Source organism: Chaetodon trifascialis, chromosome 12 (genome assembly GCF_039877785.1).
Source record: "Chaetodon trifascialis isolate fChaTrf1 chromosome 12, fChaTrf1.hap1, whole genome shotgun sequence".
NCBI classification, from domain to species: domain Eukaryota; kingdom Metazoa; phylum Chordata; class Actinopteri; order Chaetodontiformes; family Chaetodontidae; genus Chaetodon; species Chaetodon trifascialis.
This window is the reverse complement of record NC_092067.1, coordinates 14,703,692-14,915,499: the sequence shown is the minus strand read 5'-3', so window position 1 is coordinate 14,915,499 and position 211,808 is coordinate 14,703,692. Positions and strand designations below refer to the sequence as shown.

The 211,808-nt window shown below is 41.5% G+C and overlaps 13 protein-coding genes across 18 annotated transcripts; 10 read left to right on the top strand and 3 right to left on the bottom strand.

Moving 5' to 3' along the window:
- The first annotated feature begins 26,555 nt into the window (after positions 1 to 26,555).
- Positions 26,556 to 40,824, top strand: col28a2a (collagen, type XXVIII, alpha 2a). Its single transcript, XM_070976549.1, has 35 exons — positions 26,556 to 26,702; positions 26,936 to 27,510; positions 28,190 to 28,210; positions 28,353 to 28,412; positions 29,429 to 29,482; positions 30,062 to 30,106; positions 30,196 to 30,222; positions 30,311 to 30,355; positions 30,470 to 30,514; positions 30,805 to 30,858; positions 31,691 to 31,759; positions 31,847 to 31,915; positions 32,087 to 32,155; positions 33,826 to 33,894; positions 34,981 to 35,049; positions 35,159 to 35,227; positions 35,450 to 35,518; positions 35,607 to 35,678; positions 35,780 to 35,848; positions 35,937 to 36,008; positions 36,256 to 36,324; positions 36,463 to 36,531; positions 36,635 to 36,703; positions 36,808 to 36,876; positions 36,967 to 37,035; positions 37,227 to 37,295; positions 37,528 to 37,596; positions 37,686 to 37,766; positions 38,233 to 38,268; positions 38,354 to 38,390; positions 39,080 to 39,637; positions 39,772 to 40,088; positions 40,207 to 40,426; positions 40,548 to 40,739; positions 40,820 to 40,824. The coding sequence occupies exons 1-35, from the start codon at positions 26,567 to 26,569 to the stop codon at positions 40,822 to 40,824; spliced, it is 3,687 nt and encodes a 1,228-aa protein (XP_070832650.1). The 5' UTR covers positions 26,556 to 26,566.
- A 1,140-nt stretch (positions 40,825 to 41,964) lies between these two features.
- On the top strand, positions 41,965 to 46,147 carry bbs5 (Bardet-Biedl syndrome 5). Its single transcript, XM_070976035.1, has 12 exons — positions 41,965 to 42,146; positions 42,288 to 42,370; positions 42,470 to 42,535; positions 42,801 to 42,850; positions 43,128 to 43,255; positions 43,351 to 43,486; positions 43,737 to 43,832; positions 44,313 to 44,375; positions 44,515 to 44,649; positions 44,866 to 44,949; positions 45,196 to 45,219; positions 45,811 to 46,147. Exons 1-12 carry the CDS (start codon positions 42,085 to 42,087, stop codon positions 45,910 to 45,912), a joined length of 1,029 nt encoding a protein of 342 aa, XP_070832136.1. The 5' UTR covers positions 41,965 to 42,084; the 3' UTR covers positions 45,913 to 46,147.
- A 650-nt stretch (positions 46,148 to 46,797) lies between these two features.
- klhl41a (kelch-like family member 41a) lies at positions 46,798 to 49,658 on the top strand. Its single transcript, XM_070975906.1, has 6 exons — positions 46,798 to 47,961; positions 48,054 to 48,211; positions 48,314 to 48,421; positions 48,510 to 48,695; positions 49,231 to 49,377; positions 49,478 to 49,658. Exons 1-6 carry the CDS (start codon positions 46,876 to 46,878, stop codon positions 49,587 to 49,589), a joined length of 1,797 nt encoding a protein of 598 aa, XP_070832007.1. The 5' UTR covers positions 46,798 to 46,875; the 3' UTR covers positions 49,590 to 49,658.
- A 1,169-nt stretch (positions 49,659 to 50,827) lies between these two features.
- Positions 50,828 to 55,968, bottom strand: fastkd1 (FAST kinase domains 1). Of its 2 annotated transcripts, none has more exons than XM_070975623.1 (15): positions 55,793 to 55,968; positions 55,037 to 55,531; positions 54,880 to 54,948; positions 54,505 to 54,630; positions 54,021 to 54,419; positions 53,812 to 53,922; positions 53,284 to 53,415; positions 52,719 to 53,205; positions 52,522 to 52,636; positions 52,293 to 52,421; positions 52,056 to 52,187; positions 51,850 to 51,963; positions 51,447 to 51,591; positions 51,237 to 51,351; positions 50,828 to 51,134 (listed from the first exon to the last, which is right to left on the bottom strand). In XM_070975623.1, exons 2-15 carry the CDS (start codon positions 55,369 to 55,371, stop codon positions 51,024 to 51,026), a joined length of 2,520 nt encoding a protein of 839 aa, XP_070831724.1. In that variant the 5' UTR covers positions 55,372 to 55,531; positions 55,793 to 55,968; the 3' UTR covers positions 50,828 to 51,023. The 2 variants fall into 2 exon arrangements, with proteins under 2 accessions (XP_070831724.1, XP_070831723.1); XM_070975622.1 differs by having other exon boundaries at positions 55,638 to 55,965.
- A 450-nt stretch (positions 55,969 to 56,418) lies between these two features.
- On the top strand, positions 56,419 to 62,113 carry ppig (peptidylprolyl isomerase G (cyclophilin G)). The gene is made up of 13 exons (XM_070975624.1): positions 56,419 to 56,551; positions 57,182 to 57,265; positions 57,481 to 57,555; positions 57,649 to 57,756; positions 57,963 to 58,007; positions 58,096 to 58,183; positions 58,305 to 58,334; positions 58,473 to 58,612; positions 58,721 to 58,898; positions 58,983 to 59,168; positions 59,253 to 59,343; positions 59,465 to 59,604; positions 59,840 to 62,113. The coding sequence occupies exons 2-13, from the start codon at positions 57,205 to 57,207 to the stop codon at positions 60,837 to 60,839; spliced, it is 2,142 nt and encodes a 713-aa protein (XP_070831725.1). The 5' UTR covers positions 56,419 to 56,551; positions 57,182 to 57,204; the 3' UTR covers positions 60,840 to 62,113.
- A 406-nt stretch (positions 62,114 to 62,519) lies between these two features.
- On the bottom strand, positions 62,520 to 65,686 carry cfap210 (cilia and flagella associated protein 210). Its single transcript, XM_070975625.1, has 9 exons — positions 65,623 to 65,686; positions 64,939 to 65,147; positions 64,629 to 64,802; positions 64,330 to 64,535; positions 63,906 to 64,062; positions 63,687 to 63,826; positions 63,369 to 63,561; positions 63,043 to 63,207; positions 62,520 to 62,932 (listed from the first exon to the last, which is right to left on the bottom strand). The coding sequence occupies exons 1-9, from the start codon at positions 65,669 to 65,671 to the stop codon at positions 62,579 to 62,581; spliced, it is 1,647 nt and encodes a 548-aa protein (XP_070831726.1). The 5' UTR covers positions 65,672 to 65,686; the 3' UTR covers positions 62,520 to 62,578.
- A 1,945-nt stretch (positions 65,687 to 67,631) lies between these two features.
- On the top strand, positions 67,632 to 74,699 carry phgdh (phosphoglycerate dehydrogenase). The gene is made up of 12 exons (XM_070975717.1): positions 67,632 to 67,868; positions 69,534 to 69,685; positions 69,762 to 69,827; positions 69,926 to 69,980; positions 70,172 to 70,270; positions 70,398 to 70,530; positions 70,619 to 70,767; positions 70,893 to 71,045; positions 72,248 to 72,386; positions 72,782 to 72,909; positions 73,000 to 73,222; positions 74,168 to 74,699. Exons 1-12 carry the CDS (start codon positions 67,731 to 67,733, stop codon positions 74,320 to 74,322), a joined length of 1,590 nt encoding a protein of 529 aa, XP_070831818.1. The 5' UTR covers positions 67,632 to 67,730; the 3' UTR covers positions 74,323 to 74,699.
- Positions 74,700 to 76,049: 1,350 nt separating this feature from the next.
- Positions 76,050 to 79,921, top strand: klhl23 (kelch-like family member 23). 2 transcript variants are annotated; one of them, XM_070975904.1, is made up of 4 exons: positions 76,050 to 76,539; positions 76,719 to 77,939; positions 78,961 to 79,113; positions 79,191 to 79,921. In XM_070975904.1, exons 1-4 carry the CDS (start codon positions 76,533 to 76,535, stop codon positions 79,499 to 79,501), a joined length of 1,692 nt encoding a protein of 563 aa, XP_070832005.1. In that variant the 5' UTR covers positions 76,050 to 76,532; the 3' UTR covers positions 79,502 to 79,921. The 2 variants fall into 2 exon arrangements, with proteins under 2 accessions (XP_070832005.1, XP_070832006.1); XM_070975905.1 differs by having other exon boundaries at positions 76,431 to 76,539; positions 76,678 to 77,939.
- Positions 79,922 to 80,466: 545 nt separating this feature from the next.
- ssb (small RNA binding exonuclease protection factor La) lies at positions 80,467 to 87,043 on the top strand. The gene is made up of 12 exons (XM_070976318.1): positions 80,467 to 80,618; positions 81,702 to 81,765; positions 81,852 to 81,955; positions 83,944 to 84,118; positions 84,521 to 84,628; positions 84,712 to 84,815; positions 85,125 to 85,196; positions 85,385 to 85,427; positions 85,513 to 85,653; positions 85,744 to 85,930; positions 86,062 to 86,184; positions 86,493 to 87,043. The coding sequence occupies exons 2-12, from the start codon at positions 81,709 to 81,711 to the stop codon at positions 86,570 to 86,572; spliced, it is 1,194 nt and encodes a 397-aa protein (XP_070832419.1). The 5' UTR covers positions 80,467 to 80,618; positions 81,702 to 81,708; the 3' UTR covers positions 86,573 to 87,043.
- On the bottom strand, positions 86,610 to 88,679 carry mettl5 (methyltransferase 5, N6-adenosine). The gene is made up of 7 exons (XM_070976319.1): positions 88,463 to 88,679; positions 88,264 to 88,378; positions 87,997 to 88,181; positions 87,640 to 87,722; positions 87,231 to 87,282; positions 87,111 to 87,160; positions 86,610 to 86,715 (listed from the first exon to the last, which is right to left on the bottom strand). The coding sequence occupies exons 1-7, from the start codon at positions 88,560 to 88,562 to the stop codon at positions 86,674 to 86,676; spliced, it is 627 nt and encodes a 208-aa protein (XP_070832420.1). The 5' UTR covers positions 88,563 to 88,679; the 3' UTR covers positions 86,610 to 86,673.
- A 706-nt stretch (positions 88,680 to 89,385) lies between these two features.
- On the top strand, positions 89,386 to 130,937 carry ubr3 (ubiquitin protein ligase E3 component n-recognin 3). Its single transcript, XM_070975813.1, has 39 exons — positions 89,386 to 89,828; positions 90,993 to 91,132; positions 91,800 to 91,952; positions 92,356 to 92,511; positions 92,895 to 92,935; positions 93,210 to 93,276; positions 93,356 to 93,486; positions 93,718 to 93,946; positions 94,588 to 94,767; positions 96,027 to 96,160; positions 96,310 to 96,396; positions 96,477 to 96,542; positions 96,633 to 96,722; positions 96,831 to 96,959; positions 97,307 to 97,359; positions 97,460 to 97,593; positions 99,540 to 99,625; positions 99,706 to 99,847; positions 101,394 to 101,490; positions 103,198 to 103,339; positions 103,747 to 103,851; positions 103,953 to 104,123; positions 106,353 to 106,798; positions 108,387 to 108,475; positions 111,509 to 111,658; positions 112,350 to 112,483; positions 113,202 to 113,312; positions 113,654 to 113,854; positions 114,375 to 114,511; positions 117,506 to 117,591; positions 120,589 to 120,694; positions 122,518 to 122,618; positions 123,835 to 123,959; positions 126,464 to 126,571; positions 126,800 to 126,925; positions 127,094 to 127,273; positions 128,043 to 128,252; positions 128,346 to 128,485; positions 128,949 to 130,937. The coding sequence occupies exons 1-39, from the start codon at positions 89,395 to 89,397 to the stop codon at positions 129,064 to 129,066; spliced, it is 5,535 nt and encodes a 1,844-aa protein (XP_070831914.1). The 5' UTR covers positions 89,386 to 89,394; the 3' UTR covers positions 129,067 to 130,937.
- A 1,239-nt stretch (positions 130,938 to 132,176) lies between these two features.
- myo3b (myosin IIIB) lies at positions 132,177 to 195,031 on the top strand. 4 transcript variants are annotated; one of them, XM_070975959.1, is made up of 38 exons: positions 132,177 to 132,318; positions 132,640 to 132,676; positions 137,374 to 137,557; positions 138,714 to 138,734; positions 139,409 to 139,543; positions 140,565 to 140,669; positions 140,932 to 141,031; positions 141,674 to 141,750; positions 142,410 to 142,555; positions 148,056 to 148,121; positions 151,027 to 151,182; positions 154,172 to 154,256; positions 154,360 to 154,476; positions 155,080 to 155,184; positions 155,297 to 155,380; positions 155,509 to 155,711; positions 155,787 to 155,885; positions 155,982 to 156,096; positions 156,179 to 156,305; positions 156,907 to 157,117; positions 157,913 to 158,060; positions 159,231 to 159,384; positions 159,557 to 159,645; positions 160,460 to 160,589; positions 167,618 to 167,697; positions 168,439 to 168,459; positions 169,600 to 169,677; positions 171,371 to 171,576; positions 173,879 to 173,990; positions 174,131 to 174,293; positions 174,769 to 174,849; positions 176,291 to 176,387; positions 177,890 to 177,944; positions 178,869 to 178,992; positions 187,846 to 187,946; positions 188,324 to 188,370; positions 188,746 to 188,900; positions 194,893 to 195,031. In XM_070975959.1, exons 1-37 carry the CDS (start codon positions 132,252 to 132,254, stop codon positions 188,852 to 188,854), a joined length of 4,035 nt encoding a protein of 1,344 aa, XP_070832060.1. In that variant the 5' UTR covers positions 132,177 to 132,251; the 3' UTR covers positions 188,855 to 188,900; positions 194,893 to 195,031. The 4 variants fall into 4 exon arrangements, with proteins under 4 accessions (XP_070832060.1, XP_070832062.1, XP_070832063.1 ...); XM_070975961.1 differs by lacking the exon at positions 168,439 to 168,459; XM_070975960.1 differs by lacking the exon at positions 138,714 to 138,734 and having other exon boundaries at positions 132,178 to 132,318.
- Positions 195,032 to 198,708: 3,677 nt separating this feature from the next.
- sp5a (Sp5 transcription factor a) lies at positions 198,709 to 201,547 on the top strand. The gene is made up of 2 exons (XM_070975956.1): positions 198,709 to 199,078; positions 199,453 to 201,547. Exons 1-2 carry the CDS (start codon positions 199,028 to 199,030, stop codon positions 200,527 to 200,529), a joined length of 1,128 nt encoding a protein of 375 aa, XP_070832057.1. The 5' UTR covers positions 198,709 to 199,027; the 3' UTR covers positions 200,530 to 201,547.
- Positions 201,548 to 211,808: the final 10,261 nt, after the last annotated feature.

Sequence of the window (211,808 nt, the reverse complement as noted above, 5' to 3'; positions counted from 1 at the left end):
AAATAAATAAAACAATTATGTAAAATGATAAAATAACATTAAAAAAATAAATTCTCTTCAGCTTCAATATAAATGATTTGACTTAGTCCCGCAACACAAATAGTTGCCAACAATATAAATGCAATATCACAACTCAAAACCTTGTGTAGTCCTTTTTTTATCAGTCTCTTTGCAGTGTTTATCTAAAGTAATCAGTCCCTTTATTCTTGAGTAATGAACAGTCAATCCTCTCCACAAATTGTGGTGATTCGCAATTTGGTATTTCTTAGTCCAGGAGGAAAGAAATAAGAAACTCCCAGCGAAGGAAACAAAATTTGGGTACCCAAAAGAAATACTATAGAGCTCTATAGAAAGAAAAGTTTTTTCTGATACTCAAGTTGTCCACGAGCAGAGCTGGATGATGGCTGGCGATAAGTCCCGGGACACAGTGGTCTCTGCCTGACTCCGGTTCACCCAAGCTAGCAGGAGAAAAAAAAGTATAAGTGGTGACTTGATGTGAAAGACGGCTAGTAAAGACTGGCTACAGCTCGGCCATGTCTTCTCCCCTCTCAGCATTATTCAGGTGCAACCCGCGAACTCTTGTGCTCTGAAATCGCTGCTCTACAACCGTAAAGCAGAGCTTACTGTTGTGACTCTTAAAGAGACAGTGTACCTATTAACACTGAATAACAGGCTGGCTAGATAACCACTGGGTTACACGCACACACACACACACACACACAAACCAGACATCTCACATAACCTGTTGACATGCGTATTAAACTTTGAGTAAGTTATTTTACTCAGTTGTGTTGGAATAAAACTTCACCAAAACAAACTGTCAAAACGAGGAAGGTTTTTTTCTTTTTTCTAGCCTACTCATCATGTGTCGGCCCACTGTCCACTGCTGCGTTCAAACACACACACGTACACAAACACACACACCTTCTGGCCTGACATGTCTAAATTTAAACAACTGTTCACAGCTTTAGGGTGACAAAGATTCCACAATAGCCTGGACTGAAACTGCTGTTTGTGATATACACTGATTTTAACACATTTACATACATACATACAAAACTCCCATATATACCTGGTCAGTACATTTTTTTTTCCTTCTTTAATTTTTTTTTTAAGGCCTGGAAAAGTAAGCTTTAAAATTCCAGGTCATTCCAGCGTCTTACACTACCCCGTTAAGCTTGCAACTGGGGCTGGGAACCTAAATAAAATAAAATAAATAGATAAAATAGGGGCATAGTTGCTGTCTTTACGTTGACTTTGGTTGGCTCTGGTGCTAGCAGAGACCCACCCAATATGGCGGCGATGCTGGATTACGCTCCAGCACGTAATGAGGCGTCTACGTATATTATGTCTATGGCATCACATCACTCATGAGAAGCTCTCTTTTCTCGCTGTCTTGTCAGTGCTGTGCCATGTGGCTTCTGTTTTTACAATGTAATCACTTACCATTCAGATGAGTGACATGGCCAAGTGTGTCCACTTTATAATAAAGTCGTGTTTATTTCATGTTAGGATACATTAAAATCTGGAAGCTTTAAATTGTGAACTGTGCAATTTTTCAGAGATTTGTGGCGATGCACAGTATTTTGCACATCTAAAAATACACATACACAATAAGGAAACTGAACTTAGTGTGTTTTGTGCTGATAATGGTTGTATATCTTTCTTTCTTTCTTTCTTTCTTTCTTTCTTTCTTTCTTTCTTTCTTTCTTTCTTTCTTTCTTTGCTACATCCAAAGTGTGTGAAGGAGCGGTATCACAGGTCATTCCTTCCTGTAGCTGTCAGACTACACAACAAGAACTGCTGAAAGTAATTTTTTGATAATTTATCTGTAAATCATTTGTAAATGATCTGTGCAATAATCTGGGCAATAGCTGGTGCAATAATCTGTGCAATTCATCCTGTACCTAACAGTCCGCAAATACAATTTTTAATTTAATAATGCTTATTTTTATATAATGCTTATTTTTATTACATTCTTTTGTATATACTTGCTGTTTTTTTTACCTAATTCTATCTTTTACTGGTGCTGCTGTACATTGGAATTTCCCCTTGCGGGACAAATAAAGGTATATTGAATTGAATTGAACTGAATTTACTGCAGCAACTCTGAACATTCACTCAGAAAGGACTCTGTTGAACTCGGAGAGTTATTGTTTTTCCACAAAGGATGGGTGCTCTTCTTTTTATGTATTATATTATTATTATTTATGTGTGGGACAGTGTAATTTCAGTTTGTGAGCAGTCCCAAGCAAAAGTGTGTTAGAGGGTGTAAGGGCTATTTTTTTTTTTTATATGTCCCAAGGAAGGTCTTTTTTGATGTCTTGACATCCATTGACACTTATTTTGAAGAAAGGCTGCTTGAAGTTGGACTTGTTGGGGGTTAAATAAAGGTCCTTGAATTGTCTGTTCAGCTATTTTTTCTTGGGTTAATCTTTAGTTTGTCTAATTCTCATGGAGATTCTTTGTAGGTATTATTTTGCTTAAAATTTTGAAATCTAGCAATTTCTGTAAATTTAAATGACTTGGCAATAAAGCATGAGAAAAAATAATAATGTTGCCCTAACTTGATAAAATAAGTTCAACCAACATCTTTTTTAGTTCTCTTAAATGGTGCCTGCTGAAAGAACCTCATGATGGACAGGAGCCACAAAATCAGAGTTTCCATTGTGCTGTTCCTTACTATTATTTGTTTATTTATTTTTACCAAGAACCAAGTCCGACATGTTTATGTCTACGTAGTAGTGTCAGTCTAAGTGTAAAAATATTAAACATTCCGACTCAATGTGCTGTTTCCCCCGCTGCTTCTCTGACGTCAGCCAGCTCTCGCGCTCCTCTACCCATTCCGTGAATTGAAAGTTTATTTCAACCAATCCAGAGTTAGTAATTGTTGCCGAAACATTAAAAAGGTGATCCAAGAAGGTTTTTTTCGAGTTTTATTTGGTTTTTGATGCATTTGAAGAAGTTTTTTTAAAAATGCTAAAATGACTGTTTTTTTGAATGGAGTCTGGTGGCTTTGGCGACAGCGCTACAACAGCTGTTTCTGCTTAAGCAAAACAGATCTTACTCATCAACAAAGAAGTATCTCTGTATGGATTCTTTCCATATTAATGTCAGACACTTATTTGTAGGGTAGCACGGTTGCACAAGTGGTCACACTTGTCGCCTCACAGCTAGAAGCCCCCCGGAATCCCGCTGTGGGCGCTGGTGGCGTGTCGTCCACCACGCCTTCGGTGCCTGCTGCTCAAGGAAAAAAGGGGGCCTTTCTGTGTGGAGTTTGCATGTTCTGTGTGGAGTTTGCATGAACCTAAGGTTTCCTCCTTAAATAACTCCCACTAAAAACATGCAAGAAGATCACCAAAGGAAGGAGAACCGAAGCACCGAAGGAGAACTGGTCCCCGGGCGCCGGCGTCGGCTGGCGGCTGGCAGCTGGCTGCCCACCGCTCCTGGTCTGCCGCGGAGGATCGACAGACCGAGGATGGGATAAATGCGGAGAAAATAATTTCACGGGAAGCATGCACTGTAAAAAAAAAAAAAAAAAAAGATTAGGTGACCCGACTTAACTATGTCAAGTCATCTTGTTGCTTTGACTGAGTTCATTTGAGTCCTTATAGTATCAAGTTTTTTTACACTTCAAAACATGAGTTCATGCAACATAGTCTGTTGGCTCAACTTCCTGTATCAAGTAAGTTGAACTTAAAAATATTATTTGAGATAACTTTAAGAGATGTTGGTTGAATTTATTTTCTCAAGTTCCTACAACTGTGGATCAAGTTGGCTCAACATGGAATACATAATTGATACAACTTGCGATTTGTTGACTCAACTTTCTGTATCAAGTAATGTGGACTGGAAAACATTACTTAAGAGAACTAAAAAAGATGTTGGTTGAACTTATTTTATCAAGTTAGGGCAACATTATTATTTTTTCTCATGCTTTATTGCCAAGTTACCTGAGTTTACAGAAATTGCTAGATTTCAAAATTTTAAGCAAAATAATATCTACAAAGAATCTCCATGAGAATTAGACAAACTAAATATTAACCCAAGAAAAAATAGCTGAACAGACAATTCAATAAGGACCTTTATTTAACCCCCAACAAGTCCAACTTCAAGCAGCCTTGCTTCAAAATAAGTGTCAATGGATGTCAAGACGTCAAAAAAGACCTTCCTTGGGACATATTAAAAAAAATAGCCCTTACACCCTCTAACACACTTTTGCTTGGGACTGTTCACAAACTGAAATTACACTGTCCCACACATAAATAATAATAATAATAAGAAGAATAAGAATAAGAATAAGAATAAGAATAAGAATAAAATACATAAAAAGAAGTGCACCCATCCTTTGGGGAAAAACAATAACTCTCCGAGTTCAACAGAGTCCTTTCTGAGTGAATGTTCAGAGTTGCTGCAGTAAATTCAGTTCAATTCAATTCAATATACCTTTATTTGTCCCGCAAGGGGAAATTCCAATGTACAGCAGCACCAGTAAAAGATAGAATTAGGTAAAAAACAGCAAGTACATACAAAAGAGTGTAATAAAAATAAGCATTATATAAAAAAATAGGCATTATTAAATTATAAATTGTATTTGTGGACCGTTAGGTACAGGATGAATTGCACAGATTATTGCACCAGTTTTTGCCCAGATTATTGCACAGGTAATTTACACATGATTTACAGATAAATTATCAAAAAATTACTTTCAGCAGTTCCTGTTGTGTAGTCTGACAGCTGCAGGAAGGAATGACCTGCGATACCGCTCCTTCACACACTTTGGATGTAGCATCCTATCACTGATGGAGCTCCTCAGTGCAGTGAGTGTGTGTTGGAGTGGGTGGGAGTCACTGTCTGTCATGGAGGACAGCTTGGCTGTCATCCTCCTCTCCCCCCCAGATTGCAAAGATTCATAAAAACAAACAAAAAAATGTCTGAGAAACTTGCTCAAAATGTTGAAAATGAAAACATTCAAACATTACTGAAATGTCCACTCTCTTGACAATTTCTCTATAACATCACATGGATTAGTGTTCCTCCAAACAGAGCAATAGAAAAAAGTCAGAAAATGAAAACAAGGTGGACATATAATGGGCAAGTAGTGTGCGTTGGTTCGGCGAGGAGAAACACTTGCAGGACCACCTCATTGAGGGGCAGCTGCCCCAAACAGCACAGCCTACACTGAAGTGAAGTAACCCTGTACAGAAGAAAGAAAGAAAGAAAGAAAGAAAGAAAGAAAGAAAGAAAGAAAGAAAGAAAGAAAGAAAGATATACAACCATTATCAGCACAAAACACACTAAGTTCAGTTTCCTTATTGTGTATGTGTATTTTTAGATGTGCAAAATACTGTGCATCGCCACAAATCATTATCATTGTCATCAATTCATTATAAAGTGGACACACTTGGGCATGTCACTCATTTGAATGGTAAGTGATTACATTGTAAAAACAGAAGCCACATGGCACAGCACTGACAAGACAGCGAGAAAAGAGAGCTTCTCATGAGTGATGTGTGTACCATTACATTTTGTATCCATGGCAACCCACAGCGGTGGCAGCCATAGACATAATATACATAGACGCCTCATTACGTTGATTACGCTCATTGCTGGAGCGTAATCCAGTATCGCCGCCATATTGGGTGGGTCTTTGCTAGCACCAGAGCCAACCAAAGTCAACGTAAAGACAGCAACTATGCCCCTATTTTATCTATTTATTTTATTTTATTTAGGTTCCCAGCCCCAGTTGCAAGCTTAACAGGGTAGTGTAAGATGCTGGAATGACCTGGAATTTTAAAGCTTACTTTTCCAGGCCTTAAAAAAAAAATAAAGAAGGAAAAAAAAATGTACTGACCAGGTATATATGGGAGATTTGTATGTAAGTATGTAAATGTGTTAAAATCAGTGTATATCACAAACATCAGCAGTTTCAGTCCAGGCTATTGTGGAATCTTTGTCATCCTAAAGCTGTGAACAATTGTTTAAATTTAGACATGTCAGGCCAGAAGGTGTGTGTGTTTGTGTACGTGTGTGTGTTTGAAAACAGCAGTGGACTGTGGGCCGACACACATGATGAGTTGGCCAAAAAGGAAAAAACCTTCCTCGTTTTGACAGTTTGTTTTGGTGAAGTTTTATTCCAACACAACTGAGTAAAAAAACTTACTCAAAGTTTAATACGCATGTCAACAGGTTATGTGAGATGTCTGGTTTGTGTGGTGTTGTGTGTGCGCGCACGCGTGCATGTGCATAACTTTACATTAAATATACTCAGCGCACAAAAACAAACAAACAAATTCTTGTGTTACTGGTGTGTACAGAAGGGTCATGATTTTGTGTGTGAGTGAGTGAGTGAGTGAGTGAGTGAGTGAGTGAGTGAGTGAGTGAGAGAAATAAATTCAAATGAACAATCAAACTGTTTCTTTATTAAAATATAAAATTAATTAATTTATACATTTATTCATATGCCATACCACATGTCTGTATTCTGCTCTTTAACAAAGTATTTTAGCATCAAGCACGTGTTTTTAATGTGTGACAGCGTCCTGTGTCATAACTACATCTCTGCCATTTGTAAAAAACCAAACCGTGTGAAAATCGGGTAAAAAGTTATGATTGTTGTAGTTGGACATACACTTTCCTCCGTAGAAATAAATGCACTGGGGGCGCATGGGAGATCCATCCAAGATGGCGCCCGCGCTGAACGTTAGTTCCAATAGGAAGCGTCAGTCAATGAGGCGTCTACGTATATTATGTCTATGGTGGCAGCTTCCAGCTGGAGATCAGACCCGGGTTTTTTTGGTCAATAGGAAAGGAGCTATACGCCGATCGTTAACGAGTCGACTAGCATTAAAAAACCCGCATCGACCCGCTTATTTCATTGGGGAAGCGGCTCATAGTTACCGGGCTGACACGTTTTTGTTTTTGTTTTTTTTCTTTAAACACGGTCGACCCGCTTTAAAATGGCATACAGTAGGGCTCCTTTCCCACTGGCCAAAAAAACCCACACGCAGCCGGTGGGCTGTTCACCCCCACTGCTGCGCGTTGCCATGGATACAGAGTGTAACGGCACACCTGAAAACAATCACCTATCACTACGTGTTTATACAGCACCTAACCCCACTTAAAAAAAAATATCCATACACTACGGCGGTGGTCAGTGTTTTTCCACTCGTCTTCCTCGTGGAACATAAGTTGCTCTGTTATTTCGCTGCCTTGTCAATCCTGTGCCAGGTTGTTTGAGTGCGAGCAAAGCCTCTTGTACAAGTCGCAACGTCACGTATATTAGCGGGTTGATCCAGGTATAATATTCCCACAGTTGACACATTTTTCCGTAATAATAAAGACAAGTCTCGCACTGTTTCAGCTAGAAACAGTGCGCTACATGCTAAAATATTTCCGAAAAAGAACGAACATGAAATATTCATCACAGGTTTAATATCTTGACGGATCATTTGAGATGGAGAGACATTAGACGACCAATGCATATTACCAACAGATGAACTAACTAAGCTAAAATAATTTTAAATGTACTTACTGGACGGCTTGGCTCCGAGGTAAAAAGATGGCGGTCGGCTCGGATTTAAAGTTCAACACTGCGCGTGACGTCACATTGCGGGCGCATGCGTGTTGGTGAAATGCCCACGACGTATTTTCTGAAGTTAACTGAATGGATTATCATGGGTTTTTAATGAGTTTCCGCGCTTTTTTCCAGTTGAAGTTGTTTGAACTCTTCTTACTTTGTTGTAATGGGCAGAGTTCTCTCAGCTTGACAGCAATAGTCCTTCTGACTAAAAGCCCAAATCCCTTTTAACAGTGTAATTCCACTGTGTCCCGCTCTGAGCTCACGCAGAAACCTGAAATTTGACCTAAAAGTGTTCCTCGATACCGGTCGATGAATCTTCTTTCACACATGCACACGGACAGTCAATCTGGTTGTATGTGAACGTGCAGGATAGCAGATCACGGTGCCCAGCAAGATCACGGTGCGGGGCTCGCCGAACCCCAGTCAAAAATCCACAAATTTAAAGTTATCTCGCTTTTTCTCCAAAATCTGCGTCGGTCCGCGTGTTTCGATCTGGGAAAGTAATCAGTAGGCTCTGCTGAGTAATTCGGCTTAAAGAATTGACCATGATAAGGTTTTTAAAGTGTTTCTTCAGTGCTTCATCAATTGCTTATTAGATCAGGCGAATTGAACTCCGTTCGTCTATGGCTCATCGAAGCTATGGCTTGTTGGGTGCTTCCTGACATTAACGGATCATTAATGTAGCGTCTTAGCTGACATATTTCTGTTCTATATTTGTTTTATTTTGGATGGGGCAGCCATCTCTCCACATAATTGGCTGTTCAAGGTCAGTTATAGGTAGGGTTGCCACCCGTCCCGTAAAATACGGAATCGTCCTTTAATTGACAATTAAATGTTGGGACGCGATTTGTTCCGTATTTTCACAAATGTCCAATACACATGTCTGTCTGTCTGTCTCTCTCTCTCACACACACACACACACACACACACACACACACACACACACACACACACACACACACACACATCAACACGAAATCTAACAATAATGAACAAAATAAAACACAGGAAATACTAAGGCCAGCAAAATTGTCGTGAGGGGATGTACGCAGGACCCCGGTCGTGTGTTTATGCCTCGCTGCCTGCGTGTGTTGCTGTCACGGTTGCCTCGAGACAGACATCACACACCGGCGCTGCTCACAACACCCGCGCCTTTTAAAAATGTCCACTACACCCGATACTCCACCACGTCCTCAACAGCGAAAACGCTTGCAAAAGTACAGACGTGAGTGGGAAGAGGCACATCCTTGGCTGCACAGCGTCAGTGGAGATGATTTCTATTAGACTATTGTGGTTTGATTGATTGTTTAGGATGTTGAGTTTTTAAAGTCGGATGAATGATCATTTATTTAATATACAGCAGTATCAGCCAATATAAATGGCCATTTAACGAACAAATCACACTAATGGATTAACAGTTAATAGATAAATATTGTTAAGAGAAAACGTTTATTTTTAAAATATATACATTTCCAAAGAGCTGGAGGGAAATCTGAGATATAAGAAGCAAATGCCAGTTCCTGAAAGACTCTGAGACTAATTGGCTCAGATGCTGAAAAGAAATGACATGACCAAACTTGAAAATGGAATGGATCTGCTAAAATATGCCGAGTCATGTTATGTAATGCTTTGGGATTATGAATGTCAAATGACATCTTTAGCTGACTCTGTAACGACGATTAAGTCATCCTGCTGAATAGTTTTGTGCTTTGACCTCTTCAGCTTCATCGATTTTAGTAAATATATGCTTGAATCCGAATTTGATGCGACAACACGTTTCAACAAGTTGGGACAGGAGCAACTAAAGACTGGGAAAGTTGTGGAATGCTCCAAAAACACCTGTTTGGAACACCCCACAGGTAAACAGGTTCATTGGTAACAGGTGAGAGTGTCATGTGAAAGGGGCGTCCTGGAAAGGCTCAGTCGTTCACAAGCAAGGATGGAGCAAGGTTCACCACTTTGTGAACACATGAATGTATGAAGGAGATTACTACATGGGATCTTTGTGCTACTGATGTCAGTAAACACAAATCATTTGCGAATGATTGCGTTCTGTTTTTCCTTTTTTTGGAATCAGGGTTGAACATGTGGGTAGAATGAAATCAGTGTTCGTCTCTTGTATTTGACTCTTCGGTGTGTCACGTACTATCACAGCTGTTTGTTTCTGCAGCCCATCTCCAGAAGCTGATGTCCGATAAGAAGTGCGCAGCAGAGAAGAAGGCTGAGATGGAGGAAGTCATCACTCAGGTCGGTGTGAGCAAAATAAGATTAAAATGCTTCTTTTTGAGTCACTATGAGCAAAAGCTGTTTTGGAGTTTTAAATAATTCACTGCTCTCATTTTCCCTCTGATCTAACCTTCAGTTGGACAACTACACCCAGCAGGAGCAGGAGCTGACCGATCTCTTCGGGAAATACAAGGTCAAGTTGCCCGCCACAGGAAATGACCTCACACCTCCCATCTCCTTCAGCCTGATGTTTCAGACGTCCATTGGACCCGGGCGGAATATGCCAGGGTAACATGAAGCCTAACGCCATGGAGAATCTTTCACTTGATGTTTTCATAATGAGTATCAGCGTTGACTGAGTGGTTTAATCTAAATTTGCATCTATCTGAGGCCTGAAACAGCTCAGGGAATCTTCCTCAACTTCAAGCGTCTGTTGGAGTTTAACCAGGGAAAACTGCCCTTTGCTGCTGCTCAGATCATTTCCTAGACTAAAAATGTTTGTAGAGCTTTCTGTGTAATCTATGTCAAAATGTTTATATTTTTGAGGAATAGTGTTCAGTGATCATTACATAAATTCTTTTATTAGTGTGGTTTAATTGTTTGGATGACATCTGATCTATCTCATTAACCAGGCTAATTGATTGTGTACTAACTAAATTGTGTGCATATGGCACTTTGTTATATATTTTCCTCATTGTATGTTAAATAGGAATGCATGTAATTGCGGCTTTATGTAGCCTAACAGCACTTTATATGCAACAATGTTGCACAATAAAGAATGTGTTCACTGGTAATAAAGCATTTCAAGCTTTAAGTATGACTAATTGCTTTCTTGATCACCCCTTTACTACAAACAGTGGCACAAAATAAAGCGTGGTGGTCATGGTCCCGAGGAGCTGTGGTGGGCGTCCCTTATTTTCATTTCTGAAAGGTGGCAACCCTACCGGGCGCCGGCGTTGGCGTCGGCTGGCAGCTGGCAGCTGGCAGCCCACCGCTCCTGGTCTGCCGCGGCGGATCAACAGACCGAGGATGGGATAAATGCGGTGAAAATAATTTCACGGGAAGCATGGCAGGCAAATGTTAAGCTGACATTTGTGCATTTGCACACAGGTAAGCACACAGATTATCACTGCCTGATAAGAACCAAATGAAACTTTGAAACATAAACTGTCTAAATGTGTCCCGGTTTGTTTGTTGCTGCTGATATCAGTCACTGAAGGGAAGTAAAACAAACAGTAGAAGTAAAAAAAGTAAAAAAGAGCCGGACAAGCAAGCAGTATCTATAGGGCCAACAGAAACAGAAACACAACTGAGAGTCCACAGGCCTGCTCGCAGCTCTGTGAGGTGGTATTTTAGGCTTTGAGCTAAATGCTAACATTAGCATGATAACATGCTTACTATGACAATGTTAACATCCTGATGTTCAGCATGTGTAATGTTTACCATGTTCTCCATCTTAGTTTAGCATACTAGCATTGCTAACATTTGCTTAATGGCTAATTCACATCATATGGCCTGGGTGGTAAAGACGAAAGAATGCCATGCCGCTAGCTTCTGAACTGTGAGCGGAACAATTAGATTTGACTGACTGGAAATCGATGATATCTTACCGTACATGCATACATCCTAAAAATAGGGTATAGACATTTTTAATCACCTTGTCTCTGTAGTGTGTACCTAGCCAACACCCTCTTATGTTCACAGACTGCGAACAGAAAACAAAGGGCTGTAAAACGGCTCAGCGAAATCCTGTGCATCCAAACAGCCTGTGAAAAGCATGCAGCATGTCTAAACTCCAAACACTCAGGAGAACATAAGCAACTGTATCCTGAGGAAATCGCCTCTCCCTTAAAGCTTTACCGTAATGAGGCATCAAAGCTTGGTCTGCAGCCAAAAAATGAGATGTACCTGTGAGAGTAAGGAGATTTTTAAGTGCTAATAAAGCCCCTGTAAAGACGCATAACCTCAAAATACTGAAGTACTTAAGAATTTCATATCTATCAAATGACATCGCCACCCAGTTCTCCTATTTTGTAACTTCTTCAGCTTTAATTCCTTTGAATTCAGGTGAATAACAGGAAAACCTGACTAAAAGTATAGAAAATATTTGAGAACAGTGCCCAGCCACCCATAAATCTACAGTTACCACTCCTCTTTTCATATCTCCACGCCTCATCCGACTTCCCCACACAGGTAAGCACTCCGCTGGAACATACTGTATTGATGTGTGCGGTACTCGAGTCAATAACAACACAAACTGGTGTGACAAGAAATGAGTAGGCTGACAAAATGGCGCTGCAGTGACAACCAGGTGGTGGTTTGGTTTTGATGAATTAATAAATTCATTAATCATACATAAGATTTCAGCCTTGAAACAACCTGGCATCCTAAAAAGAGCTATCTAACAATAAAAATAAATAACAGAAATAATTCAATGAGGCTAAGACTCGAAAAGGCCGTAAAACATTGGTAGCTGCATTGTTGTTGATAACTGAAGTATATTACACATTATGCAGTTTATATTCTAACATGAGTGTACAGCCCTTCCAACAACTTTTTGAGGCTGTACTTGGGCACAGTAGCACTAGCTAAATGCTAATGTGTGCATGCTAACATGTTCATAGTGGCGATGCTAATGAGCTAATGGTCAACATGTTAGTGTGCCAACACTTGTTACTTAGCACTTAACATAAGTCAAAGCTGATGGGGATATTTTTCTGAGATATATGGACATGCACCATATATCAAGTTTTTGACCAGATGATGGCACTAAATAAAAAGAGCTAATAAAAGTTATTACAAGTCATCTTATGGTGCCAGACAAAAAACTAGGGGATCATCAAAATCAGGAGTAGGGCTGTCAATTAATATCCTAAATTCTAATTTATATTCAAATTGTTGAAAAACCCATACATTCGAATATGTAAATGAATACTGGATTGTGGGGGAAAAAAGCAGCATTGTTTTGGTGCCTGCTGAAAGAACCTCATGATGGACAGGAGCCACAAAATCAGAGTTTCCATTGTGCTGTACGTTACTTTTATTTATTTATTTATTTATTTATTTATTTATTTATTTATTTATTTTTACCAAGAACCAAGTCCGACATGTTTATGTCTACGTAGTAGTGTCAGTCTAAGTGTAAAAATATTAAACATTCCGACTCAATGTGCTGTTTCCCCCGCTGCTTCTGTGACGTCAGCTAGCTCTCTCGCTCCTCTCCCCATTCCGTGAATTGAAAGTTTATTTCAACCAATCCAGAGTTAGTAATTGTTGCCGAAACATTAAAAAGGTGATCCAAGAAGGTTTTTTTCGAGTTTTATTTGGTTTTTGATGCATTTGAAGAAGTTTTTTTAAAAATGCTAAAATGACTGTTTTTTTGAATGGAGTCTGGTGGCTTTGGCGACAGCGCTACAACAGCTGTTTCTGCTTAAGCAAAACAGATCTTACTCATCAACAAAGAAGTATCTCTGTATGGATTCTTTCCATAATAATGTCAGACACTTATTTGTAGGGTAGCACGGTTGCACAAGTGGTCACACTTGTCGCCTCACAGCTAGAAGGCCCCCGGAGTCCCGCTGTGGGCGCTGGTGGCGTGTCGTCCACCACGCCTTCGGTGCCTGCTGCTCGAGGAAAAAAGGGGGCCTTTCTGTGTGGAGTTTGCATGTTCTGTGTGGAGTTTGCATGAACCTAAGGTTTCCTCCTTAAATAACTCCCACTAAAAACATGCAAGAAGATCACCAAAGGAAGGAGAACCGAAGCACCGAAGGAGAACTGGTCCCCGGGCGCTGGCGTCGGCTGGCGGCTGGCAGCTGGCTGCCCACCGCTCTTGGTCTGCCGCGGAGGATCGACAGACCGAGGATGGGATAAATGCGGAGAAAATAATTTCACGGGAAGCATGCACTGTAAAAAAAAAAAAAAAAAAAAGATTAGGTGACCCGACTTAACTATGTCAAGTCATCTTGTTGCTTTGACTGAGTTCATTTGAGTCAACTTATAGTGTCAAGTTTTTTACACTTCAAAACATGAGTTCATGCAACATACAGTCTGTTGGCTCAACTTCCTGTATCAAGTAAGTTGAACTTAAAAATATTATTTGAGATAACTTTAAGAGATGTTGGTTGAATTTATTTTATCAAGTTCCTACAACTGTGGATCAAGTTGGCTCAACATGGAATACATAATTGATACAACTTGCGATTTGTTGACTCAACTTTCTGTATCAAGTAATGTGGACTGGAAAACATTACTTAAGAGAACTAAAAAAGATGTTGGTTGAACTTATTTTATCAAGTTAGGGCAACATTATTATTTTTTCTCATGCTTTATTGCCAAGTTACTTGAGTTTACAGAAATTGCTAGATTTCAAAATTTTAAGCAAAATAATATCTACAAAGAATCTCCATGAGAATTAGACAAACTAAATATTAACCCAAGAAAAAATAGCTGAACAGACAATTCAAGGACCTTTATTTAACCCCCAACAAGTCCAACTTCAAGCAGCCTTGCTTGAAGACATCAAAAAAGACCTTCCTTGGGACATATTAAAAAAAATAGCCCTTACACCCTCTAACACACTTTTGCTTGGGACTACTCACAAACTGAAATTACACTGTCTCACACATAAATAATAATAATAATAATATAATACATAAAAAGAAGCGCACCCATCCTTTGGGGAAAAACAATAACTCTCCGAGTTATACAGAGTCCTTTCTGAGTGAATGTTCAGAGTTGCTGCAGTAAATTCAGTTCAATTCAATTCAATATACCTTTATTTGTCCCGCAAGGGCAAATTCCAATGTACAGCAGCACCAGTAAAAGATAGAATTAGGTAAAAAACAGCAAGTATATACAAGAGTGTAATAAAAATAAGCATTATATAAAAAAAAAGCATTATTAAATTATAAATTGTATTTGCGGACTGTTAGGTACAGGATGAATTGCACAGATTATTGCACCAGTTTTTGCCCAGATTATTGCACAGGTAATTTACACATGATTTACAGATAAATTATCAAAAAATTACTTTCAGCAGTTCTTGTTGTGTAGTCTGACAGCTGCAGGAAGGAATGACCTGCGAACCGCTCCTTCACACACTTTGGATGTAGCATCCTATCACTGATGGAGCTCCTCAGTGCAGTGAGTGTGTGTTGGAGTGAGTGGGAGTCACTGTCTGTCATGGAGGACAGCTTGGCTGTCATCCTCCTCTCCCCCCCAAATTGCAAAGATTCATAAAAACAAACAAAAAAATGTATCTGAGAAACTTGCTCAAAATGTTGAAAATGAAAACATTCAAACATTACTGAAATGTCCACTCTCTTGACAATTTCTCTATAACATCACATGGATTAGTGTTCCTCCAAACAGAGCAATAGAAAAAAGTCAGAAAATGAAAACAAGGTGGACATATAATGGGCAATTAGTGTGCGTTGGTTCGGCGAGGAGAAACACTTGCAGGACCACCTCATTGAGGGGCAGCTGCCCCAAACAGCACAGCCTACACTGAAGTGAAGTAACCCTGTACAGAAAAAAGAAAGAAAGAAAGAAAGAAAGAAAGAAAGAAAGAAAGAAATGCAACCATTATCAGCACAAAACACACTAAATTCAGTTTCCTTATTGTGTATGTGTATTTTTAGATGTGCAAAATACTGTGCATCGCCACAAATCTCTGAAAAATTGCACAGTTCACAATGTCAGGCCAGAAGGTGTGTGTGTGTGTGTGTGTGTGTGTGTGTTTGAAAACAGCAGTGGACTGTGGGCCGACACATGATGTGTTGGCTAAAAAGAAAAAACCTTCCTCGTTTTGACAGTTTGTTTTGGTGAAGTTTTATTCCAACACAACTGAGTAAAAAAACTTACTCAAAGTTTAATACACATGTCAACAGGTTATGTGAGATGTCTGGTTTGTGTGTGTGTGTGTGTGTGTGTGTGTGTGTGTGTGTGTGTGTGCGCGCGCGTAGTTGGACATACACCTTCCTCCGTAGAAATAAATGTACTGGGAGCGCATGGGAGACCCATCCAAGATGGCGGCAGCGCTGAACGTCAGTTCCAATAGGAAGCGTCAGTCAATGAGGCGTCTACGTACATTGGGTGCTTTTCATTACGCTGAATTGTGCCTCCTCGTCTCCTCTCTCCTTCGTCGACCTGGAAGTCGTTTCCCCTCCGCCATGATGAAGGATCTTCCAATCGCTTAAATGCACCTGAAGGAGACGAGGAGAGAGGAGGCTTCTGAAGGAGATCAGAGTGAGGATACACCAGTGTAGCCTATGGAAGTCTTTTATTATTTAAGGGGCGTGTCGTATGTGGCACACGTTTGAATCATGGCGGGAGCAGGTCTTCACAAATGTAATCTTGATTCTTGTTTCAACTATGTCCTTTTAACAATTGTATCTGTCACCAAGAAATTAATGAAAATTCTTGGTATATTACGTTTTTTTAAAGCAAGGCTACAAGGCTGTTGGTTTAATCTACCACACACCCGTCCTCTGTTATGCCTCTAACGGCATATAATTGAAACCTCATCAATAGCAATCAGGAGTAGAACAGTCTGACTGCAGATCTGACAATAAACAATAAATAACCCGCAGCGACCCGCTTATTTCATTGGGGAAGCGGCTCATAGTTACCGGGCTGACACGTTGTTTTGTTTTTTTTTCTTTAAACACGGTCGACCCGCTTTCAAACGGCATAGGGCTCCTTTCCCACTGGCCAAAAAACCCACACGCAGCCGGTGGGCTGTTCACCCCCACTGCTGCGCGTTGCCATGGATACAGAGTGTAACGGCACACCTGAAAACAATCACCTATCACTACGTGTTTATACAGCACCTAACTCTACATAAAAAATATCCATACACTACGGCGGTGGTCAGTGTTTTTCCACTCCTCTTCCTCGTGGAACATAAGTTGCTCTGTTATTTCGCTGCCTTGTCAATCCTGTGCCAGGTTGTTTGAGTGCGAGCAAAGCCTCTTGTACAAGTCGCAACGTCACGTATATTAGCGGGTTGATCCAGGTATAATATTCCCACAGTTGACACATTTTTCCGTAATAATAAAGACAAGTCTCGCACTGTTTCACTCCTATAAGAGTACATTGTCGGTGCCGAATACTTGTTACAGTCGAATATGAGGCTCAACCCTACATTAACTTGCTGTTTCACTCTGGCCGCGCTAGCTAGCTAGCGCTACATGCTAAAGTATTTCCGAAAAAGAACGAACATGAAATATTCATCACAGGTTTAATATCTTGACGGATCATTTGAGATGGAGAGACATTAGACGACCAATGCACATTACCAACAGATGAACTAACTAAGCTAAAATAATTTTAAATGTACTTACTGGACGGCTTGGCTCCGAGGTAAAAAGATGGCGGTCGGCTCGGATTTAAAGTTCAACACTGCGCGTGACGTCACATGGCGGGCGCATGCGTGTTGGTTGAAATGCCCACGACGTATTTTCTGAAGTTAACTGAATGGATTATCATGGGTTTTTAATGAGTTTCCGCGCCTTTTTCCAGTTGAAGTTGTTTGAACTCTTCTTACTTTGTTGTAATGGGCAGAGTTCTCTCAGCTTGACAGCAATAGTCCTTCTGACTAAAAGCCCAAATCCCTTTTAACAGTGTAGTTCCACTGTGTCCCGCTCTGAGCTCACGCAGAAACCTGAAATTTGACCTAAAAGTGTTCCTCGATACCGGTCGATGAATCTTCTTTCACACATGCACACGGACAGTCAATCTGGTTGTATGTGAACGTGCAGGATAGCAGACCTCCACCTGCCCAGCAAGATCACGGTGCGGGGCTCGCCGAACCGCAGTCAAAAATCCACAAATTTAAAGTTATCTCGCTTTTTCTCCAAAATCTGCGTCGGTCCGCGTGTTTCGATCTGGGAAAGTAATCAGTAGGCTCTGCTGAGTAATTCGGCTTAAAGAATTGACCATGAGAAGGTTTTTAAAGTGTTTTTTCAGTGCTTCATCAATTGCTTATTAGATCAGGCGAATTGAACTCCGTTCGTCTGTGGCTCATCGAAGCTATGGCTTGTTGGGTGCTTCCTGACATTAACGGATCATTAATGTAGCGTCTTAGCTGACATATTTCTGTTCTATATTTGTTTTATTTTGTATGGGGCAACAATCTCTCCACATAATTGGCTGTTCAAGGTCAATTATAGGTAGGGTTGCCACCCGTCCCGTAAAATACGGAATCGTCCTTTAATTGACAATTAAATGTTGGGACGCGATTTGTTCCGTATTTTCACAAATGTCCAATACACATGTTTGTCACACACACATCAACACTAAATCTAACAATAATAAACAAACTAAAACACAGGAAATACTAAGGCCAGCAAAATTGTCGTGAGGGGATCCACGCAGGACCCCGGTCGTGCGTCTGTGGCTGTGTCCCAATTCAGGGGCTGCATCCTTCGGAGGACCCTTCCCACGCGGCCCACGGAGGACCCGGCCCACGGAGGACGCGGAGGCTCCTCCGTCGGCCGCATCAACCATCGGTAAATGGGACCATACGTAGACGCCTCATTGACTGACGCTTCCTATTGGAGCTGTCGTTCAGCGCGGCCGCCATCTTGGATGGGTCTCCTATGCGTCCCCAGTGCATTTATCTCTACGGAGGAAGGTGTATGTCTAGCTACTATAATCATCACAACTCCTCTAATTTTTACCCGATTTTCACACGGTTTGGTTTGTTACAAACGTCAGAGATGTAGTTATGACACAGGACGCTGTCACACATTAAAAACAAATGCTTCCATGCTGAAATACTTTGTCTTTGTTAAAGAGCATAATACAGACATATGGTATGGCATATTAATAAATGTATTAATGAATTAATTTTAGATTTTAATAAAGAAACAGTTTGATTGTTCATTTGATTTCTCTCTCTCTAATAACATAACATAACAATACACCAATAACACAAGAATTTCTTCATTTCTGTTTTTGTGCGCTGAGTTTATTTAATGTAAAGTTAAGCACAGGCACATGCACGCGTGCGCGCTCACACAACACACGCACAAAAACCAGACATCTCGCATAACCTCTTGACATGCGTATTAAACAAACTGTCGAAACGAGGAAGGTTTTTTCTTTTTGGCCAACTCATCATGTGTGTCGGCCCACAGTCCACTGCTGCTTTCAAACACACACACACACACACACACACACACACACACACACACACACACACACACACACACACACACACACACACACCTTCTGGCCTGACATGTCTAAATTTAAACAACTGTTCACAGCTTTAGGATGACAAAGATTCCACAATAGCCTGAACTGAAACTGCTGATGTTTGTGATATACTCTGATTTTAACACATCTACATACATACATACATACAAAGCTCCCATATATACCTGGTCAGTACATTTTTTTCCTTCTTTATTTTTTTTTTAAGGCCTGGAAAAGTAAGCTTTAAAATTCAAGGTCATTCCAGCGTCTTACACTACCCTGTTAAACTTGCAACTGGGGCTGGGAAGCTAAATAAAATAAAATAAATAGATAAAATAGGGGCATAGTTGCTCTCTTCACGTTGACTTTGGTTGGCTCTGGTGCTAGCAGAGACCCACCCAATATGGCGGCGATGCTGGATTACGCTCCAGCACGTAATGAGGCGTCTATGTATATTATGTCTATGGCTGCCACCGCTGTGCGTTGCCATGGATACAAAATGTAACGGTACACACATCACTCATGAGAAGCTCTCTTTTCTCGCTGTCTTGTCAGTGCTGTGCCATGTGGCTTCTGTTTTTACAATGTAATCACTTACTATTCAAATGAGTGACATGGCCAAGTGTGTCCACTTTATAATGAATTGATGACAATGATAATGATTTTTGGCGATGCACAGTATTTTGCACATCTAAAAATACACATACACAATAAGGAAACTGAACTTAGTGTGTTTTGTGCTGATAATGGTTGTATATCTTTCTTTCTTTCTTTCTTTCTTTCTTTCTTTCTTTCTTTCTTTCTTTCTTTCTTTCTTTCTTTCTTTCTTTCTTTCTTCTGTACAGGGTTACTTCACTTCAGTGTAGGCTGTGCTGTTTGGGGCAGCTGCCCCTCAATGAGGTGGTCCTGCAAGTGTTTCTCCTCGCCGAACCAACGCACACTAATTGCCCATTATATGTCCACCTTGTTTTCATTTTCTGACTTTTTTCTATTGCTCTGTTTGGAGGAACACTAATCCATGTGATGTTATAGAGAAATTGTCAGGAGAGTGGACATTTCAGTAATGTTTGAATGTTTTCATTTTCAACATTTTGAGCAAATTTCTCATACATTTTTTTGTTTGCTTTTATGAATCTTTGCAATTTGGGGGGGAGAGGAGGATGACAGCCAAGCTGTCCTCCATGACAGACAGATTCCCACCCACTCCAACACACACTCACTGCACTGAGGAGCTCCATCAGTGATAGGATGCTACATCCAAAGTGTGTGAAGGAGCGGTATTGCAGGTCATTCCTTCCTGCAGCTGTCAGACTACACAACAGGAACTGCTGAAAGTAATTTTTTGATCATTTATCTGTAAATCATCTGTAAACTACCTGTGCAATAATCTGGGCAATAACTGGTTCAATAATCTGTGCAATTCATCCTGTACCTAACAGTCCGCAAATACAATTTATAATTTAATAATGCTTATTTTTTATATAATGCTTATTTTTATTACACTCTTTTGTATATACTTGCTGTTTTTTTTACCTAATTCTATCTTTTACTGGTGCTGCTGTACATTGGAATTTCCCCTTGCGGGACAAATAAAGGTATATTGAATTGAATTGAACTGAATTTACTGCAGCAACTCTGAACATTCACTCAGAAAGGACTCTGTTGAACTCGGAGAGTTATTGTTTTTCCCCAAAGGATGGGTGCGCTTCTTTTTATGTATTATTATTATTATTATTATTATTATTATTATTATTAATGTGTGGGACAGTGTAATTTCAGTTTGTGAGCAGTCCCAAGCAAAAGTGTGTTAGAGGGTGTAAGGGCTATTTTTTTTAATATGTCCCAAGGAATGTCCTTTTTGATGTCTTGACATCCATTGACACTTATTTTGAAGCAAGGCTGCTTGAAGTTGGACTTGTTGGGGGTTAAATAAAGGATAATAAAGCATGAGAAAAAATAATAATGTTGCCCTAACTTGATAAAATAAGTTCAACCAACATCTTTTTTAGTTCTCTTAAGTAATGTTTTCCAGTCCACATTACTTGATACAGAAAGTTGAGCCAACAAATCGCAAGTTGTATCAATTATGTATTCCATGTTGAGCCAACTTGATTCACAGTTGTAGGAACTTGATAAAATAAATTCAACCAACATCTCTTAAAGTTATCTCAAATAATATTTTTAAGTTCAACTTACTTGATACAGGAAGTTGAGCCAACAGACTATGTTGCATGAACTCATGTTTTGAAGTGTAAAAAAACTTGATACTATAAGGACTCAAATTAACTCAGTCAAAGCAACAAGATGACTTGACATAGTTAAGTCGGGTCACTAATCTTTTTTTTTTTTTTAGTTTTTTTACAGTGCATGCTTCCCGTAAAATTATTTTCTCCGCATTTATCCCATCCTCAGTCTGTCGATCCTCCGCGGCAGACCAGGAGCGGTGGGCAGCCAGCTGCCAGCAGCCAGCCGACGCCGGCGCCCGGGGACCAGTTCTCCTTCGGTGCTTCGGTTCTCCTTCCTTTGGTGATCTTCTTGCATGTTTTTAGTGGGAGTTATTTAAGGAGGAAACCTTAGGTTCATGCAAACTCCACACAGAACATGCAAACTCCACACAGAAAGGCCCCCTTTTTTCCTTGAGCAGCAGGCACCGAAGGCGTGGTGGAGGACACGCCACCAGCGCCCACAGCGGGATTCCGGGGGGCTTCTAGCTGTGAGGCGACAAGTGTGACCACTTGTGCAGCCGTGCTACCCTACAAATAAGTGTCTGACATTAATATGGAAAGAATCCATACAGAGATACTTCTTTGTTGATGAATAAGATCTGTTTTGCTTAAGCAGAAACAGCTGTTGTAGCGCTGTCGCCAAAGCCACCAGACTCCATTCAAAAAAACAGTCATTTTAGCATTTTTAAAAAAAACTTCTTCAAATGCATCAAAAACCAAATAAAACTCGACAAAAACCTTCTTGGATCACCTTTTTAATGTTTCGGCAACAATTACTAACTCTGGATTGGTTGAAATAAACTTTCAATTCACGGAATGGGGAGAGGAGCGAGAGAGCTGGCTGACGTCAGAGAAGCAGCGGGGGAAACAGCACATTGAGTCGGAATGTTTAATATTTTTACACTTAGACTGACACTACTACGTAGACATAAACATGTCGGACTTGGTTCTTGGTAAAAATAAATAAACAAATAATAGTAAGGTACAGCACAATGGAAACTCTGATTTTGTGGCTCCTGTCCATCATGAGGTTCTTTCAGCAGGCACCACTTAAGAGAACTAAAAAAGATGTTGGTTGAACTTATTTTATCAAGTTAGGGCAACATTATTATTTTTTCTCATGCTTTATTGCCAAGTCACTTAAATTTACAGAAATTGCTAGATTTCAAAATTTTAAGCAAAATAATATCTACAAAGAATCTCCATGAGAATTAGACAAACTAAAGATTAACCCAAGAAAAAATAGCTGAACAGACAATTCAAGGACCTTTATTTAACCCCCAACAAGTCCAACTTCAAGCAGCCTTGCTTCAAAATAAGTGTCAATGGATGTCAAGACATCAAAAAAGACCTTCCTTGGAACATATAAAAAAAAATAGCCCTTACACCCTCTAACACACTTTTGCTTGGGACTGCTTTATTTGTCCCGCAAGGGGAAATTCCAATGTACAACAGCACCAGTAAAAGATAGAATTAGGTAAAAAAAACAGCAAGTATATACAAAAGAGTGTAATAAAAATAAGCATTATATAAAAATAAGCATTATTAAATTATAAATTGCATTTGCGGACCGTTAGGTACAGGATGAATTGCACAGATTATTGCACCAGTTTTTGCCCAGATTACTGCACAGGTAATTTACAGATGATTTACAGATAAATTATCAAAAAATTACTTTCAGCAGTTCCTGTTGTGTAGTCTGACAGCTGCAGGAAGGAATGACCTGCGATACCGCTCCTTCACACACTTTGGATGTAGCATCCTATCACTGATGGAGCTCCTCAGTGCAGTGAGTGTGTGTTGGAGTGGGTGGGAATCTGTCTGTCATGGAGGACAGCTTGGCTGTCATCCTCCTCTCCCCCCCAAATTGCAAAGATTCATAAAAGCAAACAAAAAAATGTATGAGAAATTTGCTCAAAATGTTGAAAATGAAAACATTCAAACATTACTGAAATGTCCACTCTCCTGACAATTTCTCTATAACATCACATGGATTAGTGTTCCTCCAAACAGAGCAATAGAAAAAAGTCAGAAAATGAAAACAAGGTGGACATATAATGGGCAATTAGTGTGCGTTGGTTCGGCGAGGAGAAACACTTGCAGGACCACCTCATTGAGGGGCAGCTGCCCCAAACAGCACAGCCTACACTGAAGTGAAGTAACCCTGTACAGAAAAAAGAAAGAAAGAAAGAAAGAAAGAAAGAAAGAAAGAAAGAAAGAAAGAAAGAAAGAAAGAAAGAAAGAAAGAAAGAAAGATATACAACCATTATCAGCACAAAACACACTAAGTTCAGTTTCCTTATTGTGTATGTGTATTTTTAGATGTTCAAAATACTGTGCATCGCCACAAATCTCTGAAAAATTGCACAGTTCACAATTTAAAGCTTCCAGATTTTAATGTATCCTAACATGAAATAAACACGACTTTATTATAAAGTGGACACACTTGGCCATGTCACTCATCTGAATGGTAAGAGATTACATTGTAAAAACAGAAGCCACATGGCACAGCACTGACAAGACAGCGAGAAAAGAGCTTCTCATGAGTGATGTGTGTACCATTACATTTTGTATCCATGGCAACGCACAGCGGTGGCAGCCATATGGCACACACAGCTATGGACGATCCTGCACGGCACAACCCAAGAGCCTGTCTGAGCATGCGTGGACTGTCCCCTCTGTGACCGAAAGAAGGCAGCACTGCCCAACACACCCCGGGCACCCATCCAGCGGGGTTTCTCTGATTTCTGGTTCAGCTTTTGCTGCCACCTCCATGCTGCTTGATGATATTGCATTAGTGTTCATTTATTTCATGATATTCACGTTGTTATTAATGTGGTAAATAAAACCACCATAATATCACTCAAAATAAGAGCAATTTAGGAGGCTGTTGTTGCAGGTCATATACTGTACATACACTTACATTCTCCCCTTCTGTTCGAGAGGACCAGAGTACAGAGTACTTGTGTTTTATAATCCATCCCGTTGGAGTATTTGCACTATTGCCACACAACTGCTACATGGCATATTTTCCCCATAGTTTTATGATCACATTTCATTTGAATTGTATTGTAATGTTGAAAAACTGCACATAGCTGGATTCAAGAAGTGTAAACTATGCCCAAAAAGTAAAAAGTAGGTTATCTTTCATGTTGTCATTAAGCAAGAAGTCAGTTTTATTTTAGAGTGCATTTCTATGTGTCTGTATAGTGTGTATTTCACATTTCTTTGAGATTTTGCCTATTCACAGTGATGGATGCAATTAAAGAAAACCTTTAAACCTAATATTTACTGTTTCTTTAACCTAAATTTCTGTAATCCTTGTGTCTTGCAGCTGAACCTAACAATTGAAAAACACCACAATTAATAAGAAGAAAGTACAGCAAAAATACACTTTGTCATTCATTTAGTATAAATGTACTATATCATTCTGATTCAGCTGGTCTGTATGGAAGTTATTTCCCCACCCCATTGGGCCTGTAATACCACAGTCACAGTTATCATCTCTTCAGCACAGTGGTGTTTTATCACAGGTCTAAAATGTTTGATTCAATAGTTCTAATCTTCTGTAATCACTAGTAGTCACAAACATAATGGGGAATCTTAACAGAAGTATTCAGTCACTGATGGACACGCATGAAAGACAGCCTGCCTGACTTCGTCATTTCCACAGTGTTGCAGCAGCATATAGGAACACTATGAACGGCTGTCATTCATCGTGGTGTAAAGTGACGGGGTAGATTTTGCCAAGCCATTATTCAATGCAACATTCCTTTGTGTCAGAAAGTCTCCTCTGATCGCTTCTTGCCTGGGGCTTTGCAATACAAAGCCTCCTCACCTCCAACACAGCAGGCAAAAAAAAAAACACCACAAATCCTCAGCCAGTCTGTACAGGACCAGCCCCATCTTTAAACCACACCAGGAGGAGCAAGGTCACCTCCTACAGTCAATGGTCAGATGGCCATCTTTCAGGGTCTGGAAGGCTGCGTCGCCACCTACAGCTTGCAATTGTTGATTTTGTGAATGATATATTACATGTCACTTGCCCACTGGTTGCAACTCCCTTTTTCATAAAAGCATTATTAAAAGAGACAAATCACACTAGACACCAGAAGGTATTCTTAGGCATTGTTAGAGGTTACTGTGGCCCTCATACTAACTGCTCTCTTTAGACTTATTTCTAATCTAAAAAGGGAGCTTTATGTGCATTACTTATTCAACTCTCTGGGTGGTATTCCAGAGATATTGTAGCGTTTTTATCCTTTTGCTAACTGCCATAAAGTTAGCCCAAATTGGTCCAGCTGAGGTTTCTGTTGAGAATACTGTGGTCATCTGCTATTTCTTCACTAAAACAGAATAGGCTCCCTTTCCCCTTTTCTAGCATCTCTACATGACTGCTTGCTAATTTTCTAATTGATTTATAAAATTTCTGACGTTTTAACTGTTTATCCTCAGGCAAGGCTGTTATGGTCATTCCAAAGTCCAGGGCAGAGACCAAAGGTGACCAGGCCTTTGCCATTAGGACTCTAACCTTAACAAAGCCCTACGTGTGGAATTTATACTGGCATCAATACCGCTTGTCACATCAACTCTTAAAATGCTTTTAACCATATTTCATTGTTGCAATTATGTCTAAGTGCTATCTTATTTAGATGTAAGCTTTTTGTAGTTTGTATCTGTGTTTTCTTAAAGCTTTACTCACTCAATTGACAGATTTGTTTTGCAATGGAGATACACCAGACTCTACGCCAAATTTTTAGGTTCTGTAACTTTTCTATAAAAACAAGAGTAACATACAAATTTCAGCAAACACACACAACATGGCTTCATTGTTGGAAACATATCCCGGCAGCCTTCCCCTGCCCTGAGGGCAGAGTGGGAGTCTTGGCAAAGCTCCATGGGACTTGGCCTCGTTGGTGCCTCCTTTTAAAAGAGGAGTGACTGTCTCAGGGTCTCTCACTCTCTGCTCCACAGAATGACTGACACTACTGCTGCACAATCAGTGATTTAACTGGACCTCACTGTGCATGCTGGTCCTCTGCTGTTGCTGCTGTCTGTTTGGGCTGCATTTTGGGCTGCAATCAAAACAGAACAGCGAAATACTAAGAACTGGAGCATTTCCAAAGGAAGTTGGACTGTGAGTTGATGTGAAGACAATTTAAGGATATACTCGACTTCAAAACAGAATGATATTCAGCAGTTTAGTCTGGCTTTTAACATCAAACCTTCTTCTTCTTGACATTGATTTGATGCAAAAACTACTTTTGCAGACAGTAACACTGATTGATTTTGAATTGTACGTTGCTATTTTTTCTCTGTAGTTGGGATAAGGATGCTCCCCTCCTTTACGTCAGTGCTGCTGGTCACAGCACTGACCAGTGTCTGGGCCCAAGACCTTTATGAAGAGAGGAAGACTAACAAGAAATCCAAGGCAAAACCTCTGGCTGCAAACATTCATGATGGACAAGGTAAGAAAATTAATTGAAAGTACAATAATCAAAATATGACAACACCAAAAAAATGTTAGCTTGAATTTTTTCGTGTCTTAGTCTGATTGTGCTGAGCTATAGTTTTTTTCCTCTGTGTGAAGACCTACATTTGTAAAATTGCAAAATGCCTCATTTTGACATTAAGTCAAACCATAACACTTGTAAAACAAGAAATAATAGAGAGTCCCTCACCCTGTTGTGTGTGCACACAGCCATCCTAGATGAGGACTGCAGCTTGGAGCTCTCCTTCCTGTTGGACAGCTCAGAGAGTGCCAAGGACAATCATGAGCAGGAAAAGCAGTTTGCTATGAATGTGGTGGACAGACTGCAAGGGGTACGGCTGCAGACTGGCCGCAGCCTGAGCTTGAGGGTGGCTCTGCTGCAGTACAGCAGTCACGTTATCACAGAGCAAACCTTCAGAGACTGGAAAGGCACAGAGAACTTCAAGACCCGCATAGCTCCCATCATCTACATTGGGCACGGCACCTATACGACCTTCGCCATCACCAACGTGACCAAGCTCTACCTGGAGGAATCCAGCCCTGGCAGCATCAGAGTGGCTGTGCTGCTCACAGACGGGATATCCCACCCGAGGAACCCTGACCTTTTCTCTGCTGTTGCTGATGCCAAGAACCAGGGCATCAAATTCTTTACTTTGGGCATCACCCGCGCAGCCAATGAGCCAGCCAACGTAGCCCAACTCCGTCTGATCGCCAGCCCCCCCGCCTCCCACTTCCTCCACAATTTACAGGACAAAGACATTGTTGAAAATATCATCACTGAGATTGTGAGTAGACTACCTTGCCTTTCAGTAGACAACACTGAGAAGAAAAGTGATGTATTTGCTTTGAATAAGCATCTCTTCAGAGCTGACACATGGACAGGCTTGTTCAGGTATTTGTATGTAGAGGGAATGATGACAATGCTTTTGAGAAGCAAATGAAAGAATGTCGATGGCAGCTCTGGATCATAAGCTTTTTACACAGCTTTAGAAAAATACTGTTTGACATCTGCACAAGCATATCCAAAAGGATTTTCTCTACCACTCTTTTTGTCGCTTTCAGAAAAGATTGTTTGTTATGCAACTTCACATTCCTTATAGCTGGGTTTAAACAGCTATATTCTCTATACAGTAACACATGACTTGCATTCTACGACACCGTGACTCCTCTGACACTCGCTCATCATTCTTATCATTCTTAAAAAGTTGTTCTCAACATTGACGTATTCTGGAATGTTATTTGTCTTTATCAGTTTCTCCTCTTTCAGTTGTAACTGACTTTTCCTTTGGTTTTGCAGAACTGCTGTTTGTTTGAAGCAGTCTTATTTTCATTTATTATGCTACATTAAATGATCACAACCAAATTCCATCGCTTAGCAATGACTAAGCAAATCTCAATATGGACTGCAATATTACTACAGTTCAAATTCTGTCGGATATTTATCAACTTTCCTTTTCTTTGCAGACTGGCTTGGCTGATGAAGGCGTGAGTATTGAACGAGACAATTCATATGCAGAATCTTTTCACATTCAGTAATGTGTAATTACCAGGTGAAGGTGAAAGTGCCCACTGTGACTATAAAATGACATTCTTGACAGCGTAGCAACATGTCTTTTTTCTTTTGAAGTGCCCTTTGGCTCAGAGGTGCACTTGTGAGAAGGGAGAGAGGGGGTCAAATGGGCCTGCGGTGAGTATTTAGCCTCAAACTTCTCCAAATATTCCAACAGCCGAAGAGTAGTTTCCTTTTGAGTGTCACAAGTCAATTTGTCAGAACGATGCATTCCTGAAATCTTGTGCATAGACAGCTAACACAATGCTTTAGAAATGGTAATTATTAACAATCAGGCCAACTCCTTGCTGCCCCCCACCCCCAATATAGCTTGCAGGCATTTGCACACACAGAGTATGTACATAGGTGGTCCTGTCCCAGATTCTTAAGCCAAACCTATGGCAACAGGTTACAGTGGTCTGCAAATTCCCAGAGAAATATGTTTGTTGTAACTCTTTGTTCTCAGTCTCAGTCAGTTATTGTGCATTTCTCATTTAACATAAGATGACCCCCATGGAAACCTGAGGCACCAGATTTTAAAGCTCCACTCCCTATAAAACCACCAACATAAATCTCACATACAACCCCCACTGCCTTGGTCGGTTAGCTGGGATAGAGGAACTGCAGGAACTGATCCTCACCTGCTCACACAGTCTCACCCATATGCAAACTCCCACTTCAACCCCTCTCCTCATTAGATAATAGACAGCTCAGCTCAGGCTTTCCAGCAACCTGGCAGATAATCATGTTGCTGACAGGCAGCTGTGAGGCTATTAACCAGGTGCTTTCTCCTCAGAGAGATTCTTTGAATTCTTACACTCAGACTAAGAGGCTTTCATAATTGCTCTCATTAGTTTAATGGTCACAAACTAGCAATTTCGGGTGGATAGCAACTGACACATGCTGTCCAGGTGCAGCTCTAGACAACGACCCCCTGGCCCTGTGGACAAGACGCATCATGCTCACCAATGGCATCAACTGTCAGCTGTCACATCCATAAGCACATGTATAATATGCATTCAGACATCAGTCCAGTTACTTTCCCCCTCTGTCTTCCTCAAACAATGCCCATCTGTAGAAAAAAATATATTTTAGTGCACATGAAGAAGGTAGTAAAATGTCAATAAAGTAAATCAAATCTCTCCTTTTTCCAGGGGAAAAAAGGTCGCCCTGGAGATGATGGAGCCCCGGGGCTTAAAGGGCAAAAGGTGCGTGCTTTCAGATGGACATATGGACTATGAATGTCTTTGCTCAGGGGGTCTTTCAGGAGTTACATAATAATTCCTGAGTGCCCCACAGCTGAATTCTTTGTTTCAGTTTTGGAAAAAGTTGTCTGGCTTCCTGAACTGGGTCATCTGATATCTGTAAATTGAAAATTGTAATCATAAACAGTGGTTCACATGGACTTTATTTATGTTAATTAAAATCCATGATCATAAATTATTATGTACATTTGTGGGAATGACCTTAGCTAAATATTTCTATTTTATTTTTAAGACGAAATTTTTTTGCTTATAAATTTAAACATGACCAGCTGTAAATTTTCCAGGAGTAAAGAGTAACTAAATGTGCATACTGTACACATGCCAGATATGTAGTCATCAATTTAACTCCTGTCTTAAAATCCATCAAATAAATTCCATTGTAAGCTTTTTCTACCTAAGTGCTATTAGGATATTATTGATGAATTACAGCAAATCTTTTGGGCTTATAGGGCTTTTAAACATTACTTTTCAGTTCAGTTCGTTCATAGATATATTAAGACAGTGTTCTTTCTGTCACATCAGGGTGAAGCAGGACTAAGTGGTCTACCTGGGCGAGAAGGCGCTGAGGTAAATGTCTCTACTGATGATCAGTATTATTATTCATTACTGTCTCTGTAGTCCGTTTACAGATAACACCTCACTGATTTTGTTTGCAGGGAAAACCAGGCTACAAAGGAGAGAAGGTATGTAATTTAGATTAATGGCAATGATAACATTTTATTTTGTTTGAATCAATTCTGTGTAATAGCAATGCTTGTAATTTCTACACAGGGTGAGAGGGGTGAGTGTGGGACTCCAGGAATAAAAGGAGACAGGGTATGACAGCACTGTTGACACCACACAATAAAGATTTTGTGTTTTCAGTTTAATAATTCCTGCTTAGTGTTGACACTGTGTTTGATCTTCTGTTCCCTCTGTGATGTGCTTCAGGGTCCTGAGGGTTCAGCTGGTGGAAGAGGATTAAGAGGTCTGCAGGTAAGCAATATTTTAGGGGTACAAGTTGCAATTCGTGTGTTTTTAGAGCTTGTCTTTGATAGATGGGGTACTCAGGTATACTTTTAAGCTTGTATGACATTCTGTATCTGGATCCACTGCTGTATGTCTTAAGGATACTGTGTACAAGGAAAACCCCTTATAGATAATAGCTGCAGAAATCAACACATTATAACATATAGTTCCTCTTAACCTTACAGACTGACACACAAACACACATGTCCAAATGTTTGTGGATATTTTATTTATGATTGTATGTTTTCTCTGGCCAGGGGTTACCAGGACCACATGGAGACATTGGACCAGAGGGCCCTCAGGGAAAGCAGGTCAGCCCCTTTTAAACAACTTTTGCTTACTCATCACGCACATCTGCTGTGACCTTTACATTTCCTTTTTGATAAGTCTAAACAAGAGGTTAGACCTTCACCACCCCGGTCTTTACCATGAGCACAGAGGCCTGTTTGTCTTTTAATGGACCCCTGTGTGAACATTTGGCAACAAGCCAGAGTCTGCCCCATCATTACCAGAACAAGGATGAACCATCAGCAAAAAATCTCACTACAGGTTCTCCAAATGGCTTGTATCCTGTTTCTAAATACAGACTAGGAAGTGCCTACAGCATCGACAGCTTCTCCAACAAGGCCTGCAGTTAATAACATACATGGAAAGTCAGTGTATGCTCAGTGTCTCACCATGTGAGGACATGTAGAAAGCATTTGCAAAGGTTAACATGACTCTTTGTGGTACCTGTGTAGCATAATTTGTGCTAGGTCCCTAAAAAAGTTAATCATTCAAGTTAAATTCATATGAAATGGCACAAACTGTTACATCCTGTTAAAACAGGCTAAATGATTATGTCTCTTTATGGAAGGCATTGCTGTTTTCCTTTTATGTTTTAGATAAAAGTCCCCTGAACACCAAGCAGATATTGTAGTTAATCCACACTTTGAAGTTTAGGTCTAATCTGTCCTAACCTGCAAGGAAAGATCAAATATTTTGCCCACTACCCCATTTAGTACACACAACACCTCAAAGATTTACAGCAAGGAGCATCTTATGTGTGCACATTAATGAAATACATCAGACAGAGAGAGATAAGATAGATAAGCAATTTTAAAGGATGTTGTGTGTTAAGTGTTATCATGTTTGTCATCACAGGGTGAACGTGGCCCAGCTGGCCCTCCAGGAATTCAGGGGGAAACTGGCATTGGACTACCTGGACCAAAAGTAAATGCTGCTGTACTTTGTGTTTGTTTGCTATGTGAATTTCTTTGGGTTTCTGTAACTAACTTAAGTTTCTATATAAATCTACAGGGTGACATGGGATTCCCAGGCCGATCGGGTCCTCCAGGTCCTCCAGGCATGGGTGAACCTGGCCTTTCTGTAAGTTATGAAGAAAATGAGTCTGTGCTGTGGCAAATTGTTGAATGTTTGCGTGTCTGTGATGTCCATATTCCTTTCAGTGACAAATGTGACCTGTACAGAAAGCCCATCAGGTCCTTTGACGCGAGTGCTGTTTTGGTGACATACTGGACAATCTGGCTTTGTTTATAGGGACCTCAAGGACCACAAGGTGTTCAAGGAGAGAGAGGACCCCATGGTGAGGGATTTCCTGGAGCAAAGGTATTATTCTGAGTCTATCATCAGAGAAAATATCAAAACAATTGTAACAGCGTGCAGGTAAAAATGAGAACCTACCACAATGCTTTGTTAATGTTTTCTATAGGGTAGATCACCAAGAGGGTTGGGGTTAGGGTATATTCTGCAAAAAAAAAGTTAAATCTGAACATCTTAATTACAGAAGCCGTTAGAATTAAATTAAAGAAGTGAGTAAAGAACCAGAACTTACTGCTCTAACACTCGCTCAGGTCACTGATTTGGCATTTTCCTGATGGAAATTCATGGTAGACTAGACTCATTGGTAGAGATCAGTGGAGATGAAATGCAACAAAGATCCCCTGCTGGAGAGGAACCAAAGAGCTCTGCTTATCATTCAGTTATATCAAAGGTTGATGCTGCTGAGTGATTTTACATGTCTGTGTTTGCTTCTGTGTTGCTCCTATGCTGAATGTGATGTCAACCTGATGACAATGTAAAATTAGGGGCTGCAGACATCCTTTGAAAAGCAGAACTCAATTTCTAAATATGTTTGCAGCAAGTTTATGACCACTTAGTCCAAATTATCCATTTTAATTAATTTAATACTTTCATTTTCACCAAGTTCAAAACCTATTCGCATAAACATTGCATGAATCAGTTACTAAAATATAAGCTGTAGTCAATGTCATATGTGTGGCCAGTGTTACTAATAGATAAAAATCTCAGATCCAAAAATACACTAATGAAAACACACCTTGTAGCGACCTTCTTACTGATGTTTTAGAGTGAATTGTAAGATCACTTTGTACGTGTATCTGGGTCTTTCTGCAGTTCATGGCCCACATCTGTCAAAACCAGACCTCACTCTGTTCCAGCTCACTGATTCATAACTCAGGTGTTCACTGTAGCGTTTCTATTCACTCCGTTGTTGAACCTGTAAAAACAGTATTTTCCCCCCATGCTGCAACATGCTGCGCTACATATATTTTACCAAAGACTCCATACTGAAATTCTCCATTCAAAAGGAGATAGGAAGAATTGCTGGGTGTATGCATGGAGGTTATTTTTGACAGCATGTCTTACTGTGCAGTAGCACAGAAAAAATCTAACCACAGTGATGTGAGATTAATGCAAGTAAAATAAATTGCATCAATACCCTCCTACAAGACAGAACTTGTAAGTAAAAATGACCATGGGAGGAGCATTTATGTGGCTGTTGAGGACTCTTTTCAAAGACATTGACGTACGCTTTTACTTCTATTTGTTTAAGAGAGCTCTTGGAAAATGAATATGGAAAATGTCCTCAAGCTACTACACCTCTGTTTGACTTGCACCAGACTTCCTAGCTCTTCTACATTTTGCTCCTCTGCTAACTTGTACCTCTTGTAAAAAAAATTGTGTCTGAATTTCATGACACTTGCATGTTACTCAGGCTGCTCCCACCAGCAACCTCTTCACCTCATAATTCACCAATAATGGAAAAAGTTAAAGAAGCATGTAGTCAAAAAATGCCATGAAGAAAAAACAGTTCCATTCCTTGTGTGTACGATCTTTTTTGTTTTTATCAATCACAACAGGAGCCAACATGCTCCTCTTCCATGCTCTCTTCACTGAGAACAATGCAGACTTGGCTGTGGTCCAATAGCAAGTGGCTGTGATGTAACCAACAGAGATCACCTGATTTTGTTCCACAGGGGGATCGGGGGCTTCCTGGACCGAGGGGGCCAAGGGGACAGCAGGGTGCAGGAATCAAAGGAGAAAAGGTGGGTTATAAATTTATCTTCTAACAAATATTCTGCGAACACTCAAATCTGCACAACAAAGGCTCTGGTGAAATCCACAAGGAAACCCAAATATCATCCAGGCTTCAAGATGCCTTCAATCTCTCTAAAGCAAAGCAGATTGGAGTCTCCTTTAACCATAAGATCACAGAGGGCATATTTTTCCAAAAGAGAGCAATTGCTCTCATGGCCTGAAGAAGTCTGAGGTCTACCAGCATTGACTGCTTAGAATTAACAATTGCAGGAGGCAGGTGTGCAGACTGGCAGGAGTGATGAGCTGATTGCAGACAGGTGTACAAAGTGACACACACGCCAACACACACACATACAAGACATAAAGAGGGAAACAGACAGCCGAGCACTGGGAAGACGAGGAAAGGGAAAACACGAGGGGTCTTCAGGGGATACAGCCAAAGCCATAATGTTATCTTTGTACTGTTTTCAATTGAGTACATGTCAAAAAGGATCAGCACACGTAGCATCTCAACTTGGGGAATTAGGGTTGTGTGTGTGTGTGTGTGTGTGTGTGTGCGTGCGTGCGTGCGTGCGTGCGTGCGTGCGTGCGTGCGTGCGTGCGTGCGTGTGTGTATGTACACATTAAGTGACTGATGGGGGAATGAGGGGCAGGTGTATGCAGGCAGGTGATGGTGACTGGGGAACAGATGGGAAGGCAATGACAGTATTTGATTGGCAGATGTTAGTCCTGAAAAGCATGAATAATGTTGTTCTGTACAATCTTTTTACTGGTTCCATAATTATCCGATCTTCTGTCATCTACAGTGAAAATGATGTCTAACTGGGAAGATCATTAAACCTTGCTGAAGATCTGTAATATATTGCGGGCTTTTGTTTTTATTGACATCCTCTTGCTAGATTGAAGTTCTTTATTTGTCATGTGCACAATTACAATGAATGAAAAATGAGACAAAGAGAATCAAAGTCATAATAGTAGAAGTTCAAATATTGGGATATTGATTATAGGGATAACATATGGACACCTATATGGTCAAGTGAGTCAAAGATAACTGATACTTAAGTATTAAACTGACTATGGTGTTTTGCTTCCAGGGTGAATTGGGGCCTCCAGGTCTTACAGGGTCACCTGGACCAACAGGAGTGGGCATACAGGGAGAGAAGGTCAGCAAAATACCTTCTTCTATGTTTTCCCTTTGTCACACTGACATACTGTACATAGGGGAGTGGGATCCTCTGCACTGACAGCCCTCTAATGTTAATTACTGTACAGGGAATAGAGGGTCCAAGAGGTCCACCAGGAACCAGAGGACTTACAGGAGAGGGTTTACCTGGATCTAAGGTTTGTTCAGTCACTTACTGTTTGAAATGCAAGATTGCATGCAGTGCTTGTATGGTCAGACTGGCACAGTGGTTACCACAAACATTGTCACCAAACACACTAGGTTCTGACTTTGATTCCAGGTCAGCCTAGCTTTACACTTCAGTACTGTCCTCTCACTTCATTGTGGAGCATGCCAATTCAAGAGAGTGTTTTTTAAAATGATTGATCTCATCCTGCTAGGGAGACCAAGGTTTACCAGGAGAGCAGGGAGCTCCAGGAGAGAGGGGCATTGGTGAGCCTGGTCCAAAGGTAAGAAAATGCATGCCCTGCACCAAACAAGTCAATTTCGTTGTGCTAAATCTATCAAAAGTCAAATAACACCACTGAACTGCTACAGGGAGAGCCTGGAGCATCTGGTTCAGGCGGCCTGCCTGGTCTTCCAGGAGAAGATGGAGCTCCAGGGCAGAAGGTAATGCACATTATGCTAATTCTGTGGGAAATTTCCACTTCATAGGCCAATTTTGTTAGAACAAGATTGTTTTTACTTGTCATCTTCCTCTCCTCTCTTAGGGGGAGCCTGGTTTACCTGGTTTAAGAGGTCCTGATGGAGCACAAGGAATTGGAATTCAAGGAGAGAAGGTATTCTCAATGTTATATATCCTTGTCTAGTTCAGAATTTTTTTGACAACAAATGAGAATCAAATGATGAGAGCTGTAATCCTTCTAGGGTGACCAGGGACTGAGGGGCATCCGTGGATTACATGGACCTCCTGGAATCTCAGGACCCTCTGGACCAAAGGTAAAAATTAATGGAACAAGTTTTTAATTGTAGTGTGATAACTTCCTTGATGAATTTATATAAGCAGCCTCATTCCACTTTCCACTCTGAGGACTATCTTCCTGTTGAAGATGCATGCCAAACTAACCCAATCTTTGAATAGAGCCAAAAAACAAGTCCTCTGCAGGTTGTTGGCAGCACCCGTATTGTTAACATAAGGACGAGCATGAGTTGGATCTTAAGTCTCTTGCCAACTCTCTCCTTTCAGGGTGAGCGTGGAATACCAGGCCAGCAGGGCATGTCAGGGCAGCCGGGACGGTCCATATCAGGTCCAAAGGTACATAAACATATCATTAAACTGTCTCTTGACATAGCTCTTGGCACCGAAGTAGACATGAAGCAGGGAGCCAGAGGAATTGCTAGAGAGTATTCAAAAAAATTGCTGCCACTATTCAACATTGTGCCTTATCTCCAGGGTGATGTAGGCCCTGCTGGTCCCTCCGGTCCTGTTGGGGAAACAGGCCATGGAATACCTGGTCCAAAGGTAAGCACCTCAGAATATAGAGTGTTTTTAGAACATTTATTAACCATATTGTTCCAATCAGTATAATATTGATGATCTTCACCACTAAATTTTGTTGAACCAGGGTGAACGTGGTCATCAGGGTTTACCAGGTCCAGTTGGTCCAAAAGGCGAAGGCCTCCCCGGCCCTGTGGTTTGTACATATTTGTACGATATTTTGCACATCATAAAATTCTGTAACCAGTAACTACTCTGTAAAGTGGCATTGCCTAAACTTATTTTATGTACTTATTTTAGGGTCCTCCAGGTTTACCAGGCTTACCAGGCGAACCGGGCACAGAGGGAATAGGAATTCCTGGTCCCAAAGTTCGTGTTCACATGTTTGTCTGTTTTTTACATTTGTATGTCTGTATGGGGATGCTCACAGTGCATTTGATTATTCCATGTGTGTTTCAGGGTGACATTGGCTTTAGAGGATTGCCAGGTTTACCTGGCCCACCTGGAGAGGGCTTCCAAGGACCACCTGTAAGTAAGCTTATCAAACAAACAGCTTGATCTAATTATAATAATAAAATCTGAATCATAGCAGGTAACCACACAAATGAAACTTTTACAGTGTATGAGGTTAGAGGTTGTACAATGATAATTTACTATATGTTAATGTGTTTCTTTTTTCATAAACCAGCAGTCTGATTACTTTAAACATTTGTTTTCAGGGTAATGTTGGGAGGCCAGGGCCTCCTGGTCCAAATGGACCTCCAGGAGAAGGCATTCAAGGCCCAAAGGTGAATTTTACCACTGTTTTAGTGCTGTTTCACGCTCTTAATAATCAGGATTAATTCACATTTGTTCACATACTGTAACAGTGAAGCAATATGATGTACTTAATTGGTGGTGATACGTTACACAACGGAACTGCCTGACAAACTAGCTGCAGGACAAAATACAGCAATGATTTATGATCTACAGAGAGCCAGGAACACTGTGTGATTCCGTAAAACTAAAATCTAATTTCAGGGTGAGCCAGGATCTCAAGGTATGACTGGGCCTAGAGGGCCTCAAGGAGACGGATTTTCTGGAGCTAAGGTGATGGATTTACACGTATCTTTTTAAATATTTTATTGATATCTGATGAACTGGTCTCTGACAGATGAATCACTCTTCCCTTGTTCCAGGGTGATCGTGGATTACAGGGTGAGAGGGGAATGAAAGGTACAAAGGGAGACATGGGGGATTCTGGAGTCCCTGGTGAAGCGGTAAGAAAAACAGATCTTACTCTTCACTTCCTCTTGCCAAATTTTGAAGACGCACTTTGGCCTGTAGTTGTGGAGATTAAGATGTTTCAAGTCTCAGCCAAAAGGCTTCAACAGCTCTGAAATGATATTATCTTTTTGACTTGGTATTGTACTAAATGGGCAAATGAGATCAATCATATAAATTGAAAACTAAAATGTGAGAGACCTTTAAAAGTCAAGTGTGTAAGATTTAGGGGGGTTCTTTAGAATATAATGTTCATAAGTATGTATATTAGACTAGATACCATAGCTCTCATAATCTAGAACAGACATTTTAAAGAAGTCCATGTGCAGTGTATGAGAGCAAGTATTCTGTCAAAACAGATTAGTTCTGATCTACTTTGTAATCTTATTAGATTGAGGTAGAACTATTTTAAATAATGCCACGGAAACAGTGATATTGCTCTCAACTTTTCTCAAATCCCAGGGGAAGCCAGGAACAAAAGGAGAACCAGGCCTCACAGTAAGTTCATGAGTTCAACTAATGGTTGAATATTCAATAAATTATACTGATTTGTATATAATATAAAGGTTTTTGTATTTTTCAGAGGGAGGACATCATCAAGCTCATCAAAGAAATCTGTGGTAAGACTACAAGCCTACAAGCCTTGTTTATTGGTAGTAGCTAGTGGAAAGGACATGGCAATGTATAATGTGCAATCAGATCTTATATATCTTGTAACTGATAAGTGCCATGAATGTAAAGCCAAAGTAAGTTTGGCCACTTGGGGCAGTGGTAGAACCTATTAACACATTATCATCTTATAAAATTGATAAAGCGAATCTATTAGCAAATAGTTGCCCATTTACACATCCAGCAGACATGGACCAGCATTAGCATTCACTTGGATTCATGTTTTTGACCACCTGATAAATGTAAGACCAGTATTTTTCTCCAAACTCTGGAGAAAAATATCTTGAGCCTCTAACTGTGTTTGTCTGCTGTTTGGCTCTGGGTTTGGTCGTGCAATGGGTTTTTAGGGCTTTTCACTGCCTGATGTGTCTGGAAATGATGCTATCAGAGTGAGCCAAAACAGTAAAGCTACAGGCCATAAAATCAAAACAATGACCTGAAAGACGCTAAAAGACTATAGAGCTGAAGGGAGCTGCAGTCAGGTGATAATTCTCTGATTCTTCATTGTCAGCAACACACTTCACATTACACATAGTTATTTGCTTCATTATTACAATAAAAATAAATAATAGTGCAGTTTTAACACTATAATCACGTTAAACGTAGTATAGGACAACTGACAGTATTTCATTGTTTTCAGGATGTGGCATCAAGTGCAAAGAAAGGCCAATGGAACTTGTGTTCGTCATCGACAGCTCAGAGAGCGTTGGCCCCGAGAATTTTGAAATCATCAAGGACTTTGTCACCAGGTTGGTGGAGCGGACCACAGTCGGACGCAACGCCACCAGAATCGGACTAGTCCTCTACAGTCTGGACGTCCATTTGGAATTTAACTTGGCTAGATACATGACCAAACAGGATGTTAAGCAGGCAATCAGAAAAATACCATACATGGGTGAAGGCACCTACACTGGCACTGCCATCAGAAAGGCCACTCAGGAGGCTTTCTTCAGCGCTCGGTCTGGAGTCAGAAAAGTAGCCATCGTCATCACTGATGGTCAGACTGACAAACGAGAACCTGTCAAACTTGACATAGCAGTGAGGGAAGCTCATGCTGCAAACATTGAGATGTACGCCCTGGGAATTGTCAATTCCTCTGATCCTACACAGGCTGAGTTCCTGCGAGAGCTCAACCTCATTGCCTCTGACCCCGACAGTGAACACATGTACCTCATTGATGATTTCAACACTCTACCAGGTGAAAATTACAGTCAAATGTTGTAAATATCATGACTTCAGCAGTGTTGTCATTAAAATATATAGCCCTTTGCTTTCAGCTGAGAGTTTGTCAAATGCCTGAAGGTATCTCATTTCTTAATTCCCCTTTTTCAGCTCTGGAGTCTAAACTTGTCAGCCAGTTCTGTGAAGATGAAAATGGTGCCCTTATTTACAATCACATAACAAATGCACACTGGAATGGCAACAATGGCCGTGGGTATGGTATTAATGGAAACAATGGACATGGAGAGAATGCCAATGGACATAATGGTTATGGCAATAATGGATATATTCATGGAAACAATGGCTTTGGGAACAATGGGAATGGCTACAATTACCAAGAGGAGATCCAAAATCAGAGACGCACCAACAGCCGAGGACGTGGAGACACTTTCACGCTGCCAATCAGTGCTGATCCCCTCCCCGTTCAGGTCCTTGCCAAAAAGTCATTGTTTTCATGCTGAGTTTTCATGCTGTTGTAACTGTCTTTGCTGATGGTACAGAATTCCTCCAAATACGTTACTTTTTTATGTTGTCATCTTGCTCTAGGTGGTGGAGGATGATGAAGGTGAAGATTTAGACCTAAGAGCCCAGGGGTGGGCTGGTGGATCTGTAGCTGTAGTTAACAAAGCATCATCATCATCATCGTCAGTGAGATCTTCATCCTCTTCTACATCTTCATCCACAACATCTTTGTCAACAGTGGGCTCCAATTCATCTTTAAGCTCTAAACATTTGCAACCTGTGCTGAGTCCAGCCCTGCCTGAAGGTGATGGCTTCATGGTCCTGATATTATGCACACTGAATAACTGTCGTGGTTTACTGAGACTTCAATAGAACAAAACCATTGTAATACGATTTGTCATATCTGACACACCTTTTTTCTTCAGGAAACCCTTCTCTTGATCCCCGGTGTAGCCTCAGCTTGGATCAAGGCACCTGCCGAAACTATAGCATCCAATGGTACTATGACAAGCAGGCCAATGCCTGTGCACAGTTTTGGTACGGAGGCTGTGGTGGAAATGACAACCGTTACGAAACAGAAGAGGAATGCAAGAAGACATGTGTTCTTCTCAGAACAGGTAACATCAGTAGATTTTTAACAGCAAATACGCACATTCTCTTTTTCTTTTCTGAATATTACACGTTTTGTCCCCAACAGGATAAAAGGAGAAGTCATCAGAAAATGGACTTCACTACTCTACAATCTGCAGATTTGTTATTTTAAAATGATGCCTTCTGTCAGTTGTGTTCAGAAAATTTCATGCACTTTTCCAACGCTGTAGTCCTCACACTCACATGCAGAACAGTGCTAAAAGGCATGACCAATTGAATTAAATCACCTAAAACTGCAGACATGTTCTTGTCTCAACCCAATCAATGACTGAATGAAGATTGACTTAAAAAAAAGAAAGAAAAAAAACTGACTTTATTACCTCAAAGTAATTGCATTGTACTTGATACACCAGAGTATGGTACCACAGTTTGGCTGTCCTAGATTTATTTGAGAACTACAGAGATCTTTTAATTGTAAGAATTCAAAATCAACTTGTAGATCATTCATATACCTCCATGAGCCACATGCTTCACATTCCCTGAATATATTTCTGGCAAGACAGAATGAAATCTGTGTTGATATAATTTGCTGACATATGCTGAATACTTTTGTGTGTGTGCTGTTTGTTGTTATTGCAACGCGTCCATTTGGGTTATAACTGGCAGCTGTAATAGAAAGCCATTTCTATCTAGGCACTGCTTTCAGATGTCTACTGCAAATGTTATCTGGTGATGAAGACTGAGGCTTTCTGCAATCCATCCGTTCAGGGCCTGTCTATGTGGGCAGTGTGTGTATATCTGAATAAATGTTTTGTATGTTTTTAATAATAAAATATTAAATAATTGTGGTTGTGTGTATTTATAATGCAAAGTAACTAGTATGACTGTTCTAACCATCATCATCTGTGTCCATCCTCCTTTGTGTTTTAGTTGTAACATAGATACAAATAGTGTATCTAAATATGTGTTAAATATTGATAGTTTTGCAGTGCCATCAATGTTAAATTTCAGGCCGTGTTATTGTAAACCTAAAATTATAAACCTAGCGGAAATACTGAAAGATATTTTTGAATCAAAGTCTTGAAAATGACCTAAATCTAACTTAACTTGTTGTGCTATATAAGATAAGTACACCTTATATTTCTCTATCCGTGTGTTACCTTTAAATCGGTATCTCTGCCTTAATAAAGCACTGTTTACAAGCCCTGTTGGGGGTTTGATAGTTTGTGAGACCGGAAACAGCTCCACAATATGTCCCCCTGGCTTGCCGTCTGTTGCCACGGTGATTGTGACGCTCCAGAGGCTTTTTCAGATTAGCGCATTTTTGCTAGCTAGCAAACCAGCTAGGAAACGTTACTGAACTAATCAGCCATGGCATCTGTTTTAGATGCTCTGTGGGAAGACAGAGACGTTAGATTCGACATAACAGCCCAGTAAGTTATTGTTATCTCACTGAATCGTTTGGGGTTATTTCACCATCGTACAAATTAGCTCAGATACGCTAATTGGCTAACCAACGGTAACGGGCTTGTAACGCTGCACCTGATCAATCTACCAATCTATCCTGTACACAGGCAGATGAAAACACGTCCAGGAGAAGCACTAATAGACTGCCTGGACTCCATAGAAGACACGAAGGGAAACAACGGAGATCGAGGTAATGTCAATCAGCAAAATTATCTTGGTACGGCTAAAACTGCAGGTAACCTGCGTGTGGCTGTTCACCTAATGACTGATAATGTCCACTGTTTTGTAGGACGACTGCTCGTTACAAACCTGAGGATCATTTGGCATTCTTTGGCTCTGCCAAGAGTCAATTTGTGTGAGTACACATGCAGGTTAAATACGTCTGTTTATTGTATTGTCTGTCTCCACCAGCAGCCCATCAGATGAATGTTTAAACATAAACTATATCTAAAGATTTGTGAGTGACCGTTGGCACCAATTTCAGAGCAATCCAACAGAAAACATGTTATTACCATTTGGTGAGATGAAACTCATGTATTCATGTGATTGACTGTCATGTTCAGAGAAATAAGAAATTGGCCATGATCAGATATATCAGAGATCGATTTTTTTTTTTCCAGCTGTGGGTTACAACTCCATCATTAACATCACAACAAGGACAGCTAACTCAGTGAGTGAAGTTTTACTTCTGTAACTATTTCATCACTATCTTATGATTTTAAGTCCAGAATGTTTGTCCGTAATCTGTTTACATCTCCTCACACACATCACATTTAGTGTTTATGTTATTAATGGAAAAATGTTTCAATCTAGTCTATGTACATACAAAGCCAATAAAGGCAGCCATGTTTCAACATCCTTCTGAAGTAAATGATAAATTAAGTATATAATAAATGTGATAAAGGCAGACAAACATGCCAATTTATGAACTGAATGCTCTTTTCCAGAAATTGAGAGGCCAAACCGAAGCGCTCTACATCTTGACAAAGTCCAACAACACAAGATTTGAGTTCATCTTCACCAATGTGGTTCCAGGAAGTCCACGACTCTTTACTTCTGTCATTGCTGTTCACAGGTAAAACAACACTGAGGCAAGCTTCAGTTCTCTGATTGATTCCACATTAAATGTATTACCTACTAAACGTTTTCAAATCTTTCTTTTTGACACAGGGCCTATGAGACATCTAAAATGTACAGGGACCTGAAATTACGAGCCGCTCTCATTCAAAATAAGCAGCTAAGGCTCTTGCCCCGGGAGCAAGTGTATGATAAAATTAATGGAGTTTGGAATTTATCCAGTGATCAGGTACGAGTGTTTGAAACATGTCTAATCAGCTTTTAATCAGCAGTGCATCGTATGAAAGTGTAAATTAACATTGAAGTGTTATTCCTTCATTTTGTAAGTTGTTGCTTGAGTCTTAGTTCTTTCCACAGAGTCCAAATCTAATACATGAAAGGCCATACTTTAAATCTGATGTGATTACTGGAGGTAATTAGTTTGCAGCATGAGCCACTGAGTTCTTTTTCATTGACAGATGTTGGTTTCTTTGTTTTAGGGGAACCTCGGAACCTTCTTTATCACCAATGTTCGGATTGTGTGGCACGCCAACATGAATGAGAGCTTCAATGTCAGCATTCCTTACCTTCAGATTGTAAGTACAGTCCAGTGAATAACATTACAGATCCAGTCCTCACTTCCTACCTGACTTGAAAATGAGCATCCAACCTGTGTTGCAAACATAGTTGCCTTTTTCACTGATTCTAAGAAATGAAATTCTCCTTTTTTTCTTTTTCAGTTGCTCGTTCGTGGCTCATAGTGTTCTGAAATTATTCTAAATTATAAGAAATTTCAATAGCTAATAGCGGGACTTGGGCTGTGTACATAATGTCAGAACAAACATTCACACCGCCTGGTATGTGCTCAGGCACACCTCAGTCAGATGTGAACTCTGTTTGCTTATTATTTGGTTGGTTTTCCACAAAAAGGAAGCATGAGGTGTTGATGAGATGATTTAAGATTGAAGTAGTTTTACTTCATAGACAGACACCACTGTACCCCTGCACAAGAGCCCCACTGATGATCTTGTTTTTATTGTGCGCATCATTTTATTTTCATTTTTTTTCCCTCAAAGTGGTCCATCAGAATAAGAGACTCAAAGTTCGGCTTGGCTTTGGTGATAGAGAGTTCACGCCAGGTAACATGTTTTTCTATGCAGTTTGAGTCACATTCACCTGAAATGATGACAATATATTGACCTGACACTTGTAACAGGAGTTCCTTCTCTGCTTTTGTTGCTTGAAATTCACAAACACGCTCCGTCCTTCTGTTTTTAGAGTGGTGGCTATGTGCTCGGCTTTAAGATTGACCCTGTGGATAAGCTTCAGGACGCACTGAAGGAAATCAACTCCTTGCATAAGGTGTACTCTGCCAACCCCATCTTTGGAGTGGACTATGAAATGGAAGAAAAGGTAAGCATCCGTGCAGTATATTAGAATCAATGACCCTGAACAGCTCAGTAGTGTAACATTAAAACACGTCAGAAAGTGCAAGCTGTTCAAACTGGGAACAAACCAGCTTTAAAATACATATCTGTTTTTGTTGAATACTTCCACAGTGGCTGTTTTTTTCACCAGTTCATCCGATCTTGTTGTCATAGTACTGTTTTGTCCTAACAATGATTTCAGCCCCAGCCGTTGGAAGAACTCACAGTGGAACAGCCTCCTGATGACGTGGAGATTGAGCCCGATGAGCAGACCGATGCTTTCACAGTGAGTGTGCCCACTGGCCACCTTTACACCCACCACTCTTCTGGGAGTCAGTGGTTTGGCTTTCAGACTCTCAGAATAGCTGTCAGCTCATGCCCTCCAGCATGATGAACAAACATGAATTTATGTTGCCTAGTGCTCATGTTTGTACGGAGTGGCGCTCGTCAGACAAAATAACCTGTTATTACAGACAACATCACCCTGTTGTTTTGATGAAATGTTTGATTTGTGTGTGTTGTTTGCCCACAGGCTTACTTTGCTGATGGAAATAAGGTAAAGTATCACAGTTAATTTTATCACCAGCTGGAACCCTGATTTCAAAAAGCTTGAGATTCTTTGTAACACAAATAAAAACAGAATGCAGTCATTTGCAAACAAACAGTTTTAGGAAGTGTCCATGTAGTAATATCCTTTATACAGTTACGTGTTCACAAAGTAGTGAATCTCGCTCCATCCTTGCTTGTCTGAGCCTTTCCAGGATGCCCCTTTCATACCCAATCATGATGCTATCACCTGTTACCAATCAACCTGTTTACCTGTGGGATGATCAAACAGGTGTTTTTGGAGCATTCCACAACTCTCCCAGTCTTTTGTTGCTCCTGTCCCAGCGAATGAGTTGCATCAAATTCAGCATAAACAGATTTTTACAAAAATCAATCAAGCTGATGAGGTCAAACATTGAATATATTGTCTTTGTGCTGTTTTCAGCTGAGTATATGTCAAAAAGGATCAGCAAATGGTCACATTCTGTTTTATCTATCTATAACAGTGTCCATGGGTTGTACTGTATAATTATAAAATATGTTGTGTAGCATGTTCTAACACCTTATGGGCTCTTTTCATTTGTTTACTGTTGTTCCAAAGCAACAAGACCGCGAGCCGGTTTATTCCGAGGAACTGGGCCTCGCCATTGAAAGGCTGAAGGATGGCTTCACGCTTCAAGGACTGTGGGAAGTTATGGGCTGAAATAATATGAAACATGTGTGCTCTCTGTGTAGATACTGTGATCATGGAGGCAACAGTGTATTTATAGGTCAGGTCAAAAGTTGTACAGTTTTGTGTGTAGATACGTATTCATAAAAGAAAATTCTAAACTGTGTATGACATTTATTGTGGGGATATTTGTATAAAACATATTTTCTTGTAGTGAAAAGAATGTGCAGTTTGTATTGCTTAAAGTTAATAAATGTATTTAAATATAGAGTATGTCAGACAGTACATTATTTTTAACATTTCAGGAACAATGCAGCGGGTCTACAGTGTGTCATGTACACAGTTCATTTTCATGTGGAAAGAACACAGTGATCTCAGGCTAAATACAAAACCGCACAATGCGCTAGAGTATTTTAAAAATCTAAAAAGAGGACAAACTGTCACCTCTGGTGGCAGCAGCTGTTCACTGACCCTGTCTGCATGTTGGATAAGTCCCCTTTGGATGTCTCACACACAAATACTGAATCACACTATAGTGAGGTGGTCATTTCTATCAGTGAACGGTGATTCACTCCACGTTCAGACGTCCAGAACACACACGATTGTAGTAAATACAAACTATATCTGTGAAGTCAAAGTACATAGAGTACTGGTCCAACCATTGTGTGTCCTGTCACTGTTTTTCTTATAAAATTATATATTTCACCCTGTTAGAAGTGAGAAGATCAGGGGTCATTTTGTGTGGCCATACAACAATGTTGTTACTAATCACCGGGGTGACAAGGCTTCACGGTTGTTTTTACTCCATGACAGCTGTGTGAGCTCTCCGATTTGGCCAGCCCGGATTCCTCATGGATGGGATGTTTGGCTATATTTAGAGGGACACGGTTATATTGGAGGGGCCTCAGACCTGGCTGCCTATAGTTCTCTGTCTTTACCAGCTAGGACAGTCTGTTGTGAACTGCCCCACTTCCATCCACTTCCTGTCCTGAAAGAATGGATCCCCAAGGCTTGAGGGAAGATCTCCGTCTGTTTCAGACCACTTTGCTGCAGGATGGACTCAAAGAGCTCCTGAACGAGAACAAGTTGATTGACTGCGTGCTGAAAGTTGGAGACAGAAGCATCCCCTGCCATCGGCTCATCCTGTCAGCTTGTAGTCCGCATTTCCGGGAGCTGTTCTTCTCAGGGGACGGCAAGGAGGTGGACAAAAAGGAGGTTGCTCTGGAGAACCTGGATGCCAGCCTTATGGAGGCGATTGTAAATTACATGTACTCAGCGGAGATTGATATCAATGACAACAATGTGCAGGATCTTCTGGCCGTTGCCAACCGCTTCCAAATCCCCTCGGTGTTCACAGTTTGTGTAAATTATCTGCAGAAGAAGCTGTCAAAGAAGAACTGCCTCGCCATCTACAGGCTGGGACTGATGCTGAACTGCCCCAGGCTGGCGATCGCGGCTCGAGATTACATTGCGGATCGGTTTAAGACCATAGCCGAGGATGAGGATTTCCTAGAGCTTGCTCCACCTGAGCTCTTTGCCATTATCGGAGCAGATGCACTGAATGTAGAAAAAGAGGAGCTCGTGTTCGAGACCCTCATGAGGTGGATCAGGAAAGACAAAGAGAAGCGTGTGAAATCCTTGGAAGAGGCCTTCGACTACATTCGCTTCCGTTTACTCCCAGAGAAGTACTTCAAGGAGAAGGTGGAGAAGGATGACCTCATTAAGACCGACCCTGAGCTGCTCAAAAAAGTCAAAGTCATAAAAGAAGCTTTTGCAGGGAAGCTTCCAGAGAGGAAAAAGGGACAAGGTGACGAGGAAGGAGAGGAGGGCAAGTTGCCCGGCTATCTGAACGATAACCGCAGATATGGCATGTTTGCCAAAGACATGGTTGTGATGATCAATGACACTGCCGCCGTGGCCTATGACGCCCATGAGAACGAATGCTTTCTCGCTGCGATGGCAGAGCAGATCCCCCGAAACCACGTCAGTCTGGTGTCAAAGAAGAACAATCTGTATGTGTTGGGGGGCCTGTTTGTAGATGAAGAGGACAAAGAAAACCCACTGCAGTGTTACCTCTACCAGGTATAGCCGTTTGAATTTACATTGCACCTGAACACATCAGAAGTAATTCCCTCCTTTGTTTTTTCCAAAACATCTTCACGTGTGTCTTTCAGTTGGACAGTCTGGCTGTTGAATGGATCGCTCTGCCGCCCATGCCCTCCCCCAGGTGTTTGTTCGCGATGGGGGAGTTTGAAAATCTCATCTTTGCTGTCGCAGGAAAAGATTTAGAGTCCAATGAGTCTCATGACACTGTTATGTGCTATGACACAGAGTAAGTTCAGCCCGCCAACACTTCGGATGTGCTCTGTTCTCTCGTTCAAAGCACTGGTGTGTATTTGCTGTTGAGCACGTTACTTTATCTGCTCCACTGTAGAAAAATGAAGTGGACTGAAACCAAAAAGTTGCCCATGAAAATCCACGGCCACTGTGTGGTCTCAGCGAACGGGCTGGTGTACTGTATCGGAGGCAAAATGGATGACAAGTAAGACACATTTCTATATAAAGGTCAAAATCTGATTTTCACATTACATTAACTCTCCACGGGAATCATTTTTGTCTCACTGGTGAAGTAAAGCGACCAATAAGATGTTTGCGTACAATCACAAGAAGTCAGAGTGGAAGGAGGTGGCGTCCATGAAGGCAGCCAGATCGATGTTTGGCGCCGTAATCCACAACGGGAAGATTGTCGTCGCTGGGGGAGTCACTGAAGAAGGCCTCACAGCGGCGTGCGAAGCCTACGACTTTGGAACCAACAAGTACGTTTATTATTCAAAGTGTTGTCCAAGGCTGGTTATTGTTTTGATTCCTGTATTTCCAATCTAAGCTTTTCTGTTTATACTTTTCTTACATGAAAGCATGTATTTTTTAGAGGGTGAGCTATAAGAGGAAATTTCCTTTCTAAATGTAGCTCAACTGTGTTCAATGAGTTTTCAGTCAAAATATTCCAAAAATTTTGCCACTTTTTTTTCTTTATTTGGATGCTTTTAATCAGCTATTTTCAACCCTTCCTCCGATAGTTTCATATGAAGGATTTTTGGAGTCTTAAGGAGGAGAAAGTGTCCAGAAAAAAAGAAAGAAAGGAGAAAAAAAAGCACAAATTAGAGTCAAAGTCAAAGAAAATAAAGAAGAATTTCTGTGCTTGTGGGGTCTCAATGTCCAGTTTAGGAACCGCTGCTTTAAATCCATACTGAAAATAAAAAGTTAAGGAGCTCTTGCTGAGATTTTTAAGGACAAGTTAAGAAATCATGATGGAAGTATGCCATTAATGGAGCTGAGTGCACCTTGTTGCAGGTGGTCACCCTTCACAGACTTTCCTCAGGAGAGGAGTTCAGTGAACCTGGTCAGCTGTGGAGGCTTGCTGTACGCCGTAGGAGGCTTCGCCATGGTGGAGAACGAGAACAAAGAGTGTGCGCCCAGTGAAATCATTGACATCTGGCAGTATGTGTTGCTTTCTGTGCAGTAAATACGCACTTTCTTTGGCAATGATATCTCTCTTCATACAGCATATTACAATAATATGTTTTCTCTGTCTCACCAGGTATGAAGAGGACAAGAAACAGTGGACCGGCATGATCAGAGAGATGCGTTATGCAGCTGGAGCGTCCTGTGTGTCCATGTGTCTCAATGCAGCCAAAATGCCCAAACTGTAACTCCTCTGCTGTAGGCAAGAATATTGTGTACATGCTCTTATTTAGTGTCATTTAACATTGTAACATATTAGGCACGTCCCCTTTGCCTGTTCTGAGTGCGTCAATAAAATGTATGTAACTGGTTTGTTTCTCAGCGGTCAGTGGAGTCTATCGCTGCTTGTTCGCATCAGACATTATTGTTGATTCTGATCTTCTGATGTGTATTATTGCTGTTACCTGGTAAAGGTTTGCACAGAAATAGTTTTCTCCTGGAAATGTTCCTCTTCCAGTCAATTACAACAGGCGCCTTGTGGTATTAATACATCTGTTTGACATTTGACACTTCTCTTTAAATGCAGCTCCTAAAATATGGATGTTATTGAAGACCAGAAATATTCATGCATGTTCATGACAAATTCCATTTTAAACATTTTAAGACAATGCTTCTGTTGTCTTCGTATGAGTAACGAGTCATTTTATGAATGAGTCGACACCTGGCATATCACACGTGAGCCACACTGCGGCAGAGGTCACACAGACAAGGGACAAAATTTAATCTTGGGGAAAATGTCCGCAGATGTTCATATTCACAAGCTCTGCAGTCACTGTTTAAAGCTTTGTGTGAATACCCTACAGCAGCTGTTTCAACTGATATTCTGCTTATTTTAAAGTTTACACTGTGAAAATACTCCAAGTAAAATTCAAAATGGTCCCTGTCAGTGTTTTACCATCATGCTGCATTCATGAGTATGTTTCATTTTACTGCTGTAGCAGTTAAAGGCTGAGCTCGTTTTAACTACTTCATATACTGTTGGTAGTTTAATCTACAGCAGTGCATCATGTTCTGTAAGATCATCATATGTTTATACATCACTGTCAGAAAAAACAGCCTGTTTTCAGCTTTGGGACGATGCATTTTCCAGCTGATCCAAAAAGGGTTTGGAAACTGTTTGTTTTCTCAGTTTATCTGGGGAAAAAAATCTAACTCAAAATCACCAAATTTGGAGATACACTGAAGGCAGCTAGCAACTAAAGCTGCCAAACCAGATGAACGTAGTGCAGTAAGAAGAACAATATTTGCCTTTGAGATGTAGTTGAGTAGAGATACAGTTTCAAAATGCTTAAGTACCTTGCCAAAAATGTAAAATGTCAAATTTCAGTTGTAATAAATTACCAAAACCATATAAATTAAGTTAGAGCACAACGCTGATAATCCCACATCTATGCTACAAATAGATACTGACGCTTAGCATTTTCTTCAAAATACTAATTTTAATACAAAAGCACATAATATATTACGTCACTGTCAACATGAAAGAGGTAGCTTCATGTCAACTTTATCCTCTATCACTAAAAATAAGGAGCACTTGATGTGTTTTTTTCCAGTTGTTCAGCCTGAAAATTCTCAGAACCAAACTCAAAGCTTAGCGTTGAACGTAACATTACTTTCAGCGTTCAGTCAGAAGTCCTTTCAGAAGAAAGCTCCTGAAAGAGTTTCTTCTTCAGATATTCCTTCCAGGCATCCTTTGTTGAGAGCTCCATGGAGTTCCATTCAAAGTGAGGGATCTAGAAAACACAAACGACTTCACTGTCTGGGTGTCTTTTTGCTATTTCACTGGATTTAAAATGATTCAGAGAAGAGATGTACAACACCACATGTTCTCCCACCTGAACCACACGGTATCCCAGGATCTCAAGGTGCCTCTTTCTCATCAGGACTTCACCTTTGATGTGGTGAGAATTCTTGCAGAAGGTCTTTGAATCAAGAAAGTCCACAGCAACTCTGCATGATGAGTGAAAACAGACACGTTCAGTTTCTGAGTGAGTGGTCTAATTATTCATGCTCAGTGTTCAGGCTGTTTTCTGGTGTCTCCGTACCGCTGAGCTCCGGGTGGCAGCTCATCCCTGATGTTTTCCAGTGAGCTCGACCCCCAGTGAGCCTTTCCGCTGCCTGACATCTGCAGCCTGCTGGGCTCGCTGTAGGGCAGCGGCTGCAGGTGTTTGTCTAGTATGCATTCAAAGTCTGAAAAGACAAAATACGGTCACATTACACGCCCGTTTCCTATTCACCTCTGCTCTGAGGCCTGCGATCTCCAGCCAAGCTCACCTTCATTCAACATGAACTGAGCGGAGTCACAGCTCAGTGCTCATGTTTTGGCCAACAGAAACACTTTAGTGTTTAGAACGTGTTTTATCACTATATTTTGCACAGTATCACGAGAGTTAAAGTATAGTCAAATCAGTGTTTAACACCAAGATGGAAAGTTGCAGATTTACTCACCTACAGTGTAAAAATACGGAGTGACAACTGCTATTCGGACATGGTTAATGCCATCAAGAACTTCACCCAGAATTTTGTGGATCTGCTGTTGTGCAGTGCTGACAGAGCCGTTTCCTGAAAACATGTGGACAGGAAAAGGAAACACCTTAAACAAAATATAGACTTATTTCAATTCCAGTGAAGCATTTGTCTGTGCATCCGTTTACCTTTCTTTTGCAAATGCTGGCAGTAGCGGTCATGAAACCACGGTACCTGGAACTCGGGACACTCGAGACACACGGCGCGATTGAGCTCCATGAGGCGCAGTCTGGTTCGGATGACGAGGGTGTCAGGCAGGGCTGGAAGAGGCACAGGGAACAGTTGCATGATTCAGGCGTGAAGTGCCTGAATACCAATGCATATCAACGATCTTAAACACAATTATTAGAAAAGTGGAGACATACTTTCGAGTTGGGCGTCCAGCGTTCCCAGAAACTCTACGCTGAAGATTTCTCTGATTATTTGCTCGGGGAAATAGTCAGCGACAGCCAAAGCGTATGCCAGTAAAACCAGCATATGCGGCTCAAAGGAGCCTACAATCACAGAGAAAATCTGTTAGAGTGAGCTTAGAATAAGAAAAAAAAAAAAAAAAAAAAAATTTAAAACAAGAAAATTTCTGACTGATTCACTTACTGATATGAGGAGTGAGGCGCCGGATACAAACATCATACAGCTCGTCTGTTTGTACAGAATCATAATTCAGGATGGAAAAGGGCAGCAGGGTGGCATATGTTGTCGAGTGGTGAATCTGAAAAGCGATACAGCAAAAGTACAGTTAATATAAGTTCAATTGTTCCAGACTTTCCTTGCTGTTATGTCTCTCAGAGCACCTTGTCGATGTCTTTAATGACCACACTGGCCATACGGTCCATCAGAGGAGGGCAGAGGTGATTTATCCTGGTTAAGAAGAGGGACAACTCCGGCACATTAGTCCAGTGAATTTGGTCCATCATCCTCTGCAGTGTGATCATCGTCTCTTCGACCAGCATTTCCTCAAACCACTCTCCCGAAATGTACTTGACCTCCTCCAGCAGCAAGTCCAGCCGGTCAGCCGTTTGCAGCCTTTCGCGTCCGCAGAGGTTCAGGGTCTGCAGCAGACGGATGTACAGACTGGGAGTGTTGCGGCGGTAGGAGGGGTCGTTGCGCATCCACTTGCTGATGGCGAGCGCGGTGGTGTTGAGGTCGTTGAGACCGCACTGGGTGATCACTGCATCCACTCGCGAGATGACGACCTCGTCCAGCCGTGGGTGGGGCAGAAGGGACAGAACGCGAGTCAACATGACCACTTCGTAGGGAATGATGCTGCGCTGCAGAAAGCTGCAAGACGAAGGCGTTGTCAGTCTGCGTTTTGTTCAGAGAAGAAAAGCTCACTGCTCAGTCCAAATAAAGACTTACGTGATCAGAGTGTGTCTTAGTTTTGTGAAGAGCTCGGGGTTGTGGCACTGCAACAGAAAAAGGGCTTGGGTGACTCTGGCCACATCCATCGGCTTGTAGACAGGAAGGTTCCTTTGGATTACTGATGCAATTCTGGAAAATAATTTAGCAACAATAGCATTTTACAAAATATTTAAATAGATATTTCAATGTATTGGTTAATTCTTGAAGGAGGAGATGAGATAAATGCATAAAATACACAACATCATCATTAAAGATCTTTAATTTTTAAAGAAATGAGAGCAAAATATAACCTGAGCGGAAGAGTTTACCTGGGAAAATAAACTTCCCAGAGTTCTTTGAAGGCAAATTATGTCATAAAGATGCTGAGATTTGGTCAACTACAGGTCCTGAGGTCTAAAATTATTTTTCCATTAGAACTTTTAAGACAATGTGTGTGAGAAGAGCTCAGTCCAATCAGAATTTTAACATCTACAACACCATGACAGCCAGACAGCTGTGTGCTACGCGGCAGAGATATGAACTCACTTGTTGAGTAAGCTGACATTCCTGCTCTGAATCTCCTCTAGAGCAACAGCAATAGCCAGAGCCTGGTGTGCATTGAGCTCATCCGCCAGCAGGAGGGCAGTGTCCTCCAACCTAAGAGGGATGAGACCACAATGGAGACCTGTGAGACTTGGGAATTGCTGTAAAGGGTTAGATTTCCACTCATGGATCACTCCACTTATGTTACAAACCTTTCTCTGATCTCCTCTCTGGCCATCGGAGCCAGAGCGACAAACAGTTTAGTGAAGGAGAAAGGGTCAGTGCTCGAATCAACCAGCTCTGTGAGCCTTTGTTTAACAGCCAGCCTGAAGTCACAGTTGTTGAACTGCAGGGACTGATACAGCCCAACAATGATGCTAATATTTTCTGCGTCCATAGTGGGAATGTTGCGCAAGAAGATCTCGTTGCACTTCTCCAGCAGAGGCCGGTGACTGTGCCTGATGTTGCGCAGGAACTGCACTACTCTCCTCGGGTTGTTGTAATGTGAGACATCCATGGTGTCCAGGAGCTGGTCTGCCCTGACAATGAGGGCATCTCGAAGCCGGGGAGACACCAGGGATGACACGCTAGTCATCAGTGAAGTTAGGATCCTGGCAAAACAGGGTCAGAGAGTAAACACACAATACAAAGCGCTTACATTTGAAGATATTTGATCATATGTGTCTCATGACCAACCTGGCTTCATCAATAGTGGACAACTTCTGATCCAGAATATTGGTGATGTGGCCCATCAGAGGACTGTGTTGAAGGAGCTGATCACTTAGACAGATGGCAAACTTGGATAAGGATGACATTGGTAATCTGCAAGAAGAAAAAAAAGTTTTATTAATTAATCCATAAATCAATCAACAGAGACTTAAACAAGAATTAATGATCTAATTTAGCTTTTGAGTAATTCATCAAGCAAATATGCCAAACATTTGCTGGGCTCAGCTTCTGCAACGTGGACATCTGCTGCTTTTCTCTGATTCATATCAATACATGTTTCGGCTCTGGGAAATTATGATGCAGATTTTCCAAAATAACCAAAGCAAATGAATGCGATCATACCTGTCTAGTCTCAGCCATGCTTCTGAAACCAACTGCTGAACAAGAGAGTCATGTGCATCCACGTTCAACCTAAAAGATGAACAATAATACAGCATGTTAACTTTACTATCCTATAATTCAAATGCATGTCATATAAACTGATTGTGTCTTAATGTACCTGAGGAAACTGTAAAGCACGTCGACCAACATCAAATCATCCATAAGGGCAATTTTGTTCTCCGCCAAAACCCGCAAAGTCAAGAACTGCGGGTGGCTCTTAACGAGCTCAATGGACCGGAGCATTTGTGGCCTCTCTTTCTGAAGCTGCCACAGCATCCCCACAGCCCAGCTGACATGGTTCACCGTGAGCTTGGCCTTGTTCTTCCCCACCACATCAAACACCTGGTCCTCAACAGAGCAAACCCGCAGCTGCTCCAAGACCTGGTCTCGGTTCACCGTCCCCACGTGAAGGAGCCTCCGAAGAGAGGAATTCACACTCCGCAGCCGAAACATCACCACACACCTTAGCTCAAATTAAGAATGCACTGGGGTCTTCATTGTACCGACACAGTGTCCCAGTGTCCACCTCAATGTCACAGCAACAGGCAGCCAGCTGAGCTCACATCCACAGAGCCACAGTATGGAGGGAGATGTTAGGAGCTCCTTCAGGGACCTGAAGAAAAAACACATCATTTTAACCTGTGCCAGTGTCTTAAAAGCTGAATGCACACAGAAAACACTCGCGTGACAGTGAAGTTAGCTCAGTGAGACATGCTGACCTCAGGATCAGATGGTTTCATCTCCCCATTCAGATATCATTCATTATATCAGATATCACCATTCAGACTTTCTTTAAGTGTATCACTGAAGTGAGCTAGCAGAGGCTAAGTCCAGTGTGCTAACGCGGTATTGACATGCATAAAGAAACAATCACCTCAAATAACTTTCACCCCCAGATTCCCCCTGCTAGCTGGATTCTTAGCTAGATTTCTGACGACAGTAGAGATTCAAACATGACATATTCAACACAAACAGAATACTGTCATTAAAATCGCACATTCAAAGTCAAAATTACCCAACATGTGTTAATATTTCACTTCCGTATGTAGTGACGTATTAGAAAGTTGATGTTTTTAAACCCTGTTTTTTTGCCTTTCAGGAAGGAGTCCATGCGTGCTGGGGTCCCCCTTTGAATTTACTTTGGTTGAACTTTGGTTTAACAGACACTTTACTACTCAGAAAAGACAAAAGACACTAGTAAGTTCACAAAATACCTTTAAACATACAAGCCGTCACAGAATAACAGGGGGGAAATGTTTTTTAATCTTCCCATCAATTTGCTTAGTCAAAGCATCTGAATGAATATTTAATTAAGAAATCTAACAACTATTTCCTGTGAAACAAAATTGAATTAATCCCATTTCACCACCGGATTGGAAATAAACTGAATCATCACGTGGATGTACGTTAATGATGTAGACGAGTACCTGACAGTCGGATTTCAGGGCGTAGTTAAACTCTCCTCGCTCCAGCCGCGCGCCCCGCTGCGTTGACTGGCGCACAGTTCTCCAAATACACTGACGTCCTTGCCGCGCCATCTTTAGAAAATAGTCGGCTCAACACTGAATGGAATCTAATTTTCGTCGTTTGTGAGAGCTACTCGCTGTATGGAGTGATCTCATAAGGATTCCAGGTAATGTGATTTCGTATTAATTAGGTCTTGCCGACATGTATGCAATTAATATGTCGAAATTGTGCAGAAGAAGCCGTCTGTATGTTGTCTGGCTGAGGCTAGATTGACTTGCTAATGCTAACGCCAGGCCTAACGCTCGATAGATATTATGCTTGCCCGTGAGTCTCACGTTACGTGAAACCACATCGTTAGAGACCAGATTAGTGAGTGTGTGAGCGTGGACGTTTGTGATTGTTACACACAAATCTATCCTCGCATTCATCTCCATAGATCAAGTGAGACTTTAAACGCGTTGCTAATTAGCTAACGTTACCGTACGGGTCAACAACAGGCGAGCATTGGCTGCCGTAAAATGCTGCACGCCGGCCCATCGCAAACTGAGTCAGTAACGTTCAACGTCTTAATCTGATATCTTGCAAGTAATCATGAAAGATTTGCAGTCAACACCTTCATGATGTGTTCCGTAACACATTAAACCATCAGTACCATTTAAAGAAATCATTCCCCTGGTCCGACCCAGCGGCTGTGCAGAATGTAGTAGCTACTTCCGCCTGATAATTGACATCCAAGTATGTTATTAATCTCTAAAGTGTCATTTATCTTTGTATCATCTGTGTCTCTCGTCTTCAGGTGTTTGGTCAGTAGAGGTGATCATGGGGATCAAGGTTCAGCGCGCTCGGTGCTTCCTGGATATTGGAATCAGTAATGTGCTCGGTAAGAAAGATTTCCAGGTCACTTGCCGAACCATTCACTCAGTGCTGAGTTTGTTTTAGCTAAAATGCACCTCAAACTACAACATGAGTTCATTCAACACTTCACCTCTCTAGACTGCATTTATTTCAGATAGATGTGCCTAATGAACTGACAGCTGAATGTAGTTTTTCATCCCGACAAATAAAACTAACAGTGTCCATGCTCTTGCCTCACAGTCGGCAGAGTTGTAGTGGAACTGTTTTCAGACATCTGTCCCAAAACTTGTGAAAACTTCAGATGCCTTTGCACAGGTGAGTAATGTCTTTTCTCCACAAGAATATGCCAGAAAACCTTTTACATCATGGCACAGTGTTAATGTTGATAGGTGCTGTGGTTTCATGCAGGTGAGAAAGGCATCGGCAAAGGAACGCAGAAGCCTCTGCACTACAAAGGATGCCTGTTCCATCGAATCGTGAAAGACTTCATGATTCAAGGAGGAGACTTCAGCGAAGGTGAGTTAATAAAGGCTGAATAGTGTACTTAGCTAAAAATATGTCCAAATACACCCATTTAATGTGCTCAAAGTCTCTCTGCATCTGAGAATGAAAGCACCAACCAACTCATATGCATAACCAGCAGTCAACAAAAGCTTCACAACACCATAAATCTTTTATAGCAGCCCCCTTGCTCATGTTTTATTTGCTCTCTGACATTGTAGGAAATGGAAGAGGAGGCGAATCCATCTATGGAGGCTTTTTTGAAGGTAAAGAAGCCACAGTCAGAGCTGTCAGTTGTTATCCACACCGACGTTGGCTTCAAGATGGCAGTACAATCTTATCCTTTTCCCCCAGATGAAAGTTTTGCCATTAAACACAACAAGGAGTACCTGCTGTCAATGGCCAATAGGGGCAAAGATACAAATGGATCACAGTTTTTCATGTAAGCACTTTGTCTGTTTCCATTTATTTCAGATTTGATGCATTATTAAATCATTCTGTAACTGTGCAAATAACTGTATGCCTTTTTTGTTTTCCTTGAATGACCTGCTGTAACACTACAGAACAACGAAACCCTCGCCACATCTGGATGGGTAAGTGCTACTTGATCGTATCTGAAATTTTGATTGATTCTTCTGATTGATTCTGACTGCATAATGTACACCATATGTTTTGCTTGACTTAGAGCATCATAGCTATACTTAAAGCTAAACACCACTGTATTTTCTCAGTGTCCATGTGGTTTTCGGTCATGTGATTTCTGGCCAAGAGGTTGTTCAAACCATGGAGAACCAGAAAACCGATCCTAATAGCAGACCGTACGCTGATGTGAAAGTTTTGAACTGTGGAGAGCTCGTCCCAAAATCGAAAGGTTTGTTTTTCAAATTAAGTTTCGAACTTCATCCTGTGATTTTCCTGCCACTTGCGGTTTTTACACTTTATATAGCGATGCATGTAACAGACTCTTTAATCCTTGCAGCAAAGAAAGATGAAAAAAAGAGAGAGCGAGCCTCTTCCAGCTCCAGCAGCAGCTCTAGCAACTCTGAGAGCTCATCGGAGTCCTCCTCTGATTCTGAAGAGTCAGAGAAAGAGTCCAAGAAGAAGAAAAAGAAGGCGAAAAAGCTCAAGAAGAAACGGAAGAAGAAGGACAAGAAAAAGTACCTATTTTACTTTCACACTTTCACTGTCTGCACTGTAAACAGTACATAGTGCCTTTATTCTGAGCTGTTATGCTTTTCTAGGCCACAGGCTGAAAGCGTTGAAGAGAAGGAACAAGAAGACTTGGTTACATCTACTGTACGCCCTGAAGAAATTCCACCTGTCCCAGAGAATCGATTCCTCATGAGGAGGAGCCCGCAGGCGGCACAGAAGTCAAAAGAGGAGGCTGAAAAGGATCAGCGAGATAAGGAGCAACGGCCCAGAGAGAGGTTGGTCTGCCTGACAAACAGCTGATATGACAGATATCCCAACAATGTGTGCTCATTTTCATGCCTTTTTTTCCCTTTCCCTAGTGCTGCCTCAACATATGTTTCTCAGTCAACATATCACAGAAGACTGGTGATGACCCGATCTGGGAGGAAGATAAAAGGCAGGGGTCCGAGGGTAGGTGCACTGCAACGAGAGTCTTGTCCACTTTTCATATTATGTCTTATGAGATTTGTGTAAGATTTCTGTCTTGACCAGTGCTCAGGTCAGTAAGTTGTTTATTGTTTCTCCCATCCAGTGGTATCGAACTCCGTCGCGCTCTCGTTCAAGGTCCAGAGATCGTTTTCGCCGCAGTGAAACCCCTCCTCACTGGCGCCAGGAGATGCACCGTCAGAGGATGAGGGCAGTCACTGGAGAGCGCTGGATTAAGGGTGATAAGTAAGATAACCTCACTTTGACTTATTAAAGAGTTTGTAGTCGGCCTGGCTAGAACTAGTTCTTACACCATGCTGCCTGACGCTCTGAAAATTTGAGTAGTGTGTCTGACAGATGTATTAGCTTAGAACATTATTGAATGTTTAATGTTGGTTCATAATGTTGCGTAATGTCAGTTTTGTGCTCTGTAAGTGATGTTTACACTGAACTTCTTTATTTTATTGTAATTTTTTAACAGAGGTGACATGAATGATGCCAAGGATGAGGCTGCTAAAGCTCCAAGAAGAGAGAGACGGACCTCCAGCACGATGCACGAACCCACAGCTGAGGGGAAGAAAGAAAAGAAATCTCGGTCACATAGATCCAAAAGCAAAGAAGACGACACTGTTGAGAAGGATGAGAAGGAAAGCAAACACAAGGCAAAGAGAAGGGATAAATCTCAGAGCCGCAGTAAAAGCAGAGAAAAGAGTAGGAGGTCAAAAAGCAGAGAGAAGGCTCACAAGCGCAGAAGTGATGACAGAAGAGGTCGCTCGAGGAGCAGAGACCGAAATGCTAGTAAGAAAGAAAAGGAGTCCGAATCTGATCACAACAGAGATAGAAATAAAGGTCGTGAGTCTGATAAGAAGCAGAAAGAGGACCACAAAGGAAAAGATGGTGAGAAAACTAGGACAAAGTCACAAAGCAAGGAAAGAATGACTAAAGATGGCCACCGGTCTAGAAGCAGGAGCAGGAACAGGGACAGGAGTGGACCTCAAGTATCAAAAGACAAGGAAGAAAAACGAGACAAAGACAGAGAGAGAGGCAGAGAGCGCAGCAGGAGTCAGGAAAGGCGACACAACAGTGAGAGGGAGAAGAGGCGAGGATCATCCAGGGATAAGGAACGTCGAACAAGAAGTCCAGACAGAAACAAGCCCAGAGACTCGCACAGAAGCAGGCGCTCCAGAAGCAAGAGTAGTAAGAGAGACCACAGCAAAGATCGGTCCTCTCATAGAAAGGACAGAGACAGAGAAGACGCCAACCAAAAGAGAAGACATAGCAGCAGCTCTGAGAGCGATAGAGAAGAGAGAAGGAAGAGGCAAAAGAGCCCAGATTCCAGACGGAGTGGAGCGAATAGTACCTCCAGATCCAAAGACAGACGAAGCCCGGCCAAACCAAGACCAGATAGCACAAGAGGCAAAGACCGCAACGACAGCAAGAGGAATAAATCGAGCTCTAGCTCAAGCTCTGACAGCGACTGATATCCTGAAGGAATAGATTGGGGAATTTTGAAGTCTTGATTTTATACATGTAGTATGCAACACCAGCTGTCCATCCAGAGTGGGATTTGTTGGAAGTCACGTTCCTCATTCAGTGCCAAAAAACAGCTCCAGTGTTCAGCCGAAGCTAACGTGATTCAGACGTCTGCAAAAGTGAATTTCCCAAACTGTTAAGAAACGATACACTGATAAAAAAAACTGCAACAGAAGCTGAGAAAAAGTTGCTTTGGCTGAGCTGTGGGCTTCACTTTGGCGCTGAATGAAGTCGTGGATTTGTCCCCCAGTCGGTGCATTACGCTGTTGATGGGTGGCTGAATCTGCACTGCCAGGTGAGAGGAAAGGATTTGTGACACAAAAAGCAACTCACCCACCATGTGTACTGTACAGGCAGCAAGTAAAAGTACCAGCTTTTCTTTTAATTCTACATGACCGTGGCCATTTAAAAAAAAAAAAAAGTGCATTTTTTCATAAATTTTGCCTTTACTGTAGTTACAACACCAGACTGTAAAAAGCAGATTCCAGATTTTACTGTAACAGAGATCCTTTCGGTGTCTTTTTCCCCCTGGACTTTTTCTCCAGAATTCTGATTTGATGTTATTTAATTTGGTTGCTGTCGAGGATGAGGTCTCCAAATGTCTGATGTTTACCTGTGAAGTTATTTTTAAGGCAGCAGTCAGTTTGAAAGAGGACACTCATCATTTCTTGCATGCGTATCCCTGCCACTGTTGGATGATCTGTGGCTTTTTTCACTGTAATCTTATTTGTTAACTGGTTTTGAGATACCTCTGGTTTGTTTTCTTTGAATGGAAAAATGTTAACATCATGCTGTAAGTCCATCAAATCCATTTGTTTAAAATGGATTTTTAAATTGTCTTGTGCAAGTTGGTTTTGAGACCTCGCTTGCTGTTTCGAATGAATTAAAAGGCTTAACTTTGATTTTAATCTGTTCTTTTAATATCCTGTAAATGCTGTCACGTCTATCTGTTGGAGGACTGAGCGTTACTGGCATCCAAAATTACAGTAATCAACAGCGATAAGAGGAAATTTACACTGAGCTGGTGCGATGTTTCCATCCAGTGTCAGGTCCGATCAGCTGCAGGAGGACAGTATTTACAGAACATTTTGTTGTGACTCATTTCAGCAGTACCTCTGTAAAGCTCTCACTGTGATGTTCTCATGATGCTGACCACTAGTCACTCTGCACGATGTGTGAAATATTAGACGTTTATAATAAACTGTTGAGCATTCAGACTATAACACTCAGAAAATGCACACATTACTGCAAGAGAACATCCCAGCAAACGTTTTTAATACACAGTGTACAATACGAGTGAAAATTATGTGCTTCATAAGAAATTCATCAGTGGGACAAAAAAGTCTGGCATGGAGGGACAGAGTGAGACGACGGGTCCCTGGCTGCACATGGACTGAGATTGCTGAGGTTCAGGTCATTGCTATTAACACCCAGACAACCTGGACGCCCCAGTGGACAGTTTTATCTCACATGTATTTACTGTTTTTTTTATTTTAAATATGAAATTCCTGCAGCACTACCTGTATGTCCAAAATCCCAATGAACTATTCCCTATAGAGCAAACTAATGAGTGTGTTGTACACAGAGGAGGGAGTGACTTAGGGCACAGCCGTCTATGTTCAGTGTATTCAAAGAGGGTGAATTTAGGGGAACAACCGAATGTGGCAGCTGGGACAGACCCACAGCATTACCATGTAAACCCAAGCCTCATCTTTGAGTCTTGAATATCTACAGCCTCATTAAGCTCTTTGATGTTCTGGGTGACAGCAGAGACGTATTTGGGCATCTGAGCATCGGTACGGTCCTGAACAAGGTAACGTGGTCTGACTCCAGTAGCTGCGAGGCCAAAGCCTGCTCCATCCCCCTGCCTCGCAGCTTTGCAGAGTGCAAACACGTTTCGCTTGGCCTCCACCGCCGCGTCGATGACCTGCTGTGAATACTGCTGAAACTGGAGTTCCTCTTCAGCAATGAGTTCTGCGTTCTTCTTATCAAACTCAAGCTGCTCCCTTCTCAGGTGCTGTTGCCTGGCACTTTTCTCAGCCTGTATTTGACGGATGACATAAATGACAATTAGATATTCTTATAGTACAAGATTCATAAGATCCACCAAACATTTTTGTAATGATGTGGCAGAGACAGTTTCAACATCACCATTTGTGTTGCGTTGAAGTCTTGTAATTTTCTTCTATGTTCTTTAGTCTGCTGATCCTTAAGTTGTTGTTTCTCTGAAAATATCCTGTCCGCCTCTCTCTTGGCCTGAAGTGTGTCTCGCTCTTTCTGTTTTGCTGTCTTGTCCCTCTGCTCCTTTTCTTGTCTCTGGAGAAACACAGTTTGTGTTACAGGTGTGACAAACGTTAGCTGCAGCTGGATTAACATTGGTTGAGCCCACAGGTTGACCCCCCATAAATGACCAACAAGACTTGTCAGTAACTTTGTATTTTGCAGTCATTCAGATGCAGCAGCTGAACTTGTGTTACCATAACTTCTCCGTGTGCAATGATCGCCTTCAGCATTGTGGTCCTCTTCTCCTCCTCGTCCTGCTGCTGTTGTGCCCGTTTTGCTTCCTGCTCAGCGATAGCCTTTGCGCTCCTCTGCTCCTCGCTGACAGTTTGCTCCTGCTGTGTGACTGTTAGTTCGTTCATGATCTTCTCTCTGCACATCTGGGCCTCTCTGAAGAATTAAACAACTAGAAATGATCTCCGTAACCTCAGATTTCATTGTCAGTGTGTGCCTGAGATGTCCACACAGTGGGCTCTGTGGTTTTTTTTTTTGCTTATTGTGCTGCTGGGTCTTACCTTTGCAATTCTGCTTCTCTGTCTTTCTGTAACTTCATCATTTTTTGTTTTGCAGAGAGAAAAAGTTTCCTTTGCTCCTCTTCAGCCTCCTGTCTTTGCATATCTAATGCTCTTATGAGTTCCCTATTGGCGAGATGTTCCTGTAAACAGAGTACACAACAGTAAACATACTGTACATAAAAAAAGATACAAACACTGAATGTGCTGCTGAGACCAGACCAGGTGATCCTGCATAAGGTTTCTCTTCTGCTTTGCTCGTCTTTCCTCCTCCTCCCTTTGCTCCCGCTGATAGAGCTCTTGAAGACGTTGGGTTTCCTCTGCATCCATCTTGTCCTCAATCTTCTTTTGCTCTCTCACCAGCTCATTTTTCTTGATCCTGAAGAAAAGGAATCATATTCTCGTCTCAAATTTCTTATTTGACCAGGAACAGTTGAGCTGCACTATTATTTTTTATTGTAGGGTTGAAATGAGTTTTAGTTCTTATAGCTTAGTTAACCAGCTACCAGCAGTTATCTGTTACCATGTGGGATGGAGATGGATTGAGGATGCTAATGAGTTGTAATTCATTTCTGTGAAGATCCTGTCAATTGGTGCATCTGCAAACATCTTTAAAACTGGTTCATGGGTCGGATGTGAGACTTACTGGTGTTTCACGTCCTCTGCAACAGCCTGCCTCTCAAGCTTTTCCTGAAGCGCTTTCTCCTGCTCCTGTTTCAAGGCTTCATCCTCTCTGGTTTTCACCGTGTCCAGGAAGTCTCTGTCCACGTCTTTTGAGGCGCTCTTGATTCTTTGCTTCAGTTCCATCTGAGCCTCCCTCTCCTTCATCACCTCTGTCAGCATGAGTGCACTCTGTTCAAGTAGTAACAATCAACCACGGTCCCAAAACATCAACGTATGGCCCAACACACACAAGTGACACAAAAACTCTCAAGTGATACCAACATGTAATCCTCTAACACGGTCGGTTTGATAAAACAGCTGAGTCTTGGCTTTTTCAATGGCCTCTTTCCGCTTCTGCTCCTGATATTCGGCCTCTTCTTTATCAGTCAGTTTCCTTTTCTCCTCCTCAATCTCCTCCTGAATCCTCTTCGCCTCTAGCGTTTTTTGCCTTTGGCCCTTTGATAAATGTAAACATACACTGTGTTAGGCTTTGCTCTTACTGCAGTATATTGTTCTTTTTGTGACCTCACAAGCACATCTAAATAAATTCAAGCAAATAAAGTCTGACAAGATCCCTGTACTGGCAACTTACAGCAAAAGTGTTGGACCACAGTTTCACCACCTCTTCTGACTGCCGATGCAGGGCCTCTCTCTGTTTCGCCGCCTCTCTCAAACTGTCCTGGTCTTTATTAACCCCGTTCAATACATCTCGAATCCTCAGCCATTCGGCCTTGGATAAGACAGTGACTTGCCGAAGATCTGGTGGCTGGACAGTCCAGCTGTCTTCCTCTTCTGAAGACACTATTTTTTTTAAAAAGGAGAGAATTACCCTAAGAAGACCTCCTGTAAGACAAACACTAGAATATGGTATATTAGAGAGGATAAATGAGAAAGGATTATGTATTTCTGAAATCTCTTTTTCATGGGGTCATGGGGTGAGGTTGCACTGGGGGATTTGGACTAACTGAAATCTAAAATCTTGGCTGTGGCCCTGCATGTTAGAAATATAAATAAATGCAAAAGTAATACTGTAAGTTACTGTAAGATCCTGCTTGCCAAATCTACCTTTGCACAGTAATTTGTTTTCTTTTGAAAGTGGCTAACTTGGAGGTTTGCTGTTAGGCTTGACATTTGAATAACGTTTGACTTGGCAGGATTTCAATACTGCTGTTACCATCGACGCCTTATGTTAGCTAACTATTTACAAACTGTCTATTAGCCATAACAGCTAACGTTAGCTTATTGTAACCTCAAACTCTGTGGCTTTAGCTCTCACCTCTCTTACTGGAGCCTCTCCGTCGGCCGTGCTGAACCAGCGATGACATTTGTATTTGATGAATTAGCCGGTAATTAAAGAAACAAATACTACTGCCAAACAAAACAGGTGACACGGAAACTTTTACTGTTTTACTTGAACCTCCTGCAGCTTACATGCAGCGGCGTCAGCGTCCGCGTTTGTTGTGCTGTATCCAGGCAACGCTTGAACCAATCGGAAGCCTTTCCTCCGCTCGAAGACAGGTGGCGCTGTGGGACACTCAGGTTATTCGTGTGTGTGACTCAAACACCGCGTCAATTTTCTATGAACTGCCACCTGTATGCAGACCTGGACAAAAATGCTTCACACCATGTCTCTTTTTCAAATAATGCTAATTTCCTCCAGAAAAGTATTGAAATTTAAAAATACTTTTTACAAGTATTTCTTTGGTTTGCTGTGAAACCAAACAAAATTTCATAAAAAAGTTAACATAATCAATCTTATGCCAAACAAAACACCTACAAAGTATCCTATTAAAGGTTTTAAGGAATAATTGGATCACAAGCAGGTGATTCCTTTAATTTGTAATTAAACTCACATGTGTTGAGTTGTTGTTGGTGTCTATAAGTACAATTTTATTTGAAAGATCCGCTAAAGGATCCTATTGCTCAGAGGGAGGCAATGGAAAGCCAAACTGGAGAGAAAAAAAAAGAAAAAGAAAAAGAAAAAGACAGTTTCTCAGAGAGACTATGCATTTGGCCCCAGAAGGGGTCCCTGAAAGCTCCATTCCCACTTTGTCAAATAAAAGAAACTAAAGTATCAGCTGACATGAAGTCCTTAAGATTCAGAATAATGACTTGATTTTGGGACTATATCTTCATGCGCATCAAATACTTTTACCTTTATGATTGAACTTAGAGCCTGGTTGTGTCATAGAAAATGTGTACACATTGCACAGAAAGTGGGAGGAACATTGAGTTCTTTTGCATGTTAATCCAGTGGATTCATATGATCAGAGGGCTTGCTTTTACAGCAGAATGACAGAACACCTGTACATTATTACTTATTTGTCCTTCCTGTTTCACTCCTGATCAGGATAACAGAGGAGGGGAAACAGCCCATCATAGCTGACTGACAGACACGTCGTCAGGATTCTGCATACAAACAAATGGCATGCAGCGTTTTCAAATCTAATGTTAAAAGCAGAAATAATGGTACCAGTGTGACAAACATGTCTTATCACTGAGCTGACACAAAGATAAGGAGGTTGACATGCGCAGCCTGAGTCAGGTGATGAACAGTGTGTGTTAAATTAAGAATAATTGGACTTGCCTGACCTGGCCTACTGTTAAAGGAAGGGAGACATGAATGAGTTTGATATTTCTGGAGAGATTAAAGTCAATTCAACAAAAACACTTAGCTTTCAATAGCTTCATATAGACCCACAAGTTGTGAGTATTGATGATCAAATCTCTCCTATCACCATAACATTATCTATGTACAGTATCCAACTGTACAATTATCCTAAAAAGGTTATCTTTTGTTTGTCATAGGTGCTGGAGTATTTCCATTTTATGCTTCTTTATACTTTCATTCCACTGCATTTAAACATATAGTACTAACATAGTGCGAAGTACAACATTTCTGAAGTAGAAAGTGCCATGCAATGAAGTACTGAAGTACTTGAGTAAATGTGTCCTATTTAGTAACATTCCACCATGCTTACATATTAATACATCGGTAAAATAATGATAATACTACTACTACTAATAATAACAGGAAGAAGAAGAACAAGAAGACGACGACACTGTTATAGTAAGTTATATAGAATGTGTGTGTGTGTGTGTGTGTGTGTGTGTGTGTGTGTGTGTGTGTGTGTGTGTGTGTGTGTGTGTGTGAGTTGTCTGAACCGGTCTCTCGTGAAGGGATGGCCGCCTTTACGTTACGTCAGAACAGGAGACGCACTAGAGGCGGGTTTATTTTAAAGGGGGCTGTCTTAAATCCGAGATAACCATTCAAAACCAACAGAGGGAAAAAAAAAACTTCCCGTTTCCATCACTTCACGAAGGCATTAGCCAGTCAACACCAGTTGCCCACCAGCTAGCATCCCGGAGAGAAATCCCGCTAAGATGGCCCCCATCTCCATCAAGAGTGTGTTAATCAGTGAAAGTGTGGACCCCCGGTGCAAGACGATTCTGGAGGAAAATGGCATCCGAGTCACGGAAAAACAGAACATGAAGAAGGATGAGTTAATGGCGGAAATTAAGGTGAGGTTGGCTCTTTGTATTACATAATTGTTTCACGTGCACCCGGAGTCGTTTTTTTTCTCTTTGCTACGCAACCGTTTAACGGTCGCGTTAAAAGTTGAGTCGCTGTAGTTAGCATCGTGTGAAAAGGCCGCCTTGTCTGTCTTTAGACAGAAATTTAAAAGCAGCATATGTGTGCTATTTTTTTTCTTTTCAAACCAAGTTAAATGTCAGGTGTGGGTGTGCGTGCGCGCGCGCGCGCGCGTGTGTGTGTGTGCTCTTCGATGTGAGGTGCAGAGGACCCTCAGCAGCCGGACACGTCCTCTGCCAGGCTGAGCCCTCAGACCGGGTAGTTCGGCTAGTACCGCCCCTCTGGAGGCTGATGCAACTCATCCTTCAGTTTGCTGCTGTTCACCCACATTCTGTGAAGAAGTCTCAGTCTGTGACCCCTAAATACTGCAGGACCCCCGGACACTGACCCTGAAATCCTCTCCAGAATCGCATTGGGACCCAGAATGGTTCCCCTCATGCTGTCTGTCAGCTTCCTGCAGGGGCTGTGCATGTGACAGAGACAAATATTTGCCTTTGCACAATAAGATTAGTCAGATCAGAGACTATGCAGCGGAGGTGTTCTCATTAAGGCTGAATGGATTGAGGCGTTTGTAGTAGTCAGGGTTGGACTATGAGCTGCAGCAAGTATTTGGTTACTTGTCAAACTATTTTGATAATCAATGGGTTTAAGGAAAAAAGTCAAAATTCTCTGAATATTTTCTGGTTTCTTCACGCGTCTCTGACAGTGAACAAAATATTTCTGGATTGTGGATGAAACGAGACATTTGCTCATCATCTCAGCTTTAGGACACACTCATCAATATCTTTCACCATTTATAGACCAAACAAATCATTGATTAATTGATAAAATAATCAGACTAATCATTAGTTGCAGCCTGAATTGGACCAACTCATTGTTAGGCCCAAAAGTAGGCTGAGGCTCCATTTTTAACCACTGACACACTGTACATAAAGTACAGCTTTGAGCATTATTAGTCATTGTTAGACCTCGTCCAGGCTTTAATGAATAATAATACACAGACAGGAAATGGGGCAAAAATGGACATTTTGTACTACAATAACTCCAGAGGATCGTTACTGCGTTGTTGCTACGTTTCACTATTTCATTGGGGAACTTCTAAAATGCACAGTAGGACAAAAGCTAAACACACCTCTGGTTTATCTCTCTGTCACTTTCTGATGACATGAGCGAAAAATCAGACTGTGGAGCTGATGCGCATGCCCGTTACCATGGTTACAAAGTGACCTTGGATAAACATTAAGGCCACTCATCACTAACACAGTGGACAGTTCATGATCAGCTGTCGATCAGCTGTTGAATTTCTGCTCAAATAACGTATCTGCTCTGACACACGTCTTCATGTCGGTCTGTATGTTTTCACACCGCAGCAGTCCACCTGGAAGAGGACCGAGACCCTCCTTTTCCGGTGGTCTCACTCTGCTTGTTTATTCTGCATCAGGCTTCGATTGACAGCTTTGAATTGATCAAAATGACACAAAAAAATTGACACACAGTAAATCTGTTGGGCTTAGGGACCCCTGAAGGTTTGGGGCCACAGGGCTTTTGATCGAAAAGAGCATGAGATCAAGCGTATAACTCTCTCTCCCTCCTAGGACTACGACGGCCTCGTGGTTCGATCTGCCACGAAGGTAACAGCTGATGTGATCAATGCTGCCGTCAATCTGAAAATCGTTGGGAGAGCCGGGACTGGTGTGGACAACGTGGATGTTGACGCTGCTACCAAAAAGGGTGTTATTGTCATGAAGTGAGTCTCCAGTCTGTGCACCATATGCGGTTTCACTTTTATGTACCGCCCATTAACTGTGCGTTGTTTACTCCAGCACGCCAAGCGGCAACACGATCAGTGCCGCTGAGCTGACATGTGCCCTGCTGATGAGCCTCTCAAGGCAAGACGAGTCCTGTTTTCGTGAGCAATTCTCAACATGTTCCCCCCTTTTCTTTGAAGCCTTGTAAATGTGTCGTTGCCGCGCCATTGTTTTTTCAGAAATGTGCCTCAAGCCGCGATGTCGATGAAACAAGGCAACTGGGATCGCAAAAAGGTGAGCGGGGATTTCAGTTCGCCGCCGCGTGCTGTTTGATCGCCTGTGTTTGCAGTGGGCACACAAAGCGTTTATTGCTGCATGGTCGGCTCCATTGTTCAGCCAGTCATCACTAATCAGATGTGACCCTTGGATCTGTGCAGGTTTGGATTTCCGAGACGGGCTCATTGTTTTGTTTTCTAACTTTACAGTTCATGGGTGCAGAGCTGTACGGCAAGGTTCTTGGAATAGTTGGACTTGGAAGAATAGGAAAGGAAGTCGCCTCCAGAATGCAGTCATTTGGCATGAGGGTAGGTGACGAGACGATCAAAGACAAGACCGTGGGGTCGCATTTCTCAGTGGTTTAACTGCACTTCAGTGGTTAGACCAAACAAACATGACAGGGTGAGTTTGTTTAACCGTTCTTGCTCTTCTTAGACTATCGGCTATGATCCAATCACTCCTCCTGAGGTATCAGCCAGCTGGGGGGTGGAGCAGATGTCTCTGGAGCAACTTTGGCCCCAGTGTGACTACATTACTGTCCACACTCCCCTTATTCCCTCTACTGTTGGTGAGCTTTACAGACGCTCTCCTGATTATAGTCATTAATTGTACTTAGAAATTGTTGAATTTCATAATAAGTTCTTTTTTTTCCCAAGGTCTGCTGAATGATGAGTCCTTTGCTAAATGCAAGAAAGGAGTGAAGGTTGTGAACTGTGCGCGAGGAGGTATCATCGACGAGGCTGCTCTCCTCAGAGCTTTGGAGTCCGGACAGTGCGGAGGAGCAGGGCTTGATGTCTTTGTCGAGGCAAGACTATAAATAAGACTACAAACAATCTGCCTTTTTGTTTTTAGAAAATCATATTGTGTCTTTAATCTCTTTAATATTAATGACAGAGATGCTGTGCTCTACTTCTTTGTGTCTGACCGCAGGAGCCTCCGAAGAACCGCTCATTGGTCGACCACCCTAATGTCATCAGCTGTCCTCACCTTGGAGCCAGCACGAAGGAGGCCCAGGCTCGCTGTGGGGAGGACATCGCTCTACAGATTGTGGACATGGTTAACGGCAAGAAGCTGATCGGAGCAGTACGTTTGTAGACTTTTTTTAAAATAAATAACCTCCAAACACAAGCCACAGAGAACATAATGCAGCTGTTTCTACTGACTGATCAGTCCTCCCTTTGACACATATAGTGATCTTCATGAGCAGGAATCTTTTAAGTTTAGCATAAATCCTAAATCAAATTCCGCATTTCCTCTGCACGCCACGGCTCAGCCAGACTCGACTTGACTCGGTGTTTGTACCTGGTATTTTTCTCAGTGTTGGTTGCCACTGCAGCTAGTGCCCCCTTCTGACATCCTTTAATCAAACAGAGGAACATCTGCACTTCATCAGCTGACCACAGTGCAGTTTTGCAGACTGGCATTTTTTTAAAAAAGCATGTGTTCTGTGAATTAGGAAATTGCAGTGGCAGTTTAGAGTTGGTGTGCAGGATGTGCAAGTGACGATTCTCTCTGACCAATCAGTGGTCTGCAGTGTTGTCACTCCCACTGTTTCATATTTAGTTTTGACAAAGAAAAAAAACAAGTTGAGCTGAGCCATTTGCATTGGAAACATGCCTCAGGGTGTGTAACAGAACCTCATGAGGCACACTGACTCTCACACTGGGAGACAAAGCTTCACTTAATAATCAGGAGTTATCCCAGATGTCACTGTAGCTGTGCAGATTTCCATTTTTCTGAGCTTCCCTTAAGTTTGATTTAAAGTTCAGTCTTGACCCTGGAAACATTGACAAAATAGTCTCAATCACATCACACTATCTTCCCAAGACTGCTTAATATGATTAAAACATCGACCACTAAATTGACCTTTATTAAGTCATCTGCTGTTTCCAAGGTCAAGAATACGAACTTAAAGTGAAAACATATAAAAATGTGGAAATCCGTTGCTCTTTGTTGACTGAGTTTAATTTCCATCTTTAATTCTGCCTCCAAACTCAAAGTCTGAAAATAGACAAAAGGCTCCATGATCATGATTAAACGTATGAAACACCGTCAGTCAACAAGACACATTTGACATGATATGAAAGCTGGTGATGGTGGATGGAGGCTGACAATGAAGACATGTTGGAGTGGCCATCATGGCTGTAATGTGGCTCAGTGTTCTCTTAGCCTTCCATTAAAATGATAAGGGCATATCAGTGTTGAGTTGGCGATAGATGGTAGGGCAGATGATCACATTCATTTCATAAAAGCACTCATCATTGCACGTCTTCTCCGTTTTGCAGGTGAATGCGCAGGTGTTGGCCAGCACGTTCTCCCAGGAGTCTCACCAGCTGATCAAACTGGGAGAAGCTGTTGGAGCTGTGCTGCAGTCATGCACGACTTCTAAGAAACCGTTCAGCCATGTTCAAATCACCACTCAAGGTAAAACTACTGGTCTGTACCAGTTGTGTAACCAGGAACCTGAAGGGGGTGTTAGGTCACAAGAAGATGATATTGTAACGGTGGGTGTTTGCGCCCTCTGGTGGTATGATTGTGAAATAGGCGTTGTAGTGGATAGAAGCCAGGCAGTCAATTACTAAGATGCACTTTCTGGGTTTAATTTATGTTCAGGGATGGTGGTGGTCTGTTTTGTGTAAATGTTGTGTGCTGTGTCTGCTCTATGACATGCTGCACTGCTCTAGAACAAAAATGAAAATGTTAATTATAAAACAAAGATGCACTTTCTGCAGTCATGTTTTTTCCTCAAATGAATGCTTTAAAATGTTTCACCTGCTATTTGTGGCAGTTAACGCTGTGCGCTGTTTTCCTCAAACCAGGGGATTGCATGAAGTCCTCCACTGGTTACATGACTTCATCAGTGCTGGTCGGACTGCTGAATCATGAACCTGGCTGTTGCCCGAACCTCATCAATGTGCTGAGCCTCGCCAAGGAGTCTGGAATCACGGTACTGCATCAGCTCATTTTGCCACATGACGATAACAGGTGTATGTCTTCCAGAAGATAATCTTGTCATACATGTGACCCTACTCCTCAGGTAAACCAGACCCACTGTGCGTCTGACGGCTCTGCCAGTGGTGTGTGTAAAGTGGAGATCGTGGCCAATGGCTGCAGCTACAAAGCCAGTGGTGCAGTTCAAGGTGGCATGCCAGTCCTGCTGGAGCTGAGTGACAGTGTGTTCAGACAGCCGGTCTCTCTCACTGGAAATCTGCTGTTCTTCAAGGCCTCCACGAATCCTCAGCTTCTATCCTCAGTGGCCGGTGAGAAACTTCAAATAATAAACATAATAAACATCTAGTTGGATGTCAAATATTGTCTGAAAAATCTGCTAAGAAGTCTGGAAATCTGTGTCTGGAGAAGTGTGGAACTGTGGAGTGGAAAACATGTCAGAACCCTAAAAGTCGTCTGAACTTTACTGGAGAAACCAGGATGAATTCAGTATTTCTTAATCTTATTCTCTTAAACAATCAAAGGTTCATTTGGACTGAAGGATAAACAGATAAGATATTGTAGGTCAAAGGTCACCGTGACCTCACAAGTGACTCAAGAATTCATTGGCTAATTATGACAGAATTTCACACAACTGTCTCAGAGCGTGAAATGATTAAGTGGTGACATTTTATATTCCAAAGGTCAAAGGTCAACTTCTCTGTGACACCGCGATGTTCTGCAGAAACACTTTCTTGGCCGTTATTCGACACCATAATTCAGGAGCAGAAGCAGAGATTGTGACCATATTTCACATTTGGTCAGATACTGATTTGCCGACATTAATCTTGGGCGTCCGCCTTCAAACTGTGCTGATCATTTAGATCTTCTGTGCTGCCGGGTTGAAGATGTGTGTGAATCGTGCACAGGTTACAGCTTGCAGCTTCTTTCATCTTTGAAGCTCTATCAGTCCTCTATGCTCTGTAAAAATAGTCTCTAAGTGAAGACGACATGTGGATTCATACATGTCAATATAGTGACAACTTCCATTTGACCAAAAAATACACTGAAAAGTTTTATTAAAATCCTTCAAAGTCTTCACTACATATTTGACTCTGGACAGACGTGGCTGTAAAATGCAACTTGACTGTTTGTTGGAGGAATATGACCACCAGGCGGTGATTCCAGTTTGACTTTCCTTTTAGATGAATGGTGATACTGAGTTATGACTCCTCAAAATGACACAGATTTTCTCCTTTCAATTGTTCTCTGTGTAGGACTGCTGGCCACAGAGGGAGTGGAGATCGAGTCTTTCAGCGCTCCTGCAGACCGCACTGGGGAGCTGTGGTATTGTGTGGGGGTGTCCTCTCCCCTGCGAGACCTCAGTGCCTTGAAGCCTTTAGTTAAGGAGGCAGCACAGCTCTCCATTTAAGTGACAGCAGCCAGCAAGGCTTATCTGAAAATCTAAACATTCTCCAGGAGTGTCTAACATAACTGATCCGTCTTGGTCTTTAGCATTTACAACTAACAACTTGTTGAAGTTGAACACTTGCAGTTTAAAACTGGCGTTTTGATATCTTTCCAGTGTGTAGATGCTTTACATGCACTTTGTTGAGGTAAAGGTGAATGAAGTGTTACGGTTTTGTGGGCTGTTCTGTTTTTTGTTTGACCTTTTTAAAGAAATTTAAAATAAAGTACACTTACTAAAAACGCTGTAAGAACAATTTTAAGGTGCTGCTTTTATTCATTGAGCGTTACACTTTCACATTTGTACAGTTCACTTCAGTCCAATACATTACTTTGCAAGACTATTTAGTGTAAAATGTCCAGTTTTCATTTCAACTCTGGTTATTTTTCTTATTTTTAGTTTATAGTATTTGATCACATTAATATCTAAATAACAGCAGAGCACGCTAGGTTGTGGATGATAGGAGTTGGCAATGGATCAGTATGTGTTTTCTGACGTTATTTGTGGCTCACACTAGGAGCTAGGCTGTTAGCAGACTTTGTTATTGTCGTTATTGTATCACAGAGCACTCGCCCGTTGAACTGGACATGCTCCCCTCAGCCATTCCTGAAGATGGCACCCCACTGATTGTCGTGGGTGACATGAATATTCACCTTAACAAACCCCATGCGGTCAGCTTCTTTCTTCTTTCGCTGTTGTCCTCTTTTGACCTCAAACAGGCCGCCACCGCTCCCACACACAAAGCGGACAATACTCTCAACTTAATCGTGATGCGAAGCTGCTGCACGGCTAAGCTGACTGTCACCCCACTACATGTATCAGACCACTTTTTTTTTTATTGAATTCTCTGTATCCTTACCAGAGCATCCTCGAGCTCCGCTGCCAATGGTCTCCTTCAGACGAAACCTCACACCGGCTCAGCTCTCAGATGAGGTCTCTGCAGCCATGCGTCCTCACAGTGTTTCCTCCTCACTCCCTGTGAATGAGGCAACAGACAGACACACTCTGCTCTTTGCTAGCCGCCTCTCTAAACAATCTATGCCCACTCTCTGCCTACAAAATTACCACCAAAACCGATTTGACCTGCCTGAACTCCCTCATTCAGGTTCATGCTCCCTCCCGCTCACTACGCTCTGCTCAGAAATGGCGCCTGGTGCTGCTTCCTCCAGAAGGCCCAAAGTCTCTAAGTGGACTCTTTTCTTCTGTGGTTCCCCGGTGGTGGAACGAGTTACCAAACTCCATTCGTTCTGCAGAGTCCCAAGACCAGGCTCTTCACTGAACACATTCTTTACAAACAAACAAACAAACAAACAAACAAACAAACAAACAAACAAACAAATAGAAAAGACCTCTCTGTTGACTCTATGCATTATTCCTTAGCACCGTCTCATAGCGCCTATGTCCAGTTGGACCAGAAAGTTGCGTAGGGACACTTACTCTTGTTGCTCTCTCCCGTCTAGAAGCTTGCTTGTGATGTATGAAAGTCTCATATGTAGCCTACGTCGCTTTGGATAAAAGCGTCTGCCAGATGACAAATTGGTGTAATTGTAATTATTGTACGCATTTGTTTTCAGTGCTGCATTTCAGGACTGTTCGTGCCAGCTCTTTGCATATCTGAGAACTTGTGCAGGAATGAATATTGTGCACTGTTGTTAATCCTGGTTAGGATTAGCCAAAGCCTTGGCCACACTGGAGCTGGCTTCAAAATGCCATGGCAACGACAAGAATGGGGCCGAAAACATGAAGAGCGAGCGGCGCGGCGGCTCCTCGTCGTGCCGCAGTGAAGGCGACGCTCCTCCGTGACATTTGTATTCTGACTGATGCTCCTCCGCCTGATGGCTTCACCGTCCGTGCGCGCATCACGAGACCGTGCGGATGGAGGGTTATATTTAGGCTCTGGGAGGAAAATAGCTGCGTTGGGTTGATTCCGCTCGATGGTTGACTTGGTTCTGTTAAGGACCTGCTGGTGGGGACGTGCTGCAGGAGGGGGGAGGAGGAGGAGGAGGAGGAGGAGGAGGAGGAGGAGGGGGATGGCCGCTGCGCACAAACACCAAAATAGGACAGGACTGCCTGCGACTGTCCCGTAGGAGCTAAATTGAGGGTTCATGTGTTGTGGAGAGGAGCGTTCAAAGGGAGGACGGTGTTGATCAGCACGGGCCGCTCATGGGACTGGGATGAGAGGTGAGCCTGTAGTTTCTCTGGCTGCCTGTAACCTTCTGCTTGTGAATTCACTGGTAAATAAAAGCACATTTGCAGCGTAATACTGTGATTAATTAGAAATGAGAACGTGACACGATTTTGCTCGTCTTCTGTGTGCAGTATGGAGTGAAACTGGACATATTTTCACGTGTTCCCTGTAGATACCATGTCACATAAGCAAGCTGAAATCTACACGTATGACTTCTGTGACGGTGACCATGCAGCGGAGCTCCTGGATGCTCTCAGGCGTTTCTACATCAGTGGCTTGTTTACCGACGTGACTCTACAATGTGGCGAGTCCGGACAGGTGTTTCACTGCCACAAGGCGCTGCTGTCAGCCCGCAGCTCCTATTTCAAAGTCATGTTTACGGCTGATATGCGGGAGAGGTCCAACAGCGTCATCAAGCTGAGCGGGGTCGACTGCGGGGTGCTGGGTGCCCTGGTGAATTATGTGTACACGGCCCAGGTGTGCATCACCGAGAGCAACGTGCAGAGCCTGCTGGAGGCTGCGGACCTCCTGCAGTTCGTGTCTGTGAAGCAAGCCTGTGAGCAGTTCCTCATCCGCCTCCTGGATGTGGACAACTGCCTGGGGATGCACGCCTTCGCTCAGCTACATCTGTGTCCCGGCCTGGAGAGGGAGGCCCGCAGAGTGATGCTGAGCAGGTTCCCGGAGCTCGTTCAGCAAGAGGAGTTCCTGGAGCTGGATCATGAGAAGATGGGATCCCTTTTGGCTGCTCAGAACCTCACTGTGCAGAGGGACGAAGTGTTGGTGGATGCCGTGGCCAAATGGGTAACACATGACTTGGATAATCGTGCTCACCACGCTGCAGACATGCTGCACTCCATCCACCTGGAAATGGATGAGATTTACTTCAAGGCTACTTTAGAGGCACGGAGACCACGCAGTGAAGGGGAATTCAAATCTTTGATCATTCGGGCTCTAAGGTCAAATGGCAAGCAGGTGACTGCAAGCAGAAAAATGTCTTCCAGCATGTATGTCATTGGTGGATACTACTGGCATCCTCTTTGTGAGGTTCACATATGGGATCCTGTCAGCAACACCTGGGTGCAAGGAAAAGACATGCCTGACCATGCAAGAGAGAGCTACAGCGTCAGTTTACTTGGGGCAAATATCTATGTGACCGGTGGTTACAGGACAAACACTGTCGAGGCTCTGGACACCGTGTCAGTCTATAACTGTGACTATGATGAATGGACCGAGGGTTGTCCTATGATCACAGCTAGATACTACCATTGCTCTGTGGCTTTGCATGGCTGCATTTATGCCATCGGAGGCTACAGAGGAGGGGCTCCGGAGCAAGAGACAGAATTTTATGATCCTTTGAAAAAGAAATGGTTCCCTGTGGCCAAAATGATCCAAGGTATGCAAAATATGAAGTGATGTATGTGCATTGATTGAACTGAAGAGGAAAGAGAAAACAGGCTCAGGGTCAATAGCTGCTCTGGAATTTTCAATCATCACACGTGATGTTTATCAGCAGATGTTGTCATGGCATTGTAGATTTATAAGGACTTCTTGACCATGAAAGCTGAGTTTAGAGTTTATCCTTACCCGTCCATCAGCTGATGAAGATCATGTGATTTGATTGAAAGCTCCTGAGCAGCTTTGGAACCTTTGGTTGCAAACACTGTTGTCCGGTTGCGTTCATGCAGATTATCGTAAACACTACGCACAGAGAACTCGGGCTTAAAGGCTCATTCTTTAACTTGGCAATGGCTGTTTGACAAGAAGATATAAACACACGGTCTACATATGGTCTTCTGTCTGAGTTCAGTGGATGGAGTTTGCTTAGTTGTCATGGAGGCAACCAGTTGTCATAACACCTGGATCATGTCCTGAACGTAGCTGTAGCTGAAAGCCGCAGAGGGAAGTGAGTAGGTGAAACTGAACTAAAACACTGAATCATATGGCGACTTCTATAAAAGCAGCTGCTCGTAGTGACGAGTTATCACCTAGCTGCTGTTCACCTTAGATCTGCAGAGCAGTTTAGTGTCTTTCAGCTCATTGTTTTAATTTGATGGCCCACAGCTATATCATTTTAGTTCATTCACTGTTTCCAGACACAGGCAGCTGTTTTTTAGTGAAAGAAAAGCTCTAATAACCCACTGTATTCTACCAGCCCAGCAACAAAAGACACACACACAGCTAGTTAGTGAGCAAAGTGGAGCTTTTTATGGCTAAATAGCCAGATATTTCTCTCAGGAGTTTGTGTGGAGCAAAACAGGACTGAAAGAAGAGTGAATATAAGGTGATAATATGTCAGTGTTGTGTTTAAAGCTTGTTGTGCTGCTGCCAAATGGTCAAAAAATCATTCAGTGCTGGTTAAAGTCTAACATGAGTGATTGATGAAATGATACCAGTAACCTCTGTGTCCTTTGAAGGTGTAGGAAATGCCACTGCCTGTGTAATGGCAGATAAAATCTATGTGAGCGGAGGTCACTACGGGTACAGAGGAAACTGCACCTATGAGAAAATCCAAGTCTACAGGCCAGATGTCAATGAGTGGAGTATCATTACAATAAGTCCTCATCCAGGTATGTGAAAAATGAGAAGAGACAGGAAGAAAAATATGCTGAATACTGTGCTCTCATTTGAAATCCTCTGTTTTCAGAGTACGGGCTGTGTTCTGTGTCTCTGGACAACATGCTGTATTTGGTGGGTGGACAGACGACTATTGCAGACTGCTACAACATAGAGAGAGACGAATGGAGGCCGATATCTGTGATGAAGGAGAGGAGGATGGAGTGTGGGGCTGTGGTAATAAATGGTTGTATCTACGTAACAGGAGGGTATTCCTACTCGAAAGGGACTTATCTGCAGAGCATTGAGAAATACGACCCTCAGCTGGACTCTTGGGAGATTGTGGGGACTCTGCCCAGCCCGGCCAGGTCACATGGATGTGTTTGTGTTTTCAGTGTTTAGTGTCAATCCCTTGTAATGAATGTTGTCATTTCAGTGCCAAATGGATCAATAGGTGAACACAACACTATCACATGAGATGTCAGGTTAGCCCACGTTTTGGACTGAAAGACCAGCTTTAGATATCGACACGTATGCAAAACTGCGAATATAGGAAGAACAAGCAATTTCACTTTAAACTCAGGAACTTCACAATTAGCATTTTTGATTATGTCTGGGTAATTTTGTTTTAAAAGAATGAAAAGAGGATGAAGACAAGCGTATTTTAGTATTATTAAAATCCATTTTATATGAACACAGAATACACCTTAGACTACTGATGCTCTTGGGCACTCCAAGTAATATATTCCTTTTTTTTTAAAAAAATTGAACTGTACCACCAGGCTGCTACTTGATTAAATAAATCACTACCTTTATAATGTGATTTCTGTCTGAATTAATCACTGAGTTCCATATCAGGTACACTGGTACAGTATGTGGGTTCAGTTATGTTTTATTCACACAGTCACACTGAGATTTACGCTTGAATTAATCCTGCACCTTTTGAATGTTATATATTTAGGATATAGACTGTTCGATTTCTTGTGAAGAGTTTTACACACACACACACACACACACACACACACACACACACACACACACACACACACACACACACACACACACTAATGCATACATCTAATAGGCTAAAATAAAAATAAAATAAGTACAATAAAAACATAAGAACAACAAACAATATAAAAATATTAGTGAATACACTTTAAAAATAAATAACGTTTAACATAAATGTAAATATGTTGTATTCGTAACATGACGTTTAAACAGTAGCTAAATCTTAATGAGCGCACGTTCAGACATCATCACTGCTGTCATTCCGCCTGCTGTCCTGCAGTAACATCAACCACAGCGACACCCTGAGGATGTGCCCGCTATCACACATATATGCACGTGTAGTTACTGTGCCGGTCAGATTCATCCTGCTGAGAAGACACGGTGTCGTTGTTGTCTCATTTGGTCCTCGTTGTGCTCCGTAGCACGCAGTTGCACAACGTGAGAGCAGAAAAGTGAGGAGTTTTGGTTCGACCAGCAAAAACTGCCGCTAGCACGGACTCAACGTACCGTAAGTATAACTTTTTAAGGTGGTGTAAAGGGGCTTTTATTGTTTCTTTATATATCATTTTGGGAATGTTCTTTAGGGTTTACAAAAGCACAGAGTGGGCATTTTCGTCTAGCATGTTCGAACAGCATGCTTTTGCTAGAATGGAGTTAACGTAGTAAGGTAATGCACACAGTGTGACTAACTTAACCGATAAATGACTAACATTTATGTGACGTTGGATACGAAAATAATTTTCGGATAATATCACACTCAATTAAACATCTCTCGCTAGCGTGACTTAGCTCTTGGTAGCACACGGACACACAGCTGCTGCATGTAAGCTAGATATGCTAGCAAGTTAGCTATCAAGCTAGCAAGCCAGCAGCAGCAGCATGATATTAGGGTAAATGAAACCTGTTCATGCCAATTGTATACAGATGTTCATATGTTGTAAGTTTTGAACTGACTTTTTAGATTTCATTTACTGGGTGTAGCTGCTCAAGATATATAATCAGCTGCCTTCACGGATACATAAAAGTGTCGGTACATAAGTCTGTAAATACTATTTACAATTTTTTTAGGATGACGTTTCTCTTTCTAGCCCACCCTTTTGTATATATTTGCTGTGTTAACTTGCAAGCACTTGTTGTCTTTTAACATTCTATCCATTTTTGAAGCTGCTGTGAATTGGAATTTCCCCTCGTGGGACGAATAAAGGCATATTGAATTGAATTGAATTGAATTGAATTGAATTGAATTGAATTGTCTTGCTATGGAACAAAAAAATAACTAAATTAAATAAGTTGGCTCATTACAAAATAATACACACAGTTGAGCTCAAGTAAAAGCTGCAGTTTATAGTCAGACAGGATTCAGATTACTCTTATTTATTTTAATAAATTGCTGGCTCACACTTATGTATCTAGCCCTGCAGATCATTTGCAAAAATGTTGAAAGTATCCACACATTTGAGTCATCCTCAGCGTAATGATTGTGAATTGAATTTCAAGCTGAAAAATAACAACAAGGAAAACTCATTTAAGAGTTTTTCCATTAACAATGTCTAGGTTACACTGAATAATTGTATTACTATTTTCTACACAGAACAGCCATGGCAGAAAATCAAGGGATGTCTCCAACTGAGATGAAAGTTGCTCGACAAATAGAGGTAATTCTGATTTAAAACTCTCCATTTATATTTCGTAAAAGTCGGTTACACTCAGCTCTAAAAATGTCTTTCATTCCCACCTCTAGTACTACTTTGGGGATCACAATCTTCCGAGAGACAAATTCCTCAAAGAACAGCTGCAACTGGATGATGGCTGGGTGACTCTGGAGACGATGCTGAAATTCAACAGGTTTAACTTCACACATTCTTTGTTCAATTGCTGCAAAATAATTACAACTCATATTTTATCTTAATTTCAATCATTCAGTCACTCAAAGATTTTTGCCTCTGCCTATCTGTTATGTAAAATCAACACAGTTTAGAGTCGAGTATAAGAAGGAAGCGAATTCTGCAGTGCTGTACAAACATCAGACAATATGTATTTAAACATGATCAAAATTCTCCTTTTTGCTTTGAGATAGAACACAGGGTTCCTTTTTGTTTGTTTGTTCTTGCAAAGCTTGGCCTTCATTATTTTGTTGCTTAGATTAGGAATCCCAAAATTGGGTCATTTTAGGGCTCTCTCTTAATGGGACTCCATAAAAACTCTGTTTCACCTGGTTGGGCAGGATCTTGCAGGATGTAGCAGTGCACGCTTTGGCGAGCTCTCTGACCATCTCAGCACATGACTGAGGAAGGTGGAGTGTATTTGGTATGTGACCGTAAATGAAAGCGGACTGATGATCCAAAATGATTTGACAGTTTGCATATTGAGACATGCACGTGCAGCAGGATCTTATGATGAGGAAGATGAACCCTTGAAATAACAGGGACTGACTCTATCTGTACCAGTAGGTAATTTTAGTGTTGACCTGCAATAACACTGCTATTATTGTATTGTTTGGGTGGCTCTCTGTTATTCTCACCACACCCTTAACCCCAAGAGAATGTGAAAACTAATCTTCTCTACACTACTGCAGTACTGGGGCTGTACCAAATAGTTTGAAGCTTCATCATAATGCTGACATTTAAATTCTATTCTATTATTAGTATTATTTTGCATGTCTGTTTGTGACTTGTGTGATCCACTTTCCTGTTACTGCAGATCATTGTAAATATTGTTGAATGCCTACGTGTAAGTAATTAATTAAAGAAAGTTAATTTAATGGAAAAAAAAAAAGAGATAATGTTATACAATATCACAGACATTTGAAGCTTCATGTAAAACCTCAATAGAAACTTTGAATGTATAAAAAAAGACGTTTGGGACAGCTCTAGTATTAACAGTGTATTTCTTTGATTATTATTCTCATTGTGGGCCTCAGACTTCTGCCAAATGATTGTTAACGTCTCAAAGGCAGTTGCAGAACTGTGGCAGGTCACTGATTGGGGGGTCTCACCAACACAATGTGAACGAATCAGATATTTGAGCTTCAATAAAAGAGAAAGAGAAAATCAACTAAAAGCAATGTTCACCAAGGAATGGTGAAGTGTAGCATTTTCCAGTCAGCTGATGGGAGGAGTCCAGAGGAAAAAAGGACACAACAGTGATGATGAATCAGTTTGTGGACCCATTGTCTGATGCAAGACATGTAGAGCAAGATCAGCGAATGCCCTCACCCTGGCCCTGAAGTGCACTTGTTAATAGCAAGATTACATTTAGCCACAGCGCGCGTGCACACACACAAAAACAGGCACAGATCATAGACAAAGTCAAATTTAGCTGAATTTAAGAGGTCTTCATGTTGGGTCATTAGACTTAAAGACCCTTCTGTTGACAACTTGCCAAAATGCAGCAGGTTTAAGTCTGTATATTTGGAATTCAGTGTGGACAGAAGTTGATGTGAGTCAGCTGTTTTCACTTTCTAATCAAACCTAATTGCTTGAAAGAGGACCGCAGTCGTAATTCAGTTGCCAGTGTGGGTTTATTTATTTTTGTTGTTCTTAATTTACTCTTGAATTGAGCCCTGCAGATGTCTTTAAAATCTCTGCTACGGGTTATTGTAGTGACACATGACATCTGTGCTGGCTGAGATAAACAAGACCCTTATTACAGCCAAGACTTTAGATGCTGTTCAGTGTCTCCATCTTTATACTGTGGCACTGCAGTGAGACAAAGGATGCATGCTCTTGTGGACCATTAGTGTTTATACATGCTCTTCCAGCAGGGCTGATCTTGAATTTGTTTTTCCATTTGAGTTCCCGCTATTTGTTGAAGCATCTGTATTCTGTTCCCAGACTGAAGTCTTTAACTACAGAAAGCAGCGTCATCGTTGCTGCTCTCCAGAAATCAAAGACCGGCCTCTTGGAAATCAGCGAAGACAAAACCAAAGTCAGGAGATCTCCAAACAAGCCTTTACCCGAACTGAATGATGAATACAAAGACGCCCTTAAACACAAATCTGTGTACATTGTAAGTGAATTGTTTGCACACTAATTCAGAATTCTTATTTTAAATAATACATTTATCTTTGTAATTAGATTATGTCACTTACACTGAGTTGCCAGTTCATTTGGTACTCCTAACTTAGACAAATGCAGGCCAGTACAACAGTCATGCAGTAATCCTGTCTGACTTGCAATCATACATTTATTTGCGACGTTTCGGTGCTAGACCAGGCAAAATGTTTAGACAGTATGCACGAGTTTGCAAATTTTGATTGACTAATCCCTCTCCTATGCACCTGCCTCACTAAGTAGATGTGTGAAGTGCTAAATTTCCATCAGACTGTCAGTTGTGCACATTCAGAGTTTATTCTGTACCTTGAACACACTGTTGTCCTATAACTTTCTAATATCATCTTTTCTCATTTAGAAAGGTTTTCCTCTGGAGACCTCCCTTGATGAGATTCAGGAGTGGCTGAATGGGAAAGGCACCATAGAAAACATTCAGATGAGGAGAAACCTGCAGAGACAGTTCAAGGTATATTAAATATGATCTAACCATTCAAATTGTATGTTTTTCCAGAGAATTTTGGGAGATTTTTTAAATTAATTTCTTTACAGGGATCAGTGTTCATCTGTTTTGACTCAGAAGAGTCATCTAAGGAGTTCCTAGAACGTTCCGACATCAAATCATTCAAAGACAACGAGATGCTCGTGTTATCCAGGTGAGTTCTGTGTGCTGCTGTCTTTTAACTCGATGTCGGCACATGATCTGAGAACGGGGAACAAACGTGAGCGTGACATGAATTTTAATGTAGATTACTCTGCTTTATTAAACCGATTGGGACAGAGAAAGTAAATGTAGCAAGTGCGATATATCTTTTACCTAGTTTAGTGTGTCGGGCATTAAGCCAGAGCAGGTTGTTGTTTTCCTTTAGTTTAATTTTTGTGATCTTTTCTGAAATAAATATAAACATTTGGATGTAATATCTCTCCATATAATGTAATGTAAAATGTAAATGCTCTGCTTTCAGAGAAGACTACCACGCAAAGAAGGCAGAAGAGAGAAAACAGTTCAAAGCAGAGACGAAAGCAAAAGCTAAACAGTGAGTATACAAGCAATACATATACATATATGTGTGTGTGTGTGTGTGTGTGTGTGTGTGTGTGTGTGTGTGTGTGTATATATATATATACACACACACACACACACACACACACTACTGCCCTAAAAACATAATGTACATTTTGGTAAAAGTTTACTGACCCTCCCCTCCCAAAAACTATTATTTAGGGACAAGGAGCAACAGCAGAAACACACAGAAGAGAAAGAAATGGTAAGATCCTGTGGAGTGCTCACAAGCTCTTCTCTCACTGGGACGGGCTCTGGTCAGTCTTAATAATGCTTCATTTCTGCTGCAGGGCCTGCTGTTGGATGAACAGACGGGCTGCTTGTTGAAGTTTTCAGGAGAGCTTGAAGACGTTTCAAGAGAGGACTTTCATGAACTGTTCTCTGGCCATGGAAAGATAAAGTGGGTTGACTTTACAAGAGGGGCCAAAGAGGTAAGTGAACTCCTCCAACACTCAAAGCTCCTACTTGGTGGAAAGAGATGTGATGTAGTAAAAATTATGTTTTTTTCTGCTTTCCACAAGGGTACACTCCTCTTCGATGGGAATGCAAAGGAAGCTTTTGATAAGGCCACAGAGGCAAATGGCGGGGAACTGAAAGTCAAGGACAACAGTGTTACTTGGCAGGTGCTTGAGGGAGATGAGGAGAAGGAGGTACTGAAGAAGATAATTGAAGCTCAACAGGAATCATACAGCAGATCCAAAGGCAGAGGTAACAATTATATTCAAGCTAGCTGCAGATCAAAATAGATACATCAGTCAACAATAAACCATTTTAGATCATCAATGATTAACTTACGGTATTTAGGATTTAGTACTGATGTGTCTCATCTTTCTTAAAAGGTGGCAGAGGAAGATCAGGTGGCAGAGGAAGAGGAGGCCGAAGGGGAAGAGGCGGCAGAGATCAAGGCAGAACTCAGTACATGGGCAAAAAGACGAAATTTGATAGTGATGATGACGATGATGGTAAGTTTCGCAGAGTTTGGTTTTAGGGCAAGATATTTATTGACTAACAATAAAACAGGACATGCAGCTTTTTAAGAGTAAAGTTCAAGCACGTTCAAGGTACCAAACCAACAATTTTCACTCTCAAAGCCCTTATCATCATACTATAAATGCAACTGTGAAAAATAAGGTTTACAGAATTCCTTAATAAATAATCTGAAATCACGCATTTTCCTCACGTGGAAAACATAATGGTTAAAATTCAGCATTGTCCAAACTTTTTTTGGACCTTGTGTCAACCACATCAAACCTTTGTGCTTTTCTTCTAGCACCCGCAGCTCCAAAGAGAGAATCAGAAGATGCTGATGGTCCTGCAGCGAAGGTTGCCAAAACTGAAAACGGATCTTAGTCACAAGGTCGCACCCAGAATGTCTCTTTTTTTAAAGAACAAAACATTTATTATAAACCATGAAAATGCAGAGGCAATTTAAATCCATTCCAGTGAAAACGTCAGGTGTTGGAGAATCGTAGGAAGTCCACCTGGATGTCAACCTAGAGAACAATTGATAAAGCTTGGTGTCAGATTTCAGCCTTTTAAGTCCCTGTATACTGTGCCTCTCATATTATTTGTGTACCTACGTTTCTCATCTTAAGATGTCTTTGATTTTATCATATTCAACATAAATCTGCTCTTTGACAGTAATTTAATTTCACCTGAACAATTAGTTGGTTTTGTAAGACCTGTGACATCTACAATCTGTGTCCCATTGTGTTTTTTTTTTTTTTCCTTGTAGATTTCCTACATTGAGTGATGAGAACACATGCTTTTCCATTTTTAAGTTTGCATATGTGAATAGCAAATAAAATGCTTCTAAAAATCAATCTGGTCGAATGTGTTTTGTCAACTACAGCTTGAGTCTTCCCTGAGACACATTGAATTAACTCACCGATTTCTTTTTGTGGAACTTGTAAGATGCTGGCAAGTCATATCGCAGCTCTGTCGGGAGGGGGCAGAGTCAGTCTTTGAATGTTTAGGTTGTAGAGAAGATGTTGTGTGTGATTCTTACCTGCTATTACTTCCATCTTCACTCCCCAGTCATTAGCCTTCTTTTGTATGTGCTGTACACAGATGAAACATACATCAGCCGTTTGCCTTAATACCAGACATGAGATTTTAATCACAGTCACACCAATGAGGACATGAGATTTGACTCGGCTTTAAATGTTGTGGGACTTAACTTGAAGTCGACAAGCAAAAGCATTTCTCTCAAGTTTGGACCTTTTCATCGACTGGACCTTGGTTAGAGCTGTGTAAAAATCACTTTTTTTACTGATAAAACAGCTTTTGTTAAGAGGTCTGACAGCTGACAGCCATTTATTTCCCTGATGAAGACCTATAATCTGACTTGAACTTGTCTCAAAATCTCTAAAAGAGTACTAAGTCCTGTAAATGTGACTTGCGGAAAGTTATCTTACCTCTCGTGTTGAGGTTTTGTGAAGTGAATACACTGCAGTCTTTGCCATCGTTAGAGCAGCTCGGAGGAACTTCATGTCTATGCCTTGAATAAAGAATAAAAACATGTAAGACAACATGAGACTTGTCAGGGCTACACTTAGTTAAAGGGGCACTCCACTGATTTTTACACTAACATCAGTACGTGTCACAAGGAAAACTACTCAGCCTGTGAAAACTTAAATGTCTCATGTGGCTCCGGAGACAGCTGTCTAGGATTTACAGCAAGGATATGTCTTAATCTGTCTTTTGGAAGTCCCCTAACTTTATGGAAGCACAAGATGAAATCACTGAACTAGCCCTTTAAACTATGTACTCACCTTGATTGTGTTTCGTCCCAAACGGTGGATTCATAATTACAGTGTCAAACTTCTTAGCATGAGCCTCTGAGTCCAGAGAGCACAGGTCACACTGGACCAGATCCACGTTAGAGATCTCAAATTCCTCCGCATTTCGTCTGAATATGTCCAGTGCGTCGTTGTCGATGTCGAAGCCTACGCACAAACTGAAGAAGACGGAGAAAGGGATTGAAAACAGCAGCCGATTGAAAACAACAGCCGTTTCCATAAATGAGCAGATGCTCTCACCCCGCATCAAGCATGGCAGCCCCGATGCTGAGGACTCCACAGCCACATCCCAGATCTGCCACTAGCTTACCCTCAATGTCATCAAACGTACTCTGGATCGTATAAAGCATGCACGCTGTGGAGGGGAAAAAGCAGAGAGTTAATGAAAACAATCCGTGATAATAACAAAACTTCTTCTGATCACATGCTGTAGCCTCACCAGCAATATGAGGGCTGGTTGGATATTGTTCCAGAAGGATTTTGGGCTCTTCAAATACGTCCACCTGCTGTAGACAACTCTCTAACTCTTTTAGTTTCATTACTCCGCGTGTCCTCTGTGCCCCCACCCCGTTAACTTCTTTCCAGCGGTTATTCTTCAGCTCGAGTCGCTGTGGGTGTTCATTTTGAGCGTGGCTGCAGATAACTTCCGCAAGACCGTGTGCATCAACCAAAACAATCCGACTTTAACCCGGCAACGCACAACAGCTGTTCCTCCCTGCATATTTGTTTATTTTGCGAAATGAATTTATTTAAAGTACAGTTTGTATCTTTGAACATGCGTTAGTTCATTACAATGCAACTGATAACAAGAGTGCAAGAAAAAGGCGAATTAAAAAGTGAAATGAATATGTGATACATAAAAAAATCTTGAATATATAATAATAAATAAAAGGTGAAAGTTGGGGTGGCTAAATTCGATAATTTTAATTATTATTTACCTACTATATAAAACAAATTCATGGCATGGCCTCACGGCACTGTGTTGCATGCGTGCACTCATAGATAGATGCATGTATATATCTATGCGGTGCACCAAGATAAGGTTTTATCTTTATCAGTCTTATGATGGAGAGACGGTCGCCAATGAGGCCATCACTTCCCTAGAAACAAGAAAACAAAACAGTATTTATGACTTAGGTTAAACAAGCAAGACACCTTAGACACTGTTGTATCATATACTTCTACAAGCCTTTATTATGTTAACTAATTTAACGTTACTATATTATATTCATGTTCACCCATTGTGTAGTAAGTATTACATTTTGAGATTCATGAGCCAACAACTACGTAACGAGCCCCATATCGCGAGAAAGCCCGAGAACATGGAAACAAGACAACAAAAATAAATTTGTGGACAACAAGCCAGAGTGCATGATGGCGGCGTCGCTGCTGCGCCGGGACAAGAAAGCCACTGCCGTCCACTTGAAGGCAGACTTAAATCGGACTGACAACAGCTCAGGGGTCCGACAACTTCAGGAGCTGCTCGACGCTGTGCTAAATCCCGAAAAACCAGCGGCGGACACAGAAGCTCTTGACTGGTGTAAATGTCTAATTGCAGGAGGCGAAGGTTTCGAGGAGTTCTGCAAAACGGTCCGGTCCTATGACAACGCGACTCTGTGCGGCTTGGTTTGGACGGCTAATTTCGTGGCATATCGATGCCGGACCTGTGGCATCTCCCCGTGCATGTCACTGTGTGCTGAGTGTTTCAATAACGGAGACCACACAGGCCATGACTTCAACATGTTCAGGAGCCAGGCTGGTGGGGCCTGTGACTGTGGAGACAGTAATGTCATGCGAGAGAGTGGGTAAGTCCAAGCTAGCTTCTAGCTAAGCTGGCTATGCTAGCTAACGGGTTAGCCAGTATTGTTTTGACAGGTCTCAGTGGGAAGTGAGCTAATAGAGCTATTAAAATTTCCTCATCTGCGTAGTCGGTGTCAGCTTCCAGATAATTCTGTCTGAGATGTGCTTACGAATCACTGTCTATCAGCAACAGTCTGGGATGTTACGATGCTCCTGCCACTTATTAATAGGAAACCCTCGAATAAGCAGCTCTGCTCAGAGGCTTAGCCAGCCTAGCTAACCATAACAGTAATTCTCGTACCAGCGGCTGTAATTTCTGGGTATCTATATTTTTTACAATTTATCAGACTGTGTAGTTGAGGTCTGAGAGTTAATTTATCTTGATATAAACCTGTCCTGTTTTACTGTTGACTAATAGTAGAGAGGAATAGCTCTGATTTAATGTTAATTTAACTGTTAAGGCGCCCTGTACCTGACTGCACATCATATCTCCATTCTTGATGGTCGTGTTTCCTCTCAGAAACCCTAATGTACAATCACAGTGTAGATCAAATATTCCATGACTGAGTCAAAACCTGGACCCAAATTATTGTCACCGTTTTTCTATTAGAAACTTCAGTAACAAAATATTGTGCTTGTGGTATCAGATTTTGACAGTGTCAAGCAGCTTTATTGCCTGGTCAGAGTATGGCAGAGGCCAGCTTCACAGTCAGTTTCGGCGTGTTTATTTGGAGTCACTTTACTGCTGACAAATTTGCCTCATTCAGATATAGTCTCGAGGAATATGACCAAATGATGTAGTGAACTGTGTGTTGCTATGGATCACACTATGTGTACGAGCAGAGATAAAAAAAATTCAAATTTCTCCGAATTCATATGCTTGAATGCTCATCTGTAATGTCAACCCCACCCAGTATTCATCTTACACCTAAAAAGTATTACTTCTGTAGAAACAAGCAAGAATTAGAAATAAAGGGACAGTTAACCTCAACCATCCGGGTTTATCAGGAACATTTCGGAGCCTCTCCTCAAATTGTTCTTCTGGTGTAATCTGTTTGAGTGATTAAAGAATTCAGACAAAGATGGATTAATGAGCGAGACAGGAATGGCTGCTTTGATCTCTGTGAGCGGCCTGCCACATTGATGTTTGTTTTTGTATTTTCTGACAGGTTTTGCAGACGGCATCGGTTGAGAACTGGGGAGAATGTCCCCTCAATACCTCGAGACCTCCTCTTGATGTCTGAGATGGTTCTCCCTCGATTTATCCTGTGTATCATACAGTATCTGAGAGATGGATACGTTGAGCCAGGTGAAAACACTCATGACAATCTTCTCTTTATAGAGATATGAGCAAAACATACTTTGACCCACTGACCGTGGGTCTTTTTTTTTTTCTTTTTTTTTTACTCCTCACATTTGTACTCACTGTGGGCGTGTCTTCCTCTGCAATATATAAGTCCTTTACCCCTGTGGAAACAACACAATCAGTGCTAGAAGTACAGAGAAAACAAAATGCCTTTTGTGCAATTTAACACAGTTAAAATGCCACAAGTCACAAATTGTACCAATACTGGGAAAAAGATGGGGGCTCTGCATGCTGTACATACATTTTTACTACCTGTACAAACTAGCCATTTTCAACCTCTCTGTTTTGCTCTGTGTAAATGCAGCCACTTGACTTTTCACAGAATTTTTGAGAAGTCATTCAAGGCTTAAACAAAAGATGCAACTGTGAAAAATTATTTTAAATGTGTGTTTGTCCTTCAAAAATCCTGCATCAAAAGTATTCCGTAGTCTCTCACTTACTTTGATAATTTACATTCTTTATATGACATGGATCTCCTGTTGCACACTGAGTACATAACAGGATCTGCTGCACAAGCTGGATACCAGTGTTATACAACTCTTTACATACAAAGAATACGCTCTCAGTGTACTGAGTCTCAAAGCGTCTATCTCTTATCTTGCTCTTGCAGACACCTCAACTGAGAGAGATCTACAGAAAGTCCTACAGCAGTTGGAGCCTCAGATCTCGTTCCTGGAGGAGCTCACAAAGATGGGAGGAGCAATGAGGACTGTGCTGACAAAGATCTTGACCAATCAGCAAACATTCAAGGAGTTGAGCATGGGTGAATATCTACACGCAATTGTGTGTCAGACCAACATTAGTTTAAAAACGATTTTGTGTTGTCATACCACAGAATTGTAGTGTTTTTTTTTTTTGTTTTAAGGGAACATTTTTTGAATGATTGAAGTAATTTTATTGTGTTGCTGCATTGTTATTGTGGTTGGTCACCAATGCATTGCAACCATTTATTATGAGGAAAAGACAGGTTGATTTATTTAAACAACTATGCACATTTTCAAAACTTGAAATTAAAAAATAAATGCATAGACACTGTAGCAGAACATCTAATCCAGGCGCTCTTTACTTCAAATACTGTGCATGCGCTTGAGTTAAAGTTTTTTTTCATCTTCAAGTTTTGACATTACAGTAGTCGTTGCAATTTCTGTTGTGCTTCACTGTTGCAGGCCAAGAGGAGAATTTGTATGCTAAAAAGAACTATGACAAGTATTTGTCAGCCTTGAAGAATTCAGGTCTGGTGTCTGTGGAGGAGAAAGCCCAAGGTGCTACTGCTGATGTCACTGTTGGTGCTGAAGGAGGTGCAGGAGCAATGGTCCTGTTGGGTAAGATAACAGTGACACATATTGTCATTAATTATCTGTCAGCCTTTGTGTCGCTGTTCACTGTTGTGAAATTCTTGGTCATTTGCATGCAGTTTTGGGGGGTCTTAGCCCTGCAGATGCCAGAAATCCTACATTATTGTTGGGTTGGGAGTTTATTGACAAACAGCACAGACTTCAGCACTTTTTTTTAGAGAAGCTGAACATTGCATACATGATTTTTAATGAATTAAAAGTGTTTTTAACCCGTATTGAGTACCGCTGTTTGAACAAGTGATCAGTTTTGTGAGTTGTGATGTCTCTGGCATCTGAATGTCTTTGTCCAGTTGCTGAAGATGTTGCTAATGGCGACTTGTGGTCAAGTGTTTTTCTTGGTTTTTCCTCAGGAACCACTGCACCAGGGAGCCCAGATGAGTCTAACAAAGAGGTATGTGCCAGAGTCACACAAAGAAAAACAAATTTCAATCATTTTGCATTAATTTCTAAATAATTTTCTCCATTAAATGTTAATAAAATGCCCATCACAAGTGACCAGAGCCTGCATAGAGTTCTTTAAGTCATTATTGACGTTGTTATGAACTGTTATGGGAGTTGACATTTCAGGGTCGCCCATTTTGATTTGATCTGAACTGATCTGCAGTTACTGTTAGACATTTTGTTGACCTGTTAGTTGATATTTGCGTCGTCGTTTTTTTTTTCAGGAGGACCAAGATGCAGGACAGTCTGTTGGACAGAGGAAGAGGGTGAAGCTGAGCAGCAGTACCAAAGGTAAATGTAAAGAAAATGTAATGCAGTAGTATATGTTAGATGAACAGCCCATCTTACTATGTGTCTTTTCCGCCCTCAGACCCGTGTATTATTGAATCTCTGAAGCATAAATGCTTTCTGGAGGAGTTGCTGTTTTGGACAATAAAGTATGAGTTTCCTCAGAAGATGGTCACCTTCTTGCTAAACATGTTGCCAGATCAAGATTACAAGGTATTGTCTTTTCCATGTTAACATTGATCTGCAGAAAAAGCAGCAGTCCACGTCCACTCTTAGATGCATGTCTGGTCTTTTGTTGTAATGTAATTTCTTTGCGTGTCATGGCATAGACTCACTGGGAATGATGCTGACCACATGTAAAATGGAATTCTCCTGAAAAGCCACAATGTTGTTACAGTAAGCCTTATTTACGTTATGGTCTTTGTTTCTCTTCCTGTCTGCCAGATCACTTTTACAAAAACATTTGTTCAGCATTATGCATTCATCATGAAAACGCTGATGAAAAGCCACGAGTCGGACACCATGTCCAACCGCATTGTACATATTAGTGTGCAGCTGTTCAGCAACGAGGAGCTGGCTCGACATGTGACAGAGGAGTGTCAGCTGCTGGACATCATGGTCACAGTCCTCCTCTACATGATGGAGAGTTGCCTTATTAAAAGTGAACTTCAGGGTAAGTTGTCCAGATGCGTTGGATTCTTTTGATTGAACACACCTCACCACACTTCACATGGTCTGCGGAAAGAGTCGAGCAGGTGGCTGATGTGATCACCCCATGTGGACAGCTTGAGAGTTTCTGGCTGAAGTGATTGCTGATCTTGCAGACTGATCAGCCTGAACATCTTTGGCAGAATGCAAGGTGAAATTGTCTTACTGAACTGAAATTCAGGCACAAAGATTGAGCTTTAATGTAACAACTCAAAACGTCACCACTCGAAAGATCCATTGTCATGGATTAGGTCATGAGGCATCGATGACATCATACCGGGAGGTCATTATTTTTATGTGAGCGGCTCATCATTAAGATTCATAAAGACTGCACTGCAAACTGGTGTATGAAGCCCTTGGTGTTTTAAGAAGGAAATACTGGATGGCTTTGAGAAGAGCAAAATGCAGCTGTGAATTTTTTTTATTTTTAATCACTCTGCAGAAAAAAACATGCACAGATGTTTCATCCCTCTGGCTTTCCTCGATGTGCAGGCTCTGAGTGAAATAAGCTTGAATTTTTAATTTTTCAGAACATTTTTAGTCCATATTGACAGCAAGGTGTTGACTTTTGTAATTCCTTCTCTCTTGTTTTTTTCTTCCCTGTAGATGAAGACAACAGTCGCCATGTTGTGGTGAACTGCAGCGAGGCTCTGCTGAAGAACAACACCTACTGGCCCTTAGTTAGTGACTTTATTAACATCCTCTCACACCAAAGTGTAGCGAAAAAGTTCCTGGAGGACCATTCTTTGTTGATGCTATGGATGAGCTTTGTGTCGTTTTTCCAAGGTAAGCCATAGTTTTATATGTAAATGCTTAATGCACATATGCAGGATATAGCTTTTTAACCTGAGCCGTGCAAAGTGCTTTACTATGCCTCTCATTCACACACTGATGGAGGCCTAGTTTGGGGTTCAGTGCACTTACTCAGATACATTTTGACATAACCAGCAGTTGGCATTCATAGAAGTTTGTTGCCCGTGCATCAGTTGTGAAAAGCATTTCCTCAATCAATGGAAACTTTGAATGCAGAGCTAAGCATCTGTTGAAGGACAGATACTCTGGGGGCCTGCTGTATATTGACCTTTGATAATTCAATTTAGAAGGTTTACAGCTCAGACAAGTGGTCATAAAACAGATGTTCCTCTTCGATCCCATATCATCCTCTGGGGTGCATATTATTTACCCTGACTGTCCATGATTAATACTTTCTTGTACACCCAACTATTCAATTAAGGCAGTGTAGTGGTCTCATAATGCCGCTAGCTACGCAGTTTAATATCTTTGTCTTTTGTGATGCAAACTCCATGAGGTAAACACAGCACTTGAGTTCAGTGATTGTTCCTGCATGTGCACACTTCTCAGTTAGACTTAACATGCTAACAGTATGCTTGGTCAGACAGAGGTGGACCTCATCTGTCCTCTGCTGATAATAATGCCGTGTAGAAAAAGCGAGTTATGGGGTTTATGACTCTTTGTAGTTAGAATTGTGCTTCAGTGCTGCTCGTTTGCCATGTGTACTCCACCACGTCCCTAAAAATAACACTCACCCCTGCACTGTGCTTGAGTATCTTCTTGCTGATGTTATGTGCACAAGTGTCACCATTACATTGCATGCATGTCTGCTGCAGCGCTCCTGCTTTAAATTCAGGTGTTTTAACATGTATTCATTTGCCTTTTGTCAGACACATTCCGTTCATGAAAAAATAAATTGCTAATATGCTAGCACACATGCACACAGACATGTTCACACTCGTGCACTGCTGCACTTCTTTTAAAATGTGTTTTACTTGAGTTTATGCTTTCAATGTACTCTTATTTTGCATTAATTGTCTATCCCTGTTTTTATGTTCATTCTATGTCTTTTTTATGTGAAGCATATGATGTGTGTGATTTCTTTCTTTGTCACTTGAAGCTGCAAATCAACTCTATTATTCAGATTATTCTTAATTGACTATATGCATGAACAGAAATATATATTTAAGGGTAAAGAGGTTCACAGTCTTCTTCTACTGTCTAACTTTTTAAACCATTTCCTGCTGCGATAGGTATGAACTTGAATAAGCGGGAATTGAATGAACATGTGGAATTTGAGTCTCAGACATACTATGCAGCGTTTGCAGCAGAGCTCGAGGCCTGTGCACAACCAATGTGGGGTCTCTTAACACACTGCAAAGTCAAAGTAAGTCCTGTCTGTACACTCTCACACACATCTGCTGTGTGCATCCTGATGATCTTAAATGATTAATGGAACATACATCTCAGGCATCCATTGGTGCACTTACTGTATAACCCTATATGAATATTTAACATTAAGTTGTCTGTTAACAGGAGACACAGGAATATACTAAAACTGTGGTGCGCTACTGCTTGGAGACCCTGCAGATCTGGTTTGATGCTATTGGCTTCATTGACGAGGTACTTTCAAAAGCCAAGCCGCTGTATTTACAAGCAGTCTTTCTCCTCCTGTTTCTCATGGCTCTCATATCTCTTTATAGCCTGCTCCGAATCAAGTGACATTTCACCTGCCACTGCACCGCTACTATGCCATGTTCCTCAGTAAGGTATGTCAAAGGCTCCCATCTCTTAAGATATGACTCTGCAGTATATTTTTTGTGTGTTTTAAAGCTAATTGTTTGGTGGAAAATTGTCAGGCTGTGAAGTGCCAAGGCCTGGACCTGGACAGCCTCTTGCCTGACCAAGAGATGCTGATGAAGATCATGGTGCATCCACTCCAAATCCAGGTATAAAACTAGAGGCCCTTAAACAAATTTGTATTTTGAATTCACTTATCAATCTCCTTCAGGGCTGTAGCCACTTGTTAACCAAAACGTTGCCTCGTGTGGCTATAGGCATGCTTGTCAGAGATCCACAGCAACATGTGGGTCAGGAATGGTCTGCAGATCAAGGGACAGGCTATGACCTACGTGCAGTCACACTTCTGCAACTCCATGATTGACCCAGACATCTATCTGCTCCAGGTGTGCATTACTTTATGACAGACACCTCATTTACACCTGATATTGAAATTGGATTTGTGCCTGGAAACGTTATCTGGAGAGATGATCCCATTTTGCCTTTGTGTTTACACTTGGCATGTTTAATGCATTCTTGTTATCGTTATTGAGGTCAGATCACACACAGTTTTGTGAGCATTAATGTGTCTTTCCTTATCTGGATAATGTCTGGACACAGATCAAATTTTAATACCAGGTGTTAATGGTGTCAAACTGTCCTCACTATAAATATAGCTCACATGCTTTTGTCACTTTAACAACAATCCTCAGTGTAATTTTTTGTTCCTCTTCATTTTGAACTTCTCTTTCAGGTTTGTGCATCAAGACTAGATCCTGACTACTTTATCTCAAGTGTTTTTGAGAGGTAAACTCAAACTCCTCCACCTGCATTCATATAATGTTCCTACATTTTTAATTCCTCAGATTGTTTAGTAGCTTTGTATGTGCTGTCGTCTCTCACACAGGTTCAAAGTGGTTGACCTGTTAACCATGGCGTCGCAGCATCAGAATGCTGTGTTAGATTCTGAGCAGGAGAGGCCGATGCTTGAAGGAGCACTGACCTTCCTGGTCATTTTGACGAGCCTTCGCATTCATTTGGGTAAGTGGTAATAATAGAGGACGCATGCAGTCTACAGGGAGCAAGAAATGGTTATACAGTGTGTAATAAAATAAGCCTACAGTATATTTCGCTTCCATAAACCTTGTAACATGTTTGCTGTCAGAAGTGTTAAGAAAATATTTTAGTGGCATATAATGGTGAGATTGCCGATCACCTTCCCCTTCGAAGCATGTATGAGAACCTATGTGGCCACTGAAAACGCAAACAGCTTGCTCTAGAACCCATGTTTGGTTTGTCCTTTAGAAACATGGTAGGAAAACTGTGAAATCTGGCTACTGAAAAGTACATTGACCAAAAGTGTTGAAGCACTAGGTTAGACAGTGTTCAGGCTGAATGATTTATTGTGTTTGAATCAATGTCCACAATTTGAAAGCTTGCAAATTTCAAATCGCAAGAGGCATTCTTGTAATTGCTTTTGGATTTAACAAGCTGCAAGGAGGGAGAAGAATTATTGGTTGGCACCTTCTGTCACAGACAAATTTAGTGTTGCCTGTTAATTTTCATTGCTGGAGTTGACCAAACTACAAATGAAACTCTTGATGATTTTCTTGGTAATACGTTTTCTGCATGCCGCTCTGTATAACTATGTTTGAAAAGATGGAGAGGACTGTGTCTCTTTGCAGTTTATGGTAGATTATGATGGTGGTCAGAATCTTCCTGTTAAACTAAAATACGACTAAATACGGACTAAAATACACTTAACATGATATTTGTTTAAACTAGGGATGCACATGGTTAACTGTTTAACCGTTAGCCGATAACAGGAACGTTAACCGATTAATACTAACGGTCAATTTTGTTTTTTAGCTACGTAAGTCAATCAACTCATGGGGGCGTGTCGAGTTCGTAAGTTCGTGGCTATTACAACGGACTGCTGGACCGCGCTCACAACAGAGAGCTACGTGACAGTTACATGTCACTATATCGATGAGTACTGGAAAGTTAATTCTGCCGTCCTGTTAACGCAGAGCATGCCAGGTAGACACACAGCTGATAACCTCACAGCTAAACTGGTTGATGCAGTGGAGACGTGGGGACTTGCACATACACTGCAGCTGGCGGTAAATGACGGATTTAATGTGTCTGTGCATCGTGTTATTGTTGCAGCGGGGCGGCTTGTCAGGCGCTTCAACCACAGCACACCTGCATGCAAGGCACTGGAGGCCGAACAGGACCAAATGCAACTTCCGAAGCACCAGCTTATTGTGCGCAATTACGCACAAAACACACGTTACATTGAATATTATTTTTTTCACGCCGCGGGTCGTCCAGGTTTACAGTAAAATGGTTCGGAATGAAGCCGCATCATCCAGATAAAGATTGAGCTCCATCAGAACTGTTTAAAAATCTGATTTCAGAAGCTAAAACTTTATTTTGGAAATGAATCAGAACGCACAATTAAAGAAATCACCAGCGCGCTCGCTCTCGACATAATTTAAAAAGCAATAGGAGACGATTGAAGCCTACAGTACTGTTAATTATCTAAATCTTGTAGCTTTTTTTTACATTTTAGATGAGTAATCTAACTATTTGCCGTCATTGTAAATCTGCAGTTCGGACCGAACAGCGCCGAGTCAGTGACTCTCCGATTCCAACCTTTCCTTACATGGAAAGCCTTGTCGTAATGGTGGGACGTTTGTATGTCGGAATAGCGGTATTTCGGGATGGTGATATGTCTAAATGGTGGTATGTCGGAATGGCAGTATGTCGGAATGACAGAATGGCAGCATGTAAGGGAATTTAAATCTTATCGGTTAACGGTTATTAATCGTTAAAGGGCGTCGGTTAACGGTCATTAAAAAAATGAAAAATGTGCATCCCTAGTTTAAACCCCACAGCCTCCACTCTGAGGTCTGCTGATTGGTATTTAGTTAAGGTTTATATTCTTTATCAGTTTGTCCTCATGTTCTGCTTCTCACTAACAGGGATGACGGATGACGAGATCCTTCGGGCTGAGATGGTCTCGCAGTTGTGTATGAATGACCGTACACACAGCGCGCTGTTAGACCTCGTATCCTTCAATTCTCACAAAAAAGAGCAACTATATTCAGCCATCCATGACAATCTTTTTCCTTAACAGTGTTTTCTTAGATTCCTGAAAATCCCAACCCAAAGAGTGGCATTGTACCGGGGAGTTGTAGTTTTGAGGAGATGCTGTCTGCTGTGGCTGACTTCAAAGCACCAGTGTTTGAACCTGGAGGCTCCATGCAGCAGGGCATGTATACACCGAAAGGTAGGCATGAAACAAGTAACCTGTTAACCTTTTTGAAAAGTGGACTAGTGAAAACAATGATTGCTGTCAGGGATTGGACAGTTGCAGCATCAACACGGTGGGGTTTGTATCTGGAGGACAGCATGAACCTTCTTTCGAGAGGTCAGTGTGCTGGTCTGAAGCCCTCCACTGGCCGAATGTAGTGTTAGCAGGAACAAGGACTGCAGTGTGAAGGGAATGGGGCGTTCCAAATTGGGACAAAATTGAGAAAAACTACAAATGAATACTATAGTGGGCCAGTGACATTAAATAATTCACTGAGCTGTATTTTCAGCTTGATCTGAAAACATAATAAATAATTGATTTTCTCAACATCTACCTATAGCATTTTATTTGCTATTTCATGGCCAATAACTCACGACAAATAAATCATGAATCCAACAAACGTTCTTTATTTGTTCCTAAAAACAATTAAATGTGTGTGTGTGCAAAGGTTTACATTGTTCTCTAATCAGAAGAACGATGAAATTTTAGATCCTACAACATTTTTGAACAGATCCTAATCTGCATTCAAAAGGAGTCCTTGTGGCATTGTTTATATTAGATTGTTTGTATTAATATAGTATGACACATACTAGAAACAAACTTATGTTCAATGCTGACGTGTTTATAGGCCTGTCAGAATGACATAATAACTTGATCACAAGTGTTTGAGCCGAGCACAGTGATTTTGCATAATCACTAGAATAATTTCCGTTCACCTGTATAAAAGTAACAGAAATGTCATATTCCCAACACTATTTACACGTTGTTTTACGCTGATTGAGGATCTGATCTGATACTGACGTCATCTTGTTGTGTCCTCTACTTTGGGTTAATGGCACCTTTGTGAAGAATTAGCTGATCAACTGATCATGAGGAGGTGCCTCTAATATTCTCATGACCGTGGATGGAAATGCATGTTATTTTTCATTTTCTTTGCCTGATTTTCTGTAAAGTTGATTAAAATTTGCACTGCATTTGCATGGAAACCTGGCCAATGTTAGAAATGTTGCAGCAAATTAAATTAGGTGCGTTTCTCAGCTGGTTAAGGAAAATCAACTGCTTACTGATGAAAAAGATCAAAAAAGCTGGGTGATCAAGATCTTACTGCTGTTGGACAGATTCTTTTATTTCAGCTCATATAAGATCATAGTTTTTACTTTATTGTGGCGTAAAATGAACAGAAAAAGACAGTTTGTATGACAATTAATCATCAACAAAAGTTCATGATCGCGACAGTGTAATAGATGTCTCACCCAACCCAGAAAGGGAATAAATGTGGGGTGTTTTCAAACACACTCTTTATATTCTAATGTGTGTGTCGAAATGATGTGAAAATGATGACGAATATGAGGCCTGAATAGGCTGAAAGTCTTTTACATTACATGTATGTCATTAGTCCTCAGTAGGCCACTTGGGGGCAGTCTTACACCATTTACACAGAGAAGGTGAACTAGGAGGAAAGTGAATCAATGTCATTTTGTACCAGAGGTTACAGAACATCTCTCTCCTTTTTCACATCTAGCGGAGGTGTGGGAGAAGGAGTTTGACCCCATCATGGTCGTTCTCAGAACAGTCTATCGGCGTGACGTCCAGTCAGCGATGGACAGATACTCAGCATTGTAAGTTAACACTGTCGCCACTGGTTTGTCCAAGCAGATGGTTTGTTTGCATAATTTAGGTATTTCATAAACAGTGTTTTTTTTATTCAAACATTTCTGTCATTATATTTAGCACATTTTCCTCAGGTTTTGCTTAACAGTACTCTCTTCTTCTGTTGGGAGTATTCATGAGAAAACAATCTGCCTCACGCCCTGTTCAGTGTTGTAGGGTCACTTCTCTCACCTGCACATGAATGGACATGATAAGAAAGGTCAGGTCTGCCAGGGGCCTTGGGTTGGTTTCAATTAGATAGCTGTCGGGAAAAATCAATATTACAGTCTAAATTGTAATAGAATTGAGGAAATCTTTCTTGTTTGATTGTGGTACGGAGGTCTCCCAAGACAAATGTGTCAGTGGTGGTGAAAGAGATACCTGTGTTCATTTTCTCGAAGGTCGTAGGAACGTGCAAAGATGCTAATTATAACGAAAGGGCCCCTCACGGAGTGCTTCTGTGTTTGAAATGGTAGATGGGAAGATAAACTTTTTAAAATGGGATTTTAACCTGGCCTTTCTTAGCATAGCTGAAATTGAAAGTGGTGTTAAAAACCAGCTGAGACACTTTTCCCCTTGAAGCACATTGAAGCTGCCATTGCCACCTTCAGAGTCTGATACCGCCTCTTGTTGCTCATTCACACTGTTTGAATATGATGGATTGTCTGTCAGGCTGGCACTGGGTTTACAACCCCAGCGTTCCACACCTTTCCCAGCCTTTAGTTGCTCCTGTCCCAACTTATTTGAAATGTGTTGCTGGCATCAAATTTAGAATAAGCATATATTTACAATAATGAAGTTGATGAGGTTAAACATTAATTATATTGTCATTTGTACTGCTTTCAATGGTGTATATGTCAAACAGGATTAGCAAATGATCATCTGTTTTAGTTATGTCTTTTTTTTGGGAATCCGGGCTGTATATAACAATGGTCCCGTTATCACTAGTAAAGTGCAATTCAATTCAATTCAATTCAATTCAATTCAATTCAATTCAATTCAATTCAATTCAATTCAATTCAATTCAATTCAATTCAATTCAATTTTCCTTTATTAGTCCCACAAGTGGAAATTCCAGCTTACATGTATTGTATGTAGCATCCTGTCACTAATGGAGCTCCTCAGTGCAGTGAGTGTGTGTTGGTGGAGGTGGGAGTCATTGACTGTCATTGAGGACAGCTTGGCTGTCATCCTCCTCTCCCCCACCACCTCCACCTGTTCCAGAGGGCATCCCAGGACAGAGCTGGCCTTCCTAATGAGTTTTTCCCAGCCTCTTCCTGTCAGCTGTTGTGATGCTGCTCCCCCAGCAGACTACACCATAGAAAATGGCAGAGGCCACAACAGAGTCATAGAAGGTCTTCAGGAGTGCCCCACGCACCCCAAAAGACCTCAGCCTCCTGAGCAGATAGAGGAGGCCGAGGTCTTTTGGGTCTTTTGGGTTTAGTAGAGTGAGCCACTGTGCTGCCTGTCAGCTGTTGTGTTGCGTAGACTAAAACCTTTTGTCCAGTGAATTACTCTGAACAATGTTAAGTGTCACTTCATCAAACAGACATTCAACCTTGTGTTGCATGTAAGTTAGCACCTGCCCTTATTGGTGTGATGATCTCTATGTTCTGTGTGTCACTGATTGTTCTGATACTATCTTTCCTGTTGATGATTACGACGATGTCACCTAGTTTAAAACAGTGTGGCATCCACACCGGCAACCCGTGGCCACCTTACAAGGAGAGGACCCCTCTGCATCCGTGTTACAAAGGCCTAATCAAGCTGTTGCACTGCAAGACGCTGCACATTGTGATATTCACTCTCCTTTACAAGGTGAGCCTTTCAGCACCAGTTCATGTGGTATAATACAGTGCTGCACTGGCATCTCAATTTACTCTTCAAGCTAAATTAGAAGTGCTTCTTTTTGCCATCTTTCGTTGGTGCACACATAATATGACTTGGCAATTAATTTGTGCTGACATGTTACAAGATATTGGTACAACACACTGGCAAAGTGCAGGATGAACAGACCTCATAGAGTGGATGAGGCATCGTATAGAAACTAAAAGACAAAAGCATTGACAGGCGAGCAAGTAACAACATTGGTATAGTTGTGAGGGGGATAGTATTTGTCTTCACCATAACAATTGTTGTTTTATCAAATGCAAAATGGTCATGAACCAAGCTGAAGGTTTTGCTTGTTCTTCAGTGTCAACTAACACTCACGCAATATGTTCTAGATATGGATGGATCATCAGAACATGTCCGAGCATGTGCTGTGCATGGTGCTGTACCTGATCGAGCTGGGTTTGGACAACCAGGTTCAAGACAACAAGGAGGATGAGGTTAGATATGTGTGTCTTGAGTCACCGCCACTGTCCTCCTCACTGTGTAGATGCATAGGAGCCATCAGTGTCTTACACTTACACAGCGCTCATGCTTCCAGGAGCCTTGCATTGAGGAGCACTGCCATGACAGCTGGTTCCCTGGCACCAGCCTCCTCTCAAATCTGCACCATGTCATCAACTTTGTGAGAGTTCGGGTTCCCGAGACAGCTCCTGAAGTGAAGAGAGAAGCCCCTCCCAGCACCAGCACTGAAGCGTCTTCTTATGGCCAGGTAAAATACTGGTCTGCTATAGGCAAAAGACAGACAGTACCATTAGTTACAGTGTGATGCCACTTTAATAGAAACAGCTGGAAGTGAAACTTCCATTGACTATACTGACTCACAGTTTGTTATTGACTGTGTGCTTCCTGCCAGTACACAACTGGAGTGAATTAAACCAGTGGCTTGGCGAATAAAGCTGAACAGCTAAATGCTCAAGAGCCAGATATTTTTCTCAGGAGGTCTAAGCTAAAGGGCAGGGAGTTATTGAACTTGAGTTCATTAAGAGCTCAAAAACCCACTGCAGTGCAAACGCTGTGTATCTGCTGGATTGCATTAGTAGGTGATTGTCTGCGTAAAGGTCAGCCACAAACACTTGATGAACCATAGCGCATGCCAGGCCTGTCAGAGAGGCAGCGGGAATTATTTTAACCAGACATTACTACAGGAGAGATGTAAATATGTGGGACTAACATATTTTCCAGGTTAAAAAATAAAAAGAATCTAAACTGCAAAAAATGCTAATTACAGGAGAGAAGCTCTGGTTTTGTGACTTATGTCCTGGCAGATTTTTTTTTTTTTTTTAGCTTTGGGCATAGTCAGGCCAGCTCTTTCCACTTATTTCCAGTCTTTGTGCTAACCCCACTGGCTGCTGGCTGAAGCTTCATATTTACGGTGCTGAGGTTAGAGTGGTATCAATCTTCTCATCTAACTCAGCAAGCATTTTTCCAAATATGTCAAACTATTGCCTTAATAATTCACCAAGCATCAATTGAGCAAGTACTAACTGAATACTGTTGCTTTACACATACTGAAGTCATAAGATTACACATCAAGCAGTTGGCTCGCTAAACTTCACAGGTGTTGTTGACAAAGTTTAGGGTCATGTTGCTTAATGACTAATTTCTGGTCCAACAAATACTGAAAGGAATACCATGACAGTTGGTACGAATGTTCATTGTCAACAGATGATAAATTCTGGTGTCTTTGGTGCTCCCTTTGGCTTTTCCATGCTAAGTATAACACATAGTGAGCTAGTATGATAATGTCAGCACTGGGATTGCAGTTACATTATTCATGGTATACGGTGGTATATTTGACCATTATCATGCCATGTACATTTGCACATATTTTAAGGCTGTGATATTGGTGTCGTATCATAGTGGGAAAATATTTAAAAATACACACACATACACACTTCTTTGAGCTCCTACCTTACATGCACACGGGTACTTTATCATCTTACTTTTTTTTTTTTCTTCTTCTTTTTTTGGGGGGGTACTTTCATGTTCCTCTTTCATACCATCGTTATCATTGTTCATTTCGCTGTACCTGCTCCACAGAACTCCAGGCGTGTTACAGGGAATTGGAGAGAGGTAGCTATCTACATCCATTTCTATAAAAGGGCTGACGGCTTTGATGCCACTAGCAGCTGCATTTGTCTACTTCTTTATCTTCATTATGACAGAATTTCTTTGCACATGTTTGTTTTGTGCTTTTCAAAGGACGTCCGCCTTTGTGTGTTAAGGTGTGTGTATAATGTTGTGCTTCAGCAGCTTCCCTCCCTCCTGACTGCGGAAACTAATTACATGTGTAATGCAGGTTTGGGTAAATGCTTTTTAACCGCATGTCAGTATGATTGATGTTGCCTTGACTGGGCTATATGATGTATGTTTATTTAACAGTGCAGCTCAGGTCCTTTTTCTCAGGTCAGGTCATGGCAATCCTTCAGATGGCTTGTGTGCTTTAACATCAGGGTGATTTGAATTTTCCCAGGAACATGGTTGTTCTGAGTGCTATTGGCAAAGGTATTCATGAAACGTCAACTGAAATTTTATAATGGAGATTTAATTAGACTTTTATGTGTATTTTGCCTGTTTGACTATGGTAATGAAGCACCCTGCCGATTCATCAAAGTCCATCCGGCTATTGGTGATGTTTGTGCTCAAGGACAGATCCGTTTGTGCATTTTGCTGATCTGGTGTGGGCTTGATGATTAAAATGTTTTGTGCTGAGAAAAAAATTCTATGTGTGTGTCATAATTTATTTATGCACCACATGTGTTCACAGTGTGTCTCTCAAACATTAATCATAGGGCATGGCTTTAACTCTGCCAGACCCATGCAAAACAAATGTTGTGAGTTGTTTCACATAAAAATATTCACCAAATACCGACGTGCTTTCATGTAAATACATACTTTGTATTGTTAGCAATGTGTTTTTTATTCTGTGCTTTCTTAGAACCTACGTGAAGCTCAGGTGTTCAGCCTTGTAGCGGAGCGCAGGAGGAAGTTCCAGGAGATAATCAACCGCAGCAACACTGAAGCCACCCAGGTTGTCCGGCCCAAGAGCTCCTCAACACGCTGGGTCCCACCAGGCACACCCCCCCAGCTGGTGACAGAGATCCTGGAGATCCGGGAGAGCATGTTGTCCCTCCTCATCAAGCTCCACCAGAAGCTGTCGTCCAAGCAGAACTCTCTGTCGGCGTCCTGGCTGGAGGACATGGACACGAGCCGTCACGCTCATGGAGATGGTATTACAGCCATTGAGCGCATCCTCACCAAGGCGGCCACGCGCAGCTGCCAAATCAAGCGTAGCATCCAGGACATTTGTGGGAAGGTGTGTCCTCCTGTTCCACCAAAGAAGAACAGTCCCTCTGACAAGAAAACCATGGATAAGGAAGAGAGGTAACATAATTGTGTACCGTTTGTCTTTGTTAAATTACGTCTTCATCACTATGGATTTACATTTGCAGAGCTCCACACATACTCATTATTGCATAAAAGGGAGTTGTATCATGATTTTTATTATCATAATCTATAAACAATATGTAATCTGTACTTTTGTTTACAGCGCTATAAGAATTATTCGTTACAGTATTACAGTGCAATGGCAGCAACAGCTTAAAGGCACTAAGTCATGTATGCAAGGACAGTGCAATAGGTTTGAGTCAAATATGGGACAAATCAAAGGAAGTGATGATTCTTTAAATTCGTTTAAAAGCCTCCTCTTATGTCTCTGACTAAGACATTTCAGTATAATATTGTCTGGGAAGTACCGAGTGGTGAGAAACATATTTGTGCTACATTTATTATTATTGTTTCTTATTTATTATTATTTTCCCCAACTTGTGTCTTTTTGTATATGAAGGGAATATCGATCAAACTGTTTCTGCAATTGAACTCTCCATATGTTCCGTATGTCACCATTAATGGCCGCAGCAGCAGCAGCAGCAGATAAACTTACTGAATTTTAACATACTTGTGACAATATGGGAAATCTTTTTACCAGCTTTTTTATTTTCAAAAGAAAAATACTTGTCATACAGTATGTGTTGCATTAACGCTGTAATACATCTTTGCACCTCCATGAAAACGAGGTCCGTCGGCTGTTTAAAAAAATGTTTTAAAAAGTCAAACTCTGTGAGTTTTGGCTTTTCCCCACACATTCACCACTAGTCCGTGTCTCCCATTTCTCTCCTGTAATGATGATGGAATGGGCTATAACATTTAATAATTGCCTGCTTTTGGGGTTGGCTTCACCCCACAGACAAAGGTAAAGGTAGAATCTCTCCCATTTACACGAACTAGTGCTGTTTCCAAGGCAACAGGCAGGCAGCAGTGCGGTCAGTGGCGGGGAGAAGTGAGAAGCCGCTGCCCATTGCTCATGCTGGTTGTAGGCAACCCTGAAGCCATCAGTGAAAATTGTTGAGCTGTGACGCTCCTGTCAGCATTTGTTTATGTCCTCTTATTAGGGACTTAATTTACAGTCAGCTCTCACCCCGCAAGTCTGCAGAGTGGGGCTCAACCCACCGTATTAGTTTAATAATCAACCTTTCCAACTTTCACACACAGCCTTGTTGTGATTAGACACCTGCTGTATATATCAGTATCCCCTGATACATGGAAGAGTCTGCTGCACATGCTGTGTGCAACCAGGAGAGACAAGCCCTGCACAGCACACATGCTTATTTCCAGGATACTGCAAAGCATTTGTGAAGAGGAGATGCAATGGTTAATGTTCTTAAATGGAGCTAGTGGTAGCCAGGAACTTATCAAGAGCAGTGCTCATGGAAATCATTTAATTCCTTCAGCACAATCTCACCAGAGGAAGCAAGATGATTTAAAAAAAAAAAAAAAAAATCTTATTTTAGTTGTTGATTATGTTACCATTACATAAGCACCATTAGTATTCATTTGGTTTTGAACTCAACTGGGTTGTTGTGCAAAGTGCTGCATTTTCATCAAGGAGTATTTTCCTTGTTCTTTCTACCAGACGTCAGAGGGCCAGAGAGAGACAGCAGAAGCTGCTTGCTGAGTTTGCCTCCAGGCAGAAGAGTTTCATGGAAACAGCCATGGATGTTGGTAAGAAAAGGCCCGCTCACCTTTTATGACAAGTTCTTACCTATTTTTTATGGTCTTGGAACTTTAAAGTACTAACACATCATTTGCAGCAGCTACTGTTCAAATGCTGCCTGCAAAGAGTTTGCCTGCTGTCGTACCAGCAGCAGTGGGGCTGTTGTGCTAACGCAGTCTTTACTTGACATACCGTAACGTATTTGTAAAACAAAGTGCACTATTCAGTGTACTGTAACCTTCATGCCGCACAGCCACACAGAGGAGTCTGGAATAAAATGCACAAGGTGAGATGTGTGTAAACTTCTCATTTGTTATAATCCAGTGACTTTGAACACATGCATTTTTTTAGGACAGGAACAAATTGTGAGAGTGCTCATTTTTCAAGTCTGAAGTTTTATACAAAAAAAACCAAAAAACTATTTGTTATCAATTTAATTTCAGAGAAATAAGCACATTTCTCGGGGCTGCACGGTGGCGCAGCAGGTAGTGCGCGTGCCTCACAGCAAGAAGGTTGCCGGTTCGATCCCCGGGTCAGACGGGGCCTTTCTGTGTGAAGTTTGCATGTTCTTCCCGTGCATGCGTGGGTTCTCTCCGGCTTCCTCCCACAGACCAAAAACATGCTCATTAGGTTAATTGATGACTCTAAATTGTCCGTAGGTGTGAGTGTGAGTGTGAATGTTTGTTTGTCCTTGTATGTGGCCCTGCAATCGGCTGGCGACCGGTTCAGGGTGCACCCCGCCTCCCGCCCATTGTAGCTGGGATAGGCTCCAGCCCCCCGCAACCCCGAAAGGGATAGGCGGTATAGATAATGGATGGATGGAAGCACATTTCTCAGGGCAGCCTTTTATTTACTCTAGGCCTCCTCTTTTGTATAATCAAGAGGTGACTAAAAATGTAGAATGGAAATTGCCAATTTGCATAGAGCACTGCTCTGGATATTTGTGCCTTCAGCAAGGACTGAGCATGTACCGCTGCACTGCGTGTGACTGCATCAGCCACTCTGACAGACTGTGCTTACCAAACAGTGTTTGTTCTGACATATGTGTACAAGACCTTTAGAAAAGCACAAAACACATATTAACACTTTTTTTTGAAGGACATCTTGCTATTCTAGCCCTTGAAGAAAAATCCTGTTGGCTAAAATAAACGTATCATTGCAATGCCTTTTTCATCAGGGCAAGGTGACAGTGGGCCGAGTCTGAGTTTGTGGTCTCTGCAGGCCTGTTAGGAGAAATTGAGAGGAGAGTGCTCCTGTGGGAATGTGGGTGGCTGCTGGCTGAGGGCATATAGGATCAAAGCACTAATAGTGGGCTGGACTCCCAGGGCCCACCCTGACACAGCATGGTTAGTGAATGAATAATGGCTGCTGTGATCAGACGGACCTTTCTGGCAAGACTGTATTCTGACCTCTTTCTGCACATTTCCTGCTGAGCACTAACTTTAGTCGCTTTACTTTAAACTCACTGTTGGCTTTGCATCACCTGTTCTGAAGTAACATTTAAATGAGATGATGACTTTAAAACAAGTGAATGCTATTAGAATTGGTAGATATCTTTGAGTTTGCCAACAAACTTGCATTTTGCATTATTTTCTCCAGGAAGTGTAACATCAGTTGTCATGACTTCTCCTGGAGTCTGCTGTTGTCCTGCACAGAGCTCTGATAACAGTGACTCACATCTGCCTGTAAAGTGTCAGTGATCCAAAACATAGGATTTCAAGATGATTTCATGGGCATGAAGTCAGCGTTGAAACCCACTTTTGTCACCTAATAAACCAAATGAGTCTAAAAGATGTAGAAATCATATTTAGGATAATGTTCTTATGTTACTTTTTGTCTTACCTGGACAGTGTGTGGCTGATGGCAGAAATATAGCTTAGGACGAGACCTCTGAGAGGAGGTGGTCTTGATGTACCTCGCACCAAATTCCAGGCATTGTGCTATATTGGAAATCTCAGAGGCAGACATGTCAAAGCCTAAGCAAATGACACCAAACCTGTCAGCAAGTGTCATCATTAGCCTGACCAGCGTTCTGTAAGCACAGGCTTACATGTGGAGAATAACAAAGTTGTTGCGTGCACACAATTCTTAAAAGAGGATCTACAAATTAATGCTGAGGGAAGCATAAAACAGCACTGCACCAACAGTGTGTGTGTCCTTATCGTCTTACCTTTTGTGTGTGTGTTTTTATTTGTTTATGTGCGCACATATTGGTGGCTTTATGCACTGGGATGGCCTGAGGCTAAAACTGTGGTGCTGACATCTAATGCATCCTTCATTTCCTCAGGAACACAGTGACCTCTCTTGAGAACATATTTTCCCAAAAAGCAATAAATCAATTCCAACATAGCCTGACATTTCCCCACAATATTTACTGCTCAAATTGAACACACTTCGTAACATTTAAAACTAATTTCACATCAGTAATTAATTTCTGGTGCTGTGCCAGTCATGCAGATAGGGCTTACAGAGTGTGAATTTGTGTAGGTTTATCAAATATATGTATCTTATTACACGAGTCTCATTTTGGCAGCCTGTCCCCATTATGCACCAAACTGTAGTCAGAAAACAACACGTGCAATTTCTTGAATACACCAAAAGATCAAAGTTGGAAGTGTGTTGGTTATTTTCAGTGTAAATGACAAAGGAGTGATGTTGTATAGCTTCGTATGATTTGTCGCCTCAGTAGGAGTGTGGCTTGCACTCAGTGACCTCCCCTCACCATGCATCGTTACCTCAGTTTCCGATCTCCCTACAGGAAAGCCTTCAGACCACATTACCTCTAACTGTTTTTGTTTCTCGCACAGGTGGATGCTTTTCATTCACGCAGAGGCGAATGTAATGCTTACAGACTGTTGAATATCATTGATAAGATTTCAGAATTGTCTAAAAACTGCTTTTCCAGGTTTAAGGACTTATTGGCTTCAGCTGCTGCACTGTATTTCATGGTTATAATTCTGTGTTTATGATATGCCTTTGAAAGATTTTGCATGAAGCTTTTGAAAAACGTACATAAAAATTTGTGCTTTCTTCCTCACTAGAATCCCCTGACACTGAAGCAGCCATGGACTTAGGAGCGTCTGAAGTGATGGAGTCTGAGGTTCTCTATGACTGCGTGATCTGTGGCCAGAGCGGGCCTTCCACCGAGGACAGACCCACCGGCCTAGTTGTTCTCCTCCAAGCATCCTCAGGTACATCATGTCCCAGCATCCTCCCCTTCCATTCTCAGATGCTGAAATGAATAGCCTGCACAGGACGCATTTTGTTTAAGCACCATCTTAGTTGTGGAGAGTAAACATAACTATTCTATTTCTCTGTTGGCACTCTTGCATTTTAAACCAACAGTTATTCATAGCAGCTTTGAAATTGGAAATCTGATTTTCAATTAGCAGGTTAACCATTTTTTTAATAGGCTCATTTATCATTCATGTTGATCCCTGCTCACTTGTACATGGAGCCTATCATTGTAAGTGGTAATTTCTTTTCAATGCTTATGGACAGAGGAGGATCGCTCACTGTCATCCACATAAATGGCAAGTTTGATTAGTAATTAGTCACCCTGTAAAACGGGTCAGAAGACTCTGACCCCAGTGTCAAAAATCCTTTTGGAAAAACCTTCCACCAGTGACCACCAGTGGGGCCACAATAGCATACAATCACATTTGAAGCTGTATGTTTTTCATTTTTGGTTAATGCCAGGTTATGTCTGATTATTGTGAAAAGCATAAGTGTAATCAATGGGTAGTTGTAGCCTTAATACTATATGATCACTGACCACAATCACAATTCTTGACTTTTTTTTAATGTACATACTGAAAAGGTAAGACAGACTTAACATCAGCACACCCTAATTCATCACTGACTCCTGTGGTTGGCTTTCAGTGCTCGGGCACCGCTGCAAAAGCGAAGAGGCAAAGAAATTACCGACTAGTGATGAAGAGCACATCTACGCTGCAGACACGTGTGGAGTGGCTCATGACGTCAGGCTCACGCTCATGCAGCGGTTCTTCAAAGATGTAGGTGTCTCTGAAAATAGTGCTAGCTTTACAGAGGAGAGAGAAAAGGCTGAAAGAGCACTAATAGGGATGTGGAATTCTGTGTGTTAAACAGCCCTAATGACAGGCTTTCATCCTGTCTGTTTGGATTTCTTGACATTTAGTTTATATGCTTGTCAACAATGTGAGCATCAGCATCTGCTGAAGTCCCTGAGAGACTGTAGGATGTTATATGGTCCTTGTTAAAGAGCACATTTCTTAAATGCTTATGGTAGCCACATTATTGGCCAGCTAATGGCAGACACAACACCGGGTTACAAACAGCAGAATAAAATGCATACAGCAGTGGGCAGCATGTCCAGAAAAAAGCCAAAGCCATCACTCAAACTAAATCTAAAAAGCTTTACGGAAGATTGTTTTGACATAAATGATTTCATTTGCTTTTCGTGCCGATGTTGTGTATTGATCAGCTTCCAAAATAACTACAAACTAAAAGTAATTACGCTCGTTAAATTGGATATAATCTAATAAAAATCTCGCTCACTCATGCAGTCTGTTAAAGGGGCTGGCTTTAATATACCTCATCAATAGGATGTTTATTGCAGTGAGTTAACTCAAGCTTAAAAAAATCTTTTGGTTCAGCAGCACCACAAATAAACACAAGGTTTAGGAGGCTGAATGCCAGAAGACATATTTGCATACTCTAATTGATGTGATTTTTCTCTTGTGAATTCTGCAGAGCTCTTGTCTGCAGTCTGTGTCAATAGGTTGGGATGGGGGCGTCTATGTCCAGACCTGTGGACACACTTTGCATATAGATTGCCACAAGTCATACATGGAGTCTCTGAGGGTAAGAGAAAGCGTGACCTTGATTAAAACGAGTAATCATCTACAACCCTGATTCCAAAAAGTTGGGACGCTGTGTAGAACATACATAAAACAGAATGTGATCATTTTTTAATCCTTTTGACATATACTCAACTGTACAAAGACAGTACATTTAATGTTTTAGCATTAAATCAACTTAGTTGATTTTTGTAAATATATGCTTATTCTGAATTTGATGCAGCAAATATACCAAACATTTTCAACTGTAGCTTCCTATATGTGAGGGCTTTCTTACTTTGAAAGTTTGGAGTTTTGATTGTATGGTCAAATGTAACTTTCCTTATCTTTTGTTCCCCCCACCAGAATGACCAGGTGCTCCAGGGTTTCTCTGTTGACAAGGGTGAATTTACATGCCCACTGTGTCGACAGTTTGCCAACAGTGTCCTTCCCTGTCGCCCTGGGCGGGGCACCGAGGCCGGTGCCTGGCACACACCCACAAACAAGAAGACGTGTGTGCTTGTAAAGGAAGTGGAAGATCTTCAGGAGAAACTTGGCCTTTTCCCAGTAAGTTTTACAATAAGTCCAGGAGTTTATGGCTAAAAGCATCGTTTATGTTTTACACAGCTGTATTTTAAACACACTGTCAGCTCATTAGTAGCCAGTGGTCACATCAACAGGAATTATAATAACGAAATAATCAATTTACTCCAAATTATAGGGAGCATTGACCTTTGAAGCAGATGGAAAAAAGTGTCGTTATGTTTCAGAGAGACTATTGGAGAATTCACAGATAAGCCCCTGTTTCATCAAGCACCTGACATCTATGAAGCATCATTAACTGCTCACAGCACAGTTCTGTCACTGGGCCCAGATCTCTCTTGATGGATATCAGATTTTTCTATTCGAGTTTCAATTTGACATTACAAGGGAGTTGTGGACACATCTCTAATTCAGTCTTATTCTCCTATGTAATGAATCTCCTTGTGGCAGGTCTTCAGTTGTTTATTTTGATGTAACTTTTTGGTTGCTTCCCAAAGTCCATTCCAGAAATCGTTTGGATTTAATCATATTTGTGTTTTTTAAGACGGAATCCAACTTGAGTAAAGAGATGGAGCTTGTTATAAAAGACATCAAGAATACCACCCAGAAGAAATACATGGACTACGGCAAGAACCCCGGCTCCCCCGACAACGATTTCCTCTTTATGTACTCCGTGGCCAGGTGAGACCAGAGTTACACTATGTGTATTTACACTAAATGTTCACAACTTCCTATTCTTTGAAGTCATTATAGGGCATGTAATCACTATAATTTTTTTTTTTAAGTCTGATAAAGAAAAGCACATAGAAAAGGTGAATGTGATCGATAAAGTGAGAATCACCACCTCATGTTGCTGGTGGTGGTGTGTCAATGTGACCCTAGGGGTGTGTGTTGGCAGGGTCAACCAGCAAACTGCCCAGCCTCCATGTGCAATTGGGTTGTTAGCTAACTGTCTACATAGATGGGGACCTTATTTCTCTACAGCTAGTCAAATCTTGCATGAAACAGAAACATCAGTGTTGTATCATAGGAAGAGAAAGATGTCTGAGCCAGACTGCAGCCAGCTACACAAGAGCTGCTTACTGCACCTGCTGTTAGTTAAGTAGCTCAGTTAGCCATGCAGCTAGCTGACTCTGCCCAGAATGGACTGGAAGCTTGGAGCATTGTGGGAATTTTGGTGTTTACACTAGTAGCACAGGAGCTTTAGAAGGAGGACATTTTCCAGGCCTGGAGTGGGCAATGCTGGAGCCAGGCTAGCAGGCAACAAAATCAGGCTCAGCACCCTCTACAGACATGTGGTGTCCTTTTAGCCCACCCAACAAGGCAATTAAGATGAGCTGAATACTGACACTTTAAAAGTGGCATTAAACAAGGACATATATACATGTAGCTTCATGATCTGATGGATCTGCTTTGCTTTATCCCTTTCCTTTTCTACGATTGTGACAAAATTGCACCTCAGAAGTTGTTGCATGGACGTGTACGTGCATTATTTGTCAGAGTTATGAGCAATGACATTGTGCTATCTCTGTGTGTGTGCGTGCCTCCAACCTGGAGGTCCTCTTTCTGTACCGCCTCACATGTTTTGCACACTTTTATACACCACTGACTATTGAGACCAAATGTCTGCCTGCTCTTCTGCTGCTCTCTTAATGCCAGCTCCACAGCTTGAATAATGATTGTCTGTGCAAAAGGACAGTAGTGTCCTCCCTCAGTGTCAGAGTTTTACTCTGTTAGCATTTTACTCCAGAAAGGCTCCTTGAAATGGAACTGAAATTCAGCACTGCAGTTGTTGCATAGTACTTGCACCAAATGTATGGATTGCTTTGCTTTTCTTTCTTTCTTTTTTTTTTTTTTTTACATTTGTTCAGGGAGCTGTGAAGGTGTTCTTGATTTGTTTTCTTCATACTTGTCATTATATTGCTGCATTGGTCTTGGAAGTGTTGCAAGAAAAGTGCTCCTCTAAAGCAGCATTAGCAGCTTTGTCACTTTAGGCAGCAGTAAAACGGTATTGACTCTTGTTCTGTCTTCACTTATTATGTCTGAGTATGGGTTTATTTCACCTTCTCTGACTGAATTATAGGACCTCTGGTCTTTTAAGTGGTCTTTCACGCGGTTCCTTTACATTACTTTATCATGGAGCATGTTGGGGTGAGCTAGTGGTTGTAAGAGACGTATGATGCAACTGCAATGTCCCATTTCGATATTGGAAAAGAATCTTAACTGCATGTCACCCTCCATTCTTCCTTTGGCAGAAAGGCCAGAAACATAATCTTGACCAAAAATTAGTCTCTTTCAGGTATTTGTATCTTCTGAACAAGCTGGTCACAGGTCTGAAAAATGATTGGCTTTCAGTTCACCTTGGGGTCTCTAACCTCGCACCACTCCCATACCAAAGATTCTGCCCTTCCTGGAGCATAACCATCCAGACCTTTTGCCCACCCAGCGCTGTGGTTCCCTCACCCCTCCACCCTGAACAGAAAGATCCCCTGAGTGTGTCTGGGTGCCTGTTGGCTCTCTGAAGTTCAATGAACAGCGCAAATTGCCTGAGGAGTGGAAAATTCCTTTGTCACAGGGGCACTCTTATCAGCAAAAGCCAGATGGAGCTTCACCGTGGCTGCATTATCTATGTGAAATTGCTTTTTCTCCCAGGAAACCCAAGGATTTGCCCCCACCTCCCTGGCCCATAGAAGGAAATGGCTAGTGGCGAGATGAAAACAGGCCCAGATCAGTCTTATTTTAGTAATACCTATCTGTTTTCACCATCTATGTACTGTGTTAGAGGTTTTAGTTTATTTTTTCACTGTTTTGGTATTGGGGAATTAAAATTCAGGAGTGAAATATGTTTGGATATGCATGGGAAATTCACATTGGGGATTATGCATGAACTGTGGTTGGAACAGCTTTTATGCTAATGGTCCAGCTTGTGCAAAATCAGTCTTGGAAAGCTGTCATTTACTTGATACGGAATTGCTGCTGCAAAACAGCCGCATTAAACGGCAAATGGCTTGACTAGGCAGCATCTTTCATCTTCCTAATCAAACTGGTTAAAGAGGCAGGCGTAACCAAAAGCTGAATATGATGATACTCAGCCATTTATACCAATACCACATCCCCTTTCTGACACATGCACACTCTCTGCTGTAATGGCTGTTTTTAAAGGAATACTGCACCCAGAATTCATCATTTTTGTATCAGTGACTCATCCTGTGTATTGCAGGTTTGAAAGAATTCTTTACTTGGGAGTACAAAAGCAGCAATGGTGGTACAATGAGGATGATACCAAACCAATTATGCTCTGTAATTCACATCTGTTCTAACTGCAAGACACAAATTTGCTTATATTGGCTGAAATATCGCCTTAAAAACATTATCCAACAACCCTCTAATGCACAACTTTGTTGCACACTTGGACCCACTGGTTCATATAGTTGAACTGCTTCCAACTCCCTCTCTGGCCAGCAGGCATTGGCTGGTGATTCAATTTACTGTACATTAATCTGCAGGTATGATGTGCTGGTACAGCCAGAGATCTGCAATGTGAGTGATGGTATTGTTTAGCAGGACTACAAATATAATTGCCTGCATTAAAATCTTGTGTCTTTTGTATGCACTTGTTGAACTGTTGTCATGTGTGTACCTGCTACCTACTAATAGTCACGACTGTCTCATCAGGACCAACCTGGAGTTGGAACTTGTGCACCGGGGAGGAAACTTGTGTTCTGGAGGGGCCAGTGCAGCTGCCAAACGCTCATGTCTCAGTGAGTACTTTCTCTTACAGTACAACTCTTCATCTTTTTACTGTTTCTTACAATAGAATTTCTCCTTTAAATCTTTTAAGTTCACCAATATGCAATATATTAAGAGCATTATAGGGGAATGCCTATCGCTTGATATATCTACATCAATATGATAATTCAAGAAGAATTCTTGGACACAAAGTTAAACTTGTTTTTCGTTTAACCATGTTTCATCTGTGGGTTTTTCAGTGGCCTGCAGTGTTTTTTCTGCTTTTTTGAATAAAATTGTGGTCTAACAGGGTGCTGTGCCACATGTATTTTGCTTTTTAAGTTGACAATTATGCTGACGTGTGTTATTGCAAGTGGCTGTACATCATTTCTCATGGGCCTCTGTGTAATAAAGTGTCTGACTTGAGATCAGACCCATTCTTCCATACTACAGCTGAACCATTAAAAGGAAAAAAAAAAAAAAGAAACCAAAGGGTCGATTAGTAATGGCAGGCAAGGATAGATGCCGTCCCAGGTGAGCTGTTGGGAGCAGTCAGAGTAAATGAAGCAGACAAATGGGTCAAGTGCCGTTTGAGTTGATTGTGTCACAGCTGACAAGGGCGAGCATCTAGGGGAAATGAAAACTGTGATTTTAGTAGAACCTCAAAGAAAAAGCTGCACGTCAACCAGAGCCAGCATTGATTGTATTGAATACTGATCATCGGTTTTAATCAATTGTTCAAATGTTTGTGGAATATTGCAACCGACAGTGTATGTGAAGGTGTCATAACGAAGATTGTCGCTCAGACTACAGCCCATTTTCTGTTTGTTTAATTATTCTGTCAAAGTTGTGGCTGCTGCAGTGAAATGGCCTGTCATCCTTGAGTGGCTGAAAAGAGATTTCACACTGGAGGTTTGCCATTTGTGAGCTACATTAACCGTATAGCTGTGCTGACGGCCAAATTTACTCAGTTGCACTACATTAGTGTTCATTCTTCTTCGGGAAGTGGATTTAAAGGGAAATGACAGAAGTGTGCTAACTGTGAGAGCTCGTGGGGTTCATAAGCCTGTTTCCCAGCAGATGCTTCTTCTGTTCAGCTGATGAGAATACCATGGACCACAGGGACGAGCTGCCTTCAATTCGCTTGAAATAGGCAAAAAATCAACTCTACAGAGTCCAGCTTCCATATAGCATGTCCTTGCTTTATTTAACTGCAAATATTTGAATTAATCTTGGGGACTGTGTGGCTGCTACTTAAAAGCAAATCGTGTTGACCTCAGTTGTGCAGACTTGCAGAACTTGGTGAGTGTCGACAGCTGTATTTGCGTTATGAGCATGTGCCCTGAGAGGATGCATGGCATTGTCAAATATCTGCTTTCAAATGTGAACACACATCAAAAAGCAGTTTTGGCATTATATTCAGTGAAAACGTGATATGTCAAAGTAAGAAAAACACAGGCTTAGATAATAAAGTGAATGATGGCTGAATTCCATTTAACTGCTTTGGTTTCAGGGTGCTCGCGGCATCATTGTCATGTTTTTAGTAACACATGGGCTTTACACAGTGCAGGGGTACCAAAATGTATGTAAATTAAACTAGAAATATCAAAGGGCACACTGTTTTACAGTCTATAATCACAACAATAAGAAAATGAGAGCTGATCATGATTATCATGAATTGTGACAGGAAATGGAGATGATTAATATCTTATACCAAAGTGAGGGGTCCCTCTCTCTTGTGCTTTGCTGTCTCCTCTTTTCCTTTGTCCTCCAGTGTCTTACAGTTGTCTCAGTAGTGCAGGAAGGAGAATAACAGGCTTTATTGTTAGATCTGTAGCAACCTTGACAGAGCAGACAGGTTTTAACCTTTCAGAAAATGTTTTCTCATGCCATGATAGCATTCACTTAGGAAGCTCCTCCTGAGGACAAACAGCCGTGATCAGATGTTGGACCCGAAGCTTTTAATAAGATTTTTCTTTCCGTCTATACGTTTCACGACAGCTCTGATTTTATTCGCTTGTCCTTGTCATTTACTTTCCTTCCCTCCCTTTCCTTCCCTCGTCCAGGTTAATTCCTGGTAAGACCTGAGTGGTAGTGTGGAAAGAGAGGAAACAAGCCGTGGCGGAGACAAATGGAATGCAACAAAGGACTGACACACTTTGCTTTCTTTGTGCCGTGTCTCTGTTTGCCTGCGGAGGGCAGTGTTGCTCCAAGTATTGACAGTTCACAGGAGTCAAATTGCAGAGCTGATTATTTGAAGTACTTTGCTGCATTACAGCATCATAATTCACTGTTAAACAAAATCAGATAGGATTAGTGTTGCACTAAGAAAAAACGGTTTAAGTTGTTATACAGAAGGCTGTTGCCTTCCTCTAAAGATGAAGCTAAATGGAACAGATTGGTTTTGCGGCAGGGGTTTCAAACACAGTTTAAACATTTTGCTCTTATGCCACTTAAATGTCTGGCTTTTAAGAGGACTTGGACTGAGTTCATGATTAGAAAAAGTGGGTTCATTTATTTCTTGACTTAAAAAGAGAATCCAGGACAGTTCTCAGCTTTGTAATGTATTACCTCACACCTAAAATGAGTGGGTCGACTTGCTGCGTTTTGATGTAATGTCATATCTTTTGGGACTTGTAACAGGGTTGGTCTAGATGAAAACAACCCAGGCTGTGAAGTGTCCTGCTATTAAAAACCAGTGTGTACACAAGAGATTGTGTGCGCGCAGGGGGTCTCTCTTCATGTTCCATTAGTTTCACAACGAACAGGTGTGACCTGACCAAAGAGTTGCTCAAGGCTATCAAGCAGTGCCATGTATCCATCTGGCCTGGCCTGGTTTTATCTGAGCACAACCATTAGCCTGCAGTCCGTTCAAGTCAGCCGCTTTCATCATTTAATCTACGCTATTTGCTGGTGGGGCGTGGCAGTGGCCACTGAGATAAACAGACACTTGCTGGTTTTGTTCCTGTCAGATGTCGCTGGAACATAACAACATTGTGTTCTTGTGTTTTGTTTTTTTCTCCTTTCAGATCAGCTGTTCCATGTGCTGGCCATGCACATGCGTCTGTACAGCATTGATTCAGCCTACAACCCCTGGACTAAGCTGACTCAGGTTGCACAAAGCATACAGGCAGAGTGAGTGACTTTCCCTCTGCGAACAGTAAATCTATAAATCTGTTCAGAAATTCTTCATAAACCCCCCCCCCCACCCCCCCACCGTCTCTACTTTCCCTCACACTTTTCCTCCCTCACTTAAACATGCAATCAAAGCGCCACTTTGTCCTCTCTCTCTAAACACCACCATTTCCTCCTGCCCCCCAACAGCTTTTCCTCCACACAAAGAGGAGCTAAAAACAGAAAAAGGGACCGTGCGTGGTTTCCATAGATACGGATAATTGCTGCATCTGGCAAATTACCGGGCACTCTACAGAGAGCAAAACGACCCTGTCAGATTCACTGTGCTGAGAACAACTGCACCACACAATCACCATACTAGCACTGCATCTCCGCTCCCAGCTGTCTCTGTTAGCTTCAACAGAAACTGGTATTTAATAAAACACAAAAGACATAGTGACTATCACACGCATTGTGGTTATCTGTCTTGAATCACTACTGTACATCAGAGCATGCTGTTTTATGCATGAATGTGTTTGATTGTCAAGAAGCTACTGGCGGCACAATTCAGGATGAGCTAGAACAACCTTTCCTCCCTGTTAGTGTTGAAAGACAGCTTTTACACCTGTTACTATTACAGTGCTCCCAGCCATACAGTATTCTCAGAGGAGCCATTTGGTGTTTAAAAATACTTTGTTAGGGTTTCGGGAGGGGGCACTGTCATTGACACCCTTAGGCAGTCAACCTGATCTAGCCTAGTTAAACAGGACAGAGAGAGATGTGTAAAAACATTGCTCTTGCCTTCAGTCTATTAAATAAAGCAACAAGGAGTGTATGAAGATTTCACAGCGTGCAAGTTTAGTTTGTATGCAGTGGCTCGAGTGGGGTTGAAAGCTCCGTCCTCACAGCTTTCCTTCAATGCACAGTGGAATTGACTGGTGAGTGCTTTGGTAATGGAAGGTATTATTCTTTAAGTGCAGTTCCTCCAATTCAAAACCCCCAAGGCCTTTCAAGAGTAGAGTGGAACCTCGCTGGATTGTCAACAGAACAGAAGACATTTAAATGGAGATGGTGCACAATAGGAACATGTAACCGAGGCTGCTTTCAGAAGGTTTGGTGGTCGGGGAGTAGAAGGAATGAGAATTTTCAAGCCATGTGTTTGTTAAAGGAATTTAAAACTATATACACAGCCAGACCTTTGCTCTCATAGCTTTTTAAAGTCCTTTTCAGACATGCAGTACGTAACATTATTGCCCTCATCGTGGCTTTTTGGCATTCAGACATAAATGATCCTCATGTCTTTATTCACATATGATAGGATGGAAAGAGACTATGCTCACATGATATTTGAGAGTGAGAGAGAGAGTGAGGTTAAAGATACGCTGATGCCAAGATGGCGCCGATATCAGTTTCTCAGAGGCTCCATCGCTGTTGGATTTCTACAATGTAATTTGCTGTTGAAGCCTTAATAGCCGCTGAAGGCACAAGTGATGCCCGCCTCTCACAATGAACTGACTAAAACATTTTTGCTTCAGTTAAATCATTTAAGTTATTTCAGAGCAAATTCTACTGTCTAATTAATTAAGTTCATCATGCGCAAGCACTGAATGACGCGTCGTTAAGCTGCAACTCTCGTGGCGTTTTTAGTGCATGTTGATTTATTCATTCATGCAGAGGAAGAATAAATCCATTAAACTGAAAATATAGAGAGGGAGTGCTGGTGTGACTGTTAGTGTGGTAGCACGAGGGTTATTAACCTGCTCTCAATACATAAACATGTTTTTTATTTGACCCAGCATGTGCAGTACTTCTGATTAATGAAAAGCTCTTTTCCATGTTTGCAGTGGCTTTGATGAGGAGAGACCTGAGGTACCCATGCTGTTTCGAGATGTCCCATCCCTCCTGATTATCTTTGTGCTAACAATGCCTCAGCCGCTGCGAAAAGGTACCGTTCCTGCGTCTGCATCATGACACTACAAGAGAGTAGGGAGTCTCTCAGTGGCTGCTCCACAAGAACAGTCCCATTATCAGTGGTAATCAGGGCTGAGTGCTGCGAAGAAGCATTTCACATCTCTTATCTATGCTCCTGGTGCCTTTATTTGGCTGTGAGGATCGGAGGGACGTGACCCTGGTGATGGGGGGGCTGCACCTCCTTCGTTTGCCCTTCATCTGTGGCTTAACATTGCATCTCCTCTATCGTGGCCCTTCACTAGAAACAGCGAAGGGCCACCTAAAGACCTGTCCTAACACACTGCGGTCATGCTTTAAGGGGGACGTGTCACAGCAGGCCAGTCGTTTCATTGATGACTGAATTAGGTTGACCGCTGGCAGGGACGGTTAGGACGTTCTGAACATGGGGAAAGCGGATTTATTGGAAAGTCCAGCTTTTGATTGAAACAGTTAACATTATAGTTGTCTACTACTGTTTATAGTTTGATATCCTTGGGGTTTAGAAATCATGATTTGGAATTTGTTATTTTGTCAAATTCTTCTTAAGGTCATAGCGTGTCATTGCTACAGTCTGATGTTAATGTCATTTATAAATAAAAAACAAAGCATCATTAAATTAATAACTGTAAGACGGTGAGAATGTATTTTATTTTGTCATAGGCTTACAGCAGGGTGAGTGATGCACAATGAGTGAGGTTACAGTAGCTCTGCTTTCAAACATGATAAGTCCTTGAGGCTCCTTTGCACCTGATTGCTATAATGTGATTGCCTCCTTTTTAGCTCTGCCTTTTAATTGTGTGTACCGACACTTGTCGCAGTGACCAGGACAGTGGAGCTGTCAGCATCACTTCACTGTGGAAGAAAACAAACAGAACGACTACTGTTGTTCTTCAAACCAAACTTAAACACCCTTCAGGCTACATTTTCTACATTTTCCACCTGAAATGATCTGCTAATTATCCTGTACACTGTTCAGCGAGGCGCTCTCTCTCTATGCAGAACTGAGGAACCAAATGCAATGCCCCCATGTGAATAAGTGCCAGCCATCTTGAACTGTATTTGTACTTATACTTATGTACTTGTATTTTTTTTATGCTAGATTTAAATTCAAAACGGTGCTCACACACTGAAGTCTTGTCATGAGTTCCTTCTTTGAACACTTATCTGTCAGTCTCACTTCTCCCCACCCTTGTCTTCCTCTCCCTGTGTAGAGCACTTTACTTGTGTGGTGAAGATGCTGTACAACCTGCAGTTCACACAGGCTCTGGCTGCACTCTCATCCAAGTTCAGCCCAGAAGAAAGGCAGGCCTGGAGCACAGCTGGAGCACTCAAGAAGGTAAAAGTGACACCATGTCAGAGTGGCCTGACATTTATAATGAAATGCTGGTGCCAAAATGACCTCCTTTATTTGCTGGTGTCAAGCATACAGCAGGTCTTTTGTCCTGTTCTTTCTCAGAGATCAGGAAAGAGGAATGATCAAATATACATTAATATTTATTCTCTGTTCTAGAGATTGTGCTTATTTCTTGTTGTTAGTTCTCCTTAGCTTCTTATGTTGATTGCCTCCTTGCGCCTCTGTGGTCAATGCATTCTTTTCGATCATAACGTTAAACTTAAGAAAACATTGCTCATGGTCCAGCATGACGGCACAAAACCTTTGAGCTCTGCTGAAATGTGAGGAACACCATCACTGTACTTCCTGCTCTCAGCACAGTTTGAGCCCTGCACAGGAACATTTTCAAAGGGTTTAAAAGTCTTCTTGTTTCTTGTGCTTGTTGAAGTAGTCGTATCGTTTGATTGTTCCCTTGAACCAGTCAACAACAACAGTAAATAAGTGTGTGCTATGACTTAGTATTGAGATGAATTGAGCTCTTTCCCGTTTCATTTACGTGATTCCCACAGTTGACAATATCGATCTTCATTATCTGGAAAAGTGTGATTGCTGGAGAGCGTTGCATTAATTGGCTATCTGTCTTCAGTCTATTAAATCTGTATTAGTGAGTAGCTGGCTTGAATGTCAAAAGACAAATAGCTGAAAGCCTCCCCTTTAGTGTGTCTCCATCCATAATGGAGGTGCGGATTAGTATCTTCCTACCACACTGTCATGAACAGTAGTGCAGGCATTCACAGGCTGTCATTAAGATGGATTTCAAATCCACAATGAGGACGGCATCCATATTTGGTCGAACGCCATTTTAATTAAATTGAAGTTGTTGTAAAATATGCAGTCTGAACAAAGATCAGAGCCTCGAGGAAGGAAATCCATGGACTTGAAATTCCTCCCCTATAAATCTATGACAAAGGACAGCAGACGAGATAAGACTGCTGTTTTAAATTCTTCTACCTTCAGCTTGATAAACGCTTGCAGCTTCTCCTCTATATAAAATACTGGCCAGACCAGTTGAATTTTTATCAGGGCCCACAGTCAGTAATGTCTCTACCTCTTATCAGATATTATATGGTAAGGAAAGAATTATTGTCTTCTGCTTGTTGTGCATAAGTCTTTATATTCTACAGTGCAGCACATTTTATACTATAGGAGGATCAGGAAGACTCTTTCTCGAATTATACATTCAGATGTGTGACATTCAAATACTTCAAAATTAACATTAGATTGATAATGTCATGGCCATTTTGGGTTTTTTTGTGTTCTTGTCCTTGGTTTTCTGATGATACATGTTGTCCAGAAAAAAGGGCAGCTGTCCATCTGTGGAGTGACTGGAGTGACTAAAGAGTATCTGCTTTGTGTATGAAAGTGAAGTGAATCATGTGTTGCAGCCTTTATAGTCACAGATCTCAATTGAACACCTTTGGGAGATTTTGGACTTTGTGTTAGACACTGCGAGCCACCAAATGAGGGAATGTCTTTTTGGGGAAAGGTGTTCATCCCTCCAGTTGAGCTCAAAAGACTTACAGAATCAATGCCAAGGCGCATTAAAGCTTTCCTGATAGTCAGACTGAGTTATGGTCACTATTCAGCCTGACTCTGTGTTCACGTTGACCAGTTTCTTATTGGGAAGGGAGGTGTTTTGCTTTGTTTTTGCCCCTAACTAATCAGTTGTAAGTGTCTGATCCGTCCAGCTGATCTAATATAAGCTTGATAGAGAAGTTGCATTTGCTAGGAGGAAGTATAACCTACATCTGCATAAATCTCATACACACTTGTTGCCATTTTTGTGGACATTTTTCTGTCTTGGTTTAATGGATGAAGCTGTTTTTCCGACTCTGCCACAGACAGCTCAGGTCTCCATTCCTAATCCCTACAAAGCTCTGAGCAGTCGGTTTTACCAACTGTGGAAAAATGGCCTATTTGAAACACAGAGGAAATGTGGGCAATGATTCAGAAGTCTGGAGGCAGGCTACACCTAAGCCAATGAATACTAAGATACTTCATGCTGGGGGTTTTCTGTCCCCTGTCTGTCTATGAGAGTAACAACCAAATGAGGAGGTTTCATTTTCTGTGGGCTTTTTAAAAACATGAAGAGTTGTGTGATAATTTTTTTTTAGCAGTTAAACTGCTTATTAGCTCTTCCTGGCAGTAAATCTACACATGCCGTCCAGAATGAAGGGTTAATTTAGAAAGTGAAGACCCAAATATATCAAAGCTTTGTTGTTTGGAGTTTACTCTCCTTCTATAAATAGACAAAGGCTTTTTGAGGCTGGACATAGAAAGAGTTTTTATAGCCAGTTAAAAAATCCTTTGGTTGAATGCTCTCCCCTTAACTCAGCTGAAAGGAGATGATGCTATGCTACATTTAAGGGTAAAACTTGGCCTTTTAATATCTGATTACATCCATTATTACACATATTTGACATTCTGCGTTTGATTTTCTGCCACAGAATGCTGCAAATGCTGAGAAATGTTTTGAACCGCTGCTCAGTCATGTGATCACTGAGCTCTCTAAGGACAAGAGTGTCTACAAGGTGAATGCTGAAGAAACACCAATGGTGAGTCACTAAAATGACTGTTTAACATGGCCGCTTTTCAGGACGGCGCTCTCCCTCTCGCCTTTTGTTCTGCTCTTTTTCATTCTCTCTCAAACAATGAATTGGCCATTACCCTGAGAGACGGTGGTCTGATATCTCAACTGATCACCAGGGAGATACACATCACAGTATTATCAGCGAGCTGTTGCCGGGTTATTGATCAAGTGTTACTGTTGTTTCCCTCTCCAGCTGATGTCCAGTGTGTGGTCCCCGCAGTCTATCGAGTTCAGCCTCCAGCAGTTCTGCATGCCCTTCCTTCGCCTCTCCTGCCTGCTGCAGCATCACCTCTACGGAGACGCACTAACAGGCTGCCTGGTATGTTTCATCATGAGTGTCACCCTATCAGCTGAAAATACCTTTCCCTTTTCCCTGTGCTCATTTTCTGTACATTATTGTTCAATTTCTCTGAATGATGTCTCATGCATGATGTGTGAGTGAGAGCAAAGAGAGTGACCTCACCATCTGTTTCCTGTGTGTTTTCAGGAGGAGGAGGAGTTCTCTTCCTTGGCTATGTGTTTGGGGCTCGTACCGTCGGCCCCTCAACCTTCCAGCATCGTGCACAGTGCCTCATGTCTGCAGTGGGCGGTCAGCACTTTTGACTTGTTGACACAGTGGTGTGCTGAGGTCACAGGACTCTCTCAGATGCAGGCTGAGCAATCACTGGTACGTATGTGAATTTCAGAGGATTATACATGTGTGTTATGACACCCAGAATCTTCCTTAAATACATTTCAGCCCTGCCAGCTCTGCTTCTAAAATTAAATATTCAGCTTATATATTTTTGTCATGTGTTATTGCAGAAAATATCAGCATATTTGCACATGAGGAGTTGAGTTTTAAATGCTTTGGAGTTTTGAATGAATGGTTTAAACACTCTCTGAGCAATGAAATATTCAAACCGTGTATTCTGAACTCGATGTCCTATAAATGATTCATGTAACTCGAGTGGTATTGACACTCTGAAATCAGTTTTAACCTTGGTTGACAAGGTGTCTCTGAGGAGAGTGACAGCAATAGCTCACCGTGTGTCTTATGCCCTCCTCATTCAGTGTTGTAGTAACCTTGGATGTTGTACATCATTTGGGGAAAATGGTGTCTTGTATTTCGAATCAGATGCTCATACTGAACGTATGAAATTATTACATCTTAGAACTGAAGGACGTCATAAAAACCAGGAGAGTTGAGACCTTGTGAATTTATTTTATTCAGTTTTGTCTAAAGGCAACATTGAAACAGAAGCGCAGTCTACTGTGTGTTTCAATCTTGCTGATGATTTCTGCGGATGAATAAAGCTGATGGGTTTTATGATCAAGGAAAGGAGCGTTTCAGGAATACTTGGAGGACAAAATATCTCAATGACTGTCGTGCACCATAAACTCATGCCCTCAGTATTTTATATTTTACCTGCTTCTGTCTTTCCTCGCCTCTGAAGACCTTGCTTGTCCAGGATCCTCAGTGGGCAGCCCCCCGCCTTCTCCAGCTACCCGACAACTACAATATCATCTTCCAGTACTATCACAGGAAGGCCTGCGCTGCCTGCAAAAAGGTGCCAAAAGACCCCGCGCTCTGCCTTGTTTGTGGCGCCTTCGTCTGTCTCAAAGGCGTGTGCTGCAAACAGCAGGGTACCTGTGAATGTGTTTTGGTGAGTTTCTCAGCACTTCATGAGGGTTCACACAGCCTGCTTCCTCACAAAATCGTTTGTGTTCATCTTTTTCTCCTGTTTCGTCACTTGCAGCACTCCCAACATTGTGGTGCAGCTACAGGCATCTTTCTTCTGATTAATGCCTCAGTCATCATCATCATCCGTGGACATCGTTTCTGCCTGTGGGGTTCTGTTTACCTTGATGCCCACGGAGAGGAGGACCGTGATTTACGGTATGACACGTCTCAGTACTGTCCTGTGAACTATACATATTTATTATATACAGAATGCATCAATTCTAAGAGCCATAGCATCCTGTTCATGCAGGTAGTGCTCAAGAAATCAGTGTACTTAACTATTTTGTGCTAAATGCAAAGTGATGCAGTTTGTGTGCATAAAAGACAAAAAACAAACTGCAAATTTTACAAAATTTTCCAATGTAGCTTCTTTGTGCAGCTTCTTTGTGCAGCGTGTATAGCATGACAATAGTGAACACGATCAGCACACTTATCATAACATCAGCATAATATATTTTTTACTATGCACACAGACTTTTTTCAAGCACACATGCTCAAAGCCGTCTTTGAATCAGGATGTAGCATGAAATTGGGAGACAGCTCTTTTTTTAAATACTTGTTGCTGCAGAGAAAACAAACACCGCTCTCACTCCTGTTTTCCCCTCTGGCCTTTCTCCAGCCGTGGTAAGCCTCTCTTCTTATGTGAGGAGAGGTATCGAGTGTTGGAGCAACAGTGGGTTTCACACACCTTTGATCACATCAATAAGCGTTGGGGCCCTCACTACAATGGACTCTAAGATCTTCCAAAGTCCACTGCAAACAGCAACCCATGACGGAAAAGATTTTTTATTTTTTTTCTGGCTTATGTGTCTGCCTCAATAAAATATTTGGGAACTCTTACCGTGATAAACACAAACATCCAGTGAGGGTATTGCTGCCACAGCCTTGGTTTATGTGAAGTTTGGTGTACAATCATGCTTAAAGATTAACACGTGTGTGTGTTTAAGTGATTTATTGTGTGGTTTTCAACAGGGAAAAAACAGAATTTGATGAGATCAAAGTTAAAAAGCACAACTTTGCCCAGAAATTTAATTGGTTTGAAACAGACTTTTGAAGCCTGTCGTATTTATTTGGGTTCAAAAAAAATATATATATCAAGTGCTGAATGTCCCTGCAAAGTTTGGTTACTTTTTTGCGCCATTTCTGACGATGTTAATGCATATCCCTTTTATTTAACGCAATGTGCTCTGCTGTGCTGGCATGAGTTTCAAGCTCCTGATGAGTGTAGCGATGTTATTGCAATGTGCACTCATTGTCTGCTGACATGTGATGGTAGGCAGGACAAGTCCACCCATCAACACACTAGAGTTTTTTTGCAAACAAGCAAAGGCTCTCTTTATGGGTCTAGTTGCAATCCATCCTCAGGAATATTTTTTTTTTTTTTTTTTTTGCTGTTTAAAAGAAGTTTTAGATATTTAAATAAATGCTGCTGCTCATTGTTCAAGTAAGTAATTTTAACTTTTGTGAAGATTTTTTTTCTAAGGTTGTGCTTTGAGTTTGTGGTAGATGGTTGGGAATGTTGACTCAAACTCACTTTAACGTTTAAGGGGGTATGCGGTCACTTCATTACGCTCACTACAGTTCTCGTAGTCCTGCCCTATCTGCGCTTTTTGTTTTTTGGTTGGTTCTGAAAAGGAAAGTCAAATATTCTGCAACAGCTGAAGCATCAACTGGTCAATGAATAATTTAAGATTTTTTGTCATTGCTCAACCGAAACCTGGAGTCAAACAAACAGAATTTAAGTAGCATACTTTTGTAAGGAAAGGAAATGTCATTGCACAGATATGGTGTCTGGCTGCATCGGCAAAGCTGAGCACCGTATGAAAGCAGAAGTACAACATTGGTCCCGTCAAAGTTTTCTCTCAAGATATGAAACTCAGTGAAATATAAGTTGTTTCCAAGAAGAGATACCAAAACTCTTCGTCTTTCTGTGCTGTCGAGAAAAGTTTTTCCCTTTCTGCTGTTCATTGTCAAGTCCTAAATGCAGTATAGAACATTTATTGTGATGACTATCCCTTCAAGCATCATCTAGTTGTGATTTATAGTTGCATTCCAGCATTACAAGATTATCAGACTTGAGTATCCGTTATACACTGTGCATGACATCCTTTAAACCACCATTATTTAAGTGTCTTAGCTACTTAATTTTCTGATTATCACCTTTTTTTTAAATCTGGAAGAGAGGAAATTTATCCAGCCGTGCCTGCAAGATTGTTGTTAATTTTTCCGAGTGATAGACGGCATACTGCTGATATCTGGTCTTCAAATGCTGAGCCACATCGTGCTGCGTCAAGGAAGTTTGAAGGAGCAAGTGAAGGCCTGAAAAACTTCCTCTTGAATTCATGCATGCTGCTTCTCTGTTTACTGAGTTTCTCCTCTCTTCCTTTTTTTGCAGTACCCACTTTGTAAATGACCGCAACCAAATAGCCAACGAGTAATGGGTGTAAATTGTAACTGAAAGCTCTTGTGTGTTCTCCTGTATGAATGAAGAGAGAATACAGTACATTACTGTAGGTGCTGACTCAAACTTTCTGAGTTTGACCAGAAAGTATGACTTGGACATTTAATGCAAAATGTAACATATGTGAATAAAATATAATCACACTGATTTGTGTCCTTTTTTTTTCGTTTCCTGTTGCCGGTTTTGTCAGAGATAGACATTTGAGAGCAGTGATACTGTGTTTGCTCTGTCAGAGTATTCTATCAGTGTCATAGCTGCTTTTGTCAAATATCAAAACCAGTGATGGAGGAAGTATCCAAATACTTTATATAAGCAAAAGTACTAATACCACACTGTTAAAATACTGTTACAATTCCAGTCCCATGTTGAAAATGTTCCGAAAAATGTCCCCTGTGACTGTTATACTATTATATATTATATAATGAGATTTTTACTCACGTTTTAATCTAAAAACAGGTCTTTACTGTTGAGATGTGGCTCATTTTCAACTATTTAACCATTTAATACTAAATCATTTCTGAAGATGTAAACATAAATTTTTTTCATATGAAAAGTAACAAATGATTATCAAAGTAGTCAGTGATTTTCGATAAGATAAATAGTAACTTCAGCTGTCAAAGCTATCAAATGTATGTACAGAGTGTGTACTGAAGTAAAAAGTGCAGTATTTATGTCATTCTCCTCAAATATAAAGTAGGCAGGAAGTGGCATGAATACAAAGTACAAATACCTGAGATTTGTACATGAGTGGAGTACCCTCCACTGATCAAAACCTACATCGCTCATGACTGCTGTCAACCGCTGTACGGTGGCCCTGAGGGTCAAAACACAGCTTCACAAAGCACAATGCCTGTGTTTTGACCCTTGGGGCCACCTTACTTTTGTCCTGTGGCGAGGACATATTGCTCGAGGGGTAGACATCCACCTCTCACTGTCCACCAGGGGTCTCAGTTCACTGGAACTCATCTCATGATAAAACCCTCTCAGACGCATCCGGTGACCTTTTGAACAAGTGTTGTGACTTTATATGCTGGAATTCAGCACGTGGGAAAAGCTGCAGGAGAAATGAAATGTCAGTGTAGGCCGGATGTAAGAGGCTTTAAATTCAGTATTAGTTTCTTAGTCTTAGTTTGTCATTTGTAGGTGAACATGCCGCAGAAAATCAGCTTCATGAGTAAAACTCGAGAAACTAAATCATAAAAATGCGCATATGTGAGCTCTGTTGGTCCACTGGCCTTTTCAGAGCACCAGAGAGAAACTTTACCGCCATGTGACTGCGCATTTTGAGGATAATTGGGTTGAACTTTCAGAAACGAGAGAGGCCCTCTGGTTAATGACCAGCGGCCGCACAAAGCCTCTCTTTTTCCGCCAATTAGAGAGAACACAGTCCAGTATGGACCAGCGGAGGAATTTCATCCGGGTTAAACCGGCGAGGTCGTGAGACAGCTCTGATGCTAGGAGATGTTGGTGCTGCACGCGCTGCTGCCGCGAGCATCACTGGACGTTTCCTCATTTCCTTCCTGTTCAGGTAGGTACATCGCTGCCACACACAGATGAATAGGCCATTGAACGCACCATGAGGTGATGCTGGTCCGGTCGGAGCTTGTGGCCTGAAGGACAGCATGCTCAGGTGTCTGTGCTGTTAATAATTAAAACGCCTCACTGAGTAAACACGGAAATCAGGTTGGATATGTTGCTATGGACGGTAAGCTACATGTCAAGAATTGTTAGTTAAGGCCAGGTTTATGAGGTTTATGCGAAAAGTTTAAAGAAACTAGTGACCGTGTGGATGGATACAAGGCTGAGCAGTGATCAGCTGATGACTGAAAAAGTTTCTCCTGTTTTGCAGATTTTAAAGATGGAAATGCAGAGGCAGCAAAGTCAAGGTAGGACTCCAGTTTGCTCATCAGAAGGCCTGCAGAGAATGTGGCGTTCACTGACAGCAGGGACGGCCTTCTTTAGCATTGTCAGAATTTAATAACATGGCATAAAATGAATGACCATTCAGGAGTACAGGCAGCCAAGAGGGTCATAATTGTATTAGACTTGATTTGGCCCAGATATCAATTTGCAAAATTCTTCAAAATCTCAGGCTCAGCTCATAAAAATGAACCCACCTGTGTCACATCTTAAGTTTAACAGAGCTTCAAAACTTTCTGTGTTTATCAGTGAATTTTAATAATTATTGCATTTCAAAATAAAATGGTAATTGTCAAGAAATGCTGTCAAACCAGCTAATTCTCATTAAAACACTTTGTTATGGTCATTTGATCAGGACAGCCAGTCTTGAGGGAAAAGGTGTAATTTGTGCAGAAGGCAGTGTTTTAAATGATGGGTACAAATGACTTTTTAGGACACTCTTTCTGTTTATTGAGTATGCATACATATAACATTAAAGCACTGTAACAGACGCTCAGTATATTACAATATTTTGACAGTAATCAAAAATGCCTTACATTTTTAATATGTTGCAGTAGAGCTGAAGTAACAAAATTAAATAAAAAAAAAGAAATAAATGCATTTTATTGCATTGTATTGTGAGACTGAACATTTACTGTTTTGAACTCACTCTTACTGCACTGAAATGTTTAGTTAAAATCCTCACTTTTGGCAGAATGATGCAACAGTTTTGTGATTTAAAAAATATGCATCATTCTTGGAATATGATCCAGATTGTGCAGCCTTAATCAGCTTGAATTCATAATTCACTTAGTGTTGTCATATCCACACTTTGCATTGTGCTGCGCGTTATGGCACTGCATCATATCCCAGTGGCTGCAGATACAGCTGCGGTACAGTTGTGATGGCAGAGAACCATTCCTGACCGTGGTTCAGGTTTTGAAGATGATGCTGGCTTCTTGTTAATTAGGTTGATGTTATGTGTATCCAGCGTTGGCACTGCTAATCTTAGGGGGGCTAAAATAAAACAAAGTGTTTGTTTCTGGTCGCGTGAGGCTTTGGTTGTCCAGGGTGAGAGAAAGGGCACAGTGCTTTGAGCCTGGCTCGTGGTGAGTGGAGGTTTACTGCAAAGCCTCTTCATATCCCCTTAAAAGGGATTATAGTGCAGAGTTTTTTTTTCTCTCCACAGACTTACCGAGGGGTTTACTAAATGGAGTTCCCGTAAGGCTTTACCAGAGAGGGTGGGATTGTGTGAGTTTGATGGAAGCAGAAAATTAGATTACTCACTTTTACTTTGCACTGTTTCTGGTGACAAAGACGAAGCCTGTGCTGCAGCTGTTCACATCATCCAAAGCTGTTACCACCTCCAACCATCGCTGAAACTGGGAATTATGTAGATGCACTGCAAATGCAAAGGTTTGGGGGGGCACATTACTGAGCTCAAGAAGCATCTGCATTTACAATTACCATAAAGCAACAACCATACACATATCACAGTTTATACGTTGAGTTTGCTGATTTTGTAGAAGCTATTTCACAGTGTCACAGAGAGGCACTGCCAGCATTTTGAACGACAGATACGAGGTCCTTTTTTCAGGTGTACAGGCGACACAGAATGGTAAACAAAGGGTAACCTGAGCGTAGCCAGCCGGGACCAGTGGTGTCCTGTTCTAAAGCAGCAGTGACGAACCTCCTGTTCAGTTGAAAAAAACAGATTTGGGTTTTTGTCTTTGCTTTGTGACAATAAGACAAAAAAAAAATATCATGAAACATCACAGTTGTTAAACATTCTGCATAACGTCTGCTCAGTAATATATTATAGGTCACGTTAGAACAGTGGTTCCCAAACTAGGGGGCCACAGAGGCCATGAGAAAAATGTGGGGGACAGATTATCAACTGGAAATCCTTTTTTGTGTTTAAAAAAAAAAAAAAAAATTATTTTGTCACTAGTTTCCGCATCATTGAGACAACTTATTAATTATGATTGATGTACCAAGGGGGGGAAATCTGTTTAGCTTCCAAAGGGGGGCATGAAGAAAAGGTTTGGGAAACACAGCTTTAAAAGATGCATGAAAATTTGAGCTTTTCTTGGAGCACATTCTGCTGATATTAAAGCTCTTTCCAGCTGGTGTGACCATCTTTCTCCTCATGAGATCCCCTGGGGCTTTAAACTCATGGCAACAGCAGCATCCAGTGTTGTGGCTTTTCATGTGGAATAACATCTTGTTTTTTAGTCAGCACGAGGACTCTGCTTTGTAGATATAGGTACTGTATATTGTTAAGGAAGCTGGACCCAGGTTTAATTATTGACTCTTAAGGTGAATGTTGGAATTCCCTTCACAGCGCTGGACTTAAATTTGACTTCATAGACAGATAGTCTTCAGCTCAGTGGAGTCATTCTGCACCAGCATGTTGGAGCCGCACGGACGCTTTTTACATTGTTGTCACTGCTATATAAGAAGCTAAGACAAAGCAGTCAGATGAAGCACCAACAGGTGGAGGTTAAAAGAACATTATGTTCAGAGAGGAGACCATGTGACGTAGCAACTACCATGAACTTCCTGGTAACCTGTGTGCAACCTGAGATGCTTCATATCAGCCACCATTATGAGTGGATACATCTGCCGCTTGAATATTTAACACTGCTGCAGATCAGCTTGCAGATTACCTGTGAATTATTAATCCCTATAGAGAGCATGAATTAGTCTGGAGCGTTTTGGTGCGCGGCAGAGACAAACACTTTCACAGGAATGGGTATGTGTCACTTTTGGCTTTGTGATCTTTGAAAACTATTTTGAATCATGAAAAGATGCAAATGAGTGTGTTGTTTGTGTGATGGATGCAGACTCTATCTATGAAGTTATTTAGGATTGTAGATGAGATTAATTGCGCTCTGTAATTTAAGATCATCCTTGACTGATGCACAACATGATGGTAAAGGTTTTAGTTGTGCTTTGTTTTGCTTTAACAGGTCAAACTTTTTTGCTTTTTACAAAGCTCTTCCGGAACAAGACACCTGTTGTACACTTAACTGTAATTCACCAAATAATTACCAGTCTCACATGATCAGAAGCTGCACGTCTGAGGCTTAAACTTCTGTTGATAAGTGGCAGCAAAGTGTTGATATTTTAGAGCAGGGTTCTGCTGCAGCCCGTCATCAGTGAGCCGTCTGTTACAGCAGTTTGTGAAGGTGTCTTGGTGACAGGTGACTGGCGATGTGTTCAAAGCATGGTGCAGAAGCAGAGCAGGTGAGGCACATGTTACAAAACGGAGCGACAGTTATAAATGGCAAGTAAACAGGTTTGAATCTTGTTGATTAATAGGAAAGGTGTGGTGCATTATTCACAGAGAGTTTAAGATGGACGATTAACTTCAGAACAATTGATGATGGATTGTTAGACTGAAGATGAAACGGTGCTTATGGGTAAGTCATCTAGGTCTCACCTTGTGTAATTCTGAGTTAATGTATGTTAGAAAAAGGCTCAATTCTAAAAGGTACTTTGGTTGGTGCTGCTGTCACATGCTGCATCCTGAAGGACACAGTGAAGGATATCTGTTGGATCTCAGTGCTGCATGTTTGGCCATCTCCACAGAATAGCAGTATATCCATCTAGTATCTACCTCGATGCTCGTTGCTCAGCCTGCATGCACAACAATTCATAAATCTGTCCTCACGTCTTGAGTTGCCACAGCTCCTGAGGGTTAAACATCATTCACTTTTTTTTTTTTTGCCTCAATCTGCTGATCTCGACTTGGCTCGCTCAGGGTCACACACCCTCTGTGATGCGCGACACGTTCATGACAAGTGGAGCAGTCCTACACCAACATTCCTCTCCATCACCTTTGTATCTGGAATTTGTGTCATTTTGCAAAAATCGGATGCATGTCTCACAACATGGCAACATCACTTCCTAATCCATCATGTTGCTCTGTCTCAGCTGTTTTGACACTTAATGCTTTGCTTGGTTGGCCTTACATGTTGCGTTTGGTGCTGGAAACATACAAATCGCTTTATGAAACACTTTACATAATAATAATTTCACAGAGCACATCGTGTGGAGGTGCCGTGCCAGTTCACTGCTCATTCAGGACGCCACTTGTCAAGTTAATCTCTGTCCAATCCAATTGATCTTGAGGAGATTGCACTTCTTAGTGGGCAGTGACAAGGTCCCCGTGGAGAGAGCTAATTCAGTGTCTCTGTGAAGTACCACTCGTTGCCCGTCCTCTTCAGGAAGCAATTGCTGTTGCTGTTGGTGTTGTTATATTATGATCACCAGAGACTCTTTAGTTGTAATTTTTCCTAGCCCCGATGAGTCAGAAGAAAATAACACTTGCCATGTAAGTAGAGTACTTTTGTCTCCACCTACAGCTGTCTGCTTTGTTTTTGCTTTGATTTCTGCAGCTTTAAACCTCTTAAGTGGCTCCCTCGGCGGATATAGTCATTTCACCGAGCTGAGTGAGAAGGCCTTTGGGAATAAATGCACCGCTCTGTGCTGTGCATGCACAGCTCTTCACAGTTCACACTTTCCCCTTTTAATTACTCGCTTCTCTGTGATGTTAACAGGTAGACTGTGTTTGTCTGTCTTGCTGTGGCAGTGGAAAAGTCTGTCTATTAAGTTTCATTTTTTATTTTGGCTTTGACATATGAAAACATGTTGCTCCTCATTCTGTGTTTATCACTAGGAGGTCACTGTATGGACTGTATCCTTACAAATCCAGCATGATTGGCATGGAGAACCTTGGAGACCCATCAGGTAACTGGGATATTGTGGAGACCATTGGTAAAGGAACGTATGGCAAAGTCTACAGAGTGACCAACAAGAAGGATGGGAGTGAGGCAGCAGTGAAAGTGCTGGATCCGATCAATGTAAGTCAGATGGCTGCTGCATGCTGTCTGTTTTCAGCTGCCTGCCTGTTATATAAACCATCAGGGTCTAGATGCAGTATCTGTTAAGGCTGGTTGATTCACGTGCAGAAATATACTGTCGCTGTCCTTAGTATTGATAGCCAATGTGCAAAAAAAGCTGCATCTTTGCTTGACAGCAGCATAACCATGACCTTGTAGACTTCAGAACGAGTCAGGGCTTCATTATATAGTGTAGTCATCTAATGTTGTACTCTGTAGTTTATATAATCCACCAGAGCATCCAGAAACTAATGTAACACAATGGCTTCAAACCTTTTTGGCTTGGAATGGACTGTGACTGCTAGCATATAAGGGTTACATTGGTTAAAACCAAAACAACAACAACAACAAAAAAAAGTATTTTTTCCCTGTGTTATTTGAATAATGTTTGGAGGCTACAATCTGAAAAATGTGTCTGAAAAGAATTAATGTCAATTTGTGTCGCGATATTTTTGTAGCCAAGCTAGCAGTATGGCTCTATGGGCGGCAACGTCGGTCCAACATTTTGAACCAAAATATATCAACTGTTGATGTAACACTGATATATGTTGATTACTTTCCATTAACATTATTAACTCTGCTTTGTGTTCAGTGCTTATTAGTTAATGTTAGCATGCTAACATGCTAACTGAGGTGGTGAACATGGAAAATATTACACCTGCTAACCATTAGCATGTTGGCATTGTCGTAGCAATGACTTTACTGCAGCTGAGCTAGGACTAATCTCAATTAGTGTCCTTTGCTTACCTGTAACTGCCTTAATTAAGCCTGTCCCTTATTTTTTTGAGTCTCTTTGTGACTCATCACATTTGCTTAGCCAGCCTACGCTGTATAAATATACATGTTATATGAAAGTGAATTAATAAAACTGCTTTATAACTTAATGGAAATTGTTATACTGTTTGGCTGGCTAAATTATATCATTCCAACACTGATCTGACATCAGTGCATGTGCCACCCCACTTTAAGTTTTTATTGTTCGTGTTTGTGAGGGAGTACCTCACAACCATTTTGACAGTTTTTTCATGACTGCAAGAACTCATAATATTGTGACAGAAGAGCAAAGCAACGACTAAAACCATTGTGTTTTTCTTTATAACTGTGTGACTTGTCTCAGCATGTGAGCCATTCAAACAGAGTAAGTTGCCTCTACTTTTTCCTCCTCAGTTTTACTTGTACGTGCTCCAGTGATATATATCAATGTCTCCCCTTTTCATTTATTTCCTGTCATGTTAAGTCTAACACACCCTCACCAGAAAGTGTAGCTCCTGCATTGGCTGTATCCTCTCTGTGTATCCGTTCATATGTCTGTGTGATAAGCTCACTGTGAACTCCGCATTGGCACGGCTTTGTGCTGGCGAGCCTCGGTCTGAGGCACTCCTGTGATTGTGTCAATGGAACAATCCCCATCCTGACAGTGCTATCCACCATGATGCTCCCCTGATGGCCATGAAGATGAAGCTGCCCGCTCTCTCATCCCTCTCCCTGATTAGACTGCTGACACTATCACTCAGACATTCAGGAAGAGAAATTCTTCCTCTGTGACTGTTGCTCTTCCCTTCCTCTGAGATTTACTTTGATAGAAAAGCACTTCCAGAAATAGTTGAGCACCCGGTCCCGTCCCTTCCTTTGTTACTGAGTTACAACCCTATCTGTTGGAGTCTAATTATAGTCAACCTCAGAATGACACACACCCTGAAATTTAGGTGTAAATGTTATTTTCATTGCAATTCACTGTATTATTTGCTTCTCTTTTGTGTTGCCACGTCTCTGGCAGTTCCAACTTTGCCTGTTTTCTGTTGTTGTTCAAAGGATGTGGATGAGGAGATCGAGGCAGAATACAACATCTTGAGGTCCCTGTCCAACCACCCTAATGTGGTGAAGTTTTATGGCATGTTCTACAAGTCAGACAACTTATCAGGCGGACAGCTTTGGTTGGTGCTTGAGGTGAGCTCTTTATAACGTCTGCCAGTCTCTGCGTCAATGCTGGGCCGCAGGTCACTGGTTTTCCTACATGCATCTTTGCCTTGCATCTGTACGAACTGCAGTATAGCACTTTAATGCTAACATTAAATGTCTGCCGATGCTAATAGTTTTGTATTTCACTTACAATGCAATAGTTTGACATTTTAGGAAATGCACTTATTTGGTTTCCTGCTGAGAGTTTGATGAGAAGATCGATACCTCTGTCACATAGCCAACATTAAATATGAAGCTACGCCAGCAGCCAGTTATCTTATCTTAGCATAAAGACCAGTTAGTATACATTTGTACAGAGCCATGCTAGCTGCTAGCTGTCCCCCGTTTTCTCAGTGTTTGTGCTAAGCTAACTGTCGAGCTGCTGGCTGTAAACTGACAGATATGAGAGTAGTATCGATCTCAAACTGTTCCTTTAAAGGAGCCCTGTGGAGTTTTTGGCCACAGGTGGTGCTGTGGTAGCCTGGTTCCAGACCTCTGAACACAGGCCACATCTCTGATGGTTCAGCTCATCGAACCGATCTGGTGTTGTGCCCGTTGGTGAGATCCAGCATAAATATGGCAAGAAAACGAGTGATGTTCCAGCAAATGGTTTGATGAAAGAAGACTGCAAGCTGATGAATGTGGATGTGAAAGATTCAAGTTTCAATATGTAAAAAGAAAAAAATAGTCTGTGTAAATAGCTTATGAGGAAAAAATATTAATAAGTTACTAGGGCTGTCATCCCCATTCAAATACTGCGTTTTTGTGTCTATGAGCCCTATTTAAAGCTTGGTTTTTAAATGAATCCCTTTAATACGAATGTAGCATTACAATGGGCCTCAGTTTGTCACGGCGACCCACCGCCATGAATGTTGATGGTATCATGCTGCCATTTGATGCTGCATTGCTTTTCCTCTGACTGGTGTGTGGGGGCTCGCTCTCCCCATGAATCATAATCTGGAGTGGTGAGTGATGGACGAGTCACCCGAATTCTCTGTCTCCCTCCCAGCTGTGCAACGGCGGCTCTGTCACAGAACTCATCAAAGGCCTGCTCATCCGAGGCCAGCGTCTGCAGGAGCCCGTTATCGCATACATCTTATACAGTGCCCTGTTGGTAAGATGGCCGGCTGCAGAGCTGCTAATGTTCGGGAGGAGGTGGGATGCAAACACACAGAGAGCTTGCTGGGGATTTATTTTCAGCAGTGTGGTGGACGGTAATGAATGTCTTTCCATCTGAACAGCTGTGGGAGTTCTTCTGTGCAGTTTGTACTCCTCAACCTTTGATGCATCACATTCTAATTTATACTAATGACAAATGACTAATAATGCGTGATTCATGCTGAGCACCTTGCGTTTCCTGTCCTCTATCTTAAAAGGGTCTCCAGCATTTGCACAACAACCAGATCATCCATCGTGACGTCAAAGGCAACAACATCCTCCTGACAACCGAGGGAGGAGTCAAACTGGTCGACTTTGGTAATGGTCTTTGAAAGAGGCAATTTAACCAATTCGTGGATTGCTAGAAAGAGATAAACGCGCCAAGTTCTGAGAATTGTGTCTCATCTTTATCTTCTTTTTGAAGTGAATGTTGGATAAATGAGTCATTTTCGGTATTTGACTGATATATGGGAAGTGTCAGCAACACATTGTTTGTGAAGGGGAACGCAAGCATGGGATAAACCACTTTACGGGTTCCACACTTTAGTCCCTTGCTCACCATAACATCTTTTTATTTCATGGACCGTAGCCTTAACCCAAGGCTATTATTGCTCATTTAAATTGCATTATTTGATCCTTTGCATATTAAAAGAAAGCTGTTATGGCAAATGGCTTTGAGTCACCCCTAGGCATGTTTATGTCCTCTGTGTCACGGAGATGAAGTGGACTCATGCTGATAAAAATCTGTCCTACATAATTTGAAATGATTATAGTCCCTTATTATTACTGCTTGGCATGTTGCCACACTAAATTATATGCCAGGATTTATTAATTAATTCATACGTTTTAGTCTCTACCATAAATTCTATTTTCATCCTTAGAAAATTCACACTGATAAACAAACTAATATGTAAATATCAATTACTGCAAGAAGAGATTGATTTCTTTTTCTTTTTCTAGGTGTTTCAGCTCAACTGACCAGTGCACGATTGCGGAGGAACACTTCAGTCGGGACTCCGTTTTGGATGGCTCCTGAGGTCAGGGTCTACGCTTCAGTTCACACACACACACGCAGCAGTGAATAGCACACATTTTGGTGCCTAATGGAACATTTTAAACGAACAAAGTCTGTTATATGTGCCACAAAGAGAGAGAGGGAGAGGGGCTCAGTTATTTCTGTGAGACTCTCCCTGGTGTCATTGTGTATTCCCCTCCACGGGTGCAGCTCCTGAGGTCGCCTCAAGGTTAATAGCTGGGAGCCTGGGGCCCCTCGGCTTACTCCTTGGCAGAAATGAGGTGCGGTGATTGGGCTGGTAGGGAGGGACCTCAGAGGCAATTAGAATAAACTCAGCAGTAAAATGTAGTGTCAGTTATAATTATTGACTGTGGAAAAGAGAGGCTCATACCACCGGCCACTAAACTGACCTACCTTTCAGTGTTTTAATCGACCATAAATATAGATGTTTGTAACTCTGCCAGATTTTAGGCACTAAGAGCTATAACATGGATGTAAAATTCAGCTTTATGATCCCTTTGAACATAATTCCCTTTAAATTATAACTCTGTGCCTGTAAGTTGATTTAAGTGTTTTATTCCAAGTGAAATGTGAATTAATCTTGACTCACATTTCCTCATGTTTATTGAGAAATAACAGATTTAAGTTGCTTGGATGGTCATTGTTGTGTCACTTTGCCAGGTCATAGCCTGTGAACAGCAGTACGACTACTCATACGACGCCCGCTGTGATGTGTGGTCGCTCGGCATCACAGCCATCGAGCTGGCAGACGGAGATCCCCCGCTGGCTGAGATGCATCCAGTTAAAGCCCTCTTCAAGATCCCACGGTGAGTCCACTAGAGGGCGCTCCTATCACACAGCTGGAGGCTGCCCACACAAGGACACTCAAATACTGCTTTCCATTATGTCAGGAGGACAATGGCAAACTGAATTTGACAGTAGAGGTGATGAGAAGAGGGAAAAATAACAGCAGCTTTCTCCACAAATTGATTTATTTTTATTATCACTTGAAATTCGGAGCGGAGTTAAACTGGATATTTGTGGTTTGATCCATGCTGCCGTTGCATTTTCATCTTTCCAATCTGAAAGGCAGCATCTGCTGAATAATCAGTGTTTAAAATCTTCATCATCAAAAAATGTAGCAGTGTTTGGCCTTAAAATTAATGCAGTGATTCAAAATATTCACTGCTGGAGACAGTGTGTGTCTGATGATCATTTGAGAGCACGGTGGCTACACGCGGTTGACCTTTTGTTATCAGCACAATCGTGCAATTATCTCTCAGTTAGGTAGAGATATGCCCTTCTGATTGCAATTTGCATTGGTGATTAGCTCCATTCACATTGAGATGAGGCTGTCACCTCCTCCCCGTCACAATGTTATCTCCTCCCTGCCAAGCCAGAGGAGGAATATGGATGGCTTGTGTGGCAGGAATTATGGAGCTAACGCAGCATTTCATCAGCACCAAATTCAACCAGAATTTACAGTAATTACAAAGGCAAGGACAGCTCAGAGCAGGATGCCTCGCTAAAATGAATGCTCCTAATTCAGAATTAGCTTTTTTTTTTTTCCCCTCAGACGAGCTCCTCCACACGTCACTATTTCGGTGAAGCAGATGTAACTTGTGTTTGGGCAAATTTAAAAAGAGCAACCTGGAACAGGATGAGTGGTGTCTGTCAAGCTTCAAGCATGTTTCCTTATCAAACAGCAGCCATAATAAGAGGGGGCATATGCATGTCCCATGTCAGTGTCCAATCCTATTTCATTGCTGCAGATTTCTGACACTCTTTGACTTTGGGGATAACTGGGATGTTGATAGAATTGGACACATATCTTTAACTGACATTCCTCCATCTCTGTTTCAATCAAAATAGATATTTTGCCCTTTTGGGATGAATTGGGACCGTTGACGGTTGTGCTATAAATCAAAGCAAATGTGTTGAACCATGAAATCATTCTGTTAACATGTCATTTATCTGGAATATATTTTCTCTGTCGCTGCAGCGCGGCGACAAAATCAGGAGGAAACGTGGCGTAAATTATGACTCCTGTATGAATTGCTTAATAAATAGGGAAATGTGCTTCACCTTTGGGTCTTTAGTGGCGGTGGGAGTGATTCATGATGAAATCAGAGAGATTTATCTTCGCCCGTTTTGATGATTGCAAAGTTCTGGATTTTCTCTGTTTAACACGTCACAAACCATTACCAGAGGAGCCTTTTCTGAAGTATTGTCCTTGGGTAGCGCATGTTTTATTAAACCATACAAGCACTAAAATATGCAACAAGCATTTTCATCATTCTGATCTTTTACAATTGCGCACTGTAATGGGTTTCCAGGCTAAAGGGTTCACTGTCATGTAGTACATCTTATGTGTAACATTCACTTTATCATAACTCCTCTCTGAAACACATCTAGATAGTAAACAAGAAATATACAATAGATCATATTCAATATATAATAAAAACACCCCCCAGTTGTGATTCATGTCATACATTTTCGTCTCTGTTCAAGCAGCATGCAGTCAGCTCCCTGCCATGGTGCTATTTCACCTGCCTATGATGCTGTTTGTTATTCTTCTTTCTTTTTCTGAGAACGGTGTAAGCTTTCGCCTGACAGTCTCTCTCGTCAGCATTTAATGGTTCCTGTTGAGGACCAAATAAACACTCTGTGCTATCACCGCTTTGACTGCGGGGGCTAGCAGCAGATCGCCATTATGTCACAGTTTTGGTTGTGCGAGGGGAACCTGCACAGGTGGAAATGATTCAGGTCCCAGCAGGCGGCTATAAACGATAACAGGAGCTCTGATATCTGTCAGAGGGGACGCTGATGAGCTCCATGAATTAGGGTCACCTTGGTGTGTGGTCTGTTTGTGCTTCAGAAATATCTGATGCTTGATGAGTTGTGACATACCGCCGAGCCACGTGCACGCACAAATCTCAGGTTGATCACTCAGCTGCTTTTCTTGTACCTTCAGTCGTTCTAATTTTAGGTTGAATCAAAGGCTTTTGTGAATTTGCTCTTTGTTACGATTGAGAGTAATTGAGTGCGTTACAGTGCGGATGACAGATATGTGATGTCCGTGGTGACCGTGGATGAAGGTAATGGAGCGTGTCAGAGGGTAAAGTTGTAAAATCATCAAGTGCAAAATTAATTATAGACACTCAAGACAAAGATAGTCTGTGATGTTTAATATGCAGAAAGGTTAATTGCTTGTGCCAGCGCTCTCCACGCTGTACAGGCCTACAGTGGAAATGTAAAGTCAATCCAAAGTGTGTGTAAAATGTGTTGTAAAGGTTAGTGGCAATTGGAAAAGATGTCCAGGGTTGTGTTTATCCGGGTAGATCCCCGATGATATTAAGCACATATTTAACAGTACGCGTATCTGTCTGAGCAGAGAGCAGAGCGAGCGAGATGGAAGACAGAAGTAAATGATGGCTTGTCAGAGGCAAGAAAGGCTAATCAAACCATGAGGCTCGAGGAGAGAAATCCAGACCAGAGACAGCTCTTCGTGGAAAAAGCTCCAGTTAAAGTCTGTGGAGCAGAACAGCCGAGGCTGAGACACAAAATGAGATCTTTCAAAAGGTGAAAAATCAAGTTTGGAGTGAACCGAAGTTATATCCTGAATAGTGTGTTAAATCCATGCATTACTGAACTAATGTTAAGAATTATTGCAGTTTTGATTGCATTTGCCAAACATCTATTTTTAAGGCCGACCTGACAAAAACTCTTTCATTTATCCAGAAGAGCAGGAGTCCACAGCCATGCTGGCAGCTCTTACGCTTAAAGGCAAATACTACCATCAGCACACTAACATAGTCACAATGCTAACATGCTAATGTTTAGCATGTACTCCATGTTAGCTTAGTGACTTAGCATACTATCCTTCGCTAATCAGCACAAAACAGTAGCACAGAAAAGCACAGTTGATGCTGATGAATGTCATTAGCAGATATTTGGTCATAAAACAAAGTATTGAACAGTATTAGTGTTTGACCTGAAGAGGGCGCTACGTGAAATGTGAAATCCCCAATTCATGAACGTCTGATCCAGATTTCATGGTAATCCATCTGATGTCAAGCTATTTTACTCAGAACTACAAATGTCAACCTCATGGTGGCGCTGGAGGACAAGTCAGGGCCAAACTAAACTCAGTGGGTTTATCATCTGGGAACAGGAATTCTCAGTCCATCAGGTATATTTGAGATTTCCCATGACTTTGTACATTTCCACCTCTTGAGTGACGTCACCGTACCTCCTAATGTCACAGATTTCCCACCATCAGACACTGATGCAGTCTTGACCCCTGACAGCAGATCACTGGCTCAGTTGGATGATTTTTCAATCACGGGTAAAGGCTTTAACGTCTCCATCTTTGATGCTGTTATTTTGTCTTGCTCTGTGTGGTGTCCAGGACTGCAGCATTTGGCGACGGGGCCGCCAAAGACATGATGAATGTAGTGGTAGTTCTCCGTGTTCATGCATGTATGCGCAAAGAAGTGCTGCTGCTGTGGCTGCGGTGATGGATGAGCTGAAATTTTAAGTGTGTGGTCCCATCGCTGAATAAGTCTTCACTTTGGACCCTTGTGCTCGTTCTCTGTTCAGCCGGTATAAAGGCCATGGTGCTTCTGCTTTAATACACTTATTTCTCCCTCTGAATGTATTTCAAACAAGGAAGCTCACTCTTACCAGTTATTATGAGTCTTTACAGTAGTTTTTAGTGCATCACTGCTCACCTCTTATTCTTGATGCTATCAACAGACCTTTATAATTACACCAAGAAGATTATGCAGTCACTCTTTAAGATAGATTTACAGTACACCTTCAGAGACTTCATGTTGCTGTTGAATTGTGGAAATCTGGCAAAGAAACAGATTTTTACGTCTTGATAATGATACTAATAACGGTTCAAACCCTTTAAAGCATTTGTTTCATGTGGAAAAATAGAGAGCTGTATGGGAAGATTTTAAGTCTAAGTGACAATACATTGTGCAGCGACAGTGTTGCCTTCAGTGTCGCGCTGAAGAATTTCTTGAATGAAAAATAACAGTGCTTTACATCATATGGGAATCAGAGGAATTAGGAATTCTGCATATGAAGTATCTTATTCAAATATTGCATTGGCCTGATTTTTGTCTTCCTTCGTGGCTTAGTTACAGCCGTCAAGCGCTGTTGACACCTCTGTGATTTTGCCTCAATCCACTCTGAGGAGCGTCTGACAGTACAAGCTCTGCCTGGACCTAGATTTGAATAAGCCATTTGTGTTTACAATATGAGCCAGCACTCTCACAAATACTGAAAGAAAAAACTGCCTGAATTTGCTAAGCACAATGAGCGCACTTGACAGTGTTATCAGCAGTGTGCTGCTATATTGACTTTGTAATGTATAAGCAATATGGTACAACATCAAGGCGAGAACGTGTCTTCAGGCTCACATTAGAGGTTGCATTGAAGCAGTCAGTTACTGGCTTTGATCTGCACTTTGGAAAGGATTGCCTGTCGGAGTCCTTATCAAAGACTCGACTAACTTCGTGCTGCAGAAACTGACAGATTTTGTACCCGAACATCCTCCCCTCCCTGCCAAAAAAAAAAGAGCAAAATATGTTAAAAATATGTCAAATATGTTGTCGTTTAATGTGTAGCTCCCTCTGGTTTGTTTGTGATAAACAAAATGGAATGGTTTTCATTTTTTAAATCCCAAATTCATGCAGTTTTTTTTTTCCATTTCCTCTTTTAGATTTGGTTTTCTGCTTGTCTGACAGCATTGTGAAACAGCACATGTGAGCTAATTAACACGGTTAATAGATGTCTCGACCAGGTCTGTCACTGTTTGCCTGACAGTGACAAAAAGCTCAGCCTCCAGCTGTCAGACTGGCAGCTCCGTGTGAAGATGACTGTACTCAGGCCCATCCAGCCTTGGCTCCTCATACAGACCTGCCTCCTGTCATCATGCGCACTTGAAAAGTATTAGCCTCATTATAGATGGCCTCCGTAAATGCTGCTGACAGAGGTATAACTAGCTCCCATAACTTTTGGCTCCCAATGGCAGATGCTTGCTGCCAGACAGCGGAAGAGCTGTTGTCATTTGTCACTTTTTCTGTGGCTGCCACAGACCTGGACCCCGACCAGCTCGTCCTCGGACCGAAAACTCTCACAGGAGTCTGACGGTTACACTCTGCCTGCCAGCGATCATTTGTCAGCTAGCTCAGGAGACGAGCTGAAAGGCTTTAATTTCCATTAGGGATCACCGTGATGTCATTTGAACGCATTTTATAAAGTCGCTGTACCTCAAATATTATGCTGATTTTTATATGTGTCGTTTTGTTTCAGAAATCCCTCCCCGACATTACGAAACCCAGAGCAATGGTGCAGAAGTTTTAGCCACTTCATCGGCCAGTAAGTGATCTAACTTCAGCCTGTCAGCCTTTGTCCTCTTTCTGTTGTAATGCTTTTTAGAACAGCTGTTATTTTCCAAAAAAGGGTGTGAAAGCACTCAGTAGACAGCAACAATTAATGTTCTACAAAGACCCTGTTCTGAAGGACTGAGGCTAATTCAGTTTCAATGCAAAATAGCTACGTATTGGCCAATATTTATCTATGGTAACATTTGACATTAAGGTTCACATATTCACCATTAACTAGTTGCTTATTACTGTAGCTTGTACATCAGCGACACATTTGCTCTTTATTAGTCATTACAAAGCACTTATTAAGGCCTTATGCTGCTTGACCACATTCTACTACTGCTGGACCATTAACAGTAAAAGTTTTCCTCCTAATTACTGCTTACTAATAGCAAGTAAGGTGGCTGTTGTACTTGAATTACGATCTTAATTAACTAACCATAACTCCTTATAACCCTAACCCCCAGAATAAGGTATTAATAAGTGCCTTACAATGTCTAATGAAGAGCCAATATGCTGCTAATATGCTAGTAAGCGGCTAGTCATGGTGAAAATGTGTATCTTCTTATAAAGTGTAATCTTATTTATTTATTTATTTATTTATTTATATATATTGATGTAGCATAAATAGACTGTTTTGTGAAGAATCCCTTAAATATAATTGGTGAAATATTTGGTTTGGTTAATGAATGACATGGTGACATATGTATGAGTGTTTACAGCAGAATGTAAATATGGTCTTTCAAAATATTTTAGTTAACTGTTGCGCATCTTTATACAAAAAAAATAACACCTTAAACAACCTTTATTGCTGCAATTTGCTTCATTGTAATGTGTCATTGCATGTCTACCTACATAATAGTCTATCAGTATCACCACATGATTTAACTGTATTAAATGGCAATATGTTTAATACAATCTTGTAATAATAATGGAATCAGATACCATTTTAAAAGAGCTTCATGTGTTAAATCTGTTGGTAAGATATTTGAATCTCTAAGTAAAAGTTAAATATCATCAGTTAATATACAGAACATAAGAAGATAAACACTCATATTACTTTCTTGGCATCATTTGTTTGAGCTGCTTCTCATAAAAATGTCAGCCAGTTAAATCTTCATGCAGCATTTGTCCAGTATGAAGTGACACAACATACATGGAGATAAGGTTTCTAAGTGAGGAACAGCTCAACATTAGTACGACATGCAGCAGGCAGCATGTGCATGTAAACATGGAGGGAATTGAAATTGATATTTTATAGCCAGATTCTATCAACCCTCTTGTCTTTCTGTTCATTGGCTTTCATTTGTGTAAATCTGCCACAGAGGAACAAACTAATTCACCTGAGTTATCAGGTCTATCTGAGGCCCAGATAACTTATCATGTGCTCCGCTGTGCAAAGCTAATAATGTCAGGGGTGTGCTTGTAATGGTTGCTCAGAATATACAACCTTAATATCTACCACGCAGAGGTGTGTGAGTCTGAACCGTAATGAGAAAATAAAATTCAATTTGCTTGGAGAATTATGTGCAGGCTTGGTTTCTCCCTAACATTTATGTTGGAGCTTTACGCTGAAATGCAATAACTGAAAAGGAGTGAGTGAAAAACAAACAGACCGTCTGCCTTGAAGGTCTCTTTTTGTGTCACTTGAGTTATTGATTGGTCAAGTCAGAGTCAAGGCATATTACCCCTTAAACCAGCCGACACACATAGCAGTGATGTTGGTTTTTATGCTTTTTACAAGTGTAGCTGCAATGGTTTTCATTGGATACATTTTGGATTGCAGCTCTGTAATCTGGGCTAATGGATTGTGTGATATCATATCAAAGATAATCTCCCCAAACAAAGCCCAGCTGAGTTCAATGTGGGGAGGCTGGACAATGTTATCAAGCTTTGCAGGCTGTTTGTGAAGCCCTTTCAGGCCTGTGTGTGTGCGTGTTTTTGTGTGTGTGTGAGTGAAACTGAGGTGGGGGGGTGTTTTTCAGGATAATGAATCCATCACCAGTGTCTGCACTTGTGCAGCCAAAGAGCTGACTTCTGTGACAAAGTGGCCTGCCGTTCAGCATCCCGGCAGCACAGCCCTGCTAATAGCAGCAACCTCTGCTTAATGTCCTGACGCTAATGAATTCATGGAATTAACTTTCAGAGCCGAACAAACTGATAAAAGAAACAGAATTTCAGTGTAGATTAGGCGGTGGGAATTAGATTGGTGTTTTTCTACTATCTTGCCTCTACCTGCAGTTGTTGGCGTTGTACTGCTCACGCGCACACACACACACACACACACACACACACACACACACACACACACACACACACACACACACATGCATGCACATGCACGCACAGAGCCAGACGTTGAACATCTTAAGCTGATAAAGTAATTGAACAGCACACATGTGGATTCTCGATGCATGCACTGTTGAACTCAGGTGTCTTATAATTTCGTCGTTTTGCCTCACAATATATCGAAAGTGTCAGAAATGAAAGACACGTTTGTTTTTCTGGATGTGTGCTGCTTGACAGTCAATATTTTGGAAACCTTTGTATCAGCAGCTAACTGATGCTGAATTGTAGCCACAGGCCGGTATCACAGGCTCACATCACCTACTGGCAAACACTGCACATCACAGATAGGACCTGCCGCTGCGCCGTAGCGGGGCTTGTTTGGACTCGGGGCCATGGTGATAGTGACCATGTGGTGGTCAGATTAGTGACCCAGACTTAAAACACTTGCAAGGAGTTCCCTGCTGGTGTCAGAACTGATCCAGACAAATCAGCTTCCCACAATGCTCAGGTGCATGAGTTTCTCCTCAGCTGTTTAATTCACTCTGATTTGAAGAGGCTTTGTCTGTCTGACGTGTTCAAAGTTCTCTCTCTGTTGTTGTGATTTTAAGGTGTCTGATAAAGGATTTTGAGGCACGTCCATCTGTGACCCACCTCCTGGAGCATCCCTTTATTAAACAGGCCAACGGCAAAGACGTGGCACTCCGACAGCAGTTAGCTGCTCTCATCCAGGAGCAGCAAGAAGTGGGATGCAAAACCAAAACCAAGTAAGTCCATTGATTTTTTTTTTTATGCTAAAACTGCAGAAGAAATAACATGCTGCAATGACACTTGTGTGCTGTCATAGGAGTTCTCCATTGCAGCAGAGGGGCATTGACCGGGTGGTGATATTTTTTCTGTCCAGTAGGGGGCAGGGTCTCATCTTCTTATGCTCCGAACTGGTGATGAGCCCCAGTAATGGACAATACCGTTTGTGATTAAAGAGAAGTTAGGGGAGTGTGACTAATTCAGAAGGAGTGATTGTGCTGACTAACCTTAGATTAATAAATGCCATTTAGGCCAGCGGATGTGGCAGCCATTCTCATCGGGAGTCCTTAGTATAAAGCACTTCCCCGCCTGTGTGATTAAACTAATGATGGAGTAAATATTCTGCTCAAGATTGATTTACTTATGAAAATAGGTGACATTTCAACTGTACTGCCTTCTTGTTGCTTGGATTTGAAGCAGCTAAGTAGAGTTTTTCTTTACAGATTGCAATAGCAGCTACTGCACTGTACAAACTGTTCTGTATAGGTAAATATGTATGGATAGATAGATATGTATAGACAGAAAGGGTGACTCTCTGCGTCTATGATGTGTCATGATGAGTAGTTTAATCTCAGATACTCTCATGGCAGCAAATGACAGAGCAGAAAGTCTCCTGTTATTTACAGGAGAAATACTGACTTTGGCAATGCTTAATCTTCATTATAAAGGAGTTCGCTGAACCTGCCCTTGACTGAGAGTCTTGATGTCGTGCCAGCTCTGTTTACTCCCGAGAGTGTGCAGAGTCGCTGCCTGAGCCTGATCCCAAATTCCTGTCCACAGTGAAAGTGGATAATGGGATTAGGAGCTTGTAGGGCGAGAACTGGGCTCGCCCGGTTTAGTCTCTCATGCCACAGATCAGCGCACAATGACTCCAGATAAGAATAAAGACATAGAGAACTTAAAAGTAGCTTCCATAGGTGGAATAGTGTGATTTACTTCAAAGCAGGAGAGAGGCAGAAGCTAGAGCTCTCAAGTCCTCCTCTCAGGGGACATGATGACAAGTATTCACTTTAGAGGGACCACATATTGAGCATGTGACTTCATTTCTGCGCTGTTGCATTTACACTATATTCAGAATACAAAATGAATGCAAAGGCAGAGGAGGAAGCAGTTCCTCTAACCTGAAGCTTGAATATTTTCAGTCACGATAGGATTGATTATTTATTATAATACAATATAGATACATCTTGTGAGTGAAATTTTTTATTGTTTCAGCAGCTTTTTTCATTGAGATGTAACCAGGTTTGGATGGTTTTTCAATGGTGTTTGTTTGAAAGGCACAGTTGGTGTTTTTTTCTAAGTGGTCAACAAATCCCATGAAAAGATCAAAATCAGCAATTCATTAGTCAATCTTTCACTACTTTCTGAGGAACAAAACAGCTAGCCATTGTAATATTGACCAAACATCACTGGAGTGAGAGAGTAAGTAAGGAGTGAATGGTCTGTTTGCCATGGACTGTTTTCGGCTGAGGACTAATACTCAGTTGATGCTTGCTCCACCTTTTCTTAAGTTTAAACTTAGCCTGTAATTTAGGTGCTATGAGTGGAGGTTTACACATCACTAAACTGAACCGCATAAACTAGTTTTTATTCACAGTAAAGATTAGTTGTCACCAAATATTTAGATCACACTACCTGTCAGGTAACTGTTGCATAGCTATCTGAGCTAACTGTTGTTAGCTTGCTAATATACATCAAACTGAGTAAAAGAGGTAATATAAAATATGGCCGGCATGTCTGACCACTTAATTAAAAGGCTGTTTAATAAAAACACAAAACAAAAATAATGTAATATACCTCAAGCTACAAATGCTAATGCTCATGAACTTGAGTTGGCTAGGTTAGCGTGATTGGATTTTCCACTAATTTTAATCTGCATAAATACCAGTAACTCTGAAACATAACTCTCCATCTCTGTATGTCTAAGCAAAACAAAGTCAGATCTACATTTAATTACCATGTTAATTATATCACCTCCTTATTATTTCTGGCAGTTATGCTACAGTGACTTTTTTTTTTGCATAAGCTAATTGTTAGCTTTTCCCTTGAAGGTGCTACAAATGTTTCCTAGCAACAAATTAACATATTACTAATTACATATTACTAAAGTCTTTATTGGTACAATGGTACGATTTAGCAAGTCACTAGTTTGAAACTAGCTAATCGTTGATAACTATGTATGTAAATCCTAATAAACTGCGGTGCCCAGTGCTATAAGCCTGGAACTATTTATGGTAAGGAATAAGATATAATACATATAAAGAAGAGAGGGTTGCGCTCAGTAATGCATTGTTTAATTGATTATTCTAGTCATGACCATGGAAAGAAGTAATTGTGTGAGTGCGCGAGTGAGCGACCCTCTCTTCTTTATGCATGGTCATAGATATTTAGGATAATTCACCAGCTGGTCAGAGCACAGTGGCAGCCTTAAGAATAGAATAAGCTATTATAGGAGTATGCTAGGTAAGCTAGTAAGATCAATTCAGTGTTAGTCTTAGACTTTTCATAGGATTTGATAACAATTATACAAGTATAAATTATATCCAATCCTATTCTTTAAATGTCATAGACATGGCTGATGCACTGGAGTCTATTGTGCATTTCCACACACATGTCTGTGGACACATAGAGCCGAAGCGCAGCCCTCTTTTGCTCTCATTCACACACTCTCTGGTGTCCCCTGAGGTTTTCCACAATCCCGTGGAGCCAGCTGGCTCGGTGTTGACCTCTGCCCACAGGGGCTCATTGGAGAGTGATAGGTCAAAACACAGATGAAGTGCAATCACAGCTTGTGATAATGGGAGATGTGTCCCCTGGGAGAGCTTTAAGGGCTTCACACAAACCTTGGAAGTGACTGGGTCTTACATCCGGCCAGTCAAACTACTGTTTCTCATTTGGGGATCACTTTACAGCTTTCTGAGGCATTATCATGTCCTTGCCTTCATGCAGGCACGAGCGGATCAATACTCGTAAAACCCTCATAATAGAGAGCTGTCCCGATGATGATCTGGTAAACCTGGAGTTCTTAGATGAGGTAAGATTTAATGTGTTTATCTCATCATGCATTGATCGGTCCAAGGTACAATCTTGTTGATGCTATGTGTGTATGTGTGTGTGTGGTTTTTTCTTTTCTGCAGGAGACGATAATCAGCCATCTCCAGAAGAGGTATGATGAGCTGCAGGTATACACTTATGTTGGTGACATCCTCATCGCTCTCAATCCTTTCCAGAATCTCAGCATCTACTCTCCACAGGTTGGTTATGGGCCAATCACAGTGTTTTCCCAGTCACAGTGGAAATGATGAATGATTACTCATCAGTCATTTCACTCATCCGGCCTTTGTCAACACTGAATGTCTAAAGTTCTCACCAGACAGAAGTGTCAGCTCTTCGTCTTCACTCTAACGTCCATTCTAACCGATTTTCATATCTCACCAACTATTTAATGGATTTTCATAAAATTCTGTACAGACGTTCATGATCCCGGAGGCTAAGTTCTACTGATTTCGGTTATCTCCTGACTTTTCCTCCAGCACTGCCATTTTACTGAAATTTGGTCCATACATTCACCCCTCAGGAACTGTGATAACATGGTGATCTCTCATCAGTTCACACTTTCAGTTTGTCCAGTACTTTATGACCAAATCCCTCCCAGCTAATGACAGTCCCATCAGCTCTGGCTGTACTTTGTGTTTAATGCTAATTAGCAAGTGTTTGCATGTCAACACGCTGAATTACAATGGTTGAAAAATCTGATTTGGAACATTACAGTAAAACCAAAAATTGGAGAAAGATGGAGTTTTTTGTAATTGAAATTGAAAATAACGTGCCTTGTGTTTGCGTGTGCTCTCTCTTAGTTCTCTAAGCTGTACCACGGTGTGAAGCGGGCTGACAACCCTCCACACATCTTTGCTACTGCAGATGCTGCCTACAGAGGCATGGTGACGTTCTGCAAAGACCAGGTTTCCAACAGAAAAATTATTTGATGAGTAGAAACATGCAGCACTGTGTATGCCAGGTGGCCAAGTCTGTCTTGAAAAAGATTTAGACTTCCTTTGTTTCCCTTTCTTTTAGTGTATCATCATCAGTGGGGAGAGTGGCGCAGGGAAAACAGAGAGCGCTCATTTGATTGTTCAACATCTTACCTTCTTGGGAAAGGTATAGTAGCAGTGCAGTCACCCACTCATTGTTAAATCTGTTAATACTGGTGCTGAATACTGCATAAACTTTACACTATCTTGAAAAGAAACCACGGTTTATTAAAAGAAACATCTCGTTGCTCCAAGGCAAACAACCGGACGCTGCGTGAGAAGATCTTGCAGGTGAACCCCCTTGTAGAAGCCTTCGGAAACGCCTGCACAGCTATCAATGACAACTCCAGCCGCTTCGGCAAATACCTGGAGATGAAGTTCACGCCCACTGGAGCCGTCATCGGGGCCAAGATATCCGAGTACCTGCTGGAGAAGTCGAGAGTCATCAAACAAGCTACGTATGTGCTGCTCAGGCTTGGTCTTATTGGAGTTTCCTCTGTTATATTTCTGATTACTGGGTTTGTTCCTTTCAGGGGGGAGAAAAACTTCCACATATTTTATTATATATATGCTGGGCTTTACCACCAAGACAAGCTGAAGACCTACAGGCTGCCAGACAGGACGCCTCCCAGGTTGGAAGAGCAGTTTGACATGTTTTCTGGTGCTCTTGCCATCTTTCCCTTCCTGTCATGGTGATTAACATTAATTGTCATCATGTGCATCTGCAGGTATATTGACAGTCAGCACCGCAAAGTGATGCAGGACATTGTCTCCAGCAAACTGTACAAAGAGCAGTTTGACGCTATCCAAGAGTGCTTCAGAAACATCGGCTTTACCGAAGAGGTACGTTAGTGCTCGATCAAACAGAGTATTTGGTTGCAGATCATTTAAGTGCTTTGATATTTGTATCTTTTTCTTCTTTTAGGAGGTCAACTCTGTTTACAGGATTCTCTCAGCCATTTTAAACACCGGCAATATTGAATTTGCTGCCATCACGTCGCAGCACCAGACTGATAAGAGTGAAGTGCCTAACGCGGAGGCCTTAGAGAATGGTGAGATCTGATACATCAGCCGATGTGTGTTCTTGTTTTAGCCGGAGAAAGCAGAGGAGGAGTGAGTTATGTCGTGATTTAGATTGTACTAAAGAGAGGAGGCTGTTTTATGTTTTATCCCTCCTTGTGTGATGATTTAAGGACTGCACTCTGTAGTAAAATGCTCTCCTTCTCTGCAGATTTTTTTTCTGGATGGATGATTTTTTAAGAACTTGAGTTGTGTTTTAAGAGGGAGCCTCTTAGGGAAATGTGTTCACGGGTCTCTGTGTTGTGTTTTTTATGTTGTGTAATGAACTGTTTTGTACAGTAGGTTGTTATTTTGTGCAGCAGTATATTGATTGTCATATAAGCCTTTGTGATCACTGTTATTGTGCATAATACAAAAGAAACAATGACTCAATCTTACTTGTTACACAGAAAAAAGAGGGAAAAAGCACGTTTTTGGTTAGCTGCTGAAAACATAATATAAACCGAAGCACAGAACTGCTTTCCATCTACATATTAATGTAAAGAAGCTGACAGTAAAAGATGTTATGCTAATGATAAAGGCAGATGAGCTCTTGATTATCAAAATGATTAACCCTCTCATCTCTCCCGTCAGCTGCGTCTCTCCTCAGCATCGGCCCTGAGGAGCTCCAGGAGGCGCTGACCTCCCAGTGTGTGGTCACCAGGGGCGAGACCATCATCCGCACCAACACCGTGGACAAAGCCACCGACGTCCGAGATGCCATGTCCAAGGCCTTGTACGGACGCCTCTTCAGCTGGATAGTCAACCGCATCAACTCCCTGCTGCAGCCTGACACGAATGTCTGGTGAGTGTGCGCTGGTGATGAACATCTGCGCGGACGTTCGCTCTTCTTCGATTACCTCGAGCGATCGCACGGTTTCTGCAAGGCTCTGATGACCTTTATGGAAGTCTGCAGAGGTAGATGCAAACATGCAGAGGAGAATATCAATGGGCAAGCGCAAGACAAGTAAAAGGAGAGCAAAAAAAAAGTTTTAATAAATTTTTGATACAGAGTTGCGTGCAGAGAAAATAATGTTCAGATGATTAAAAAGACTTCAGAGAGACTGCAAAGAGGCTGTTCATTGATCCAAAAGAATTCCTTCATAAATATGAGCGTCGACTGTCAAGCAGTCGTCTCTCAGAGATGTACAAAAGCCAGAGTTCCTGTCTGCATTCCAGTCATCTCTGCTGTTTCCTTATTGCCATTAATAACCTGGTAGCACAGGCTAAAGGTGACCTCTGCGTATACTGGGTAATGACTGATCATGAAAAGTAGCAGCTCCAAGCACTGAATATGAAATGCAGAGCGTTAAGTCTTCATGCTGTGTTGTAGAAAGGAGCTCTGTTTGTGCAGATATTGAAAATGACTCGAGGTTAAATCAATAGAGACTGAAATCAAACCATTTAAGAAGCTCTTTCTTTTTGACAGCTAATGTTTGTGATTTCTCATCAGGCTATGAGGCCGTCCAGACCAGCACTCCGTATTTGGGTTGAACTTGGATTATCATGAAAATTTTATCAATTAATATGGCTGCTGGGGATTTGCTTGTTCCATTACATAGAAGAATAAGTTTGTTTGTCCCCTTTTCCTCCTTTGAAGTGCCGCAGAGAGCGGCATGAATGTGGGAATCCTGGACATCTTTGGATTTGAAAACTTCAAGAAGAACTCGTTTGAACAATTGTGCATCAACATTGCCAACGAGCAGATCCAGTTTTACTTCAACCAGCACATATTTGCCCTGGAACAGGTGAGTCTGACACACAGACAGAGGTTACGGACGGTATGTGTGTGCGAATGCATCATGCTTAAGATGTCATGTAATGTGTTGGCTGTGAAAGCATCCACAAAACGACACCCAACAGTAAAACATATCGAGCAAAACAAATTCCCTTTAACACGCTGTTATGGAAATCAGTCATTTTGGTTTTATTTGTGTGTTTTCACATCCACCAGGGCAGACATGAGCATTTTGCTTTTAGCCGGGCTGTGATGTGCAAAGGATTGTTTGTACTGTTGTGTACCACCAAATGACTCTCTTAATTGATTTAATGAAGTTGTTTTCCCCGAAGTGCGAGAAGTCTTTATTTTCCTTGATGGAACTGAAGAGACATTAATCAAGAAGCGTTTTGCCATAATGCCTTTTAGTCAGCTTTAACTTTGCAGCGGTCCTTTTAAAAGAAAAAAAAACAGGGGCATTTCATTTATATAGCACCTTTTATCACAAGCCTTGTATTTAAACGCATACAGCAACACACGTACAGAAGAATACACTTAATAAAATGCAAACATAATGATTTATTGAGGCAGGATCTCACACATGAACAGTTATAATGGTCCCTGCTAAGCCTAACCCTTTACACATTAATTACAGCAGTGATCATTTTAAATAAGGCCTGTGGAAAAGTTTCTCTTCCACAAACAAGTGCGAGCTGCCCCCGATGAAGAGCTTGTGCTCGGTGGAGAAGAGATTTTTATTGGGTGTAGATGTCTTCAGTCTTGCAGTACACAGAAGCTGATTATTCTGAATTAATGACTTAAACATGAGGACGGTTTAGATCCATTGGTTCCACTTTATTAGGAAAATATATATTTAAAACAACTTTTTGATCTGAAATTAAATAGATGCAATAATATGATATGACTCTGGGTTATTTGCAAAGTGAAATAAATTATGAATAAGTAAGTGGCTCTATTTGTTAGTTCAGAGCTGCTCTGTGTTACGCATTCAGTAAAAGACTCTATTATGCTGTAAACTTCAGCCATAGACACACACAGCCGGCTGCAGCTGTTTGGTTTTGTTGATTAGAAACTCTTTCCCCCCCACATATTCACAAATTATATTTAGCCCGGATTGTTTAATGGGGTCATTTAGAGAAATCATTAACTAGATTATGCTACATCCACTGGTTCTAATTAGATGGAATACCAGAGCGAGGGGGTGGATGCCAGCCTGGTGGAGTACGAGGACAACAGGCCCATCCTGGACATGTTCCTGCAGAAGCCCATGGGCCTGCTGTCCTTGATGGACGAGGAGAGCCGCTTCCCTCAGGCCACTGACCAGACCTTAGTGGGTAAGACTGCAGCTCCTCCTGCAACACGCTCACACTAAGAAAAATTCATGCAAGGTCAGAGGTCACTGCTTCTTTGAATGTCGCTGCACTTCTCGCCACACAGTTTATAAGCTTAAAAATGCTCCTACCTGTGCTTGTATCTTAAGCTTTTTTCTTCATTTCTTGCCTGCAGATAAATTTGAGGACAATTTGCGCTGCAAGTACTTCTGGATACCGAAACGTGTGGAGCTTTGTTTTGGGATTCAGCATTATGCAGGGAAGGTATGAAATGACTCTTTGGATGTGTTTCACCGGTGTGGTAAGTTTTTAAAGCGTCTGTCACAAACGGCACTTGGCGAATGGCGAGGTGAAGCAAAGTAATATTCTACTTACTGTCTGTCTGCCTATAAAGTTTAATGCTTTGCACAGTGTTTAGATAAAAATCACGATGCAGCATGAGATCTATGTAGACCACAGTTATCAGACCAATTAGAAGTTATTTCAATTGAGAATTTAATATGCGAGATTAGGCTGTGCTATAATTAATTCATCATGTTTATTGACTTTCAGTGCTGATACGATCATACTGCCTTTCGCAAAATTTGGTTGTTTAAATGAATGATTCAAACTATAATTAAAAATATAACAAAATTAGTCTTTGAAATTTTTTTTTTTTGCATAAGATGTGTGAACGTGTTTTTCTGATATAATGTAGAGCAGTTGAACACAGCTCATGGGTCTTTATCCACAGCGGACGTTTTGACTTGTCATGGTGAGAAAATCATACGTGTTATTAACAGCATGGCTCTGCTCAGCCAGGACAGTGTGAAGGTGAGCCAGCCTGAACAAGACCAGGACCCTGAAACTGAAGCAGCTAAATGGAATTCAGCCATCATCAGTTTGTGTTTTTCCTGCTGTGACATCTCAAAATGTCTTCTCATGTTCACACGTGATCTCATTTTCCATTTGCCTGTTATATATCGATCTCATTTGTACAATGTTAATACATTAATAACCGATTTCAGCCCTATGGAGGAGGTCATGACAAATCAGATTGTGTCTTGGCTCAGGCTGTTTATTTTGTCTCACTCGACAGGTAATGTACAACGTGGATGGGTTTTTGGAGAAGAACAGAGACACCCTTCCTGCAGACATCGTTGTGGTTCTGAGGACGTCGGAGAACAAACTTTTGCAGCAGCTTTTTTCCAGCCCCTTAACCAAAACAGGTATGCTATGATACAGGCCTCGGTAAAAAAATACAGCAGTGTAGAACATCTCCGTCATTAACGGGAGCATTATTCCACCACTAACCACAATGGAAATGGAAATGGAAACTTTTCTTTGAGACAAACTATTGTTAACAATGCCAGGTTCTGACTGTATTACTCTGTGAATTGTGCTGCTGTCTACTGCTTCCATAAATGTTCAGGTAAGTGGGTTTCTTAAAGACGCGGCTCCCAGGCATCTCCTGGTCCCCCTTCATTTCAAGCCTCTGTGTGCCATGCTCGGATAAATCTGCAGCCTCCATTATCTCTTGAGAGGCTCAGCTCTCTGCACGGCGCTCTGTTTTTATTTTCACTAAGCTGTCCCTCTTGGTTTCCCACTGCTGAATGCTATCTACAGATTGTGGGTGCAGTGGGATATTTTTATGATAAGGTTTCTAAATACCCAGGGGATGAAGAAATAGTATTTAGAGAACACAAAAGCAACTCTTCCCACCTCTTTTCTGTTGGTTAAATGAAGGTAGAGTAATGTGCTCGTCATTAGCCGTGGCTGCGGCCTCCTGGTCACTTGACTTAGCAGAAATGCTAATAGATGTTTTAAATGATCAGATTCCCACTTCCTACTTTATTTCAGCTAAGCCACATTATGTGATTCACTTCTTTTTAGGGACCTGTAAATGCCCGCTTTCAGTCCCTGTGGCATTAAAAGGAGCTTCAATTCACAAAAGGCACCTTAGCTGAGACTTCAGCAGAAATCTGTGTGATGTGTCTGTAAACTTCAATTGCAGGTTGTGCACAAGGGAGCCTTCAGCCACTTCCTTTCTGCAATTAACGGCTTCAGAGGAGCACTCTAAAAACAAATTCAGAGAACACTTCATTTCAGTGCACAATGGCACTGAAGGGATACTGAGATGTGCTGTAATGTTTACTGCTGCCGCCTCTGAGTTGGTTAGGTCTGAAAACGTCTTTATTTCCTTTTTGTTCCACTGCACTTTTGTCCATCCTGCCGTTCAGACTAGTGGATCGAGCGGATGCGATGATTTGTCACAGAAATAAACTCCGTGTTGTGCAGTTTGAGCCTTTTTATCCTGAAAAGCTCCACCAGAGCTCACACTTACATGTTCGTTTAAAGGCAGTATGACTGTGATGTGCTCACAGTCAACTTTCTGTTATTCCTTTGGAGTTGGAGGTCCAATTTTCTTATTGCAGTTGGAGAAACTGCGGATCATCTCATTAGATAAATGCTATGAAATGCTCTGCTCTGGCTTATCATTCTGGAAAAGATGGAGCGCCGTTTAAAGTGAGATACAGCATGGCGGAAGAAAATTATAAATCTATTCTTCAGGGTAAAATTTGTGGGGGGATTTAATTTGCATTTTACTTCGCATTATAGATTCACTGTTATCTGTGAAATTACCATTATCTGGGGGGATCTGATGGAAATCTGCTTTACGCCAGGGTGGTTTCACACTGTGGGTCGTCTCCTCACGGTGTCACCACTAGGGGACACCCTCGTAGACCTGCAGCCTGACACTGTGGTGGAAGTGAAAGAATGGATCTGGGATGTCAAACTACACCCAAAGATGCAGCAAATGATGATATTTCTGCCAGTACACAAATCAAACTGTGGTGATACAGGAACAATTCATAGAAACCAGATGATCTTCCTCTATGGTAATGTTTGTTTAAAGTTAAAAACTGACACACAGTCCACGTTTATTTCAGTAGACCAGCCTTTTATCTCACACGGCAGATTGAGAATGCGACGGTCTGAGTATCGATGTGGTTCATGTTTGGAGAACAGTAGGAAACTAGGAGGGCCCCAGAAAGTAAAAAGCTCCCAGGCGGTGAATAGCGAGGCCACTTGAGCCCTGCAGAATGTGGGTCCTTGAGGCTTGGACATGTGGTGGTGTTTTGTCAGAGGAAATGGGATGTATTTGCATGGACAAATTCATCAGAGCCAGGGCCTTTCCCAGATCAGGGGGATCACAGTGTTTGAATTGGCTGGGCTCAGTAGGGCCTGCCAGGCCCTGGGCAGCCTGCGGTCAACAGTATGGGTCTCTGTGGGTGGGTGGGTGGGTGGGTGGGTGTGTGTGTGTGTGTGTGTGTGTGTAGCTGCAGGGCTGCCTGGCCTTGCTACTTGCAGCACAGCACATCTGCACACACAGCACCTTAAGACTGCCAGTCCTTTGTCAGAGCAGAATGAAAATGGAGGATGTGCAGAGTGATGTGTGGCTTATGAAAAGTTCAAACGGTGGAGTGTGAAGATTTATTTCCTGCAGTTTTCCCCCTTATTGATATGCACTAGTTATCTTTTCTTGGACTTGCACACTTTATAATGTATGGAGAAGAAAGAGCAACGTTATGAGAAAGACCTGAAGTCCACTTTGTTGCCATTTTGAATTATTGGTACCCACACCAGCTGAGCATTTGAAATGTTCATGTGATTAAACTTAAGCAAAGGCTAAATGTATGTCGAGCTGTAGCTGCAAATACATTTTACTTAAAAGTCTGATTTAGTGGTGCATGTATGCGGGAGCAGCAAAGATTTTTGTTTTGTGTTTGAACTGAGTCCATTTACTCAGCTACTTTAACTTGATCATTTCCATTTTATGCTACTTTACACTTTGACTTCACTACATTTCAGAGCTAAATATTTAACTTTTTACTCCACTACATTTGTCTGATGTGTACTCGTGTTACAAGTTACTTTGCAGACTCAGATTCTACATAAAAAGCATGCAATTACATTAGCTTTGAAGATATGATGCACCACCCAACAGTATTATCAGCTTCGCCATGATCTACTACACCATTAATTAATAATTCAATTCAATTCAATTCAATTCAATTCAATTCAATTCAATTTTATTTGTATAGCGCCAAATCACAACAGAAGTTGTCTCAGGACACTTTCCATATAGAGCTGGTACAGACCAAGCCATTAATCATTAACCATACCATTAACATGATATATAATAATTTAAGCTAATGCTTTTGTACTTTTGCACACATTTTAGATGCAGAACTTTTACTTTCAACAGAGTAACACTTCATATTAAGTTACAGATATTCACCATTAGTTTCTTATTAGCATGCATATTAGTAGCATATTGGCTCTTATTAGTGCCTTCTGCACGACCATATTCTACAAGTACTGGATCTTTAACTGGAGAGTTTAACCTCCTAATTACTGCTTATTGATGTAAGTAATGAAGCTGTTCTACATTAATTACAATCTTAATAACTAAACCTTAGACTAAGACATTAATAAATGCTTTATAGAGACTAATAAAGAGTCACATGCTGCTAATAAGCAGCTAGTTAATGGTGAATAAATGTACCTTCGTATAAAGTATTGCCGAGTATTTTAATGTTGTGGTATTGCTACTTTTACTTGACTAAACCATCTGAGTACACAGTTAAATTTTGCTGTGGTGCTTATAATAGATACAGTACAGTGCCTCGAATGTCCACAATCTCAGAGCTCAAATTTCTTGTGAGTGAATTTCTATCTTCTATATTTTACCGTTGTAATACTGGATAAGTTAATGAAACAAGCTCAATACTCTCCGGTGAGATATCAAAGGTTATAAGTTCAAGTCCGTCATGTATGTCGAACAATTTACATCGGTTTTCTCGTCTTCACATGAAGCCACAGCTGCAGATCCCTCGTCCCCTGCATCCCCCTCCGTCTGCCTTCATGTTAGGAGATCCTCCTGTGTAGAAATGACAGGCTTCTCCCAGCGATATGACACATTTGGCTCTTTGTTCTCTCCCAGTTGAAGCCTTTTTCATCCCAGTGGGCAGACACCACAGTCTCTCACTAGACTTCCACACACTCTGGCTACCAAGAGAGACACTCACTAAGTATTACTTTTGTTCAGTTTCTCCCCTAATCGTGGTATTGGAGAATGTTTTGAGTCAGCAGTGGGATTTTTGACGGCCCAGCACATCAATAGCGAGGAGCCAGCTCTCCTAAGTCACATGGTACAACATCCTTTGATAAATGCAACACTGTGTTGTGTCACTAAAAGCCAATTACACCATGCTTTTTATGATTGATCTGCTCTGACAGTAGTGGATGGCATTTAAATCAACAGCCCCCGGAGCCATCTCTAGGCATAAACGGTGGTGGTTATGGAGGGTGGGGAGGGTGGCGGGGGGTTATGGGTGCTTTAATCTCATTTGCTTGGTTGCTGAGTTGAGTTTCTAGATCACATGTTTTCAAAAAGAGAGCGGGAGAGCGGCGGAGATATCCAGCAAGCCTCTGCTCACTCAGCTCCGGAAGGCTGCTCTCTCTTACAACTTTGATTGTCCCCCGTGTCGACAGCTCGATCCACAGCTTCTGAAGTACAAGGCGCACACTGGCACTCATAAAAGCGTGTAGGGAGGTGTCATATTGAACGCAGGATTGCTTTTTAATCCCGAGCACATTGACTATTCTTGTCAATAGAACCCCAATACAACTGCCAGCTTGAGCTTTTTTTTTTTCCTACAGGATTCTTGCTGGGCTTAATTTTCAAAGTGAACGCACAGATGCCAAGGAAGGCTTTTTCTCTTTCTGCCCCCCCCTCCTTCCTCCCCTTCCCCACACATTGCACTGCCTCACTGCATGTTTGTCCTGGAAGTCCATGCCAAGAGCAACATGCGTGAAGCAGAAACGATCAGTGGGACGCCCCTCCACCGCCTGTTTCTCAAGACTGAATGACCTGATGGGAAATATTCCCCTCACCTGCTTTCCTCCTTTAATTATCAAGCTTTGAAATCAACCTTTCTCTTACTTTGTTTTCATCATGCGTCTGTGTGAGAGCACTGACACCAGTGAGAAGCGCCTCCAGCTGTAACTGGAAACATATGTGGCCTTTTTCTTTAACTGGATCCACTGTCATAAGAACAAATCTTCCCTTTTCTTGCTCGGCTCTTATTTGAATAATTATAATCCACATCATTAGACCAGTCCCCCACTGTATCTAAATTAGAAGGTCTTCTTTCAGGCCGGACATCACAGGTGTTCCCTTGGTTTCATGTCTCAGGAGACAGAAATCTTTGAGGATACTGTCTATTAACCCGTGCTCTAATCATCTAGTCAGAAGGGGATATGAAACCCGCCAGAAGAATGAATTAATACGACTCGCCAAGGAATACAAGAAGAAAGCAGCGAGTGTCCATTTGCGAGGCTTAGGTACAACTGTCATAGTTTCTCTCTTCCCAGCGCAGCCCCTTCATCTCCCCTTGATGGTGTCATGGAAGTGAGAGGCGTGAAAGCACAGTGACACTCCACGAGCCCGTTCCACTCGCAGCCGCTAATTCATCATGACAAATGTGCTCAGATGATCTGGCCCAGCAGCACTAATGGGGAGAGGAGAGAGCGCACTTCATTTGCACAAGACCCACTCCAATTAATCCATCCAGCTTTACTCTGGGCTAATTGGAGCGGGGCCCTCCCTGCCTGTGTGCTGGTAATATACCCGACACAGTTTAACGGCTCCTGTTCTCAAAGATCATACTTTTTTGTGTGTGTGTGCGTTTGTGTGTGTGTTTTTTTGTGTAGATTGTGCCGAAGGGGCATTTGAGTTTGTAAAATCTGTCCCCCTGATCCTAAACACAAGGCCCTCTCACAAACATGTGTTCATTATGAGCAATTAACTGCTCATATTTCCATGTTATCATATTTTACACTTCCCTTTCTTCTATTTTTGGGTTCAGATTCAGATGTTTTTCCAAGCACATTATTAGCAAAAATAAAAGTGAATATTTTAACGTGACAGAATATCTGGAATTTTGTTTATTTACCAAATGCAAAATGTATTAATAGCGTAATAAACGAGCAGATAAATAAATAAAAATTAGCAGATAGCTGTCAAATACTAAAAGCAGTCCCATCACTAGCTTAAAAGACTGCTTGAGTCCTTTTGAAGTGCTCTCACATCATATGTTTTGGCTTGTTTTGACTACAGAAGAGAGAGCGAGTGTGTGTGCGTGTGCATGTGTGTTCGTCTGTCCCATGAGACGCCACATTGCTTTGGCTCACTTTAAAACCTTTGGCACAAATAGCGTGTTCTTTGTCTAAAGTTAGAAGTGGTCTGGCTGTTAATTAATCCATAATAAATTGATTTTGATCTCTCCAGTGTTTGATTGATGCCTCTAATACACACTTGATAGTGCAGAGTCCTCTGAGGAAGGCAGGCGCTGATCCAGTCTTTAAGTTTCTGGCTCGTTGTCAGGCCACGTCCTTAACAACTGACGCAAGTCTTGAAATTATATATCAGAAGCCGACTGCATATTTGCATTTTAGAAGTTCGCCTGTGCACGGTAGAAAATCTAGAACAATTGTTGGCCTGTCACTTCAGCTTTATCTTAAAAAACTTACAAAGGTTTTCCTCCTTGCCATACACGGCTGCTTGGGTAATGCTGCCTCCTGTGTCTGCAGACGTATTTTTCTAAAGGTGTGTGTGGCACATCTGTGCAGCTATTGTTTATTCATGGAGTAAACCCTTTGAAATGTGTTAAGATACTTCCCACTCATTATAAAAATCCTGCCACCCATGGATTAGGACTTTGATGTCACCAATCCTGCTTCAAAGGCTTCTTTCACTGCTATTAATCACAGTTTAGCCTCTGAAGATATAGCCAGAGAAAACATTTGGACATCTTGTGCAGAAACTTTGAAATGTTCAGACTGTCTTGCATATGCTATGTTCATATCCTTTCCGCTGTGTGTGGGGTTGTTGGACTGCTGTGCACGCAGCTGCACTCCTGAGTCCATGGGATTCAGCTCAGATTTAGGCTCCTTCTGAACTGTCTTTTATGCTGTGCTGCAGTATTAACACTACTGTTAACCTAGTCGTGTAGCTCTTCACTTTGGTTTCCCGTGTTTTGAAAAAGAATATCACCTTAAAGTTTTTACGGTATCTCCATGTGTGATAGTTCACTCTCAGCAATCATTTCTTCCCTTTATTCACTCAGCTGTTCCAACTCTAAGCTCTGAATAAACCCTGACATGAGTACTTATGACTGGATTTGAACAGGAAATCTGGCGACATCCAGAGCCCGGGTCACTGCTGCCTCCAGATCTCTGCCGCCACAGCTCGGTTCAGGACGCACCAAGGTGAGGCTTGCGCTCCTGTGGCACAAATCATCAGATCTGAGAACATATTGTTTTTTTATTTGTTGCTCACGGGCATTGCAGCATAAGAAACCCAGTAAAAAGTTGTGCTCTGAAGCATAGCCACATTAATTGACTACCCTGTTATGTTTGCTGTCTTGCTTGTGGTGATGCAGCATCGCCATCTGGCATTCGGTGTCTACGACATAAAAGTAGTTTTTCAGACTTACTAACTATTGTTGTTTTGTTGTTAATGGGCACTTCAGTATTGTAAAAATGTTTGAGTCCTCACAAAATCAGCTCAAATGGCTGCATCGACGTACTTCAATAAGAGGACAGTTTCATGAGTATATTCCACAATAACCTTCACGTAGAAACACTGAAGGACTCACAAAGAAGTGTTTGCTTTCAGCCTCTTCTCTTAATTATGTTCGTACCGAGATTCTTCTTGCAGTGTCTTTTTGTAGTGTTGCACACACTGGCTGTAAAGTGGAAAGAAATAGCTTTCAACTGTCTCATCTCTTGACTATTTTACTCATTTTAAGGGGAAACAGTTTGTCAAATCATAATGTCTAAGATACGAAAGTGAAAATATCTTTGTGTGGTTATTTTTACATGGTCTTCACATTATGATTTATAGCAGGAAACCCCTTAAATGTGAATTTCAGCCTCTTTGCTTCTTGTCTATCCAATTCTCTCTTCCTTTATTTCCATGTCACTCGCCCACATGTGCCACACTCAAAGTCTCCCAAATACCTATTGAAGGTAAGGTTTCTGTTGAAAGTAGTACACGTTTCAAAATCAAAATCTATCTCTAAATCACAGATAAATGAATAAAACCGTTCAGTGAAGTCAACTGATCAAAATATTAGTAAATCAAATTGAAAGTGTAATTATGTTTCGCTAACTTCGAGCTGCGTGCAGCTTCGCTCATCTGACATCAATCACCGTCTGGCTCTGGAAAATGTAAATCGTTTCTTTTGAACTATTTTTTCAAACCGCCACAATTTTGCGTCTTTAATGTAAACAAATGCTCTGCGATGCATCTTTTTAGATTATAGAAATACTTAACATGGCAGGTCAGAATAACTGTGAGAAAAACAGTTTTACTTTGTTGAACTTCCTCTAAGCACCTACTCAGTGATTCCCCAACAAGAAAGGCCTTCTTAGCAGCAACTCAGTGTGATTGATGTAATATGTATGCCGTCATGTTCTCAATCAGAGCTGGGGAAAAGTTGACAGACACCGACACTTACAAAAAGTTACCAGTACAACCAGATTAAAGTAGCGTGACGGTTGTTAGAAAAAGTGGAAGTGAGTCCGAGATAACCATTTGTACCAAAGTGTCAAAGCATCCCTTCAGCCCTCCCTTCATGGAACTCAGAGACTGTTTGACGTACCTTTCTTTCTCTGTACTGGGATGAAATAAAATGTTAAGATATGCACTTTGCTACGTAGACTTACCATAAAATATCCATTGCATCATTAATTTTGATGAAGCCATGAACTGCGAGGGCCATTAGAAAGCTTATATTGTGTCCTCGTTAATCCGTCGTCGTCGTCGTCGAGATGACTGTCTGCTCGGTGACGGCTCGTCTCATTACTCAGAATGCTGTGCAATTTTCCCATGCCCCACAGCAGTGCAGAAATATTCTCTAGATTGTTAGCTTTAAGTGTTTATGGGGCTATGTTACACAGACGGCACAGTTAGTACAGCTGTGTATCCCCAACTGGCCCATTTAGAGGAAGGAGACCTGCTGTAATAATACCTTTATCTCCACAGAGCCCACCGACGACGTCAGGTTGCAAATAAACTGCACCTCATTTGAATCTGCTGCATTTGCGGCGATGCTCCTGGCCTGAGTTCGTCAATGCAGCGTGTTCATTGTGAATGTCTGTGTTCAGGTGGACACCATGGAGATGATGCGTCACCCAGAGGAGACCACCAACATGAGGAGACAGACTGTAGCCTCCTATTTCCGTGTAGGTCTTTTTTTTTTTTTTTTTTATGCTGCTTTACTGACAACAAGCAAAAGTTGCTTCAGTAACTGTTGAACTCTGAAAATAAAGCAGAAACGGCTCAGAACTCTGCTGACGTCAACAAAATGTGTAGTTTTTTTGAAAATATCATTATTAGACCAAACTAGCCTTAAACTGTTGATGCCGTTAGGTCAGCTCACATGTCTCTATTTATTGTGGGTTTCAGTTTGATGAATTTTGAATTAGACTTTTTAAAATCTGCTCATATATTTGAATGCATGTACCGCTCTGGGTGATGTATGAACTTAAGTCTTCACACAGTCTCGCTTGCATCTGAAAATGCTTCAAACTCAATCTTAATGTAAGAAAACAGGTTATGGCTTTAAAGTTTCTCAGAGCATGTAATAATCTTCATAAATTATGTTCAGATGTTGTTAGTGGATAATACAAATTTGGTTTACATTGACCTACTGTATTAACTGAAGCTACTGTAACACCTGATTACAAAACAGAACCATAAAAACAGCTAAAATCCACAGTGACGCACAACAGAAATAATTTTTACCACATTAATTGCTTCCCTCCAGAAGTTTAAGATATCCTTTTTGAATGCTTTTACTTTGATAACTCACGTAATAAATTCAGTGAAGCAGCAGTGAAACTACTCACCAGGTTGCTTTGAGTTTCTCTTTTTAACAGAAATTCTGTTCTCTCTCCCCGTTAGTTTAATTTTGATAAATTCTTCTTTGCTTTCTGTTAATGTTAATTTGCCTTTTGTGACACTTTCCCTGTAGAAAAACATTCCAGGGAACAGTAGTGATTATAACTTCTGAGCCTCTGCAGGGCTTTTAATGTGAAACACACTGAAGATATGATGCATTTGAATTCACAGCAAATAGCAGTAACAGCATAACAAAACAAAGCCACCAGGAGGTGAGAACAGAAAACAGGGAGATGATAATATGATCAAATATGCCTTCAGAAATAAAGGCCTGTCTCAATTAATGTGACTGTCTAAAGGGAAAGCTTAATAAAGTAAAACAATGTCTTTCATCATTATCTGCAAGTTATTTAAAGATGCATCAATCAATGATTTTATTTTAACAATAGATCAAATGACTACATGTATGCGAAAGATTTGTAGTGATGAGCCGATGATGATGATGATGATGATGAGTGATGAGTCAGCTCTCCTCAGCTCTGATGAACCCACCGGGTGCTGCCTGCTGAGCACCAAATCACAGACAGCAAAGTTGGCAACTAGCTGTAGTTTGCACGTTTGCCATAAGAACTTCATATGATGTTAATATGCTGATATGATAATATATAGATTCTTTAAGGCAGAGGTAATAAAAAATTACTTAATGCAGCTTTGAACAATCACATTTGTTTCCTGCCTTGTGATTTAAACATTAGCACAATCTGAAATCCAAAGTAACACAAACTTCCATCTGATGATTTTGTTATTTAGGTCTCTTATATGAGAATTAAAACGTCTGTCAGGTCCTGTTGGGACTGATTAACACTGTCAATTGCTATTCAGCTTGTACTCAGTTATCAAAAACATCTATATGTGGAAAAAGTTTGTGTTTGAGGTTCAGATCATTATAATGGACTTTGATAATGTGATTTCATACGATAACCGCTCTCTGCATTTCTTGCCTCTGCCCACCGGTGTCTCATTGTGTGTCTGCAGTACTCCCTGATGGACTTGCTGTCTAAGATGGTGGTGGGTCAGCCGCACTTTGTGCGCTGCATCAAACCCAATGATGACAGGCAGGCGCTGTGCTTCTGCAAGGAGAGGGTGATGGTACAGCTGCGCTACACAGGGATCCTGGAGACGGTGAACATCCGCCGGCAGGGCTACTCCCACCGCATCCTGTTTGAAGAGTTTGTCAACAGGTAAGAGCCATATCAAGTCGGGCAGCACCTAGACTCTGCGGCACACACATGCCGAGCGTCGACACAACCCCAGAGATAGTGTAGAACAAGTGAGCCATGCTCTGCATCGCACAAAAACACGGGTTCTTTAATTAGATAGGAGTACAAGTTGAGCTGAGCAAGAGGCTGACTAATTGGCAGTCATTAGTGATAGTGCAAGACTAAATCCTACAGCTCTTTTAACTGGCTGGAAACTCCAGTCTGGAAAATATGGATACAATTCAAACAGGGAGGAACTGTGATTATAAGGGGTGATGCATTTTAATGGATTTCCTTTAACTATTCATAAAGAGTTTGTTCTTAAATCCAGTGACCTGGAAAAGCTCAAATGTAGTCTCCACGTCCCACTGGTGTTGGATCAGAACACAATTAAAACAGGACTTCATCATTAGGGGGACTTTACATAAGGGTGTTGTTTTTGTTTTTGAAAATGTGGGACAGGATATGATAAGTGTTAATAAGTGCTACACACTCCTGCTTCAATGTCCAACCCCGTATTTAAAAAGCGTAGACACACACATCCGCCCCAGTGAGGGAAAAATACACATGCTTAGACGAGTGTGGGAAAATGCAAGGAAGCTCATGTCTGATGAATTTTCCTTTGAAAATATTCCGGCCACCTCTAATGTGGAGACTTTAAGATGATATAAAATTTAATTAACTTGGGCTTGTGGCCTGTAGGAAGAAAAAAAAGCTTTTAGATGGTTGGTTAGTCTCACTGCTTCAGGGAAACTTAAAAAATTGTGCTTAATTTTGGTGATCCAAAACTTTGAATGACCACATGTGCCTGTTCTGTGTCCTAGTTTTGGTCCCAATGTTGATTAATGGACGAACTGACGGATGATTTTACCGTTTTCTCTGCAACACCTGTGCATGAAGTTTATGTGTGTGTGTGAATGAGAGAGTGTATTACCACTCCAGACTATTTTAACCTAGCTGTTGAATCCATATCATCCTACCTGAGCCCGGCTGAAGTCATACAGACAGACCCGGCTGGCTAAACTGCACCTTTAGTGAAAACCGATTTAAATTTGTGCTCTCATATCAAAGGCTCGTCTGATGTTGCCAAGCAGTGCTTTGTATTTACCATCAAAGAAATAACAGGTATCAACAGGAATTAGAATGAAAGGCTGTAGACTGAGGCGGGGAGGGGAGTTCAAAGAAGTTTTTCTTCTTGTTGTTGTTCTTCTTTTTGACCAACGCCAGAACACAAGGGATGAACCAGTCCTATTGGAGCCTTGATGTCCCTGAGCAAACAGTTAGAGCCACTTTGTCCTATGCTGGTATTTTGTAAACTACAACAAGAGGATCAGTGGACGGATCCAGACAATGTGAGCGATAAACATGCAGTGAAGAGAGCTGATGAACACCGATAGGCCCAGGCTGATGGGCATTTTCTGTGGCCGCTGAAATAAGAGACGACGGTCCATTCAAAAGAGCTCCAACAAAGGGCCTCTGTTGAGGACTCATGTCTCAGTTTGGCTCTTTTTTTGCCCGAGCAGCCGATTTTCCAGCTGTGGTGCTTCCAGTAGTTGTGTGGAAGAAAGTGCTAAGATTTCTTGTCTCTCCTCTTGATCAGTGGTGGATTAAATTACTGAAGGGGAGCTCCGTGTTTGTGATCGCTTATCTGCGCTACCAAAGCTGAGGAATCCAGAAGGAATGCTTGCACAGATTACCTTTGGATGTTTCACCTGTAATCCTACATTTGCAATTTACACTAAATGAACACAAAAGTAGACAGAAATAGAAGTACAGTTCAATTGAATGGACACGTTTTTCCCAAAGTGTCAAATTATTCCTTTAAGGGATCAGTTGACCTGAATCAAAACCTGTACATTTTCACATGCCCTTCGTTGTGTCTGACCATGCAGATAGTTTTGGTTTTCATTCGTGAGGTTGTCTGCTGCCAAACGCTGATCCATTATTAACACCGATGTCTGGCTCTTCCTTTGCACGGTGTGCTGCATTTTTCTCAACGCTGTCTGTTTCACAGATCAGCTTCCTATTGCAGATGCCAAATGGTGACAGAAAAATTGAAAATGACAAAAAAAAAGAAGAAACACTCAAAGTCTTCATTTAACATTGATCAGATAACTTTTCATTTTGAAATATAATTTTGATGATTACAGCTTTTTTTTAAGCTTTCGTTTTACCATCTGACCCCTTGGTTACACCGTCAGCTCCAACTGGACTCCGCTATAACTGTGCTACAACTACCTCAGATCCCATTTTTCACTGTTTCCCCCTTTGCCTTCTCTCGTAGATATTACTACCTTGCATTTCGGGCTCACAAGATGCCTGAGACCAGCAAAGAGAACGCTGTTGCCATTCTGGAGCGGGCCAAACTGGAAGACTGGGTCCTGGGTACAACAAAGGTAGTGTGATTATTGCACCAAAACAAAAAGAAGCAGTAAAGAAACATGTGTTTGTATTATACCTAATATATAATTGTATATTGTACAAAAACATGTATGGGATACTGGGATACTCTGACCTGGGCTAAACGTGCTGTCAGGTTTTTCTGAAGTACTACCATGTGGAGCAGCTGAACCTGCTGTTGCGGGAGGTGATAGCTCGGGTGGTGGTGATGCAAGCATACACTAAAGGCTGGCTGGGCGCCCGACGTTACCGAAAAGAGAAGGAGAAGAGAAGCCGCGGGGCCATCGTCATCCAGTCAGGTACGCTGGTATCAATTAGACAGTAAACAGGAGGAATTATTCAAACTTAAGTCAAAAACATGCAAATGAACGGGAAAATTCTGATGTATTCTTTTATCAGGTAATGATGAAACGGGTGCAAATTTGAGGCGAATGTGAGCGCCGGTTTCTTCATGACCTCCAGTGTGTTATGTGCGGCGAGTCTTCATGAAAGAGATGAGTTTGATAACCACAGCTTGACCTACGAGGGTTAAGAGCAATGCTTCAGAGCAGACAATAAGACCTCAGAGAGTTCAAAGGGATCCATCCCTCTGCCACCTGGTTTAGCTGTGTTTTGAAGTGGGATCTTGTGTAGTATGTGCAGTCTATTTTGTTTCACAGAGGCAGGTCAGCAATGTCTTCCACACACACACACACACACACTCACACACACACACACACACACACACACACACACACACACACACTCACACACCGTCTCTTTCTCTTTCTCTAGCCTGGAGGGGCTATGTTGCTCGGCAAAACCTCAAGCAAGTAAAAAAGGAGCGGGAAGAGGCCGCTGTCCGCATTCAGTCAGGTAAAGAAATGTTTACATTTTCCTTCTTTGGCCATTCAAGTGCAGACCTCTGGAATTTCTCCTGTCGTCCGTGTCCTGTAGAGCTGCGCACCACTTTTTCATACACTTTCAAAAGGACCGGGGATAAAGGCCTGAAAACCTTACATCTTTGTCAAACACCTTTTTGATCTCAATGAGTGGCCTACGAAACATAAATAATTAATTAATAATGCATAAAGAAAAGCTTTTGAAAGTTTGGGCAGCATTTGGTCCCCATGTTTCAGAAGAACAGTGCATACTGAGATCCTTTTTTTCCTTTCATCTCTTTCCCAGTAAAGGCAAGAGAGGGGCTTATCCCTTCTGTTTCCTCACGACTTCCTCTCTCAAATTCCTGGCCTATTACACAGCTCTCACATACCAGAAACAAGATGCCTTTTTATACTGTCAACCTTTTCATCTGAAATGTAAATTAATTCTTACTCAGTGTGCCTTGACGAAGATCAAAGTGGGCACATTAACCTTCCCGGGTGCTCCCCCCACCCCCCCCTCCTTGGAGCCTCTCACTGGAGGACAAGGGAGGGTGCCAAAAGGGGCAGGAGAGAGGAGGGCAGGGGGAGGAGATTTGGCATTGTTTCCCCCAGCTCTCCTAAGGGCTGCCCTCATCTGGCACATGGAGCATCTCAGTCGCCTGCACACCTTGTGTAAATGTCCTCCATTAAAACTCTTGTAAATAACGCTGCAGAATGGGTAAACATGGTTTTGGTGTGAGGAGAGCTTCTCCGTCGCCGCTGTCTTTCTCTTTTGAGAGATGTGTTTGTGTGTGGCCGTCGGGGTTCGGGGAGGGGGGAGAACCTGAACCTGACATAAGTGGGGCCTCAGCCCCCCGGCGGAGCACTCCAGCACATTCACATTGTGTGTTCTCTGCAGCTTATAGCCTTTGAGGTGGGCTGCATTTGCATTCTGAAAATAAACAGATGCCTTTCAAATGTATGAGCCTGGTGGCTTCTCAGATCTCAGCGGGGCCTGGGGGACATGCTCACCATCGATCAGATTAGACCATGCAAAATAGAACCATGGCTCAACAATGTACTTGAGCTTTCTTTTCCTGCGCATATAATTTTACAAGAAAAACACAAAGCCCGTTGATGGAGTAAGTCAGCAGGCTCCGTTTACCATCCATCTGAGCGCAGTATGTCTCAATAATCACATGATGTTTTCCCTCTGCTACACTCTGCTCCTTATATAGATGCTGCACTCATTTCACCTCCTCCAAGCAAATGCAGTGCTTTTAATACAAAGCTGTTGGAGTGCCTCAATGAATCGTTGTAAACTGTGTTAATTGCAACAGTTACGTTCAATAGCAGCCTCGTGGACTATGTGTATGTTGTTTAAATGATAACAGAGGGAGGGAAATGGTTTTCTGACCACGTGCAAGCAAGTCTGACATTCATATCCTGTGCAGCCTACAGGGGCCATCGGGTGCGCCGGGACCGGGTACCCCAGAGGCACAGATGTCACCCTGAGGCTGCAGGAAAGACCACCAAGAAGGAGCATACGGGGTGAGCTTTGACACGTCTTGTCCTTCAGCGTCTGTCCTCGCTGAAAGAGTGTTTTCCTGCTGTTTGCTTTTGGTGATTTCTTTATGGTTTCTTGCAGACAATAGGCTTCAAATATGACCTAAAAAGCCACCATTAGAGGTGGCATGTGGAGCAAGAGGCCTCACATACCTGTCACAAATTGAGCCGTGCTGGATGGGCTCCTCTTGCCCTGTAATGTACTGAAGTGTTTCAAACAGAAGAGAAAGCTCCTCCCTAAGCACCACCTCTTTCAGTTTTATAAACGTAATAAATATCTTTCCACCAAGATAGCACACTTGTCTGACCACAAATGGGGTTGGGCGCTGCACTGGTCTCCAGATGTACAAGCTGAAGACTGTGTTTATTCAGCATATGGGCAGGCCAGTCATTAAGAAAGTATGTGCTAAGCAGGAGAGCAGCCACCGACTGAACAGCAGCACACATGGTGTCGATGGCGGCTTTTAGCTCCATGTTTAGCTTCTCTCTGGACCACAACTCACACAAATCAGTTATTACAAATTCCCTAATGGTAGCTTTGAGACTACATACTAAAAATGTGCCCAAAGGGAAAAGTATTCCAGAATGATTTTTGGTGTTATGAGATTTTTTCATGTACAGTAGCTCCGAAAGAGAGCGCAAGGAAATTAGGATAATGGCGAATACGTGCGCTTTGCCTGTCAGTGCACATCTTAAACCAATTCACATGGAAATCTCAAATCATGGGTGACTTTTGGTCAACGCTGCGCTTCTCTCTCCAGACTCAAACTCCAAAATACTAGATTTACACATCTGAAAATGTTATGCTTGTTGTATACTCGAACCGAGCGGAGCCTCATCTGGGATTTTTCTCTCCGTGTTTACAATCATATTCCTTGGTGAGAAAAACTTCAAACCTCCACTTAACAATTCTGTTTAATCAGTGTTGGAATCTCTCCATATAGATTTATTTTGACATGATTTGGCCCATTTTCCTCCTGTAAGATCTATGTTCTCACCTACATGCTGTTCTTTTCCCTTTTGATATCCCTCCTCTCTGCCACGCATGAATTCGGTGTTTGCATCCAAACAGCAGAGCCTCCAGTTGCATCACTAAGTCCAAACTGGATGAGATTTTGTTTTTCTAGACGCAAAGCATGACTGCGACTGGCATGCGGCGTCGCGTTTGCAGATGTTGTGTCTTTTGGTGTTTTTTTTTTTTTTTTAAATAATGCAGCAGAACACAGAAACATATCTCTTTCTTACTCTCTGCAAATTGCATAATCATAAACCAAAGCTGATTTTTCCATTAAAAGAGGAGACAAATACAAATCATCCTCAGCTCTGCATTACTATCTAGTAACCGGGCTGTCATTGCAAGTAAGAAATTGTTCTTTGTGTCTTGCAGGGTAAAATAAAGGTTGAATTAAAAAAGAAATGCATGCAAATGTGTTGTTCTGTGACAGCTTATGTTCATTTCAGTTAAATTATGCTTCTTACTTTCACAGGTCGAACAGCCCAAAGAGCAGAGAGGCACATACAGACCACATACATAGAGGAAATGTAAGTAACAGAATATCAATGAGCATTTTCTTACGCCTGACTTTAGCCGTGTATGTAAAAATGCTGCTCGTCTACAAAGCAGCTTTAACCCAGATTATTCTTTGGGAATTTTTTGAGTCCTTGAGACAAAAGAGTTCTCTTGCTCCAACCTCCATCTCAGCGGAGAAGACAGGGTGGTACGGGAACGAGAGAATCAAAAGGCTGGAAATTCACGGCTGAGAATAAATGCTCGCTCTTCCCTGAGGTGATTTGTCTTTGCGCTCCTCTTTCTACAGATGTTAGACCCCTTTTTTAGTAAAGACCTGAGGTTCTTTGGTAGCACTTTGATATCCTGCTCGGATTCAATATGTGAAATAGAAGAGCCACTCCGTGACTTGGAGCACATCACAGTCTTTGAAGTCTGATCCAATTTTTGCTGCTCACCATTTGATGTTGAAAGGATGAAATGAGGAAAATGTACAGTTTTTGCCAGTAACTCTGCTGAGCATATGTAAGATTAAAAAAGCAAAATCCTTTGGAGGATGTACTTAGAAATGTTAAGCAGATTAATACTTTCCTATAGCTCTTTTATTCAGAGATAAAATTAAATATGAGAGGAAATCTGTATGAGATGTTTTTTACCCTCACAATTAAGTCAGTGTGGTGCTGTTTGCTAGGAGGTAGGGCTAGTAAAGGGGGATATGCAATTGCATTAGCATTTGATTAACATTGCAAAGCACATTAATGGGTTTGAGTTATATGAGTGCCAAATTGTAAATTGTAAATAAATGAATACAGCATCTACATGACTAAATTAAAAAAAAACAAGAAAAAAAACAAAACACCACATTGCGTGGCTTGCTTTAACTTGTGTCTGTTTATCCGGTACTTTCATTGACATTGCTCTTCTGGGTGTGTTTTTTTTTTTACGCCTCTTCTTTCAAGGTTGGCCTCGACAGCCGAGACAGACAAGTGAAAGACATCAAGAGAGACAAAGGCAGAGCAGAAGACAGTGTAACGAAGTCTTGCAGGGAGACAGCTAGGCTGCGAGACATGCAGTGTAAACAAGGTAAGCCCGAGCACAGAGCTGGCGGGTGCAGGTAATTACACAAAGAGACAGCAGAAATCCCGCTTTAATGGATAAAGTGCCATTTTTAATACGGGGCCCCTTTCAACCTTTCATCCCAGCCAATCCTCTGCTGCCATTCTTTGTTGACAGCAAAAAGGGAGAAGCATTATGGGTGATCATTTCTGTGGTATTTTAATAACCCAGGTCAGCTCATCATAAACGTCTCATGGCAAGTGGGGGGGCTTTGGAAGTGGCACGAGCACTTCAAAGCTTTCATTCTCCCGCACGGCGAGCCCTTCACTAAGGATCTCATCAATGACTCTAATAGACCTGCACAGTAACGGTGACAAGAAAATACACAAACCCTGATTTGTTGAACATATGTTTGGTTTGCTTTTTGCCCCAGGCAATGAATTACATTAATTCCTGCTGCCTGGAAGGCTGAGTGGGTGGCTGCGCAGGGGGCCTCCGATTACGGCCGTCACCACTGGGGTAGCTTCGGTAATGGGTGCCTGGCCCTTCATTAATGTTATTAGAGGGGTATGAGGTAAGAGATGGAGGTGAACTAGCATTTAGCAGCGCGTCGGAGAGATTACGGGGATTAGACATGATAATGTAACACAGACAGGGCTCTCTAGCGGGCCCGGGATTAGTGTCAGCATGCCACAGCAGGTCTGGGTTAGATAGCGGCTAATTCGGTAATGCTGCATACAGGTGACCCCCGCTCCCAGGCATCACTGCTGCTGAAGGGAGGCAGTATTTGATGAATTTATAATGTCAGAGTGATTATGGAGGGAAACGCTGCAGTTAATGCCAGCATGGGGGCATTTTTCTCAAATGTATGTTTTGTCCCGTGTCAGCGGAGCTTCCAGTCATTCTCGAACACAGAGAGTTTTGAAATAACAGCTGAATGATTCTCTTGTTTTTGTTGTTTCTTTGAAGTCTGAGATGAGGATGCAGAATGGCTCATTTGATGTGTAAAAGTCATTCCTCCCCTTCAGCTTAAAATTAGTTTAAATATACACCGTTTAAATGTTTTCATTGCTGGAAAACCTTAAAAGTAGAGCTTTTGAACCACAAAATGTAGGACTACTACTGCTACTTTGTACTGTATCACATATTGTCACCAAGCTTTTTTTTAACAACCCCCGTATTCAGTCTGTGGCATCAATGTAGAACTGAGTTTTGAGCTGCTTAGGTTGTTTAATTTGAAGGATTTCTGAGGCATGGAGGTCTGAAAGTGTCCGCTTTTCACAAGAAAAAAGCAAAATTATGAAAAAGTCAGAAGAATGAACCTGACTTTGCGCTTTTCTTTCATATCCCTTTGATCAATGTGATTTTAGTCAAGAATGAAAGGAAATTTCAACATCTTTCCGATAGAAGTCAACATGTTTTGCAAGAATTTTCTAGAAATTAGAACCAAGAAAGAAGAAAGCAGGTTGCTGCTCTAGAATGAAGAAAAATGAAACTGGCTTACAGAAAAGTGGAAAATATTCTCAATGCACTGGCAAGTGTTTCTCTTGTTTTAAGAACATAAGACTTCACTGACTCACATTACAAGCAGAAAGTCCTTGATGAGAAGAAGATTTTTTAGTTTGGAGGGTCCTGACCCTTAAACTGGGAACCACTAACTTAAAATAATCTCATCAGCATCATTTATTGCAGTGAGTCAAACACTCTCTTTCACTTCTTTTTGTTATTAGTTAAATTAAAGGGTCTCTGCACTGACTGAATGAGCCTCGGGCACATGAATAATAACGTCTCATATCTGACAGTTCAGTTATATTCTATTTAAATGTCCTCTTCCTCTTCCGCCATGGGCTTTACTAACACTTTACTTATTTTGTGTGGCGAGCACACAGATTTCAGGTATTCATAGCCGTCCCTTTTCCTGCCTCGTTTGTGTTCCAAGGTCTGCTTGTGGCTCCGACTTCTTTCAGGAAACCCCATTTGAATATGTTGAAGGAGGCCACGGTGGCTCAGGCACCCAGGGCACACTTTGATCCCCGCAGATCTGAGGGCCTTTTTTTTTCATCCCGAGGTTGAGCGACTCATGGAAGTCTTGCCCTGCCAGATGTTTGGAGACCAGACTCCTTCCTGTGTCTCATCCTGCTGTCGCCTCTGGTGATCATGTCGGTTCTCTTGGGCTAGAGCTCGACCTGGAGTGTTTCAGGACACCAGCGTAGAAAAACAGAAAATTAGCCATGGAAATCGAATTACCCCACCCCTCCAGACACTCGCACACACTCTACACCCTGCTCCCATTAATGCCAAAACACCGGGGCATGACCTGGAACCTCTCAATGTGTTTGACGGACGTTGGGTCTTTTCTACGTGATTTAACAAAGCCTAGTGCTGCAAGTGACGTGCTCAGCACAGTTTTTTCTTTCATGTGTGAAACAGAGCAGACCGTGGGGTGAGAAGATTTGGGTAGATGTCTGCTTGGCTGTATATCTGACACCAGGCGAGGCAACTATTCTCACTCTTTAGCAAAATACCCGCAGTGTTGCATTTTATGGTGGGAAGAGAGCATTAAAGCACTTTGTACTCGGGGCGCTCTCAGATGTCTGCAGCACAAACCTTTGATTTCCCATGTTTTGTCAGTGAAAAAGTTCCACGTGCACGGTGCAGTCGTGTAAGCTGCACACTCAAGGCGATGTCACCTCTCGTCACCTGTCTGCCGAGTTTGAATATTAATACAACATGTTTGGAAATGAGTCACAGAGGCGTGTGCGGAAAGAAAGCCTTTGCTAGCAAGCAGCAGATACGATCAGAGTGCTGCTTATGCTCCTCAGCGTGGTAAACAGGATGGTGCTGAGGATCAGTCAGAGCTGACTTTATGGTTTATGAAAGCTGAGCTACTTATGTTAACAGGCTTTTTGAAGATTATAGTTGTGGTAAACATACATGTCAAGAGAGAGACAGTGATAAAGTGGAGCCACAACACAGAGACCAATTACCTCTGCGCCTTGGAAGAGAGTTAACCTGGTCGTTTGAAGCGATGAGAAAAGAGAAAAATGAAGGGAATAGTTGAAGTTCATGTTGATTTATTGGAAATGGTTACGTCCCCTCGGTGCATAACATGGTACAGTCAATAAGAATTGATTTTGTTTGTCGCCCCGAGCTCTCTCTGCGCTTTATAGCTGCAGCCGAGAGAGCTCGTTGGAAATGTGGACGCTGTTTTACCCACACTGAGGTCAAACCCACACTCACCAGTACATCTCACTTTCCTCTCTTCTCACTCCCTCCCTCAGCTCTTAAACATCTTCCCACATGTCCTCCCACAAGGTTTGCAGCCACCAGGTGCTGCTCCACAACCCACCACCACCACCACCGCCATCGCCACCGCCAAAGCAGCAGCATCACCATCTCAACATGCATCTGCCAGACAAATGGTCCACCCTCTCCGTGTTCTCTAGACAAATACGCTCCCACCCTCTCGCTGTCTCTCAGCCTTTTGATTGATCTGTCTGTCTCCACATATCGCAGCGTCTCAACCGGATGCCTTCAGTTTTAGGCAAATTACAGGCTCGACGTAGCGGCAGCAGAGATTTGGAAGGGATAGGAAAGACTCAACTTAACGGAAGGAGTTGCCTCTGTCTGACGCTACCTACGTAATCCTCTTAATGTCAGTGGGAGTAGTTAACAGGATGTACTTCCAAACTACTCATCATCACAATTCCAACAGAATAATCTCCTCAGATGTAAAATCAAGGTGGAAAATGATGCTCCAAGTTCTCTGTAATTTCGCATTTGGATTGACTCATTTGATGTAGTTTAAGAAAGTTTTTTTCTCACTAGTTTGTCATTGTTGTTGACAAAATACAGTTTTAAATCATTAAATAAACCACATTTTATCTAATAAAATTACAAGGGATCCCACCGATCAGCAGAGAAAAAGCTTAATGCCATTCATTTGCATATTTAATCTATTTTTGGCCTGGCTTCCTTGTCATTCATGTCTCCCTCCTCACTACTTACTTTTTACTCATCCTGCCAGGTCACAGTTATAAATTACTTATATTATGTGTCTGACAAATGATTGACTTCCACAAAGTATAGAGATTTTTTCCTCCACACAAACATTTCTTTTGGAGTCAAAGTTCCAAATCTGCTGTCAGGGGAAATGATTGATTTCAGTGTGAAAAATTGGTTGTAAGTAACAACATCCTCTGCTTGCATTAGTGAAAACAGATGCAGGAACTGCTCTTTTTTTTCGGCCTTATCTGCAGGACTTGACCAGTTTGTCTTATAATTTAAAGCATATGAGTTGCTATTTAAGAATGATGTCCAAACTGATGAGAGCGGTAATAAATCTCAGAAGCTCTGAGAAGATCTGGAAATCCTCTTCAACTTCAGTTATCTGTGTGGAGTCTTTGTTTGCAACCGAGGAATATTGTCTGTGTTCGTGTGCACACATGCATGTGAAAGTATGTGTGCACAAGTTTGAATGCATGTGTGGGTTTATGTACCCACGTGTGTCTATGCGTGTGTGTCTGTGTGTGAGAAGAGGCAGTTGTGAGGTAAAGAGAGGGGTCTGGGTTGCACATGCCTCATTTAGACATCAAAGGCCCCTGCTGATGATTTTTCCTTATAATCCATGCCTTTTGGTGCCTCTGCTCCCTCCATCTGAATAAACAAAGCCCAAGTGGTTCTCTGTGGTCTGGGAGAAGTCAGGTGATAGCAGCACATGATTTGGGAAGTAAATCGATACATCTCTAATTTATTCCACTAAAAATCCCTTTTAGCAGCCCTTTTATGTTGTTTCTGAGAAGCATTCTGATTTTCAAGGGATTTCAAAGTGGTATTTAGAGATGTAATACGAGTCATCTGCTGCTCTTTGAAAATGAAAGAAACACCTATCTCAAAAAGAATTCCAGCCCTTTTTATCTCAAGAAGCAAACATGTACAATATGTACATCTCTCACCAAGAGGAGCAAACTCTGCTTGGCTTTCTTTTGATATGGAGAAATCAATATTGTATGAACCGTGCTGCCTCTGTATTCCCAGTCGACCATTATTCCTCCCCACCCCAAACAGCAGACATTACCCATGATCATTTAGCAAACCCCCGGTGTGAGCCACTGTCTGACCCCTTCCCAGCCCATGTCCAAGCCGTGCGCTCGCATGCCAGAAGCCAGTTTGGCAGCCTCCTCGCCTGTAATATCTGCAGGAGCAGCATTCCTCTGGGGCTGGCCTGGATCAAATGGCAGTGATTTCCCAAACAGAGAGATGGGCGGCCTGACCCATCCTCTGATCTGCTGCATGCTCTAATCGCTGCAGGTCAGAATGGATAGATGGTGATGTGTCGTGTTTTGGGCTCCAGATCTGAGCGGGTCGATCCAGCGGCTGAGCAATTTTAGGAAAACATCTAATTGAGATCTCAACCAAATTTGGCACTTGTTATGTAAAATGCAATTATTTTCTGTAAACTCAACCACAGCTTTGTATTATGTGGTCTACATAGTGTTAAACAAAATATGATCACACCAACCACAACCACAAGTGTATCTTGCGCATACAATAATAGAAACAGATACAATAATTGTTTGTGATGGTTCTTTTTTTTTTCTTTTGGCACCAGTCAGTCAGACAAAAGTCAGTTCAAGTAAACTCTTCCATAAAAACAAGAATGAAAGTCTACAGTCGCTCTAGCAGCTCTTGTGACGCTGTACTTAGTAACATTTTTGCTTTGAGCTATATGCTAACATGTTTAGCAGGTAAGATGTTTACCATGCTCACCGTCTTAGTTTAGAGTCTTAGCATGCTAATATTTGCTAATTAGCGCTTAAGAGAGAGCAACTAATGATAATGTTACTAGTTTTCCAAGTATTTTGTCATAAATCAAAGTATTGAACCAATTAAAATGTTGACCTGACGATGGCGCTAGATGAAAAGAGGATCGACAAAGTAATTGTAATTCATCTTCCAGGGATCATGAATGTTTGCATAAACATTTAATAACTATCCATCCAATAGTTGTGGTGCATCACTGTCTTTAAGATAAACAACACATAAACAGACAGCGCAGCTCGTTTTACAATATGATTCCATTGTGAAGCTTCGTTCAAGGACGTAAGGATTTGTTATGTATGATTGAGTGCTTTGATGCAATTTCAGGGGAATAAAACATTTGCTTATCAAATCCATTTCTGCATCATTAGCAGAACAATGTCCTACATACAGACATTGTTTAACTAAAGATGCTGCTTTATTTTCCATTCACCACAACATGCCATAATGATGCAGTAGCTTTAAGCAGCAATGCTGTACAATTTATCACAATGTAATATTTAAACCTAAGTGCTTTTGATGCAGCCTAACCAAGCTCCATCCAAATATCCTCAAATATTCAGGGGGGACAAGGATTCACACAGTGGACTGTGAACACCTCTGAGGCTGGAGGAGATAAGATTCACGGTAAAAGTTAGCTAATATCTCAGAACTGACAGGAACTTTCTGGGCATTTACAAAGTGTGACTTTAGTAAACCTGTGCTGGTTTGAATAACATCAAGAAAGCTGAGGAAAGATGGGGGGTGGGGGTGTGTGTGGGGAGCTTGCTCTTTGATGTATAGGATTGAGATGTGATGAGGTCTGTTCAAAGTGAGTACAAAGTAGTGTTAAGATGGAAAAAGCAAATGCAGCTTTAGTCAAGGTAGAGAAGCCGAGGTAGCAAGAGATGATGAAGAAATGTCCTGTCTCACCCAAAAACGTAGGCAAAGAAGATGAAACGTTATCTGACATTAAATATAGATGCTCCCTTGTAAAGGTGTCTTGGCTTTAAAACACACTTTTGTAACCTAGAAATTTTGAAGCCCAGGGTGTACGGCAGCCGAAGACTGCAATAAGCCTCCATAATTGTCTTATGTTTGAATAATAAGTCATTATCTTTAGTAAGTCGTCAATAACATTTCACTTTCTGTGGCGCGATGAATAATTCATTCTTTAGTGCGCTGTTTTGAACAATCAGGGGAAACAACTTTACGCTGCCAAAGATTCAGTCATCTGCTGGAAGAGAGGCAGCAGAGAACAGAGAAGAAGTCCTTCAATGGGCGGGAATGTGAACGTGTAAATTACTTCTTACTCTGTGTAACAGATTAGCCACAGCTCGCATTTGTGGCACTGGTTTCAGGAGGAAGTAGGAGGGTGAAAATCTACATCTAGAGTCCTGAGGATCTGCTGAGTCAGTGTAGGATTTTCATTCATCAGAGTGCAAATGTTCATTTTATAGGCCAGCGAATGGCTGTCGCTTCACTTTAAAGGGTCAGTTCATCCAGATCACCACAAATCAAATTCTGTAGTCTCCCATTGTGCGGGGCTGCCACACACATCTTATAGCTTCAACGGTTAAAAACAATCGAACAAATTGACGCTCCTCATGTCTGCACCTTGGATTGGTTAGCTTAGCTTAGCACAAAGACTGGAAACAAATAGAAAGAGCTAGCCTGGGTCTGTCCAAACACAACACAATCTACACAGCAGCACCTCTAAAGCTCACCAGTTAACTGTGAAAACATCAAGTTGTGGTTTTACTGGGGTTGAAAAACCAAGATATAACATGTTAATTTGGGAGTTTTATAGGTGATGGTGGGCTGATTTATTTAGTTCAGGCAGAGCCAGGCTAGCTGTTAATCCCTGTTTCCAGTCTTTATGCTAAGATAAGATAATTGGCTGCTGGCTGTAGGTTCATATTTAAATCAGGGATATTAAAGTGGCACGATCTTCTCATCTAACTCTAATACGAGTCATTCCCAAAATATGGAACCATTTCTAGTGCAAACCCTTTTTTTTTTAGCGCACATTAACATCATATCTGTGTTTGACCAGCGCCTGACTGTGTTTTACTGCTGTGCAGTGTTTCCACCTCTCTCATTACTTACTTTGACATCACAGCTAGTTTCAGTTGCAGTACATTAAGAAGCAGCTCCTTGACCCTGATCTTGTTTATTGGCAAATAATTAGTTCCAAACCGGCAATATTCTATCTGGTTAATTGTAGACTCTACGTTTGCTCGTGTACTCCAAGAAACTGTCTTCAGCACAAAAACAGCACCTTGTAAAAGACTGAAAAAGCTAAAACAACCACTCTGAACAACTTCCTCATTAAACTCCTTGTGAGGAGACAAGCCTCCAGCCACAGCACGACCGACTACTTCTTCAATTACGAGATACATCGGTGTAACTCCTCCCTGAGACAAAGTCTGATGCATTATAAATAAATACGTTTCCTCTACTTGGACTAAACGGACTGTCTCACCTGTTTTCAAGCTTTATTAAAATAATTTAAGTACTCTCAGGCTCTGACAAACATACTCTGCACATTATATGATCACACATTGATCCAATATTATTGTAACATAATGCAAAGTTTGAACACATGAGATGGTCACAGCTGTCATGCACATATAATGACTGGCACTATGTTAGTTTTCACTTGTTTCTGGTGTGAAGGAATGGTAAGATCTGATCTGAGCCGGTGTAAACGCAGAACAGTGAAATGTTTCTAATACCACACACCGCAGTCTCACCTCTACCTCTTCTATTGCAGCTCTTGAGCAAATCGAACCGTCGTCTGCTGTGCACCTGTGAGGGCAGATATAATTAGATGTGGTGTATGTGTGGATTTGTGTAACGTTAAGCTGTTATTGAGTCAGCTCATCGATGAAATTACATAATCTCAAACCCAAACCGAAGTAGATTTAAGAGGTTTCTGCCACTTTGTCACACAAGGGTGCAGATCCACAAAGTGGAGGGCAGAATCTGTTTGCGGCTGCTGTCATCACCATCGGTATCATGTTGGTGTTTGTTGTTTTGCTTGGTTGGATCACTGCCCTAATTTTTCCTCTGTTGCAGGTCCAGTGATGAAGCTGCAGCAGAGAACTCCTCGCCGGCGGGGCCAGCAGCCCAAGCTGCTCAACAGCCCCGAAGACAGCCTCTACTACAACCAGCTAAATGTGAGTTCAAAGTGCCGATAAAGGCCTTTGTCTGACTTTGGTTCCACATGATAATACAATTAAACCTACCTGTGCCAGACCCTGGAGCCCCACCCCCACGCTTCTCTGCCTCTTGTCTTGAACATGTGCTTATGCTCTTTATCTGTTGCTTTCATGTCAGGATGTCTGCCTTCACGGTGAATAATTGATGTGGTTTATCAAAGCTGAGCAAGATGCATGCTTCATCAGACTCACTTGAGCCCTTTGATCAGAAAAAATTATGCTGTGACTTCTGATATTATCAGCATCTGCTCGCATTCAACACAAAATCACTTTGAATTAAAAATTAATGACTCTCTGCTCATCTTTTGACTGTGTGCTCTTGGCCCTTTCCTCAGAGAACTCTGGATTACCAGGGGAGCAAGAGGAAGCCGAGAAAACTTGGGTAAATAACTGCTTTCCTACTTACAGCAACTCTAAACAGAGCAGGCCCTTTGTGGAATAGGAGAATCCAGAAATGGAGTTGTTTTCTTATAATGTAAATGGAGAGCTGAAAATAACAGGCTTTTTGTGAGCAGTTGCTCTGCGTCATTAGAGAGGGGGCTACATATTAAGGCTTTGTCAGCATGCTAATTTTAATTGTTGAAGGTCTGACTTGTATTTGTACATTAAATGATGTCCTGCTTTGGGATCGGTGTGCTTAAGAAAACACGTCATCTGCAAGTATGGTTTTTATTCTAAATATGTCGTTTTTCCACATCCACACCGCTCTGCATCCCAGTTACTCCTCACTGCTTTCTCCTCTTCTTTCCCAACACAGTCAAATCAAAGTGCTGGATGGAGAAGATGAGTACTACAAATTACTGTCAACTGTGGAGTCAATCCCCGAGGAAGAGTACGCGACCGCCCCCCCCTCCCACCCTTTCTAGTGGGCCTCTCGTCAGTCAGAGCTGAGCCTTACAACCATGTCAACCGGTAAGACAGACACGGCAGACATGTAGACAGACACTCCAAAGAGCCTCCTCAGTGTTGGATGTGCTGCGGTATGTGAAGCAGGGCGCAGCAGTGCAGAATAAGCGACCTGTGTATGCGATGCCCTCAGCTGTTAATCCAAAGTGGATGGAAAGGAACGACTCACTCATCAGTGATATTATTACAACAGTTTTCTATAAGCATTGTGATGTTCTCTGCGTAGCCGCCACAGTTCTTCCATTTCAGCTGAGGTTTTATCACCAGAATGCTCGATTATACAGATGTTACATTTAGCAACCAGAGGGGCTCCAGACGTCTTCCTCCTGCATGTACTGACCTCTGCTCTGCTGCTCAATGTGGCAATTTCATCATCATGGCGTTTCTCAGTGTTCAGGAGGCTTTTTCAGGGTCTTAAATCCACTAAAAAAGAAATTATTATTCAGCTTACAGACTGCTGTGAAAGGATCCAGATGTTGCATCAATCAATAAATTAATGACATTGCACATAGCACAAAGAATACCCCATGTGATGCACTGAGAGGGCAGTTTTCATCAATAAAGGCAAACACTTCAATGCTGAGCATCCATTTGTAGCTTTAATGTCGTTATGTCAGATGTTTAAGCTCCATGTTTGTTCTTATTATCTACTGATTATTTTATTAATTGATTCTTCAGTCTATGAAATGTTGAAAATAATGACAAAAGAAATGTGTTTAATATAATTTCTGTGACCGTTTGTTCGACCATCTGTTAAAAATGTCTAATATTCAATTTGTCATGACACAAACTGAAGTACAGCCATCAAATCCTTGCATTTTTAAAGCTTTAACCGAGAGATGTTTGGTGTGTTATCTCAATAATAACAGCAATAACAGTTAGTTTCTTAAAGATAAATAAGCATTGATATATTTTTTTGTTATTCGACTAATCTGTTATCTTTTCAGCGTTGCTCCATATTTGCTCTTAGAGGCCCTTCGTCTTGCAGGCAGCATGTTTCTGAACTTGGTGCTGTTAACCTGACTGGGACACATCTACCTATTTTTGAGCATTACAGTGTATGTCTATTGTCTACGATGGATCCAGAGACAAATCCCTCTGAAAGCCCAAACTCTCCCTTCGAGTTCTCCCACAGCGAGCTGCCTGCAGTTAGAGGGGCTTTGTGCTGTCTGAGTGCTGGAATCACCACACATAGCCCCACAGAGGCAGAGCTAGACCTCACTTTGAATTTCATCCTAAATACAGGAATTTTCTTTTAAGATGTGAAGTGTCGGAAATGCAGGGCTGGCGAGTTGATTTGTGGAGCTTTTTTTTTTTCTTTTCAATTTGCATATCATTTACTGCATCTCCCTTTGTTGACACCCGAGGGCCTGAGAGGAGATTTTGATCTTAATAGGAAGAGTAGGGTGGTATGACTGAGGATCTCATCCTCCTTATACTCAGCGGGGAAAACATTAGAGCTCTGCCTAGATAGCGAGACCGGCTTCACTTTGGTTCAGGTTCACATGAGTCCTGGTGGGTTTAAAGAGGCCCAAAGTGCTCATCAAATCCCACCACTCAGTACTGTGAGGGTCAGACTCAGGTTGAGACACCGAGGACTGACTCTGATGATCTAAACATCGCTAGTTATGTCTTATTTCGGCTTCTTTCCACATGTGGAGTACAAGGCATTCCTTTAGATGCCTCCTCCTGAAATGTAATGTAATTAAAACAAGGTGCATGTGAAATTTGAGATGGTACATGGATTCAAGTCCACTTGACATTACTGTGGTTTTCAGCCTGTCATCTTCCAACCATAACTATGCTGTGTTGAACAGCCACAATGTTTGTAGTGGTAAAGTTAGTGCGAAATGTTTCACAACCTCTACACAGTGCTGGAAGAACTATTTAGATTCTTTACTTTAAAAGTATCCTGCATTCAGTGTAGTAAAAGTACGAGAGTACTAGCCCAGCTGTTACATAGATGTAGTTGAATAAAAAGCACAATATTTCTCTTTGAACTGTAGCGTCATCTAAATATGACGATGACAAGATGTAACGCACAAAACAAAAGCAGCCCTTATTTAGTGACATTTTTCAGACAATATTTGTCTATTGTGTTTTTCATATCAATAAATCCTGTGGGTTTTTTCTTAGATTTGGTTCCAATTATTTGTGGACAGCTATTGCTGGAATAAAAAGTAGAGCTGTTCAGCTGTTTCGACGATCAAATTAGCTCACATAATTAAGCTACATCAGTAATAAAGTCCTGGTCTTTTCAATTTATTGTCACATTTAATGCTGGAAAAAATAAATAAATAAATAAATAATTCAAAGAGTAATACCCCAGACCACTGGCAGTGTTATAATGTGGTGTCACAGTTAGTTCAGAAGCATTTCACCTCCGGTCTTAGCCACAGATCCTGCAATAATTAAAATCCTCGTTGTGCATTACTCCCTTGCTGGGATAGTTGGCTCCTCTGAAGAGCAGTCTGAAATAGGTCACCCCAGCACCCTGTAGTGCATCTTAAAAGTACACTGAATCAATTAAGTGTGATCATGCTCCCTTGATTATTTTGGCCCTGTTTTTACCACGGAGAGGAATTTCAAATAGGCTCTCTACTTTGAATAACAAGGTTGGACTGTGGTGACAAATGGTTCCAGAGTGGGTGTTTCTTCCCCTGTTTTTCTCTGCCAAATTAACTCCCTGGCTGATTGCCTGCTTTAGCATATGAGAGGAGGTGAGCGGAGGTGTGTAGGTAATTGCCTTGGTTAGCTGATTATGTGTTGCAAAAGGAAAATGTTATGAAATACTGTCGTCACTCTCGTGAAGGATGTTCTGACCTAATGAAATGAAGCTCCCTTATTTGCTCGGACTCCTGGTCGTCTTTAGGGGTCCGCAGGCAGGTCGCTGAGGGTCAGACGCAGCGTCAACGTCAGCGTTCGGGGCCTGACAGCTCTGTTCTCTTTAACACGTCTTCATAAATCCAGCTCCCTCTTGTTTTTCCTCATTAAATCTGACAACATCTGGTGCACGAAAGACGGCTGCTTTAATGTGGCCAGCGTTACTGCTGGTGTTATTCTTGCCATTTTAGCTATTTGCTTCACGTGCAGCACTTTCATTTGAGCTACATCCAAGGCAGCCTCGAACAGCGTTATCCAAAGTTTTAAACCACCTTTATGAAAATCACTCGAGCTGCAGCCTTAACAAATGATGAAAAGCTTTTATTTTCTAAAGAAGCATACTTACCTTTTCACCTAATAGTGATGTCTCACTTCAAAGAGAGAACACGATTAGGCCAACATTGTCCTGTTTCTATATCCTTTGAGTTCAAAGGGAGAGTTTGAATACCTGTATTTCATGTGCAGCCTTTTCAAATACTGTTTTAATGCAGTTTACGTGCTTGTCAGTTTTCCACCACAGTAGAATATATCGCACTGTTTTATGATTGCGTACCTCAGTTTTATGAGTAAAGAATTAATGCCGAGCCTTGTTTTGCAGTAGCTTTTATTCCCACCAACTTCAAGGACAGAGGATGAGCAAGGCGTCCAGAATAGCTACGAACTTAGCATTGTGATGCACTTTGCTGGCTAATGATTGGTGCCAAAGACAGCAGCATAACGCGAGCGTCACCCAGATGTCAGATGTGTGTTGAGGGCTCTGAGCAAGAGAACATTCCCTAAAGACGGCATTAATAAAGAAACTGGTTGAGCCGGGTAGAGACAGAGAGTGAGAGGCAAAGAGGAAGAAGGAGATAAAAGAGTCTGTTGAGTACATACATCAAAGGTCTCTTAATGACAAGGGATGCCATTAGGGTTACAGTGGCTTTTGTTTCAGCTTCCTCACACCTGCAGTTTGTTGAGGGTGCTCTGTGCACTGTTTTGTTGTTAACATTTGCATGAATATAAGATACATGCATGAGGAGATAAGAGTTTGTTGCCGGCTGCTAATCTTGGTGGTGACCAAATGTTTTGGTCAAAATTACGGCTTCCTTTTCATTTGCATAAGAGAGACGTAACCATTCATTTACTTCCTTGTGTAAAGAGGGCTTAAGCCAGAAAAGGCTTACATAGAACAATAGAAACAGTATAGAAAAGCTGTTATCCTGTACACCATGAAATTTATTGACTTAAAAGTTTTCTTGGTGCCTCCGGTGCTGGAATGGGATTTGACAAATCAGAGCGTGAAATTGTGATTAGCCTCTCTCAGTTTGTAGACGGAGCGGGGCACTAGCAGACTTGGCATGGCCAAAGGTGTAACCTGTTTTGTTTTGCCCCGGTGCTGCTTTCCCAGATGGTGGGACCAGCTGCCGTTGAATAAACGCTGGACGGGTAACAGTGTGAGAATTACCACGGCCTTGTTTCAGTTTGGGATGCATAACAGAAAGCTTGTCTTTTTGCCACTGCCAGGAGGAGCAGGGACGTATCACCTGGTGCTCAAGCAAACAACCTTTTGATTGAGGTCAGAAGAAAGTAGAGTCCGGTATAAATGTTTTAAAATCCGTGCAACAGCTCCTAGAAATTTGCGTGGTTGTCTGTGGAGACCCCTCACTATTTTATTTAAGATCACAAGCTCACATACTTTCTGCGGGCATCTATGTTTTCCATTTTTTTTATTTTATAGCAAATGGTTGGTTTGACCTGGGCAACACGATACTGCCTTAGGTTTTCATTGCTTCTCCAAAAGCAACTTTCCTCTTTTGAACATGTTTTATTTTCAATAGTTGCTCAATTTAACTCATTTACACACATTATTTAGCCCAATGCAACATGCATTGTTGCTGTAATGCTGAAGGAAAGTTACTAACCTGAACAAATTGATGATAAAAGTATCAAAAATAGCATTTTGCCAGTATTTGCAGTCCTACCTCGTGTTTTGAAGGAGCTAACTTGTTGTGTACGGTTGAAGTGTTCGTAGACTACAATATTTCCAATTTCCTACAATTACATCATTGCGTACCTAAAGTTGCAAGAAGCATGTAGCGGCTCTTATTGCCTTGTCTTAGTGCTCTGGTGCAATAACACCTCAAAAGTAGCCTCCAAAGGGAAAGAATATTTAAGAATTTAAGTGTGATTAAAACATAAATCAGTATAAATGATGACTGGAGATCTTTTTATTGTAATTCCTACAAGGGCACTGCACACTGTAACCTTGTATATCATCACAGAGAAGGGGAGAGTTTCCCTCTTCAGGGCTGGATTAGCGCATCCAGGGTGGGCTGAGAGAAGGTAAAATGACCTGTCCCGCCCTGCGTGACCCCAGGCCAACCCTGCACATTGCCAAGGCTTTGCTCTTTGCCCTTGAATATGCAGAGATCCCCAGCTTCATAGACTCGGAAGAGAGAGGGAGAAAAAAAGAGTTGTATCGCATTGCAGGGAAAATTAGTGAGACCAAAGTTGGAGTTTCTGTGTGTTGGGGGCTGCGAACAATGGCAGCATTCTGTCAGACAGCAACTTCAAAGGTCGGCTGAGTGACTGCTCTGAGTTATACTTTGTTGTAGATCACTGAGGAAATTCACAGATGTTTTCTCATACGAGACACCATTATAGCGGCTCAAGTACCCAGTAGCCTGGAGCGTCTCTCCCTCCCCCATCCCTCCCTCTCCCTCTCTCTCTCTCTCTCCCACACACACTCAATCTCACTCTCACTCTCACACTCTCCCCACCCCCCCACTCACTCCCCCACCCCACCCTCTTTCCCATCTCTGATATCTCTCGCATGAGACAGATGTGGAACCTGTTTTCTCTCCAACTGTCCAGAGAATCTGGAAAGTTAAAAAAGGGTTGGCGTTGTGGCATTGCCCCAAACTCTGTCGAATCCGCTGTCCTCTATGTCAGTTCGCTCAAAATGTGAAGATCACATGCAGCCCTGCTTTCACATATCCATTTGGGGTCAGTGCAATACGTAGAAAATCGCTGGAATAAAGCTGAACTGAAAGCTGAATCGTGATGGTGATTAGTATTTTGAATATGCTGCATGACGGTGGTTGTCAGCGTGGTTCTTCTCTCTCTCCTGCAGATTGCCTTCTTCACCTCTGAACTGGACCTGAACCAAAACAAACACAGCAACACACTTCATCTATTGTATATTTTTATTTATTTATAGTAAAGTGCTGTTTTATATGAGTCAAATAAATATGTTTCAACTGCTGACCTTTGACGATTGTTTCTTGTGTTCATTGGTAATCAATGGTCCTTTACACATCTATGCAAAACTATGAAAATTATACAGAGAAGTAGAATTTATCAATGGGATCGATCCCTCTTTGGGTCTGTGATTGCAATAATCAAAATATTATCTTTTTTGGGACATATTGCACAGAAATTCAAATCTTGGATCAAAATAGGTATTTGAGCCAACTTCCGCACATGTAGAAAAACACCTGCTTCAGTTTTTAGATCCAACTGCGTGAGTTCTGCTTCCTGTAGCTCCAAGACTTCTCAGATATTCTGCAGATGCTTAAATGCAGCTTCATACGTGTCTCCAGCTCTTAAGAGTATTTCTGTTGATCGAATGTCTTGCTGTATGCTTTAAAGTACTCTGTGAAATCCACGGACGGTCCAGACTGCTTCCATGTTCAAACCTGAGTGTATAGGCAGAAAAACTACTGCAGTGGGGGTTCCTCCAAGTTAATTTTCCCATCAAATGCCGGAGGAAAAATTTCTTTTAGCCAAACCACTGCTGAGGTGACCCTGTAAAACTTGAGGCATGGCCATGAGACGGTAAAGGTTTGGAGCAAGTAAATTACCTCAGGGACTGGACATTGTGTCGAGCACACAGTCATGAATTTCTTACAAACTATATCAAAGTCCTGCTCAGCCACAACCATCCTTCAGCTGGAGTCCCATTGAGATGCATTAAAATGTAAGAACTTGCATTTAAGGCTGAACCAAGTATCTCAAAGGAAGGTATCGATGATTTGGTAATGCTGATGGTTCACAAAATTCATGCAGTTGTCATATATGGCTGGAATTCGCCTTTACATGGCATGACGGCTCACATGTAGAGCAGATTTATGTGAAAATCCACCTTAAATCAGAATTAATGTCTGCTATTTTAATGTCTGCAGATCACTGCAGCCGTTCAGGATTGTAGAAAAATCTTAATTCTGTTTTAAGGTGGATCTTCCCCTTACTTTAACAGTTGTCTGGTTTGACATAAGAGAGCAGATTACAACATTTGACATTTATCTGACATTTAAACCTGACAGCAAAAAGTGGCAGCACTTTTCTGCACAAATACAAACTCGGAGAAAATGTAAAAATGGTTACAACACTGATGTCTGAGCTGGTCAGTAGATTAGCTGCTAACAGCTGGCTACCTGAGTTTAGAGCTGGTGGTCATTTTGTAGTTGTCCTTTCACCTGTTTTGACCCCACTGTGTCAAAATCCTTCATTTCAAATTGCATAAAATGAATACATATAGACCAACAAAGTAGATCTTGCAGTAAAAATATTGTAATACATGTTCTAATACGGCTTCCTTTATAAATTGTTCTTGAGTATCTTTATAAATCAGCTATAATCCATCAGTACAAACACCTTTAGGGTTGCCAAGTCATGAAAATCCCTTGCTGTTGTTTATCCTCTTTCAAGACAGATTTGTGTAAAAACACTTTACTTATGGCATATTCAGATTCTTCATACCTGAATGCTGAGCAGAAAGTGAGAAACCTGAGACTATTTATGAAAATTTTACCAACATTAACAACTAAATTATTACTCAAATAGAAAAGATAAACACAAGTCAGAAGAATTTTTCGCAACCCAAAACTTGTTCTTATTGATCTATAAACCATTCGGTCACTTTATAATTCTCTTTTCACCTGTTTTGAGCTCCTTTGTCTCAAAATCCTTTCATGTCCAAATGCAGAAAGTGAATACATGTACACTAATAAAGTACAATTCACACTTAGTGACCTATGGCTTTCTAAATGCTTAATAAATAATTTACAGATGCACCATAGATTTTCATTTGGGATCCACTAACAAGAGCTTAATAATGTTGATAGGAAGTTTTGGGTTGCCAGATTGTGGAGAAAATCCCCTTTACTTGGTGTTTACCTGTCTCTAGTAATGATTTAGTTATAAATGTTGGTACAACGTTAATAAATACTCATAATCACTGGTTTCACACTTTCTAATAAGACATCAAGGCTGCAGTCTGTCAGTAAGTAATTAATTGTGTTTTTACATAAATCCATCTTACTGAATAATTAAAAACATCAAAAGACAAAGCATACTGTTGTTTTCCTGGGGGAGGATTAAAAAAAAAAAAACAGCAAAAGGGATTTTTCACAACTTGGCAACCCATAAGTTGTAGTTGCTCATAAAGCATAAATATTTGATTTATTAACCAGTAGTTAAGTAATTAGTTATAACTTCAAACAGCTTATAAAGGCACCTTATTAACAAGCGGTACAAATATTTCTTGATCCTGAAAAATTGCAGATGGTCCTCCAACAGGCACGTCTAGGTGTAACTTATCAAAGAGTTACTACAAAGTACACACATGCTCTCTTAAGTAAATGTCAAATTTAAGATGACGTGGCTGAGGATTCAAAGCAGTGACCTTCCCTGTTTTCTGCATGTTTTTTCCAAGCTCTATAAATAAACCTGCTGCTGCCATAACTTGATGTAAACAAGGTTAATCTCCACTAGTTTTTTATCAGTCAACAGTGTGACTACACTGCTCCTGTAGCCAGTTTTGTAGTTTAACATGGCTCCAGTGCAGCCCAGCAGGACTCCCCCTTCCCCTCATGACTGTGTGTAAAGCCGTGGGAGAGGACTGGGAACATTAATCCCTTCAAAGGAACAGATCTAATTCAAAATCTGCCGCTCCAAACTAGTTGAGAGGACAGTGATTGTTTCTGCAGGGAAGCCAGATAAAGATCAGAGAGTTGATATAGAAAACTACAACTTCCATTTCGACTGCTCTGCCACAAAAGTTTGGATATTATCTCATGAAAACTGCATACTTTTGCCTTCATTAAATGTTCTGAAACAAAAAAAAGGACAACATATGATGCTGTGGCCCGCTTTGTGTTGAAGTTTCCTGACATTATAAACACCTCTGTTCCGTTTGGCTGCTTGCATGCATGAGATCCTGCCTTTTCCTCCCCGGACACACTGACACAACAAGTTTATAAGAAACATAATTGAGACATCAGCATTTCAAGTGCTGCCTTTGTCACCTGGTTTAAAACAGAGGTCTACCTTTTGTGGCATGTTAAGTAACACATTATAATTTGAATTAGCTGCTGGGAATTTACCCTGCGGCTCTAAGCTTACGTTTTGATGCTCAACAAAGAGAGAGGGGCAAAAAAAAAATTAAAAAAATCTGAATTAGGAGTCAGGTTCTGATAAAACAAATGAAATGAGTGAAGGAGAAATAAGTATTTAAATAATTCAGAGAGGGCATAATTAAGTGTTTAATGCTGGGTTGTAGTTCAAAGGAACAACAAAGAAATTTTAATTCAAATTAGAAATGTAAAAGAGACGCAGATTGTTCAGAGATGAGAACTTTGTGTTGAGTCACTTGATTTGGTCTCTCTCCTCCATCAAACAGTCGGGCAGCGCTCTTGGAGATCTCCAGAGATAACAATGTCACATTGTCACATAGGGTTCTGCTACAAATCCTTAATTACAAAAAGAGGATCAGATGACTACAGCATCCAATACCGGGGTCTCCAGGCGGCATGGGGGTCTTTGATCAAGAAAATCCAATTATTTGTGTATATACATTTCCCACATAGTGATTACTTCATTAATTGTCCCGCCTTTATCTCCTCCCTTCCCATCCCCCCTAATAATCAGCTCCTTTATCCAGACCAACAAACACACCATAGGAGCTTTGTGGATTCAAAGGATTTGCTTTCCCCTCTCAAAGAGCCGCTATTCTTTGATGATTGGGCAGCGGCAAACTTCAAAGTAATAAATCTTATTTCTGACTGGCTGGCGGCCCACCAAAGTCCTTATCAAATTCTAAGAAGTGATCCCTCACTCTCCAGATAGACCAAGGATATCTCGCAGAGAGGAAGCACTGAGGAGTGGAGACCTGCTCGACGCAATATTTTCCCGCGAATGCACATATTTATCTAAATTAGTGCTTTTATTTTTATTTGTTTTCGCCGAGAGGGAGGAGGACGTTTACCATGGCAGCAGTGGCTGTACTGCGGAATGAAACACTCCAGGCTTTTCTTCAGGTTTGTGCGCAAGTTTCTGTTTACTTTGAGCAACTTGTAAACTTCCTCATCCGAGCCGATGTGCGTCTGCCTTACGAGTCTTTTATATGTAACAAAGGTAAAAGCGGTGCTGCCTTGATAATCCAGTGCCAATATAATTTAATGACTGTGGCTAATTATTGACTCCTGCTGCAACATAACGCAACTTTTATGTCACATCATCGCGGTTCAGGCAACAGGATCGATTGAGAGCAGATGACATTCGAGCTATTTAGACAAACCTTTTTCAGCCTTTTGTTGCATATTCAAACGTGGCGCGTTGTTTGTGTTTTTAACCTCATCAAGTGTGCTAGATACTGATTGTAATACAGACGATGTGTGTCTCGGTTATCCAGGATCGCACTCCAAACTCTTCTCCAGAGAACTGTAAGCACTCTCCGCTGGCTCTCCTGGCTGCCACTTGTAACCGGATCGGCCATCACCACGGATCAAACCCCTCAGATTTCCTCCAGGTCCCCTACGACCCCACTCTGGGCTCCCCTTCGCGTTTATTTCACCCGTGGACTAACGAGGGATCCCCTCAGAGCAGCCTGGCGAGCAACTCTACTTTCGGACTATCCTCCAAGCCCCAGCTGTCTGCGCACATCCAGAGCTCCTTCAGCTCCCACCACGAACTGCCCCTCACCCCTCCGGCGGACCCCTCGTACCCCTATGACTTCTCCCCTGTGAAGATGTTACCTTGCTCCATGCAGTCTCTGCAGTCCACCTGCCCTCCCACCTACGTCCCCGCTGTCAGTTACGCAGCTCCAACTCCCATTCCGCCCGCAATGCCAAGTTTTGTCACGGGACCCTCCGGCCTTGTGCACCAGCAGCAGAGACAGTTGTCCCCAAACCCTGGAGAGGATATTCCGTGGTGGAGCCTCCAGCAGGGGAACCACGTAAGCCACTCTTCCTCCCTCGGTCCCCATCGCTTCCAGCTGCAGAGGGGCTTGGTTCTGGGACATACGGACTTTGCGCAATATCAGACGCAAATCGCGGCTTTGCTGCACACAAAGTCCCCTCTCGCAACTGCGCGACGGTGCAGGAGGTGCAGGTGTCCAAACTGCCAGTCCTCCACGTCCAGCGACGAGCCGGGGAAGAAGAAACAGCACATTTGTCACATACCCGGTTGCGGGAAAGTTTACGGGAAAACTTCTCACCTCAAAGCGCACCTGAGGTGGCACTCTGGAGAGCGGCCGTTTGTGTGCAACTGGCTGTTCTGTGGCAAGAGTTTCACCAGGTCGGACGAGCTGCAGAGACACCTGAGGACTCACACGGGGGAGAAGCGCTTTGTTTGCCCGGACTGCTGCAAGAGGTTCATGAGGAGTGACCACTTGGCAAAACATGTCAAAACTCACCAGAACAAAAAAAGCAAGTGCCACGACAAGACACTTGACCACGTCAAAAGGGAGGACACGAGGAGTATGTTGTAACACACCTTGTAGTCATTTGAAACAGTAGAAATCACTAGTGCAATACAGTCAGTCCTACATTAGTTAAAGTCCACGGTGAGCTGCGTTTTTCTAGGGTATCTGTTTGATTTTGTTGGTTGATTTCTTACATCCTGACAATAGTTTCTAACATTGCTGGTCTGTGTAGCACATTTTTTTTGTATATAGGCTATATAAAGTTTCATAAGTTAATTTGGGACCATGGAGAAGTTCTGGCTCATGAGTTTGAATTCACTGTCTATATCATATCAAGAAGACAAGTTTTCAACTTGTGTTTTGATCATTGTCTTCGGTGGAAGATTTCCCTCCCCTGTAAATTCTATTTAATAGCTTTTGTTGAATGAAAGTGTCCGTTTTTTGCTCCTTATGGGGTGTTTTTAAGCATGCTCTTGAAAAGATCTGCTATTGTTGATATGACCCAAATACTGTGTGAGAATAAAGATTATAACATTTTCCTCAACTCAGATTAATTCATTTAATATCTCTTAGTCATATGGGTGATGAGATGGTCATGTTTTAGGTGGAGAGGATTCTTTCCTGGGTTAGTGTGCCTGGTGAATTGTCAAAGTTTTGCAGTATAACAGTAAAACCCAGATCTTAATTTCCAGCTGTTTTGTTTTGTAAAATCCAAAAATTAAGTGGTTTGAGGATTTGCAGGGAAAGGTTTGCTCATACTTACTGTGCAGCTGCTGGTGATGGTCAGAAATGCGCAATCCACCCAAAATAGAACGATGTCTAATATGATTTTGGCGATCCTGAAGATAAAAAAGATGTTTGCCTTTTTAAAAAAATCTAATTTCTTGCCCTGCTCCTCTGCTGCTGCTGTTTCTGTTTAACCTTTAACACGAGCAAAGCGATATTTAACTAACGTGGAGGTGACAGTTCAGTCGGTCTGGATTGTATTTGAAAATCTTCACAGAAATATTTGAGCATACAGTGTAAACATTTACAATACAGTGTCAAACAGGGAAATATAGCTGTGTGAGCCCTGAAGTTTGGCTGCCAGCTGAGGAAAAACTGACATATAAAGCATCTAAAAGATTCCTCTCTGTCATACTTAGACCTGAGCGCTTCAAAGGTGCATACAGGTACTCCTATCCGCAACAATTTAATTCAACTCCAAACTCTCCCTCTAAAAAATTGCTCAATTTCATGGATAAAAATGCAAACAACCCTCAAAATAAATAAAAGAAATTCACTTTAAGTTGTGTAGAGAATGTCACACATTTTCTCCACAGTTGATGCTAATTTTTCTGCCATTAAAGCCAACTCCTCGAATGCACTAATTTGTTAATGCACTCTAATAGATGTGCTCTGTTTGTTTTGTGCCACAGTTTTTTGCATTTTACATTTAGCTCTGAGGACTTTGCAGTGACACCGCAGGCTGCGACGAGACCCATTAACAGAGGAACGCTTTGCCTTTTAGCTGCAGTATCTCTGGATTCCTGTTACTCTCAGGATGGGCAGCAGGTTTCACGTCTTACCTGTCTGAGTTTCTCAGCGGATGATTGATGGCAGTTCCTGACCAAACTAACTGGCTAGTCTTTTTTTTGTCCAACAGAGAGGGGAAATAACAATAATTGTAGCGCAGTTTGCACACTTATGATATAGTAACACCTACACTAAGTGTCATGTAATATTGATCAGTGCTGCAGCGCAGCAGTGCCTCACACAAAGTGCAGTAAACTAACTCAGTATTTCATGTAGACTTCCTCCACCCAGATTGCCACATCCTGACTGGGGATTTCAAGTGAATATACTTTGATTTTCTAACCTTTAGCGCAGCTGCCAGTGTTGGAAGAAGTATTCTGATCCTTCACTTAAGCAAAAGGACAAATCCAGCACTGTAAAAATACTCTATTACAACTAGGTCCTGCATGAAAAATCCTACTTCAGTAAAATTGCAGAAGTATCTGAAGCAAAATGTAGTTAGAGTATGAAGGTAAAAGTACTGGTTTGGTCCCTCTGACTGAAATATTATCATATGTGAGATCATTACATTGTTCATACTGAAGCATTAGTGAGTAAGCAGCATGTTACTGCTGTAGGTGCTGGAGGTGAAGCCAGTTTGAACTACTTTATATACAGTTTTATACACGGGCACCAGATATATGACTAATGAAAGAGGAAAGAAAGGACAACATTTAGGTTTTTGGTGAGATGATGGATCATTTGAACATTTATTGAAATGAAACCATGTGAGACGTTTAGCGGGAAAAATCACTGTTTGGTAGAGCTGTTAAAAGCTTATAGACATCTGACATGTGACCCCGACTACACACTGTTTTTATGGGTTAGGGTTAGGGTCAGACGTCACAAGCCAAAAAGGTTGGAACCCACTAGTTTACTCTTTAACAGTCCATTGTATTTAAAAAGCTTGGTATTTTATCCATTTTGTAAAATCTTCATCTCAAAAGTAACTAAAACTGTCAAATAAATGTAGTGGAGTCGAAAAGTACGATGTTTCCTTCTGAAGTGTAGCGGAGCGGAAGTACAAATGGAATTACTCAAGTACCTCAAAATTGTACTTCCATACAGTACTTGATGTACTTAGTTGCTTTCCACCTCAGGCAGCTACTTTCTATGTAACTCACAAACAGAGAAGTGATGAGCTCTTCAGCATCTGATAGATCTGAACGATGACACAATGATCCAAACATCCAGTTCAGCGCCTCAGCCGTGCAGAGCAGAGCGCTGCTGGCCTGCAGTGACACTGCTCTCCTGTCAGTCTCATGAGGGATCACTGAAAATGTCAGCATGAGGAGAGCAGCTGCTGCCATTCTTTGGCATTTTGAACTGTCAGTTTTCTGCCCCAACAGCGCCCCCTTTTGTAAGCTGCCTCAGTGGTTCATCAGAGCAGACAAATACTATCCTGACAAAGGTAACTGATTACTGCAGAGGTCCATGTTTAGAGGACAGTTACCTTTGAAAATCCATCCTTTTACCCCATGTCTGAGTCCATTTTTAATACTCAATTTCATTATTGCTTCACTGCAACAACAGCAAGCGGGTTTTACCTGTTTGAAATGTAGTTTAGTTTACATAATTATCCTGATACAACTCCTTTCATCTGGGGACTTAAAGCTACAATTTAAAACTCAAATGCCCCACACACCTGATATTTGTTATATTTCTCCTTACAATATGCAACAATGTACAAGCAGTAGTACTAGGCAACATTTAAATACAGCTTATGTTTGCTCGTGTTGTCAAAGGTTTGTTTACATCAGTCATTTTCATCTAAAACTCAAACGCTTCATTTACATACAGTGTATGATGAATGTACCTGTAATTTTTATACATATAAAAATGATAAATGCAGCTTTAAAAAAAACAAAATGTTAAAATTGTCTGCTGCAGTTTTCAGTTACATTTATTAGCTGCAGTATTAAGACCAGATTGGACATAAAATACTGCACTGTCGTGTACTATTTTGTATATATGGCCTTGTTGTACACATGCTGCTATATTCACTTGATAGTAGCTGCGCAAGTGGGACTTACAGAGTTGTATCCAGTTCTGCTAAAAGCAAAGAATGAACTGCATTAATATTACTGTACATTCATCAGGAAAAGAGGAAAAACCTACAGTAATATGATGAGATGTGACCATTTGAACTATAAAGTCTTTATCCACATTTTATGATCCTATTATAAATTGATGCCTATGGATGGATAGGTTGAATGCACCAGGCTGGCTCTGCACAAAGGCATTGTTCAGCTCTGATTTGGCTTCATTGTCCAACCTACAGTCACTATTCTCTAATACCGCAGGAGGTCATAATGCTTAATTGTTCAGAGAAAGGATATTGTATGTTGTGGCTTAAGTTTAGTTTCTGAAAATGAATGAAAGACTTAAGAACTTCAGATATCCATATGACACATGCCTGCCCATTTAATCTCAGCAGTCTGATAGAAAGAAAAGCCTCATTAATATTATTCGCATAAGCATTATTTCGGATCAAAATGCTCATTTTTTATGTCATTCCCTTCAGGGTTACACTTCTATAGTAATGTGGAAACGGTTAATAAATGGAGAACTGGACTTGTAAGCAAATTTACTTTCTAAGTGTTTGTTAATGATAATGCAAACTATAACTCCTGTGAAGCATCTATAACTGGTGTATAGACAATAAGTGGGTCAAAATTGACCATTTTGGGTCAAAATAGGGCGAGTGTACTAACTTCACAGTTCTCTTTCCTGTCCTGCAGCATAGTGGGGACACTGACTTTTCGGTGCCAAAACTACTTGAAATGTAAATAATACATTTGGTGTCTGAAAATTGTTTTTATCCATGTTAAATTCACCGCTATCTGGACAGAAGACAAACATCAATATAACAGGTATTTCCAAACATTTGAATTATAATGAATGTATTTGTTATTTGATATTTATTGATGATATGTATCATTTAAATTCTGTTTATTTATCATATTTATTAATTAATTATACATTTCTTTTTTCAAATACTTACAGCTTTGCAAACATCATCCACTGATGAAGCCCACAGGATGCTGCTGAAAGCTGTCAGTAATCTAATAAGGTGACCTTGACTTCTTTATTTCTTAATTTTGCCAAACTACTATTTCCAAAAACATGAAAGTGTCTATATGTTCAACACACTGAGGTTTGTTTTTTTATGTAATCATGTATCATTAAATATAAATGCAGCTTTGTTATTCCGTCTTATCCATCACTCATTAACTTAGCGGATGGTGAAACAGTTGTTGATGAATACAGTAATAAAAACTGAAAAATGTCCTTTTATCTGCTTAAAACTACATTATACTGTGTTCTTAACAATTCAAGCATTCATGTAATGGTTATACATACTATATAGAACAGAAATGATGAGCGCAGCAATGAGTACTGAAAAGAGTTAAGACATTTATTATTACACTTCCAATTCAGAAAAGAAAATATGTTCACATATTAACGACCATGTTTAGGAATCACATTGATGATCAAGGTTTAGGCCCTCAGATGGAAAACTGAAATGATTCACTGCAGTCACGTGATTTGGGGATGAGTCCAGTCAGCGATGGGACACACTGTCATCAGACACAACACTGCTTCACTGTGGCTTTGGCTCTGCAGAGGATGTTCAAAATGAAATGACTGACAAGCAGTGGCATGAATCAAATCCCTGATGTAAACAGCTCTGTGGCACTCTATGGAGGATAGTTATGTACTGCCTGGAAACGTGGAGCTGGTGTTACGTTTAGTGTGGAAAGTGTGTCTGGACATTCAGATGAATGATAATTAAATCTGTGAGCTGAAGTTGAATGAGCTGAGGAGCATCTGTGCTCAAAGCTTTTGTGCCTTTAAAGGTTTCAAATCTGAAGTATTTTAATAGTTCATCTTAAGTATTTGAATACTTACCACAAAATGTGTGTGTTCAATGTTCAATGTGTTTATTAAGAGGTTAAAATAAATAGAACTCTTTCAGGTCATCTGCTTCGTACTGTTGTGTATAAAAAGAAATCTGCATATGCATCAAGAATCTGTGGGCAGGGGACAAGATTTGAGTTTTGGAGGCGTTCTGGTTTCCATTTGGAGGTTGTTTGTAGTCCGACTGGTATTGATCAGTCACGTTTGAGCGGCTTTGGTTGCATGTAGTCTGTTTGGAGAGCAAAAGAGGAGGAATGCTTTGGCTGAGCTGCAGTCTAGGAACACTTTGGCTATTGTCTGACAGCAATTTATTTTTTCATTAGCTTTTTTAGAAATCCATCATCATTTGTATGCAAATGTCTGTTTATAGAGATCAGCCAAAATGTCCTCTGACTCAATTTTTCATGTTTGAAGTTGCTAATCAGACTATAAACAATGACCCAGACACAGAAGAGGAAGTCTTGACCCGGATATCTGTTATCAGTTATCAGGATGTCCAGGGGCTCCACCGGAAGCCCTGAAACACTGTCCATTGCTCCCAGAGGCTAAACAGAAATCAGATGATAGCTGACTGGTCCAAAGATTGACTTCACATCGACTGTGTAGGTGTGGTATGATCTGATTTAACTGACAGAGCTGCCTCCCAGCTGTCATCAGGTTTTTAATCAACTGTTGCTCAGCTTAGATTGGTGCACAGAAATGACACCACCTTTTTCCAAACTGAGTCCCGCCCACTTCAAAATAGTGAGACAAACAAAAATACAGAAAATCTTTGAGGCCTTCGCATAGAAATTAAGACCAGAAAATCACCAGATGGTGACCAGAGAGAGCTTGTTAAGCCTCCCTACATGGTAGAAATATTTTGTCTTGAAGACCCAAAAAGGAACATTTTAATGGGGAAACTGGCTCTCTACCAGGCACTGGACGAGAGAAGCTTTGTTATCGTTGCCCCCTGCCCTCTGTGTGGTCATCATTTTAACCAAACCACATTGTTTCCTGAACCTTTAACAAAATACTTATTTTAACAGAAGATCTTTCCCAAAAGCTTTCTCCAGCTAATGTGTGGCTATGCTAAAGTAAATTTGCATACCATAGAAGAGACCATTGGCCTTACAGAGGTCTGCACTGTCCAAGTTCGCCACCTAGTTTTACAGGTGTTTTTTAAAGGTATGTGAAGCAACAAACAACAGATTTTGTGCTTTAATTTGCAGGACTTGTTGCGACTGAACTAAAGACACTGAATGCATCATTGCTGTGGACAGTGAGTGAACAGTTCATTATGCATATTTGAACAAAGACGAATCTTTGAATTGAACTATTTGAATCAGCAAAGTGATTCGTAGTTTCCGCCCTGGACTCACCTGCGTAGGAATATCTGCTTTCTGGCACCTGTAACTGCTGTACAAACACTCTTTAAAGGGAACTAATCTGGAGAGAGTCGAGCTCAGCTCCGTTGTGTGTTCACACAGGACCTTTAAGTGCCTCTAGCTGTGAGAAGGTGATAGAGATTTTAATGTCTCACAGGAGACTCATTTAAACTACACCCAGTGGTTAGGACAACACAACAGGCTCCTTCCAAGACAATAAACCTTGTTTTGTAGCGTAACCAAGATAACCTCTTATTGCGTCTCTTCCCATCTGCAAAGCACAACAGCTGAAGAGTGCAGGGGAATGAAAACGTTAAAATGCCTGTTGTTCTTCAGTTTATTTAATGTACATGTTACCTTAGACAGAGATGTCATTGCTTTATAGTACCATGAAGACATTTAGAGATTTATTTTCCATTGTTAAATAATTCCTCTGATTGTAACGAGCCATTTGAGCCATTTACATTTTTATGAGAAAATTAAAGGATTGTGCTTTTCACATTTTAATTGGCTTTTGAGGAAAAATGGGGTATTGGGTATTTAAACCATGAAAAATTGTTAAATTAGATTCTAACTTTGACTTGTTATAACTAGACATATAAAAGTGTTGTGATAAAGAGCAAATTTCATGCCAGTTCTGATTAAAATGATGACTCTTAAATGGAGATTTATGTGTAAGAGGTCAGCAGTCAGTCTCACGCTGGGCTCCATGTTTTATACATCACTGCACAGTGATTAAAATGTAATTAAAACATGTTATTTTTCTTCATAACTGATTTCCGTCTCTTTATTGAATGCACAAGTATGTTTAGATGCAGAGAAGCATTAACATATCTTGATACAATGATACAAGTACTTGAACCAGCTACGCCCCTGTGGATGTGTTTTTATCCCCTTAGCATTCATGATACAACTTCTGTCCTTGGCCCTCTTTGAGCTTAAACCTTATTCAAGAGGTTGGTGATTCTAACTCACCCCACCAAACTCCTAGTTAATTGTAAAATGGGCAAAAAGGTGGAGCTTGGGTGGAGCTGACGTGAGTCAAATGAAGCCTAGTTGCTGAAACCTAGCTGACATTCAAAGCACCCATGCCCATAATTATGCATAACTTGAAATCTTCATGTGATTTAAATTAATAAGTTACATAAAAATTCACCCCCGTACAATTGTCATAAATTGGGAAACAGAGATATCTACTAAGTTAGCATGCTAACCAGCTAGCCCTGATCCGTTATGTATTGCAGCACCACTTTGTACTGGACTTTCTTGCTCTTTATACTCTGTCATCATTATTACTACAACCACTAGAGGTCAAGAAATAACAATAAATGTAAATAAAATTCTTAATAACCTGCTGGCAAAATCGACCTATACAGTCATTTTTCTGATGAGGATGGTCTTGCATATCTTACAAATTGTGCCAAATTTGTCAGTGTGTAAGCAGCATTTTATTTCTGTAGCTGCTCAGGGTGGAGATACTTTTTTTTATATATACAGTTAAGTAGTTTAGTCCATTGATTCCAAGTCTAGAGGTCGTGCCCCCTCCAAAAATAAATAAATAAATGAAATAAATCAACTGTGAGATGATAAATGGGGTCAAAACAAAGAAAGAACAAAGTTATGATACATCAATTCAGATCAATTTCTCAGATTTTTCTGTTAAACAAAGGAGAAACACCTCTCTTCTTTTTCATGAATAGTAGCAGTTGCAGTGGATGTCAGGCAGGGCCATGGTAGGAGACACAGCCGTAATCCACAACCCAGGTTCAACCACTGTCCATGGGGACCTGAGAGACGAGCAAACATAAAGACTCCAGGGAAGACGCTGTTGGTAGGACATGCAAGCATAGAGGTGGAGAGGGAGAGAAGAACAGAGGAGCTTGTATTGTTGGAAGCCCCCTGACAGTCTAAACCTATACCAGCATAACTAGGGCCTGGTCTAAAGATAAGCCTGAGCCAGCCCTATCTATAAGCTTTATCAAAAAGTTTTAAGCAGGCTCTTAGATTCTTAGGTAGAGATGATGTCTGCCTCGCAGCCAAAGACTGGAAGATGGTTCCACAGGAGAGGAGCTTGAAAGCTAAAGGCTCTTGCTCCCATTCTGCTTTTGGAGACTTTAGGAACTATATCTCAAAATCACATCTCAATGAAGTCATCATTATCAATTCTATCATCCTCTGAGTTATTCAGGAACAAATGAATTTATCAATCATTAGGTTGTTCCTGGTTTGTTCCTCACTCATTCTTTGGTAGCTACTTAGTATTTTTTCTCTTTTAATTTTGTAAATTGTTGGCAATTGTTACCAATATTTAATTGATTAATAAGTTTAGAGAGAAATATGACATTTTAAAGACCTTTTTTCCTTTTTTGGGGGGGCTATAGCCCTGGAATGGTTCCAGATCTTGGTTGCTGATGTTATCATTGCTTCTTCTGCTTTAACAAGATCAAACAGGGCTTTTCACACATGCAGCATTAGCCCATTTTATCTTAAATCCTCAGCTAAGAGTGGAACATCACCAGCATGAGTCTTCTCTCAGCAGGTGTCTGTCTGCTGGAGGCTGAGTTTTAGAGTAGCTGTCTGCAGACTGATTCTTGGAAAATAACTTTGAGCGAACTCGTAATTAATCTGTGCCATCTGAATTTTGTTTGTTTTCTTAAACTGCAACATGAAGTGCTTTGCATTGTCATCGGACTATTTATTCAAGGCACTCCCACGGAGCCAGATTTGTGCATGGGTGCTTCTTGAGCTGAGAGGGTGAGAAGATGAAAAGTTTCTACGATGAGGGAGACACCAGTGAGACACCGTGTGACGGTCGAGGGGAATTCACTGAGGGCTGCAGCATCAGAGAGAAACAGGAACAGGACCAGACAACGTTCGCTCTCTCTCCAGGTGATGTCTTATTTCTCTCACAGTCACTGGAAATTCAGACCAGTAGATGTGTTTAAATCAGATTTTGCTCACAGATTGAAAATAATCTGTGTCACAAACACACATAGAGGAATAATCTGTCCCCCTGACACCCCCTCCCCTCTCTCTCGGTCTCATTCTCTGCATTTGGATTATGCCCCATCTCGTGGACAGTTTCATACAGCCTCTGGTGGAAAAACAACCCCACCCCATTTTCCCTTTGGTTTTTACATCTTTTGTGGTGTTTTTACATCACACCTTTGCAGCAGATAAACAAAAAACAGAAAAACCTTCTTTTTTTTCTATTTTACAAAGACCACATGACAGGCCTTGGCAGAGAACAGGTAAACAATAGATGTGAAATGCATTTGTTGTGAAGAATATTGGTTATACACAAACCTAGATTATCAAAGAGACAACGTGGACAATGACCTCCAGGGACTCTCAGAGGCCCCCAAAACTCCAAGATCACTGGGTGACAGTTACTTTGTGGTAAATTGGTTAATTGGAAATTTGATCAGCACAATATGAATTGAACTGATGAGGGCCTTAAAGGATAGGTTCCAAGTCTATTTCAATGCAAGACTCACATGACTGTATGTTTGTTGAGTTATTGGTCACTGTAATGGTTCCTCATGTCCATACTGCCTGTGAAAAGATCCCTCCCTAATGTGAATCCAGTCTTAGAACTGCTGGGACAAATTCCAGACTCCTCATTTTGTGCAAAAAATCATTTTTAAATTCAGCTGAGGATCAGTATCTTTCATTTTTAGTATAAAATTGTCTCTTCCTGTGTCCACAGGAAGTGTTTCTATGCTAAGCTGTGGTGCTGGCATAGTAACAAAAAGGGAATTTCATACAGACACAAGGGATTTCTTCAAGCCCAGTATGAACAGCAGCTGGTACCTCTGTCAAAGTACATAAGTACACGTGAGTATTGTTTTAAGATGGGGCCCTGCTCAAAACCTAGTCTTTATTACTTATCTTAACATTCAATATTGTAAATATGGTGCATATAAGTACCTAAATCAGTATGTTCTGTGAAATAGCAAATATGCTAACAGCAGTTCTGGCCCCGGCCTGAAAGGGAGGAACCAGGAAGTCAAGGGGGGCCTCAAGCCCAGTTTTGTCCCCAATCCAGCCCTGTGAGGCAGGACGCTGTGGAGCTGTCCGGTGCTGAAAACACTGATCATGTGCTGTATGTAAAGTCCAGATCAGAGCAACAGTGTCACATCATGACAAGATAACCTTTCATCAGATTCAGGAAATAAAAAATAACAAATCTCCTAGCAGCTTGTGGTTGACTGCTTGTGATTGGCGGCCTGTGTGTGTGTGTGTGTGTGTGTGTGTGTGTGTGTGTGTGTGTGTGTGTGTGTGTGTGTGTGTGTGTGTGTGTGTGTGTGTGTTCATGTATGATGGAGACGTGTTCCAGATTAATGAGTGCGTTTATAATTAGCCCCATGAAGTATTTCTGGAATGGCCCATTTGTGCTCTGCTCCTGCAGGACTCATTCTTGGTTTCTCACTGCCACCTTGTGGATTTCGGTTTTTTCGACCTTTCGGTGTGTCATGATGTCGCAGGTTACATCTTCACCAT

Excerpts from the sequence above, each read along its gene's own strand:
- ssb (XM_070976318.1), top strand. The coding sequence starts at position 81,709 with ATGGCAGAAAATCAAGGGATGTCTCCAACTGAGATGAAAGTTGCTCGA. Across the intron at positions 84,816-85,124 it reads GAGATGCTCGTGTTATCCAG|AGAAGACTACCACGCAAAGA; the intron begins GTGAGTTCTGTG and ends CTCTGCTTTCAG. Across the intron at positions 85,654-85,743 it reads TTACAAGAGGGGCCAAAGAG|GGTACACTCCTCTTCGATGG; the intron begins GTAAGTGAACTC and ends GCTTTCCACAAG.
- klhl41a (XM_070975906.1), top strand. The coding sequence starts at position 46,876 with ATGGATCCCCAAGGCTTGAGGGAAGATCTCCGTCTGTTTCAGACCACT. Across the intron at positions 48,212-48,313 it reads GTTATGTGCTATGACACAGA|AAAAATGAAGTGGACTGAAA; the intron begins GTAAGTTCAGCC and ends GCTCCACTGTAG. Across the intron at positions 48,422-48,509 it reads GGAGGCAAAATGGATGACAA|TAAAGCGACCAATAAGATGT; the intron begins GTAAGACACATT and ends TCACTGGTGAAG.
- col28a2a (XM_070976549.1), top strand. The coding sequence starts at position 26,567 with ATGCTCCCCTCCTTTACGTCAGTGCTGCTGGTCACAGCACTGACCAGT. Across the intron at positions 30,107-30,195 it reads CTGGGCGAGAAGGCGCTGAG|GGAAAACCAGGCTACAAAGG; the intron begins GTAAATGTCTCT and ends TTTTGTTTGCAG. Across the intron at positions 30,859-31,690 it reads AGGGCCCTCAGGGAAAGCAG|GGTGAACGTGGCCCAGCTGG; the intron begins GTCAGCCCCTTT and ends TTGTCATCACAG.
- klhl23 (XM_070975904.1), top strand. Across the intron at positions 77,940-78,960 it reads TGTGGCCAAAATGATCCAAG|GTGTAGGAAATGCCACTGCC; the intron begins GTATGCAAAATA and ends TGTCCTTTGAAG. Across the intron at positions 79,114-79,190 it reads TACAATAAGTCCTCATCCAG|AGTACGGGCTGTGTTCTGTG; the intron begins GTATGTGAAAAA and ends CTCTGTTTTCAG.
- cfap210 (XM_070975625.1), bottom strand. The coding sequence starts at position 65,671 with ATGTCATCGCTGGTTCAGCACGGCCGACGGAGAGGCTCCAGTAAGAGA. Across the intron at positions 64,063-64,329 it reads GCAGAGGACGTGAAACACCA|GATCAAGAAAAATGAGCTGG; the intron begins GTAAGTCTCACA and ends CCTTTTCTTCAG. Across the intron at positions 63,562-63,686 it reads AGAGAAGCAGAATTGCAAAG|AGAGGCCCAGATGTGCAGAG; the intron begins GTAAGACCCAGC and ends TTAATTCTTCAG.
- mettl5 (XM_070976319.1), bottom strand. The coding sequence starts at position 88,562 with ATGAAACTAAAAGAGTTAGAGAGTTGTCTACAGCAGGTGGACGTATTT. Across the intron at positions 88,379-88,462 it reads AACCAGCCCTCATATTGCTG|CGTGCATGCTTTATACGATC; the intron begins GTGAGGCTACAG and ends TCCCCTCCACAG. Across the intron at positions 87,283-87,639 it reads ACAAAACCTCAACACGAGAG|CACATACAAAAGAAGGCTAA; the intron begins GTAAGATAACTT and ends ATCTGTGTACAG.
- fastkd1 (XM_070975623.1), bottom strand. The coding sequence starts at position 55,371 with ATGTTTCGGCTGCGGAGTGTGAATTCCTCTCTTCGGAGGCTCCTTCAC. Across the intron at positions 54,949-55,036 it reads GTGCTTTACAGTTTCCTCAG|GTTGAACGTGGATGCACATG; the intron begins GTACATTAAGAC and ends TTCATCTTTTAG. Across the intron at positions 52,637-52,718 it reads TCATTAAAGACATCGACAAG|ATTCACCACTCGACAACATA; the intron begins GTGCTCTGAGAG and ends ATCGCTTTTCAG.
- bbs5 (XM_070976035.1), top strand. The coding sequence starts at position 42,085 with ATGGCATCTGTTTTAGATGCTCTGTGGGAAGACAGAGACGTTAGATTC. Across the intron at positions 42,147-42,287 it reads AGATTCGACATAACAGCCCA|GCAGATGAAAACACGTCCAG; the intron begins GTAAGTTATTGT and ends TCCTGTACACAG. Across the intron at positions 43,833-44,312 it reads GCATTCCTTACCTTCAGATT|TGGTCCATCAGAATAAGAGA; the intron begins GTAAGTACAGTC and ends TTTCCCTCAAAG.
- phgdh (XM_070975717.1), top strand. The coding sequence starts at position 67,731 with ATGGCCCCCATCTCCATCAAGAGTGTGTTAATCAGTGAAAGTGTGGAC. Across the intron at positions 69,828-69,925 it reads CTGCTGATGAGCCTCTCAAG|AAATGTGCCTCAAGCCGCGA; the intron begins GCAAGACGAGTC and ends TTGTTTTTTCAG. Across the intron at positions 69,981-70,171 it reads GCAACTGGGATCGCAAAAAG|TTCATGGGTGCAGAGCTGTA; the intron begins GTGAGCGGGGAT and ends CTAACTTTACAG.
- ubr3 (XM_070975813.1), top strand. The coding sequence starts at position 89,395 with ATGATGGCGGCGTCGCTGCTGCGCCGGGACAAGAAAGCCACTGCCGTC. Across the intron at positions 120,695-122,517 it reads GCACAAAGCATACAGGCAGA|TGGCTTTGATGAGGAGAGAC; the intron begins GTGAGTGACTTT and ends CCATGTTTGCAG. Across the intron at positions 127,274-128,042 it reads TGCAGGCTGAGCAATCACTG|ACCTTGCTTGTCCAGGATCC; the intron begins GTACGTATGTGA and ends TCGCCTCTGAAG.
- myo3b (XM_070975959.1), top strand. The coding sequence starts at position 132,252 with ATGTTGGTGCTGCACGCGCTGCTGCCGCGAGCATCACTGGACGTTTCC. Across the intron at positions 154,257-154,359 it reads ACCTGGAGTTCTTAGATGAG|GAGACGATAATCAGCCATCT; the intron begins GTAAGATTTAAT and ends TCTTTTCTGCAG. Across the intron at positions 177,945-178,868 it reads ACCACATACATAGAGGAAAT|GTTGGCCTCGACAGCCGAGA; the intron begins GTAAGTAACAGA and ends TCTTCTTTCAAG.
- sp5a (XM_070975956.1), top strand. The coding sequence starts at position 199,028 with ATGGCAGCAGTGGCTGTACTGCGGAATGAAACACTCCAGGCTTTTCTT. Across the intron at positions 199,079-199,452 it reads CACTCCAGGCTTTTCTTCAG|GATCGCACTCCAAACTCTTC; the intron begins GTTTGTGCGCAA and ends TCGGTTATCCAG.
- ppig (XM_070975624.1), top strand. The coding sequence starts at position 57,205 with ATGGGGATCAAGGTTCAGCGCGCTCGGTGCTTCCTGGATATTGGAATC. Across the intron at positions 57,266-57,480 it reads TGGAATCAGTAATGTGCTCG|TCGGCAGAGTTGTAGTGGAA; the intron begins GTAAGAAAGATT and ends CTTGCCTCACAG. Across the intron at positions 57,757-57,962 it reads AGGAGGAGACTTCAGCGAAG|GAAATGGAAGAGGAGGCGAA; the intron begins GTGAGTTAATAA and ends CTGACATTGTAG.